Below are 288,358 nucleotides of genomic sequence, written 5' to 3' on the forward strand. Positions count from 1 at the left end.
GTGTGTAAAATACTCTTAATATCATGCCCTGATCTCATGTTAAGTGGTAAGAGGAGTTCAGTATAACAAGAGGTTTGAATGCAGAGGGAGGAAATAGGCCATGAAGAATTAGTAACTTAAAATGAGTTAATGTGAATTAACAGACAAATTTACTAAATAGAATAATAATCTCATATCCAAAGTCACATTCTAGCTTCACTGCTAATGAATGAATCATCTTAGCACAAATGCAGTACAGTTCATGGACAATTATCAGCATGTAGTTGTACTGATTACAAATCACAATCACAAAGGATGACATTAGGTACATCTGGGCAGACTATTAAAGAGATGTGCTTTTCTGAACAGTGTTTATGAAACCTATGGGTCTCTAAGATGGGCATCTTTTTAAATGTTTTTTCAAGGAAATAGAATAATCCTGAACTTAGGGAGACACCTACAGGTACAGCAGAAAAAAATAAAAGGAAGATCAGGGAAACAAAACAATAGTATTATGTTTATTCAGGAAAACCAAAATGATTTTTCTCTGAAAACTTTTTTGAATGCTGAGAACTTTTCATCATGTTAGTCACAAATTTTGTCTAATGACCTAAAGGATGGTTCATAATTCTTTGGAATTGGAGTCAGGATTTGCCTATGGGTAGAAATAACATTAGCTGTTACCATCATCAGCATCATTTTTACTATGTCTTCCAGAGAGTAATAAGCATATTTACATATTCATCACTTTGATTTTTTTTCCCCTCATTTAAAATAAAAATATCTGTAAAAAAACATCTTCTACATTAGCAGTGCCTTAACATAAATAGTTTTATTAGATCCTTTTTTTTTTTTTTTTTTTGTAAAGGAAAAGTTTTTGAATAGTATGATGTGGATAGGAATTTAAAGATGCTAGTGGAGGGTGGCGGGGACCCATGGCATAACCTTGTCTGTGGGTAGATAACCTAGAGCTATTTAACTACCTCCTCAGCTCTCGCCTCCATTGTATGAATCCTCACTCCCTGAATCCCTGAAGTGGAAATCAGAGGAAGAAATCATCCCTGTTTCTTTTGTTGCTTTAACTCTTGTTCAGAAAGAATGTCTCTTCAAAGCTCTCCTTAACTTCCTATACTATGTTCATATTAATATAACACTGACATTTTCATTAAGTTGCAGGGAAAGGATTTTGATGTCTTCATAGTACCCTACAGACATCATACTAGTGTGCTTCCAAAGCCAGAAAAACTAGTGCTGACAGAAGGATCACTGGAAAACAAATCCCATGATTTTTCTTTCCTCATTTTGAGATTATGCCGGTATAACCAGTCTCAAAATCATTGCACATCAAAAACAGCCCACAAAAGAATAACCAAAATAGGTGAAGAGATATAGCAGATTCTACACAGTGAATACCCAAGGATCAGGAGTGAGTTTTTTTTTTTTTTTTTTAAGATAAAAGACAGATTCTGACAATTCAATCTACCCAAAATAAGATCTTACCTCTCCATGTTTGTCATTTTTGAGCAGTACCTGAGCAGATAAGCTTAGATACTGAGAATATCTCTAATACATTATTCTAATGGTCTTCTCTCAGACTCTTGCCCCATTAAAAGGCATCTTCCACACAGCTGTTGTGCTAAACACAAATCTTTTCAGATTATTTCCATAGTGAAAACCCTTTATGATTCTGTCTTTATCTTTAGGATGAAGTCCAAATTCCTTAACTTGCCTCTAAACATAATCTGGCTCCTGCCTGCCTTCCCAGTTTCCTGCCTTAACACTCATTCTTTTTCAATAATAGTAATACAATAACAACATTATTAACATTTATAAAATAAATGCTACATGTCAAGACTGTCTACTGTGGTGAAAATCATGTAACATAAAATTTACCTTACTTACCATTTTTAAGTGTGCAGTTCTGCGGCTCAAAGTTCATTCATACTGCTGTACAACTATTACTACCATCCATCTCCAGAACTTTTCATCCTCCCCAACTGAAATTCTATAACCATTCAGTTCCTTAATTTCCCATTCCCTCTCCTCAGACCATGGCAACCACCATTCTACTTTTCTATCTCTATGAATTTGACTATGCTAGGAATCTCATATAAATGAAATATTTTGTGACTGGCTGATTTCACTTAGCATATTGTCTTCAAGTTTTACCTATGTTGTTGCATGTATCAGAATTTCCTTCTTTTTAAAGGCTGATTAATATTCTAAGTATATACCACATTTCACCTATCCATTCATCTATCAAAGGAAACTTGGGTTGCTTCTATATCTTGGGTATTGTGAATAAAGCTGCTATGAACATGGGTGCACAAATATCTATGTGAGATCCCACTTTCAGCTCTTTTGGATATATACCTAGGAGTGGAATTATTGGGCCATTTGGTAACTATTCAGTTTTTTTGAGGAATCGTATCATTTTCCCCAATGGTAGCAGCATTGTACATTCCTCCCAGCAACGTACAAGGGCTCTATGATAATTTTAAGTAATAGGTACCTATAATAGGTAGTCCACTTGACTGGCCATGGGATGTCTTGATTACATATTATTTTGGTGTGTGTATGTTCTGGTGTTTCTGGATGAGATTAGCATTTGAATCAGTGGATTTAGTAAATTGCCCGCTCCAGTGATGTGAGCATCACCCTATCTGTTGAGGGTCTCAGGGAAGTGAAAGGCAGAGGAGAGAGGAATCCACCCCTCCTATTTCCTGCCTCACTCATTGATCTGGGACATGTCATATCATCTTTTATAGGCCTTAGGGTATGATTTACACTACAGGCTCTCTTGATTCTCAGACCTTCAGAGTTGGATTGAGTTATACCACTAGCTTTTCCAGACATCATAGCCCTTCTACACTCCCAGCTTACACCATTATTCTGGAGAAAGCTATATTAATAACCTACACACTTTCATTTTAGGGACTATTCATAAACATTCAGTCTCCTGGGTCTTGGGATAAGCCCAGAAATAACAAAGTCATATGTTCATGCCCAGGAAGAAGGTAAAGTCAGATTTAAAGAAATATTCTACCATTTCATCCTTATCTGATTTAATATTCTTATTGAAGTGATTGTAGTAGAATTTGGTTGAAGATTACAACCATAATATATTTCTCTACGTAAATACTCTTCCTTATTTTTTCCAAGATAGGTGTAATTATTTTGTTCTTTTATGGATTTTGTTTTTGGTGTTCAAGTCAATATAATACTAACTTGAAGAATGGGACTAGTTAGATTTTTTTTAGGTAAGGTTTAATTTTTAAAATAGAAAGAAATAGTTTTATAAGAAATACTTCAAATAAATACCATGACTTTTTAAAATCATACCTTTGTCTAGAGTTTCTGATGAAGTATTAAACATGTAGAGCTTTTAAGGGTATATATATATATATTTTTTTTAATTTTTAAAGTGAAACTGTATATACACAATTAGAACATCACAAAATTTTTATAAATCAGGTATTTTAATGTAAAGCTTTCAAGACAGCACAAATCAAGTGTTGAATTAAACTGAAGACATGGTTTTACTCTCTGATCATCATTGAAAGACTGTTTTAGAAAAAAGCTAACACAAAAACAGGATATTACATAGATTGCTGCTTCTTTTCTAAACACTTCTCAATATCATTAAGCACTTGAACGGCAGCCTTTGGAATTCGAGTCCCAGGACCAAATACATTGGAAACTCCAACTTCAAACAGAAATTCATAATCCTGTTGAAAGAATTTGTTTAATTAATAGAAGAGACAATATTTTTAAATTCAAGGAAATGACACCAGGACAATGAAAGCTGTCCTTTCTTCTTTGTCGCCAATGCCCCCAGCTTTCTCAACTGGTATACCATTTGCATTTGGAGCTGAAAAATTCTTGCTTCCCCAGGACTGCTAATAATAACCCATCTATCACACATTTTCCAAATTACCCCAGTGTGTGACATGTAGTACGAAGCAGTATGACCCACTGACCAAGAACTTCTAAGACCAAAACCATGTAATTTTCTCTTGCCTAAATTTTCACTACTTGTGACTATTTGTGTTAAATTTAGTATCACATTATAGGCTTGAGTTTACTAGGCTATTTATGACCTCTAAGATGTTTTGTCTGCGGTTGGTGAATGGTGATACTTTGAGGGGAGGGGTGTTGTGTTAAATTTTTTTATTTGAATATAGTTGACACAAGGTTACATGGTTTCAGGTTACAACACAGTGATTCAAGTTTATATATTATGCTGTGTGTATGCATAAGTGTTGACTGCAATTATAAAGGATACTCATATTAACACACATGTGTGTCATTACAGAAAATAATCTTTAGTCTTTAAACTCATAGGGAAAAAGGTATGGAAGACATCAAGGATGTTTTGAGTAATTCAAATATCCAGAGGGTTAATACAACTTTTGTGAAATATATTTCTTAAAAATGTGAGCTTACTTAGATAACAGGCCTGTGTTTTTTCTCAACTCATATTTCAATTCTGATATTTTGTGAAGCCTAATTATTTTGGCTCTTAAATTTAACATCACATCTAAGAGCTTATATATTACAGACTCTAAAACTGCAATACAGATAAAAGTTTCCAAGACAGACAATAAAGAATAAACACCCTTTATATTCCCATATAGTAAACTATATTTGCAAAAATAATAGGCAAGTATGTTAACAAAAGCAGTTTTGTGTTGACTATAACACCTTAAGTACTGTGTTGTTAGAAAGAATAAATAATATATAGTTTGCTTGCTAGATCTGCATGATTATCAACCTCACAATTTCATATATATATATATACATATATATATATATATATATAGTCTAATCTCATAAGTGGTAAATAAGTCACTATTTTATATTCTGACCAGTATGCAGGAAAAAATTATAGATCTTGACATAAGATCACACTTCACTGATAGACTCCTGCTCTTGTGGAGGGGTCTTTGTAGCATCTATCAATTATTTACTTAGAACAATCTCATATACACTTCTATTTTTTCCCATTCTCAATAAAAAAAGAAAACTTGATATAATTAAAAACTGGATTGGAGAGGGTGGTTGGCTTATGGACATTAGGGAGGGTATGTGCTATGGTGAGTGCTGTTAAGTGTGTAAGCCTGACGATTCAAAGACCTGTACCCCTGGGGCAAATATACATTATATGTTAATTAAAAAAAAAACTGGATTGGAAGCAAACCAAATTTATATTTTAACTAATTATTTTAACTGACAGGTAAGATAATACGTGGAAGGTATCCTCCCACCCCATTAATAAATTAACTGACATCACTGATTGTTACCTAGCATTTATTTCTCCTTTTCTAAGATGATCCATATTTTTGTTCAAGAATCCAACTGTTCCCCAATCAGGGGAAATTCAAATTATTGAATTTCCAGAACAAGCTGATTCCATTTATTTCTGATTTAGGATATTTTTGGCTCTAAGAAAACTATGCCCCAATAAAATTAGCTTTAATGAAAAAGAGGTTTTACAAGACCATGTAACTGAAACAACTCTGAGTTAAGACAACATCCACAGATGGAAACAAGAACTGAACAAGGTAGTTACTCTGAAACAACAAAAACAAGTGATGCTGACTGGTTATCAAAGGACTCACTTCACTACCATGACAAATAGTGGACACTGTCTGTGTCTAGGGGTTGATAGATGCAACATGTTCACCATTCTTCTCTAGTCTAGCTGTGAGATTTTATTACTTTTATCCTGTTCCTTTTCCATCATTCTTTACTGACTATGAATAAAGTAGATCTCTATCTAGGTTATTAGTTTGCAAGGAGGTAATTCCCTCACAGAAGCTTTGTAAATTGTTAAATCACACAAAGTGAATTACAATATAGCTTGAATAGAAAACAACACTGCCCACTTTTTAAGTAAGATTTACTTAGTCAAATCACCAGGAAATAATTGAGATCAACATCTAAACCAAATTTTTTCTTTAGTAAATGTATACAGTAAGTGGGAACTACATATAAACTAACATTACTCAGGATTCCCATCATAGTACTAGAAAAATACAGGAAATGAACAATACCTGTGGTGGTATCACCCCTCCACACATGACAAGAATATCTGGCCGTCCCAGGGAGTTGAGCTCTTTGATGAGCTCAGGAACTAGGGTTTTATGACCAGCAGCAAGTGTGCTCACACCCACAGCGTGCACATCTGCATCCACAGCCTGCTGGGCCACTTCACGGGGAGTCTAAGCAATCAGAAAGTGAAGAAACAAATCATCATATATTCCAAAGAGTATTTTAAAACTGTTATCTACTTAACTGGCATTCCATGGTTTTTCTCATTAAAAATCTTGAAGTGAGTATAACTTCATTATTTCATCATTCTCAAATCATAAATCTCAACTCATCCTTGATAAAAAAGACACCATTACTGTCTTTGCTTCTAGCCCTAGAATTTATCGATTAGATTTAAGTTACACCAAATATAGCTCCCCCAAAAAACCTTTAGGATAAGGAATTATCCTTAGGCAAAATATATTATCTCTTCACATTACAGTTTTTGTAAAATACATCTGTTGTCTTATCAACATTTATTGAGTGGTTGAGCAGTACAAGACAACATATCATAGTATCTATGACGAATTAAAAGACTAAACATAAAATTCAATGTGAAAAGTGAATTTTAGGTTTTAAAATAAAATGGGTGGGAAAGAGCGACGTTAGTAAGACAGTACACTAGGAAGCTCAGGACCTCAGTCTCACATGCAGACATTGAATTGACAGCAACGTATGAATCAAAATAACATGAGACTCTAGAAACCAGTTAAGGGGCTAGCTACAAAACCCTGGCAAATACATAAACAAGAGAAGGGATGGTACCAAGAAGGCTGTTCTTCATTATTAACTGGATTTAACCAGTATGCTATACAGAATTATAAAGGATATTTTCAAGTATTCAATTATGAATTGAGTTACCCAAGATCATATTCATTTTCTGCAATGAGTGACATTTGCTTTGATAATTGTCATGTATTTAAATAACTTCATATAAAGGAGATCTACAAGCTTCTCATTGTAAATATAATGCAAATTGAGAAATTTGGGGAGGATAAAGTTATCTCAGAAACTGCTGAACAATAATAAGCTCAAAAAAACTATTATCTGAAAATTTCCTAGTTCGGCAATACTTTAGGGCTCATTTCCGTGTGAAAACAAAAGATCCTACGCATCTTGGGAATGAAGCCAAGTTCAAGAAGATCTCTAAGTAAATCACACAGCATACTGCTAAAAAAAATCAGTCTGTGAAAAATATAACTGATGAAATTAAAACATTTAAGAAAATGTGCATATTCTTGGTATTGATGCATTAACAGATTTAATTGACTTATGCCTGACTGGTCATTCATATCATCCTTGTTACCAAAATTCATTAGATTAAAATTCCATTTAAACAATTCAATTCCATGCTTTATGTTTACACACAAAAAATTGTATTTTATGTTATCAAATACTGAGCATTCTAAAACTTCAAATCTAATTTTTCCTAAATCAAGACACAGAACTGAAGGAAAGTACCTTCATCTACAGGTAAGTGTTTTTTTTTTTTTTAATGACAAAGTATTATGTTAACAAAGTTGGTGATATTAAAAGGTATACTATATTTTTATAGATGGCATGTAAAGGAGAAATGAACTTGCAGTTCATTGAAAAATTCTTTTAAGTGCCAAAGAATGACATCAATTGTTTTTAATTACTTTCATTTTATAAAAAAAATATTTCCTGAAAGCTAATTACTAAATATCAGGAATGTATTATATTTGGTCATTATTTAAAACAAACAAAGGGGCACCTGAGAGGCCCAGTCAGTTAAATGTTGGACTCTTGATTTCAGCTCAGATCATGATCTCAGGGTCCTGGGATCAAGGCCCGCATCAGGCTCCCCGCTTAGCAGGACACCTGCTTGGCTCTCTCTCCACCTGTCCCTCCCTCCTTTCTCTTTCTCCCCCTCTTGAAAACAAACAAACAAAAATCTAAAGTAAAAGCATAGTAGAATATAAGTAAAAAACTAGAATGGGAAAGTATTCAACTCAAAGGATGAAAGCAATCTAAATATATGTATTTATTTAATCTAAAATATATTTGAGGTTCTTAACAAAACCTAGCTTAAATGTATTTATGAATCTACCTACCAACACAGTTCAAAGATGTTATCTCCAGAAGTTCAGGCTAGTGCTTCATAGTGAAAACTTCTTCTAGACTTTCTATAGTAATATTTAAAAATTCATCATTGAACACTACATCAAAAACTAATGATTTTTTTTTTTATGTTTGCTAACATAAATAAATAAATAAATAAATTCAAAAAGGGAAAATCTTACAGATTCTACAGAGTATGGGCCTCTTCAGAAAGGCTTACGTCTTTGCTGGTAAAAACGCAATGAATACTCTTCAGGCTTCACCTTAGTCGACCCATCCGCAGTGTGGAGCAACAGTACTTCCTTTTCCCTGAAACTCTCCTTCTTCCTCAGTTTTTAGCTCACTCCACACCCCATTCCCTTTCCCTCCTCTGCTATGTCCTCCCCTTTTCCCTTTTGGTGTTCAAGTTCTCATCTTGTGATATACATTTCTGATGGGAAGTTACACCAGTTTTCATGGTTTTAAGTACCATTTACACATTGTAAGTCTCAAAATCTTATTTATAATGGAGACCTCTCTTCTATGCTCCAGACATGCATATCCAACCTATATGGTCATCTTTATCTGAATGTTCCATAAGCTGGTTCTCTCCTGCCTGCCTCCTTATCTGTAAATAGCCCCTTCTTTAAATTTTCTTCACAATCCTAGCTAACTTCCACTAAGACCCTGATACTGCCTTGGTTAAGGCCTGCCTTGCTTCTCACTCCGATTTACTGAATATCTTAACTGGACTCCTTGCATTTAGTCACGGCTCCTCTCAATCCACTTCAGAAAGTGATTTTCCTGGAAAGTGAGCTTTCTAAAGTATACATTTGATTGTCACTCTGCCTAAACACCTTTGGGATATGTTCTAACTTCTTAGAATGGCACATATAAGGCTATTCATCATAATCTACATACCATCCCATGCTCTGTATTCTAATTGCACTGAACTTCTTACAGTCACTTGAAGGCATCATGTCTTCATGACTCTGTACCACTGTACCTCTGTCCCTCTGCCCAAGCCAACCTTTCTTAGCATGCCCTTCCCTGCCTTGCTTTCCAGGCTTCCAGAAGGCACAGCTCAACCATAAGTTCCTAGAATATTTGGACAAGTTCCTTGTTCAAACCTTAATTACATTATTATTCTGCTGTGATTACTGGTAAGTAAATCTCTTTCTGTTAGGAGTCTGCAAGACTTCAGGGAGCTGAAGACAAAAATTATATCTTACTCAACTGAGAACATAGCATTTGGTAGATGATCAAGAAGTATATAGTAGATAAAGCTTTTAATATGAAACTTATTACAGTGTACTCAACCAAAGATATAAAGGGAATGATTATTATACTACTCTATAGAGAATTTCAGTTTCATTTACTTCCAACAAATTATTACTCTGCTGGACTAAATATTCTGTGATTAAGTAAAATACTACTAGAGAGTAATAAGAAGAGAAAATCTAATTATGAACTGACCCTCTCACTCTAATGCTTGATTTCTCTTTCAAAACACTTCCCACCAATCCATTGTGGGTTATGTTTCCCTCAAATTATTAGTCAAATCTCAAAAGAATAAGATTTTTCAAAGTAACCTTCAGTCTCAGACACCTAACAATTTTAGTTACTAATTTTTACAAAGTCAAGTCTGAGATACAAGTACATTAACATAAATTACATTACTTTCCTATTTCTGTCATAATTAACTGGATTATATGCATTCAAAAATAAATCTGGGAATCTGCTGAACTCATTTTCTTCTTTAACAACTTAAAAAACATCACCATGGTTTATCATCTTATCATTATTTTTTCTAAATATAAGTGATTTATGACATTCTTTTGAAATTCTCCCAGCAATTTTCAGTACCTGAAAAAGAGGACCTATGTCCACATCAAAACCAAGATCAGCAAATCCTGTAGCGATAACTTTTGCACCTCTGTCATGTCCATCTTGTCCCATTTTAGCCACAAGAAGACGAGGTCTGCGACCTTCACGATCCTTGAATTTATTTACCCTAAGAACATTTCAAAATACAGCGGTTATTAAAAGTAATAATAAAATAAATTTATATATTGTTAATTGTCCAAAGATAAGATATAAGAACTATAATTTATTCACAGCAAATCCTTCAAGTTTATTTAAAAATTTTTTTTGAATCTGTTTACTCATATTTTGTGAAGATCTCTATTTTAAATTGAGAATTCCATTAAAGCTTGGGTATGCTTAACACATTTCCCTTAGAGGAAAATCTGCAAGATGGCACAACCAATAAGCCCGTAACACCTGAGAACATCACAGTGAAGCAAGATGAGGAAACGACAACTTTTCACCTTCGTAAGCCAGTCTCCAGAGTATAATATGCATAAATATTTAAATATAACCTAAAAGGTAGCTTTCAGAGATTTTTATACAAATGTGACTCACTGGTTGCTTTGAACTGTCTGTATCTCACCTACTCATCACAAGTATGAACTTCTCCAAGCTGACTGCAATGTGGTACTTTCAAATGACATATAATCAAAATATCTGTCTGCTTAAATCAATAAATTCATACCCCATATGAAAAAGTACTATATTTGTTTTTATTAAAAGAAAAAAAGTTTCATTTTGATGACTTTCACCTTAGATGTTTTGATATTTATCTCATAACTAGTGATACAAAAAGAGGGAAACTACAAAGGTTGAGAAAAAAATCAGGAAGCTACATTTACACCTTGGAACTATGACCAATTTCTATTAATTTATATTTCCTAATCATGTTTGACAGTACTATTTACTGACAGTTCAGAGAGTTTGATTTTAATTTATGCATAGATGGCAACCAAATACTTATTTTCAAATAGGAAATTATTTTATAATTATTTAAACAATTAAACAGTTTGAATGAACTTAGGAAAATATGAAAGTATACTATAATAAGGAGACTGAAATATAACCACCAGGGGATATGAAGCAGTATCAATGCTAGTTAAAAAGGCCAACTGGAGTAGCTCATGCCGCTGAGATGTGTCCTGATAAGCTCATAATCACCGAGTGTTCTACTTTCTGCTCTCTCTCACATGACAATAAATGAAACTGTCAAACTCTTGATTAAAAAAAAAAAAAAAAAAAAAAAAAAAAAAAAACATTTGATTTAAATGAGAAACTCCTAATGGGAACTATGATGAAAATTTAAAATATTATATTAGTAAAACTACAGACTAATAGGAAAGTCAGTTCAAATATTTTCCAAATGGTATGTGACAAAAATAGGTCCAAATTTGATTTATAAGGATTATGTTAACAGAAAAGACATTCTGGTGAAAGAAATCTCACATATTACCTCTTGACAGCATATGATATCTCTTTACTTTCTCCAAATTCCTGGCGATAGGCTCCACTCACCATACGATCATTAGCTTTATGTTCACCAAACACCTTTTTCATAGCATCTGTGATTTCTCCAACTGTACATCTAAAATATTAAAATAATAAAATAGAGGTTTTATTAACATCATCATTTGAGATAAAAATATTTACTTAAGCCCCCATGTTGCATCACCACTTCCTCATATTAGGGAGATCATATGATAGTTGTCTTTCTCTGCTTGACTTATTTCACTAAGCATGATACGCTCTAGTTCCATCCATGTTGTCGCAAATGGGAAGATTTCATTTCTTTTGATGGCTGCATAGTATTCCATTGTGTATATATACCACATCTTCTTGATCCATTCATCTGTTGATGGACATCTAGGTTCTTTCCATAGTTTGGCTATTGGGGGGAGGGGGTTTGGGAGAAGGGGGTGGGATTATGGACATTGGGGAGGGTATGTGCTTTGGTGAGTGCTGTGAAGTGTGTAAACCTGGTGATTCACAGACCTGTACCCCTGGGGATAAAAATATATGTTTTTAAAAAAAAAACCCTGAAAAAAAATATTTACTTAAATATTCAATATAATTAGACATACATTATTACCTAAGTAAAATATATGCTACCAAAAATCTTACGGTATTCATCTTTCTCTGACCAACTTATTTTACTTGGAGTATTTTTTTACTGCATTGATGAAAGCATCTTTCCTCAGAATACCAATGAAAAATGATTCAGGATGCCTTTATACACAATACTCTTTTTAACATTTGTTAACTAAAAAATAACGGAATGACTTAAAAAACTATAAGTAGATAAGCATGAATAATTTATCACCTAACAATACAAATAGGCAGAGGGAGCAAGATTCCCACTGATACTTTTTTCTTTCTTTTTTCTTTGAGAGAGAGCGAGCGAGCAAGCAAGCAAGGCCTAGGGCAGGGGGAGAGAGAGAATCTTATTTTTTTTTTTTTTAAAGATTTATTTATTTATTTGACACACAGAAATCACAAGATCACAAGGAGGCAGAGAGGCAGGCAGAGAGAGGAGGAAGCAGGCTCCCCGCTGAATAGAGAGCCCGATGTGGGGCTCGATCCCAGGACCCTGGGATCATGACCTGAGCCAAAGGCAGAGGCTTTAACCCACTGAGCCACCCAGGCGCCCCGGGAGAGAGAGAATCTTAAGCAGGCTCCACATCCAGTGTGGAGCCCAATGCAGAGTCTAATCTCACAACCCTGACATCATGGCCTGAATTGAAATCAAGAGTCAGATGCTTAACTGCCCAGAGGCCCCCTCCTGCTGATACATTTTGATAGAAAGTAAGTCTTTTAGCATATTCCATCCATTGTTTACTAATTCATTCAACAATTACTGAGTGCCTAATATGGGAAAAACATGGTAAGTGCTAGACATATGATGATAAATAAGACTTGGAGGGGGAGATACTGCTCTTACAGAGCTTATCATCTAGTCAGGGGACACAAACAATACACATGCACACAAATGAATGAATAAGAATTTCATGTGATAATAAGCACTATGAACACACTGGAACAGGTGAAATGGGATCTCTGGGAAAGCTAAAGATACTGAAGACATGAATATTTAACTTTACAACTAAGACCTAAATGATGAGAAGGAGAAACTCAAGGGAGCATAAGGGGGAAAACCGTTTGAAAAAGAAAGTACTAAATGCAGATGTTCTGAGAGTTAGAAAAACATGCTCTTTGTTCTAAAACTAGAACAAGGACACTGGGGACACAGCCTAATGAAGGAAGTAGAATAAGGTGAGGCCAAGGAAATATGCCAGATTCGTATCTTACACAATCTTGGAGGCCATGGTAAGATTGGGTTTTAATTTAAAAGGCATGGGAGACCATTAGAGGACTGTAAGCAGGTAAGTTTTTTTTTTATTTCTTATAAGAAATAAAAACTGTAAAACAAATAAATCCAACCCACATACTATTTATTCTACCCCTTAAGCACTTAAAACAACATATTAAAAAGAAAAGGTTATTGTATTAAGCAATAAATAACAAAAGCAAAAATAATTCACTTAGTGACATTATGTATTGGGAGAAAATTTTCTGTGGCTTATTTGCTTTTCTGCATGTCCTATGAGACAAAGCACTGATTGCCCTTTATTTTTGACTGTCTTTTCAAAGTTAACTACACAGTGAATAGCTTTGGAAGACAGAGAAGCCTTGTCAACCTCTGAACAAAGAGTAGGTTTGTTTACTGTCAAAAATAAAAATGTTTCCCTATATTTGAAAGTACATTAAACTTCTCAATCTACAAATAAGTGACATGGGTTCATTACAATAGCTTAAAATGTCCCAAGCCATAGGGAAATTAAAGTATTAATATACTTTATTAATACACTAATATAATATATAATGTAATAATAATATAAATATTAATAAATAAATATAAAATATATAATATATAAGTACATAAATATATAAAAATAAACATATAAATACATACAATATATTTAAATATATACAATAAAAAATAATAAATATAAAATAATATAATATAATAATAATATGCTAATAAAGTTTTAACATACTCTCCACCCACCCTAGTGGGAGTGGTGAAGGAGGCTTAATGAGTTTTTCCTCTGAAGGGCTTCAGCAAGTTTTTCTGTAATTTCTTACTGCAAATCTTGAAAGGCTGGCTCATCTTTTCTCATCTATAATTCTTCTGACCCTTTCCCAAACCTTGTTAGAAAGATGTAATAACCAGTGTAAACAGAAATTTCAGCCAGCTGCATGGATGCATTAATGAACTCTAATATAGGACCTATTCAATGATTTTTTTTTTTTGTCTTTTAATTTTTTTATTTTTTATAAACATATATTTTTATCCCCAGGGGTACAGGTCTGTGAATCACCAGGTTTACACACTTCACAGCACTCACCAAATCTAGAGTTCAGAATGACAATTCTCAAGGTTCTAGCCGGGCTCGAAAAAGGCATGGAAGATATTAGAGAAACCCTCTTGAGAGATATAAAAGCCCTTTCTGGAGAAATAAAAGAACTAAAATCTAACCAAGTTGAAATCAAAAAATGCTATTCAATGATTTTTAATACATCTTTAAGAGCTCCACATGCCTACAGGACAGTGGCACTTAGAGTATCATGAATAGCACTCTATCTGCTCAAACCCTGGTGATATCCAAATACTGTACATGAATAAAATGTCTTCGGGAACCCCACTGTTTGGCTAGCCGCTGCCTGGCTGCACTATGTCCTGCACCACACTGTGGAGCATGGGTTCCTAGGGCTCTCAGCATGCCACCTTTCACCTAGAGAGGGAAAGGGGAGAGCTTAAGCATGTTTCCTGCTCAGAAAGGTTTCATGATGCCCTAGGTGAAGAACATATGTAGGTCATTTATAATTCATTACCATATAGCTGCTAAAATAACAGACCTCCAGCTTTTCTCTGAAGATGGGAAATGAGCACATGTACCTGAACAGTTCTCACTACCTTATTTTGCTAGTAACAGAATTTGACAAAAATCAATCACTTTTGCTGTTTTGTTCATATATTTGCAGAAATACTTAGATCTACATTAGGTAGTTACTAGTGACCTGAGGGTATTTTCCCTTGTAAGATGGACTTTCTCAAAACAAGATGACTTCATACTTGATATATTTTAAAAGTTAATGTTTCATTTTTAAATTTTAAGGAGAGTAAAGCCTCTTAATGTTTACATGCTTAAAAAAAGACATGAATATTGTAAGTACGCTGATATTTAAGAAAAATAAAAACTAACTTCATTTGAGTTTCCAATATACTTGTTTAGGCTCACATGGTTTATACGATCAACCTTTCATTTAAGCACACTTTGAGTAGCAGGTCAACTTCTGGTATTTGGCAATCTCCAAACTTAAACACCCTCACCTTGCACGAGTTGCTTCCACGGCAAGAGCCAGAATATTCCCATCTCCACTGGCAGCACATTCAGTCAGTGCAGCAAGACACCGTTCAGCCAAATCTTGATCCCTGCTGGATTTGACCTTAATAAAAAGGTCAAGAAAAGGGACAATGTTCATGAATAGAGAAAAAAAGAGAGATCAGGAAATCAGACACTGATACTACATCACACAGAAATTGTTCCATAATCCTAAACTCAAAAACAAAAGGAAAAAAAAGGAGAGAATAGTATGTATCCTAGGACTGATACTCATTCAATGTATTCATTCACTCATTCAATAAACATTTAAGGATTTCCTAAAATAAGACTGAATTCTGCATAATCCTGATAAATCAGAAACAAGTAGGGCAATAATAAATAATAGTGGTGACTCTACTTAGGCTCTACTTATGTAACAAGACATCAAAAACAAGTAGATGTTTTACATGCATAATTTCAAAGACACACTACAGAGTAAGAGTCACAAGGAAGAAAAAATGATAATAATAGATTACAACTTAAAGAATACTTCAGTTATATGTTGTTTTCCTTTGTTAATTAACAAATATATTGGTAATAATATGTATGTATATGGTTTTTCTTTACTTAAAAATAACCCAAAGAGGAGCGCCTAGGTGGCTCAGTCAGTTAAGCATTGGACTCTTGATCTCAGCTCAGATCTTAATCTCTGGGTTGTGAGTTTAAGTCCCAAGTTGGGCTTAAAAAATAAAAATTAAAATAATCCAAAAAGAGAGAAAAAAAAGACAAGAGACAGTGAGAAATACTGCAGGAGACAAAAAGACAATGAAAAGCATGGTAAAAAACTTTTCCTCTCAGGTCTTGCTCTACCTTGCTCTACCAACAACCTGCCTAAACAAAGTTATCTAAAATCCAATTTCTTACAAGATTACACCATCTATAAAAGAGTCTAAAATATGATACTGCTCAAGATGCTACTAAAATTATATAATATGTATAAGCAGAAGTGGACCAGAAATCTTATACTAAGGGCAAGGAAAAAACCCAACTCCATTATCACTATTGAATTTCTCTCTTGCCTGAAATAAAGTTTAACATCATTTATGGCAAAATGAACTCCTCAAGCAGTGAGGTGCAGAGTTAATAAAAGCCTAAAGTATAAGAGAGGACAAAAGGAGTTTTCCAAATATAATAAAGGTTGAGATTTTTGTGATGACTGAAAATAACATGCTACACCCTAAACAGGACATTGTAAAAAGCATGACAAAAATGAGAGAGGAGTCCTTATCTTCTCATTAAGGGTGAAATGGAAATAATTTCATTAAACATCTGCCATTAAAAAAAGAAAAGAAAGGTGATGGTTGTGCATTCAGTCTAACCAAACAAACTCTTAGACTCCTAAAGAACATCTAAACTGAGGGAAAAAAAAGTCAGATCTTAAACTACCACAGGGAAAGTAAACCAATGAAAACCATTAAAGATCGCTAAATAATGTCAAATTCCTTACCTTAGAAATAACAGTAATTATAAAAGCCAAAGATTAAGAGACCACAGTAGCTTCTCACAATAGAAATATATGTTACGACTATAAGAATATGTTTCATCTTAGCATTTCATATACTTTGATTCATCTTGGCAAGAAATCAGAAATAAAATTAATACTCTAGTGTCAATCAAAATAAATGTTTCATTTATAAACTGTATCCTACTAAAGCACTATTAAAATATATTTGAGTTAAAAAAAAAACAGAAAAAAAATGATACTTTCATAGTAGTATCAGAAACCATGGTCTGGTGGAAACAAATTACAGTGAAAAGTCCTGGGTTCAGATACTCGGAACTTAATTTTGTTTTTAACAGTGAGTGAGTATCATAATCATTTAAGCCTTTGTTTTAATCTGTAAATAATGGCAGGTATTATTATTAGAGTGATTTTTAATAACAATATGTAAGTTTCACAGATGCAGTTGTCATGATTTAAAACATGAATGTTTGGTGTCAACAGACAGATTTGAGTCTTGGCTGTTCAATTATTTACTCCTAGTAAGTTTCTTAATCTCCCTTATCTTTAATTTCCTTAACTTCAAAATGTTGGGATATAATACCCACCTCATGTGGTTGTTACAAGGATTAAGCAAGACAATGTAAGTGCTTACACAGTGCCCAGAAGACAGAAAGCACTCAAAAAATGATAGCTATTATTACCTTCTTGAGTTTTTCAATCTGTTTGTTACGCACTGAAGTATTATCAATCGCCAGAACTTCCACAGATTCTTCTTTTTCCAACTGGTACTTATTTACTCCAACAATTATTTCAGAACCTATTAATTTTCCAGAGGAAAATAACATATAGATTCTATTCATAAATAATTGCCTAATAGTAATGCTCTGATCATCACATACTTTTCTTATAAGCTTAATATTTTTAAGTAGTATTCTTAAATCTTTTTAAAATTTTATTCATTTATTTAAAAGAGAGAGTGAGTGAGAGAAGAGAATGAGCAGAGGGAAAGGGGAAAGCAGACTCTCCTGCTGAGCAGGGAGCCCTATGTGGGGCTCAATCCCAGGACCCTGGGATCATAACCTGAGCCAAAGGCAGTCACTTCACTGACTGAGCCACCCAGAAGAGTCAGTATTCTTAAATCTTAATGAAACTTCAATATACATCAGTAAAGCAAATCCCAATAAAACGGGGGTGAAAGGGGAAAGAACAGATAAGTAACAGAATCTCTGTAAGGAAGGACTTTTATTATGCTCCTACATTATATGCTTCCCCAGAGCTTCTGATAAACCCTCTTTTAACACTACAAAATTAAAATAATAATAGCAGCTACATCAAGATTTTTAAGGAAGAGGATTAACATTCAATAGCATTTCAAAGTTTTCTTGAATTCTTTTACAGCCAATCACTTTTAACAAAAAGTACTTTTAAAATTTGTAAGTAATAAACCAGAATTAAAAAGATATTTCCTTAACACAGTAAAAAATATATTTAGCCTCAAACTATCAGATTATTACTGTATCTAAAGACATCCTGCCACCCACCCAGTCCTCATATTTCCTTTATAGAACTCACCACAATTTATAATTATCTTGTTTATTTGTTTACTTGTTCTTTTTCTCTCTTACTAGAATGTAAGCTCTGAGGGTGGAGAGAGCATTTTTGACCTATTCACAGTTGTAAGCACAGTGCCTCAAATGCTAAATACTAAAAGTGTTGACTGACTGAATGAGTAAATAAATACTACAATGCAAAGCACAATGACCAATAATAATACCATCTTTAAAATGCTGGAGATACCCACCTACACACGTCTATATACACAGTGGGCATACCTCCACACATACTCTACATATGCTTACCTGTGTGCACCCACGCATGCAAAAATACAAACAGGGAGAGAGATGGATGGATGGATGGATGGATGGATAGAAAGACAGACTCAGATGAGTCTCAGATGAGAAACATTCTATCCAAGTTTCATTTTTCCATTATCTTTGTTTTATAACTCACATGTGTTTTCTTCAAATAGAAATTAATATTTCTTTTTAAACATTGGATTTCACACATAAACGTTTTCATTTTATCTTACCAGAATCTATTCTCGCTTGCCTTCGGGCAGCACATTCTTCAATTCGAAGTTTAGGTATTCCTTCTGCTACAGCTTTGGCCATTCCACCCATCTCTTCAATTTCATCAATGAGCTAATAAGAAAAATAGATTAATAAAACTGGAAAAGAATATAAAGATATTTTTATAAACTACACAAATTAGTTATGTCACATAAATACTAATATTAATAAAGTAATAAGCTATTTTAGTGGCAAGTTTAATGCTTTGTAAGAAAAGAATCAAGTAGACTTCAAGAGCATTAATTAGAAATCCTACAACAGTTAGGGGTGCCTGGCTGGCTCAGTCGAGGAGAGCAGGCACCTCTTGATCTCAGGTTTGTGAGTTTAAGCCCCATGTTGGGTGTAGAGTTTTCTTAAATGAATAAATAAAAACTAAAAAAAAAAAAAAAAAAAAGAAAGAAAGAAAGAAAAAGAAATTCTACAGAGTTAACAATACACTATTATGTATTTAAAAGTTGCTAAGAAAGATCTTTTTTTTTAAGACTTTATTTACTTATTTGACAGAGAGAGATCACAAGTAGGCAGAAAGGCAGGAAGAGAGAGAGGGGGAAGCAGGCTCCCTGCCAAGCAGACAGCCTGATGTGGGGCTCGATTCTAGGACCCCAGGATCATGACCTGAACTGAAAGCAGAGGCTTTAACCCATTGAGCCACCCAGGCGCCCCAAGAAAGCAGATCTTAAGAAGTCTTATCACAAGGAAAAAAAATTTGTAACAGGCATGGATACTAAATAAACTTATTCTGGTAATCATTTCACAATTCATACATATATCAAATCATCATGTTGTATATCTTAACCTAACACAATGTTATATGTCAGTTATATCTCAATTAAAAAAAGAAATTATGTACTTAAAGCTACTTGAAAAGAAAACAGAAAAACTAAGATGTAGATTCTGGAAAACAGAACCTCACTCAAGTCTTGGGAGAAAACTAAAAATAACAGCAATTCTCTCATCTTTATTTTTAGTCACATAAGTAAATAAATTCTTGGTCACATAAATAAGTATTCTTTAAAAAGTATATTTCAAAATGCAGTTTTATTTTTATTTGAGCAGCAGAATAATGATGTAACTCCATCTTATTGATACCAGGGAAGATCTAAACTTTTAATTACAGCCTCATATATACATATATATGTATTTATGAGATGGTGGGAAAATGAATGGTGGAAGGGTATGTGACTTTGCAGAAAGGAACAAAGTTAATTTTTTTTTTTTCTGAAGAAGTCAAGAAATAAGAATTCATGTTGGATATAAAAGAGGCCAAAGGTAAGATAGGAGGCTAAAAAGATGGGGGATTACTTTAGAATTTGCAACTACCTCTCTCCCATTCAGTCAAGAGACCCAAAGTTTAGTGCTTGAAGAATATGGACCAAAGTTTACTTCTGCAGAAACGCAATGGGCTATATCAAACACCAAGTACAGAAAGAGGCATGGGTAAGATGTCTTGTTGAAATAAAAACCTGCATTCTGAATAATAACACTAAAGACAAAGGCACACAGAGAAAATAGACAATATAGGATATAGAAGGAAACTTCAAAAAAGTAATTAATATCCTCAGAAATAATCAGATTCTGTATTAATGAAACAAGTAGTATAATATACAAGGAAGAAAACACAAAAACAAAAATGAGCTTTTGAAAATTACAAATATGATCTATGAATTTTAAAGTAAATAGAAATTTAAAGTTGATGACTCCTAGAAAACAAAACAGAATCTCATGGATAAGTTATAGAACAGAGAGGAACACTAGGGTACCTAAGGAAGTCCTTACCCAACAACTATGAGTTCTAGAAAGAGAAATCACAGAAAACTGGCAGGGGGGAAATTATCAAAAAAGTAATACAAGACAATTTCTTAGGGCTAAGATAACATGAAAAATGGGGGAGATAAAAAATGCCCACTGAAGATCTCGTGAAATGCAGGAAAAAATAAACACACCAAAGTCTAGCAACTCAAAAATAAAGAGATCCTGCAACTGTTAGAAAGTTCCTGAGAGTGAAAATAGCATCAGATTTCTAAACAGAAATAGTGGAAGCCAGAATAAAAAGCAAGGATAAAAAGCAGATCAATGTTTACACACTCACAAATGAAAATAATTTCAAAGTCAGACTATCCATCAAATACCAGAGTAGAATGAAGACATTTTCGAACACCCAAAGTTTCATATAAGTCATCTCCCATGTACCACTTTTAGAGGAGGTTCCTATGCGGTATGCTTCAAGACAACAAGGGATAAATCAATAGAGGTAGACAAAGGATTCGAGCTGCAGATTCAACATAGCAGACATAAAAAGAATTCCCAGGATAATGGCAAAGGAAAGTCAAAAGGCCACAACAGTCAGCACGTCTAAAGAGAAATCAGCTGAAATCAAATGAGAGCACTGGAGGACTTCAGAAAGATATCTACTATTGAGATATAATTTTATTGGTAGTAGTATCAGACAAGAGAAAGCAGAGGTAAGAATCAGCTAAAATACTAAACTACCATACTACAAAGCAATAGATAATGCCTAAAATTGATGGATAGACCTAGCATACATGTTTAATTCTAAAATATGGAGATAAAACAAACAAAAAAGATGTATTGATTCAAGGAAGTGGGAAAAAAGCAAGTAGAAGATAAAGGACTGCTTTTTTATATTAATAGCCTTTGAACACTCAGTCTTTTTAACTCTTTGAAAAAAATATTTAATACAAATACAAGTATATTTTTAAATTATGTTTCTATTTGTATACTATTAAAGTTGAATCTTAAATTTCTTCTCATTTTATAAATCTTGATATAAATCTATAAATGATTTGATTTATAAACCAAAATATCTATAAATCTTAATAAATCTGTGAATCTTAAAACCCAAGTTTTAAAGAAGAGAAACTGACCTTCAAGGCAGCCTCATAAACATCATTTGTGAGAGATTCCATCATATAGGAACCTCCCCAAGGATCAGCCACTTTGGGAATCCCAGATTCTTCTTGAATAATAATCTGTGTATTCCTGGCAATTCGAGCGCTTTTCACAGTTGGCAATCCCAAGGCTTCATCAAAAGAATTTGTGTGCAAAGACTGAGTACCTCCAAACACTGCTGCCATTGCTTCTACTGTAGTACGGATAATGTTATTGTAAGGATCCTAAAACATTCAGTGAAAAGCAAAAAGTCAAAACACGGCAACAGTTGATAAAAGATGCTACTATGGTTAAGCAGTGGCTCTTGCACACTTATTTTGCCATGTCTACATTAGGCTTCAGAATATCCAATAAATTTAGACAAATTAGTAAACAAGCCAGATTTAACAAGCACTCAACAAATGATTTATTAATAAGTGATCAGTGAAGAAGATGAACAATGTACTATGAGATAAAAAATCTGGAATTCATTCTCTTCCTGATTGTGATTTGGGCAAATCATTGGATCTTCTGAACTTTAGCTTCCTTAGCTATAAAAATGAGAAGGTTAAGCCAACAACTATTTCTGCCAACCTGAAACTGTATTTCTCCACTTATAAGTACCTAAAGTCATATTTAATGTGGATATATTAGTTTTTATTCACTTTTAAGTATATAAAAGCAATGTTAACTTTAAAGTTATGAATTATTTTTAATGTATCAAAATAATACGTAAAAAAAGACATGGAAAAAGATTATCACACAATCTTTTAATAGAATGATTTTAAATTACTCAAATGATTAGAGTCTTTAAATGGGTCTGTTTGCATGCACACATGTAACTAAAATAAATAATATATATATGCACAAAATTTTAATCAGGCAATTTTATATTAAGAATTTTAACTCTTAAAATCATTTAAGATAATATTAACTAAACTTGGGTTTTTACTTCCTCCTCATCATCACATTCTTTTTTTTTTTCTTTCACTTTTAAAAAGGTAAAACAGCACTATAGTAAGCCAATTTATATGATTCCCATAGTTAACCACTGGAGGGAGCCAGTTTTATTTATTATAATACGTGTTAAAACACATAAATGTGCATTATGCTTCAGAATAATTATTCAAACATGAATAGATGGGTTCTTAAATCTACTTCCTGACTGTGCTATGTTGCTTGTAAGACAATATATGAATTTGCTAAACCTCTACACTTTAAATTATATATATACCTGCTCAGTAAGTGACCATCCTGATGTCTGACAATGAGCTCTCAGAAGAAGGGATTTAGAATTTTTAGGCTGAAACATTTTCTCTATTAAGTGAGCCCAGAGTTTTCTCCCAGCTCTCATTTTTGCTATTTCCATATAAAAGTTCATCCCAATTCCCCAGAAGAAAGACAACCTAAAATAGTAATGTTAAGTCCATTACTTGATTATACTTGGCAATGTAAAATGGAAAATAAAACTAATTGTATCACACACTGGATTTTAATTTTAAACAATTTAATTTAAACTAAAATCAAAGCATATACACTTAAGTAACTTTAAACCTAACAGATAAAAGTACAGTTTAAGGCACACAGAAGAAAGAGCTCTGATTATTTGCTTCAGGTGGGAATTATTCACTTTACAATTGGTTTTTCATTTTTTTGTTTGTTTGTTTGTTTGTTTTGTTCTTAGGAAAGAAGTTCCTCTTGTGCCCTCAAATAAAGAATGAATCACTATCCCAAAATAAAATACTTCAAGAATACCCAGTACATAAGTCAGGGGTCACCTATGAAGGGAATAAAACCACCAACTAATAATTTTAGTTAATAAACCACTAACAAATAATTTTCTTTGGATAGCAAGAAAGTTTTCCTGTTTTGTTTTTTTTTTATATATAGGCATATATTTCTCCAACTGCCCTTAAACTAATTCTTTTTATTTTATATCCTGCAGCTGAGTTACACATTTAGTTTAGTTTACTTGCCTGTGCCTAGAGGCACAAAAGCTGTGTTTCTTTATATAAGAAGCGGTGAGCCTTAAAGTAAAGAAACGAAAGACTAATAAAAATTTGTGGTATGCCCTTGGACGCTCTTAACATTGTTGTTCTCAAATATTTGTCTCAGGATATTTTTTCATTCTTAAAAATTACTAAAGACCCCAAGTAATCTTTATTTGGATATTATCTATCAATATTTACATATTAATTCATTTAGAAACAACCAACATATAACATGTTAACATATGTAACATTTTTATGAAAAATAATTATACTTTGCTAAAATAAAATAATATTTAATAAAACAGTTACTATTTTACATTTTTGCAAAACTAATATGTGGCTTCAGGGAAGACAGGTGGAATCTATATCTGCTTCTATATTTAATCTGCTACAACATCACATATCATGTAGTATCTGGGAAACAGTACTATAGACTTTTGAAAGAATGGAGGTGCAAAAGGCAGATAAAGTCTTAATACAATCATGAGAACAATTTAACCTGAAAGACCCCAGGAAGGGTAGTGACCCTGAAGAGTCCTTGGACCACACTCTGAGAAATGCTGTCACATTATGTATATAGCAGCCTCTGGTATAAAGAAGTATTCACCAATCTATAAACAATCTGAGGACAGAAGTCATGTTTTTCATAAGTTTGGTTTTTTTTTTCCTCCAACATATAAACTGGTTCTCAGCCTAGAGTAAAACTTAGCAATTAATTGCTTAGCTGACCAATTTTTGATCACCAAATTTAAGTACTTCATAAACTTCAGTTAAGCTTTTCCATACTTCTTTTTTAAGACTTATTTATTTGAGAGAGGGAGAGAGCACGAGTAGAAGGGGTTGAGGGAAAGGGAGAATCTCAAGCTGATTCCACGCTGAGCACAGAGCCCCACATGGGGCTGGATCTTAGGACCCCGAGATTACAACCTGAGCTGAAACTAAGAGTTAGATGCTCAACTGACTATACCACCCAGGCACCCCAAGCTTTTCTGTATTCTTCATACAACTTCATTAACAAGCTATTTTGAAACAGAAATGTTTTAAATAGCACTGTGCATTCCAAAACATTTATATTATGTAAGTGCAACAGAAAAAAAATGAAATTAGTGACTTAATTTTTAAAATGGAAAATTAAAAGAATAAAAGCTAATATGCCTGAAATAAGATGTTTATAATTTTAATTGTCAAAATATGTCAGGTAATTGTGTTTTCTGAACAGCTGGAAACAAGATTCCTCTAACTTACCAAGAAGTAGTAAAATTTAATTCTGATTTTTAATCATCAACAGTAATGGCTTATTCTCTCATTATTACTCCAATAAAACATTAAGAGGATCAAGGTATGACATTTAGAAATACAGATTTATTTTATCATTAAATTTACTGTACACTCATAAATTGGTCCTAAAAATTGTCTTATTATTAAGATAATCTCTGAGACAATTTACTCACCTTGGTGCAAATTCATCAATTGTCAGACCAGCTTGGAGTCCAGTTCTACAATATTCCAACCCATCAGCTATAGTATAGGCCAGTTCCAGAATGGCATCAGCCCCTGCCTCCTGCATATGGTATCCACTAATTGAAATTGAATTAAATTTTGGCATGTGCTACATAAAATATTAAAAAAAAAACAGTGAATAAAAATTTTAAAAAGTTCTATTAAACCCATTTTCTAAAAGACCGTTATTTTAAAATGATGTTTAACTTAGATATACAAAGTAGTCTTTAATGTTAACTGAAAATATTTAATGCTTACTTTGTTACATTTAATTCACTCCTCAATTTAAGTAGTGATTCAATGAACCATCATAAAAATTGCACCTGTTTTAAAAGCGAAAATGAACTTTTGGGACATCATCAAGATCAAAAGCTTCTGCACAGCAAAGAAATATTAACAAAACAAAGAGGCAACCCACGGAATGGGAGAAGATATTTGCCAATGACAGTACAGACAAAACATTGATATCCAGGATCCATAAAGAACTTCTCAAATTCAAAACACACAAAACAGACAATCATATCAAAAAATGGGCAGAAGATATGAACAGACACTTCTCCAATGAAGACATACAAATGGCTATCAGATACATGAAAAAATGTTCATCATCACTAGCCAGCAGGGAGATTCAAATTAAAACCACATTGAGATACCACTTTACACCAGTTAGAATGGCCAAAATTAGCAAGACAGGAAACAACATGTGTTGGAGAGGATGTGGAGAAAGGGGAACCCTCTTACACTGTTGGTGAGAATACAAGTTGGTGCAGCCTCTTTGGAGAACAGTGTGGAGATTCCTCAAGAAATTAAAAATAGAGCTTCCCTATGACTCTGCAACTGCACTACTGGGTATTTACCCCAAAAATACAGATGTAGTGAAAAGAAGGGCCATCTGTACCCCAATGCTTATAGCAGCAATGGCCACGGTTACCAAACTGTGGAAAGAACCAAGATGCCCTTCAACGGACGAATGGATAAGGAAGATATGGTCCATATACACTATGGAGTATTATGCCTCCATCAGAAAGGACAAATACCCAACTTTTGTAGCAACATGGACGGGACTGGAAGAGATCATGCTGAGTGAAATAAGTCAAGCAGAGAGAGTCAATTATCATATGGTTTTACTTATTTGTGGAGCATAACAAATAACATGGAGGACATAGGGAGATGGATAGGAGAAGGGAGTTGAGGGAAATTGGAAGGGGAGGTGAACCATGAGAGACTATGGACTCTGAAAAACAATCTGAGGGTTTTGAAGCCAGGGGGTGGGAGGTTGGGGAAGCCAGGTGGAGGGTATTAAGGAGGGCACGTATCGCACGGAGCACTGGGTGTGGTACAAAAACAATAAATACTGTTATGCTGAAAAGAAATAAAAACAACAACAACAACAAAAACGTAAAATGTCACAGACTTCATAAAAATTTTGTATTTTCTAATAAACATAAATATCTGAACGCCAAAAAAAAAAAAAACACTTCACCTGTTTTATTTTTCTAGTGAAAAAGAATCTGCACTAACCATTCCTTAGAGTCAAAGTTTAAATTCTGAAATTAGTTAGCTGAGGTTAGGAATGCAACCTTTAGTCTGAGAACTGAGTAAAACATCTTTAATTCCAAACCAATGACTCCTCACAAGGTCCTAAGATCTCCTAACTTTGGGCTAATCTGATGAAGATATATAAATTTAAGTTTTATTTCCTTACTTGAATGAAGTCACTGAAGATGAATAAGTACACGGTGGGGGGGGTTGGGAAAAAGAAAATGATTCAATCCTTAGTACTATAGTTCTAAGGATTAGTACTAAGTACTATATATTGAAACAAAGCAGGATAAAATACATGGCTTAACAATTTGATTTACTGTGACATTTAAAAAAATTTATTTAAATTCAATTAACATATAATGTATTTGTTTCAGAGGTAGAGGTCAGTGATTCATCGGTCTTACATAATACCCAGTGCTCATTACATCACCGGCCTTCCTTAATGTCCATCCCCCAGTCACACCAGCCTCCTAACCCTCTCCTCTCCAGCAACCCTCAGTTTGTTTCCTATGCTTAAGAGTCTCTCACGGTTTGCCTCCCTCTCTGATTTCGTCATTTTATGTTTTCCTCTCTTCTCCTATGATACTCTGCTTTGTTTCTTAAATTCTACATACCAGTAAGATCATATAACTGTCTTGCTCTGACTGACTTATTTTGCTTAAAATAAAAAATAAATTTATGACTTTTAATGCTAAGCCTATCCTGGACAGTTTTTTTCTACCAAAATCACTAAGCGAATGGTATTTCAGGGGGCACCTGGCTGGCTCAGTAGATGGCACATAAGACTCTTGATCTTGGGGTTGTGAGTTTGAGCCCCACATTGGGTACAGGATTACTTAAAAAAACAAAATAAAAGATTGAAAAAAAGAAGATGGTATTTTCACCATTCTCCTAAAACTTTTTATTAGGTAGGGTACATATCACACATATTATTATTTTTTTTATTTTTATACATTATTAGCCTTCCCAAGAGCTGGCCAAACATCAAATAATAAAAACTAGTTCACCGAAATCAATATGGTATAAAAAACATGGGCTCTAGAGTCAGAATGATCAAAGTCTAGCTGTGTCACTTAGCTAACCACATTTAGGCAAGTTTCTCACCCTTGTTATTTCTTGGTTTCCTAAAGTATAAAATAGAAGTAATAATTATGCCTTCCTCATGGAGTTTTGTAGGATTTAATGAAACGATTCACCTAAACCACTTAGCATTATGCCAGCATGTAATAAGTGTTACTTGTTGCTAATATATGTTATAGATCTATAATTTATATTTTGAATATTTTATTTATAATTAACCAAAAGCACCTAAAAAATGTTCCACAGCAAAAACAATAAGGGGATTGAATTCCATGGAATTGAGAGACTACTTGAGTAGATGCAATTTATAAATAAGAAGCAATAAAACAAACAGGTGCTTCTCTATAGAGAAGAGTCCAGCAAAATGTCTTTAAAAATAATAGAAATACTGGAATATTGGAATATTATTCAGCCTTAAAAAGGAGGTTAATTCTGACACATACAATAACATGGATAAACCCTGAGGACACTATGCTAAATGAAATAAGCCAGTCACAAAAATACAAATATTGTATGATTCCACTTAATATTAGAGAGCTAGAGTAGTCAAATTCACAGAGCTAGGAAGTGGAAAAGATAGTTTCTAGGAGCTGAAGGGAGAGGAGGTGGGGGAGTTATTATTTAACAGGTACAGAGTTTCAGTTCTGCAAGATGCAAAGAATTCTGGAGATGGATGGTGGTGATGGCTGCACAACAGTATGACTGTATTTAATGCCACTGACCTGTACACTTCAAAACAGTGAAGATGGTAGATTTTATGTTATGTGTATTTTGATACAATTAAATTTAAAAAAATATATAAAGGTTGACAGTTCACAAAGTACGTCAGTATAACATTATTAGATCAGTATATGAAACCAGCACTTTTATCACTTATGTGAAGGATTATATAAGGCAATTTTGAGCTTAAAGATGACATTAGGAGCTTTCAAAAGGTGAAATGCCAAAGTACGTAACAGCACAAACTGTATAAATTGCTACTAGTTACTCAATTCTCCACTCTTCTCCCGTAACATCTGAACCATAAATGCAGAGTGCCACTGTACAAGGACTGTACTTACAATCTTCTCTCACTACTATGGGTGTCCACTGAAATACAACTGGGATTAGGGTTTCTTCCTTCTGGAAATTTACCTTAAATCAGAGGAGCTGGGTCCTTCTGCCACCCCAAACAAACACATCCAGCCCACCCACTTCCTCAACCCTAAGCTGGCATACTAACAACAAGGAGAGCTTGAGCCTTTGCCGTGAAATAATATAGTCTAACGTCAAGGTAAGTTAAGAAAAGGAGAGCATTGCCAGCAAGAAGCAAAATGTAAGTGATGGGGGAAAATACATGGTAATTACTCAGAGGGATTTCCCCATGGAGGGATTGCTATTAACATAGGAACACTTTAAGATCCTTCTTTTCCCACCTAATTCAGGGGTGAAATACCAGGGACCTCACTATAGATGGCAGATACAAGTGATATCTTACTAAGCTGATATTTTGATCCCCTACTGTCTGGCACCAATGCATACTTCATAACTGAGTATGAATTCTGGAAAGAAATAAAAAAGTGTAAATTATGAGTCCTCTTTTATTCTAACAATTATCAGAAGATAAAAATTTTAATAAAGAAAATACAGTAAATGTCTAATACCCAGATTCCTATAGATAACAACAAGAGTATAAAATGAGTACATTAAAAGGAAAAAAATACAAACTGACAACACACATACATATAAAACCTTCATACTAAAGTTTATACTAAAACTATGATTCAGACTCACTTATCAAATTCAAATTAGGTTATGATATTTTATAAAAAATTCCTACATCGAAAGAAGTAAAGCAAAACCCATAAGAAGCAGAAAATACCTGTGCTGTATATTGGAAGATGTCAGCAATAATTCTCATGGATGGTTCTGGAGGAAAAATGTAAGTATTTCTCACCATAAACTCCTTCAGTATATCATTCTGAATGGTACCAGTAAGTTTCTCTTTAGGTACACCTTGTTCTTCTCCAGTTACTATAAAAGTTGCAAGAACTGGAATAACTGCTCCATTCATGGTCATGGAAACTGACATTTTTTCTAAAGGAATTCCATCAAAAAGAACTTTGGTATCTTCCACGGTGTCAATAGCAACTCCAGCCATTCCAACATCACCACGAACTCGAGGGTTGTCTGAATCATATCCACGATGTGTTGCCAGATCAAAGGCAACTGATAACCCCTGCTGACCAGCTAAATACATAAAGAAAAACAATTAGGATTAAGGAGTGTGACATCAAAGCAAACTGATTTACATTAACACTACTAAAGTGTTGATTCATCTCATCATTGTATACTTTTTAAGAGACATTTTTATACTCATACACATCAAAACAAATTAATGAAAGGTACTTCATTTCCTAAGCTATTTCCCATGTGGTAAAATGCACAAATTTAGTTGCAGAACAGAAAATATAAACCATCTCACTTTTCTCAGGTCTGAGGACTTTTTTAACTTAGCATTTTTTTTGAATAACTGAAAGTTTGTACCTCTTAATTACCTTCACCTACTTTGCCCTTATCTTAACAAATTCAGTTAGAAATATTTTTTAAGATTCTTGAAAAGATTTGACTGTTTACAAATACTTAACATAATTTGGTATGCTTATTTATTTTCATTTTTGTATTTAATATGGTAATAACAAGATGTCTTGGCTCTTCAAATATTTTGGGAAACAGAATTAGGAACACCATGCCAAAAACTAAAATAGTCTAGACTAAATATAAGATCAATACTCCATGTGCAATATAAATTTGTAAATCCTCAAATTTAGCATTCAAACAACATGATTTTAATACAGACCAGATAGAAGAAATAGTAGTTAAATATAATTTTCTGAGACAAGTATGCCAGACTGCACTAAATATATTTGTACATTATCATTTATTACTTTATTTGGGCATCTTTTAAGCCATTTCCCCCTTCAATTCCTATATTAACAATGTTAATTAAAAGCTTCTCAAAGAAAAAACCAAGGTCTGTTTTTATCATACAATTTCACCTAATTCCTTTTACATAATATACATTTTTAAAAGATCTATTTATTATTTATTTATTTAGTTGAGTAGGGGAGATGCTGCTAGTTTATACACTGATCTGACATTAGAGGTATATATTCCTGATACCCTGCACAGTGACACTAAGTGAGGCGGAGTCTTTTTTAAGTAGACTCCGTACTGAGTGCAAAATCCACCTGACACAGGGTTTGCTCTCAAGACCCTGAGATCATGAACTGAGACAAAACCAAGACTCGGATGCTCAACTGACTGTGCCACCCAGATGTCCCCATAACCTGCATGTTAATTGTTGGCATTTAAGAATTTAACAACTTAATCTGGCTCACCCATCCTTTTGACCACAGAAGTTGAAAAAGATTCATCTTTTTCCAAAGTACAGTCTTCACTACAAAATTAATGAAGTGACTATCTTTAAACAGATTAAACAGTCTCCCTTAAAAAGAAGCCAAGAACAGGAAATGATTATAAAATACTATGTGTTGCATTAAAATCTCACCCTTAATATTGTCTTTATAGAACTTATTGCTTTCTTCCACAGTACTAAAACCAGCATACTGGCGGATGGTCCAGGGCCTAAAGGTGTACATGGTGGGATATGGTCCACGTGTGAATGGCTTCACGCCTGGAAGTTCTTCAGGAAAGTCTTTGGTATCCCTGCTAGAATATAAAGGCTTTATGGAGATCCCTTCTGGAGTGTGCCATGTTAAGTCTTCTGGGTTTTTGCCTTTCAACTGCTTTTTAGCCAGGGCAGCCCATTCTGGATGAAGGGGTTGTCGCTGATGCAGAAGTCGCCACCACATAACCCTGGATCCTGGTGACTCTTTGAGCTGCTTCAGGTGATGTGGTGAAAGTAAAAGAAGCCGAGTCTTAGCCCTCAACATGATGGAGCATGAAAAACACTCAAAAGGAACAAGAACTGGCCTAGAAAAAGAAGCAGAGTATACATATATTTACGAAAGGCAAAATGGAACTACTGCTGAGAAGGGAAGAAAGGCGGTATTTTAGTATTATTTCATCCCTTCTCCTTTTCTGGTTTCTATACCTGATGTTTTAGAACTTTGGCCCCTCTTCCCCACAACCATTATCATTGTTCTAGTCTTCTTCCTCAATACTTTCTTGGCTGGTTTTACTGGATAGTCTTAGGCCCTCTAATCCATTCCACACACTGACACCAATGCAAATATGACCATGCCACACTTCACACTTCACATTTTAAAGGTTCTGCAGTATGTACAGGATAAAATACAGCCTCCTAATTTTTTCATTGAAAATATTTGTACACCTGTTTTATGACAGGCATTGTGTTTGGTGCTGGAGAAAAAAGTGATGAACAAGACAAACAGGCATTCAAGGCCTCTATGACCTGATCTCTGTGTACCTTTCAGACTCATAACTGCTTTTGTCCTCTATACATTTTGTTCTAGAAATACTGTATAACCTACAGCTCCCTGCATATATCAAAGTTCTGTGACTTGCTCTTTCATCTACCTAGAATGTTTTTCTTTGGCTAATGTGGCTAAGGCATCATCTCCAATACACAGGGTTGTCCATGTGCCCGGCACTGCTGTATGAACTGTACACAGAATAGCAAAAATTAAAAAAAAAAAAATTAAGAATAGCAATTTTAATCCTCACACCACTACCAAGACCAGTACTAATATTATCCCATTTTACAGATGAGGAAACTAAGACGCAGAAGAGTCAGCATTCAAGAGTCCTTGAATTTAAATAATATACTCACAGCTTCTCCCTGAATTCACAAAGAGGGCTAAATGGGTTCTTCAGTAATCTATACCCCAGCACTGTTTCTCTGTTTACACATCTGTCATCTCCCACACTACAATACATTAGAACATTGTTCTTTTATGTTTATATGAAATATATTTAAGATGCATTTTATATTTATACAAATATATGTATAAAATTTTATATAAATATGTATTTTTTTCTGCTAGTTTATACACTGATCTGACATTAGAAGTGTATATTCCTGATCACTAGCACAGCGTTACACTAAGTGACTAGGTCTGATTTCATAATTTTACAGATATAGAAATTAAGATCCAGAGAAATAAAGGAATAAAGAAACTTAAACAAAATTCCATTCTTCATCTGAATTACTAAATACATGTCAGAGTCATACAGCCTCAACATATAGAGTCTAGGATTTTAAAAGATTTTGAGATGCAAATTCTATCAATATATTCATCATGCCATATAATATATAAAGTTATAAGTAAAGTGAGCTTAAAATTGTATCTTCCTTACCATATCCTACCTATCAATTTAATGAAACTTAAAGAAACTTAAGAATACCCAACATTTGTTAGGGGATTATGAAACAAAAGACATAAACCATTGATGGGAATATTAACTGCCATTACTACTTTGGAAAGCAAATTGGTAGTATGTACAAAAAGTGTCAGAATGGATTATGCCCTTCCACTGAGGAATAACACTCCTGAGAAAGTTACTGTGTAAAAATAAATGTTTCCTATAGTTTTACTTGTAATAAAGAAAATTTAGAAACATCTTCAATGTCTAACAATGTAGGAGTAAGTGAATAGTCTATACAAGTGATAGAATTTTCATATAGCTATTAAAATATATTTAGGAAATAGACAAAACTAATCTTTAATGGAAGAAGTCAGAAGAGTGGTTACTTATGGTGGCTAGTACAGAAAGGGAGTGAGAGGTGCTTTGGGGTGATAGTCTTCATCCAAATGGTAATTATAAAGATGTACTAAGTTTGTGGAAATTCATCAAAATGTACAATTGTGATATGTACACTTCTCTATAAATATATTATACCTAAGTCAAATTTAAAATATGTTCTGCATAGTTTAAAAAGGAGATAGGCTCAAAAAAGTATTCAGTAAAAGAATCAGGATAAAATACTGTAAATGCAGTATGTTCAACTGGGTAAAAAGTACACAGAACAAACTCTAAACAGAAATACAACAAGACAATTGCCATTACTCTTTTAAAGCTACTGTGATTTTTATTCTATCATAACCATGGGGTCCTTGTCATCCATCTTCTTGCAAGCATAAACTACATGTACTAGCTTAAAAAGTAGGTGAAAAAAATAATACATGATTGAACCATTACAGTGGTTTTGTTAGATTCGTAGACAGGACATACTATACTCATCTCCACAAAATACTGGTTCCCCAAATCTGGACAAATGATAGGAAAGCACCCTCTATTAGGTGACTTCCGGAAAATCACATGGCAAATTGGTAAAGGCCGAAAATAGCATTTTAGGTAAGAACACAACTACTGTTGGTAGCAACAGGACTTCTGAATTTTCTCGGAAGACCCATGAAAATGCTTCAACTATCCAAAGAAGCAAAATGTAAGAAAATACAGTTACCGACGATTAGAATGTGTTAAAGAATAATGATGAAGCTCACGCCCACAGTCCCCCCAAATATGGGTAAAATATCTACAGTTCTGAATCAAATAACTTTCCAAGTAATGTGGTTTCACATTAATACTGCAGGGAAGGTTAGCCACCTCCAATGTTCAGGCAGTGTGGGTTGGAGATGACATCATCTTGAGCTCTTTCAAGATCAAACAGAACAAGTTAGTAATTTAGTTTTATGTCAGTTTAGACCTGTCTTTCCTATTTTCACCTCTCACTCTTCACCTCTACCTGTATACTGAAAGTCACCTTCAGTCCTGCCACCTCTTACCAAAAAAACCCTCACAGTAACAAGAGCCGCAGCCTAGAGCGGAGGCGGCTGCGGAGCCAGAGCACCCCTGTGTAATCTTGCAAGCCAGCCCACTCTGCCTAGCGGAACCTCGGGGTGTTGGGGTGACCAGGGAGGATGGCGACATGGCCTTTAGGCGAATCTTCTTTCCAGCAGTACTTCCCAATTCCCATACACCTCGCTAAAAGTGAGGGGTCCGTGGAGAATCTAAACCCAAGGAGAAGGCAGAGGAGGGGTGGGTGCCGTCACGGTGGGAAGCTAAATAAGGAAGTTGGGAAGAGAAAGAGGACAGGGTAAGTGGGGAGAGAGGAGCCAGAAGAATGGAGCGAACTGAAGGACTGACGTATCCCGAGGTGCACAGTCTTACTCACTGGCCGACCTGTCTTGGCCGTCAGCTGTGGGAGAAAGCGGCTGGACTTCGAAGACCCTAACCCCGCGAGGCAGAGGTCCACACAGCCCAGCTCCCCACTGAGCTTGCGCAGAAGCCAGCGCAGGAGTCAAGGGGCGTAGGCCGACACCGCCCTCCCCGCAGCCAATCTCATCGCGCTCCCATGGGCGCGCTTCTGATGACGTTAGGGCTGTACCGAGATGCCCGCCTCTCCCCACAGCTGCTTCCGGTTTCTACCCGCCCACTTCTGGTCTCCTTCGCTTTCAAAGCATTGGGCGGGAATTGCTCTGACAGTAGCTCCCTGGAGGATGGAAGAGGCGTCTTCGGTGAGTAGTGAAAGCTTTTAAACTGCTGGTGGGTCCAGCTTGCGGCATGGGTTTTGTGGCCAACGCGGTTGTGGCCGACTCCCCGGCTTGTATCTCAGAAGGGTGAGATGATTTTCCAGATCTGCCCTTCGGGACCAAGGATTGAAGTATTTGATTTTCGCGAGGAGGCAGTGAAGTCCCGCACCTGGTTCCTGGGGTCTTCCCTCCTTTCCCCAGATCATCCTCATCCCGGTTCTTTTTTCCTTAATCTCCCCCGGCGGCCCGTAGGGAGGCCAAGTGCGGCCTTAGAGGTTAGTGTCACGGGCATTGACGTGATTGCGGTCGGCAGCGTCGCTAGCCCGAGGCAGGTAAACATCGCGTTATTTGTGTTTTGCCAAACTTGGTGCTCGCTCCCTGTGCTTACACTGAGGCCTCGGTTGAGCGACTTGGTTTCCCTTTATTTCAGTAAACCGATAAGAAAATTAAGAGAATTTAGGATGCCTCCCTTTTTCCTACAGACTCAGGAGTAAATTCTTTGCTGTAGTATATATAGTCTGGCCTCAAACTACCATTCCAGTCTTGTTTCTGTCGGTCACTCCCATACACGTTCCAGTCTCGTTGAATTTTCCCTGTGCCCGAACAGAACAGTTTCTTTCCAACTGTTCTGCCATCAGGCTTTTGCTACTTTCTCTTAAATACTTCATTCTTGGTCCTTCTGGCTAAATATTTAAAAATGTAATTCCGTGTTACTTTTTTTCTTTCCCCCTGAGTACCATATATCATTACCCCCCCACACACACACACACGTACAAATCAATTTGAGATAGTCATTCACTCATCTTTTATAACTTGTGTCACATGATATATAACTTTATATAGTAATTGTTTTCATATCTGTCTCTACCCACTGTCACCGGGTTGTGGTTTCCCGTGGATCTAAAGCAGGGCAAAATGTCTATCCCTTTTACATTTGCATTAAAATTTCTATTTTGGTTCCTTTACAACTGTCCAGGTAGTGATAGAAAATTTTGACTCCTATTTATTGAATTCTTACCTTGTTCTAAGTGTTGTTCTAGGCACTTTATGTATTCTGTACAAAATTTTAGCTTCACAAAAGCCTTTAATGTTGGTGCTTTTAACTTTAACCCCTTTTACCAGTGGGGAAATTGAACAGATTTACTTGCCTAAGGTAGTACATCAGAGCCAGAATTTGGAATCAAGCCATTTATCCTTGTCCCTGACTTGCTCTTGGCAGTGGTTCTCAATCTGAGGTGCTTTAAGACCAGGAGACATTTAATAATGTTTGGGTTGTCACATTGGGGAAGGGAGGGTACTGGCAACTAGAGAACAGAAGTGCTGTAGAACACCTTACAGTTGATGGGACAGCCTCCACAACAAAGAGTTATCCCATCCAAAATGTTGATAGTATCAAGCTTTAGAAAAGTTTTGTGCTATGGTTTATTGCCTCAAGTAGGTATGAATGAAAATGCTGCATTTTGTATTGCCGATAGTAAAGGACCAACCTTTATTTTTTTTTTTAATTTTTAATCAGCCACAACTGATTCTTTTGTACAATTCAACCAAAAATAATTGCTAATCAAACCCATAGAGTATATAACACCAAGAATGAAGCCTTATTTTAAGTTATAGACTTTGAGCGGTAGGCTATGTCAGTGGAACTTCATGAATTATGTACCACTGTGGTGTGGGAGGTTGGTAGTGGAGAAAGCTGGGATAATGAGGGGGTTCAGGGGATAGATGAGAACTCTATATTCTTGCAAGATTTTAGAATCTTCCATTATTATTATATTTGTTATAGTGATCTGTGATCAGTGACTGACTTTCTGAAAGCTCAGATGATAGTTAGCATTTTTCAGCTTTATGTATATTTTTTAGACATAATACTATTGCACACTTAGTAGACTACTGTATAATGTAAGCATAACTTTTACACGCAAATCAAACTAAAAATTTCATTTGACTCACTTTATTGCAATATTCGCTTTATTGTTGTCGTCTAGAACAGAACCTGCAATATCTCTGAAGTATGCCTGTACATATGCACACGTGTGCATGCACATACATGCACACACACACACACCCCTCCATGTATACTGTACCTAACTTCTAAGCTTTCTATTCCTTAAGGTCTAATGCAAGAATAAACTATTCTGTTCCTTTTAACAATAATGAATTTGGTGATAAAGGACTATTAGATATGGAAAAGGAGTCATTTTAAATGTTGTCATTGACAACATTCACACTTCTGTGCCTGTTTTGTAATTTGTGGAAGGACAGAATAATCAGTATAATTTTTCTGTGCTTTTTAAAAATGCAATGGCAGAGTTTTAGCTTAAATTCTTATGAGTGACTTTTCCACTTGAATATCCATAGCATAGATTCGTAGTGTGGATCCTTAAGATTATCTCCTTTCATCTTTGGCATAAGTCGAATGAGAAATCTATTAGGCTTAAAATAAAAAGACCTGAGTATTAATCTTCAAGTTAATATTATATGTGACCAGAGTAAAACAATTCAATATTTTATATTTCCATTTTTTTATCGAAACATGGAGATAATGTTATTGTATGGGGTAGTATAAAGTAAGAGATGCAAAAGAACTTACACATGATTTTTTTAAAGCCATTAAAAATAGAAGAAATTTCTAGGAATGAAACTGAATTAGATACACTTACTTTAATAATAAGCAATGATACTTGTTTTAAAATATGTTTAAATGTTCTAAAAACAATACTTCCCCAAAACTTTCATTATGATTTTTTTAAAGAATATTTGGAACATTTATAGGTAGTTCTTTTTTTTTCTTTTTTTTCATCAGAGAGAGAGGGAGCACAAGCAGAGGAAATGGCAGGCAGAGAGAGAAGCAGGCTCCCCACTGAGCAAGGAGGGCCTGAAGTGGCACTAGATACCAGGAACCAATGATCACGACCTGAGCTGAAGACAGCCACTTAACTGGCTGAGCCACCCAGGCGTCTCTATACATAGTTCTTTTTAACAAATATTCGGCAAGCTTAAACTTATTTTTGTGTCCTTTTTATCTTCACAGATTTTTTGAAGCACTATTATAATTGTTCTGTTTAGATCAAGATGTCTAGCAAAACAAGTTCTTCCAAGAAAAGGTCTCAACAGTTAAAAAGAAACCCAAAAAGAAAAATTAATGATGAGGAAGTGGAGTTACCAGGGAAAAAGGTAATGAAAATACCGAGTTTATCTTTCAGAACTTTTTGATTAAAAATGTCATTTGAGGAATATGTGAAGACTAAAAGGTCAGTTTGAGTACAAATTATAATAATTCATATCATTATGTGGGAGCTATTGCAACATAATTTTTAAAAATTCTTAGATGAAAATTGTTTATTTCAATTTCTAAAGATACTGATTATAGAATTCTTTGTTGAGGAGAGGGTCATGGGACATTGCTAAAGTGTTTGAATGTGAAGAATAGGAGTAAAGTGTGTATACTTTACTTGAAATCTGTCAATTGGTGGAAGAGGTTTTTATTAACAGAAAAATTACCTTGGGAGGAATGAGCTGCTTTCTGCCATAATTTTGCCTCTCTCACAAAAGAATATTTAAAATGTAAAAAATTTTGTTGTGATTTATCCTATATTAGGCACTGCCTGTGTTTTTTGCAGGTAAAGTATATAACACTATTTCATAGGCAAAATGACTGAAGATTTCTTTAACATATTCTTAGACACAGGGCACCTAGATGTCTCGTTCAATTAAGCATTCCACTCTTGATTTTGGCTCAGGTCATGGTTTCCTGGGTAGTGGAATCAAGACCTGAGTAGGGCTCTGCACTCAGCAGGGAGTCTGCTAGAACGATTCTCTATCTCTGCTCCTACCCCCAATTGTGAGCTCTCTTACTCTATCTAAAATAAATAAAAATAAATCTTAAAAAGAAAATTATTGGAATTTTCTTGTGTTTTATTACCATTGTCCAGAAATTGTTTTAGTATATCCCCTGCCTATGAAATCACACCCTTTCTTTGTAAAAGTGGCAATATACTTTTTCTGTCTAGCCAGAAGATATATGAATACTCTTCAACATACATGACAAATATATTGCAAAAGCAGTATCTTTTTATCTGATGTTTAATTATGTGTGCATGTTCTTTTCTCTAGGTTAGAAACACAGCAAAGAATAAAAATCCAAAGCATCTGCTTACTGAAGGTATTTATTTTCCATATCTTATTTAATTTGTCTGTCTCAAGCTGTCTATATTCATGAAAAAATTCTCAGCTTCTTGTTTATGAGTTGTACAAAAGCAAAAGATAGTAGGGGCTCCTGGGTGGCATAGTCAGTTGAGTGTCTGACTCTTCAGTTTGGCTCAGGCTGTGATCTCAGGGTCATGAGATCAGAGCCCCATGTGGACTCTGCTCTCAGTGAGGAGTGTGCGAATGTGCTTGGGACTTTCTCCCTCTCCCTCCCTACCCCGCCCCACCCCACCCCACATGTGTTCTCTTTGTCTCAAATAAATAAATAAATAAATATATATATATTTTTTTAAATCAAAAGATAGTAATAAAGCTATATTCTCATTTTTGCAAGAATAAGTAATACTGGTTAGACAGTAATTTTGGTCAGCTGCAATTTTACTTAACCGCCTCAAGCAAAATATTGAGTAAGGTTCTAAATTGATATGAACTAGAGAAAATCAAAGTGTCCCACAATCTGAATTATTACTGATCTGTGATATATAGACACACCTACTGATTTCTCTTTAAAACAGATATACTTCTGTCCTACCACTATTGCATAGATTAGTTTGGGGCTACTGTCTACTTTTGTTTGCAGTAAATTAATTTGGAGTGGTCATCTTTCCTTAGGCATCACTTTATTGAGGAATTCCCTCTCTCTCCTCAGCAACACCAAGCTAGGAAGCTATACTTCCATAGTTCACAGTGTACTTTTTCTTTTGTAATGCTTTGAATACCTGTAATGATAATTATTTAGTTTCCCTTCTCTCCAAAACTAATCGTAATATGAGCCAATAGTGTATCTCCTTTGTTTATCCCTTAAAAGTAGAACAATACCAATAACCAAGTAGACCCTGAATATTTTGTTCCAGTTGTCATTCAGCATTTGGTAGAAATAGCTTTCTAGTCTTCTTAGTGAAGCTCTTTAATTTAGGTCATTTCTGGGAATCAGACTTTTATATTGAATCCTAATAATTGTAGCCTGCTTCTTCATTTAGAATTGCCTTGAGTTTGTATATGCAGTATCAGTTAGTAGTATTTTAGTTAACATAATATTAGACAGCATAATCATGCTCAACACCTGGCATATTATGTCTATGCAATAAAAAGGAAATTCAGCAGTTTGTGCAGTTTCATAATATTTTGGTTCTCATACTTCTATTAGCTTTTTAAAATAAATTTATACTTGAATCACTTTTTAAGTAGAAACATAAAACTTCAAGATTGACCTAGTCTCTTCTTTTACCAGTAACAAGACAAACAGAGCATACTGATCTAAAACAGGTTCGGATAACATCCAACAAGAGAAAAACCTGGCAGCCTCTTTCAGAGAGTAGTAGAGAGCATTTGCAAACTATGATGGATTCAGTAATAATGTAAGTATGAAAGGTTTCCATTTCGCCCTTGATCTCTACTTATATGTTTCCCATAGAAACATATTTCCTTAGAAACATTTCTTTTTAAATGTCATTTATTTTACGGTGATAAGATGTTTTTCTGAAGAATATAATGTCTTGATGCTGTTAGCCTTACGCAGGAAGTCATTGTTAATTTCAGAAGCTTAGGATTCCATCAGTAAAAGAAAAGTGAAGTCTGTGTTGCATGACCTGCTACCTGTAAACTTTAAACTTGTTCTGTCACTAGGGCTACTTTAAGAAGTTGAGTTCCAGTTGACACTTAATATGTAAGCTATCATAGTGGGGATCAAAGAAAGTAAGACAGGATTCTGCCATCAAGAAGCTGAACTCATCTAAATTAATTATAATTATAGAATGTAATAAAAACTTTGATTGTACCTTTGCTTAAAATTGTATTTCAATAAATAAATGTGTGAAACAAAAATAAATAAAATAGTAGCAAGCTATTTTCATTACATAAAATTATAATCCTGATATCAAAACCTGAAAAAATAGAATATATGTACAAATACATACCCTGAAAACTGTTAAACTCCTTTCACTAATAATATAGATGTAGAATTACTAAACTAGAAATAGAATCCAAATGTATATCTAAAGAATAATTAACACTAAACAAATAAAATTTAGTTTAGGAACCCAAAGATTACTTTAGGAAAGCTATCAAAACAGCATAACAGATTAAACTAGGAAAACATAATGTGATATTTTAATATCTGTTCTAAACCATTTGCTGGATTCAATACTAATTCCTTATTTAAGAATAAAACAAAACAAAACAAAAAAACTCTTTAAAGAACAAGAATGTAAGGATGCTTCCTTAACATGACAAAGATTGTCTATCTGGAGCCTACAGCAAGTATTCTACATAATGACAAAATCCTAGAGGCTTTCTCAGTAAAATCAGGAATAAAACTTGGGGAGGAAAGTGTATTTGATATAAAATAAAAAGTGGTTAATTCTGCCTGGCTAGCAAGGAGGGGCACTTGAAAGAAATCAGGGGGAAAAGTAAACACATTATATTCACTGTGTTTCAAACTAGTATTCATTCATCTTTTTTTTTTCTTTTCTAGAGCAATTTTGAGTAATAATGTTAGAGAAAATGAACGAGTTCAGTATCATCTTAACTATCTGAAGAAAAGGTAATGTTATGCAATAGTTTTTTTATAAAATATAAAAATATACTTTTAAAATAAAATTAGTGAGAGTCTGATCTGTTCTATGTTACCAGAACAGACATTTGTGGGATATAAATTTTTTCTTTCATGTTGTTTTTTTGTTTTTGTTTTTGTTGTTGTTTTAAGAAGGTGAATGACTTGGAAATATATACTCTAAACTGCTGCTGCATGCAGTTATGAAATAAGTTAAGAGAATTTATTTAAAAAATGAGTCTGAAAATCACAAATACCTACTTCTACAGTTCATTTTTTTGTATTGGGATTTGAAAAGATATTATGTCAACTTTAACTCCGTCTTCATTTTTAGCAATTTGAAGTTAATGGTTTACCATTCTTATCTGAGATTTACTCCATTACTATTTTTTCACTTCAGATATTATATTAGATTATTTTCATAAGCAGCAAGTGTAATTTTCCAGGGTATTACTTATCTTCATCTTGTGGCAATTCACAAATGGAAGTTTCTTTTCAAGTGCTTTTAAAGTCACACTGCTGCCAAGGATATCAGTGACTACTATTTGCATAACTTTTCCCTCTTTTTTTTTTCCTTTCTTTTCTTTTCTTCTCTTCTCTTCTCTTTCCTTTTCTTCTCTTTTCTTTTTCTTCTTTTCTCTTTTATTTTTAAGATTTTTATTTATTTACTAGAGAGAGAGAGACAGAGAGAATGAGTGGGGAAAGAGGCAGTGGGAGAGGGATAAGCAAGCTCCCCACTGAGTGGATCCCAGGACCCTGAGATCATGACCCAAGCCAAAAGCAAAGCTGCTTAACTGACTGAGCCACCCAGGCACCCAACTTTTTCTTTTCATATCTTAGTTTCAGGTTTGCCTGAAAATAGTAGACTAGTTTCTAGTCTAGTCTAGTTTACTAGTTTCTAGTCTAGTCTAGACTAATTTCTAGTCTAGTAAACTAGAGCTAGTAGACTTCTTGGGAAGTCTGAGCAAAAATTCTCCTTACTTTAAGTATAATTTCAACAGTAACAAAACAGAAAGGGTGGATGGGAAGGGGAGTTTGTATAGAGATTGAAGAGATTGAAGAAGGACTGCTAGAAGTGGACCTGCAACCTGCTTATGGGAATGATAGTCTAATATTAAAAGGGAAGGAGTGTACTAAAAACCCAGTGTATAAGCTAATACATAATAAAAGTGTAGCTATTTATTGCCTTTTAATAGAGAACAAATGTCATATTTGGTGTGTAAATGAGAATATTTTAGTACAATTAGATTTGCAGGATTCTTAAAAAATCTTATTAAAATAGAAGTGTAACATGAATACACCCTACTATGTCAACAACACCTAATCATCTTTCATAACATTTTTCTATAGAGCAGACTTTCTTAAAATATGTTTCTCTAAAAACCGTAGTGTCTAACCCATTCAGTTTGACTAGCAGCCCTGTTTTGTTTGTCTGATCATGAGTCTGCCCAATAGAAAAATGTTATGAATGATGATTAGGTGTAGTTGATGTATTCATGTAACACTTTTATTTTAATAAGATTTTTTAAGATTTCTGCAAATATAACCTCTGTTTACAACATGTAGAATAGTGAGTGACCCTTTCACAGAATTAACTTGATAAACTTGTAGAAGAAATTGTTCATAAATGGATCATTATTTTAGTTTAGAAATCAAGAACTTATGCCTCTTAGGAATGGTTATAGACACACATTTTTATTATTATTATTATTATTATTACTTTGTAAAGATTTATTTTAGGGGGAGAGAGGTGAAGAATAAGTGAGGACATGGGCAGAGGGAGAGAAACCCAAGCAGACTCCATGCTGAGTGCAGAGTCATATGTAGGGGCTTGATCCCAGGACCCTGAGATTATGACCTAAACGGATATCCAGAGCTGGGCGCTTCAGAGACTGAGCCACCCAGGTGCCCTACAGGTTTTTATTCTTAAATGTGATGCCCTTCCTAATGTTTGGATAACTGAGGTTTGTCCCAACAGTTTGATGAAAATTCTTATTGGTGCAACTTTATATTACCTGCTTCTTTCTTTTTTCTTTACAAAAAATATTTTGAGTAAGATCCTAGAAAGATGAGTTTTGTTTTCCACTATTTATACCTGCAAATCTTAAATAGTAGGGTTTTTGAGAACTCCAAAATGTTGCTATTAAGAAGAAGCAACCAAATTTAGATTTTCCTCCTTAATCTCTTCCTCCTGGAATCTAAGAATTCAAGCTTTTAGGAAAGCTGTATTGCTTCCTGCTACCAGTGAGGGTAGTGATAGGTTAGTTTCCATTGGCAATCTAACCAACCCAGTTTGAAGGAAGATTTTATAACCTTGCTATATTTTGTTAACTTTTTTGTTTTTAATTTGGTTTTTAAAATTTTCTTTTTATTTTTTCTTCTATTCTTTCCTTTATTTACATATTTAGAGAGGATTCCTTAACTTTAATACTGCACAGTATTCATGTTGATTGTCCTTTTTTGTTTTAGTTTGACTAATATGCAGTTTTCTTTTTTTAAAAAATTACATATAATGTATTATTTGTTTCAGGAGTACAGGAATGTGATTCATCAGTCTTACACAATACACAGCCCTCACCAAAACACATACCCTCCCCATCACCCAGCCACCCTAACCCCCCCACCTCCCTCCCCTCCTAACCCTCTGTTTGTTTCCTAATATTAAGTCTCTTATGATTTGCCTCCCTCTCTGGTTTCATCTTGTTTCATTTTCTCCTCTCTATGCCAGCTATCCTCTGCCTTGTTTCCTAAATTCTGCATATCAGTGAGACCATATGATAGTCTTTTTCTGATTGACTTACTTTGCTTAGCATAATACCCTCTAGTTCCATCCATGTCTTTGCAAATGGCAAGATTTCAATTTTTTGATGACTGCATGATATTCCATTGTGTTATCCATTCATCTGTCAATGGACATCTGGACTTTTTCCCTAGTTTGGCTATTGTGGACATTGCTGCTATAAACATTGGTGTGCAGGTACCCCTTCGGATCACTATATTTGTATCTTTGGGGTAAATATCCAGTAGTGTAATTGCTGGGTCATAGACATGTTGATTATACTTTTAAACAAAGCACTTTAATCTTAATATTTTATTTGCCTTAAACTCTGTAGGACTCACTTATCTTTTAAAATCATTGTTAGAGTAACTAATACAGAGTTCTTTTCATTGGTCGTATTATCTAAGACAGTGTCATAATTATGACTTACAGTGATAGAATTATGTGCTATACTAGTCTAGGAAATATATTCAGAAGATACAAGGAATGTTTTATTTTAAAATATATTTAAATGAGGGTGCCTGGGTGGCTCAGTTGGTTAAGCAACTGCTTTTGGTTCAGGTCATGATCCTGGAGTCCCCGGATCAAGTCCCACCTTGGACTCCCTGCTTCTCCCGCTGACCTCTCTCATGTTTTCTCTCTCTCTCTCTCTCTCTCTCTCAAATAAATAAATAAATATATTTAAAATATGTTTAAATGAAATTATATAAAAATGAAATTATATAAATATATATAATAAAATTGATTAGTGTGTAAAACAGAAATTTCTCCTTTCATGAAACAACTTAAGTGCTACATGATTTGAAGTAAATCTTAATAACTCAAAAGGCTAAAAGATAATGTGTCACGGCTTTTTAATGGGTGAGTCACTGCTAATGTTAGCTACTGTTAATAAAAGAATATGATAGCCCTTGAGAATATGAGGACAGAAAAAAGATAGCAGCAATCACAATTCAAAACACAACAAAACAAAATAAAAATAGTACTTAAAAAAGTAAACGTAATTTTTTTTTATTATTCCTAAGATTGCTACAACTATGTGAAACCCTTAAAGTCCCTCCCAAAAAGCTGAAAGATTTAACTAACGTGTCAAATCTACTGAAAATGGAAAGAGCACAGCACAGAGCTAATGAAGAAGGTCTGGCATTATTGCAGGTATGAAATTTGAACAGGGAGTCCATAATTAGAGAGTTAGGAGAAAGAGGAAGAGAATAAGAAATTTTTTTAACTATCATGATATTCTCTGAATAATAAATACTAGATCTTAGAACAGGGTTTTCATTAAATTCTTCTTTTATACTAATTGTTATTATTGTATGGCTAACATGTAACTAGGGCTTTCTGTGTTCTAGGCACTGCTCTAGGCACTTGTAGTTATATCCCTTAATTCTCAAAACAACTTCAAGATGTGTGTGCTATATGATTTTATTATACAAATGTGAAAAAGAGACCTATTTTTAGCTGAACCTTAGACAAACTGCTTAAAGTTAATGATGCACATCTTAGTCCAACTGCCGATTCTGATTCTCAATCATTATCTTGCAGAAGATAATGGGAGATAACATTAGGTATTATGACGAACTTCAGGCTTTTAGTTAGTGGATACTTGAACAGTTAAGAGAAACAAACGTACAGGGCTTATTAAGTAGTTATTAAGACTAAAGTTGATTAGACCATATATCCCTTATATCCCATATATCCCATTTCAAAGTAGTTTGTAGATGATGGCCCTTGGGTCTTTGTTAGCAATTTAGAAAATGCAGGATTGATAGTTATGCAAGGAATGCATCCCCCAGGGATTTCTAATAATTCAAAAATCACAATTTATTCCAGTTTTTCCATATGATTGAGAATAACATTGGATGCATTAGACTCTGAGCAATGAATTTACATATATTATAAATTAATTATATATATTATAACTTATGTGTATTATAAATTAATAAATTGCATATTTAATAAATAGAAACTCACTTTCTTCTTAGTGTTAGGTTATATTGAATTTTTTTCCTGTTACTACTTTTCAAGAGGATATTTGCAGCACTGACACTAGTTCTACCATGTAATAAACAGTTGGATATCATTGACATAGTTTTTTTTTTATTTCAACTTTATTGGGCTAAAATTATAATTTGAAGTATACATTGTAGTGATTTGATATATGTACACATTGTGAAGGACTCCCTCATCTGGTAAATTAACACATCCTTCACCTCACATTATTTATTTTTTATTTTGTGTGTGTTAAGAACACTTAAGTTCTCTCTCATCAAATTTTTAAGTATACAGTACAGTATTATCAGTTATGATCACCTTGTTTTTCACATTAGATCATCACACCTCCTTCATCTTATAGCTGAAAATTTATACCTTTTACTAACCTCTCCTTATTTTCTCCACTCCCAGCCCCTGGTAATCATGTTCTTACTCTTTTTTTGTGAATTTGGTTTTTTAAAGGTGATTTTAAAGGTTTTAAAGTGTAATCATGGCAGTTATCTTAATATTTAATACTTGAGTAAGTCACTTGAAAGTGGTCAGAGATAGTAAATGATAGTGTGATCTTCTGTAATACGAGGGGCATTTGTTTTCTAGAAAAAAGCATAAATACAGTTAAATGAAAAAAACTTTATTCAATCCTCAACACTTCTGACACCAAATGTGTGAATTTTCCACATATAAATCAGGTGTTGCCATTACCCGTTCCTCATGTTCAATGATTTGCTAGCCTCCCAAGGTGTTCCACTAACCTGAAAGCTCTCTGAATCCAGTGCGTAGAATTTTCATGAAAGCTTCATCACGTAGGCGGAATTGATTATTAACTAAATCTCCCCTTCCCAAGAGACCAAGGAGTGGGGCTGAAAGTCCCAACCCTGTAATCACTTGGTTGCTTGCTCTGGCAACCAGCCTTCATCCTCTCTGAATCACTCATTAGCATAAACTCTCAGGTAAGGTTGAAAGAGGCTTATTATGACTAGCAAAGGATGCCACTGTGTCACCCCAATCACTCAACAGATTACAAGGATTTTAGAAGCTCTCTGTCAGAAACCAGGGATGAAAACCAAATACATATTTCTTATATCACAGCATTACAAGAGTCGGGTTTGCTTGCTTGATGGCCAGTTACTCAGTGGAAGCACTGTTTGCATTGTGGGCACAAGAGTCTTCACTGGCCTAACAGAACCGTTGAACTAAAAGTTTTTAGGTCTTGTCTGTATCCATCAGTTTTCTGTCATGTGCCTTACTTACAACCACTACCTTTTCCCACAGTAGCCTAGAGCTATTCTTTGGGGTGACTTCAAAAACCTGTATCAGCTAATAATGGAAGTTGTATTCATTGAGCTCTCTCATTCGCTGATGGTGCTACAGAAAAGACAGTGGTGAGCGCTGTCTCTGAGACTGAGAAGATGGTATGGGAACTGCAAGGGCTCAGGTTTTTGATCTATATGGACCTCCGCATACGAACAGAGCCATAGGGGCGCCTGGGTGGCTCAGCGGATTAAGCCGCTGCCTTCAGCTCAGGTCATGATCTCAGGGTCCTGGGATGGAGCCCCACATCAGTCTCCCTGCTCAGCGGGGAGCCTGCCTCCTCCCCTCTCTCTGCCTGTCTCTGCCTGCTTGTCATCTCTGTCTGTCAAATAAATAAAATCTTAAAAAAAAAAAAAAAAAAGAACAGAGCCATAGGATTTCACAACCAGAGTTAGCATAAGAACATATAAAAATAAGGACAAAAAATAGCAATCCACAGAAAACAAAAGCATGCTAAAAGCGTGTGTTCACAAAACAGATGAACACTAACCTAATTCTTAAGCAAACTGAAAGAAATTCAGAAAAACAATAGAGGGTATGGAAAAAATCATAAATCGGCATTAGACATACTAAAAACTGAAGCCACAGAATTTAGGGAAAAATTACAAGTAAAGAAAAAGCTTTTCAGATTCTACATTAGAAGAATTAAAGCAAATGTAACAAATAAATGCTAAAATAATAGTAAAGGAGAAAATTTTAAGAATCAAAAAGAAACATTTTGTTTTTGAAGTTGAGAAAAACTGACAAAGTAAAAGCTCAGCATAGAAGATATGGCATAGGAATAGTAGGGCTACCAAAAGAAGATAACTAAAGCAATGGACCAATATATATATTTTTTTAACCACAATGCAAATTTTTAGTCCTTACTATATTAACTTTTCTTTATTCGTTGTTGTTATTCATTCCCTTTATAGTGGGTTGAATGGTATCCCTAAAAATGATATGCCCAAGTCCTAGCCCTGGAACATATAATGTGTCCTTATTTGGAAAGAGAGTCTTCCCAGATATAATTAAAGATCTCAAGATGAGATCATCCTGGATTATCTTGGGTAGGTCCTAAATACAAAGACTAAAGTCCTTAAAGAGACAAAAGTGTCCTTAATAAGAGGAGACATGGAAGAAAAGGCTGTGTGAAAAATGCAGAAATTGGAGCAAGCAGCCACAAGGAAGTCTGGGAGAGGCTGGAAGAGGCAAGAGAGGATTCTCCCTCAGAGATTTCAGGGGGAGCACTATCCTGCCCATACCTTGCTTTGGACATCTGCTCTCCAGAGCTGTGAGAGAATAAATTTCTGATTTCAGACACCAAGTGCGTGGCAGTTTTTTGGGCAGGCACAGTAAACTAATACATGTGGTAACACACATTGGTACTGGACAGGACTCTCTAAAATCCAAAAACCAAGTCGCAGGAAATTCAGGACCGAGGAACAGGTTAAACCTGACCCACAAATTCTGCAAAGCAAACTATGTAGTTTCCTGTACAAATCAATAGGAAAGAACAACAACAAAAAAAAAATGGACTGGAAAACTATACATGAAAGGAGACTTTATATGCACTTCCTAGAATTAGAATGGCCAAAATCTAGAACGTGGACAACAACAAAGGCAGATGAGGATGTGGAGCAATAGGAATTCTCATAGCTGGTGGGAAATGCTAAATGACACAACCAGTTTAGAATACAGTTTGGCAGTCTCTTACAAAATGAAACCTCTTACACATGATACAGCCATCATATGCCTTGGTATATTGTCATGAATGTTGGTATATTATACATGGATGTTTGAATATTGCACATGGATATTTGTGGCGGCTGTATTCATAATTGCCAAAAGTTGGAATACCAAGATGTCCTTCATTAGGTGATTGGATAAATAAATGTGGGATATCAGACAATGGAATATTATTCACCACTAAAAAAGAAATAAGCTATTGGGTCCTAAAGAGACATGGAGGAACCTTAAGTGCATATTATAAATCACAAGTGAAAGAAGCAAAACTGAAAAGCCTCCATACTGTATGACTGCCACTATGTGATGAGTTAGAAAACGCAGAACCGGAGAATAAAAAGATGAGTGGTTGCCAGGGGTGTGTTGTGGCTTAGAGATGGATAGACACAGCACAGCAAATTTTTAGGCCATCAGTCCTTGGGCTCTGCTGTATTCACACAGGTCTACCAGGATCTCTGACTGTAGCAGTTTTGCTGAATTATGCAGGAAATATTCTTGTACATGGGTTGTATCTCCTTGTTCCATGGAAATTAAATCTCCATGTAATGAATTAGTATGTTGGTAAATTACTTTCTCGGAAGTTTGTTTTGCAAAAGGAAAATAATTTACCAGTTTTTTCTAAAAATTTTTCAGTATATCTGGTATTTAAGAAATATGTATATTAATACCTATTTGGGTTTTATTTAATACTGTATTTAATTTAAAACATTAACTTTCTGATCTCTTACTCAGGAAGAAATAGATAAAATAGTCGAAACCATAGAGTCAACAACTGGGAATATTCAGAGCCTAAAGAACAAAATTCAGGTTCTGACAAGTGAGGTGGAAGAAGAGGAGGAGAAAGTAAAACAGGTAATTGTTTAATGATGCATATCTTGAGTCTGGATAAGTTTTTTAATGCTTATCTCTCAGCAAGACAACTTTTGAATGTAAGAAGAGAGGAATCAGCCTTTTAAAATAATCTGTAGCTTTCTTTTTCTACTTCAGATGTTTCAAATAGATATTGGGATACTCTGTCTTCCAGAACTTTCTCAAAAGAGTCTCAAAGCACCCACACTTCAGGTAAATGCTAATTTGCCATATCAGCTGTATCATCAGTTGTGAATTGCATATATAAAACTATAATATCCTTTTCCTTTTTTTAAAGACAAATGATATCTATGATACGTTTGTAGGCACATTATTTTTCTGACTTGACAGAATAGTTTGAACATCTTATTTTGTGAGCATCTTTCATGTGGATCTCTCATTCTTGTCAATAACTGTATAACATTGCATTTTACCATACTATAATTTGTGAATTACTGGTGGAAATAAATGATTTTGCAGTTACAAATAATACTCAGTATTGCTTGTATATGTATCTTTAGATATTTGTGTAGTTGTAACTGCAAGGTAGATTTCTGGAAGTAAATTCCAATAGTTGAGTTTGTTTATGCTTCTAATAATGGCCTATAACTCTTCATGAAATAATGTTGTGTTATTTGTAGCAGACTATATACTGGGCTCTGTTTTCACAGGTTCCCAGTAGCTATTATGGTATAAATGTTTATGGTGGTAGAAATTCTACAAGTTTCTCAAAAATAACTTAAAATAGTCCTATCTGTAATCCATTTAGAGTGAAAGGAAAGGGAATAGACAGAGTTAAAACAGAATAATACAAATTTGAAAGAATAGGAATATGGTGTTATATGTCAATTATATCTCAGTTCTTTAAAAATTTTAAACTAATTGTGCTATTATACCCACAGAAAGAAATTTTGACATCAATTCCAAACCATGAAGCTCTTCTGAGAGACGTAGATATTCTCCATAACTCATCCCAGATGAAGAATATGTTAACTTTCATCGAAGAAGCCTATAAGAGACTGGATGCCCTTTAAGAGTTTTTTAGTCTGTTCTATATTAATTTAAAGTTTATGAGTTTGTAAAACTTAGCCTATGATGATACCTCTGAAGCTGAGTCTTCTTTGGGATTTATTTTCACCATACACTTAAAATTAGCCTCTGTAGATCTATTAGCATCTAATGTAGTTCTAAACACTGTTTTTAATTGGTGTCAAATCTAGCAACTCACATTTCTGTTGCTGTTTATCCAGTGGTTTTCCTGAGCTGCTCTCTAATGATTTACAAAGGCTGAATGGAGTTCTTTTATTGATTAGTGCCGAGGAACTGTGATACTATAATGCAATATATGGAAAGTGTGTAGAGTGCCTAGCACATAAAAACACAATTGTTTGCGATCATTATTATTTAGTTCATAACTTGTATTTTCTGTCTGGTCATCTGGAACTTGAGAAATCCCCAAATGCTTTTATTCTTTTACATGACCCTCTAGACCTTTTGTGACATAATTAAGATTTCCTAGGTGTCTTTACCTTTGGGAGTAGCATGAACATTTTATTTCTTTGGTTGGATTATTGACTAGATGATGAATATTTTCCACTGTCATCAAAGCATACTTTCATTTAAAAGGAAACTAAACACATTTATTCCCTTAAAAGAAAAACCAAAAACAAAAAAACCCCTTTCTGCAAACCTTTTCTCATTGTAATAATAACGTTAGGAATTAGTTGGACAGTTAGGTGGTCTGGACCAGGGTCCCCAACAAGAAAACATGGAAATAGGATAGCTAAGACAAAACAGTACAAACATCCTATTTTGTACTAGCATTTTGTTTTGCAGCCTTTGTAGAAATGACTTCTGCAAGATGTTTTAAAATGAAACAAAGCATCTGTCACTATCACGAACTGGGGCAGTTTAGACATAATTCCCCATATGTTACCCAGAAAGGCCATCATCACATAAACATTAACCTAATAGGTAGACAGATGCGTGATCAAAGCCCTGATCAGCATGCCTTAGAACACTTTGGTTGCTTAAAATAGTTCTCCAAAAGTGCTCATAAAAACCCCTAGACTTAGAAACTCCAATGCAACCCTCTTGGGTCCCCTCCCTCTTTGGGAGTTTTGTACTATCGCTCAATAAACTCTGCTTTGCTGGTTACCAGTCTTCGTCTGGTCTACCTCTTCATTCTTCATAGTGGCATGACCAAGAACCTTGGGCATTAAAGGAAAAGATATTCCGAAATATTTTCTTGGGAGTTCATCCAGGATCTCCACCAGCATAAAGGACATCTAACTGTGTATAGCAGAAAGCGTCTCTCTCTCCATTTTGTTAAAACAGTGGACACCCATCAGTCACTTAAGAGCGGATTAGCATGCCTGCCATTCTCAAATCTCTGGTGACAGGCTCTCTGGGCTCCTCTCTGATTGATCCCCCAACATAAGTTGGGAATATCAGTAAAGTGAGGACTCAGAACTCATTTCAGGCCAGATCACTGATTGTGGGGGACCTAGAGAAAACTGATAGACCGAGACTATCCTTGGTGGACACCCAAAGGCTCTCTGAGGGACCTGGCTCCTTACATGCCTATCCAGGTATTGAGAGAAAAAACCCTTTACTGCTCTTTTCTTGGACATCCAATGGTTCAGGTGGCCTTCAAGGGATCACACACACAGTTCCCTGTCATGATGAAGAACAGCCTTCCTCCTCTGCCATGTGCCCTGTGGTGGCATCTCTGACTCATACTCCTTACCCCGGCTCCCGGGTCAGGTGGAAGCATGCATTACTATACTTACCAGAGGGGCTGGCAACCAAGGCTTCCTCAGGGTCCAGGCCCATGCTGTGCATCAGGAAGCACCCCCCACCCGCACTGCTTTAATCCCTATATTAGATCACTGGCATCATCTGCTCTGTGCATAGATGGAGAAGAAATGTGGGTGCTCTTTCTGCACAAATGATGGATAGAATCCAACCCCCATAAGCCTAGGCCTGAAGGAGTACTCACACATGGTGGCAGGTGCCATTTTACTACACCTGACAAATTGTTAATTCCCCTATCTATACTTTAAGATAGACACACACCCCCCATATTGGCTTCATCACCTATAGGAAGGAATGGCAAAACAGGGCTGGTAAACTAATGTCTACCCAGGCAGCTTCCATCTCCCCAAGTTCCTTCATCATACCCCTCCAAAAGGTGGCCTTTACTAACCTCTTCTTGTGGCTATGCCAGACGGGACAATTCTGTTATGCCATCATGCCAACTTTCAACGAGTCAAAAGAAGTCTAGCATTTCCATCAACTACTCAGGGAGACTTAATAGGTCATGACTGGTACCCCTCAAGTCCCATGGATAGGAAACGGGACAAAAAAAGAAAAAAAAGATTAGGGCAAGGGTCACTCTCTACAGGTAGGGTCAAGCCTGGGTAAGCACAACTACTCCCAGCCCCTCGCAGAATTGATAGGGTCCTTGGTCGTCAGTCACATAAATGGGCCAGGCCATCAGGTCAGGAAAGGTCTTCCTGATCTATTATAAGGAACTGACTTAAGGGATGCCTTTTCCTCTCTTCCTGTAGATGGGCAACTGTAATTCCCTGCCCAACACCAGTACTCCTTTAAGATGCATCCTGAATATCTGGAAACATTTTGACCTGCAAACCTTGAAGAAAAGGCAGCTTACTTTCTTTTGTTCCAAGGCATGACCACAATACAAATTGGAGGAGGGGACATGGCCACTTGTGGGAGGTATCAATTATAATACAAGGCATCAATTTTACAATTAGACTTGTTTTGCAAACGTGAGGGAAAACGGACAGAACAACCCTATGTACAACGTTTCTGGCCCTTAAAGGAAAATAAGGGCCTGTGCCAGCAGTGTAGGATTGATTCCAGCTTCCTGGCTGCTCTCTCCTGCGGCCGGCCACTAGAGGGGGACAAAGGACTACCACACCCACACTGAAGGTACATAGGCAAATGGCCTCAAGGTGGTTATTGGGGTCTTAGGTCAGTTCCCTCTATCTGGAACCTGTACTGGTGCTTGGGGGCTCTATCCCTTCCAAGAACATGTACCTGGAGAAGGACCAAGGGAAGGAGATGCTGCTATGGCTAGGGTATAGGAGCTCTTTTCATTGCAAGACTTGAGACAAAGGGGAACCTTGGAAAATTTTCCAACAACCCAGACAAATATATTGAAGCCTTCCAAAATCTCACATGTTTGAATTAACATGGAAGGATGTAGAGCTCTCATTAAATCAAACCTTCTCCAAGGCAGAGAAATGTGGGTTTCTGGCCACCAGTGAAAAATAGGGAGACAAACAGCAACTTCATTACCAGGGCATTACCATTGGTGGCTTCCAGTTCCCAAATGGAGCCCACGCTGTCCCTCCCCAGTATCCCAATTGGAACCTAATGATCCCCTCAAAAACTGGTACCAAGCTCACTTCCAGGCTTGCATCCTTGAGGGATTAAGAAGATCAAAGGTTAATTAAGCCTCTGAATTATGCCAAGTTGCCTATCATCACCCAAATTCAAGAGGAAAACCCAACAGCCTTCTTAGGTTGAGAGAGGCTCTCATTAAATACGGCTATCTCCCCCCGTTCTCCCGAGGCAGAGATCATTCTCAAAGACAAATCTCTGAACCAGTCAGCCCCAGATACTCAATAAAAGTTGGTTGTTAGACAAGAGGGGACCCTAAAAGGGCACTTATGCGCTGCTAACCAGATCTTTTACAACCAGGCCCAAAAGGAGAGTAAGAAACAAGAAAAGTGACTAAGAAAGAAGTCCAAGACCCTAGTTCCAGCCTTATATACGTTTACCAACTTGGCCCCTCAAGGCTCTGCTACTAAATGCCACTGAAGTGGCTGCCCACGACACTGAAAGTGAGAATGCTCTCAAAAGCAAAAATCAAAGCCCTGCAACCCATGTCCTACATGTAGAGGAGGACACTGGGAATCTGAATGCCCTTGGGGATCTCAATCTGCAAGGGCTCAGACAACCAGCACTCCCAACAGGGACTGGTGGGGCCCAGGGTCCTTCACGGTGACTCCCCAACAATAGATTACCAATGGAAACCCAGAGCCTCAGGTAGTTCTGGAGATAGAAAGCCAGTCAATTTCCTTCTTGATACTACTTTCACTCCAGGCCAACTGTCTAACAACAGCATTGTTGTTAAGGGTGTCACTGGACAGCCCATAACCAGATTTTTTTTAGCCCGTTGGGATGCATTTGGGGAAATCCAATTTTCTCACTCACCTTCTTAATAATGCCTGAGCGCCCCACACATACATAATATCTCTACAGAGATATTATGTCCAGTCTGGAAACTCTCATACTGATACCCACTGGACAGGCTAGCAATTGCTTACCCTTAATAGAGGCTGATATATAGATATAGATATATAGATATAGGTACAGAAATATATAGATGCCATTTATTAATTTTTATTAACATGTAATGTATTATTAGCCCCAGGGGTACAGGTCTGTGAATCACCAGGTTTATACCTTTCACAGCTCACCATAGCACATACCCTCCCCAATGTCCATAACCCAACCATCCTCTCCCTACCCCCATCTCCCAGCAAATCTGTTTGATTTATGAGATTAAGAGTCTCTTATGGCTTGTCTCCCTCCTGATCCCCTCTTGTTTCATTTTTTCCTTCCCTACCGCCCAAGCCCCCCATATTGCCTATCAAATTCTTCTATCAGGAAGATCATATGATAATTGTCTTTCTCTGATTGACTTATTTCATTCAGCATAATACACTCTAGTTCCATCCATGTCACTGCAAATGGCAAGATTTCATTTCTTTTGGTGGCTGCATAGTATTACAATTACATAGTATTACCATTTATATATATATATATATATATATATATGTGTATATATATATATATGAAGAATATATATATTCTTTATCCATTTATCTGTTGATGGACATCTAGGTTCTTTCCATAGTTTGGCTGTTGTGGACATTGCTACTACAAACATTCGGGTGCAATAGTGTGATTGCTGGGTCATAGGGTAGCTCTATTTTCAACATTTTAAGGAGCCTTAATGCTGTTTTCCAGAATTGTTGCAGCAGCTTCCATTCCCACCAATAATGTAGGAGGGTTCCCCTTTCTCTGCATCCTCACCAGCATCTGACTTGTTAAATTTTAGCTATTCTGACTGATGTGAGGTGGTATCTCATTGTGGTTTTGATTTGTATTTCCCTGATGTCAATGGATGTTGAACAATTTTTCATGTGTCTGTAGCCATCTGGATGTCTTCTTTGCAGAAATGTCTGTTCATGTCTTCTGCCCATTTCTTTATTGGATTATTTGTTCTTTGGGTGTTGAGTTTGATAAGTTCTTCATAGATTTTGGAAACTGGCCCTTTATCGATATGTTGTTTGCAAATATCTTCTCCCATTCTGTCAGTTGTCTTTTGGTTTTGTTGGCTAATTCCTTTGCTGTGCAAAAGATTTTGATCTTGATGAAGTTCCAGTAGTTCATTTTTGCCCTTGCTTCCCTTGCCTTTGCTGATGTTTCCAGGAAGAAATTGCTGTGGCTGAGGTCGAAGAGTTTGCTGATTTTGTTCTCATCAAGGATTTTGATAAATTTCTTTCTCACATTGGTACTTCATCCATTTTAAGTGTATTTTTGTGTGTGGTGTAAGGAAATGGTCCAGTTTCATTTTTCTGCAGGTGGCTGTCCAATTTCACAATACCGTTTGTTGAAGAGACAAATGTAGGACATTCTTTCCTGCTTTGTCAAAGATCAGTTGACCATAGAGTTGACGGACTATTTCTGGGCTTTCTATTCTGTTCCATTGATCTATGTGTCTGTTTTTGTGCCAGTACCATACTGTCTTGAAGATGACAACTTTGTAATAGAGCTTGAAGTCTGGAATTGTGATGTCACCAACTTTGGCTTTCTTTTTCAACCTTTCTCTGGCTATCCGAGGTCTTTTCTGGTTCCATATAAATTTTAGGATTATTTGTTTCATTTGAAAAAAATGAATGGTATTTTGATAGGGATTGCATTAAAGGTGTAGATTGCTTTAGGTAGCATAGATATTTGTTCTTCCAATCCATGAGTATGTTCTTTGTATCTTCCTCAATTTCTTTCATGAGTTTTATGAGTATAGATTCTTTGCCTCTTTTGTTAGGTTTATTCCGAGGTACCTTATGGTTTTGGGTGCAATTGTATATGGGATTGACTCCTTAATCTCTCTTTCCTCTGTCTTGTTGTTGGTGTAGAGAAATGCAACTGATTTCTGTGCATTGATTTTATATCTTGACACTTTACTGAATTCCTGTACAAGTTCTAGCAAATTTGGAGTGGAGTCTTTTGGGTTTCCCCATATAAAGTATTATATCATCTGCAAAGAATGATATTTTGACTTCTTCTTTGCCAATTTGGATGCCTTTAATTTCTTTTCATTGTCTGATTGCTGAGGCTAGGACTTCTAGTACTATGTTGAAAAGCAGTGATGATAATGGACATCCCTACCATGTTCCTGACCTTAATGAAAAAGCTCTCAGTTTTTCTCCATTGAGAATGATATTCGCTGTGGGTTTTTCATAGATGACTTTGATGATATTGAGGTATGTACCCTCTATCCCTACACTTTGAAGAGTTTTGATCAAGAAAGGATGCTGTACTTTTATCAAATGCTTTTTCAGTGTCTATTGAGACTATCATATGGTTCTTGTTCTTTCTTTTATTAATGTATTATATCACATTGATTGATTTACAGATGTTGAACCAACCTTGCAACCCTGGAATAAATCCCACTTGGTCGTGGTGAATAATCCTTTTAATGCACCATTGGATCCTATTGGCAGGTACTTTGGTGAGAATTTTCACATCTGTTTTCATTAAGAATATTGGTCTGTTATTCCCTTTTTTGTTGGTGTCTTTATCTGGTTTTGGAATCAAGGTAATGCTGGCTTCATTAAATGAGTTTGGAAGATTTCCTTCCATTTCTATTTTTTAGAACAGTTTCAGGAGAATAGGAATTAATTCTTCTTTAAATGCTTGGTAGAATTCCCCTGGGAAGTCATCTCGCCCGGTGCTCTTATTTGTTGGGAGATTTTTGATGATTGCTTCAATCTCCTTACTGGTTATGGGTCTGTTCAGGTTTCTTCCTGGTTCAGTTGTGGTACTTTATATATCTCTAGGAATGTATCCATTTCTTCCAGATTGTCAAATTTGCTGGCGTATAGTTGCTCATAATATGTTCTTATACTTGTTTGTATTTCTTTGGTGTTGGTTGTGATCTCTCCTCTTTCATTCATGATTTTATTTATTTGGGTCCTTTCTCTTTTCTTTTTGATAAGTCTGGCCAGTGGTTTATCAATCTTGTTAATTCTTTCAAAGAACCACCTCCTAGTTTTGTTGATTTATTCTTTTATTTTTTAATTTTTATTTATTTATTTATTTTTTTGGTTTCTGTTTCATTGATTTCTGCTCTGATCTTTATGATTTCTCTTCTCCTGCTGGGTTTAGGCTTTCTTTGTTGTTCTTTCTCCCTCCTTTAGGTGTAGGGTTAGGTTGTGTATTTGAGACCTTCCTTGTTTTGTAAGAAAGGCTTGTATTGCTGTATATTTTCCTCTCAGGACTGTCTTTGTTGTGTCCCACAGATTTTGAACCATTATATTTTCATTATCACTTGTTTCCATGATTTTTTTCAATTCTTCTTTAATTTTCTGGCTGACCCATTCATTCTTTAGAAGGATGCTCCTTAGCCTCCATGTATTTGGGTTCTTTCCAAATTTCCTCTTGTGATTGAGTTCTAACTTCGAGCATTGTGATCTGAAAATATGCAGGAAATTATCCCAATCTTTTGGTACCAGTTGAAATCTGTTTTGTGACCCCGGATGTGATCTATCCCGGTGAATGTCCCATGTGCACTAGAGAAGAATATATATTCTTTTGCTTTGGGATGAAATGTTTGGAATATATCTGTGATGTTCATCTGGTCCAGTGCGTCACTTAAGGCCTTTATTTCCTTGTTGATCTTTTGCTTGGATAATCTGTCCATTTCAGTGGGGGAGGGGGTAAGTCCCCTACTATTATTGTATTATTGTCAATGTGTTTCTTTGATTTTGTTATTAATTGGTTTATATAGTTGGCTGCTCCCATGTTAGGGGCATAGATATTTAAAATTGTTAGATCTTCTTGTTGCACAGACCCTTTGAGTATGATAGAGTGTCCTCCCTCAACTTTTATTATAGTCTTTGGCTTAAAATCCAATTCATCTCATATAAAGATTGTCACCTCAGCTTTCTTTTGATGTCCATTAGCATGGTAAATTGTATTCCACTCCCTTACTTTAAATTTGGAGATGTCTTTGGGTCTAAAATGAGTTTCTTGTAGACAGCATATTGATGGGGTTTGGTTTTTTTTTTTTTTAATCCATTCTGATACCCTGTGTCTTTTGATTGGGGCATTTAGCCCATTTACATTCAGGGTAGCTATTGAGAGATATGAATTCAGTGCCATTATATTGCCTGTGAGGTGACTGTTAGTGTATATTGTCTCTGTTCCTTTCTGGTTTACTACTTTTAGGCTCTCTCTTTGCTTAGAGGACCCCTTTCAATATGTCCTGTAGGGCTGGTTTGGTGTTTATAGATTCTTTTAGTTTTTGTTTGTCCTGGAAGCTTTTAATCTCTCCTTCTATTTTCAGTGATAGCCTAACTGGATATAGTATTCTTGGCTGCATGTTTTTCTCATTTAGTGCTCTGAGTATATCAGGCCAGTTCTTTCTGGCCTGCCAGGTCTCTGTGGATAAGTCTGCTGCCAATCTAATATTTTTTACCATTGTATGTTACAGACTTCTTGTCCTGAGCTGCTTTCAGCTCTTTGTCACTAAGACTAAGATCTAATAGTTTTACTATTAGATCACAGGGTGTGGACCTATTCTTAGTGATTTTGATGGGGGTTCTCTGTGCCTCCTGGATTTTGATGCTTGTTCCCTTTGCCGTATTAGGGAAATTCTCTACAATAATTCTCTCCAATATACCTTCTTCTCCCTCTCTCTTTCTTCTTCTTCTGGAATACCAATTATTCTAATGTTGTGTCATCTTATGGTGTCACTTATCTCTTGAATTCTCCCCTTGTGGTCCAGTAGTTGTTTGTCTCTCTTTTGTTCAGCTTCTTTATTCTCCATCATTTGGTCTTCTATATCACTAATTCTTTCTTCTGCCTCATTTATCCTAGCAGTAAGAGCCTCCATTTTTAATTGCACCTCATAAATAGCTTTAATGATTTCAGCTTGGTTAGATTTTAGTTCTTTTCTTTCTCCAGAGAGAGCTTTTATTTCTCCAGACAGGGTTTCTCTAATATCTTCCATGCCTTTATCAAGCCCAGCTAGCACCTTGAGAATAGTCATTCTGAACTCTAGATCCGACACATATTGTCCATATTGATTAGGTCCCTAGCCTTTGGTACTGCTTCTTGTTTTTTTTTTTTTTTTTGTGGTGAGTTTCTAAGCCTTTTTTTTTTTTTTTCTTTAAATCTAGATAAGAGTATATGAACAAGAGAATAAAATACTAAAAGGGTGGCAAAGACCCTAGAAAAATGTGCATTAACCAAATCAGAAGAGATACCAAATTGTGGGAGAAGAAAGGGGGTAAAAAGAAGTTTAAAAAAATTTAATTGATATATATATATATAAATATATATAAACATATATTATATATATTATATTGTATTGTTATATATATATATATATATATATATATATATATATTTACACAGACATATATTAGACTGGTGAATAGAACAGAGCAACCCACTTGATTTGGGGTATATTTTGGTCTCTTAGAAGAAACTACCTCCAAAATTTTATAGAAAGAAAATATGTAGATAGATAGTTATAGGTAGATAGATAGATATACAAAAATAAGGGTAAACACAATGAAGGGATGGAATATGACTTTAAAGATAAAAATTGTAAAAAGAATTATAAAAAGGGAGTTGTTAAGATAAGTTGGTTGGGAAAAGAAAGAAAATGGAGAGAATTTGCTCGGGCTGAAGACTGGAACAAAGCCCTGTGATAGATTTGAGGTATGTTTTGGTCTATTAGAAGAAGTTGTATCCCAAAAATTTTTAGAAGAAAAAATCCTGTATGTATACAAAATATAGTTAGATATAATGAAGAATAAAATATCACTATAATAATGAAGATTTAAAAAGATTTTTTTAAAGAAATGTGTTGTAAGATAAACTAGTTAAAAGATGTTAAAACAGGAGTCAAAGTTTAAAAAATTAGTGTAAGAAAATAATTTTTTAATTTAATTAACTTTGCAAGACTAAAGAATCATAGGGAGAAAGCCATGAATTCCATGCTTTGCTTTCCCTCCCCTTTGGAATTCTGCTTTTCTTGATCAGTGAGCTTGGTCTTGGCTGGATGTTCTTGCTGATCTTCTGGGGGAGTGGCCTGTTGTAGTGATTTTCACGTGTCTTTGCCTGAGGCTAATTGCTCTGCCCTTGCCAGGGGCCAGGCTAAGTAATCAGCTCAGGTTTGTTCTCAGGAGCTTTTGTTCCCTGAAGGCTTTCCATAGAGCTCTGGAGGATGGGAATGAAAACAGCGGCCTCCCAATTTCCAGTCCAGAGAAGCAGAGAACTCGGAGCCGCACTCCTCGGTGCACCCTTGGAGAAAAGACCTCAATCACTCCTGTCTCCCTGGTCTCTGGCCATGTTCTGAGCTCACCCGACTTGCCACTGAGCATTTCTGTCTCTGGCACACAGTACCATTTGGAGTCTCCAAACCCAGCAGATTCCTGCTGCTCTGCTCTTCCAGGGGGATTTGCCCAGATCTGCCACTTGTGGAGTCTCTGCTCAAAGAGCAAGTGGACTGACGGTGCCATGGATCACAATATAAGGTAACTCCCGAGCTGAGAGCTCACTCCTTGGCTCTGTCTCTGTAGCCACCTTCCCCACTCTAATACCTGTGAGTTCTGCTACACTCAGACATCCCTGATCCTTCAGTGACCCCATGGGACCTGAGACCATGATGTCCCCACGAGGGCTCCACCCCTGCTTAGCCTCTAGAGTGATGTCCTAAGTGGAGCAGACATTTTAAAGTTCCAATTTTGTGCTTTGTCGCTTCCTGGGAGCCGCCCTCCCCTCACAGTCTACCTTCCCCTCACTTCTGCGCATGTCCTACCTTTCAGAAAGTGGTCAATTTTCTGTTTCTAGAATTGCTGCTCTTCTTCTCTTCGATCTCCTGTTGGATTTGTAGGTGTTCGGAATGGTTTGATAACTATCTAACTGATCTCTGATCTTCTGCTACCTGATGTCATCTCAGCCTGCTATTCCTCCACCATCTTGACTCCTCCTATAGAGGCTGATATTTATCCTCAGGTCTGGGCAACTCAGGGAGAAGTGGGCTTGGTCTAAATTGCAGTGTCTGGCCACATACTCCTTAAAGACCTCATAACTTTCCCTGTTGGAAACAATACCCTCTAAAACCAGAAGCAAGGGATGGCCTAATAAAAATCATAAATAATCTAAAGCAGCAGGGGCTCTTAAAACAATGCAACAGCCATGTAACACCCCAATTTGGGGGGTAAAGAAACCTAATGAGGGGCACTGGGTGGCTCAGTTGGTTGAGGGTCTGCTTTAGGTTTGGGTCATGATCCCAGATCCCTGGGATGTAGTCCTGCATCGGGGTCCCCCCTCAGTGGGAAGTCTGCTTCTCCCTCTGTCCCTGCCCAACTCATGCGCACATGCGCACTCTCTCTCTCTTAAGTAAATAAAATCTTTTAAAAAAAGAAAGAGAGAGAGAGAGAGAAAGATAGAAAGGAAGAGTGAGAGAGAAACCTAGTGAGGAATGGAGATGAATATAAGACATTGGCATTATTAATGAGGCTGTGGATACAATTCATACTGTGCTTATAAACCTTCATGCCCTACTGGCTCAAATCCCCTTAAACAGCTGTAGACTTAAAAGATGCCTTCTATTGCATTACACTTCATCCAAATTCTCATTTCCTGTTTGCATTCAAGGAGCCCGCTAATCCGGCCACCCAACTAACATAGACAGTTTTACCCCAAGGGTTCCAAGATAGTCCCCATTTATTTGGACAAGCTCTGTCCCAAGATCTCTCAGATTTTTCAGCTGAAAACTGCATCCTACTATATAGTATGTAGATAATCTCTCCTTATGTGTCTCCTTTGAGCAAAGCATTCAAACTGGCACCCAAAAACTTCTCACTTCCTGGATAGAAAAAGATATAAGGTTTATCAGTGCAAGGTCCAATTATATAAGACATTTGTCAAGTATGTGGGCATGGTCCTCACAGAGGAGACAAGGAGACTGGTAGAAGATAGGGTTTATTACCTATCTTCTATTACTTCCTACCATCCCCCTAATATTAAAACAAGTAAAGGGGTGTGGGGGTGTAACTGGATGCTGCCACTTGTGGATACCAGGGTATGGAAAAATAACACATGCTGTTTATCAGTTGTTGAAGGACACTCAGACAGCCAGTTCCCACCTATTAATGTGAACTCAAGTCATAAAAAGCTTTTAAAAGCCTCAGAGGGGCCTTGCTCAGTGCCACAGCTTTAAGTCTTCTTTCTGGGAGTGCTATCAACACATATGTGACAAAAAGAAAAGGAATGGCATTGGGTGTCCTAATCCAGGCAATGGTGGCAGCCACCAGATGCTACCAAATTAACTTTGGAACAGGATCTAACCATACACAACCCCCATAATATTCAAGGTCTCCTGTCAACCAATGACAGTCACTGGCTCAGACAGCTTCCTCCTGTGGTACCAGCCACTACTGGAGGGTCCAATCATGCAAATAAAAACCTACCACCTCCTATCAAGAACACTTAGACCTCTGGGAATGGAACCCTGACTGCTGTTTTTCAACAGCACCCTGGTCCAGCAAGAAACATTTAGATGGGTCATCGCTCCCTTTCCCTGACGGCAGTTAGGGTCACTTCTTCAGATTGGGGGCATGTTAGGAGTTAGTTGGACAGTTAGGTAGTCTGGGCCAGGGTCCCCAGCAACAAAACATGGAATCAGGGCAGCTAAAACAAAACAGTGCTAACATCCTATTTTGCACCTTTGACAAAACTACACTAGCATTTTATTTTGCAGCCTTTTCAAGAAATAACTTCTGTAAAATGTCCTAAAATGAAACAATTAACTACAAAACATTTGTCACTATCACAAACTAAGGCACTTAAGGCATAAATCCTCACATCAGCCCCAAAAGACCATCAGCACATAATGACCAAAGCCCTGATGTAGCACACCTGAGGACACCCTGGTTGCTTAACATATTTCTGGGAAAGAGCTCTTAAAACCCACTGGGCTTAGAAACTCCAAGGTGAGTCCCCTTGAAGGTCCCCTCCCTCTCTGGGAGTTTTGTACTATTGCTCAATAAACTCTGCTTTGCTGCCCACCATTCTTCGTCTGGTCTGCCTCTTCTTTCTTCAAAGCGGCATGCCCAAGAACCATGGGCATTAAAGGAGAAGAAATTCTGAAATGATAGTAAGTATATACATGTGAATAAATCACCACTTAAATATATGAAAAACCTTTTCTAGTCACTAGAGTATTTTTTCTGATTTGCTTTTATTCTTGTAAAATAAAATATCTGCAATTTCTAATTATTTTCTTTCTAGCCTAGAGTATCTTGTCAGTTAGGGTAGAAGGTACCACAATTCTGTTGATACCCTCCAGGCAGAAATGGCCAACACCTCAGCTTTAGCTAAACAAATTCAGTGTAATGCTCATCACAGTGAGGGAGACCACATTTTCATGTGGAACCCTGGGGAGCTTAGTAAAAGAGTCAAAAACAATATCCTCTTAGGAAATAATAGTTGGGGAGAACATTAGTGGGTTTTAGAGGTAAAGTCTTCAAGAAAGGAGACCTGTAGTGCAGCATTTGAAGAAAATATGTTTGTGTCCTTTGGACCCGCTATATGCCAGGCAAAGCCACTAAAAGAGAATACAAAATCTCCATAAAACCCCTCACTTGGAAACTTAGAACTTCTTGTTTTTAGAGTGATGAATAGAGCCCCAACTCACTGATTTTTTATCATTAATCATGATGTTTATTACGGCTTTCATTGGGGAGGGAGAAGTTAGATCAAAGTCTGTTGTTTCTCTCGGAACATCCTCTCAACAGTGACTACTTAGCTGGGATTCTAACTCACCACTTTTGCTGAGTGATATTTTTCACCATGCACAGACTGGTCAAATAACCCTCTTACAGCTTTTAAAGGTATGTGATCTGATTTTGATGGATCTACGGTATCTTCTGGTAGATAGCAGGCAATCCAAAACGTACATGATATTTTATTTAAAGGCTATATTTGGGTGTGCCCTTTGTGAAGAATTAAAGAGTTAATTACAGACACAAATACAGTTAAAATTCAACTGCACGCGATCCCAGTCATTCAGATGGCAGCCCTCCTTTGTAGTATCTTTACTTACCTAAGCTCTCACACGCACAAGTCATGACAACAGTACATCTCCTCTCCACAACACTTGTCACAGGCTTTCAAGTATAAAACACACATATTTTGGGATGGAAGACATACAATATAAATACACAGTGTCAGAGAAGGAAGGTAAATTGTGATTTGGGAGACAAATGGGTATCCTGTACAGATATGTAGCAGAGCTTCGTACACTGTCAGTTGTTTAAAATTCTCATTTTTTAGGAACCCTTCCATTTTCCCAAACTTTAAGTTGGGCATATGTTTAACAAACAGGTTTTTGCTTAAATATTAGATACCTGAACTGGAACCTGAAATTAAGGGATATATCTTCCTTTATTTGGTTGGATAGAATTTCCTGACATTCTCAACCCAAACTAAATGCAGGTGCGCCTGTCTAACTTAGTACGTAAGTCATTCAGGTTGGCTTCATTTCCAAACACAAGTCTTCTAAATCCTCTCATGTTTCATTCATTGTCAACAAATACTCAGCTTTGAGGAGAGGAGAAGAAAGAAGGAAAGCAAGAGTATAGAAAAGTTCAGATTTCCCATTTGGACTTTATCATGTATAAAGTAACCAAGCCATTTTTTTGTATTCCCACAAGCGTTTCTTAAGAGTTGCTACCACTGAATGTATTTCGCTACCATATAAAAGCAGAGATCTTATATTTTATTTATTTATAAGAACGGTCTTTCAGGCCAGAGTTACGCTTTCATTGATTAATGTTAATAACATATTTTAAGTGCTTGTTATGTGCTGATAAACTTTTCAGTGCCACAAAGAATCTTCAGCTCTTAAAACTAGAATGACTATAATTAATTGCATTCCTTGAAAAAGATTTCAGTTAGTGAGTCTATTGTTGGTAACAGTTCAGCCAGAGGAATTACAAATCTTTACCTTCCAATTCTAGAACACATGCGATTTCATGAAATGCAGACAGCGTCTGCCGTCTGCTTGGTGCCTAGCAGAGAGTCCGCTTCAAGATTCTTTCCTTATACTGCCCCTCCTCTCACTCGCCCTCTCTCTCTCTCTTAAATAAATAAATTTTTAAAAATTTATCAATATACACAGATAAAAAAAGACAGTCTGCCTTTCATATCCAGTAATTGTCATCTAATACAATTTCTCTAGTTACTTTAATCTCTAGTCACAGCTACCCATTGTGTTACTTAACAAGCATCTTCAAGTACAGAATGCCCCAGGGACATTTGGGTGACACATTTTTGAAGCATCTGACTCTCGATTTCAGCTCAGGTCATAATCTCAGGGTCATGAGTTCAAGCTCAGGTTGGGGATCTCCATTCAGCAGGGTGTCTGCTTGAGATTCTCTCCCACTCCCTCCCCCTCTGCCTTTCTCCTTCATTTTCTTTCTCTTTCCCTCCCTCTATCCCTCTCTCTCTCAAAATAAATGAATAAATCTTTAAAAAGAAAAGAAAAAAAGATACCTGAGTGCCTCAGTTGGTTAAGTGCCTGCTTTTGGCTAAGGTCATGATCCCAGCGGCTTGGGATAGAGTCCCTCATCGGGCTTCCTGCTCAGTGGAAAACCTGTTTCTCCCTCTGCTTGCCCCTCCCCCTGCTTGTTCTCTCTCTCTCTCTCTCTCTTTCTCTCTGTCTCTCTGACAAATAAATACAATAAATTAAAAAAAAAAAAAGAATTCCCTGACTTTCCCCATCATTTGATATTGACTTAACAAAACATAAAGATGATAAATAGTAGTATCCTCATATCCTCCCATGTGACCACATTCAAATTGAAGGACTATACTAATGCCATTGAAATATTCATACTGTTAATTATCTCAAAGCTCAGGTATTGCATTGTGGGCCAAGATGCCCATACAACTGTTCACATGTCACTTGAAATTGCAGCCATTTGAGGAAAGCAAGTAAACTCTTTTCATTTAAAAGTATAGGGCAAGAGAATTAAAATTATCAAAAACACTCTCAATTCCACAAGTATATGCTTTAGAGATTATCCCTTGGTCAGCATTGGAAGTTTAGAGTAGCAAAATCATTTCTTCCAAATAGATGAAAATATAGGGGCACCTAGGTGACTCAGTCTGTTATGCGTCTGCCATTGGTTGAGTTGATGATCTCAGGGTCCTGGGATCAAGTCCCAAATCCAACTCCCTGCTCAGTGGGAAGTCTGCTTCTCCCTTTGCCTCTGCCTCTGCCTCTGCCCCCTGCTCATGCACTTTCCCTGTGTCTTGCTCTCTCTTTCAAGTAAATACATAAAATCTTTAAAAAAAATAGGTGAAAATATATAAGAGGGCAATCCCTCTTTGTCAATTTCTATGGTACTCCCTTCACCTGGGTCTTATTCCTTTTTATTTTTTCATGAGATCTTAGCAGACAGTTGGTTTGGGATCTAGAAAATGTCCATCTTTAAATCAAGATTAGTATTCACTGTATTTTACACTGTAAGTCTAAATCTGAGAGAAAGGAAGGGGTGGGGTGAAAATACTCATGCTGTATGCATGAGGCTTTTCACCTGACACCATTATCTCCTCCCTATTAACAGGTGTGGGCACTTTTTTGTTTTTCTCTCCCTTCTCTTTCCACTAAGGACTAATTAGGGAAGTAGGCTTGAAGAATAAACTCACCATTTATGAAGAAGGAACCACTGACCTGATAGAAACTGAACTCTCAATACCAGGTAAGCATTCCTTCCTTAAAATAATAAATTTCAAATCATTAATTAAACTTGCAAGATGAAATGGGAGAAATAGGGAGGAGAGATGAATTTCAGCATTATACAGGAAGGGTAAATCATAATTAGGTTTATGGGGAAAGATGTTTGCTTTTTGTTTTTGTTTTTCTATTTCAAATTTTGATTTGGGGAAAATAAGCATTACAAAATATAAAATCATTTGCACTGATGGGGCACAACTAGAGAAACAGGTAAGAGAGGCATCTCTGAAAGGAAAGCCTATCATCTAAAAAATAATTACAAGCACCAGATCACAAGAGCTTTAAAAAAATTCCGTGTCTCACTAAAAGATGTCCTCTTCCCCACAGATGTCATGTAAGTGCTATGTTACCTTATAAAAGCAGAGACCTTATATTTTATTTATTTATAAGAAAGGTCTTTCAGGCCAGTGTTATGCTTTCATGGATTAATGTTGATAACATATTTTAAGTGCTTGTTGTGTGCTGATAAACTCTTCAGTGCCCCCCAAGGAATCTTGGGCTCTTAAAACTTGAATGACTATAATTAATTACATTCCTTGACAAAGATTTCAGTTAGTGAGTCTGTTGTTGGTAACAGTTCAGCCAGAGAAATTACAAATCTTTACCTTCCAATTCTAGAACACATGTGAATTAAGGGGAATTTATAATTTATTGGTGAGATTATGATACTCTGATCTTGTAGTTCTCAGAATTAATGGTTGTCATTATGACTTTCTAATATAAATCAAAAATCTGTAAAATATATTTTCTGCATCCATGAGAATTTCTTCATTCTGCTGTGCCCTTAAAACTATCTTTGTATTTCATAAGAGAAAGGTCCTCAGGAAATTCATCACTGTTTACTGAAAGAACATTGTCCACTGGTGTACATTAATTATAGTGTCTTCCCTCTGTGAACCCATGGGAGAAATGTCTCTCTGATTTTTATGTCACCAATATTTGTCACCCAGCACAGTTTGTGAATAGAAAAGTATACTGAAGCCAGACCAAGGAGGCTTTTGATTATTTAGAAGTTAGAGAATTTCATTTAGAGATAATACAAGTGAAAAGTCAAGCAAATGCTATGATAAAGAGCATAGGAATAATTTTTTTAAAAGATTTATTTATTTTAGAGACAGAAAATGAGAGTGAGCAAGAGAGTATGAACAGGGGCAGAGGCAGAGAGAGAGGGAGAGAAGTCCTCAAACAGATTCCCCACGGAGCACAGAGCCTGACGTGGTGCTGGATCCCAGGACCCTGAGATCATGACCTGAGCCAAAATCAAGAGCTGATGCCCAACCCTCCGAGCCACCTGGGTCCCCCAAGAGTGTGAGAATAATTTTATGGACAAACTGAATCGCGTAACTAATTATGTTTGTTTCTCTTACGTTGGCTGCCAGGAAGCTTACAGTACAAAATGTGCTCTCACCTGCTGCAAATCCCCTGCTTCTCATTGTTGGTGGTGGTTTTGTTCAGCGAGGTCACAGGGATTACCATCTGTAGGGAAAACGTAAGATTAGGTTTCTGCAAGCCTCTGGTCACAATGTTTTTATCAGAAGACCAACACAAAACCTTTCTTTTTTAAAAATTTACTTTTAAATATTTTATTAATTTTGTTGAGAGAGAGAGCACACACAGAAGCAGGGGAGGGATGGATGCAGAGGGAGAAGCAGATTCCCTGCTGAGCAAGGAACTCGATGTGGGTCTTGATCCCAGGCCCTGAGATCATGAGCTGAGCCAAAGGCAGCTACTTACCCTGCAGAGCCACCCATGCATCCCAATATATAACCCTGTTTTATGTGTACTTCTGTTTAAAGACACATTATTTAACACTTGTTGATTTTTTATTATCATTGAACTCTCAGTCAAGAGCATTATAACCCATAATTGAAGGAAGTTTGTGTAACACATGTATGTATCTTCTCAGTAAGACCCATCACAGTCTTTTTGCCATAGGAACACTAGACAGCACTTAAGTACTATGCTTGTGACACTTTTTTTTTTTTTTTTTAAAGATTTTCTTTGCTTGTTTGACACAGAGAGAGAGAGAGACACAATGAGAGAGGGAAGACAAGCAGGGGGAGCGGGAGAGGGAAAAGCAGGCTTCCCGCAGAACAGGGAGCCTGATGCAGGGCTCCATCTCAGGACTCTGGGATCATGACCCGAGCCGAAGGCATATGCTTAATGACTGAGCCACCCAGGTGCCCCTTGGGACCATTTTAAACAGTGAAATTACCAGCAGAAAGTGAACACCACAAAAGAATGTGGCACAAATACATCGTTATAAAGGGCTTGTTTAGAGTATAAGAGCTGGAGAGGTCAGCTTCTGCAGCATCCGCTGACAATATTGGCTTTGGAGACTCAAATATGTCCACAGATGACTGCAAAAACACCATCACTATGGATTTGAAGGGTTCCAGGTGAATCTTAGCAAGTAGGTGAATTCACAAATGTGGAATCCGTAAATAAAAAGGATCAACTCTGTATGTAGAACTATAGTCCATGTGCTTTGGCTGCTGGCCTCACTCTTGACCCCATATTATGTTTACACCTCTGTTTTCCCCTTGCCTGAATTTTAATTCAAACTTAATTTTTCATCATATATTTTACCTACACTTATAAGTGGTTTCAGGAACTTTGAGGAACAAACGAGGCAATAAAGCAAATCTCCATCAAGTTCTTAGAATTCCTACCATTTGTGCTAGCTACTTTGCTATGTATCAAGACATAAAAACATCTCTAGGCATCAAATGTAATAAGAGATACATAACCAGTTTCTCTATGAAATAATTCTAATTTTCTCAAATATTGAATTAGAATAAATGAATGTATTTAACATGAGGATCTGCTAAGAAGTTAATATTTTATTTGAAGATAGCATGAGGGAGTGAAATGTCAAGCAGATACAAGTGTGAAAAGATGATGCCTACATGTCTCCTTCCTTTGCTCAACCTGAACCCTGGAAACTCGATCTTTGCAAAGCTTCTCCTATCAGCCCAGACTATGAGTACTAGCGTTCCAGGAAGCTGATTTTCTGGTGCTGCCCCTAGTATCTTTTCAGAGTCCTGGAGAGAATTACAAACACCTCAGGTGTCCCACTCAGCAGCCTGCAGGCACAGGACTTGGTCACAGGAAATATGCTTCGTAGAAGTTCAGACTCATGTAAACCATATGATGGAGTTGCAAGGTGGATTTTAAATCATAATCTAGGGTGCCTGGGTGGCTCAGTGGGTTAAGCCGCTGCCTTCGGCTCAGGTCATGATCTCAGGGTCCTGGGATCGAGTCCCGCATCGGGCTCTCTGCTCAGCAGGGAGCCTGCTTCCTTCTCTCTCTCTCTGCCTGCCTCTCAGTGTACTTGTAATTTCTCTCTGTCAAATAAATAAATGAAATCTTTAAAAAAAAAAAATAAAAAAAAATAAATCATAATCAAACACTTGAGTATCTTATAGTCACACAGAGCTGCCACATATTGAAATCAAGTAGTAACATCCTCTATCTGGGGAATGTGCTGAACAGGAAAGAATTCACTGCAGTCTCAGAAACACCAGGTTCTCATGTCTAGTTGAGGCATTTTCGCCATCCTAGTGCCTGTTTGTTGAGAGTAAGTGGATAAACTCTAGTGCATCGAATATAGAGAAAAAAGTTTGTTTAATTCAGTCGAGACCTGATTGGAATGTTGAGGGGGGTGGGTGAAAGTTTTCTTAAGGACAAAAAGCAGGGGATAGGAAGTCCCCAAATCTAGAAAAAAATAACTGCCTCTGAATGGCTGAATTGCATGCATTATATTAAGTCCCTTTTTCGTTCCTTAATTTTGTCTAACTAAACAGAGTCTCAGCCTTTGCTCACATCTGATTCTTTATCTTCAACCTAGGTGTTTCTCTGCAAGTGGCTTCCCATAAGCACCTGATGCCTGACCCACTCACATCTTCCACCTTTGCCCCACACTGTAAAAAGAAGTTTCCCTGCTTACCCTAAGACTCTTACTCTGAGCTTCCTCTTAACCATTCAGCAAGCACATAGAATGCCCTTTTCCTCTGTGCCAGTCCTGTAGGTGATGGACTACAATAGAGCACAAAGCAGACACGGGCCCTTTCCTTCTTGTACCTCCCAGTCGACTTGAGACAGACTCAATGAAAACACAAACAGATGTGAAATTACAACTTTCTGTGTCTCACAGGAAGAGTTGAGCGTACAGTGAGTGTGTATCATAGGAAGACTTAACCCACATGGATAATCACCTCTTTCCTGGATTAGGTCATTACCATTCCCTACTTCCACGTGTTCTCTGGTGTCCCCACCCCAGTGCCTCTCATCTTCCCTCTTCTTCCCCCATCAGAGGGAGCAATGGCATTCCGAATTCCACCCAGTGAAAACAGGACTTCAAGGATGTTCCTCAGGAGATTTAAACGTTAACAAGGAAAAGCTGAACTCATCCCTTCAACTTTCTCGTTAGGTGTGGAATTGCTAGAGTTCTGGAGAAAATGCTGGTGCTCAACTGTTCTACCAAATTACTGATCCTGGAAAAAATGTTGAAGAGTTACTTCCCTGAATCACTTAAGGTATTCTACACTTAAGCGCTCTCTTTTATTTCTTTATTTTATTTATTGTGAATAAGGTCAGACTTGTGGCTGTTTTCCCAGTTTTTCTGATGTCAGGGCTTTCCTATTAAACCTATTAAACAGATGGTTTCCCACTCGTCTCCTGCTAGAGACTGATCCCAAGCAGCATAGATATGGCTGTGACAATTATTTTTTTGACAGTCACTCTCGATGACCTCTAGGAAAATTTAGGTAGTGCTGGATTAGATTATTTCTAGGTAAACTCGAGTTTTAAACTTTTCTTAATGGCAGAAGAGTATAGATTAAGTAGCATTGCTCATAAGAACATAACCTAGGTTCACAATAGAGCTGAGGTCCAGGAATCATAAAATTCTTCTGGCTATTTCAACATCTTTATTTATTTTTTTCAATGGCTTTGTTGGTCATAAAGCCTCTATTGAAGTCTTCTCAAAGCCTGTGAGGGCCCGCTGATAACTCAGAGCTACTGTGGAAAAAGACAATCATCACAGATTACAAATAAATATGAGATTTAAAATATTTTAAGCACTTGGAGAAAAACATGCGAAGTGCAAAGAAATTGTCTTTGACGGCTGCAATTCTCAACCAAGGAGATAGCCCTACAATATGGATTTTCAAATGTAAGTGGCAGGGGGTATAACTCAGTGGTAAGGGCATTTGACTGCAAATGTGATGGCTGCTAATAACCCAGAAGAGATATAATGAATCACAGTTTCTAAAGACAGAGACCAGAGAACTGTGTATTGGGCTCACACCCTCGATAGTCCTTATTTACACTAAACTTTAACAGAAGTTATCTAGAGCACTGTACTGGGGTGATTAAACCTAGTCATCTTGCCTTATGGATCATGCTTAAACTATGTGTGGTAGGGAAAATCTGAGTGATAATTTGGGAGCATATGGTTAAAAGAGTACCAAATGGACAGTCCAACTCAAAATGTCCCATTTTTGAATGTGGACACTCTGGAGAATAAATGTTTGACCCACTCTTTTGCCAAAGAGAAATTAAAAGGTTTTGGTGACCTTCACAGGGTCATCTAAGATCACATAATCATCAAGACGAATGATGGGCTCTTACATTATGAATAGTATGTGGGTAGTGCTTTGGCATACAAATAATTTCAATTTATTTTATCCTTCCAACAACTTTGTAAGATGACTATTAACCCATTTTAGAAATGAACAAGTTAGCGTCCAAAAAAGGCTAAAGCAAGTAAAAAATCAGTTGAATCCTGGTTCCTTTGATTTCATAGCTACTGCTTCTCTTCTAGCAACTTAACTACCAGACACCCAGGTGAGGAATCATAAAATTTTTCTGGCTATTTCAATTTTTTCTTTTTCTGTTTTTTTTTTTTTTTTTTTTTTTGGTTTTGTTACTTTTTTTGATACCTCCCATAGTGCTTGGCATGGGGCTTTGCCCATATAAGCACTCAATAAAATGTTGTTGGTTGGTCACTATCAGTTTATGAAATAGTTACTTATTAACCCTCACCTGTTCAAATCTTATTTTCAAGGACCTCTGAATTCAGATTAGTTGAGTTGCTCAGAATAGTAGGTATCCTTCTTTAACATACCTTTTATGCTGTCTCATTTGAACTTTATAAAACCTATTAATTCCTCTGTAATATTAAAAACTGAATAAGCAGGTAATTGCATTATACTTTTACAGATGATATTACAAAATCCCCTCCCTTTATCTAAGTGCTAGAGTTCAGATTTAAATCCAAGCTATCAGATTCCAAACTGCATGGTTGTGATTTTCTGTTGTTTTTCATTGTTGGTTTTTGGTTTTATTATTATTATTTTTTTAATCCTTCTCATAACGCCACTTGAAGTAAGAGTTAAAGAAATCAAACACGTAGGCACAAATCATTCCCTTCCTCATATCATCTTCTCTTTAAAAGCTGCTTAGCTTGGCACTCCCAATTTCTCATTTTCTGTACACAGAGTCTCTTCACCTTTGAATCTTATTCTTTTTTTTTTTTTTCAGTTATTGGATTGTTATATAACGTCTGGCTTGGGTTCTCTGACCATAGTTTCAAAATACCTCTTCAGTTACACTATGTCCTTTAGAGAATCAAAATGATAAAGAAATAATTGTCTTGTTCTTTCACACTTCCTCCATTTTTTTGGAGGCTATGGCTATATATTTTATAATCTGATTTTTTTAAGTTTTTATTTAAATTGCAGTTAGTTAACATATAGTATAATATTAGTTTCAGGTGTACAATTTAGTGATTCGATGCTTCCATACGTGACCCAGTGCTCATTACAACAAGTGAACTCCTTCTTAACCCCCATCACCTATTTCACCCATCCCCCCTCCTACCTCATCTTAGTATTTCTGTGATTAAATATCCCTCTACATTTCCTTCACAAATTCCAGCTGCTCATTCTCCCGGCATCCTTACTTCCCCTAGCTACTTCCCCTCTCCTCTCAACATGCACCCTGTGAATAAATAGGTGTTAAAGAATTTGTTTCATTGTCTTCAACCAATGCCAACTCTTTCAGTTGGTTGCAAAACTCTTATAAACAAGCCATTTTTTTCCTTTCACAATCTGAATATCAGAAAGAATTTTTTTCCTTTTAACTTTCTCAACATTCCAATCATATTTAAGCTCCATTTTTAAATAAAGATGTATGGTTTCTTTGTGGGAAAAAACACTTTAATAAATTTATGACTATGTATATATAACATCAGCATCCCCAAAATTTAATAATTAAACAAAGCAAGCATGACCCTTCCAGGTTAATTTAGTTCTCGGATTTTCACATGTGATCCATGTCACATGTTAGTATTAGCCAGACCAAATTAGGAAAGATACATTCTATAAGAAGATTTGAGTGAGGTCCCAGATTGGGAAAGAGAGAAGAGAGTTGAATAATGTTCTAAGTATTGAGGTGTGTGATTTGAATCATGATGTGATAAAAGAGGTAAAAATGTGGGTTCTAATGCCCCTATAATTTAAATTGGTCTTCACTGAAGAATAACACATACTAGAAGGTGCGCATAACATAATTATGCCACTCAATGAATTTTCATAGAGCAAATACTTATATAAGTTGCATTCCAATCAAGAAAGAACTTTACTTCAGACACAATTTCTCCCCCCAGTGCTCTTTTCCAAACATTCTCTTTCCTAGCTCTCCATAAGTAACCAGAATCCTGACTTCTAAAGCCATAATGTGGTTTTGTCATTTCTGAATATAATGTAAATTGAATCACATAGTATGTCTTTTTGTATCTACCTTCTTTCGTTCACCATTGAGTTTCTGTTTTGTAATTTATAGTATGAATATGCCACAATTTATTCATTTTTTCCCACTGCTGTTGGACACTTTGATTGTTTTCAGTTTCTATCTATGATGAAAGTGCTGCTAAGAACACTAGCCTGTAACTCACTCTCCTTGTTACCACCACAACTTCTTCTCTATAAGCACCCCTGGCATATGAAGGTTGTTTTATAGGGACGGCATCTTTGATTCTAAGTGGAGAAAAGAAATATGCGAGGGCACAGGTCAGAATTCTAATACTCAGTATTGTTTAGTCAACAACCAGTTGATCCACTATGTCAGACTCCATGTACATAGCAATGAATAAGACATAGTTATGACCCTCAGGGAATGCTTAGAGAGCCTTCCTCTATCAAATCTGAAAGGAAGGGGGCTTTTTGGGGGGAGGGGAGTTACCCTCAATGATGCTTAATTGTAACTCAGGGTTGAAGGAGTAGTTGCATTAAGCAGGTTATTTTTGGAGAGTATAATAAGCTTCAAAAGCAGCTGAACATCAAAATTATCTGTGGAATTGTAAAAGATATTACGAGCCCTAAATCCATACATCAGATTCTGATTCCTTCTGTAAGTATTTATTATTGACCCATGTGCCATCTAGTCAGCCTGTTGTTTTGGTATCTCTCATAGTTGTACAGAAAAACCTAAGTTTAGGGAGAGATTTCATAGGTTTTCCTAGTTTTTTTGTTTTTGTTTTTGTTTTTGTATTTTTTACCAGTTTTCATGTACAATAATGAAATAACAAGAGAAAAGTTTGTACATGTGCATGTTGTATATATGTGCATATAAAAAAATTTCCCTTCTCATGGCCACAACTATATAATACAAGAAGTGAAAACAGTAATATGCAACTGAAAGAGTTAGTAATGTGACTGGCTTGTCTCTCTGGGTTCTCTGGCTCAGGTTTATGGAGCAGTGATGAACATGAATCGTGGGAATCCCTTTCAGAAGGAGGTGGTGGTGGATTCGTGGCCAGACTTCAAAGCTGTTATCACCCGGCGACAGAAAGAGGTACAGATTGGAAAGGACAGAGAAACAAAACAAAACTAAACAAAATACCCCCTGAAAACCCAAGAGTTGGCATCAACTGCAAAGAAAAGATTGGGTAAAGGGGATATTATAACCATTACAGTCTTTATATATTAGCTTAATAAGGTACATATTTCACCATTAATTTTTTTTAATGATTTTATTTATTTGAGAGAGAGCACAAGGAGGGAGGGCCAGGGGGAGAAGCAGACTCCGCGCTGAGCAGGGAGCCCAACATAGATCAGGATCCCAGGACCCTGATATCATGAGCTGAACCTAAGGCAGAGGTTTAACCGCTGAGCCACCCAGGTGCCCCTCACTATTAGCCTCTGATTTGACTGGCTTTGGAGTTGCAGACATGGAAAACGGCTAGCTTAAATGTGTTCTAAAAAGTGTTCCTTTAGTGTTTCACAATCTCTAGAACCATGAAGCATACGTACTTGTGCATATTTGTTTTTCCTCTGGTTTGATGTTTTCCTGTGACCAACAACTTTGGTAATGTGGTAAATGCATAGGGAGACTGAAAAAGATGACATCTGCCCCATTTTGCAAGGACAAAGAGCTCACGTGATCAAATATGTTGCCCTGACCACATTAGGAAAATTCTGATAGTTCTATTTAATTCTTGTTGGTAGCTCCATTAAGTTATATCCTTTCCATTTTTTTTTTAAGATTTTATTTACATATTTGACAGAGAGAGACACAGCGAGAGAGGGAAACAAGCAGGCCGGGGGCAGGGTGTGGAAGAGGGAGAAAGCAGGCTTCCCGATGACAAGGAAGCCCAATGTGGGCTTGATCCCAGGACTCTGGGATCATGACCTGAGCCAAAGGCAGATGCTTAATGACTGGGCCACCCAGGTGCCCCCTTTCCATTTTTATAAATAAATAAAATCCTAGAAAAAGATGGAATAAGGATCTTAAAACTTTCCAAATACCGGAAGAATAATCAAGCAAAACTTCCAAAATATCTGTTCCTTCCCTCACCAGAGTGTATTAGCCACATTCCTATCTAGCCGTGGTTTACAGGTGACTGATTTTGGCAGTGGGAATGATCTAAGCATAAGCTGTCAATGTACTTAATTTATCTAGGATTTGAGTTACCTAGAGGACATATTTATATTTTTACAATTATTCTTCTGTCCCAGGCTGAGACAGATAACCTGGACCATTATTCTAATGCCTATGCTGTGTTCTACAAGGATGTCAGGGCTTACCAACACCTGTTGGAAGAACACGATGTTATCAACTGGGATCAAGTTTTTCAAATACAAGGTGAGATCAAGCACAGACACTAAGCAGTCTTCTTTTTCACATTTTTGTCATATACATCAAATAGATTATGATATCTGTTTCACATATATGATAATATATATACTTAAGTGCACAAATTCATAGATATACATTTTATATAGTTACAATTTTTATACTACAGTTTCCTAAGAACACTTGTTTTACTCCTAAAGAGGCGTGGCCATTGGGGTAAGTAGGCACCATTTAAATTGGGCTGCTTTCAAGTGACATTTTCCCCCCACTGTTACTGTAATTTCACAGCATATTTTTCTTTATTCCTTTAATCATTTCCTGTTCCAATCTTTTAAAGTGACTCTAACTTCAATATAAGCCAATAGGTAAGTCTTTCCTTCTTTCTGAAGCTGCTGATTCTGGAAAGAGATAATTAACTGATCTACGTCGGATATCCTGGCATGATTTAGTAAGATAAGTGTATATCTGAGATCCAAGGAGATAATTGCATGGTTATCAATGCTAATGGAAGAGCTTTGGCCAAGACCAATAACCTACATTAACAGTTTCTAATACTGTGCATGGACAATTTCAGCTTCAGTGGCTTACTTTTCCAACTTCTCGTGATGACTGGGGAGATGATACAGTCAATGAAGTTCTTGTTTTTAACTGTTGCATTGAAAGTGAGTTCCTTCATCATTGCCAGGAAGGCAGGGTCCCCCAGGTCAGAAATACAAAGTCTGGTCATTTTTTCCAGCAGCAAACAGCTGAAGCCCTCTCACAAGGAAAAAGCTCCTGTCTACTTTCAAATGATGACTAAGGCATATTCATGACCTAAAGACTTGGGGTGTTTTATAACATCTCTTTGGAAATGCTCACAAAGGTGTTATAGTGGAAGTTCTGGACTGTCTCTGAATTTTACAGATTTACCCCAGTTACGCTGGTGAGACGTGAGACAGGGTTCTACCACTCACTTAGCCAAGCTAGCAAAATTTTCTTGCCGTTATTACTCGAGTGTGGAAATAAGTAGATCTCTTCCTTGGTATGGAAAATCACAGCAATGATTGGACAGTCTGTGGTACCAGAGGACCCACTCTCCTCAAAGCACCTGATGCCACCATTAGGATGAGAACATCCTTGTAATTGCCAGTGCTTTTTTTTCCCCTAGCAGGTGGAGCTGTTAGTCATGAGTCGGTCTTAGTCATTTACATCGACACTTCATCCTCCCTGAAGTTAGGTGGGGAAAGATGCGAGTTAATAGCACCTAAAATAGTGGTAAAGCCCCTCATTTAGCATGTAATCAGCGTAGGCATTATCTTTGGCTTCTGATGTGGCCTCTCACCTATAGGCTTTGCTGGTAAGAACTATAATTTCCTTGGAATACAGAATAGCTTTTAAGAAGTCATCGGTATCTTTATTCATTTTAACCAAAGCACCTGAGGGCTCTTCCCATAACATCCCCAAATCATGAATGACTCGAAAAGCCAACTACTACCATAGAAAGGGCTGGTCTTTCATCTTGTGCCACAGAATTACTGGTGGGGCTGCCTGGAAAGCCTACAAAAATTAGGCATCAGAGGGATGCCTGGGTGGCTCAGTCAGTTAAGCCGCTGCCTTCGACTCAGGTCATGATCAAGTCCCACATGAGGTTCCCTGCTCAATGGGAAGTCTGCTTCTCCCTCTCCCTCTGTTACTTCCCCTGCTTATGTTCTCTCTCTGTTAAATAAATAAAATCTTTTGAAAATTTAGACAATGGAGCTACTTCAAAGCTGGGTGTTCAGAGCAATGGTACGTTCTACATGGTAATGTCTTTGTCATTTTTAATCTAAGAGCTGACCATAAACAAGGTTAAATCGAGATTCACCTACAGGAAGAGCTAAACTCTTTGTGTTGGCCATGAGAGGACAGGGAATGAAAAAGTATACAGCCATCCAGATGGGCCAGGCTCTTTTGTTCACTACTGGTCGCATGGATGTGAGAGAGCATTTTGACGTGAGCACTAACCTAAAAGTTCCAGAATCTGGCTTGCTGGTACTGTGGTCCCATGAACTGTGGTCCAATAAATGGTCTGAGTTCTGTCTTATCCAATTAGCAACGCCTCCCTTTCTAAGGAGGTGAGGTGAACAAAGGTAGGACAATTTTAGTGAAGATTCGTGATGTGAGCAAGGAGAAAATCATTCGTTAAAATGATAATCGGTGTCAGGAACAGAAGGACGTGGTTTAAAATCCACGGAGAGATCATCCACAAAATCCAAACTACAGAGATTCTACCCAGCAAACTGGATTCTTTAACAGATAAATGGAAAGAATATTTAAAGGATATGAAGGAGGGATAGGCATGTAAAGAAAAGCTGCAGATTAAAAGATCCACCAGACAAAAAGTGAACAAAATCTAACTATGGTGTTTAAGGCTCACCCTTGCATCATAAAACTTAAAACAGGGATGTGATTGTCATTAAAAATGATAATAGTGGCTATTTTTAGTGGAGAGTGAGAGAATTGTGTTTAGGAGAATGGTAAATAGAAGATGGTTAGTGAATTTCTATTTTATGGCTTTAGTAGTAGATAAAATATGTAATAATGAAGTTACACATTTGTGTTTTTTTAAAGATTGTATTTATTTATTTGACACACAGAGAGAGCGCACAAGTAGGCAGAGCAGCAGAGGGAGAGGGAGAAGCAGGCTCCCCTAGGAGCCTTTCCTCCCAATAGGCGGAAAGCCCGATGCAGGGCTTGATCCCAAGACCCTGACATCTTGACTTGAGCTGAAGGTAGATGCGTAACTGAATGAGCCACCCAGTTGCCCCAGTGATGCATTTGTTTTATGCAGATTTTTCTATTACATCTTATGATCTTAAAAGTTTTTCAAGGGGCACCTGGGTGGCTTATTAGTTAAGCGTTTGCCTTCAGCTCAGGTCATGATCTCTAAGTCCTGGGATTAAACCCCACATCAGACTCCCTGCTCAGCGGGGAGTCTGCTTCTCCCTCTCCATCTGCCCCTCTGCATGCTCGTGCTCTCCCTCTCTGTCTCTTTCTCTCTCTCTCAAATAAATAAAATCTTTTTAAAAAGTTTTTTAAAAGAAATATTAGTCTGACTTTTAGAAAGAAGTACTTCAATCTAAGAAAAATAAATTTTGTTTCAACTACCATCCATACCTTTCATTAGCTTGAACTATTTTTTTTTTTTCAGAGTCTCTTGAATTACTTCAATATAATTCAGGTTTATAATGTGGGATTCTAGCCACAACTTCTGTAATTTCTAATAGTGTTAACTTGAAGAAACTACTTGGTTTTTCTTAGACTTAACTCCCTAAGAAAGTAGCCAATGTTCAGATTTCAGACTCTATTCAACATGATCTCCTATTCGTGTATTCATGTATTCTTCCATAGGAAATGACTTACTGGAGGGAGGAAACAAGCTTTTAGACATGGATGGAAGTGGGAAAGTCAATTTCCAGAGGATTCAATTAATCAGGAAACCCTAGAAAGTATAGAGCTGATAGGATTTTGGAGAAGCAGGGCAAGTCAGTTCTAAGTAAACAGAAGCTAACATGCCATGTGACGAGCTCTATCAGAGACTGTACCATTCTTGGGTCTCATGCTGGTGCAGTGCCCCACACAGTGTTTTACATACGAGTACTGAATGAAGATTTATAGATAACATCATATAGCTGTGATAAATGAGTAGGATCCAAGTGAGTCAAGTTTAGGATAAATCTCCCAACACTAAATTTATACCTTGATATTTCTGCAATGGGCATGTAGGCAAGAGGCTAGAAGACTCTTTAAGTCAGAATGCCATGCCAACTAAATGTGAGTTCTCTTATGCTTCTAGCTGAATGGTAGATTGTAGACTTTGAGAGCTGTACAATTTCTCTTACCTTAAGGAGTTTAGGATTTGTCTAAGAAGTCAGAAGTCAGGCAAGTCCCCCCAAGCAATTCCATATTCTTAACGGATATTCCCATCAGAAGTGTTCATGGAAGATCATGATTGTGAGAAACAACACGATGGGGATCTGGAAATCCCATACAGTGTTTGAGAATCAGGCCAGGAGTAGCTGCAATAATTCATAAAGCTCTTCAGGGGTTAGGTTGATACAAGGTGGCAAACTGGCCACGTAGTACAAAATACTGCAACAAATTTCCTTCCTGTGTTTTCAGATAAAATACCGTTTTTCATTATGTCTTTCCATATACAGGGCTGCAGAGTGAGTTACATGATGTTTCCAAAGCTGTTGCCAACTCAAAGCAGTTAGGTGTAAAGTTAACTTCCTTCAAGGCTGCTCAATTTTTCCCTCATCCACTTCTGCCGGACACCAGTTCTCTGTACGTAGACCAAGTTTCTGCATGTGGGGCGGGACTTCCTGCACAGAAGTACAAAGAGGAGTACCTGAAACACTGACTGTTATTAAGGGATATTTGGGTCCCTTGGAGTAAGGCCACAGAATCTAGATATGTCTGTGTGTCATGAGTCCGTGGGTCTGTGTGTGTGTATTTATTTTTCTGCTGTGCTTGACTGCTCCTAATTTCTTGCAAAATCAAATCTGTGTCTTTGTGCATAGTGATGAATGAACTCGAAAATCCTATATTTTCACAGGAAAATCATTCCTTGGTATGCTCCTTCTCCAAATAATTCAAAATAACCTCTCTTTGAGCCAAAAAGTGTTTTTTGCATGTTTTAGGGAAGTGGGTAAATGACTGATTTTATAGAGAGCTCTTATTTGCGGGGCACTGAATATTTTAAATACATTACCTCTTGAATCATTTCCACAACCCTACAAAGTACTGTATAATTACCTTTTTGAACAAAGTTGAAGTAACACATAGGATAAAATTGTAGAGCTAAGAAATAATTCCTAATTCTGACTCAAGAATCCAATCTTCAGAAGACTTGCTAGTGTAACCTGCATTCTTCTTAACGGGAGAGCCCCTGCTCTGACATTTGCTGGTTACCTCCCTTTCTGCCTAATCTTTCTGAGCCTTGATCAATTTCTTTTTTTTGGAGGGGGGGAGTAACTTATAATATCTTCCTTACACATATTTTGTAAACAAATGAAACATGATATTTGAAAAGTACCTACCTCAATGAATGTTAATTTTATTCTAGGGAATATGTTGAAGGACTTTTTGAGCAAAACAAAACTAAAGCTAAAGAAGAATAGGTACTATAAGTCACATAAAGCAATTGGACTTTATTTTTATTTTATTTTATTTTTTTCATTTATTACAATTTTCAAGGACATACAAAGGCCGAGTGAAAGACTAGAATAAGGAAAATCTCATCCATATATGGCTAATCTTGTTTCATCCATACCCCATCTACTAACTACTTTGAAGGAAATATCCCAGACATTATGCTATTATTCTTAAATATCTTAACATATATTTCTAAAAGATAAAGATTCTTAAAAAAAAAAAAACCCACTATACTAATATCACTCCTGTACAGAGGTTTCCAGGACCACCCACAAGCTCATTGATTGGCTAGAAGATCCCACAGAACTCAGCAGAGACAGGCTACAAAGCAAAATCAGCAGAGGAAAAAGGTGCATTGGCAAAATCCAGAGAAAACCAGGCACAAACTTCCCAGAACCTTCCCCAATGGAGTCACATAGGACACGCTTAATTTCCCTAGCAGTAACTTGTGACAACACATATAGGATTTTTTTTATTGGAGGCATACTTTGCCTAGCACATAACAATTTTCTAGACACCCAGAGGGAGAGCAGGTGTTCTGCATAAATCACACTGATTGCACAAACAGGTAGGCACAGTAAGTGCCAACTCCTGTCAGTTCTGGGAACAGCAGGACCCCTGCAGAAATCCAAACTGCCAGCTGCCATCCAAGGGCCAAGCTTGCAAGCAGGCTTCCCTAAAGGTAGAGGCCTCAAACCTGCTGCATCAACTCTGTGCTGTTTTAAAATTTGGTTAATAATATTTCCTTGAACCAGTTAGTAATTACATTTCCCAAATTAATATAATATTTTAGCAGTTTATTTTGAATAAGCACCTAAATAAAGTTCATACATTGCAATTGGTTAATATGTCTCTTACATACAGGTTCCCCTTTCATATTTTTTATTTCTTCCATTACTTTTTGTTGAAGAAACCAGGCTATGTGTTTCCCCATCTTTTACTGTCACATCCCTGAGATGCTATTTAAAATTCTTCTCTATCCCGTCAGGTCTTATAAAATCAGATCTTGCTTTAAATTGCTCCCTTCTGCATAGGAAGATACTGTCTTTTACACCCAAAATATAGGATTACACCAAATTTAAGTCCATACCCAAATTTGTATACCCGTTATTTTGAATAACCTGCCCTTTAGATATAAGTTCATAGTCACTAACTACTCCTGAAACATTTGCCTTAGCAATGATTTTATTTACAGTGACATTTCTTTCTTTCTTTCTCTTTCTTTCTTTCTTTCTTTCTTTCTTTCTTTCTTTCTTTCTTTCTCTTTCTTTCTTTTTTTCTTTCTTTCTTTCTTTAAGATTTTATTTATTTACTTGACAAAGAGAGAGATCACAGGTAGGCAGAGAGGGGAAAGCAGGCTCCCCACTGAGCAGAGAATCTGATGCCAGGCTGGATCCCAGGACCATGAGATCATGACCTGAGCTGAAGGCAGAAGCTTAACACACTGAGCCATCCAGTTGCCCCTACAGTGACATTTCTGCGTGAGGCTTCTTTGCCTCAGGATTTTCAGCCTTTGTTCATTTTCAAAAATAAGAAATTCTATCAAGACCATGATTGCTTGTATTTTTTTTTTAACCCTCCTTAGTGGTTAGATTATTGTCCCAGTGCCAGAGCCCACAGTATGCCTAGAATGTCAGCTAATTGTGGAACCACTAATAAAGAGAAAACACAAAATATACTTTATAAAGATCGTAGCAAGAATGACATTAGCTGTTATGGGGGATGGTCTTATGATACTGATAATTTCAAGAATGAAAGCAAATTCTGAAGCAAAACCAGCACCATAGGCTTGCAACTAAGTAAACTATCTCAGTTCTTAGAAATTTGAACAATTCCTATCCTTGCCTTTATCTCAATACCATGAGCTTTTAGACCTTTTTTCAGACCTTTTAAGGGAAGATCTAGAAGGACTGGCATTTCTTTTATTTAAAAAAGTTTTTAAAATATTTTATTTATTTATTTGATAGAGAAAGATCACAAGTAGGCAAAGAGGCAGGCAGAGAGAGAGGAAGAAGCAGGCTCCCTTCTGAGCAGAGAGCCCGATGCAGGACTCGATCCCAGGACTTTGAGATCATGACCTGAGCCGAAGGCAGAGGCTTTAACTCACTGAGCCAACCAAGCACCCAGTACTGGCATTTTTTGAGCATCTATACATGCTTAGAATGTTAAGCAATCTATACTTTTTTTCCAGGCCATGGATGCATAAAGATATAGTTCTAGCCTAATACTTTTTTTTTTTAACCAAGGAAAATATTAGGGGCCCAAGAATGTGGACTTGTTCATGGCTTCAGAGAGGGTGTCAACAAGTTTGAGAACTGTTTTACAGAAAAATGAAATACTTGCCCTAATCTATATGAAGGTGAAAAGAAATGGGCATAAAATGAGAAGGAAAGACTTTAATTTCTTATAATGAGGATTTTCTTCCATCAGAAATGTAACCCTGAAAGATGTTCATAAGTGGGAAGAGATGGATAGATTCCAATTCATTGAAAATATTTTGGTATTGGCTAAATACACCTCTGGAATTGTTTCTTAGTTTGAATCAGTACAAGAAGAAAAGTAGCTGGTTGTAGTCCTAGGACCCCGCGTTCACATTTCTTCTCGTGTTGTTTCCTTCTAGAAAGGGCTCTGCCACACGACTAACTTACCTGAATGTTGCTGATGCTGATCTACTCAACCGGACTTGGTCTAGGGGCGGCAATGAACAGTGTCTCCGGTATATCACGAAACTCATCTCTTGCTTCCCCAGTGTATGTGTCCGGGATGACAAGGGAAACCCGGTATCTTGGTCTCTTACAGACCAGTTTTCCACCGTGTGCCATGGCTATACCCTGCCAGAGCATCGCAGGAAAGGTTACAGCCAGCTGGTGTTCCTCACACTGGCCAGGAAGTTGCAAAGCCGGGGATTTCCCTGTCAGGGCAACGTCCTAGATGACAACACAGCATCCATAAGCCTCCTGAAGAATCTCTGCGTTGAGTTCTTGCCCTGTAACTATCATAGGCTTATTCTCACCCCTGCAGCTTTCTCTGGCTAAGTTTAGCTCTAGCCCATTGGAACGCCAGGAATTTTCTTCTTTTCCCTAAACATACATACATTCTGTATCTGGCAATGAAGGGAATGTTCCAACTGGAACCAGAAGAATTAAAAAGGGCCCAGAGAAGACACGCAGCATTAGCCTGAGAAGCCTGCCTTCTCACTGCATCAGGGTTCTACAGGAAATAACCAGGGGTCAGAGACAGCAACGGCTGAGAGGGGGATGATTATCTTCCTTTGGGATACACCGCAGGAAAAAGGTTCTAAAGCCAGCAGTTCTCAGCCCAGTTATAGAAATGACTGCATGAGAACAGTGACTTAACACAGGAGCATGTGCCTACGGCTTCCTTATTGCTGCCTAGGTTTCTGTTCTGGGTGGTCACAGCCACACCAGCTCCCCACTACCGTAAATAACACACCCCCAGCCTGCTGCGATGTCTCTCTAAACTCTTCCTACCACTTCTGATCCAGCTTCTCTGTATATTACCCTGCTATTTCCCCTTTAATGACTGGTTTTCCACTTCTGCTTACAACTTGAGTCTATTGCCTTCCCTGGGAAATGTTCCAATGCAGTGGTTCTCACATTTTCATGCACTTCTAAATCACCTGGAGGGCAGATTGCAACACAGACTGTGGAGCCTCTTTCCCCACAATCCTGATTCAGTAAGTCTGAGGTAGGGCCTGAGAATTGGCATTTCTAAAAAGTACCTACTGCTCAGTGGTCATGGATGGAAGAAAGAAGATACAGGCATTTTAAATGCTAGAAACAGGTGGTGTCAGCATAGGACTGGACCTTACCTATCACCTATTTCCAGCTTCCTTGTCTATAATCTGCTTTCTCATAAGAATTTAAGGTACATCTATAGGTGTGAATGTGGGTATACAGATGCACACATAAACGTACTCTCATAGATTCATTAATACATATATACATTTTTTCATATTTTATATATGCATATGTATAAACTCCGAATTCTGATAAGATAATAAACTTTAATTTATTGCATATGAAAAATTGAAGGCTCAGGGAAAATAAATGACTTTTTAAAGATAATACAACTGCTGTTAGACATTGAACCAGTATGCTGTCATTTTGATTTCAATCTATTTTTTTGGTTACTAAATCATGTATCTTTTCTGTAAAGGAAATTAAATGCCTAAATAATTAAATAAATATCATCAGCCTTTTATTCTGAAGGTTTTTTTTTTTTTTTTAAATTTGGGTTTCAAATTCTTTTGTGTATATCTATCTTTCAAGGATTGCAGAGGAAGAAATATGCATCACCAGCTAACTGTGTCCTTCCATTAACAACAAAAGCAGGCACAGACTGAATGGTCAGATTGTTCTAGTTTGTATAAAGTGGACTTAGACATAGAGAAAATATTGTTTTCTTATCCCAACAGAGGCCATAAAATCCCAACTACAAAGATAAAGGAAGATCCAACTTTAGGTGTTTATTCTGAGAGAAGTAAACACACTGACCGAGAGAATCATTTTAATAAAAAAACAAGACTCCTTGGGAGTGAATATATGCTTAGGTCATCCTGACTACTGGTTACCTGGACCTTATGCTTGGTTTCAGAGGGAAGAACACCAAGTAATCAGAGTCTATAAAGCTCTTGGGGAAATATGGTCTAATTTCTGCCCCAGGGATGCTCATTATCTTTAGTGTTGATTCAATATGATTATTGCTGCCTGGTATATGGCAATAATATTATAGCCTTACTTTATTCTTAATAATAACATGCCTCTAATTTATCTAACGTTCAACTATGTGCTGATCATCGTGCTGAAGAGTAGATATATATAACTTAATCCTTGTGAAAAATAGGAATTATCTTATCATGGGAATTCTGGCTGGGAGATGTCATGACTCATCAAAACTCATGCAGGCTCCAAGTGGCCACGTGACGGTCAGAACTAGGTTTTGTCAGATTCTGAAGCCAGGACTGTTGCTCATTATGCTAACTGGCCTCTGAAGGTTCTGGAAACTCTTTGGGGCTGATTATCCCTTTAATTCATTGCTTTCAGGATTTGTCACCTCCTCCACCCCGACTCCACAGTGGGCTGCATATTTTGGAAGTGATTTTTTTTTCCCTATCAAATTTAACTAGAACTTTATTTTTTACTTTTACCTTCCAGATAACCATGTTGGATATAATTGTTCAACTTTCAGCCTTAGTCAAGAGGCAATTGCAATAGTCCATGCAAGAGATGATCCAAGTTTAGCCTGGATTTGAATGCTAGTAATGAAGTAAGCATGACCAGAGGTAATAAGGAGGAAAAGTTGTCAGGATTTCATGCCTGCTGAGGATACGAGAAAGAGATGTCGACAATAACTCCCAGGGGTCTATGTTGTAAAACCTGTGGCTGGTGATATTTTTCCACTGAGATAAGAGATACTAAAACAGCACCAGGTGTGGAGCAATTGGGAGAAGAAGGAATTGTTGGTTCAGTTTGGGAATGTTGAGTTTTGAGACTTATTAAGTGATGGGCTCACGTCGAAATTCTGAGTCTCAGGGAAACTGTCTTGGAAGAGGTTTACATTCAGAAGTCATGGGGATATAAATAGTAACAGAAGCCATGTATTTGGCTGGAACTTCCTTGAGGACATCAACGATTTAAGGTTGAGTGAAGGGGAAGGCACTGGAATGGGAGGAGTAGTATAGGAAGGACTATAGGAAGACAGGAGGTAAGAGGAATGCCAGGAGATGATGTCATGAAACAGAAAGGAGAAAAATATCAAAACAGGGATGGTCAGTGGTGTCAAATTACACTGGGAGGCCAAGAATATATAAGGAATGAAAACCTTACATTGCACTATCAAATAGTTTATATACATGTACCAAAAAGAAGCCAGAAACAAGAATATATGCTGTACAGTTCTGTTTATATGAAGTTCAAAACGAGGGAAAACTCATCTATAGCCTTAGAAATCAGAAAGCACTTACACTTTGGGATAGTAATTAGAAAAGGATGGAAGTGGCTTCTAGTTTCTCGTAATATTCTGATTCTTGGCCTGGGTAGGTTATATAAGTATGTTTACTTTGAGAAAGCTCAGCAAGCTATAGGATTATAATTTATGCACTCTTCTGTATGGATATTACATGGCAATATGAAATATCCATGAACAGAATACAAGCCTGGGATCTGGGTGGGGGAGGGGGAAGCATAGTCCCTTGACCCAAGTTCTCCACTTTTTAAAAATATATATACATATATTACTTGTTTATTTGTCAGACAGAGATCCAAGTAGGCAGAGAGGCAGGCAGAGAGAGAAGGGGAAGCAGGCTCCCCACTAAGCAGAGAGCCTGATGTGGGGCTCGAACCCAGGACCCTGAGATCACGACTTAAGCCAAAGGCAGAGGCTTAACCCACTGAGCCACTCAGAAGCCCCCCAAACTCCACTTTTATAAAAATACATCTGCCTGGTACACTAGCAAATATACAGAGATTTCTATAAAAGGATTTCATTACACATTGTTCATAGATATTAAAAAATAAACTAAGTATTTAAGTAATTTGCTGATTTAATACAGGGCAACCATTCAGTGAAACTCTACAGAACATCAGGAACGTGCTTGCTGATATGGAAAAGATACACGTGATCATACCGAATGCAACACAATGCAAAGCAACTGCAGGGAAGTCTGTAGCATCTATTTCAAATTCAGCTGTGAAGAGAGTAAACATATAGGTAAACAGTTTTGAAGGCGGCTTTCACTGGGAAGAGAGGAGTCTTTGCTGCCATTAATGGCAGCAAAGATTTCATGGTGTGCCCATGACTACGCAGGATGATGAAAGAAGTCAGCATGGGTAATATGCTCAGCTCCCCTTGTCTTGTTTTGCAAGTGTCTGTGAATTTCTGCAAGAATGAATATTCACTCTGCGTAAGTGTGGGAAATGTAGGACAACTGAGAATTCAGCCTGCTCAGATTTGGGGAGCACGATAAGACAGTGCAATTTGGAGAGGATATTTACACATCTCTAAAACAGAATTTTATTTAATATTACAAGTTTTGATACTATTCATTTTGCATTTTTAATCACTGATTTTTGTTGGGTGATTTGAGTTTTGAGCAAGAACATGAAGTAACTAGGAATTGAATTTCCTTAAGTTGTCTGTGACAAAACTTAAAGTGCTGTATCCATTGCCTCTATCCTCAGTAAACAGGGAAAAGAAATAAAACTGAATGTAAGATGGACCAGCATAGCACCAACTACAAAGATGATTCCTTTCTTCCAGGCTGGCATGTTTGCATGAAAATTATGTCAGTGGGGACAATGAAAATAGTAGAAATGTTAAATACAGAAGAAAGGGTTTGCTATTTCAGTCTGCTAGAATTAACAGCATTGTTCCCTTGTCCCAAGTTTATAATAGCCCACGTTTCTCTATCTCTCATAGAAACCTTAGCTCCAACTATAAAACCCAGTTGCTGATACTCCCTTGCTTTATTATCTCACCGTGACCCTACTATACCCGAAGAAGGAGAGAAAAGATGGAAAGTGATAGCTCTCAGACCCTCCTCTTTTTATCACCTCCTCCTCCCTCAGGGGGGCTGGAATCATATATGTCATCAGACTTGTTGCAATTTCATTTACTTCTCAAATAAACTTTTTCTTTTTCTCTTAAATGGATTTTTTTTTTCACTTCTTATTCCGCCCTTGTGTGTGGGGGGAAAATCACAAAAAGAGAATAGCTAACATCTGGGTACTCCTTTTACTGACTCATGTTCAGCTTTCTCTTTTGCTAACAGACTGACATTTTTCCAAGGCAAAATAAACTCTAGGTTTTAAACACTGTTAAGAAGCCATGATCCTACTAGAAGTTGGGTTAGCACCATGCAGTGATTTTTGCAAACACTAGATGTCAGAGTTTAGTCCTCAATGATTTCCCAAATAGCAAGCCTTTGAATTCTTGCCAGTTGTTTTCATTGGAATTTTTGCTGCAGGGGCACCTGGGTGGCTCACTTTAATGACCATCTGCCTTCATGACCCCAGTATCATGACCCCATGTATCCTGGGATCATGATCTCAGGGTCCTGGAATTGAGCCCCACTTTGGGCTCCTGTTCAGTGAGGAGACTGCTTATCCTTCTCCCTCTGCCTGCTGCTCCCCTTGCTTGTGCTCTCTTTATGTCAAATAAATATAATCTTAAATTTTTTGTTTGTTTGTTTTGTTTGTTTTTTTGCATTTTGCTCTGTCCTCTCACCAGGTTCCCTGGGACAGACAAGTTTATTATAGGGCTTATGTGGAAAATAAATACATAAGAATAGCAGTACAAATCCTGAAAAAAAAAAAAAGACTAAAAGGGGAGATTAACCCCATCAATATTAAAACATACAAAATGATTATATAATTTATAAAATAGTAATAGTATATAATTATGTAGAACAACAGGACAGAAAACATTTAAAGGTCCAGAAATAAGCACAAGTATTTAGGAAAGTTTAAAACTAGATCAAAAATGGCATTTCAAATCACTAAGATAAAGACGGAATTTTAAATAAATGGCCATTTGTTTAAAGGGACAACTGGATAACAATTTGAAAAGATGTAAAATAAAATTGGATTCATACTTCACACCTTAGACCAGAATAAATTTCAAACTGATCTGAAATAAATACATTAATAAATAAGTAGACTTTTTAAAAGAAAAGTGATACAAATACTAGAAGAAAATATGGTTTAGTTTCCTTATGACCTGGAGGGGAGGAAAATCTTCTGAAATTCAGAAACTCCAGATTCAGAAGTAATAATCAATAATAACAATAATTATTATTGTATTAACATAATAATAATAATAATATAATTGATAAATAATCAAACACAAATGGGAGAAACTATTCACAATTCATACCACACAAGGAGGAAAGAATGAGAGTAGTATATATCAACAAAGACCCCTGCTTGTTTTGCAAACAGAAACACAGGAAAATGAAACCAGCAACTAATTTTTTTTTTTAAGTAACCTCTAAGTAATGGAGATAGAAGTGAGGATAACACTTCTCTGAATATATCCCACTTACATACTTTTGCTTTTTAAATAATGTATGAATTTGGGATGTAAAAAATATCTAGCTCAGAGAAAGAGAGATTAAATACGATAAAATATTAGTGAATCAAGATGAGGGTACAGCAGCTGTTTATTATATTCTTTTAGTTTTTTTATGGTAGAATCAAAAGTACTGGTAAAATGTGGGAGATTTGCAGGCTGTTCAAACCGTACGAGTGACAAACAAAAGTCACCACAAATTTAAATACAATATTTTACCTTTTTAAAAGATTTTATTGATTATATATAATATTTTAATGTAAAATATTACATTAAGGTGTTATGTTATTCTCATTTTTTCTTGACTAAGGACTTCTTGTTTACCTTCTCGTTGGCAAATCCAAGACGAGTAATTATTAAGAAATATTGAATTTGCAATGTTTTACTCTACTCAAAAGCATTAAACCCAGACATAGGTGATGTTTTAGGTGAGCAGTCCATGATGGGAAGCTGAAAGGCAAAGAATGTGGAAGTAGAAACAGAGTCCTCAAGGAGGAAAGGAAGAGGAAGCAGAGCTTCAAAGGCTTCAAAGGTAAATAAATAAATAAATAAATATGATAGAAATAGAAAACTAGTTAATTCATCAGTGGTGTCAGGCACCATCCTGGTATTGGGGATAGGGCAGTAATAGTTACATTGCAATGAACAAAATAAAGGAAAATCCCTACTGGCATTAATTCTAGGGGAAATGGAATTTACTGTGTGGTAAGCACTGTTCCAGGGACTTTACATATGTTAATTCAATCAAAACAACAATCACAGGGGCTTGGTGCTATTCTTACCCCACTTTTCAGGGGAGTAAAGGAAGGCAAAGGAAGGGTATGTTGCCGAAGTCCCACAACTAATACATGGCAGGGTCCAAGGAGGTAACTCCACCACTCACACTCCTCTGCAACACATTAGAAAGTAAGGAAGGTGCCCCATAAAAGCAAAAACAAACAAACAAACAAACAAAAAACAAAAAAAAAAGGGGGGGGAGAAAGTGCAGAGAACAGGTAGAAGAGACACAAAGCATGGTCAGAGGAAAGGATAGCTATCAGGAGTATTAAACTGAAAGAGGGTCCTGCAATCCAGCCCTGCATCAGACTCCATGTTCATTGTGGAATCTGCTTGCAGCTCTCTCTCCCTCTCCTGCTGTGTCCTTCCATCCTTCACACTCACTAAAAGAAACAAATCCTTAAAATAAACAAATAAGTAAACTTAAACTTTAAAAAACTGAAGGAGGGCTAAATTCCATGCCCTTAATGAATATTCATTATTGAAACTAAGAATGTAAAACTGTTCTTAGTATAAGAGCTGAGGAAAAGGGCAGAGTAGAACTAGGTGGTGGGTGTATTAATGACCAACTCAACCTACTTTACCACTTTACCAAAGCCTTGCCCTTGAGAAGTGAATTATAAAGTATGTGTAACAGAAAAAGAGAGATTATTACTAACAGTTACTTTGAGTTCGTTGAACATTGCAGACTTGCTAAGCAAGATCTGGTATTTTCTACCCACTCATTGCTTTGTTGATATAATGTAGCACATTATAACAGCTAGATATTTGGGAAATGAATTCTTTCTGGATGCAAAATATTGAGGATTTCACCATAGCTGTCATACCCTTACCAAGGGTATGGCAAGATCACATGTACATTAATTAATTAATATGATGAAAAGAAAAATTGCCCTGCCCCCCTGAAAAGTTTTTATTATAGCTTAATCAAGACCTTTAATTTACTAGCCCAAGTGATTATTTTATTTGAAATAATTCATAAATATTAATTCACCCACCTTGATTCCAAGATTAAATTATCTCTAGAAAACACTACAGGTTGGTGTTGAACAGGTCAACTTTTGTTTATGCTCAAGATGGTTACACAGCAAAGAACATGGGTTCTTCATTATCATCATTAAATGCTGACCCAATCACAAATGATTCAATTTCCTGTTTAATAAGTTACTTAGTCATACTCAATGAGAGGGCTCAGTGTTCTATCTTGATCTTTGACAGGAGAGAATGACGATGAATATACTTGAAAACTGTGGGTGATGCAGGCAGCTGACATGGAATTGAAATTTCAAAATCTCTTGTAAGCAGCCAGAGCTCAGAGCTACATGAATCAGCGCTTGCAGTTAACTAACAAGCCTGGTATGCTTCATCTTTTAACTCCAAATTTCAAAGTACCTGGCCAACATCATTTAGGGGTCACCACCACTCTCTGGAGTAAAAAGAATATATTAAATATGCATATATATTAAATATATATACATATATATTTAAAAGTTAGTCTCTGGGTTCCATATTAAGTAAACATAAGGCTCTTTTTCTTCTTCCAGGAAACCAAATATTGAACACTCAAAACGTAAAGATCTCATTTTTAAACATTTGCCTCAGTTTACATTTTATCTCAGACCTCTGGACTAAGCTGCCTGATACTCACAGAATTGCCACACTCTCACTCTTCCTCTTCCCCACTCCGCCCACCTCTCATTCATAACTACCAACATTTGTTCCTCTAGTCCAGGATGATGAGTCTGGTTCTCATTCCCTAGCTCTAGACTTTGACTTTTCCATCTTTCCCTGAGAACCTCATTAAAACTTTGCTTTAGACTCCTAGTTCTAAGAAACAAAAATGAACTTTAAAAATACTTTCCAGACTGAAATCTGGTAACTGAAACCATACAAATCCTAGAAGAGAGCACAGGCAGTAATTTTTCTGACATTGGCCATATTAACATTTTTCTAAATATGTATCCCAAGGTAAGGGAGACAAAAGTAAAAATAAACTATTGGTATTACATCAGAATAAAAAGCTTTTGCACAGTGAAGGCAACAATCAACAAAACTCAAGGACAACGTATTGAGTGGTTGAAGATATTTGCAAATGACTTAATTGATAAAAGGGTTAGTATGCAAAACATATAAAGAAATTATACAACTTAATGTCAAAAAAAAAAAACAAATAATAATCAAAAATGGGCAGAAGACATGAGCAGCCATTTCTCCAAAGAAGACATCCTGGTGTCCAACAGACACAGGAAAAGATTTTCAAGGTCACTAATCATCAGGGAAATGCAACTCAAAGCCACAATGATATACCACCTCATGCCTGTCAGAATAGCTCCTGGGTGGCCCAGTGGGTTAAGCCGCTGCCTTCGGCTCAGGTCATGATCTCAGGGTCCTGGGATCGAGTTCCGCATCGGGCTCTCTGCTCGGCAGGGAGCCTGCTTCCCTCTCTCTCTCTCTCTGCCTGCCTCTCCATCTACTTGTGATTTCTCTCTGTCAAATAAATAAATAAATAAAATCTTAAAAAAAAAATAAGAAAAAGGAACACTTGTGCACCACTGGTTGGAATTAAAATTGGTCCAGCCACAGTGAAAGACAGTTTGGAGGTTCCTCAAAAAATGAAAAATAAAAATACCATATGATTCAATAATTCTATTACTGGGTATTTACCCAAAGAATATAAAAACACTAATTGGAAAAGATATATGTACCCCCTATGTTTATCACAGCATTATTTACAATAGCCAAATGATGGAAGCGGCCCAAGTGTCCATGCACAGATGAATGGATGAAGATGTGGTATGTAGAGATGATGGAATACTACTCAGCCACAAAAAAGAATGGGATCTTGCCATTTGCAACAACATGGATAGAGCTAGAGAGTATAATGCTAAGTGAAATAAATCAGAGAAAAACAAATACTGCATGATTTCACTCATGTAGAATTTAAGAAACCAAACAAAAGAACAAAGAAAAAAGACATAAACTAAGAAACAGACTCTTAATTATAGAGAACAAAATGATGGTTTCCAGAAGGGAGGTGGGTCAGGAATGGGTGAAATGTTGAGGGGGATTAAAGAGTATATTTATCTTGATGGACACGATGAATGTATAGAATTGTCAAGTCACTATATTGTATACTGGGAAGTAATACACTCTATATTAACTCTATTGGAATTAAAATTTTTAAAATGTATTTTTCAGGCTTCATAGTTTTCAAAATGTTACCAGAAAAATCCTTTCATTTGATCTCCACAGCAGCCTTGGGAAGCAAGTGGGACAGACATTACTTATACCTTCAGATGAGAACATAGGGTTGGAAACACTGGGAGACTCACCCAAATGAACATGACCTGCCAAAGTCTGCTGACTCAGTCCAGTATGGTCTTTGTACAGTCTACGTTCTCTAGATCATGAAATACTCTAGCTTCATATGATTGAAGTCTCTTTGAAAAGGCTGATAGTTTTCAAGATCCAAGCTGGAATTTATTATATAGAATGACCTCACATTATTTTCAAACCTATGCCTTGTGTTCATTTGAGCAGTATGATTGTTCCTTCTTTATTTTTTCACTCAGCTATATACAGTGATAGGCTAGGTAGATGATGAAGATTATTTATGCCATTCCTAAGAGTCTATTTTTGTAGGAATTGGAGAGGAAAAGACAGAAAGAAAAAAAAAGTGGCACCTTCAACATTTGGTTAAATATTATATATGAGGAGTTGGGGTACCTTCTGAAGGAAAATGTAGGTAATAGAATCACTAGTCTTACTAATCTTTGAAATAAAGAACAGAGAGCAAGAGGGCAGATTTAAGAGACTAAGTGAGGAATTCAATTTTAGGTAATTGGGAACCATGGAACATTCAGAAGGTGTGTCGAATAGAAAACTGAAGAGAAACATACTTCACTAGATTAGACTGTGGTAAGAAACAGGCCCCAACTCTGTTCTTTTTTTAAATAACAAAAGTCTGTGTCTTTCTTGAATATGTATCAACTGCAGCTGTTTCATTTCTTATCTTCATTCTCTAATCACAGCTGAGATAGCAGCATTACCCAGAGTCAACCTTGCAAGGATTCTTCAAGTTTTTATCAGATGATAAAACTGATGACATCTGATGTCATCATCTGATGACACACCAGTTTATATCCTATAAGCTGAAGCAACTCACACGGCCAACATCAGCATCAGTGGAGTAGAGAAGTATACTCCCATAGAGGGAGCATTGTGAGTCTTATAGAAAACAAGCCAGGAAATATGGTCCTTTTTCAGGAAAATGAATTAAATAATTTAAGACAATAATACAATTTACCACAAGTGCAGAAGTGCCATGGTCTGTAAAAGAGATAAATTTGTGAATCATTAGTGCACAGGTTTGTAGTTGAAGCCAAGGGAATAAATCTGTTTTAGACTTGTGAGAAGAGAAATATCAAGGATAAAACTATTATCTACATACACCTCCATATATATCATTGTGCCATTGATCATAATGTTGCCTCATCCAGAATGCCCCATTTTCATTCTCATGTCCAAATTCTGCTTATAATAGTGTGGGAGACATTTATATGATTTTTTTAACCTCCTCTTAACAATACCCTGACTTGTTTATTAGAGTGTTAGCTCTACCTACTGTTCAGATTTGTTAGGTAGTCAGACCAGTTGTTTGCTTTTTCCACTGTAGAAGCTGAGGTGGCCCCCAAAGAGTCCTTTGACTCTATCTTTCCTTTTACTGTCCTATATTGTCAAGGGGTAAGTAAGTTGCATAAACTCAGCCAGTTGGGTACTTCTGAATGAGAATTTGACTCCTGAGTAAATGCCCCAAGGACATGTGAGAGAGGTGTTCATTCAATCCAGCAATGGATAGGTCCTTACAACGCCAACTTCCTACCCTTCTGCAACAGCTTGGATAGCTACTCATTTTAAAGTCGGTCCTTCTTCTTTTCCAGCAGATCTATGAGCGCTGCTTCTTCTTCTCTTCTTCTTCTTCTTCTTCTTCTTCTTCTTCTTCTTCTTCTTCTTCTTTTTTCAGTATGTTTTTTAAATAAAAAAAAAAATTTATAAGCATATAATGTATTTTTATCCCCAGGGGTATAGGTCTGTGAATTGCCAGGTTTATACACCATAGCACATTCCCTTCCCAATGTCCATAACTCCACCACCCTCTCCCGATTCCCCTCCCCCCAGCAACCCTCAGTTTATTTTGTGAGATTAAGAATCATTTGTGTTTTGTCTCCCCATCCCATCTTGTTTCATTTATTCTTTTCCTACCTCTCAAACCCCACATGTTGCCTCTCAACTTCCTCATAGCAGGGAGATCATATGATATTTGTCTTTCTCCGGTTGACTTATTTCACTAAGAATAATACCCTCTACCCTCCATCCACGTCATCGCAAATGGCAAGATTTCATTTCTTTTGATGGCTGCAATATATATATATATATGTGTGTGTGTGTGTGTGTGTGTGTGTATACCACTTCTGCTTTATCCATTCATCTGGTGATGGACATCTAGGTTTTTTCCATAGTTTGGCTATTGTGAACATTTCTGGTATAAACATTCGGGTGTACGCTTCAGATGACTACGTTTGTATCTTTAGGGTAAATACCCAGTAGTGCAATTGCTGGGTGATAGAGTAGCTCTATTTTCAACTTTTTGAGGAACCTCCATGCTGTTTTCTAGCGTGGTTGCAGGAGCTTGCATTCCCACCAACAGTGTAGGAGGGTTCTCCTTTCTCCACATCCTTGCCAGCACCTGTCATTTCCTGACTTGTTAATTTTAGCCATTCTGACTGGTATGAGGTGGTTTCTCATTGTGGTATTGATTTGTATTTCCTTGATGCCGAGTGATATGGAGCATTTTTTCATGTATCTGTTGGCCATCTGGATGTCTTCTTTGCAGAAATGTCTGTTCATGTCCTCTGCCCCTTTCTTGATTGGTTTATTTGTTTTTGGGGTGTTGAGTTTGCTAAGCTCTTTATAGATTTTGGACACTTGCCCTTTATCTGATATGTCGTTTGCAAAAATCTTCCCCATTCTGCCAGTTGTCTTTTGATTTTGTTAACTGTTTCCTTTGCTGTGCAGAAGCTTTTGATCTTGATGAAATCCCAATAGTTCATTTTTGCCCTTGCTTCCCTTGCCTTTGGCGATGTTCCTAGGAAGATGTTGCTGCGGCTGAGGTTGAAGAGGTTGCTGCTTGGGTTCTCCTCAAGGATTTTGATGGATTCCTTTCTCACATTGAGGTCCTTCATCCATTTTGATTCTATTTTTGTGTGTGGTGTAAGGAAATGGTCCAGTTTCATTTTTCTGCATGTGGCTGTCCAATTTTCCCAAAACCATTAATTGAAGAGGCTGTCTTTTTTCCATTGGGTATTCTTTCCTGCTTTGTCACAGATTAGTTTAGTTGACCATAGAGTTGAGGGTCTACTTGTGGGCTCTCTATTCTATTCCATTGATCCAATTGTCCGTTTTTGTGCCAGTACCAAACTGTCTTGATGATGACAGCTTTGAAATAGAGCTTGAAGTTCGGAATTGTGATGCCACCAACTTTGGCTTTCTTTTTCAGTATTCTTTTGGCTATTGGAGGTCTTTTCTGGTTCCATATAAATTTTAGAATTATTTGTTCCATTTCCTTGCATAAAATCGATGGTATTTTGATAAGGATTGTGTATTTGAGACCTTTCTTGTTTCTTAAGAAAGGTTTGTATCACTATATATTTTCCTCTCAGGACTGTCTTTGCTGTGTCCCACAGATTTTGAAACGTTGTGGTTTCATTATCATTTGTTTCTATGAATTTTTTCAATTCTTTAATTTCCTGGTTGATGCATTCATTATTTAGAAGGATGCTGTTTAGTCTCTATGTATTTGGGTTCTTTCCAAATTTCCTCTTGTGATTGAGTTCTAGCTTCAGAGCATTGTGCTCTGAAAATGTGCAGGAAAAGATACCAATCTTTTGATACCAGTTGAGATCTGATTTATCACCCAGGGTGTGAACTATTCTGGAGAATGTTCCATGTGCATTAGAGAAGAATGTGTACTCTGTTGCTTTGAGATAGAATGTTCTGAATATATCTGTGATGTCAATCTAGTCCAGTGCATCATTTAAGGCCTTTAGTTCCTTGTTGATCTTTTGCTTGGATGATCTGTGTGTTTCAGTGAGGGATGGTGTTAAAGTCCCCTTCTATTATTGTATTATTGTCGATGTGTTTCTTTGATTTTGTTATTAATTGGTTTATATAGTTGGCTGCTTCCATGTTAGGGGCATAGATATTTAAATTTGTTAGATCTTCTTGTTTGTCAGACCCTTGAGTATGATAGAGTGTCCTTCCTCATCTCTTATTATAGTCTTTGGCTTAAAATCTAATTGATCTGATATAAGGATTGTCACCTCAGCTTTCTTTTGATATTCATTAGCATGGTGAATTGTTTTCCACTCCCTTACTTTAAATCTGGAGGTGTCTTTGGGTCCAAAATGACTTTCTTGTAGATAGCATATTGATTGGTTTTTTTTTTTTTTTTTAATCCATTCTGATACCCTGTGTCTTTTGATTGGGGCATTTAGCCCATTTACATTCAGGGTAACTATTGAGACATATGAATTTAGTGCCATTGTATTGCCTGTAAGGTGACTGTTACTGTATATTGTCTCTGTTCCTTTCTGATCTACTACTTTTAGGCTCTCTCTCTGCTTAGCGGATACTTTTCAATATTTCCTGTAGAGCTGGTTTGGTGCTTGCAAATTCTTTCAGTTTTTGTTTGTCCTGAAAGCTTTTTATCTCTCTTTATATTTTCAATGATAGCCTAGCTGGATGTAGTATTCTTGGCTCCATGTTTTTCTCATTTAGTGCTCTGAATATATCATGCCAGTTCTTTCTGGCCTGCCAGGTCTCTGTGGATAAACCTGCTGCCAATCTAATATTTTTACCATTGTATGTTACACACTTCTGTTCCCTGGCTGCTTTCAGCATTTTCTTTTTGTCGCTAAGACTTGTAAATTTTACTATTAGGTGACAGGGTGTGAACCTATTCTTGTTGATTTTGAGGGGGTGTTCTTTGCACCTCCTAGATTTTGATTTTTGTTCCCTTTGCCATATTAGGGAAATTCTCTACAATAATTCTCTCCAATATACCTTCTGCTCCCCTCTCTCTTTCTTCTTTCTCTGGAATCCCAATTATTCTAATGTTGTTTCAGCTTATGGTGTCACTTATCTCTCGAATTCTCCCCTGGTGGTCCACTAGCTGTTTGTCTCTCTTTTGCTCAGCTTCTTTCTTCTCTGTCATTTGGTCTTCTATATCACTAATTCTTTCTTCTGCCTCGTTAATCCTAGCAGTAAGAGCCTCCATTTTTTATTGCTCCTCATTAATAGCTTTTTTAAAATTTCAACTTGGTTAGATTTTAGTTCTTTTGTTTCTCCATAGAGGGCTTTTATATATCCAGAGAGGTTTCTCTAATATCTTCCATGCCTTTTTTGAGCCCGGCTAGAATCTTGAGAATCTTCATTCTGAACTCTAGATCTAACATATTATCAATGTCTGTATTGATTAGGTCCCTAGCCTTTGGTACTTCCTCTTGATCTCTTTTTTGTGGTGAGTTTTTCCACCTTGTCATTTTGTCCAGATAAGAATACATGAAGGAGCAAATAAAATACTATAAGGGTGGCAAAGAGCCCAGGAAAATGCACTTTAACCAAATCAGAAGAGACCCCCAAATGGTAGGGGGGAGAAAGGGGATACAAAGAAGTTCAGAAAAAAAAAATTAAAAAAGAAAACAAATAAAGAAAAAAATATAAAAAAAAATATATATATCTATATCTATCTATCTATCTATATATATATATTTGACTGGTGAGGAGAACAGGGTCACCCCTCAATTTTGGGAGTATTTTGGTCTCTTAGAAAGAACTACCTCACAAAATTTTAAAGAATGACAAACATATATAAGGGTAAACACAATGAAGGGATGGAATATGCCTATAAAGATGAAAAAAAATTTTTTTTGATTTCTAAAAAAGAAGTTGATAAAGTAAGTTGGTTTGGGAGAATAAAGAAATAGAAAGTGGAGAGATTTTGCTCAGGCTGGAGACTAGAACAAGCCCAGAGCTAGATTTAAGGTATATTTTAATCTATACCTTAGGGTATATATTTTGATCTATACCTTGGGGTAGAAGAAGTTGTACCCCAAATTTTTTAGAAGAAAAAACCCTCTGTGTATACAAAAAATAAAGTTAGATACAATGAGGGATAAAATATGACTATAATGATGAAGTTTCAAAATAGATTATTATTATTTTTTTGTGAAAGGTATTGATAAGATAAACTAGTTAAAGAATGTTTAAAAAGGAAAGGGTAAAAAAAAATTTAGCAGAAAAAAAAATAAAATAAAAAATTATTAAATTAACTGCAAGACGAAAGAATCATGGGGAGAAAGCCATGAGTTCAATGCTTTGCTTTCTCCTCTTCTGGAACTCCACTCTTCTCCTTGGTAAGTGAACTTGGTCTCGGCTAGATTTCTTGTTGATCTTCTGGGGGAGGGGCCTGTTGTAGTGATTCTCAAGTGTCTTTGCCCGAGGGGGAATTTTACGGCCCTTCCCAGGGGCCAGGCTAAGTAATGTGCTCAGGTTTGCTTTCGGGAGATTTTGTTCCCTAAAAGTTCTCTGTAGAGTTCCAGAGGACAGGAATGAAAATGGCGGCCTCCCAATCTCCAGCCTGGAGGAGGTGAGAGCTCAGGGCCCCACTCCTCAGTGAGTCCTCAGAGAAAAGTGCTCAATCACTCCCGTCTCCCTGGCCTCTGGCCACACTCTGAGCTCACCCAGCCTATGCCCAGTTCAATGTAACCTGGAGCTGGGAACTCACTCCTCAGCTGTCTCTGCAGCCTGCTTCCCCGCTGTAATACCTACGAGCTCTGCGACATTCAGACATCCCCGATGCTTCTGTGACCCATTGGGAGCTTAGGCCACCCTATCCCTGCCTGCACTTCACCCCGGTTTAGTCTCTGGAGCGATGTCCCTCAGTGGAGCAGACTTTTAAAAATCCTGATTTAGTGTTCCGTTATTCTGCCGCTTGCCAGGAGCTGGCCTCTCCCCCCATGGCCTACCTTCCTGTCGCTTTTCTATGAGCTCTTCTTCTTAACAATATCCTTATGATAAAACCTATTTTCCTTAAATCATTTCAAGTTGGTACACTAGTCAGTTTAGGTTTCTATAACCAAATGCCATGGACTGAGTGGCTCAATGACAGATATTTATTTTCCCACAGTTCTGGAGGTCAAAAGTCCAATATTGGGGTGCCAGCATGGTCAGGTTCTGGCCAGAGTTCCCTTTGTGACTTGCAGATGGCCACTGTCTTGCTGTGTCCTCACAGGGGATGTGGGGAGGAGGAATAGTACTCTGTTCTTAGGAGGCTGGAGTCCTATCAGACCACACCCTTATGACTTCATTTAACCCTCATTACTTCCAAAAGACCCTATGACACAGACACATTAGGGGTTAGGCCTGCCAGTGGAGGGTATACCTTCTAAAGGCCAAGATACTAGAATAATGAAGAGTGATACATATTATTAGGATTAAAAATTACTTATGAATCTAATAAACAACATGAGAGGTGCTGGTCCCTGGGAGATTGGGCTATTAATAACAAGCTTCTTTTGATCTTACTAGGGTATAGTCATTCATCACTTTTTAGATCCCAGGTATAGAAATTGTTTACTACCTGCCAGTGGCTGGAATTTGCGAGTGTTGGAGGCAATTTAGAGAGAAAGTAGGCACTTTAAGATATTAAAGCAGAGAAGACACCACCATCCTAGAGGCACACTGCCTGTTTTTCTGTTTTATTTCCTTTTTAGACTTTATCTCTTTGAGGATTAACTTATTCTGCATTTCCTGTGAAAATTCTTTTATGCATCATTAAAAAATTCTCGACAGCTAGAAATTCAGGTGCTACATGATAGGTAAATGTTTCATTTCTCAGCAAATAGATTTTCCCCATTTCACATCCCTACTCTAATCCCTCACCCAATCTCCAAAGGCCAAAAAAAAAAAAAAAAAAAAAAAGTAATAAATTTTGTGGTTTACATTACATTTCCCTCAAAATAAATATACCTCCATTGAAATTCTATCAATATTTCTGCAAGGAAGGAAAATGCAGTGTTATTGCCACTTGAAAGCAGCAAAAAAAAAAAAAATGCTTAGACTTTATCTATGTAGATTTTTGGTGATGTTTCTCCAAATGCTGTTCATGGAGAACTAGCCTCAGAATAACTGGGAGGCTTGCTCAAAATCCATACTGACTGCTACCCCCGCTCTACAAGAACAGGCTCTTTCAGAGCAGAGTAAGGCATTCATCCTCAGCGGATATTTGTGTACACTAAAGTTAAGGTATTATATCCTACTTTTGGACAAGAGTTTGAAGAATGAAAACTTCAAGAGTTTTTGTCCCATATTTGTCCCATAATCCCAGAAGTCTCCAACATCTAGAATATTTGTTGACATTTATCACACATTCAGTAATTACTGGTTGAGTAAAGGAACAGAAAAAAACATGAAGTCATAGGGTTAAAGTGGGACCGACTGGAAACAGGAGGAAGCATTTAAGCATGCTAGAATCCTGACTCCATTGTTTATTGGTGCTTGACCTTGGACAAATACTTAGCCTCCCTGTTCCTCAAAATCTCAAGGAGATTATAGTAATAGTACGACTTGCTTAGTTTGTTGTGAACAATAAATGAATTTAAATATATAGAATGCTTAGAACAATGCTAATCTAAAACACTTAAAAATTTTGTCATTTAGCAATAAGCAGCCCAAGGTCAGCCAGATCTGACCTAGATTCTGTCACCCCTTCAATACTTTTTTATGTATGTACGTATGTATGTATGTATGTAGGTACCTACATACATATGACTTGGCAACCATAAAAAGGTCCTCTCTTTCCCAAATATCTCCCCCCACTACTTGGTCTTTCATATAGGGGTCGAAATTTCCACCATAGCAGTCACTTTTCTAAAGTAGATATGAAAACAATGAGCGTTTTCTAGTAAAACAAACACCTGTTACTAAGGATGGAACCCGCAATCCCAAAAAAGCTTAACTCTATATGAATATTAGAGGATTAAAAAAAAGGAATAAATTAGACTAATCTAAACTAAAATTAAAAAAGAGGAATTCAAAAAATAAAAATGCAAAAGAAAAACATAGGTGTATGTATCCAAAAGTTCAGGTTAGAAGGGTATTATAGAATTTGATGTACTGTACAGCTCGCTGTGATGGTAAATAGGTTAAAAAAATTACCTATGTGTAAAAGAAAATGAACCAGAATAGTAGGAATGAGTGAAAAATAAAAATTTTCCTATGAGGTAGTGGTTGTTCTCTTGTAGTCCTTTTTTTTTTTTTTCTTTCTTGGTTTGTTTTCTGGGGGAGCGGCCTGCCACATGGGTTGTCAGTCAATGATGTTTCCTGAGTTAAGTCCTCCCGCCCCCCTTAAGGGGGTGGGCTCTGAGGAAACTGGTTTTTTTTTTCAGGCTTTTGTTCTCTGGCGGTTTTATGTTTCTTCACTTTTTTTTCTCTCACCTTGACTGTTTTTGATGGTTTTTGTAGTTTTAGAGGAAAACAAACTGCACCCTGATCTCCCTCTCAGAGAAAAGCCTCAGTCTGGGTGCAGAGCCTAAATAAGTTCCCCCTTGGCCGCTGGCAAGGCAGGTTCCAAGTTGCAGACCCTGGGGACGCAGGATCTTCTGCTGTACCCAAAGCCAAGGCAGTGGCGGCTGTCAGGGAGCTCCCGACTATGAGAGAGTTTCCAAGCAGTGATCGCACACTGAGATTTTCCCTCTGGCCCAGGCTGGGAGTGCCTGGTCTTGCTGGGTCTAAGAGTGCCCAGCTTGTGGGCACCTCTTTCAGGGGTGGGTATGGGTCGCATGCGTCTCAGGCACTGAGAACGGGGCGCAGGTCCGAAAGCACTGGGCTGGGCTTTTCCGCACCTCTGCCAGGGGAGAGTTTGGGCTCTGAAACAATGGCGCGGGTCAAAGAGCACCTGCCGGGCCTTTGTAACTCTCTCAGGGGAGCATGAGGGACGTGCGCACGTATCTCAGGCTTTGTAGCAGGGCTCGTGCGTTCTGCCCACTGGCTGGCTCCCATCCCCTCACAGGAGCCAGAATCCACGCATTCTCTGGTGCGCTGGTGGCATAGGGACCAAGAGCTGGTTTCTCTCTGCCTCAGCACCAGGGCCCCTGTCCCTAGCCACTGGATTCCCACAATTTCCCCCCGTGATCCTTTGCTCTTTTGGAGTGCTTTCAACCAGTCTCCAAGTTAATGCTGGTCCCCAGACTCAGGGCACTTTCACTCGTATTGGGGTATTACTTTCCAACCGTTTGCCTCTGGTGGCTCCCTCCCCCTTCTGTTTATCTTCTGATATCAGTTGCCATTCCCACTCCGCTTTACCTGCCCACTGGCATCTTCTGCCACTGAAGAGATCCAGACGTGTATAATTCTGATCTCAGGCTGATTTCATGGGTGAATGGAGTTCTTTGGTAGGTAATCAGCTCACTTTGGGGTACAGGCTGAAAAGGCACCTCCTCCTACTTCCCCGCCATCTTGTCCCCCCCTGCAATCCCAAAAAAGGCTCCATTATTTTCCATTAGCTAGTTTGCCCCATTAACCCCAAAGGTTAGTGTGTCAGTGTGCTTGCCAATGAACAGATTCCAAAAGTCTGCCCAGAGATGCATACTTTTTATTTTTTTCCAGAATTTGAGAGACATAGTTTTTTAACTGCTTGGGTTAAAGAGAAAGGGAGTGGAGGAGTGAAGGGATACTTAAAAAAAAAAAAAAAAAAAAAAAAAAAGATGTAGGGGCACCTAGGTGGTGCAGTGGGTTAAGCATCTGCCTCTGGCTTCAGTGGGTTAAGTATCTGCCTCTGGCCCAGGTCATGATCTCAGGGTCCTGGGATCCAGTCATGCATCAGACTCTTGGCTCAGCGGGAAGCCTGCTCCTGCACTGCCCACCCCTCCATCCTGGCCTGCTGCTCTGCCTACTTGTGATCTCTCTATCAAATAAAGTCTTAAAAATAATAATAATAATAAACGACAAAATTTTAAATCCTGGAGACGTTCATTTAGCGATTTGGTTTTTTGTTTCTGTTTATCCAAAGCATAAATCCCTTCCTGGAGTAAACATTGATTATAACCCATATGAAGACAGGAGCAACCACTGTCCCACAGGTCCTGGCATCCCGAAGGAAGAACAAACAAACCAAAAGCCATTTTCTCAAAGTCGGCTCCCTAGATCTACACTCGCTAATCTTGGCTGCATGGTGGGGATGGCTTTGGACCGGACATGAAATCTTTTTTACAAGAATTTGATTAAACCAGATAATAAAACAAAACCAGAACACTTCCTTGTTCCTCGACCTGGGAGGCGCGTCCTGGGAAAGGAAGAGCGCACGGAGTCCCGGGCATTTCAGGGGGCGCTGTGCGAGGGTGTCTTCTGCGCCTCTGACCCAAGAACAGACGGTGGAAACGAAACCAGAGCTAAGGTGCAAGAGGGCACAGAAGAGCCACATACCACAGCAGCAGAGCTGCGGGCGAGGGTGGGAAGGAAAAGGAGGAGCGACTGAGGGGAGGTCAGGCTCTTTTGTCTTTAAAAGGCGAGCAAGGCCTGGGCGGACTGTACTGGGCGGTGCAGGAGGCGGGGTCTGCACGGCGCGGGCGGGGCGGGCCTTAAAAAAAAAAAGAAAAAAAGAAAAAAAGCCCTACCTGTCCCTGACCTGCTGGGCTAAGCGGGAGTTTGCTGCGTGACCCGCCTAAAGGATCTACGAATGAATGAGCCTCCTGTCCCGATGGGGACCTCGAGGCCCCGCGGGGCTGCGAATTTCGCGGACGCTCCGGACATCCTGGGGCGTGCCGGGTCCTCTTCGCGCAAGCTGGGGCGCGGGGCGGCCCTGGCTCCCGGTGGCCGGAATCCCGCGGTGTCGGGGGCGGCAGCGGAGGCGAGGGCGAGTGGAAGCCCAGGCGGGGCTCTGGAGAACCGCCCGGCGGCTGAGAACCTGGACTGTGAGCCCTGGGTCAGAGAGAAAGTGCTCTTCCTTCTGCACCCAGAGAGGTGGCTGGGGACTCAACGGGACCCTGCGCGGGAAGAAGTGGCCGGTGGGGACGATCTTTTCCCGGCGGCCGGAGACGACTGGGAACCCGACGGCCCGTCTCTCTTTCCGCGAGAAAAGCGAGTTTTAGGCAGCCGTGTAGACGCTCCCTTCAGAGCTCTGCCGCGGGACCCTGCAGCCCCACCCAGGTCGGTGCTCGTGCGGATTGTGGACTATCAGGCGACAGAAGAAGTCTTGTGGACTGCATGGAGGAAGGGGCAGATGACCGCACGGACCGAGGAGCACTCCATGAGCGCGATCACTTTTCGCACCAACAGGGAGTGAAGCGCCCGGCTGTGGGCGCCAGGACTGCGAACCCCGGGCTCTCCCTCATGGGGAGAGACGCCCCGAGTCCACCTGCGGGGAGATCACCTCGCGGTCCCCAGGGACTGGATTGCCAGAGGATATAAAACAGGAAAGAGGAGCCTGAGGAATGCTGCGGGATGGTGGATGAGCGCGAATCCTTAAGCAGATGCTCTTCCGGGAGCGCCAGCCTGTAATTAGCCGACAGCAAGGATGTTTTAAGAGGCTGGTCAGCGCCGCTGGGAGGCAGGTGACACCCCAGACGGAATGAAGAACTGTGAGCAACATAGTACCTCCTTTGTGTCTTAAAACTGTGACGGTCTGGGGACCTAAGTCATTGGAAGAGGGGAAGGAAAGGTATTTTCGAATTGGTAAAATGTGGGCCTGTTGAAATACGAAAATCTATTTATGGTTAATTCTCACTTTGCAATACAGATTCATTGATCTCTTTCCCTGCCTCCCCGCTCTTTCGGACCTAAATTAGAAGTGAGGGTTGAGGTCCGCTCTCTGCAGAGAGAGGCTTGTTTTAAAGCTAAAAAAAGAAAGTAAAAAGGCATGGGAAAATCAAAATAAAGCAGCAAGTAAACAAAATCTTTCCTTTTTTAAACTTTTTTCTGATGTGCACATTTTTTTCTTTTTTTCATTAAAAGTTAGGGGAAAGAAAACTAGGAAAAGAAGAGGAAGAGAACAGAAGACCCAACTTTGAACGTTAAGTGCCATTTAAAGGGGCTTTACTACCCCCAAAGTATCCAGTCGAGTAAAAATGATTTTTATCTGGTTTTTATTTACTTTTGCTATTTTAAATTTGGCAGATAAGTCTTATCTAAAGGTAGATGATGTATAGTTTGCCCTAAAATAATTGTATATCTTATTCCTGCCCATTGTTTCTTATTAATAACATTTGTATTTAAAACTGGATTGAAAATACATCCCTCTTGATGCTGTTGGGGAAAAAAGTCTCTTCTGGTGCTACTGAAATGTCTTTTTATTTGTTCCTCTTTTTTATTAAACACCCATTTTTATTACCTCTGTAGTGCTGTGGTCTGGTTTGGAGGTCTGTGAGGAGCAAGCATTCCCTCTAGAGATGAACTCCTGACTTGAGCAGGCTGAAGGAGTATTTGGTTACTGCAAGAACTAACAAAATAAGTGGGACGCTGGCTTTTGAAGAGTCAACTGTTGAACTGTACCCCCTACCTCACTCCTCACTCTGTGCTCTTTACTTTCAGTTTTGAAAGGCCCTCAAATATATATCCCTGTTTTACAGTGAGCCAACCTCGGTGTTGAGGTCATGTGGCTTAGTTAAGTCACAACGTAGTAATTGCATAGGCTTACTAAGTAGGTAAGAATATGATCTTCTCCCTTCTAAAGGTTTGAGAATGGCCTTCAGGGGAACTTACCTGTAAGGAGTCAAAAGAAGATAGGGCATCCTGGGTTTTCTGACTCATGTTGATGGGAAGTGCTAGAAATGCCTTAATGCTCAGGAGTCCCACCAGAACTTTTGACTGGAGGATCACCACAGCAGTTCTTAGGACTATGAGACCCACACTTGAGGGAGGAATGCAGCACCTGACCTCATTTGTGTTCAAATGAGGTGCTTTTCTACTTGGTTGTAGAAAAGATAATATAGGCCCCATAAAGTGAATTATCTTTTCCTCCAACAACTTTTGCCTGGCCCTTGTGTGAGGTTAAACTTCTTGGCAGACTGTTTTCAGGCCTGACTTGGTAAATTTGGTTGTGAGTCATTATATGTCCCCAGGTGACTGAGCATTGAATATGCAGTCAGTAAGAAAAGCCTCCTTAACATGGACCCATACATCATTGGTTGCCTTCTCTCTGGAGGCCAACGGGGAAATTTAGCTTCTTGTGTTCAAAACTGTCCTACTTCTTACTGTGACTCTGGGCAAAGTGCTTAATCTCTGTGTGCCTCTGTGTCCTTATTCATTAAGTAGAGGTAATATATAGTATTAACCTCATAAGGTTTTTTCCCTAGGATTATGGTAAATGAAAAATAGTTAAAATAATACTTTGCATATAATGAATGCTCAAAGTTAGCTGTTACTAGTTCTGTGTTGTAATTGTTTAATTCACTTTCATCCCAAGTAGGCTTTAGTCTTTTATTTAATTAAAAAAAAAAACAGCCAAAGGCATACAACACAAGAAATTCTGTACAACCCAAACTGGTGATTTTTATTGACTCTTTTCTGGATTCCTAAAAGAAAAAGCTTCTCTCTAGCTTTTCCCAACATTTAATGGATCAGTAAATACATCCTTAAATCTCTTAGCAATGACCTCCACGTCTTGTGATATTTATCCTGTGATTCAAAGGCCTAAGGTATACATTGATTGACAGGGTATTTGAGGAGGTTTCAAGTCTGCTTAGCTCCCTGTGGGGAGTAGAGGTTTAAATACTTTCCTTAGGTATCAGGTTTGTTCTCCTTCTGGGATTTTAAATCTGATGCCCTGTTGTCTCAGAAAAACAGAATACACAGAGTTTTCATTTTTTCTCCTTTCTGCCAAAAATGTTCAAGTCAGCTTAACTCATTTTTTTTTCCAGCTTAACTTTTTTTTTTCAAGATTTTATTTATTTATCAGAGAGAGAGAGGGGGAGAGAGCGAGCACAGGCAGACAGAATGGCAGGCAGAGGGAGAAGCAGGCTCCCTGCCGAACAAGGAGCCAGATGTGGGACTGGATCCGGGACGCTGGGATCATGACCTGAGCCGAAGGCAGCTGCTTAACCAACTGAGCCACCCAGGCGTCCCCCAGCCTAACTCTTTTAGTCCAAATATATTTAGGTTAATTTTATCTCAAGTAAAAATCATTTTTATTATTATCTGTTAAAGATTTTACTTATTTATTTGTCAGAGAGAGTGTACACAAGCTGGGGGAGCAGCAGGCAGAGGGAGAAGCAGCTTCCCCACTGAGCAAGGAGCAGGATGTGGGGATGTGGGACTCAGGCTCTGGACCTTGGGATCATGGCCTGAGCTGGAGGCAGACGCTTAAAGGACTAGGCCAACCAGGTGTCCCTGAAAGTTATTTTTAAAACACTCCCCAACCTCCTTGTTAACTGCCTGTAATGCACTTAATAGATTTTCTTCAAACTGGTATATCCCTGGTAGGAAGTAATAAGTTGAAGCCCTGTTGAATTTACTTCACAGGTTTTCCTGATCCAAGGAGAACCTGGTTGTGAGAGGAGCTGAGCATTCTTTCCCCTTCACAGTGTCCTAAGAGTGAATCCAAAGTGATATCTGAGTGTTCCCAATATGAATAAACCTCTGAGAATGTCTGGGTCTTTGCTCTTTGGTCTTACCTCCGCTTTGTGGAAAAATGTGACCATCTAAAACTGCCTTAGGTGGACGAATCATAGCAAGGATTTCCAGAAGCCATGTGGCCACTCAAGGGACCATAAGGTAAATATCACACAACTGCCATTAGGCAAGTGTTGACCTCTCTGAAGACCTTTGTGCACAACCTCCAAGGCCTTTGAGATTCATACATTTGATTTGATGTTCTTATTCTTGTTAATACCCAATGTGCTTTTTTGCCTATGAAAAAGGAGAGGGACTAATCTTCCTGTTGAAAGAAAAAGTTGTATTCACTGCAGAAAAGTTTGAGGAAATATTTTGCTAGGAAGAAAGACAATTGGGAGTAAAAGAAAATTCACCCTTCCCCCAAATCTCTTAATATTTGGTATGCTTTCAGTCTTGTTTTACGTATTTTACTCTATTTTAATGTGTATTTTATTCTATTTTTTTATGTGTATGTGTATATATATATATATATATACACACATTTTCTTGGCATAAGCTATATATAAAATCTGAGTATTATAAACTGAGGTATACGGATACTATTCAGGGGGAACCAGGAGCATGAACATCTCTAAGAATGTTTTTTAATCTCAGACCTCAGTCCATATCTACTGAATCAGAATTTGCATTCTGACAAGAACTCTGGGTGTTCTCATTAAAGTTTGAGAAACATTGATGTATACGTGCTGTATTTAGTCCTCCTTTGTCACTTACAAAAACTAGAAAGTTTTCATTTCCTCCCTGTCCCCATTCATTAATGATCTTTAACAAGGCCATGGAAATTACACTTTGTAGAATTCGGAAAGTATTTAGAGATTACAGAAGAGTGAAATCGATACTGATTTGTGAATTGGCAAGGAGATCTCTAAAACTACAATTTTTTTGAGAGAGTCTTACTATTCTAAAGTTTCCTAATGAAACACTGATCATTGGAATTCAAATTGTTTCTGAAATGTGGTTCTTTTACTGTCTCAGAATGGGAGACAATACTTGTTTAAAAACGCCTTGAGGGAAGAAGGGCAGGAAGTCAGGAAAGAAAGCACAGTTGCCACACTTCTGCAGGCTGAGTCAGGACAGCCAGCTGTGTGCACTCTCTGTTAATGTGTGGGGACAGGGTGGGGAGAAAGGCGGAGCTTGAATGTGAATAAACTGCTTCAGGGGAGAAAACAAAGGCTGTGACTCTTGGACACCCTGACAGGCTTACAGCTCCAAATAGTACTTTGCTCTTAGGGAGGGTAAATCTTTAAAAACTTGCTAGATGAAGATAAGGGAAGACAACAGTGCAGTTTACTTTGCAAAGAGGAAGAAATCACAATCAGTTCTTATTCAGTGTGCTGCCAATATTAGCCACAAAATGGTAGACTTGGTCACCTTCAAGGCGTGGAATTAACTTCAATTTCAAATTCAGATTCTAAGTGTAAGATAGGATGAATACTTTTGGGGGGAGCTGCAACCTTCACAAACTTGGACGGACAGAGGTTCTGGTTTGGTATTGGAAGGGAGTCAGGCAACATCACTTGGCACTTGGCAGGGAAGCAAGGCAGGCAGGGTGGTGAGAAAGCTTGACAGAAAGCAAGATGACCTTAAGGCTATCCTCAGCTTGACTAAACTGGACAAGTCTCTTTCTGACTGCTTCTCCAGCTCCCTTCTCCTAGAGTGGTTTTTTTAAAAACATGCAGTTGCAAATTCATTCTTTGCCTTATTGGCATGTAAATCTTTCAACTTCTTGTCTGTTCCTCATCAAAGGAATGTCTTTCTCCAGGGTCTGGGAGCCATCTCTTGGAAATGTAATCAAGAAAGACAGGGTCCCTAACTTCCAGTCTCTGGGAGATGGAAGAGCCCACCTCAATAAGTATCAATTAACCAACAAGATGGATTAATTCAGTCTCTGTCTCCTATTGCAATAATTGCTTCAATTTATTTATAAAAAGTCTTGAATAAATTCTTCCTTGCCTGCTCAATTCTGTCTGGTACAATTTTTCTTTTACAGTAGTGAAAAAAGGAAGGGTTCATATCTGCTCTGATGGGAAGCTCAGGCTGTTAGCTTGAGAAGCTGTTAGCATGGAGAAGCTGGTGGTGGGCTAGCAAGAAAAGCTTTTTATGTGATCTACCGAGGCATGGGTGGTCACTGAGGCTGTTGGGTGTGTAAGTCTAATCTTAAGGCTGGTCTGTTGGACAATGTGCCTCAGACCCCAAACCCTGAGTTTTAAAGCTGATTCTATACCCACTGGATTATCCTTAGTCATATGTCCATCTTCCAAAAAAATTCTTATGACTTTGAGGTTATTTTGGAGTTTGTATTGTTTTTAAAGATTTTTATTTTATTTATTATTTTAGAAAGAGAGGGAGAAATGAGCAGGGAGAGGGGCAGAGGGAGAGAATCTCCAGCAGATTCCCTGCAGAGTGCAGAGCTCAAGACTCTTAGATCACGACCTGAGCTGAAAGCAAGAGACTGTTGCTCAGCCGACTGAGCCATGCAGGACCCCAACTTTGAGGTAATTTTGAAAGCTGACTAGGTCAGTGGATATATGGGTATAATTAAATTTCCAAATTCACCTTACATGGGAGAAGGGTTGGAGGGTACAATGGGCACGAAATAATTTTTCCTAAACCAAGAGAATTTTCAGGGAGGACTCCTTTACATAGTCAACTTTGGTAAAGATTGATTGTTTCAGACAGCTGGTCTCCATGTCTCAGAGAAAAGCCTCAGCAAATGCCTGTGGATTTCCCATGCCAGCCTCAATATTAATCCAGTTTCCTGGGTTTATGAGGTTCAGGCTACTCGTCCTTCTTTTTTCTTTTCTTTTCTTTCTTTCCTTTTTTTTTTTTTTTTAAATTAAAGAATTAGCTTACAATATGACATCAGGTTATACAGTCTTTCTATCCCCATATAAATGAGTGGGAAAATGTGTAAATGTTTAAGTAAAATAAGTCTATGATCAAAATGTTGGAGTGGAAGAAAGGAGATTCTGTGACCTGTATCGAATGGCATGTCAAGGACTAGGTAATGCTCAGGATTTCTCCCAGGAGCAAAATACAAGCCATATGTCATCTTCGGAGATCGTAAAACAGTGATAAAGCTGGACTAAAAGTCTGCTTTTATCAATACCAAGTGCTTAGTGATACAGTACTCCTTTCTGAAAAAAATCTCTTGTTGATATAATTTGGTTTTTTTTTTTTTTTGGTTGATCTAAAGTCTTAAAACTTCCTGATTACTGTTTGAATTTTAATAATAGAGATGTAAGCTTGAAAGTAACACGTTAAAATTTTTCTTTTCCTTTTTTTTTTTTTAATGAGGAAGATAATTTATTTTTATTTTTTGAATTTTGGGTTTGGGGGTGGTAGAGGCAGAGGGACAGTGAGAAAGAGAAACCCAAGCCGGCTTCAAACCCAGCGTGGAGTCCGAAAGGGGACTTGACAGATCTCACAACACTGAGATCATGACCTGAGCCTGAACAAAGCGTTGGATGCTCAACCAGCTGAGCCACCCAGGCGCCCCTAAGGGGAAGATAATTTAAAAATCTCTTCCCTGTTTTCCCTCTAATATCTCTTTCACACACATGTGGAATCAACTACATCTGTTCATTTTGAGAGTAAATTCCTAAGGGTTCAGAATCTCCTGAACGCACTCGAGTGCACTTTGTGTTTCCAACCTGTGTATATTCTTGCATTTCAAGATTCAGTATAAACATTAATACAGCCATTATATAGGATTACATACAGCAATTGATTAGGAAAATGACATTCAGTTTCTTCAATTCTGACATTGTATGTGACATTATATATAAAATTTAAAATAAGGAAACATTAAATTGAAAGTTAATTGAATGTAAATTAAATTTTCAAAAAAACTTAAAATAAGGAAACTATTTTCTGTTGGACAAGTGCAGATTTAGTTCAGACATAAACTGGATTCAGATTACATAGTTAACATTAAATTCACTTTTTATTCGTTATTTTAAAACTAAAGAGTGAATCAAGAAAATAAAACACTACCTGGGTGGCATAATTTAGTAGTTGTTTCTGTTGCAGACACTTCAATTTTATTAAAATTTACTTATTAGTTACTTGACAGTTTTTTACATAAATGATTATTATATCAGACTAACCAAAGGATTAGTTAATTGTTTTACTTTATGATTATTGCCGAACATTCTTGTCTCATACTGGTTTTAAAGATTATCTTCCTTTTAGGGCCAGATTCACCATGTATGCCACTGCTGACATGTGGTCATGAAGTCTCAAACATGGGGGACTAAACAGGTTGGAATTAAAATTCAAGATTTCCTGCCCTCTAATCAGAACTGTTTCTGTTTCCCTCATGAGAGAAAGCAGTCCACCAATTCATGTGAATTCACTGATATGTTACTGAACACCAGTTAGGTACTGAGGGCAACTCAGAAGGTGTAGCTACCTGCATTTGAATGTAATCAAACAATAAATTAAAATTAGCAGGTCCCATTTCTCTGTCACTGATGGTTTTGCCTATTAGGTCAACAAAGTCAGGGAAGCTGAGTATCTCCCATCTGACTCATTGTAAAAAAGTTCTGTAGAAAATGCTGCTTTGGGAATGACCAGGAAGGACTTTACATTCCTCTCAGGTTGCCTAAATTTTAGGGAGCTTTTTCCTGGCTCCAGGCTGTGACTACATTTTCTTAGGCCATTTAGTTGAGAAAACTTCACTTGTAAATTATTTCTCTGCCCCTCTGACTTGTAAATCTTAAACAAACAAACATACAAAGACTAAAAACAAACTCTGAACCATTTTATAGCCCAAAAAGTACTTTCTCAAGGACACCTGGACCCATCCCTTTGCAATGGGGTCATCAAGGAAGTCAGCTACCCTATCTCCTTGTCTCTGTTGGAAGGGGAGGAGCCCAGCTTCAGTGGAGGCCAAGTAGCAAACATCAATGGCCTAATCCTAAAGAAAAATATGTGCCAATTAAGGAGTAACTCAGTGTAGGGGTCACAGGCCTTAGAGCAACCTCCCCACTAACATGTTTTCTAAGTCATCACAACATTTAAAAACTCTTCCCATCACTCCGTGTTCCAGTGGATTTGAGTTCAGATGAAGTTCTGGTGTCTTTTCTCTATGACAATAGCCTCAAAGTCTTGCTGGGTGGATTAACTTTATCTAGTGCTAGTTTTGCTTTGACAGGGATCAGATAAGAGCAGAAGAGAAACACTTATGTTGATGATGGGGAGATAATTCATAAAGGCTGAAAATGCTTTGTGTCTCAGGGGAACTGACAATGATTTTGTTACTCTGCGTCCATGCCTTGCATATGCCCTCGCTGGGACTTCAGGGCACTGGGCGCTGGCAAGTGAGGTCTGCAAATCCCAGTTAAGGGAGGAACAGGAGCACTCACTTGCCGACCTCAGCAAACTGGCAGGACTCATAAGCAATTCTCCGTTGTTAACCACCCTTTTTTGGTGAGTCACAGAATGAAACCAATGTCTTCTATATCTTATGTTTAGTGGGATCCTCACTTAAAAGCTTAATTTTCTTCATTGCAGTTTTGAAGATGTTCATGGGCATATTGGGACAAAGCATTTTCTAGTCATCCTGCCTGAACCAACTAAAACTACCGACTGGTGATACTTAGATGTCTCATATGGCTTGGAGGAAAAGGACGGTTTTGGTTGGAAAGAAAGACCTTAGAGAAGGAAGTGAAGGTTCTAGTTGTCACACATTCTGTCTTAGAGAATGACTGCAAGGAGGCTCTACTGCGTTGATTAGTCCAGGAACCCAGTCTGACCTAACATGAGAACGCTTGGCAATGATGTGGCTGACTGTTTAAATAAAGCTGAAGTGCTTGGCAGAATATCACGTCTGGCGAAATGTAGGAAAGGGGAGTTGGTGTGACGGACCCCATTAAGAACAGGGGCTGCTGCTTGCAATGCAGAGCCTAAGCCTTGGGCAGGGCACGTAGCTTGTGAGGCATTGGTCGAGTGGTGAAGCCAATGTCTGGGGTTAGGTCCAGGTCCAAATGGGAGACCCCGGGGGGTGGTGGCAGGAAGGTGAACTTCTGCATGAGGCTGGTGAAGAACAGGAAAAGCTCCATCTTGGCTAGTGACTCACCAGCACACATCCTGCGCCCTGGAGAGAGACGCAGTGTAGGGTTTGAGACATAGGAGCACAAAAAGCAAACACAATCTGGTGAGAGACAAAAGCTGTCCACATTGATTTCTCCTACTTTAGAATGTGTGGATTAGTGCTGTAGCCTCTTCTGGGCCTCATGGGCTCTGCCAAAGCCCTGGAGAAACAAAATCAAGTACATATGTACCCAAGTACATATGTCCCCCATAACTGCCCCCCATGAGGGAAATAAGCAGCTAAACAAACATTAACAGTTCAGTGTGAAAAATGTAAGGGTAAAGCCTAGTGTGTCATGAGAATAGATAGTGAAGGTACCCAATATAATTTGAAGGGTCAGGGAGGTCTCCTGCTTTGTATGAGAGCTTTGTATCTCAGCTCTTGTGGCCAGGGTGAGAAGAAGTCAGCCAGCAAAGATGTGGTGGGATGTGGAAGGGTCATGATGTATATCAGGGCTAAAATTATTTGGCTCTGACCTGAGCCTAGAACATGAGATATGGAGCCTAAGACCTGAGGCCAGAGGCTACGTAGACCCAAGTCTATTTACCCAAGACTTGGGTCTACGTAGCCTCTGAAAACACATGAAGCATTTTAAGACAAGACACTTGGTTCGTATTACTTTTTTTTTTTCCTTTAAAGATTTTACTTATTTATTTGACTGACAGAGATCACAGGCAGGGAGAGAGAGAGGAGGAAGCAGGCTCCCTGCGGAGCAGAGAGCCCTATGCGGGGCTCAACCCCAGGACCCTGAGATCATGACCTGAGCCAAAGGCGGACGTTTTAACCCACTGAGCCACTTAGGTGTCCCGGTTTGTATTACTCTTGAAACATGACTTATTGGGGAAAATGTCAAGATATCTGAAAAGTGGAGTCTATAAAATTGAGGAAGGAAGTGTTCTAGGTAAGTTTTTATTGAAACAAGAGAGTTCAGTTAGATTTCCTTTGTTGTTGGTTTATGTAATTTGGAAGATAGCTCTCAAGGGTACTGAGTCACAAAAGACTTCAACATTCTGAAAAATATCGGAATCTAGATATTTTACATCTCAAGGAAAGTAACACTTGGGTTTAAATGGGACTTCCAGGAAATAGATGAACACCACAAAGGATAGTGGGGGGCAGTTTTTCACGATGTCTACTACCAAGGCAGGATTTTTAGGGGTGAAAGGGAATGTATAGTACGTCTCTTTGTTGGAAAATGTTTACTAAATAAAAGCTAACAATTCAGTCCATCGATGTATGTGCAATGTCAAGGAGATACAGATATTTAATTTAGCTTGTCTCTGAGACTATTGCTCAGGGAGGGTTCACTACCCAGTAGGTGAGCCCAACAAAGAACTAGGTGAGTATTATACAGTGTCACAAGTTATGATAGGGTGTTGAGGGAGCCCATGAAGGAACACTAATCTAGCTTTTGGGATCAGATCTTCCCACTTGCCAAGAGCAACATGTACGATTGAGTGGTGTCATCTAATGGATGATAAATAATGCAACTTAGGATGTGAATTATCTACCCTATATTTAGGTTTATTCAGTTAAGGTAAACAAAACAAAGCATGTCTTGTTTTAGTTTACTTTTAAGGATATATAGGTGAAAACATAGGAAATGATCTTGTTGATCTTAAAAAGAAATTCTGTGTGCAATATTAGTTGAGTGATTGTGATCAAAGATCAAATAAGCCCACCAGAGAGCAAGATGTCTATCTTAATGCAGTAAGTAAGGATGAATGTGAGGACTTTGCACTCAACATTGCCTTTATGATATTTTTTCTTATTGTGATGGTTTTGTGGTTGTTATATTTTAAATATGTTCCCATTTGTTTGTCTATGATTAAACAGTATCACTACTCCCAGATTTCCTAAAGCAGCAAACACATACACAAACAGTATATCTGGAGATGTTTGGAATTCCTGAGATATACTTTGCCAAACTTGTTTGAAGATGGGCCGCTCTGCAAAAATCTGGACTATTTGCTGCTTGTCTCAGAGTCCAAAGAAGCCTCTAAGCCCAGGTGTGTGAGAAACCAGGAAGGACCTGGAGGCACAGTTGGTCAGAAAAAAACAGTAATTGTTGTGCATGGAGACAAGGGGGTGTCAAGGGGAACATTGTTTCTGCTCTCTAAACATCAGTAAATCCAAGATTTGATAGATGAGTCTAGGGAAAATATAATTTATGTATGATAAAGTAATTGCTCTATCTTTTCACTTGTAAAGTGAAGGTTTGGAATTAGATGTAGCTGAAGTGCCCTCCAGAGATCATTGTTTATGTTTCCATGGCTTTTTTTTTTCTTCAAAATCTAATGCAAGGAAACATAATAAAAATCGAATTCATAGCACTGTGAAGTAAATGTGGATTATTTTTCATTTCCTTTAATTCCAGTTCCAGATGTGATATTATGTTTTTATTTAAAGTAGAAGTCATAAATACATGTGCTGTTTCCTCGTATATAATCCTCCGTGTATTTGTGTGTAAAAATTAGAAGAATGTATTGTACTTTGTATCTCTCTGTATCCCTTAGTTATCAGTAGGTAAGAAAAGTCTATCCTTTGGGTGACTGTTGTTTACCTATTCCTGAATGGGTATATGGAGTGAATGCTAACCTATTGTTTTTGTAAGTGGAAAGGCACAAGGTGACAAACTGCTTATGGTGTAGTTTTGCTAGGAGTCTTTTCTAGGAATGGAGAGTTCATTTCAGGTTCTTATGAAGCCAGAAAATTATAGGATAAATTCATTTAGTTCCCTGGATTCCAAAATGTACTCTAGTGGAAAGCTCTTCTCTCTTCCCTAATCTTAAACCACCTCCCTCCCTCCCCTACCCAAGAAATTCTAAGAGTAACACTGGCATTTATACATATTAAAGCAAAGCTTTTCAGGGGTGCCTGGTTGGCTCAGTCAGGCCACCAATGCTTGGTCCTCAGGGTCCTGAGTTCAAGCCCTGCAGTGGGCTTCACACTGGGCATGGAGTCAAATCAATCAATCAATTAATAAATCAAGCAAGCAAAGCTTTTCTGGTTGGAGTGAAGTGGGCTATCCACTGTCCCCATGCTTAACTTTCTCCTCAAATTCTCAAAGCTCTACCCTAGCCTCAGCTACAAGGAATCTTCAGGGACTCCCTAAGAAAATGCCATTCTAATGCCTAATGTCTTACAGCCAATTTAAAGCCTGGGGAGGAAAGGCCCTTTCTACTCTCCCATATTTCTGACGTTTAGTGCCACATGGAAAAAAAAAAAATACAAAACCTAAGTACAGTCATCAGACAAGGCCAAATCTCTCCAGATTTCTCAAGCCACCTGTCTCAAAGGCGGAGACCTTACCCGCTGAAAAAGGCATGAAAGCGTCTTTCTTGACAAACTTTCCAGTGGAAGTCAGGAAATGCTCCGGATTAAATGTGTCTGGCTTTTCCCACTGTGTTTGGCCCCGAAGTACAGAGGTCAGCAAAGTGATGACCTCGGTGCTCTAGAAACAGAAGTGCTATTAATGACAGAGATTATATTCCTTCTTTAACAAGCAACTCTTGAAAAATGTGTGAAGGTCCTGTTGGTAATTTTTCAGAAGCGGTGTGTTCTGGAAGAATCTGGAAGAAGAGGGAAGAGGAGGGGCTTGGGATTGGTGTAGAACATTCACTTACTCAACCACTTTTTTATTCGATACGTCCTAAAAAACACAAGCTTTGGACTCAGAACCAGAAAAATTCTTTACTTAGTTCTGTGTTTGCTATGAGATAATGGCACATGATTTAACTCTTGATATAATCCCAGTTTCTACATTTATATGAAGGGAATTAAATAACCCTCATGGGGTGACTTGTGAGCCTTAGATGCAGCAGTATGTAGGACAGACCCTGGTGCAGGCTCAGTGAGGTTTTTCTCTTATACCTCTAGGGACTGTGACAGGGGACAAACCAGACTGAACAAGCCCACCAAAGCAAATTCCCAAATATCAGTTGCCCCGGCCCTTCCACAGCTCACCATGTACTCTGAGACAACCAAGACAATCAAGGAAAGGAATTGTAACTTGATACAGGTAGAGCACTCTGAAAACTCAAACTATAATAGTGGGAAGAAAAGCCTGCCCCTCCATTAAGAACAGTGTTCACAATTCACTGTAGTTAATCACAGCTTCCTCTAGAAAGCTTCGCAGTACTGTCATTGGGTTTAGCTGTTTCAGTGCATGAATCTGTATAGCTGTTGAGTCACCAAAACCAAACAACGGCTTTAAAGTGTTTTATTTATAACTTACTTTGTTACTCTCTCTCTCTTTTTAATATTTTATTTATTTATTTGATAGAGACAGCAAGAGAGAGAACACAAGCAGGGGAAGAGGGAGAAGGAAAGCAGGCTTCCCTCTGAGCAGGGATCCCGATTCAGGGCTCTATCCTAGGACCCTGGGATAACGACCTGAGGGGAAGGCAGACACCTAAGGACTGAAACCCTGACCCAGACACCCTGTTTCTTTCTTTTTTATTTATATTTACCTAGGCAGTGTGGATATTTCCTCCTCAGAACAACTGTGCTACATTATTTCCACTGGAGCTCAGTGAAAGCGAGGGACCTAGCTGCCAGCAGCATGGTGGGCATGTGAGACCACCTGTACCTGCAAAGCTCTGGTAACAGTGCTCTCCCTAGCTTGCAGCCAGATAGAGAACTAGAACCCAAATCATGCCATTATTATAGCTTCCTTGGGTGGGTGGGGGGGGAGGTCTCTTTTTCTTCTTTTTGGTATTGGTTTTATTTGTTTTCATCAGCTACTAATCTGATTAATTCAATCCAACAATGTGTTTAATGCATGCTAGGAAGAGAAACTCCAAAGATGAATGTTGCCCCCTGTTTGTAGGGTACGCACAGGGTAGCAAGTGATGGTATGGGGAGTGCGGTCACGTAACCAGTGGTCCCTGTGGATTCACACAGAGATGGGCCCAGAAGCAGTGACCCGGCGAAGCTTTAAGGAAAAGAATCAGCGCTATGGACATGCTCTGATCCTAAGCCAATTTCTGCCTTCGGTGTACTTTTAGCAAAGATCTACCATACTTCAGTTTGCCAGGGGAAGCACAGGAATGCCTTTAGGGGACTCAAGATTGAGAAGCAGAGGGCCCGAGCGTATTTCTGTGTGAGGAGGGACACGGGGCTGAGGGTGATGCTGTCGGGGGCCCTGCGTGGGGAAAACCAGCTTGAAGAGGCAGCGAGTCTTTCCCGGGATCTGGGCCCCTTACCCACCCACCTCGCTTGAACTCTCTGAACCTCAGTTTCCTCAGATATCGCATGGAAATAATAATCTTTTATAATACCTTGTGCAGAGTAATTACCACCTATTCTGTGCACATACACTCTGACACACTCAGTTACCTTTTATTGCACGGTAGGGAGGGAGAAAAGGAGGAAAAAGGGAAGGGGGGAGAGAGAAGCAGGCGAGGATGGGAAGAAAGGCAGGCTGAGATTGCCTGCAGCGGCCTATTTCAGTGCTTCTGTGATTTTGAGCAGCTGACATCCTTTCCCTCTCCCCTCATTTCCCCTTTTAAACCCTTACCTTAGGAATATAGTAATTTTTAAACATCACATCTGTGGTTGTTGCATGAGGTAAGCTTGTGGGCAGGATATTAGCAAATCTCTGTACTTCGTGAATGACGGCATCTGTGTATGGCATTTGAGTTCGATGTGCAATTCGAGGCTGGGCTGACCCCACAACTTTGGTGATCTCATCACAGACGTTTTCTGGACAAAATGCACTGATTAGAGGTGGGGGGAGAAATATTGGAACAATCTTCTTAGTTTTCCTTCCATGTGAAAATCAAAATGCTCTCTGAGTTTCTGACCCATTTTTTTCTGCACTGTTTGTACACCTAGATCTTATTCCTGAGGCCCCTTTGGGGTCCTGCATGGAGTGACACCTGCAAAGAGTTGACACCTGTTGACCGTCTCAGGAAGCTTGGAGAGCAAAATCTACTTTCTTATGTCCAAAGGAAACTAAAGGACACACTGTCTCAGGAGTATAAATTAAAGGTATCCAGGGTGGCTGCAGAATTCTGCTTTTTCCATCCTAAGAGATTTTCGAGTCCTTCCTTCAGGCAATGGCCTGAATCTTAAGAGACTTACTCTGGACTTCAGGATATCGCAACATGAGCAGTAGTGCCCAGCGTAGCGTGGAGGCTGTGGTCTCTGTACCAGCCACAAACAGGTTACTAACAAGTGCCACCAAATTTTCATCACTGAAATAAGCAGTAGATGTACCTTTCTCCTGAAAGGGGAAAAGGAATCATGAGTGATGAAAAAATTTTATACTTGACAATCATAGCAGATAATGTAACATGAATTTATAAAGCAAAAAGCTTGGCATTCTTTTCTCAATAGAGTGAATTTTTCTTTTAATATTTATTTATTTATTTATTTATTTTTATTAGGAGGATGCTGTCCAGAATTTTAAAATAAAGCACATCCTGGATGCTAATGGTAATAAATAATTCTAACAATGGGAAAAGCTGTTTGCCCTTTTGGAAATTAGTTTTTGACTGAGTGATTACAATGTGCCCAACGTTGTTTCTTTAAAAAAAAATGGCATTAAATAATCTTTCTTGGGGTCATCAATTGAAACACATTTTCAAGATTACAATAAAAGAAATGCTGTACTAATTCTAAAAGCTAGCATTCAAAGTCTTCTATATATCTTTTTTTTTTTTTTTTTTAAGAGAGTGATGTGAAAAGCAGTGGAAAATATTCAAGAATGGAAAATGTAGTAAATAGCATTCTTGGTAGGGTACAAATCTACCATTACTAACTTAATTGAATCCAATCATTTTTCTTCTTTGCAAGAAATATTTTTCCTCCAGATGCTATTAATTAAACTAAATAATAAACAATACGATACGGTAACACCATTACCTCCTGCTGTCTGACCAAAAAGGCATCAGTGAAACTTCTTGGATCATTTTGTCAATGTCATGCTGATGATCTAGGAAGGTCATCCTTATAAAAGCAAATAATTCATCTCTATTCCTGAGTACTGTCTTATGACTTTTTAGGAGGAACCCCTAAACAAGAAACATACTGAAAAGCTGAAAGAATAAAAAAATAACAAAGTAAGTTAAATACACACATGTCATGCATGCAGTAGTGGGAATGACACCGTTATTTCTGGAAGGATTATAGAATAGCACCCCACTTAGACTTCAATTTTTTCTCAACTAGCTGGCTGACTGGCCTGGACAACATGGTTTCCTCACTTAGTGGAGTTCGGTAACTTACAATGGATATTGGTATGGTTTATAGTAAGTTCTATGTACCCAGAGTATTTTGTATATTATGCCAGTAGTAACACATCTACTCAGAGGTTAGGGGAGCCGTGAAAACAATATTGGCTTTTTGGTTAAGGCTATAAATGTAAGTGTTTTTCCTGAAAACTCCTAGGTGATTCCAGATCAAACCATTTTAGTGCTATGTAGCACTGTCACCTTACCACTGATGTTTCTTTGTAGGATTGGAATAATTATTCTTGTTATTTAGATCTAGCTTACTGTGTCTAGGGTCCCTAGAGAAGCACCATATAATCTAATATTCCCTAACCCTTAGAAAGTTCAGGAAGAACTTCACTGTTGGCTAAATTTGGTGTGTTTCTTGGTATATTCATGTATGTGAGAGATAAGCTCTTAATATATTTAATCAGATTCTCAAAGTGGTCCCTAACCACCCAAGTGACCTAATAAATACCGAAGATAAAAGGCCACACCTAAAGTTAGACATAGTTGGGTGTCTGGGTGGCTCAGTTGGTTAAGTGTCAGACTCTTGGTTTTAGCTCAGGTTATGATCTTTGGGTCCTGGGTTCAAGCCCGTGTCAAGTTCCCTGCTCAGCAAGGAGTCGGCTTGAGATTCTCTCCCCCTCCCCCCACGGACCCCACTTGCATACTTGCTCGCACTCTCTATATTTCAAATGAGTAAATAAACAAAATTGTTTTAAAAACTATGTTTAAGGATTGAGCTATTTATGTACTTATTTTTTTAAAATTCAATGAATTAACATATAATGTATTAGAGGTTTTAAAGGTGGAGGTCAGTGATCCATCATCAGTCTTACATAACACCCAGTGCTCATTACATCACATACCCTCCTTAATGCCCATCACCCGGTTACCCTAACCCCTAACCCCTGTCTCCTCAAGCAACCCTCTGTTTCCAAGATTAAGAATCTCTTATGGTTTGATTCCCTCTCTGGTTTTGTCTTATTTTTCGCTCCCTTCCCCTATGTTCCTCTGTTTTGTTTCTTAAATTCCACATGAGTGAAATCATATGATAATTATCTTTCTCTAATTAACTTAAAAAAAATAGACATAGTTCCCTGTGCCAGGGTTCCCCCACACCTATACTTAGAGTAAACCTGTACTTGTAGTAACAGAACCTAAATTATTCCAAAGTGAAATAATATTGTCTGTTGTCAGTTGTGCTACTGAAAATGGGAACTGAGGCCCCTGGGTGGCTTAGTTTGTTAAGTGTCTGCCTTCAGCTCAGGATGATCCCAGGATCCTGGGATTGAACCCTGCACTGGGCAGGGAGCTTGTTTTTCCCTCTCCTTCTGTTGCTACCCCTGGTTGTGCTCTCTCACTTTCTCCATCAAATAAGTAAATAAAATCTTAAAAAAAGAAGAAAGAAAGAAAGAAAGAAAGAAAGAAAGAAAGTAAGAAAGAAAGAAAGAAAATAGGAACCATTTGACAAGGCCCTTAGTCCCTACATTCTAGAAGACAGCCACTTTATTGCTCACAAATATAAAAAATTGGATGTAGCGCTGTTTTGAACTTACATGATGCAGAATAAATATTAACATTTTCTTTAGAACTGTTTTTAGTACTTGATAGTTTTCCTTTGTTTAAATTCCCTCTTATGGGCGCCTGGGTGGCTCAGTGGGTTAAGCCGCTGCCTTCGACTCAGGTCATGATCTCAGGGTCCTGGGATCGAGGCCCACATCGGGCTCTCTGCTCAGCAGGGAGCCTGCTTCCTCCTCTCTCTCTCTCTGCCTGCCTCTCTGCCTCCTTGTGATCTCTCTCTGTCAAATAAATTAATAAATAATCTTAAAAAAAAACCCATAAATTCCCTTTTATAAGTGAATTCTACTGAGTGTTCCTTATTCATTCATGGCTTATCCCACAGGTGATGTATAACCAGTGGTATGGGTAAAAGATGAATGGCCAAAATTGTGAAAATTTACTGAAGTCACAAACTGAACTATTTTTTGGTGTGATTCACAACCAATACATCATGAAATATTTGATGCAGTAATTTTTTTTTAAAAGATTTTTGTTTATTTACTTTAGAGAGAGAGAGATATCGGTGGGGGTGGGATGTAGAGAGAGAAGCAGACTCCCCACTGAGCAAGGATTCCATCCCAGGACTCTGGGATCATGACCTGAGCCAAAGGCAGATGCATAATTGACTGAGCCCCCCAGGCACCCTGATGCAATAATATGTGATGGGAGAATTATCAGATGTCTTAATCAAACAGGCTTGTCACATCTCTGTACTCAGGATGTTCCAGAAAGTGTACATTTTTGAAATGGTAAGTCTCTGACAAACACTTTTTCATGGTCTCTTGAACAACCTAATGTGCTTTAGAAGAAGTAAGATGATTGAATGGGAAGATATAGTTACCACAATCCTGGGACCTCCAATGAGCTTCACATTTTTACCAATCAAGGTTAAGAGTCTCAGGAATTGGGTGTCTTGGTAATCAAACCGTTTTCTAAACAGCACCGACACAATAACATTAGCAACAGAAGCATTCATTACTGTATTGACCTCAAAGGGCTTTCCTACAAGAGAATTCATTAATCAGATTAGAAATACTCACATAAACAGTATTAAACCAGTTCTGGAACGATGGGGACAGACTGTCCACTAAAGATTTCATAGAGGAGCAAGATTATTGGTGACCATGCCTTTTAAGGAAAGGTGAGACTAGATGAACCTTGAAAAATATCCAGAATTTGGTTAAAAGATTGCCGGAAGGCAAACTAAAAGTATAGGTGTCAAAGAAAATCTATATTTGGCTCAGTTAAAGAAATTAAAATGTGACAGGTGAGGGCCATTTCAGTATGCGTATGCGTGTGTGTAGCAAGTGTTAATGCATAGCATCTGAGAAAATATCAACCTAGAAGGTTACCATTAAGTTCATAAATTTAAAAGAGGATATCTAGATGATTAAAATGATTCTACTTAAAAGAACCTCATCTAGAGCCTCTTGTTTTAGCCTCTTCTGTTACTGGGACCTGTTTTCTTCAGCATCATTAGAAACTATTTAGATTATTAAATATACATTAGTGGATGTACATTTATTTTTGGCAACCAGAATGCTAAGATTTACTTTTAACATCAGCACCTACCTTAATGTGGAGGCTAAAGGCTTGGGGGAATTTCTGTAGGGAATATGTTTCCTTTTTAGCATATAAATGTAAGGGTGTTTTTAGATACTGTGTACACAAAGACTTGAGAAATTAATGTTTGTTAGGAGCTTAACACTGCAGAGGGAAAAGATATTTTCCTGTAAGTACTTTCTCCAAACTGCTGATGGGCTCTCTCTCTGTGTACAGAGACTGCTAACTTAGCACATGGGTCCCCGAGCTTTCTGTTTTTTGTCTGTATTCATCTCAGGTTTGCCTGCCTTTGACCATTTCTCTTCATTTTGCTACCTGCATCCATGAAGAAAATATTCAAATGGACATTTTTTTTTTATTAAGGAATGAGCTCAATTTACTAAGGAAAAGAGAAATTAAAATATTAAATAGATAAAATATTTAAATAATATGGAATTAACTGTATATCATTTAAAGAGATCAGAAATACACCTGTTACTGAGGAACTGTTACAGATTGAAGGAAGCAAAAGAGACATGACTAGTGAACATGATGCATGGGTCAGGATTTTCTTTTGCTACTCAGGACATTAATGGGGCAATGGCAAAATCCGGCCAAATAAGTTTAGGGGATTACTGAGTCAATACTAATTTCCTGAGTTTTGAAAATTGTACTTTGGGAATGTGAGAGAATATGTTTGTTTATTTCAAGGGAACGCATTGAAGTGTTTAGGAATAAAGAGAGAGCATGTCTCCAAAGCACTTTCAAACAGCTTAGAAAAAGACAGCGGGAGAGAAGGCTAACATAAATGCTGACATTTCGGGAATCTTACGGAAGAGCACAATTTGGGGAATTATTTGTAAATTCTTAGAATTTTCCTACAAGACTGAAATCACGTCTACATAATAAAATATAGCATTCAGCTTCTTCCTCAGGAAAAATAAGATGTGGTTTAGTTCATTCTATGCACCTCTGTGAGACTCGAAGCTGCGTATGAGATGCTGGCATTCCTCTAAGATCCTGTCTTCTATGAGCCGCTTGCCCATTCCAAAGTTCCGTAAGGTGGTCAGGCTGAACCTTCTCATAGTTTTCCAAGTTTCACCATGAGAGAAGACAATTCCTTATAGTGAGTAAAGTGTATGAAAACTGTGTCCACAAGGTTTTTAATATTTAATTTGCGAGGACAAGTAAAAATTTAAGAGAGGCTTTCTTCTCCCTGTTGGAAATAAGAGGCTTCTCTTTCACTCAGAGCATTTACTTTAGAAGACTTGTATTTTTCCCTTTTTAAAAATCGTAAATAGATACTCATATCATACACATATGATGTAGATTACATATAAGTCCATCTGAAGTTATGAATAGGTCTTTTGTCAATGTTGTGACCTAGCAATGGCTTTCTCAGGGACCTGGGGGCCATCTGTTCAGAATATAAACATCAAGAAAGAGAGTTCCCCTTTCTCCCAGTAGGAGCCTTACTTTGGTGGGTGCCTTGCCCCACATTGCAAAACTGCCTCCTATCATAAAAGGATGAGGACTTTATTATTCTTTTGCATACAGACAATTAACACAGATGGTCACCCCAATTACTGGGTGTATCTAGGATAAACTATATGTGACAAATGGTGCTGTCAAGCCCTCTTGTTATTGAGGACTAGTTATTGTTTTCCTTGAGAACATTTTTGTAATGGGTTGAGTCTGCTTGATTGTATAACAGAGTGAGATTTGTTTCTGTCTTTGCCAATTCTTAGTAGATTGTCTGTGATACACATCCCATCTTGGTTTGATGCTTATTCAACAATAAAATTGTTTTCTTTTTCTATTACGTTTGGGGAGAGGAGGATTTCTGGGTTGGGAGAAGATTTCGGTTTTAGTTCTATTTCTTTGACAAATTCGTTAAACAAATTCTGAGTCTCTACAACAAGCTCGGTGTGGTTAAGGGACTGATGAACATTAGAAAAAAAAAGGGTTTTTTTGCTAGGGAAAGATTTGGACTACAGACACAAGACTCACCTGAGAAAAAAGTTAGGAGTAAATTATTACCAATTTACCAAGTAAATTATTACCAAGTCAATTATTGCCAAGCTTCCACACTGGTGCTCTACATACTAATTTCTAGGCTCACGTGTTGCTATAGCACAGAGTAGGTGTTTAATAAATATTTATTAACTACAACAGTTATGTGAATTTGTGCATGACTAAAGGAAATAATAAACAAATTCTTAGAAGAGTTGGGGTATACGCTAGCTTACAGAAAAATAGAGAGAGGATTGCCAAAGTGGCCCATATTTTTCCACGGTCAGTTTGTGGTGACGGTGGCATTACTCCTTGTGTTCAGTCCCTAACCCTGGCCCTTCCTCCACTGGCATTTTTCTCATTTTTCTGTGGAGGTTCCAGAGACAGGCTAGGTCTTTCTGAGTTGGAAATGGGAACAGTTTCCTGAAATAAGAAATCAGAATAAACTAAGGCAACCTAGGTGTTAGAAATGGGACAGCCCCATCCCTGCCAGTGTCAGCATGAAATCCAAAACACCGAGAGAGTTCTCTGCTGTGCAGCTGTTGACACTTCATGGGAGGTTAAGCCTTCCTTCGAAAGGACCCTGGCAAAGGTTAGATTCTGCTCATGTTCAGTTCTTAGATTAATAGAATGTCATTCTGTCTGTGGATCCTGTGGTGCATAAAACTCTTTTATAACAAATATGTGAATCTTCAAACTATCTAATGTTAATATTTAATGATTTACACTTGAGAACACAGTAGTAGAACATGAAAGGCCCTCAGATGTCCCTGTATCTTTCAGGGCATAGTGATAGCTCAGCCATGTCATTGTGGAGAACATCAATTTAGCATTATAAGGAATGGAAGTTTATTCATTTATTTATTTATTTACTTACTAATTTTATTTGCTATTTTTTAAAAAAATATTTTATTTATTTATTTGACAGAGATGAGAGAGCAGAAGCAGGGGAAGCAGCAGAGGGAGAAGCAGGCTCCCCACTGACAGGGAGGCTGATGCAGGAATCAATCCCTGGACCCTGGGATCAGGACCTAAGCCAAAGGCAGATGCATAACCAACTGAGCCACCTAGGTGTTCCTAGAACTTCTAAAAACTGGCACCCAGGGCATGTGGGTGGTTCAGTTGGTTAAGTGTCTCTGCCTTTGTCTCAGGTCATGATCTCAGGGTCCTGGGATTGGGCTCTGCATTGGGTTCTCTGCTCGCTCAGCAAGAAATCTGTTTCTCCTTATCTGTCTGCCACTAGTCCCTTTCCCTACTTGTGCTTGCTCTCCCTTTCTCTCAAATAAGTAAAATCTTAAAAACAAACAAACAAACAAACAAAAACACAACCTGGCACCAAAGTTTAAAATATCTGTAAGTTACATGGCAAAATATTAAGATGAAGTAATACTCCAAAATGGTCTAATGCTAAAGAAAATATTAAATTTTTTCTCTATTTATGCAAAATTGGGTTAAAGAATGCTTTTACCCATTTGGGTAGATTACTACACAGGGTATGGGGTGGAGAACGAATCATTTTCTCTTTGAACAAAAAGTAATTTCCCTATGACCAGTTAAGTCACTTAAAAAGAAAGACTACTTGATTCTTAAAATGATTTGCTGAGGAAAAAACTGTTAGATTTGATATTGATATAAATTAAAATGATTTTGTGTATAATCATAGCATCAGTGAGTAATATGTTAAGTCTTATGAAAAAAAGCAGAGATGCCAGAGGGAAGAGACAAAACGTGTCCCCAGTTTCCAGAAGGAATAGAAGAAGATCGATCCCAGGTGCTAAAGACCAGGGACTGAATGATCTGTGTTCTTCAATGTTGATTTTATGAGATGTTAGTAAGAATTCTAAGAAAAAAAAATGTAGGGGCACCTGGGTGGCTCAGTGGGTTAAAGCCTCTGCCTTTGGCTCAGGTCATCATCCCGGGGTCTTGGAATTGAGCCCCATATCAGGCTCTCTGCTCAGCAGGGAGCCTGCTTCCTCCTCTCTCTCTCTCTGCCTGCTTCTCTGCCAAATGTCTCAAGGACTGTTGTGGTAAATGTGTGTGTGTGTGTGTGTGTGTGTGTGTGTAGTTCAATAGAATATTACTCAGGCATATCAAAGAATGATATCTTGCCCTTTGAACAATATGGATGGAACTAGAGGGTATTATGCTAAGTGAAATTAGTCAGAGAAAGACAACTACCATAGGATTTCACTCATAAGTGGAATTTAAGAAACAAAACAGAAGAACATATGGGGGAGGGAAGAGAGAGGGAAACAAGTCATAAGAGACTCTTAACAGTAGAGGACAAACTGAGGGTTGATGAAACGAGGTTGGGGGGGAACCTAACTGGGAGATGGATACCAAGGAGATGCTTGTAATCAGCACTCATGTCGTAAGTAAGTGAGGAATCCCTGATTTCTACTCTTGAAACCAATAGTACACTGGATGCTAACTAATTAGATTTCATGTAAAAAGAAAAAAAAAAGAAATGTTGCAAGGATTTATAAGTGTGAAGACTGAATTAAATAAAAGTATGTAGACTTTTGGTGTTTTTCTCAGAGGTTTTAACATCCCATAAGGCACTCTGGAGTTCAGAGAGAGGCCTTTATTATGTAGCTTTCTCAAATTCACTTCACTGACACTGGTTTTTGCATAGAACATCTACTAGTATCTCAAAGAACAAGATGTTGGAGAAGGATAGTGTGAGAAATGCTTTTTCAAAAAGTTGTTGAAGCATTAAAATGGCTTAGTAGTATTTACTAGATACCAATATCAATTTACTAAAAATAATGTCAAGATGAAACCATTCCCATTTTTAGAGTTATTAAATGAGGGTTATTGTAATAACTTAAAGAGTTATTATATTAGTGGACTGACAGAACAGTATAAGATCCGGATTTCCTCAAGGCATTTATCTAAGACACACAAAAGCAAGATACAACAACTTTATCCAGCTGAAAATATGGTTCTATATTATTTATAACACTACTGCTATTGTATTTTTTGATGGATCAGTGGCAATCATTAGACTGTGACCTCTTAAGCTGATGTCCTCTGTTCTCTTTGTATTTCCCTAGTGCTGACTATACTTTCCTCATACTTTTTGGTTAATAATTATTTGTTTAATAGAATTATCATGTTCAATGAGAATAAAACCATAAACATAAATTTTCCCCTCAGTAAATTCTATTTGTGTGATGTACATTGATGAAAGGAAAATTAAATCATGAAAGGAATTATTAAAGATAATATGGTGCAATTGATTTAATAATTTTAACTATAAGGATATATCTTAAGCTTAGAGTTTATTACCTTTTCCTTCAAAAAGTCTTTCAAATATAGGCACTTGAGATTGTTCCCCAAATGGTTCACCATAATTGACCAGAGCATCTTTCACTGTCTCATATCCAGAGAGAACCGCCACCTTCTTTGGACCCATTTGGATGCTGTAAATGGAGCCATATTTCTGGGAGAGTTTAAGTGTATAAAAAAAGAGAAGCAACTAAAACATGGTATCGTAATAAAAAATGAACTAGGTCTTGATCTTTGAAAATTTAATTCTGACCAATTAATCAGTTTTATATTCTTGTGAAATGACAATACTTGACTAGTTCACCAAAGATACTCCTTGGTTGCTATACCTGTTTAAGCCATAATTATTATGATCATCCACTGATTGCCCTTAAGCTCCATTTTGTTTTGGGATTTCCAGTAGCAGGGCACTGACATCATGGAATTGACTCCTAGTTTCTCTCTATTATATTTTTGTCTGGTCTCAGAAAATGCCCACCCCGGGCTCTAGGAAGACAAAGCACTTCCTAACCAACACACTTGACTATCTGACCACCATATTCATGCCCTACTCTTTGTGGGATGCTGTAACCATAGTAGGTCCAAGTTAGTTCTGCACTACTATGTGACATTTCGTACTATAAAGAAAACATTTAATTTTCTTTGATAATTAAAAATAACAAGAGTGATCATTTATTGCTTCCTAACTATATTGACAGTATCTTTTTTAATGCACATTGTAAACCAAAAAAGTAGATGTTATCATCATTTCCATCATATAGGCAAGGTACAGTGGCCTCAAGAAATAGTAGATAATAATGCTCAAAAAGCATATACATGGAGACTTTTCATCTGCAGAGCTTATGGTTTTTACCCAACTAAGGTTTAGGTAAAAATGAAAAATGGACTTTTAACATTTCTTTCTTTAGGAAACTTGACTTTGGAAAATAACATTATAATTGCAACACTCGTGCACTGTTGGTGGGAATGTAAATTGGTGCAGTAACTATGGAAAACAGTATGGAAGTTATGTAAACAATTAAAAATAGAAATACCATATGGTTCAGTAATTTCACTGCTGGGTATTTGCCCCAAGGCAATGAAACATAGTTTGAAGGTATATGCACCCCTCTGTTTATTGCAACATTATGCAACAGCCAAGATATAGAAGCAACCCAAGCATCCATCAATGGACAAATGACAATGGATAAATGAATGGGGAAGATATGATACACACACACACACACACACACACACACACACAGGCACGCACATGCACACAGAGGACTATTACTCAGCCATCAAAAAGAATGAATTCTTGCTATTTGCAATTACATGGATGGACCTAGAAGATATTATGTTAGGTGAAACAAATTAGACAGAGAAAGACAAATACCATACGATTTTACTTATAAGTGGCATTTAGAAAAACAAAACAAATGAGCAAAAGGGGAAAAAAAGAGAGAGAGACAAACCAAAAAACAGATTCTTAATTATGGAGAACAAACTGATGGTTAATAGAAGGAAAGTAGCTGAGGGATGCGTGGACAGAAAAAGGGGATTAAGAGGTATAAACTTCCAGTTATAAACAATCAAAGAGATGAAAAGTATAGCATAGGGAATATAGTCTATGATATTTTAATAATGTTATTTGGTGACAGGTGATGACTACAAAAACCTTGAATTTAAAGAATCACATTAAGATTATAAAAGGGTTCAATAACTTAGGAAGATAATAGAATTTAAATTTTAATGTTACAGTTAAGTAAAAATTAAAATAGGAATTTGAGTCTGTGGGGACAGTTTCTTAGGTGTGAACCACAACATATACATTGGATAAAATGTCAGGATTCAGAAAAGGAACAAAAATAACCAAGGTATATTTTGAGAAAAAAAATGTAGACATAGGCTCAGAAGAAGTGATGAAAAGACATTTCATAGGTGAAATTAACACAGAACAGTAGGACAGAAGTAGAAATGATAAAAATTGAAAATCTAAATAGTAAAAGATTAGGCTGGTTAATATGTAAGCAAAAAACCAGGAATGTTAGGAAACAAATAGGGTTGGGCACATGGAATTAGATGAAAGACTTTGTTGAGAGATCTTGTACTCTTGAGGAATCGACCCGTCATGTGAACTTTGAGTATAGGAGAAAGCCGTCAAGTAGCATTAAAAGATCAGAAAATGAAAGTTACTAGTAAAATTTAATTGCTCTGAGTCACATATCTGTGGAATGGAGATAAAAATATCATCCCTATTTTCCTTTGAGGGTGGTTGTAAGGAATAAGTGAAATCCTTGCAGTCCTTTGTAAACTAAGAAGTACAATATGAATATTAGATGACGGTGATGATGATTGTGTTCTCCACAGAGGCAAAATAATGGTTTTCTCTTCAGTAGATCTCCTGTTATGGTTTTCAAGCTTAGAATTTATAGAATATAGCAGAACTCAATATCAATTATCTGCTCTTTGCTCTTAAAAATAGGAATTTATGGCCAAATGCAAGTTTTAAATATTATATTTTTGCTCTTCCCTCCCTTCCTCCCTCCCTCCTTCCTTCCTTTCTCTTTCTTTCTTTCTTTCCTTGTTTCTTTCCCATCTTTCTTCCTTTCCTTTCTCTTCCTTCTTTTCTTTCTTTTCTTACTCCCTTTCCTCTCCTCTCCTCCCCTCTCCTTCCCTTTCCCCTCCCTTCCCCTCCCCTCCCTTCCCTTCCTTTTCTTTCCTTTCTTCCTTCCATCCCTCTATCTTATTCCACAATCAAGAACTGTAAAATCTTTGAAGTGGAAATTAGAGAAATTTGTCCAATATTTGGTCTAGTCCTGTAACTGTACAGACAAAGAAATAGAGATTAAATTCTTATATAAATTTACACAGCTAATTAATGACAGTCAATTTTGAGTCTCAGTTGCTGGGACCATACGGTCGATTGTGCCTTCCACAGACACTCTTTTTAATAACAATTAAAATTTTCTAGAATAAGACTATAATCATAATCAGTTCCTTTATAGAGAAATATGTAGGACATAGAATATGGATATAGAATATGGAATATGTAGATCAAAGTGGCTGAAATAAAGGATACAGATCATAAATATTTCAGGGTAAAATTCCACTTTAAATAGTAGAAATATATTTATTAATATTTTTATATATCCAAATTTAAAAGAAACTAAACATTAAATAAAACAGCTCAATTAACTTTGAATCCTATTTAATTACTTCATTATACATATACAAACTAGTCATAAGTGTGTGCTCATGCTAATACACTCGTGAGGGTAAGAATGAGGGTAGAAAATTATAAATAAGTATGAAATGAACAATCATTTTTTACCTCCAGCATAGTTTGATACGGCCTCTTCAGATTGAGAATATGCAGATTTCCAATAATTGGCAAAGGTCTGGGTCCTGGAGGAAAATGTTGCTTGGAAGCTTTAGTCATGAAGATTTTAATATTGAAAAGAAAAATGAGAAGCAGGCTCAGAATTGGAACTAAGACAGAAGAGTCAAACCCACTCATTATCTTTAAGTAGAAGTAATTGTCAAGATAATAGAAATGTTTGCAATTGCAACCAGGCAGAATCAGCGGCTTCCAGTGCAAATCAAAAGCATGAAGGCATTGCTCGTCATATTTGCCCTATCTTCTAGTCAACCATCTATTTTATAATTAAAATGAATTCAGCCCTACAGGGTATGCTTGCCTTATTTCAGCTCCTCCCCCCTTCTCTCTTTTCACTTCTCAGTGCAACCTGCTTTCTCCAGTTGAGCCTGGAGGAGGGATTTTCTCTTCATGTAAAACAAGGATTTGTCTTGATATTTCAGAGAAATACAAGATATTCAACAAGACATTCTACACTTTCACAATAAAAAGAATTGTATTGTTTGCTAGGATACCCCGTGATCTGTGTGTGGTTGATTGGTCAAGTATCAGTGTCACACCAAGAATGTCAAGGCTCTTATACAATAAGTTCTCACCCTTCCACTCTCCTAAGAGTTTCATAGGAGTCTCAATGCCTGGAAAAGAGCATCAGTTTTTAAGTTGAGGGCTGTGTGCAGATCCTAGCAGGTGACACATTCTCTGTGAGCCTTAGTTTCATTTTAAACTGAGAGAAATAAATTATTCAATTGTTGCAATGAGTTAGAAATGACAGATAAAAAGCTCCTACATAGACTTAAAATTCACTGCCAGGCATTCCTCATTTTTTGCCCTTTTCTCTCCTGGTAAGCTTTCTCATTTGTTTATGTCTGTATTTCTTTATGTCTGTATTCTTTTATGTAATTTTAAAAAAATCTTGATATCATTAAATTTTCCACCTTTTTGTACTACTGACTCTCTCTCTCTCTCTTTTTTTAAAGATTTTATTTATGTATTTGTTAGAAAGCACAAGCAGAGGGAGAAGCAGGGAGAGAAGCAGGTTCCCCACTGAGCAAGGAACCCCCCATTGACCCTCTGTGATCCAATCCCAGGATCCTGGGATCCTGACCTGAGCTGAAGGGTAGACAGTTAATCGAGGTGTCCCTGTGCTACTGACTTTAACTATGCAACTGGACTATAGCCTATTCTAGTTGATTTGCTCAAGAAATAATCTCTCCTTTTTGTGTTAGAATGAGTGTGAATAACAGCACTCATTTAATAGATTCAATTGAAATTTTTTTATATATCACCTTCTTGATAATAATATTTCCTCAAGTTTTCTAGAAGTTGCCATCATGTTCTATATTTACTTTTTAGTTTATCATTTGTTGTCTTCAAGGAATTTAAAATTCTTGAAAACAAAGACTCTATTTTCACCCTGTCCCCCCAGGTGTGGGATCTCCAATGTTTAGAAAGAACAGTGCCTGGCACTAAACAAGCTTAAATTATTGAATAAATGAAGGTGCAAATAAGTGATTGAAGTTTTCTGAATATATTATTTCTGGAGAGTCATTTCTAGTAACTTAGAATTTGGGGAACTCAATGACTGTATCTAACAAAATTCTGTGATTCCGTGATTTTGTAGGTAAGTAAACGGACCAAGAGAGTTCAGGTTTGTATTTAATTCTGATTCAGTAGAGCTTCAATTAGGACTTAAGTCTGGTCCTTCACAACGCTCATTATACCACATGGCTTAATGCCATGATACTAAATGTTCTTTACATAGCTGCTTGACTTCTCTGCCTGGCATGGCTGTGGGGTGCAGGAACACAATCCTAATTAGCCCTGTCTGGAAGGCAATAATGAAAACTTTCTTGAACCAAGTCTTGAACTTGGGAATAATATAAAAGAGGCAGCCATAGGCACAAAAGAATGAGCGGCATTTCTTTGCGTGGAAAGTAACTGTTAGTTTCAGAGCCATCTTTTCAATGGCATCCACATTTAACTGTGCTACTGTCAAATAGGGTCCTTTCCTAAAACAAAGAGCAGAGGGAGAGACAAAGAGTCCAATCAGACCCAACAGGGTGTGTCAGGAATTAAAATCACTTGTAGAGGATCATTTCAAATTGCTGTATAATAACAGGCAATACAGTATATAATCATAGATCCTAGTGATGTTATTATTATCCCCATATTTCAAATGAGGAAATTGAAGCTTTAAATATTATCCCCATATTTCAAATGGGGACCAGGGTGGCTCAGTTGGTTGAGCGTCCAACTCTTGGTTTCAGCTCAGGTCCAGCTATCAGGGTTGTGAGATCCAGCCCTGCCTCAGGCTCCGTGTCAGAGGAGAGTCTGCTCGAAATTCTCTGTCTCTCCCTTTCCCTCTGCTCCTCCTCCTGTTCGTGCTCTCTCTCTCTCTCAAATAAATACGTACATCTTAAAAAAAAAAAAAAAAGTGACACAATCCGTCCATGGTCCTACAGTTGATAAGTGAGAGAATTCAGGTTTTCCTGATTCCAAAGCTCTTATTTCAGGAGAAAGTGTACAGGTTATTAACACGCTTTTATATTGATGGGGAATGGAGAGTCATCCCTCAAGGAAGATAATTTTGATAACCCACAATATGATTGTTTATTATTATTATTATTGAGAGTTCACTATGTACTCCAATATAATCTATGGTATTTAACTTCTGGGCCTAAAGACGGTCTGAAGCATGTTATACAGCTCTTGATGTGTAATGTATGGCATAATGAAAAAAAAAAAAAAAACGGGACCTTTGGCACCTACCAGATATAAATTTGAATTCAGATTCTGCTTTTTATTTTGTTGCTTGTGGAAAGCTACTTAAAGTCCGTGATTCAAAAGGAAGGGTTAATCATCTAGAGGACTTATCGACGTTAAAATTAATATATGAAAACAATCTGATTTATTGGCCATTTATCTGCCTTTGTTGATGATTGGGCATATTTTCTATATTTACAGGGCACTGGATTACAGGACACCCAAATTCCTACTTAAAAGATGAGGGCAATATCACCCCCAAAATTTGTTCCATTCTGGTGGGTTGTTAATGAAAATTATGTAAATAGCTGATTCTTTATAAAATGTACTGTTATTAATCTGCACACTTACCTCTCTCACTGCACCCAAGTTGATAGCCATGATCCTCTTACTATTTCACTTAAGAAGTCAATTCTGCGAACCATCTATAGGACAGAATGTCAAACTTTTCCAAGATTATTTCTTAGGAATCAAATAAAATGAGAGTATTGGCTATCCAGTAATCTGTAAGTACAGAAAAATGTAATAGTTTATTCATGAAGATGGCCACTGGTCAATGAATTAGGACCCTTGAATATATTTCTTTAGTTCTGATAAAATCCCTAGATGAACAAAGTATAGCCTCATAACCTCTCCTGCCTGAGGGGAGGCATCTCAAAATGTATAGTCAACAGCCTAAAGATTGTTGACGGAAACAAATACTAGTAAAGCCTGAAACTGGTAAATTTTCACCAAACTATCTGTAATTACAGTCAGGAATTATCATCTAATCTCTCAGCTTAAAATGTGAACCCAAGATGCAAAAACTTCCAGAAAAAGGCCGTCAGAGTAGAACTTAAGGTTTTTAATCAAATCAATCAATCTAAATAGTATGATTTTGCACTATAGTGCAAAATGATTTTGTACTAATGATTTGCAAAATGATTTAAGTGATTTTGGAATGGACAAGGCATAAAGATACCAAAAACATTGTTTCAGTGCCTCAGAGTTGGGCTAGGCAGAAGGGCTCTTCCTCAGGAAGAGAGTCTCCCTGAGACTCCCAGAGTGTGAAGGGGTGAAATGGGTCAGGGAGGGGCAACATTTTGCTGACAACTGCATAATGACTTGAAAGAAATGCCTCCTAAGGCAATGAAAAAGAAAAAGAAAGAAAAAAATAAGGAAGAAAATGAGAAAGAACTAAAGGAAAGAAAGAAAAAATACTTTAAGGGCAATGAGAGCAGGGCATGATGGGATAGTAGCTCAGAATATTCTACCTGAAGTGAGTCCATTCTCAGGAGGGGTTGTGTGATAGCTCAAGCTGGAGGCAGACCAATGTTCAGGGGCCTAGAGGTAGGAGAGAAGCTTAACGATGTCTGGCTAACAAACATTTTGTTTTGATTGATCAGTGGGATGAGTAGTTCAGGTTATAATTTAATGAGGCAAAAAGGGGAATTTGGAAGATCTGTGTCTGGTTTTGTCATAGGTAAACAAGGGGATTTTTGTGAATCTTTTCAAGTCTAATGGGGAAGGTTTTTGTTTGTTTGTTTGTTTGTTTGTTTGTTTTTTCAGTAAGCTCTTTTGCTTTCTGGAGCATAATGGGTAAGAGTTTATCATTGGCTATTTCCAGAGCACAGGGCTTGAATAAAATTCTGCATTGTCAGTTCCTTGTTATCTAATGTTTGGCATGTTATTGAAAAATTAAAAACCAGATAAAAGAATTAGTCAGTGAAGATTCACATGTATGCATCTATTTCCCAAACTTTTGTTACAAGGCCAAGATTTTTTTGAGGGTGCGGGGAGCAGTTTCTGCAGATCGAAATTTCCTATTTCCTGGCATAAACTACACAAAAAGTTCATTGTCTAAGATGTTCAACTTCAGGTTCTTTAAATAAGATAAAAAATCTTGATAAGCAATCTAAATAAGAGTCTTTCTAGATTTTAGATTTTTGTGTTGTCTACTTTGTAGTCCTATTGTCTTATTTTTACTTAATGCAAAGACAGTATGTTTTTGTTGTCATTGTTTTAGCAACTTGTCTTTATAGTCTTTCTGATATGTCCAACACAAAAATGAAGACTTTCACTAATTGCACTTATAAAAACGTCAATGAGCATTGAATTTTAGAAAGGTTCTATATAGACAAGTTACTAAAATTGCATCATTCAAAGAAGTATTAGGTAAACTGATAACCTACAATTGAAATCTGGACTTTGCTCTCAGCTTCTGGGAAGTAATCTTTAAGCCCTTGGAATTTCCTGCCTGATAGAAGTGTATTTGTTTACTTTGGGGTGTTGGGTCACCTAGATAGTCTATGTTAATAATGACTTACTGTGTGGTCTTGGGCCATGTGGTAACAACTCAACCTCTGGAAGGGTAGAGGCTAAGATAAACCATGTGGGTGGTCAGTCATGTCTAGGTGACCAAGCTCAAATAAAAACTCTGGAAACCAAGGCTTGGTGATCTTCCTGGTTGGCATTATTTCATATTGCCACCCAATATTGCTAACCGTCCAGTTCACTTGACTCCACTGGGAAAAGTCAGCTAGAAGCTTATGACTGGAATTTCCTGGACTTTTCCTATGGGATTCTTTTCTACCCTTTGAATCTTTCTGCTTTGAATCTCTATTCTTTTGCTATATTAAACAGCAATCATAAAGATAAGTGCTTTTTCTGGAATTCTAATTCTTTTTAACAAATTATTCAACCTGAGGGTATTCTTGAGGACACCCAGACTTTGTATTTTTTAATAATTCAATGTAGAAATTATCACTCCCATTTAGTCCATGTAAACATGAATGAATCTCTAACTGGGTGTTTTAGAAAGGCTTCATGTTGGCAAGTTGCTAAAATCAGATCATTCAAACAATTATGAAGTAAGCTGGTAACATATAATTGTTTGGAAAATATAATTACAGTAATAGACTAGACAGCTTGTTTAATTTCATGAGTTGAGTAAAATAGATGTCAGTAAAAGAGAACTTCTACTATATATTAAGAAAATGATGAGAAAGCTATTGTACCTGATTTCACTCACTTCAGAGATATGAATTTTTAGCCAATCATTATGTGTGATATAATGATATCTTAAAGGGATCTTTTACTGGGGAAATTTTGAAGATATTAAAAGGATTTGCTGAGAATGATGGAATCTACAAACCATAATGTGAAATATTTACAATTTACCCAACATACTTTTGGCCAATAAACTCAATATGCTGTATTGTGAGATATGATGTAAATTCTCATTTCTAGCCCAATAAAGGATTGGTGCTAATTATTAGAAAGTGTTTCTAAGAGAATAGTATTGAACTGAACTAGGTTCTTCTTCGATGAGATCCTAGAGATACTCTGTAGCTCCTAATTGTCTCATCTTACCCAATTCATGTTTTGCTTTAAGGTACCTGATCTTGTGATTTTTTTATTTTCCCTCATGAATTTATTCAAAGAATAAGTGGAGAGGTGTTCATCAATTGGCTTATATATATTTTTGCCTGCCTCTCTAATGAACTGAGTGCTGGCTAACTGATTTGTTGGTGAAGATTGGGAGTGAAAACATCATAATGCAGCTCAGTGCTTATGTGGTCTGGACTCTGTTCCCCTGCACTCCTTCAACAGCATTTTCTCAGTAAGAGGAGTGTGTTTCATGTCATCAATGTGGGCTAGTAAAGTCCATTTTGGACTACAAAGTTACTTTAAGTTTGAAATTAAGGATAAAATAAAGTGTCCTTAATGTATCACAGGCTAAACATCTACCACACATTGAAATAGCAACTTATAAAGTGATATTTTTAATCACTTCATGCTCTATTTTGCTTCATTTTAGAAATTTTGGAGAAGAATGACTGGCAATTTCACCTAGCTCAATATAGATGTAATCCCTGGCTCCTTCTATAAGATTAAAAGACTTTTCTGAAATGGAATTGAGTTGGGGTGCTTGGGTGGCTCAGTCTCTTAAGCATTTGCCTTTGGCTCAGGTCATGATCCCAGGGTCCTGGGATCAAACACCAGATTGGGTTCCCTGCTCAGCAGGGCAACTGCTTCTCCCTCTCTTCTACTCTTCCCCCTCTTCTTGTGCACTCTTACTGTCTCTCAAATGAGTAAATAAAATCTTTTTTTAAAATGGGATAAAGCTGAATGATGGCGGAGAAGTAGCAGGCTGAGACTACTTCAGCTAGCCGGAGATCAGCTAGATAGCTTATCTAAAGATTGCAAACACCTGAAAATCCATCGGCAGATCGAAGAGAAGAAGAACAGCAATTCTGGAAACAGAAAAACAACCACTTTCTGAAGGGTAGGACCGGCGGAGAAGTGAATCCAAAGCAACGGAAAGATAGACCCCGGGGGGAGGGGCCGGCTCCCGGCAAGTGGTGGAGTAACGGTGCACAAAATCAGGACTTTTAAAAGTCTGTTCCGCTGAGGGACATCGCTCCAGAGGCTAAACCGGAGTGAAGCCCATGCGGGGTCAGCGTGGCCTCAGGTCCCGCAGGGTCACAGAAGGATTGGGGGTGTCTGAGTGTCGCAGAGCTTGTGGGTATTGGAACGGAAAAGCCGGCTACAGAGACAGAGCCGACAGTAAGCTCGCAGCTTGGGGTGACCTTGAACCAGTCGCAGTCTCAGTGAGCTTGGAGAGCGGCTGGAGGTCAGGCAGATGGGAGTAACTGGGCGCTGTTCTCTGAGGGCGCACTGAAGAGTGGGGCCCTGGGCTCTCGGCTCCTCCGGGCCAGAGACCAGGAGGCTGTCATTTGTATTCCCGTCCTCCGGAACTCTATGGAAAGCTGTCAGGGAACAAAAGCTCCTGAAAGCAAACCCGAGCAGATTACATACCCCGGCCCCAGGTAAGGGCTGTGTAATCCCGCCTGGGGCAAAGACACTTGAGAATCACTACAACAGGCCCCTCCCCCAGAAGATCAACAAGAAATCCAGCCTAGACCAAGTTCACCTACCAAGGAGTGCAGTTTCAATACCAAGGAGAGCAGCAGAATTCCAGAGGAGGAAAAGCCAAGCACGGAACTCATGGCTTTTTCCCTGTGATTTTTTTTTAGTCTTGCAGTTAATTTAATTTTTCTCTTTTTCATTTTTTGTTTTTTTTTTTCTCGCCTTGGGGTAAAATTTTTTTTTAACTGTTACCTTTTTCTTTTTTTAACGATTTTTTACTAGTTTATCTAATATATATATTTTTCTTTTTTACATTTTTCTTAGGTGTTTTCTTTTATTAATTCTTTTCTTTTCTTTTTTTTTTCTTTCTTCCTTTTTGAAACTCTTTTTATCCCCTTTCTCCCCCCTCACGATTTTGGATCTCTTCTAATTTGGTTAAAGCACATTTTCCTGGGGATGTTGCCAACCTTTTAGTATTTTACTTGCCCCTTCATATACTCTTATCTGGACAAAATGACAAGAGTTTAAAAATCAACACAAAAAAAAGAACAAGAGGCAGTACCGAAGGCTAGGGACCTAATCAATACAGACATTGGTAATATGTCAGATCTAGAGTTCAGAATGACAATTCTCAAGGTTCTAGCCGGGCTCGAAAAAGGCATGGAAGATATTAGAGAAACCCTCTCGAGAGATATAAAAGCCCTTTCTGGAGAAATAAAAGAACTAACATCTAACCAAGTTGAAATCCAAAAGGCTATTAATGAGGTGCAATCAAAAATGGAGGCTCTCACTGCTAGGATAAATGAGGCAGAATAAAGAATTAGAGATATAGAAGACCAAATGACAGAGAATAAAGAAGCTGAGCAAAAGAGGGACAAACAGCTACTGGACCACGAGGGGAGAATTCGAGAGATAAGTGACACCATAAGTTGAAACAACATTAGAATAATTGGGATTCCAGAAGAAGAAGAAAGGGAGAGGGGAGCAGAAGGTATACTGGAGAGAATTATTGGGGAGAATTTCCCCAATATGGCAATGGGAACGAGCATCAAAATTCAGGAGGTTCAGAGAATTCCCCTCAAAATCAATAAGAATAGGCCCACACCCCATCCCCTAATAGTAAAATTTACAAGTCTCAGTGACAAAGAGAAAATCTTGAAAGCAGCCCGGGAAAAGAAGTCTGTAACATACAATGGTAAAAATATTAGATTGGCAGCTGACTTTTCCACAGAGACCTGGCAGGCCAGAAAGAGCTGGCATGATATTTTCAGAGCACTAAACGAGAAAAACATGCAGCTAAGAATATTATATCCAGCTAGGCTATCATTGAAAATAGAAGGAGAGATTAAAAGCTTCCAGGACAAACAAAAACTGAAAGAATTTGCAAATACCAAACGAGCTCTACAGGAAATATTGAAAGGGGTCCTCTAAGCAAAGAGAGAGCCTACAAGTGGTAGATCAGAAAGGAACAGAGACCATATACAGTAACAGTCACCTTACAGGCAATAAAATGGCACTAAATTCATATCTCTCAATAGTTACCCTGAATGTTAATGGGCTAAATGCCCCAATCAAAAGACACAGGGTATCAGAATGGATAAAAATATAAAACCCATCTATATGTTGCCTCCAAGAAACTCATTTTAAGCCCAAAGACACCTCCAGATTTAAAGTGAGGGGGTGGAAAAGAATTTACCATGCTAATGGACATCAGAAGAAAGCAGGAGTGGCAATCCTTATATCAGATCAATTAGATTTTAAGCCAACGACTATAATAAGAGATGAGGAAGGACACTATGTCATACTCAAAGGGTCTATCCAACAAGAAGATTTAACAATTTTAAATATCTATGCCCCCAACGGGGGAGCAGCCAACTATATAAACCAATTAATAACAAAATCAAAGAAACACATCAACAATAATACAATAATAGTAGGGGATTTTAACACTCCCCTCACTAAAATGAACAGATCATCCAAGCAAAAGATCAGCAAGGAAATAAAGGCCTTAAACGAAACACTGGACCAGATGGACATTACAGATATATTCAGAATATTTCATCCCAAAGCAACAGAATACAAATTCTTCTCTAGTGCACATAGAACATTCTCCAGAATAGACCATATCCTCGGTCCTAAATCAGGACTCAACCGGTATCAAAAGATTGGGATCATTCCCTGCATATTTTCAGACCACAATGCTCTAAAGCTAGAACTCAACCACAAAAGGAAGTTTGGAAAGAACCCAAATACATGGAGACTAAACAGCATCCTTCTAAAGAATGAATGGGTCAACCAGGAAATTAAAGAAGAATTGAAAAGAGTCATGGAAACAAATGATAATGAAAATACAACGGTTCAAAATCTGTGGGACACAGCAAAGGCAGTCCTGAGAGGAAAATATATAGCGGTACAAGCCTTTCTCAAGAAACAAGAACGGTCTCAGGTACACAACCTAACCTTACACCTAAAGGAGCTGGAGAAAGAACAAGAAAGAAACCCTAAGCCCAGCAGGAGAAGAGAAATCATAAAGATCAGAGCAGAAATCAATGAAATAGAAACCAAAAAAACAATAAAACAAATCAACGAAACTAGGAGCTGGTTCTTTGAAAGAATTAATAAAATTGATAAACCCCTGGCCCGACTTATCAAAAAGAAAAGAAAATGACCCAAATAAATAAAATCATGAATGTAAGAGGAGAGATCACAACTAACACCGAAGAAATACAAACTATTATAAGAACATACTATGAGCAACTCTACGCCAATAAATTTGACAATCTGGAAGAAATGGATGCATTCCTAGAAACATATAAACTACCACAACTGAACCAGGAAGAAATAGAAAGCCTGAACAGACCCATAACCAGTAAGGAGATTGAAACAGTCATTAAAAATCTCCAAACAAACAAAAGCCCAGGGCCAGACGGCTTCCCGGGGGAATTCTACCAAACATTTAAAGAAGAACTAATTCCTATTCTCCTGAAACTGTTCCAAAAAATAGAAATGGAAGGAAAACTTCCAAACTCACTTTATGAAGCCAGCATCACCTTGATCCCAAAACCAGACAAGGATCCCACCACAAAAGAGAGCTATAGACCAATATCCTTGATGAACACAGATGCGAAAATACTCAACAAAATACTGGCCAATAGGATTCAATAGTACATTAAAAAGATTATTCACCACGACCAAGTGGGATTTATTCCAGGGCTGCAAGGTTGGTTCAACATCCGCAAATCAGTCAATGTGATACAACACATCAATAAAAGAAAGAACAAGAACCATATGATACTCTCAATAGATGCTGAAAAAGCATTTGACAAAGTACAGCATCCCTTTCTGATCAAAACTCTTCAAAGTATAGGGATAAAGGGCACATACCTCAATATCATCAAAGCCATCTATGAAAAATCCACCGCAAATATCATTCTCAATGGAGAAAAACTGAAAGCTTTTCCGCTAAGGTCAGGAACACGGCAGGGATGTCCATTATGACCACTGCTATTCAACATAGTACTAGAGGTCCTAGCCTCAGCAATCAGACAACAAAAGGAAATTAAAGGCATCCAAATCGGCAAAGAAGAAGTCAAATTATCACTCTTCTCAGATGATATGATACTATATGTGGAAAACCCAAAAGACTCCACTCCAAAACTGCTAGAACTTGTACAGGAATTCAGTACAGTGTCAGGATATAAAATCAATGCACAGAAATCAGTTGCATTTCTCTACACCAACAGCAAGACAGAAGAAAGAGAAAATAAGGAATCAATCCCATTTACAATTGCATCCAAAACCATAAGATACCTAGGAATAAACCTAACCAAAGAGACACAGAATCTATAATCAGAAAACTATAAAGTACTCATGAAAGAAATTGAGGAAGACACAAAGAAATGGAAAAATGTTCCATGCTCCTGGATTGGAAGAATAAATATTGTGAAAATGTCTATGCTACCTAAAGCAATCTACACATTTAATGCAATTCCTATCAAAGTACCATCCATCTTTTTCAAAGAAATGGAACAAATAATTCTAAAATTTATATGGAACCAGAAAAGACCTCAAATAGCCAAAGGGATATTGAGAAAGAAAGCCAACGTTGGTGGCATCACAATTCCGGACTTCAAGCTCTATTACAAAGCTGTCATCATCAAGACAGCATGGTACTGGCACAAAAACAGATCCATAGATCAATGGAACAGAATAGAGAGCCCAGAAATAGACCCTCAACTCTACAGTCAACTAATCTTCGACAAAGCAGGAAAGAATGTCCAATGGAAAAAAGACAGCCTCTTCAATAAATGGTGCTGGGAAAATTGGAAAGCCACATGCAGAAAAATGAAATTGGACCATTTCCTTACACCACACACAAAAATAGACTCAAAATGGATGAAGGACCTCAATGTGAGAAAGGAATCCATCAAAATCCTTGAGGAGAACACAGGCAGCAACCTCTTCGACCTCTGCCGCAGCAACATCTTCCTACGAACAACGCCAAAGGCAAGGGAAGCAAGGGCAAAAATGAACTATTGGGATTTCATCAAGATCAAAAGCTTTTGCACAGCAAAGGAAACAGTTAACAAAATCAAAAGACAACTGACAGAATGGGAATAGATATTTGCAAACGACATATCAGATAAAGGACTAGTGTCCAGAATCTATAAAGAACTCAACACCCAAAGAACAAATAATCCAATCAAGAAATGGGCAGAGGACATGAACAGACATTTCTGTAAAGAAGACATCCAGATGGCCAAAAGATACATGAAAAAGTGCTCCATATCACTTGGCATCAGGGAAATACAAATCAAAACCACAATGAGATATCACCTCACACCAGTCAGAATGGCTAAAATCAACAAGTCAGGAAATGACAGATGCTGGAGAGGATGCAGAGAAAGGGGAACCCTCCTACACTGTTGGTGGGAATGCAAGCTGGTGCAGCCACTCTGGAAAACAGCATGGAGGTTCCTCAAAATGTTGAAAATAGAACTGCCCTATGACCCAGCAATTGCACTATTGGGTATTTACCCTAAAGATACAAACGTAGTGATCCAAAGGGGCACGTGCACCCGAATGTTTATAGCACAAATGTCCAAAATAGCCAAACCATGGAAATAACCTAGATGTCCATCAACAGATGAATGGATCAAGAAGATGTGGTATATATTCACAATGGAATACTATGCAGCCATCAAAAGAAATGAAATCTTGCCATTTGTGACAACATGGATGGAACTAGAGCATATCATGCTTAGCGAAATAAGTCAAGCAGAGAAAGACAACTATCCTATGATCTCCCTGATATGAGGAAGTGGTGATGCAACATGGGGGCTTAAGTGGGTAGGAGAAGAATAAATGAAACAAGATGGGATTGGGAGTGAGACAAACCATAAGTGACTCTTAATCTCACAAAACAAACTGAGGGTTGCTGGGGGGAGGGGGTTTGGGAGGAGGGGGTGGGATTGACATTGGGGAGGGTATGTGCTTTGGTGAGTGCTGTGAAGTGTGTAAACCTGGTGATTCACAGACCTGTACCCCTGGGGATAAAAATATATGTTTATAAAAAATAAAAAATTAATAAAAAAAATGGGATAAAGCTAATCCCGTAATGCAAGTTCAGAAGACTTGTAGGGTGATAGATCACTGTTTTCTATTCCTCTGAACAAAAAGAAAACAAAAAAATTAACTCTTCTTCTTCCTCTTCCCCTTTCCATTTCTTCCTCTAATGAAAAACTCAGTTGTACCTCTAAAGGTAGGACTGAAAACAAGGTAGTCCTTCCCACGTGGTGGTGAGGGTGACTCTGTGGCTTAGACCAGGACATGCTGTTGGAGCCAGAACAATGTAAATGGATTGCTCATGGTGGAGAATCAGAGCCAGGAAGAGTGAAGACAGTGACCACATGGAAAAAGGTTGTCATAAGGGAAGGAGGGGCAAGCTAGTGTCTATGGTGATAAGTGTGGTGGTGAGGAGATCACCTGTCTCAAGGATGAGTCAGTGGTAGTGATGAAAGATGGGTTATATACTGGGACTTGATGAATTAAGTGCCCATATCAAGGATAAGAAGAGATAGGTTTATCCCTGGGGGTCCCAAAATAGAAGATAAGAAAATTAGAATGAATCCTCGTGTGTTGGAGTGGAATTAGAGATGTTTGTGTGAATTTACAGTTTTGAATAGAGTCAGTGCTGCAAGAATATGACATCATATTCCTAAAAACTATTATGTCATACAAAAACAGATAATAAAATGGACAGTGCTTATGAAAGAAATGAGGTTGGGGCAAATACTTCATCAGTGACACATTAAAAAGAAAGTTTGGAACATAGTAAAAATGATAGCACAGTTAACATGTTAAATGGGTAAGAAATTCATAAATACTATGGTACTTTACATTGAAAAGGACCAGAAATTTGCTTGTAGAAGTAGGCGTCAAAAAGACCGCAGCTTCGATGTCATTGTGAAGCAGTGGAAAGGAGAGTTACTTGAAATCAGAAACTAAGTTGTACCACCAGATGAGATGGTTATGGAGAATGGCACATAAAGTGAGTTGAAGTAGATGGTAGATGTTGGATGAGTGTGTGTGTGTGTGTGTGTGTGTGTCTTCCATAAAACAAGGATTGGAACAACTGGATGTAGTTTTCTGTGTTTATCTGTTTCTCTCAGAGGAAATCATGCCTAAGCAAACATGAAATTGCACTATGCTCAAATTCTGTCTTCATATTTCAGTTGTATTGGAACAAAATCATATTATCAAACAAATGGTAAAGTAGAACTCATTGTATATACATATACATACATAGGTATTGAAATATTTATAAATGCAAATGCACACATTGATTACACACACTTCTAACTTATATGATATCCTCGATCTCCAACCGCTGAGAGAGCCTTGGAAAGGCAACTTCCCAACAGCAATGAGCACACTTAGATCTCAGAATCTAAATACACATCTTCCTCGACTTACACTGGGATTGCATCCCATAAGCCTATTGTAAATTGAAAATGATATAAGTAAAAAAATGCACGCAATACACCCAACCTACTTAGTCTAGCCTACCTTACATGTGCTCAAAACACATTCGTCTACAGTAGGGGACAACCATCTAACACAAAACCTATTTATAATAAAGGGTTGAATATCTCATGTAATTTGTTGAATTCTGCATTGAAAGTGAAAAGCAGAATGTCTGTGTGGGGACAGAATTGTTGTAGGTGTCCTGGCGGTTCCCCCTTGTGATCACATGCCTGACCAGGAGCTGTGCTGCCACTACCCAGTATCAGGAGAGTTGATTGTTCTGCCCATCACTAGCCCCTGAAAGATCATAGTTCCAAATTCAAAATATGGTTTCTACTGAATGTGTAGGATTTTTGTGCCATTGTAAAACTGAAGAATTGTTAGTCGAGCTAGCATACTTAAGGGACTGTCTGTACCACTCAAAGGTACCAGGACTTGAAGAAAAGAGTGATTCCAAAGCTGGAACAAGGCAAGTACAAGATGCATATGTCAGAAAAGACATAGAAACCAGTCTGAATAGTGTCCCACTGGCCAAATCTGGGACAATTTTATCGTTACAATAAATACTGACTATGATGTAAAGAGTTGAATAAAATTAGAATTCATGAGTTTCTACTGATGTAAATTAGTAAATAAAAAATTAGAAGATGGAGGAAGAGTGAAACATTTATATAGGGACATGGGACATTTCACATTGCTTTCCCATAAAACAATATTAATTACAAAATTAAGAACAAGGAACTTTATTTTTTTAGAGATTTTGTTTATTTACTTGTCAGAAAGAGAAAGAGAGAGCTCAAGCACACAAACAGGGGGAGCAGCTGGAAGAGGGAGGAGCAGGCTCCCTGCTGAGCAAGGAGCCCAATGTGAGACTGGATCCCAGGATCCTGGATCCTGGAATCATGGCTTGAGCCAAAGGCAGACGCTTAACCAATTGAGCTACCCTGGTGTCCCAGAACAAAGAACTTTAAAGTGGAGAAACAGGCACCTCCTTCATCAATGATCAAAATGATCATTAGTAATGGAGAAAGTTCAAAAATAAATTCTACTTGGTAGGATCCAAGGAGAAGCATGTAGGTTCACTTTTGTGATATTGCTTTGAGTTTTAGAACTTGAATCTAAGCATTAGGTCATAAGGGCAGGGTCCTAATCTGATAGGATTGGTGGCTTTAAAGAACAGAAATTTACCTCCTTCTCCTTCTCCCTCTCCCTGTACTTCTCTCCTCTCTCTCTCTACTCACACCCAGGAAAGACCCAGTGAGGACACAGAGAGAAGGCAGCCATCTACAAGCCAGGAAGAGTGTGCTCCCCAGGAACCAAACAGAATGACATTTTGATCTTGGACTTTCCTGCCTCCAGAACTGTGAGAAAAATGAACTTCTGCTGTTTTAGCTGCCCAATGTGTTTTGGTATAGCATGGTATAGCAGCTTAAGCTGACCACTGGTTTTGATGGTTATGTTTTGGTTGAGAGTATTTTTTTATTGGAACTAAATACTGAAATATTCAGGGTAAATGAAGCCAGAAAATTACATGGATCCAGAAAAGACAGTTTTGTGGGCTGTACTGCTTTTTCTGAAAGCTTGAGATTGTTTCAAAATAAAATTATTTCAAAGAGGTGTTGAGCAAAATATTCAGTATTTTGTGAGGACTTCTGGCCCTACTTTAATAGGATAGCATAAAATATTCAGGAAGCTGACAGTTGGATTTATGTTGATGAAAAATGGACAAAAATATCAGCCAAACTTTTTAGAATAAATCTTGCCTTTTTTTTTTTTTTTAATGTATTGACCTGCTTATCCAACAAACTTTGGAGTAGATCAGAACTTTATTTACTGACAGAAAAAGGGCAGGACCTGAGACTTTTCCCTCCAGAATTAACTGTGTGAGTGCTGGGTATTGTGCCAGCTGTTCCCATACATTAAGCAAGGTGCTGCTGTTTGCTTAGTTCATTGCTTTGGAGCAGGAATGTGGAAACTTGACCATGGGAACAAATCAGGCACTTGTTTGGGTTTTGTTTGTTTTTACAGAGCAATACTGTTCTGTTCATTATGTGTAGAGAAAGGAACTTCGCAAGAATGGATGTTTTCAAGGTAAGTGCCTGATATTCCTTGCAACCAGAAAAGTTACTTCCACTTCATTCATCATTTTATCTCATTCATCTATGGAAATCTGGAAATGGAAAAAATTTGAAGGTTTAAAAATTCTGGTATTTTTAATTGATAGTTTTTTGTTTTGTTTTATTTTGTTTTTTAAAGAAAGCTCCATGCCCAGTGTGGAGCCCAATGTGGAGCTTGAGTTCACAACCCTGAGATCAAGACCTAAACTGAGGTCAGGAGGCAAATGCTTAACCTACTGATCAACCCAGGTCCCCCTGGTAGAAATGGGTTCTTAGGAGAAATATATATGAATTCCAAATGCTGGGGGTTAAAATATCCCCACAGGAATCATGATTCAGGCAGCAGTGGCAGAATGCTCACATCTAAGACCCTCTTCCCTAGGTCTGATGGAATCAAGCTGCTGGTTATGTGGTACCAAGATCTCTCTGCCTCACTCTTTTCACTAATACTTGAAATTTCACCGAGAGACATCCATTTCTCTGTGCTTTTATAACTTAATCTTTAGAAGAAACATTTGGAGTTGGTTGTAAAAAAATCAATATTTGAAGTTACAAGATCTAAACTTGAACCCCAGCTCCTTTAGTCAGAATCTCAGCTTCTTCAGTGATAATATCTAAGTCAGAGGGCCACTGCAAGGGTGAATTTGGACAATTTATGGAAAGCTCCTAGTTGATATAAATCCTTCAAAAATTAAAGAATATTAGATGATTTAACTTTCTTCTAATTTTTCTTAAGGGTCAAAATGTTATCCTTCATCCTCAAAAATAACTTCACAAAGTAGGTATTATCGCTTTTTATAGGTGAATAAAGAGAGTCAGAGAGATAAAGTACTTTTTCTAAAAACACATAAATAGTAAAAGACTAAGCAGGAATTAAATTCAAGGCCTGGCATATTAATGGGTGATCCCCCCGCAAAAAGAATGACCTTAAAAGTGGATCTGGCATATCTATACTTATTATCAGATGAGGTCTAGGAAGTGTCTATATCTGATTGACAAGGACAAGATGTGCTTGTTGGAGCTGCTGTCATTTAGGTTGGATAAAATCGGGGTAGACATTTTTTGGAGAGATTTTTGATGAATACCAACTGAAATAAGGCCAGGATAAAAGCTAAGGTCATTAGTTAGAAAAGACTGGATTTTGTTCTCCCATAAATGGACAGAACATAGGTCTAGAGCTAGACAGGACAGAAGTTCAAATTAGAGAGATCTGACGTTCATGAATTTTGTTAACTCCTCTCACTTGCTACTCTCCTTAAGTGACCTATCCAACCAATCCACATACACATACACATGCATGCACAGCAACAATGTCTATCTTCAAAAAGAAGGGAAAGTGGATGGAGAAGTCATCTAATCTTTCTTTTCATGAGCAATTGGTTTCTAGGTGAAAGTATGTTAGCTTTATTACCAATAGGGTGGTTTTATTTTTATTATTATTTAAAGATTTATTGATTTATTTGAGAGAGAGAGCTGGGGGAGGGGCAGAGGGAGAGAAACTCAAGTAGATTTCATGCTGAGTGTGGAGCCCAACTTGAGGCTCCATTGCATGACCCTGAGATCATGAACTGAGCTGAAACCAAGAGCCAGATGCTTAACCAACTTGAGCCACCCAGGCACCCCTATAGTTGAGTTTTAAATCACTCTTTGCCTAACTGTATATATATATTTTTTTCTGGCAAGTTTTCCTTTAATTTTATTTAGTTTCTCCTCTCTTCTTATCTATGACACTCTGTGTATGCTACCATTCTAGCACCCTCCCCCTTTTTTTAAAGTAAGCTTCACATCTAATGTGGATCTTGAACTCATGACCTTGAGGTAAGGTGTCACATGTTATACTCACTGAGCCAGACAAGCACCATTCATCCTATATTTCAAATCAAACTACAAGGTCTGTTCTGAGCTGAGCAGTAACTGGGCCTGCTGTTTAACTGGAGGATGGAAGATTGAAAGAAGGAAAGAAAAGCTGATAGAGAATTTCCCTCCTCTGTGTTTGATGAGAATTTGGAGGCTGGTGGCAGATACCCAACGAGGAGAGGTTTGAGAACTATTGCTTTGCAGAGGTTTGTGAATCCCCAGGGAATGGTAATTTATCTTCTCAGCTGAGCATTCCTGAGGTGACATGGGTCTCCCTTGTCCCCCATGAGCTGTAGGCATATTAGCAGACGCATTGAGTTCGTTCTGTTCCTGGCTCTAGAAGAACACCAAGCACGGCCTGCTGAAAAGACTGAGGAACAGAGAGGCTTTGTTCGAGCTCTCATTAGGGGAATTATATTTTCACACTCTGGCAAATCTCTGACATACTTTGCCAGATTGCTGTGCCTGCCTTCATTATCCAGATTACTGCCACCCAAGGTACCTCAGCAACTGGAATATAACCCCTAGGGAAAAGACATACTAAGTCAACAACCATCCGAAAGGGTGCCAGAAACCGGAAGGAAGAGACTCAAAAACACCCAAAATAAGTGGCTTCTAACAACATAAAGCTATTGCAGAAGCCCTGCCCTAGATCAGCAGAGATCTCCTACCTTATACAATGTGTCACGGCTTTTTATGGCTGAGTCACTGCTAATATTAGCTAATGTTAATAAAGGAATATGATAGCCCTTGAGAATATGAGGACAGAAAAAAGATGGCAGCAAACACAGTTCAAAACACAACACAAGAAAATAAAAATGGATCTAAAAAAGTAAATATAATTTTTATTGTTATAACATTTTCATTATAATATTATAATTATAAATATTATATTAGTTATTAATAATTATGAATTATTACATTATATTGATATTATAATTATAATAATATTTTTTATTATTCCTACGATTGCTATGCTACAACTATGTAAAACCCTTAAAGTCCCTCGCAAAAAGCTGAAAGATTTAACTAATGTCTCAAATCTACAGAAAATGGAAAGAGCACAACACAGAGCTAATGAAGAAGGTCTGGTATTATTGCAGGTATGAAATTTGAACAGAGAGTCCATGATTAGAGAGTTAGGAGAAAGAGGAAGAGAATAAGAAATTTTTTAACTATCATGATATTCTCTGAATAATAAATACTAGATATTAGAACAGGGTTTTCATTAAATTCTTCTTTTATACTAATTGTTATTATGTATGGCTAACATGTAATGAGGGCTTTTTGTGTTCTAGATACTGCTCTAGGCACTTGTAGTTATATCCCTTAATTCTCAAAACAACTTCAAGATGTGTGTGCTATAGGATCTCATTATACAAATGTGAAAAAGAGACCTATTTTTAGCTGAACCTTAGACAAACTGCTTAAAGTTATGATGAACACCTTAGTCCAACTGCCGATTCTGATTTTCAATCATTATCTTGCAGAAGAGAATGGGCGATAACATTAGGTATTATGACTAACTTCAGGCTTTTAGTTAGTGGATACTTGAACAGTTAAGAGAACTGTAGGACTTATTAAGTAGTTATTAAGACTAAACTTGATTAGACCATATATCCCTTAGCCATTTCAAAGTAGTGTGTAGATGATGGCCCTTGGGTCTTTGTTAGCAATTTAGAAAATCCAGGATTGGTAGTAGTTTATGCAAGGAATGCATCCCCAAGGATTTCTAATAATTCAAAAATCACAATTTATTCCAGTTTTTCCATATGATTGAGAATAACATTCGGTGCATTAGACTCTGAACAACAAATTTACATATATTATAAATTAATTACATATATTATAACATGTATATTATGGATTACTAAATTGCATATTTTATAAATAGAAACTCACTTTCTTCCTAGTGTGAGGTTATATTGAATTTTTATTCCTGTTACTACTTTTCAAGAGGATATTTGCAGCACTGACACTAGTTCCACCATGTAATGAACAGTTGGATATCACTGACATAGGTTTTTTTAAAATCTCAGCTCTATTGTCTATAATTATAAGATATTCGAAGTGTACATTGTAGTGATTTGATATATGTACACATTGTGAAGGACTCCCTCATCTGGTAAATTAACACATCCTTCACCTCACATTATTTATTTTTTATTTTGTGTGTGTTAAGAACACTTAAGTTCTCTCTCATCAAATTTTTAAGTATACAGTACAGTATTACCAGTTATAATCACCTTGTTTTTCATATTAGATTAGCACACCTCCTTCATCTTATAGCTGAACATTTATAACTTTGGCTAACCTCTCCCAATTTTCTCCCCTCCCAGCCCCTGGTAACCATGTTCTTACTCTTTTTTTGTGAATTTGACTTTTTTTTAAAGGTGATTTTAAAGGTTTTAAAGTGTGATCATGGCAGTTATCTTAATATTTAATACTTGAGTAAGTCACTTGAAAGTGGTCAGAGATAGTAAATGATAGTGTGATCTTCTGTAATACTGAGGGGCATTTGTTTTCTAGCAAAAAGCATAAATACAGTTAAATGAAAAAAAGCTTTTTCAATCCTCAACACTTCTGACACCAAATGTGTGGATTTTCCACATATAAATCAGGTGTTGCCATTACCCGTTCCTCATGTTCAATGATTTGCTAGCCTCCCAAGTTGTTCCACTAACCTGAAAGCTCTCTGAATCCAGTGCATAGAATTTTCATGAAAGCTTCATCACATAGGCAGAACTGATTATTAACTAAATCTCCCCTTCCCAAGAGACCAAGGAGTAAGGCTGAAAGTCCCAACCCTGTAATCACTTGGTTGCTTGCTCTGGCAACCAGCCTTCATCCTCTCTGAATCACTCATTAGCATAAACTCTCAGGTAAGGTTGAAAGAAGCTTATTATGACTAGCAAAGGATGCCACTGTGTCACCTCAGTCACTCAACAGATTACAAGGATTTTACAGGTTTTCTGTCAGAAACTAGGGATGAAAACCAAATACATATTTCTTATATCACAGCATTACAAGAGTCGGGTTTGCTTGCTTGATGGCCAGTTACTCAGTGGAAGCACTGTTTGCATTGTGGGCACAAGAGTTCTTCGCTGGTCTAACAGAATCGTTGAACTAGGAGTTTTTAGGTCTTGTCTGTATCCATCAGTTTTCTGTCATGTGCCTTACTTACAACCACTACCTTTTCCCACAGTAGCCTAGAGCTATTCTTTGGGGTGACTTCAAAAACCTCTATCAGCTAATAATGGAAGTTGTATTCATTGAGCTCTCTCATTCGCTGATGGTGCTACAGAAAAGACAGTGGTGAGCGCTGTCTCTGAGACTGAGAAGATGGTATGGGAACTGCAAGGGCTCAGGTTTTTGATCTATATGGACCTCCGCATAGGAATGGAGCCATAGGATTTCACAACCAGATTTAGCATAAGAATATATGAAATAAGGACAAAAAAATAGCAATCCACAGATAACAAAAGCATGCTAAAAGCGTGTGTTCACAAAACAGATGAACACTAACCTAATTCTTAAGCAAACTGAAAGAAATTCAGAAAAACAGTAGAGGGTATGGAAAAATCCTAAATTGGTATTAGAGATACTAAAAACTGAAACCACAGAATTGAGGAAAAAATTATAAGTAAAAGAAAAGGTTGTCAGATATGCAGACTACATTAAAAGAATTAAAGCAAATGGAACAAATAAATGCTTAAAATAAATAGTAAAGGAGAAAATTTTAAGAATCAAAAAGAAACATTTTTTTTTGAAGTTGAGAAAAACTGACAAAGTAAAAGCTCAGCATAGAAGATATGGCATAGGTATAGTAGGACTACCCAAAGAAGATAACCAAAGCAGTGGACCAAAATATTTTTTTAACTACAATGGAAATTTTTAGTCCTTATTATATTAACTTTTCTTTATTCATTATTGTTATTCATTCCCTCTATAGTGGGTTGAATGGTGTCCCCAAAAATGATATGCCCAAGTCCTAGCCCTGGAACATATAATGTGTCCTTATTTGGAAAGAGAGTCTTCCCAGATATAATTAAAGATCTCAAGATGAGATCATCCTGGATTATCTTGGGTAGGTCCTAAATACAAAGACTAAAGTCCTTAAAGAGACAAAAGTGTCCTTAATAAGAGGAGACATGGAAGAAAAGGCTGTGTGAAAAATGCAGAAATTGGAGCAAGCAGCCACAAGGAAGTCTGGGAGAGGCTGGAAGAGGCAAGAGAGGATTCTCCCTCAGAGATTTCAGGGGGAGCACTATCCTGCCCACACCTTGCTTTGGACATCTGCTCTCCAGAGCTGTGAGAGAATAAATTTCTGATTTCAGACACCAAGTGCGTGGCAGTTTTTTGGGCAGACACAGTAAACTAATACATGTGGTAACACACATTGGTACTGGACAAGACTCTCTAAAATCCAAAAACCAAGTCACAGGAAGTTCAGGACCGAGGAACAGGTTAGACCTGACCCACAAATTCTGCAAAGCAAACTATCTAGTTTCCTGTATGAATCAATTGGAAAGATCCAAAAAACTTGGACTGGAAAACTATGGATGAAAGGAGACTTAATATGGACTTCCTAGAATTAGAATGGCCAAAATCTAGAACGTGGACAACAACAAAGGCAGATGAGGATGTGGAGCAATAAGAGTTCTTACAGGGTGCCTGGGTGGCTCAGTTGGTTGAGTGACTGCCTTTGGCTCAGGTCAGGATCCTGGAGTCCTGGTTTCGAGTCCCACTTCAGGCTCCCAGCTCCATGGGGAGTCTGCTTCTCCCTCTGACCTCCCCTCTCATGCTCTCTCACTGTGTCTCTCTCTCTCTCAAATAAATAAATAAAATCTTTAAAAGAAAAAAAAAAGTATTCTTACAGCTGGTGGGAAATGCTAAATGATACAACCAGTTTAGAATACAGTTTGGCAGTGTCTTACAAAATGAAACCTCTTCTTACTACATGATACAGCCATCATGCGCCTTCGTATATTGTACATGGATGTTTGAATATTGCACATGGATGTTTGTGGCGGCTGTATTCATAATTGCCAAAAGTTGGAATACCAAGATGTCCTTCATTAGGTGAATGAATAAATAAATGTGGGATATCAGACAATGGACTATTATTCACCACTAAAAAGAAATAAGCTATTGGGTCCTAAAGAGACATGGAGGAACCTTAAGCACATATTATAAATCACAAGTGAAAGAAGCAAAACTGAAAAGGCTCCATACTGTATGACTGCCACTATGTGATGAGTTAGAAAAGGCAGAACCAGAGAATAAAAAGATGAGTGGTTGCCAGGGGTGCGTAGTGGCTTAGAGATGGATAGGCTCAGCACAGCAGATTTTTAGGCCATCAGTCGTTGGGCTCTGCTATATTCACACAGGTCTTCCAGGATCTCTGACTGTAGCAGTTTTTCTGAATTATGGAGGAAATATTCTTGTACATGGGTTGTATCTCCTTGTTCCATGGAAATTAAATCTCCATGTAATGAATTAGTATGTTGGTAAATTAGGTTCTCGGAAGTTAGTTTTGGAAAAGGAAAAAAAAATTACCAGTTTCTTCTAAAAATTTTTCAATATATTTGGTATTTATGAAATATGTATATTAATACCTATTTGGGTTTTATTTAATACTGTATTTAATTTAAAACATTAACTTTCTGATCTCTTACTCAGAAAGAAGTAGATAAAATAGTAGAAACCATAGAGTCAATGACTGGGAATATTCAGAGCCTAAAGAACAAAATTCAAGTTCTCAAAGTGAGGTGGAAGAAGAGGAGGGGAATGTAAAACAGGTAATTGTTTAATGATGAATATCTTGAGTCTGGATAAGTTTTTTAATGCTTATCTCTCAGTAAGACAACTTCTGAATGTAAGATGAAAGGAATCAGCCTTTTGAAATAATCTGTAGCTTTCTTTTTCTACTTTAGATGTTTCAGATAGATAGTGGGATACTCTGTCTTCTGGAACTTTCTCAGAAGATTCTCAAAGCAGCCACACTTCAGGTAAATGCTAATTTGCCATATCAGCTGTATCATCAGTTGTGACTTGCATATATAAAACCATAATATCCTTTTTCTTTTTCTAAAGACAAATGAAATCTATGATATGTTTGTAGGCAACATTATTTTTCTGACTTGACAGAATAGTTTGAACATCTTATTTTGTGAGCATCTTTCATGTGGATCTCTCATTCTTATCAATAATTATATAACATTGCATTGTACCATACTATAATTTGTGAATTACTGGTGGAAATAAGTGATTTTTGCAGTTACAAATGATGCTCAGTATTGCTTGTATATGTATCTTTAGGTATTTGTGTGGTTGTAACTGTAAGGTAGATTTCTGGAAGTAAATTCCAATAGTTGAGTTTGTTTATGCTTCTAACAATGTCCTATAACTCTTCATGAAATAATGTTGTGTTATTTGTAGCAGACTATATACTGGTCTCTGTTTTCACACGTTCCCAGTAGCTGTTATCGTTGGGGCCCGTTATCAAAGAAGCGAGACTGATACAATTGAAAGTAAGGCAAGGCTTTATTTCTATGCGAGGCATCAGAAGTCAGACTGACCGGTCAGGGCCGCCTCTGAAGAGGGTGACCCCGTCCCAACCTCACAGGCTGGTTTTATAGGGCATAACAGCAGACCCAAATTATGTGGCTTTTATTGTTAAGTCGTCTACTCCCAGAATCGCCACCTGGAACCGATACCAGGAACTACTGGGGCATTTATTCCCGGAATGAAGTCTTCAGATGTAAACAACAATATGGCTACCCAGGTAATATGGAGTCGCTCTGGGTAAGCAGGCCCTAATAGTTAAACAGGTTTTAACATTAAATCGGCCCTAACATTCCCCCCCTGCCTTTTTTTTGAAGGTTAGTCAATTCCTTGACTTTTCAGTCAATCCCATGATCTCTTGTTGTATATTGAGTTTGTAGGACTAACATTTTTACCGCACCAATTCTCTTCTGTACAAATGACACTAGGGCATTTATAATGCAGGAGCCAAAAAGCAACATTAGTAATAGTAAAGCCTGGGGGCCTGCAACTGCTGATAATAGGGAAGTCATCCATGGGGACCAGCTGAACAAACTTTGAAACCATCCCTGGGAGTTCTTGCGTTGCTGCTCGCGTTCATCTAATCTCCTTTTAATGACTGCTAGACTGTTTTTGATGACTCCAGTATGGTTTGCCCAGAAGCAGCATTCTTCTCCCAAGGCTATGCAGAGCCCCCCCCCTTTTCTAGGAATAGTATGTCAAGCCCTCTTCTATTTTGCAGTACTACTTCAGCTAATGAACTCAAAGAATCAGTTAGTTTGTCTATATTTTCATGAATATAATGTAGATCAGTATCTACTTGGGACCCAATAGCCTCAAAATCTATTTCTTCCTTTATTAAAGCTGCGGTCCCTACTGCTGTGGACTCTGCTATCCCTGCCACAACTAGTGCTGGGATTAGGATGGGAACCCCACGCTTTGTTCATTCTATCCCTGCAGTAAGATGTTGGAATCCCTCAGGTCCTCCATAATAATCTACCTGGGAAAGAATGTGGACAGTTATACAGAGTTCGTTCCAGGAAGAGTTTTGGAACAAAGTGAGATTAAGTCATAGCATGAGTCCTGAACTACAAGCAAACCAGGCTCCAGTGGGGGCCTTAAGGAAGTTAGTGAAAATAGTAGGGACTATTATGGCCTTACATAGATCTCTATATGGGGAAGTTTGTTTTCCTTTTTGTGTTGCAAGGCAAAGTCCCTTTCCTTTTATATCCCCTAAGGTTAGTCTAGGTACCCTTCCCCACTCACAAGAGTTATAAGAATTTTCATTTTTAATCTGTCCCTTCTGAGTTCCTACAATAAGATTGGCCCCTATTCCAATATAATATGGGGACTGAGGGTTTAAGCATAGCCAGCAGTCTCGAGTAATATTGGGGTCTGACACGTTTAAAAAGCTAAACATTGAGGGACGCCTGGGTGGCTCAGTTGGTTAAGTAGCTGCCTTCGGCTCAGGTCATGATCCCAGCGTCCTGGGATCGAGTCCCACATTGGGCTCCTTGCTCAGCAGGGAGCCTGCTTCTCCCTCTGCCTCTGCCTGCCATTCTCTCTGCCTGTGCTCGCTCTCTCCCCCTCTCTCTCTCTGATAAATAAAAAAGAAAAAAAAAAAAAAAGCTAAACATTGAATCTACCAGTGGGAGTAAAACTTTGGCGGTGTTGTTGTCATTGTCAACACTCTCTTTTTTATTTTCCATGGCAGTCTCTTTTGGGGTTGCGGTGGTGAAGTGGTTTGGTTGGTTTTAGTGGCTTGGGAGGATTTAAAACTGGGTTTTGCCCTATTGGCCGGGGTGGCTCCCTAGTTTTTGTTTTTTTGGATGGTGAAGTCTGTACCTGGATCTTTTCCCCATACATACAGTCTTAGACCCCAAGTTTTTCCTGATTCCCAATTAACACTTCCTGATGACCCCGACTGCCATGACTTTACTGTAATCTGTATGGAGTTGCATTTTCTGACCGGGCAATTTTCCTGGTTGACTGGTGGTCTAACTCAGACGAGGTCAATATGCTTGTCATGGTGTGTCCAGAGGGCTATTGTTTCATATCCCCAGGCTGTACAGTGGAATTCCCCTGCCCCTTGGCAATTAGGTTCCCCATTAGCAGGACAGGCATAGAATTGGTAACTTTGCAAGTGAAACTTGTATGACTGGTACCCACATCCCTGAACTGGGTACCGGCCATCCATCCCAAAGAGGGCGCTACCCTCGAGCAATTTTACATTTATTTCTGACATCAAATCACAGAGATCGAGGGTGAAAACAGGCTGACCTGAGGTGTCATTGACCTTGAGTGTTGTTCCATCCTCTGTCTTTCTGATTTTCCATTGGGCTGTTTTAGACCGATGAGGTGTCCCCTGGCTGCTGCTGAGTAGGAACAGGGTTAAAAGTGACCAAGTCATGAAACCCTTTTGAGTCTTAGTTTTAGTCCACGGTTGGTGGTATCCACTGGCAGTGGCTCCCATTTCTGGGGGGTGTCCTTGCTTTCGGCTCATTTGACGTGACACACATGAATTCAGGCCCTGATGCCTTCTACTTTTACTGCCATGGGGGTGGTCAGGATGACCCTGAATGGTCCCTTCCAGCGGGCTCCAAGTTTTCCACTCGGTGACTGAGTATCCAAACCAAGTCTCCGGGTTGGTAAGGGCGCGGCTTCACTTCCATCTCCGTCTCAGTGTAGGCAGCTCGGATCCCTGCGTGGGCTCTTTTTAAGACTGTAGTGACTGGAGTATAGACTGATCATTCATTTCTGCTAGGGCAACCTTTTGTAGCCAAGGGCGGAGCTGGGGGGAGGGGTGGATCTCCCGAACATTATTTCAAATGGGGTCACCTTGTTTAAGTAGGGTGTACATCGCACCCTAAGGAGGGCAAAGGGAAGAAGATCCACCCATCCACCTCCAGTCTCCAGAATTAACTTTGTTAAGGTCTCTTTAAGAGTCGGGTTCATTCTCTCTACTTGTCCAGAGCTCTGGTGCCGGTAGGCACAGAGTAGTCTCCAATTAGTGCCCACGGCCTTGGCCAATGCCTGTGAGACTGAACTCACAAATGCAGGGCCTTTGTCTGATGCAATCACGAGAGGCAACCCAAACCTAGGAATTCTTTCCTCTAGTAACTTTTTGGCTACCATTCCTACCGTTTCATGTTTGGCAGAAAAAGCCTTTACCCAGCCTGAAAAGGTATTCACAAAAACTAACATATACTTGTGTCCATACTTTCCTTGTTTCATCTCTGTAAAATCTACTTCCCAATAAATTCCTGGTTCCCTTCCTCTTTCTCTTTTTCCTCTTCCCATCCTAGTTCTTCCTGCATTTACCGCCTGACATTGAGCACATCTGTCAACCACATCCTGTGCCATACGCCCTAATTTAAAAACCTGGGACTGTTTACCCACGAGCTCCTTAAGCTTGTGTGTCCCTAAATGAGTGCCCTGATGTATTTGGCTTACTAATTTTTTTCCTAGTCTTCGAGGAAGAATTAACTTTCCTGCCCTAGTCTTAGCCCAATCCCCTTCATAGTCTAATTTAGTCCATTTTTGTAAATATTTTTAATCTTTCTCTGAATAATCTGGTTTTTCTGGTAGGGCTGGAGCTGGGATTGTAACCTGTGCTTGAGCAGTTTCCCTGGCTGCTTGCTTTGCTGTTTGATCTGCTAATTGGTTTCCTTTTAAACCAGATCAGTCCCCTTTCTGTTTTTAATTTCTTTTCCTTCTGCTGTCAATAGGCCACTTTCCTTATAAATAGCCCCTTGTATATGGAGAGTAGCAAAGGCCTACCTGCTGTCTGTATAGTTGTTGGTGGTCTTACCCTTGGCCCTCTGCAGTGTCTTGGTGAGTGCAATCAGCTCCTCTTTTTGTGCTGAGGTTCTGTGTGCCAGGGCCGTCTTCTAGAGCTCCTGTTCAGGAGAAACCACGGCAGCCCTTGCATACCTCTTTCCATCGATTATGTAGCTACTCCCATCTGCAAACAGAGTCATCTTCGCATCCGGGAGGGGAGTGTCTCTGAGATCAGGCTTTATTCATGTGATTTGGGTTAGGACCTCCCTGTGAGTGGTGAGGGTGGTCAGCTAGCTTTTCTGGAAGCAACATGGCTGGATTTAGCACCACCAGGGGCCTGAAAATCACTTTCGGTTCGTTAAGGAGGAGGGCTTGATACCGTGTCACTAGGGCATTTGTCATCCACCAGTCTGGTGGGGTCTGGAGGAGGCCTTCGATAGCATGAGTAGTGGTCAAGATGAGATTTTGACCCAAAGTTAATTAACTTGCATCCTTGACCAGGAGGGCCATGGCAGCAATTATGCGGAGGCAAGGGGGGAACCCAGCCTCTACTGGATCTAGTTTTTTGCTAAGTCACTGGCCTTTGCCAAGGCCCCAGAGTCTGAGGCAAAATCCCTTTGGCCACCCCTGCCTTTTCATCTACATACAAGTGGAAGGGCTTGATAACATCTGGGATAGCCAGTGCTGGGGCACTCAGTAAGGCTGTGTGTAATTTTCAAAATGCACCTTCTGCCTCAGCTGTCCATTCTACCATAGTGAGTCCTCCCTTAATCAGTTCATAGAGGGGTCGGGCAATCTCTGCAAACCGTGGTATCCACAGTCTGCAGTAGCCACCATCCCAAGAAACTCCCTCACTTGTTGGGGCATGGTGGGGCAGGGGTATCTGGTTGATCACATGTTTCCTGGACTCAGACAGCGAACACACTCCCTCGTGGAGATCAAAGCCTAAATAAGTGGTGTGGCTCTGACAATGTTGTGCTTTCTTTGCTGACTCCTGATACCCTTTTTACTGCAGAGTCTGTAAGAGAGTTTTTGTTCCCACAAGCATGACTCATAGTTCTCAGCGGTTATTAGCAAGTCATCAACATACTTTAGCAGAGTGACTCCTGGGTTGGTGATTTTGTACTCATGCAAATCCTCATGTAGGGTCTCATCGAAAATGGTGGGTGGATTTTTGAATCCTTGGGGAAGTCTTGTCCAGGTGAGCTGGTCCTGGAACCCTTCCTGTGGGTCAGACCACTCAAAAGCAAAGAGAGGTTGAGACTCCCTTACCAAAGGTATGCAGAAAAATGCATCCTTGAGATCTAAGACAGTGTACACAGTTCTTTTGGGGCCTAGGAGGGAGAGTAGGGTATAGGGGTTGGGCACTGTTGGGTGGATATCTTCAACCCATTTGTTAACTTCCTGCAGGTCCTGAATGGGCCGATACTCCCCAGTTTCAGCCTTTTTGACAGGCAGTAAAGGTGTGTTCCATGGTGATTTGCAAGGAACTAGAATCCCATCTCCTCGGAGGTGGTTAATGTGTTTTCTGATCCCTTCCTTTGCTTCCCAGGGGAGGGAGTACTGCCGGACTTGAATGGCTGTAGCTGTTGCTTTTAACGTACCACTACTGGAGGCTGTCTCTTGGCCAGGCCAGGAAGCCTCCCTTCTGCCCAGACTTCGGGAAATTCGACATGTAGGGTTTGGAGAAGGCTTCCCTCCCTTATCTCCTCTGGTTTTGAGACTGGCTCGTAAAGGAGATGTTCATCTACTGTTGCCACAAGCATCTGCACAGTGGGTTGTCCCAAAGTCACAGTCATGTCTCCTTCTGAGAACTGAATGCCAGCCTGTAGTTTGTGGAGGAGATCTCTTCCTATCAGGTTATATGGGGCATTAGGTAGGACCAAGAACCGATGTTTGACTACTCCCAAGGCCAAATGTAAAGTCCTTTCTGTTGTCCATTTCTGTCTTTCTGTGCCATTTGCCCCTTGTACCCAGACTTCCTCTCCAGATAGTTTTCCCATAGGCTTTAGTAATGATGAAAATTGGGCTCCCTTGTCCACCAAAAAATCAATTGATTTCCCCTCCACCTCAATTTTAACCCAAGGTTCAGGGAGGGGATCTGAACCATGGCCCCTTCAGTCTTTGGTGGCCAGCATTGCCATTTTCTTCTTAGGGCACTCTCTGGCCCGGTGTCCTTTTCCCTTGCAGTACGCACACTGATCTGAATCTAAGACTTCCCATCTGCTTTCTTTGCGTTTAGGCTTTTCTTTCCATTGACCATCTCCTACCTGCCTTTTTCTTTTCCACCAACCTTTTTTCCCCTGTCTCCTTCCCACCTCATGTAATGCCAAAACTTTAGCTATTTTTTTAGTCTGTTTTTCATCTTCTTATGTATCCCTGTTGTTAAGCCCTTTTCTGCTATTCCCACTAACTCAGTCAGATTCTTCCCTTCAAATCCTTAAATTTTCTGAAGTTTCTTCCTTATATCTGGGGCTGACTGACTGGCAGAGGCAAGATTTACTGCCCTCTGATTTTTGGGTGCCTCAGGGTCGATCGGGCTGTACATTTTATAGGCTTCAATAAGCCTTTCTAGAAAAGCCCCTGGAGATTCATTCATACCTTGAGTCACCACACTAATTTTGTATAAATTTATGGTTCTCCTTGCAGCCACACGGAGGCCTCCCAGCAGAGCCTGGTGGTAGAAATGTAGGCTCTCCCTACCTTTATCAGATTTGGGCTCCAGTTGGGGGGTTCCTTTGGGCAGTAGTCCTCCATTTGCTGGGGATTGAGGTTGCTGCCAAGTCTCTCACTTATCACTTTATGGGTCTCTTGCATAATGCAATCCTTCTCTTCTGTATTAAAGAGGGCCATAAGGAGCTGCTGAATATCCACCCAGGTAGGCTGGTGGGTAAGAAACAGTTTCCAAGAGACTAATTAAATCCTGAGGGTGGACAGAGAAGGATTTATGTTGGGCCTTCCAGTTATAGATGTCAGAAGAGGAGAAAGGAATATAGGTTAGGTGGGGGTGCCCTCTCTCATCTGGTGGAGTGACCTCACAGAGAGGCAGCATCGGCACTGATGGAGCCAGTGGGGTGGGGGCAGCAGAGTGGGGTAGAGGGAAGGGGTAGGACCAGGGCGGTCCTTCTGCTCAGTGGTCCCATAGGTGGATCCTGACCGTATATGAGGTGGACTAGTAAGGGTGTCTTGGGACTGGGAGTCAGGTTTAGGGGACGGATAAGGAGGGGGAGAATCTATGTCCTCCATGTCCTACGGAGGCAGGATGGTATTCCTTGGTTCCCACTCATCTTTCTGTTCTGGTTATGGTGATCTGACCTGCCATAGAGGGGAGAAATGGTTTTATTAGTAGGGGGAAGGTGGTACTTGAGCTATGAAGGTGGCTCTTCTAGCAGGTATCACCAGGCCACGGTGTAAGGTATTTGGTCTCGATGGAAATCAAAGACCTTACTCTGGGTAGAGTAGATTTGGGCCAAGGTAAACATTCCTTCTGGTGGACACCCTGTGGAGAAAGTGCGCCACTCCAGCTGACAAAGTGTTTTTAGTTTTCCTGGGTAAACCTTTACCTTGAAAATCCTTGAAATGCTGGAGAATAAGACTCATGGGCGTCACAGATCCCTTACTCCCTGTTTGCCCCATTGATTCACAACAAACAACACAGCAAACAACAAAAAGACAAGGCACAGACAACCGCAGACCCAGTGGCCCTTCCTCAACCAGATATCAAGTCTAAGATTATATGCAAGATATAATCCCAACTCAAAAACACAACCTGCCACTGGTGGGGATTTTCTCCCTGACTACCTAGGGGGACTCAAACATCTGGCAGGTCAAGTTCCCTGCCTACCTAGGGAGACTTGAACCCACTGGCAATCTCCCAGTGGAGGGATGGGTCGTCCCCGCATCCACTCCAGCCCTGGGGAGCAATGCTGCATCCAGCTTCTCCACTATGGGCTATACCCTGGATCTCCACAACCAGACAGACAGACCAGATCCCACAGAATAAAATATTGAGGTCTTACCTCCGGAGGCTTTTGCCAGAAATTCTGATGCTGACTCAGTTCCTGTCATTTGATAGCGGACGGGCCCCCATAATGTTGGGGTCCGTTTTCAAGGAGCGAGACTGATAGAAATTTGAAAGTAAGGCAAGGCTTTTTTTCTATGCCAGGCATCAGAAGTCAGACTGACCGGTCAGGGCCGCCTCTGAAGAGGGCGACCCCGTCCCAATCTCACAGGCTGGTTTTATAGGGCATAACAGCAGACCCAAGTTATGCAGCTTTTATTGTTAAGGCGTCTACTCCTGGAATCAACACCCAGTACCAATACCAGGAACTACTGGGGCATTTATTCCCGGAATGAAGTCTTTATATGTAAACAACAATATGGCTACCCAGGTAATATAGAGTCGCTCTGGGTAAGCAGACCCTAATAGTTAAACATGTTTTAACATTAAATTGGCCATAACAATGGTGTAAATGTTTAGAGTGGTAGAAAGTCTTCAAGTTTCTCAAAAATAACTTAAAATAGTCCTATCTGTAATCCATTTAGAGTGAAAGGAAAGGGAATAGACAGAGGTAAAACCGAATAATACAAATTTGAAAGAATAGGGATGAGTTGATGATTACTGAGGTTGGCTGATGAGTATATAAGGTTTAGTGTACCATTCTCCCTAAACATACATTTGACATTTCTCATAATAAAAGGTTAGAAACTATTTATGTGGGTCAATGTGGTCAAAAGGTACAAACTTGAAGTTATAAAATCAGTCATGGGGATGTAATATAGAATACAGTGACTGTAGTCAATAACATTGTCTTGTATATTTCAAAGTTGTTAAGAGAGTAAATATTAACAGTTCACATCACAAGAAAATTTGTAACTATGTATGATGCCAGATGTTAACTAGACTTACCTTGGTGGTCATTTTGCAGTATACACAAACATCATATCATTGTGTGGTATACCTGAAGCTAATATGGTGTTATATGTCAATTATATCTCAGCTTTTAAAAATTTTAAACTAACTGTACTATTATACCCACAGAAAGAAATTTTGACATCAATTTCAAACCATAAAGCTCTTCTGAGAGACTTAGATGTTCTCCATAACTCATCCCAGATGAAGAATATGTTAACTTTCATTGAAGAAGCCTATAAGAGGCTGGATGCCCTTTAAGAGTTTTTTAGTCTGCTCTGTATTAATTTAAAGTTTATGAGATTATAAAACTTAGCGTATGATGATACCGCTGAAGCTGAGGCTTCTCTGGGATTTATTTTCAACATACACTTAACATTAGCCTGTGTAGATCTATTAGCATCTAATGTAGTTCTAAAAACTGTTTTTAATTGTTGTCAAATCTAGCAACTCACATTTCTGATGCTGTTTATCCGGTGGTTTTCCTGAGCTACACTTTAATGATTTACAATGGATGAATGGAGTTCTTTTACTGATTAGTGCAGAGGAACTGTGATACTGTAATGCAATATATGTAAAGTACATAGAGTGCCTAGCACATAAAAACACAATTGTTTGCAATCATTATTATTTAGTTCATAACTTGTATTTTCTGTCTGTTCATATGAAACTTGAGAAATCCCCAAATGCTTTTATTCTTTTACATAACCCTTTAGACCTTTTCTGACATAATTAAGATTTGCAAGGTATCTTTACCTTTGGGAGTAGCATGAACATTTTATTTCTTTGGTTGGATTATTGACATGATGATGAATATTTTCCACTGTCATCAAAGCATAATTTCATTTAAGAGGAACCTAAACACATTTATTCCCTTAAAAAAAATCAAACAAAAAACCTCTTTCTGTAAACCTTTTCTCATTGTAACAATGTTAGGAAATAGTTAGACAGTTAGGTAGTCTGGACCAGGGTCCCCAACAAGAAAACATGGAAACAGGACAGCTAAGACAAAACGGTACAAACATCCTATTTTGCACTAGCATTTTGTTTTGCAGCCTTTGTAGAAATGACTTCTGCAAGATGTTCTAAAATGAAACAAAGCATCTGTCACTATCACGAACCAGGACAGTTAAGACATAAGTCCCCATATGTTAGCCCAAAAAGGCCATCAGCACATAAACCTTAACCTAATAGGTAGACATATGTGTGATCAAAGCCCTGATCAGCATGCCTTAGAACACTATGGTTGCTTAAGATAGTTCTGCAAAAGTGCTCATAAAAACCCCTAGACTTAGAAACTCCAATGCAACCCTCTCGGGTCCCCTTCCTCTTTGGGAGTTTTGTACTATTGCTCAATAAACTCTGCTTGCTGGTTACCAGTCTTCATCTGGTCTACCTCCTCATTTTCGTAGTGGCATGACCAAGAACCTTGGGCATTAAAGGAAGAGAAATCCTGAAGTATTTTCTTGGGCACTCATTCAGGATCTCACCATCATAAAGGACATCTAACTGTGTGTAGCAGGAAGCGTCTCTCTCTCTCCATTTTGTTAAAATAGTGGACACCCATCAGTCACGTAAAAGCGGATTAGCATGACTGCCATTTTCAAATCTCGGGTGACAGGCTCTCTGGGCTCCTTTCTGATTAATCCCCCAACATAAGTTGGCACTATCAGTTCAAAGAGGACTCAGAACTCATTTCAGGACAGATCACTGGATGTGAGGGACCTAGAGAAAACTGAGCAACAATGGCGTGTCCTGAATAAGACTATCCTTTGGAGGACACCCAAAGGCTCTCTGAGGGACCTGGCTCCTTACATGCCTATACAGGTATTGAGAGAAAAACCCCTCTATTGCTCTTTTCTCGGACATCCTCTTGCACCCTCCAAGGTATCACTGACATGATGAGGAACGGCCTTCCTCCTCTGCCATGTGCCCTGTGGTGGCATCTCTGACTCATACTCCTTACCCCGGCTACCGGGTCAGGTGGAAGCATGCATTACTATACTTACCAGAGGGGCTGGCAACCAAGGCTTCCTCAGGGTCCAGGCCCATGCTGTGCATCAGGAAGCACCCCCCACCCGCACTGCTTTAATCCCTATATTAGATCACTGGCATCATCTCCTCTGTGCATAGACGGAGAAGAAATGTGGGTGCTCTTTCTGCATAAATGATGGATAGATAGAATCGAACCCCCACAAGCCTAGGTCTGTATTACCTGCCTGAAGGAGTACTCACACATGGTGGCAGGTGCCATTTTACTACACCTGAAAAATTGTTATTCCCTTATCTATACTTTAAGGTAGACCCCCCACCCCCAAATTGGCTTTACCACCTATAGGAAGGAATGGCAAAACAGGGCTGGTAAACTAATGTCTACCCAGGCGGCTTCTGTCCCCCCAGGTTCCCCATCATATCCCTCCAAAAGGTGGATTTTACTAACCTCTTTTTGTGGCTATGCCAGATGGGACAATTCTGCTATGTCATCATGCCAACTTTCAACAAGCCAAAAGAAGTCTAGCATTTCTATCAACTATTCAGAGTGATTTAAGAGGTCATAATTGGTACCCCTCAAGTCCCATGGATAGGAAATGAGGGGACAAAAAAGAAAAAAATATTAGGGCAAGGATCACTCTCCAGAGGTAGGGCCAAGCCTGGGTAAGCACAAGTACTCCCAGCACCTCACAAAATTGATAGGGTCCTTGGTCGTCAGATCAGTTCAGGCCATCAGATCAGGAAAGGTCTTCCTGATCTATTATAAGGAACTGACTTAAGGGATGCCCTTTCCTCTCTTCCTATAAAGGGGTAACTGTAATTACCTGACCAACACCAGTACTCCTTTAAGATGCATCCTGAATATCTGGAAGTATTTTGACCCACAAACATTGAAGAAATGGCAACTTACTTTCTTTTGTTCCAAGACATGGCCACAATATAAATTGGCAGAGGAGACATGGCCACTTGAGAGAAGTATCAATTACAATACTATTTTACTATTAGACTTGTTTTGCAAACATGAGGGAAAATGGAAAGAAGTATCCTATGTACAATGTTTCTCAGCCTTAAAGGAAAATAAGGGCCTGTGCCAGCAGTGTAGGATTGATTCCAGCTTCCTGGCTGCTCTCTCCTGTGGCCAGCCACTTGGGGGTGGGGTGGGGAGGGGGACAAAGGACTACCACACCCACACTGAAGGTGTATAGGCAAATGGCACTCTTGCAGAGAATCATCCACCCCTAGTCTCTCCTTCCCTTTGGCCTCAAGGTGTTTATTGGGGTCTTAGGTCAGTTCCCTCTGCATGGAACCTGTACTGGTGCTCGGAGGCTCTATCCCTTTCGAGAACATGTACCTGGAGAAGGACCAAGGGAAGGGGATGCTGCTATGGCTAGGGTATAGGAGCCCTTTTCATTGCAAGACTTGAGACAAAGGGGGACCTTGGAAAATTTTCCAACAACCCAGACAAATATATTGAAGCCTTCCAAAATCTCACATGTTTGAATTAACATGGAAGGATGTGATTGGAAGAATAAATATTGTGAAAATGTCTATGCTTCCTAAAGCAATCTACACATTTAATGCAATCCCTATCAAAATACCATCCATTTTTTTTCAAAGAAATGGAATAAATAATCCTAATATTTATATGGAACCAGAAAAGACCTCGAATAGCCAAAGGAATATTGAAAAATAAGCAAAGTTGGTGTCATCACAATTGCAGACTTCAAGCTCTATTACAAAGCTGTCATCATCAAGACAGTTTGGTACTGGCACAAAAACAGACACATAGATCAATAGAACAGAATAGAGAGTCCAGAAATAGACCTCAACTCTATGGTCAAGTAACCCTCAACAAAGCAGGAAAGAATGTCCAATGGAAAAAAGACAGCCTCTTCAATAAATGGTGTTGGGAAAATTGCACAGCCACATGCAGAAAAATGAAATTGGACCATTTCCTTACACCACACACAAAAATAGACTCAAAATGGATGAAGGACCTCAATGTGAGAAAGGAATCCATCAAAATCCTTGAGGAGAACACAGGCAGCAACCTCTTCGACCTCAGCCACAGCAACTTCTCCCTAGAAACATTGACAAAGGCAAGGGAAGCAAGGGCAAAAAAGGACTATTGGGATTTCATCAAGATCAAAAGCTTTTGCACAGCAAAGGAAACAGTTAAGAAAACCAAAAGACAACTGAAAGAATGGGAGAAGATATTTTCAAATGATATATCAGATAAAGGGCTAGTGTCCAAAATCTATAAAGAACTTTTCAAACTCAACACCCAAAGAACCAGTAATCCAATCAAGAAATGGGCAGAAGACATGAACAGACATTTCTGCAATGAAGACATCCAGATGGCCAACAGACACATGAAAAAGTGGTCCACATCGCTCGGCATCAGGGAAATACAAATCAAAACCACAATGAGATACCACCTCACACCAGCCAGAATGGCTAAAATTAACAAGTCAGGAAATGACAGATGCTGGTGAGGATGCGGAGAAAGGGGAACCCTCCTACACTGTTGGTGGACATTCAAACTGGTGCAACCATTCTGGAAAACAAAATGAAGGTTCCTCAAAATGTTGAAAATAGAACTACCCTATGACCCAGCAATTGCACTACTGGGTATTTACCCTAATGATACAAACGTAGTGATCTGAAGGAGCACGTGCACCCTAATGTTTACAGCAGCAATGTCTACAATAGCCAAACTTTGGCAAGAACCTAGATGTCCATCAACAGATGAATGGGTAAAGAAGATGTGGTATATATACACAATGGAATATTATGCAGGCATCAAAAGCAATGAAATCTTGCCATTTGCAACAATGTGGATGGAACTAGAGAGTATCATGCTAAGCGAAATAAGTCAATCAGAGAATTACAACTATCATATGATCTCCCTGATAAGGAAGTGGAGATGCAACATGGGGAGGTTAAGGGGGTAGGAGAAGAATAATGAAACAAGATGGGATTCAGAGGGAGACAAACCATAAGTGATTCTTAATCTCACAAAACAAACTGAGGGTTGCTGGAGGTAGGGTGGTTGGGAGAGGGGGAAAGGGGGTTGGGGTTATGGACATTGGGGAGGGTATGTGCTATGGTGAGTGCTGTGAAGTGTGTAAACCTGGTGATTCACAAACCTGTACCCCTGGGGATAAAAATACATTATATGTTTATTAAAATTTAAAAAAAAAAATAGGAGGTAGTGCTCTCGTTAAATCAAACCCTCTCCAAGGCAGAAAAATGTGGGATCCTGGCCACCACTGAAAAATATGGGGACACACAGCAACTTCATTACCAGGGTATGGGTGAGCCCTTTGGTGGCTTCCAGTTCCCACACTGTCCTTGCCCAATATCCCAACTGGAACCTCATGATCCCCTCAAAAACTGGTACCAAGCTCAAAATGGATGAGGCTTGCATCCTTGAGGGATTAAGAAGGTCAAAGATTAATTAAGCCTCTGAATTATGCCAAGTTGCCTACCATCACCCAAATTCAAGAGGAAAATCCAACAGCCTTCTTAGGTTGAGAGAGGCTCTCATTAAATACGGCTATCTCCCCCAGTTCTCCTGAGGCAGATATCATTCTCAGAGACAAATATCTGAACCAGTCAGCCCCAGATACTTGATAAAAGTTGGTTGTTGGACCAGAGGGGACCCTAGAAGGGCACTCATGAGCTTCTAACCAGATCTTTTACAATCAGGTTCAAAAGGAGAGTAAGGAACAAGAAAAGGGACTAAGAAAGAATTCCAAGACCCTAGTTCCAACTTATATATGCTTACAAACTTGGGCCCCCAAGGCTCTGCTACTAAATGCCACTGAAGTGGCCACCCACAGCACTGGAAGTGAGAATGTCCTCAAAGGCAAAAATCAAAGCCCTGCAACCCCGTCGTACACGTGGAGGGGGAAACTGGGAATTTGAATGCCCTTGGGAATCTCAATCTGCAAGGGCTCAGACAACCAGCACCCCCAACAGGGACTGGTGGGGCCCGGGGTTCTTCACAGTGACTCCCCAAGAACAGCTTACCAATGGAAACTGGAAACTGAGAACCTCAGGTAATCCTGGAGATAGAAAGCCAGTCAATTTCCTTCTTGATACTACTTTCCACCTTAGGCCAACTGTCTAACCACAGCATTTTTGTTAAGGGTGTCACTGGACAGCCCATAACCAGATTTTTTTTCACACCCATTGGGATGTACCTGGGGAGATCCAATTTTCTCTTTTACCTTCTTAATAATGCCTGAGAGCCCCACACATATCTCTGTAGAGATATTATGTCTAGTTTGGGAACTCTCATACTGATACCCACTGGATTGTGTCTGTATATATATATGTATAGATGCCAGATTTATTAATTTTTATTAACATATATGGTATTATTAGCCTCAGGGGTACAGCTCTGTGAATTGCCAAGTTTACACACTTCACAGCACTCACCATAGCACATACCCTCCCCAATGTCCATAACCCAACCACCCTCTCCCTACCCCCCAGCAAATCTGTTTTGTGAGATTAAGAGTCTCTTACGGCTTGTCTCCCTCCTTATCCCCTCTTGTTTCATTTTTTCCTTCCCTACCACCCAAGCACCCACATAACCTCTCAAATTCTTCCATCAGGAAGATCATATGATAATTGTCTTTCTCTGGTTGACTTATTTCACTCAGCATAATACCCTCTAGTTCTATCCATGCCATTGCAAATGGCAAGATTTCATTTCTTTTGATGGTTGCATAGTATTCCATTGTATATATATACAACTTCTGCTTTATCCATTCATCTGTTGATGGACATCTAGGTTCTTTCCATAGTTCGGCTATTGTGGACATTGCTGCTATAAACATTTGGGTGCACATGCCCCTTCAGATTACTGCATGTGTATATTTAAGGTAAATAACCAGTAGTGAGATTGCTGGCTTGTAGGGTAGCTCTATTTTCAACTTTTGGAGGAACTTCCATGCTGTTTTCCAGAGTGGTTGCACCAGGATGCATTCCCACCAATAGTGTAGGAGGGTTCCCCTTTCTCTGAATCCTCGCCAGCATCTGTCACTTCCTGACTTGTTAATTTTAGCCATTCTGGCTGGTGTTAGGTGGTATCTCATTGTGGTTTTGATTTGTATTTCCCTGATGCCAAGGGATGTTGAACACTTTTTCATGTGTCTATTAGCCATCTGGATGTCTTCTTTGTAGAAATGTCTGTTATGTCCTCTGCCCATTTCTTGATTGGATTATTTGTTCTTTCGGGTTGAGTTTGATAAGTTCTTTATAGGTTTTGGATAGTAGCCCTTTATCTGATATGTCATTTGCAAATATCTTCTCTCATTCTGTCAGTTGTCTTTTGGTTTTGTTGGCTATTTCCTTTGCTGTGCAAAAACTTTGATCTTGATGGAGTCCCAATAGTCCTTTTTTGCCCTTGCTTCCCTTGTCTTTGCAGATGTTTCTAGGAAGAAGTTGCTGCGGCTGAGATGAAAAACGTTGCTGCCTGTGTTCTCCTCAAGGATTTTGATAGATTCCTTTCTCAGATTGATGTCTTTCATCCATTTTGAGTGTATTTTCATGTGTGGTGTAAGGAAATGGTCCAATTTCATTTTTCTGCATGTGGCTGTCCAATTTTCCCAACACCATTTATTGAAGAGACTGTTTTTTTTTTTCCCCATTGGACATTCTTTCCTGCTTTATTGAGGATTAGTTGACCATAGAGTTGAGGGTCTATTTATGGGCTTCTGTTCCATTGTTCTATGTGTCTGTTTTTGTGCCAGACCATACTGTCTTGATGATGACAGCTTTGTAATAGAGCTCAAAGTCTGGATTTGTGATGTCACCTACTTTGGCTTTCTTTTTCAATATTTCTCTGGCTATTCGAGGTCTTTTCTGGTTCTATATAAATTTTAGGATTATTTGTTTCATTTCTTTGAAATAATGGATGGGATTTTGATAGGGATTGCATTAAACCTGTAGATTGCTTTGGGTAGCATAGACATTTTCACAACATTTGTTCTTCCAAACCATAAGCATGGAATGTTTTTCCATTTCTTCGTGTCTTCCTCAATTTCTTTCATGAGTACTTTATAGTTATCTGAGTACAGATTCTTTGCCTCTTTTTTTAGGTTTATTTCGAGGTACCTTATGGTTTTGGGTGCAATTGTATATGGGATTAACTTCTAAATTTCTCTTTCTTCTGTCTTGTTGTTGGTGTAGAGAAATGCAACTGATTCCTGTGCATTGATTTTATATCCTGACACTTTACTGAATTCCTGTACAAGTTCTAGCAGATCTGGAGTGGAATCTTTTGGGTTTCCCACATAAAGTATCATATCATCTGCAAGAGTTATAGTTTGACTTCTTCTTTGCTGATTTGGATGCCTTTAATTTCTTTTCATTGTCTGATTGCTGAGATTAGGATTTCTAGTACTATGTTGAAAAGCAGTGGTGATAATGAACATCCTTGCCATGTTCCTGACCTCAGCGGAAAAGGTCTTAGTTTTTCTTTATTGAGAGTGATATTTGCTGTGGGTTTTTCTTAGATGGCTTTGATGATATTGAGGTACATACCCTCTATCCCTACACTTTGAAGAGTTTTGATCAAGAAAGGATGCTGTACTTTGTCAAATGATTTTTCAGTGTCTATTGAGACTATCATATGGTTCTTGTTCTTTCTTTTATTAATGTATTATATCACATTGATTGATTTACAGATGTTGAAGCAATCTAGAAGCCCTGGAATAAATCCCACTTGGTCATAGTGAATAATCCTTCTAATGTACTGTTCTATCCTATTGGCAGGTACTTTGGTGAGAATTTTCCATCTGTGTTCATTAAGGATATTGGTCTGTTACTCTCTTTTTTAATGGGGTCTTTGTCTGGTTTTGGGATCAAGGTAATGTTGGCCTCCTTAAATGAGTTTGGAAATTTTCCATTTCTATTTTTTTGAACAATTTCAGGAGAATAGGATAATTCTTCTTTAAATGTTGGTAGAATTCCCCTGGGAAGCTGCCTGGTCCTGGGCTCTTGTTTGTTGGGAGATTTTTGATGACTGTTTCAATCACCTTACTGGTTATGGGTCTTTTCAGGTTTTCTATTTCTCCCTGGTTCAGTTGTAGTAGTTTATATGTCTCTAAGAATGCATCCATTTCTTCCAGGTTGTCAAATTTGCTGGAGTATAGTTGCTCGTATTATGTTCTTATAATTGTATTTCTTTGGTATTGGTTGTGACCTCTCCTCTTTCATTCATGATTTTATTTATTTGGGTCCTTTCTCTTTTCTTTTTGATAAGTCTGACCAGGAGTTTATCAATCTTATTAATTCTTTCAAGAATGGGTCCTAATTTTGTTGATGTGTTCTATTGTTTTTTTTTTCTTGTTTGTTGCATCTATTTCATTGATTTCTGCTCTGATCTTTATGATTTCTTTGTTGCTCTTTCTCCAGCTCTTTAGGTGTGGGGTTAGGTTTGCATTTGAGACCTTTCTTGATTCGTAAAAAAGGTTTGTATCACTATACATTGTCCTCTCAGGACTGTCTTTGCTGTGTTCCACAGATTTTTAATAGCTGTATTTTCATTACCATTTGTTTCCATGAATTTTTTCAATTCTTCTTTAATTTCCCGATTGACCCATTCATTCTTTAGAAGGATGATATTTAGCTTCCATGTATTTGGGTTCTTTCCAAATTTCCTCTTGTGATTGAATTCTAGCTTCAGAGCACTGTGTTCTGAAAACATGCAGGGAATGATCCCAATCTTTTGATACTAGTTAAGACCTGATTTATGACCCAGGATGTGATCTATTCTGGAGAATGTTCCATGTGCATTAGAGAAGAATGTGTACTCTGTTGCTTTGGGATGGAATGTTCTGAATATATCTGTGATGTCCATCTAGTCCAGTGCGTCATTTAAGGCCTTTATTTCCTTGTTGATCTTTTGCTTGGATGATCTGTCCATTTCAGTGAGGGGGGGTGTTAAAGTCGCCTGCTATTATTGTATTATTGTCAACATGTTTCATTGATTTTGTTATTAATTGGATTATATAGTTGGTTGCTCCCGTGTTAGGGGCATAGATATTTAAAATTGTTAGATCTTATTGTTTGTCAGACCCTTTGAGTTTGATAGAGTGTACTTCCTCATCTCTTATTAGAGTCTTTGGCTTAAAATCTAATTGATCTGATATAAGGATTGTCACCTCAGCATTCTTTTGATATCCATTAGCATGGTAAATTGTTTTCCACTCCCTTACTTTAAATCTGGACGTGTCTTTGGGTCTTCTTGTAGACAGCATATTGATTTTTTTTTTTTCATCTATTCTGATACCTTGTGTCTTTTGATTGGGGCATTTAGCCCATTTACATTCAGGGTAACTATTGAGAGATCTGAATTTAGTGCTATTATATTGTCTGTAAGGTGACTCTTACTGTATATAGTCTCTCTTCCTTTCTGGCCTACTACTTTTAGGGTCTCTCTTCGCTTAGAGGACCCCTTTCAATATTTCATGTAGGGCTGATTTGGTGTTTACAAATTCTTTCAGTTTTTGTTTGTTCTGGAAGCTTTTTATCTCCTATTTTTAATGATAGCCTAGCTGGATATAGTATTCTTGGCTGCATATTTTTCTCATTCCATGCTCTGAATATATCCTGCCAGTTCTTTCTGGCCTGCCAGGTCTCTGTGGATAAGTCTGCTGCCAATCTAATATTTTTTTACCATTATATGTTACAGATTTCTTGTCCTGGGCTCCTTTCGGGATTTTCTCTTTGTCACTAAGACTTTTAAGTTTTTCTATTAGATCATGATGTGTGGACCTATTATCATTGATTTTGAGGGGGGTTCTCTGTGCCTCATGGATTTTGATGTTTGTTCCCTTTGCCATATTAGGGAAATTCTGTACAATAATTCATTCCAATATACCCTCTGCCTCCCTCTGTCTTTCTTCTTCTTCTGGAATCCCAATTATTCTAATGTGTTTCATCTTATGGTATCACTTATCTCTTGAATTTCCCTGTAATGGTCCAGTATTTGTTTTTCTCTCTTTTGCTCAGCTTCTTTATTCTCCATCATTTGGTCTTCTATATCACTAATTCTCTATTCTGCCTCATTTATCCTAGCAGTAAGAGCCTCCATTTTTGATTGCACCTCATTAGTAGCTTTTTCAATTTCAGCTTGGTTAGATTTTAATTCTTTAATTTCTCCAGAGAGGGCTTTTTTTTTTTTTCTCCAAGCAGCATTTCCCTAATATCTTCCATGTCTTTTTCAAGCCCAGCAGTCACTTTGAGAATCGCCATTCTGAACTCTAGATCTGACACATTACCAATGCCCATACTGATTAGGTCCCTAGCCTTCGGTACTGCTTCTTGTTCTTTTTTTTGGGGGGGGTGAGTTTTTCTGCCTTGCTATTATATCTAGATAAGAGTATATGAATAAGAGAACAAAATACTAATAGAGTAGCAAAGGCCCCAGAAAAATGTGCATTAACCAAATCAGAAGAGACGCCTAAATCGTGGGAGAAGAAGGGGCTAAAAAGAAGTTCAAAATAAATTTTTTTAAATATATACAGATATTGGACTGGTGAATAGAACAGAGCCACCCACTTGATTTAGGGTGTATTTTGGTCTCTTAGAAGAAACTACCTCCAAAATTTTATAGATAGAAATATATATATAAATATATATATATTTATATATATATAAATATATATATAAATATATATATGGTTAAATGCGATGAAGGGATGGAATATGACTACAAAGATGAAAATTGTAAAAAAATTATAAAAAGGGAGTTATATGATAATTTGGTTGGGAAAAGAAAGAAAAAGAAAATGGAGAGAATTTGTTCAGGCTGGAGACTAGAACAAAGCCCTGTGCTAGATTTAGGGTATATTTTGATTTATTAGAAGAAGTTATATCCCAAAAATTTTTAGAAGAAAAAACCCTATATGTATACAAAATACACTACCAGAGGCTACCAAATTAACTTTGGAACAGGATCTTACCATACACAACCTCCATAATATTCAAGGTCTCCTGTCAACTGATGGCAGTCACTGGCTCAGACAGCTTCCTCCTGTGGTACCAGCCACTACTGGTGGGTCCAGTCATGCAAATAAAAACCAACCAATTTCTACCAGTAACCCTAAGACAGATCTCTGGGGATGGAACCCTGACTGCTGTTTTTCAACAGCACCCCAGACCGGCAAGAAACAGTTAGATGGGTCATCACTCCCTTTCCTTGATGCCAGTTAGGGCCACTTCTTCAGATGGGGGAATGTTAGGAGTTAGTTGGACAGATAGGCAGTCTGGGCCAGGGTCCCCAGCAAGAAAACATGGAAACAGGGCAGCTAAGACAAAACAGTCCTAATACCTTGTTTTGTACCTTAGACAAGACTACACTAGCATTTTATTTTGCAGACTTTTCAGAAATAACTTCCTAAAATGAAATTTTAGGAAAATTAACCACAAAGCACTTGTTGCTATCAAAAGCTGGGGCATTTAAGGCATAAATCCTCACATCCACCCCAAAAGACCATCAGCACATAATGACAAAAGCCCTGATATAGAAGGCCTGAAGACACCCTGGTTGCTTAAGATATTTCTGGGAAAGAGCTCTTAAAAACCCCTGGACTTAGAAACTCCAAGGTGAGTCCCCTTGGAGGTCCCCTCCCTCTCTGGGAGTTTTGTACTATCACTTAATAAACTCTGCTTTGCTGCCCACCATTCTTCATCTGGTCTGCCTATTCTTTCTTCAAAGTGGCATGACCAAGAACTGTAGGCATTAAAGAAGAAATTCTGAAATGATAGTAAGTATATACATGTAAATAAATTACCACTTAAATATATTAAAAATCATTTCTAGTCACTATAGTATTTTTTCTGATTTGCTTTTATTTACTTGTAAAATAAAATATCTGCAATTTCTAATCATTTTCTTTCTAGTCTAGAGTATCTTGTCAGTTATGGTAGAAGGTACCACAATTCTGTGGATACCCTCCAGGCAGAAACTGCCAAAACCTCAGCGTTAGTTAAACAAATTCAGTGTAATATTCATCACAGTGAGGGACACCACATTTAGTTAGGGTAGAAGATACCACAATTCTGTTGATACCCTCCAGCCAGAAACCACCAAAACCTCAGCTTTAGTTAAACAAAGTCAGTGTAATGCTCATCCCAGTGAGGGAGACCACATTTTCATGTGGAGCCCTGGGGAGCTTAGTAAAAGAGTCAAAAGCAATATCCTCTTAGGAAATAATAGTTGGGGAGAACATTAGTGGGTTTTAGAGGTAAAGTCTTCAAGAAAGGAGACCTGTAGTGCAGCATTTGAAGAAAATATGTTTGTGTCCTTTGGACCCACTATATACCAGGCAAAGCCACTAAAAGAGAATACAAAATCTCCATAAAACCCCTCACTTGGAAACTTAGAACTTCTTGTTTTTAGAGTGATGAATAGAGCCCCATAAATTACTGATTTTTATCATTAATCATGATGTTTATTACAGCTTTTATTGGGGAGGTAGAAGTTAGATCAATGTCTGCTGTTTCTCTCAGAACATCCACTCAACAGTGCCTGTTCAGCTGGGATTCTAACTCACCACTTTTGCTGAGTGATATTGTTCACCATGCACAGACTGGTCAAATAACCTTCTCACAGCTTTTAAAGGTATGTGATCTGATTTTGAATGATCTACCGTATCTTCTGGCAGATAGCAGTCAATCCAAAACGTACACGATATTTTATTTAAAGGCTATATTTGGGTGCGCCCTTTGTGAAGAATTTAAGAGTTAATTACAGACCCAGGTACAATTAAAATTCAATTGCATGCAATCCAAGTAATTCAAATGGCGGTCCTCTTTTGTAGTATTTTCACTTACCTAAGCTCTCACACGCACAAGTCATGACAACAGTACATCTCCTCCCCACAACACTTGTCACAGGCTTTCAAGTGTAAAACACACATATTTTGGGATGGAAGACATACAATATAAATACGTAGTGTCAGAGAAGGAAGGTAAATTGTGGTTTTGGAGACAAATGGGTATCCTGTACAGATATGTAGCAGAGCTTCGTACACTGTCAGTTGTTCAAAATTCTCATTTTTTAGGAACCCTTCCATTTTCCCCAACTTTAAGTTGGGCATATGTTTAACAAACATGTTTTTCTTTAATATTGGACACCTGAACTGGAACCTAAAATTAAGGGATATACCTTCCTTTATTTGGTTGGATAGAATTTCCTGACATTCTCAACCAAAACTAAATGTAGGTGCGCCTGTTAAACTTAGTATGTAAGGCATTCAGGTTGGCTTCATTTCCAAACACAAGTCTTCTAAATCCTCTCATGTTTCATTCATTGTCAACAAACACTCAGCTTTGAGGAGGGGAGAGGAAAGAAGGAAAGGAAGAGCATAGAGAAGTTCAGATTTCCCATTTGTATTTTTATCATATATCAAGTAACTAAGCCACATTTTGGTATTCTAACTAGTGTTTCTTAAGAGTTGCTGGCACTAAATATATTTCTTTGCTACTAAAGTCCACCTAGGGCTCCACACCCAAGAGAGAGTTTGCTTCAAGATTCTCTCTTTCTACTGCCCCTCCTCTCTCTCTCTCTCTCTCTCTCAAATAAATAAATATTTTTTAAAAGTAATCAATATACCCAGATCAAAAAAGGCAGTCTGCCTTTTCCATCCAGTAATTGTCATCTAATACAATTTCTCTAGTCACGTTAAGCTACCAGCTATCTATCCATTGTGTTACTTTATAAGCATCTTCAAGAACAGAATTCCCCAGGGACACTTGGGTGACTCAGGTGGTGAAGCATCCAACTGTTGATTTCAACTCAGGTCACAATCTCAGGGTCATGAGTTCAATCCCAGCTTGGGGCTCCCCATTCAGCAGGGTGTCTGCTTGAGATTCTCTCCAACTCCATCTCCCTCTGCCCTCCCCCCACCCATTCTCTCTCTATCAAAACAAATGAAAAAGTTTTAAGAAAAAAAAAGAAAGTAAAAGAAAAAAGAAAAGGACACCTCGGTGCCTCAGTTGGTTCAGTGCCTGCTTTTGGCTCAGGTCATGATCCCAGGGATGTGGGATCTCCTCAGGCTCCCTGCTCAGTGAGAAACATGTTTCTCCTTCTGCCTGCTACTCCCTTGCTTGTTCTCTCTCTCTCTCTGTCTCCCTGACAAATAAATACAATCAATATTTTTTAAAAAAGCATGACCGGACTTTCCCCATCATTTGATATTTACTTTATGAGACATAAAGTTGATAAACAGGAGTATCCTCCTATGTAACCACATTCAAATTGAAGCACTCTACACATGCCATTGAAATATTCATACTGTTTATTATTCCAAAACTCAGGTATTGTTTTGTGGGCTCAGGTATTGCATGTGTGCCCATGCAAGTGTTTACATGTCACTTGAAATTGCAGCCATTTGAGGAAACAAGTAAACTCTTTTCATTTAAAAGATTAGGGAAATAGAATTAAAATTATCAGAAATGCTGTCAATTCCACAAGTATATGATTTAGAGATTATCCCTTAGGGTAGAAAAATCATTTCTTCAAAATAGACGAAAATATAGGGGCACCTAGGTGACTCAGTCTGTTAAGCATCTGCCTTTGGCTCAGGTGATGATCTCAGGGTCCTGGGATCAAGTCCCAGGTCCAGCTCCCTGTTCAGTGGGAAGTCTGCTTCTCCCTTTGCCTCTGCCTCTGCCCTATGCTCATGCACTTTCCCTGTGTCTTGCCCTCTCTTTCAAGTAAATAAATAAAATCTTTAAAAAAATAGGTGAAAATATATAAGAGGGCAATACCTCTTTGTCATTTTCTATGGTACCCTATTCATTTGGGTCTCTTCACTTTTTATTTTTTCATGAGATCTTAGCAGATGGTGGGTTTGGGATCTAGAAAATGTCCATCTTTAAATCAAGATTAGTATTCACTGTTTTTTACACCATAAGCTAAATCTGAGAGAAAGGAAGGGGTGGGGTGAAAATACTCATGCTGTATGCATGAGGCTTTTCACCTGACACCATAAACTCCTCCCTATTAACAGGTGTGTGCACTTTTTTGTTTTTCTCTCCCTTCTCTTTCCACTAAGGACTAATTAGGGAAGTAGGCTTGACGAATAAACTCACCATTTATGAAGAAGGAACCACTGACCTGATAGAAACTGAACTCTCAATAGCAGGTAAGCATTCCTTCCTTAAAATAATAAATTTCAAATTATTAATTAAACTTGCAAGAAGAAATGGGAGAAATAGGGAGGAGAGATGAATTTCAGCATTATACAGGAAGGGTAAATCATAATTAGGTTTATGGGGAAAGATATTTGCTTTTTGTTTTTGTTTTTCTGTTTCAAATTTTGATTTGAGGAAAATAAGCATTATGAAATATAAAATCATTTGCACTGATGGGGCACAATTAGAGAAACAGATAAGAGAGGCATCTCTGAACAGAAAGTCTATCATCTGAAAAATAATTACAAGCATCAGATCACAAGAACTTTAAAAAAATTCTCTCTCTCATTAGCAGATGTCCCCCATTGTACTGTAAGTGCTATGTTACCTTAAAAAGCAAGAGACCTTATATTTTATTTATTTATAATAATGGTCTTTCAAGCCAGTGTTATGCTTTCAATGATTAATGTTAATAATATATTTTAAGTGCTTGTTCTGTGCTGATGGACACTTCAGTACCCCAATGACTATAATTAATTACATTCCTTGACAATGATTTCAGTTACTGAGTCTGTTGTTGGTAACAGTTCAGCCAGAGGAATTAAAAATCTTTACCTTCCAATTCTAGAACACATGTGAATCATAGGGCATTTATAATTTATTGATGAGATTATGATTCTCTGATCTTGTAGCTCTCAGAATTAATGGTTGTCATTACGACTTTCTAATGTAAATCAAAAATCTGTAAAATATATTTTCTGCCTCCATGAGAATTTCTTCATTCTGCTCTGTGTCCTTAAAACTATCTTTGTATTTCAAAAGAGAAAGGTCCTCAGGAAATTCATCACTGTTTACTGAAAGAACATTGTCCACTGGTGTTCATTAACTATAGTGTCTTCCCTCTGTGAACCCATGGGAGAAATGTCTCTCTGATTTTAATGTTACCAATATTTGTCACTTAGCAAATTTGTGAATAGAAAGGTATATTGAAGCCAGATCAAGGAGGCTTTTGATTATTTAGAAGTTAGAGAATTTCATTTAGAGATAATACAAGTGAAAAGTCAAGCAAATGCTATGATAAAGAGCATAAGAATAATTTTTTTTAAGATTTATTTATTTTAGAGAGAGAGAATGAGAGTGAGCAAGAGAGCATGAGCAGGGGTAGAGGCAGAGAGAGAGGGAGAGAAGACCTCAAGCAGATTCCCCACGGAGCACAGAGCCTGACTGACATGGGCTGGATCCCAGGACCCTGAGATCATGATCTGAGCCAAAATCAAGAGCTGATGCCCAACCCTCCGAGCCACCTGGGTGCCCCAAGAGTGTGAGAATAATTTTATGGACAAACTGAATCGCGTAACTAATCATTTTTGTTTCTCTTATGTTGGCTGCCAGGAAGCTTACAGTACAAAATGTGCTCTCACCTGCTGCAAATCCGTTGCTTCTGATTGTTGGTGGTGGTTTTGTTCAGCAAGATTACAGGGATCACCATCAGTAGGGAAAACGTAAGATTAGGTTCCTGCAAGCCTCTGGTCACAATGTTTTTATCAGAAGACCAACACAAAACTTTCTTTTTTTAAAATTTACTTTTAAAGATTTTATTAATTTTGTTGAGAGAGAGAGCACACACAGAAGCAGGGGAGGGATGGGTGCAGAGGGAGAAGCAGATTCCCCGCTGAGCAAGGAACTCGATGTGGGTCTTGATCCCAGGCCCTGAGGTCATGAGCTGAGCCAAAGGCAGCTACTTACCCTGCATATACCAAACATATAACCCTGTTTTATGTGTACTTCTGTTTAAAGACACATTATTTAACACTTGTTGATTTTTTATTATCATTGAACTCCCAGTCAAGAGCATTATAACCCATAATTGAAAAAAGTTTGTGTAACACATGTATATATCTTCTCAGTAAGACCCATCACAGTCTTTTTGCCATAGGAAAACTAGACAGCACTTAAGTACTATGCTTGGGACAACTTTTTTTTTTTTTTTTTTAAAGATTTTCTTTGCTTGTGTGACACACAGAGAGAGAGAGAGAGAGAGACAATGAGAGAGGGAATACAAGCAGGGGGAGCGGGAGAGGGAAAAGCAGGCTTCCCGCAGAACAGGGAGCCTGATGCAGGGCTCCATCTCAGGACTCTGGGATCATGACCCGAGCCGAAGGCATATGCTTAATGACTGAGCCACCCAGGTGCCCCTTGGGACCATTTTTATTTTTTTAAAGATTTTTATTTATTTATTTAACAGACGGAGATCACAAGTAGGCAGAGAAGTAGGCAGAGAAGCAGGCAGAGAGAGAGGAGGAAGCAGGCTCCCAGCTGAGCAGAGAGCCCGATGCGGGCCTCGATCCCAGGACCCTGGGATCATGACCTGAGCCGAAGGCAGAGGCTTTAACCCACTGAGCCACCCAGGTGCCCCTTGGGACCATTTTAAACAGTGAAATTACCAGCAGAAAGTGAACACCACAAAAGAATGTGACACAAATATATCATTATAAAGGGCTTGTTTAGAGTATAAGAGCTGGAAAGAGAGGTCAGCTTCTGCAGCATCCACTGACAATATTGGCTTTGGAGACTCAAATATGTCCACAAATGACTGCCAAAACACTGTCACTGTGGGTTTGGAGGGTTCTAGGTGAATCTTAGCAAGTAGGTGAATTCACAAATATGCATTCCACAAATAAAAAGGATCAATTCGTAGAACTATAGTCCATATGCTTTGTCTGCTGGCCTCACTCTTGACTCCATATTATGTTTACACTTCTGTTTTCCCTTTGCCTGAATTTTAATTAAAACTTAATTTTTCATCATATATTTTACCTACACTTATAAGTGGTTTCAGGAACTTTGAGGAAAAAACCAGGCAATAAAACAAATCGCCAACAAATTCTTAGAATTCCTACCATTCGTGCTAGCTACTTTGCTATGTATCAAGACATAAAAACATCTCTAGGCATCAAGTGCATTAAGAGATACATGATTAGTTTCTCTATGAAATAATTCTATCTTATTTTCTCAAATACTGAATTAGAATAAATGAATGTATTTAACATGAGGATCTGCTAACACGTTAATATTTTATTTAGAGATAGCATGAGGGAGTGAAATGTCAAGCAGATACAAGTGTGAAAAGATGATGCCTACATCTCTCCTTCCTTTGCTCAACCTGAACCCTGGAAACTCGATCTTTGCAAAGCTTCTCCTATCAGCCCAGACTATGAGTACTAGGGTCCAGGAAGCTGATTTTCTGGTGCTGCCCCTAGTATCTTTTCGGAGTCCTGGAGAGAATTACAAACACCTCAGGTGTCCCACTCAGCAGACTGTGGGCACAGGACTTGGTCACAGGAAATATGCTTCGTAGAAGTTCAGACTCATATAAACCATACGATGGAGTTGTATGGTGGATTTTAAATCATAATCAAACACTTGAGTATCTTCTAGTCACACAGAGCTGCCACATATTGAAATCAAGTAGTAGCGTCCTCTATCTGGGGAATGTGCTATACAGGAAAAAATTCACTGCAGTCTCAGAAACACCAGGTTCTCATGTCTAGCTGCTAGACACTGCTATCCTAATGTCTGTTTGTTGAGAGTAAATGGATAAACTCTAGTGCATCGTATATATAGAAAAAAAAATTGTTTAATTCAGTCAAGACCTGATTGGAATGTGTGGGGGGGGGGGTTTCTTAGGGACAAAAAGCAGGGGATAGGAAGTCCCCAAATCTAGAAAAAAATAACTGCCTCTGAATGGCTGAAGAGCATGCATTATATTAAGTCCCTTTTTCATTCCTTAATTTGTCTAACTAAACTGAGTCTCAGCCTTTGCTCCCATCTGATTCTTTATCTTCAACCGATGTGTTTCTCTGCAAGTTTTTACCTGTAAGCACCTGATGCCTGACCCACTCACATCTTCCACCTTTGCCCCACACTGTAAAAAGAAGTTTCCCTGCTTACCCTAAGATTCTTACTCTGAGCTTCCTCTTAACCATTCAGCAAGCACTTAGAATGCCCTTTTCCTCTGTGCCAGGCTCTGTAGGTGCTGGAATACAATAGAGCACAAAGCAGATACAGGACCTTTCCTTCTTGTACCTCCCAGAAGACTTGATACAGACTCAATGAAAGCAAACACAAACAGATGTGAAATTACAACTGTTTCTGTGTCTCAAAGAAAGAGTTGAATGTACAGTGAGTGTGTATCATAGGAAGACTTAACCCAGAATGGATACTCACCTCTTTCCTGGATTAGATCATTAGCATTCCCTACTTCCACGTGCTCTCTGGTGTCCCCACCCCAGTTCCTCTCATCTTCCCTCTTCTTCCCTCATCAGAGGGAGCAATGGCATTCTGAATTGCACCCAAGGAAAACAGGACTTCAAGGATGTTCCTCGGGAGATTCAAATGTTAACAAGGAAAAACTAAACACATCCCTCTGCGTTCTCATTAGGTGTGGAATTGCTAGAGTTCTGGAGAAGATGCTGGTGCTCAACTGTTCTACCAAATTACTGATCCTTGAAAAAATGTTGAAGAGTTACTTCCCTGAATCACTCAAGGTATTCTACACTTAAGAGCTCTCTTTTATTTCTTTATTTTATTTATTGTGAAATAAGGTCAGGCTGGTGGCTGTTTCCCCAGTTTTTCTGATGTCAGGACTTTCCTATTAAACCTATTGAACATTGGAGTACAGATGGCCCTTCTTTTCACTATATCTGTATCTTTGGGATAAATACCCAGTAGTGCAATTGCAGGGTCATAGGGAAGCTCTATTTTTAATTTATTGAGGAATCTCCACAAGTAGCTGCACCAACTTGCATTCCCACCAACAGTGTAAGAGGGTTCCCCTTTCTCCACATCCTCTCCAACACATGTTGTTCCTGTCTTGCTAATTTTGGCCATTCTATGTGGTCTAAGTTGGTATCTCAATGTGGTTTTAATTTGAATCTCCCTGATGGCTAGTGATGATGAACATTTTTTCATGTGTTTAATAGCCATTTGTATGTCTTCATTGGAGAAGTGTCTGTTCATATCTTCTGCCCATTTTTTTATATTATTGTCTGTCTTGTGTGTGTTGAGTTTGAGGTGTTCTTTATAGATCCTGGATATCAACCTTTTGTCTGTACTGTCATTTGCAAATATATTCTCCCATTCTGTGGGTTACCTCTTTGTTTTTTTGATTGTTTCCTTTGCTGTGCAGATGCTTTTGATCTTGACGAAGTTCCAAAAGTTCATCTTTGCTTTTGTTTCCTTTGCCTTTGGAGACATATCTTGAAAGAAGTTGCTGTGGCTGGTATGGAAGAAGTTACTGCCTATGTTCTCCTCTAGGCTTCTGAAGGATTCCTGTCTCATATTGAGATCTTTTATCCATTTTGAGTTTATCTTTGTGTATGGTGTAAGAGAATGATTGGGTTTCATTCTTTTGCATATAGCTGTCCAGTTTTCCCAGCACCATTTATTGAAGAGACTGTGTTTTTTCCACTGTATATTTTTTCCTGTTTTGTTGAATATTAATTGACCATAGAGTTGAGGTCACTAAACTGTGGAAAGAACCAAGATGCCCTTCAACGGATGAATGGATAAGGAAGATGTGGTCCATATACACTATGGAATATTATGCTTCCATCAGAAAGGATGAATACCCAACTTTTGTAGCAACATGGACGGGCCTGGAAGAGATTATGCTGAATGAAATAAGTCAAGCAGAGAGAATCAATTATCACATGGTTTCACTTATTTGTGGAGCATAACAAATAGCATGGAGGACAAGGATAGATGGAAAGGAGAAGGGAGTTGAGGGAAATTGGAAGGGGAGGTAAACCATGAGAGACTATAGACTCTGAAAAACAATCTGAGAGTTTTGAAGGGGTAGGGGGTGGGAGTTTGTGGGCACCAGGTGGTGGGGGTATTGTAGAGGGCACGGATTGCGTGGAGCACTGGGTGTGGTACAAAAATAATGAATACTGTTATGCTGAAAAAAAAAAAAGAAACTATTGAACAGACGGTTTCCCACTTGTCTTCTGCTGGAGACTGATTCCATGCAGCATAGATATGGCTGTGATAATTATTTTTTTGACAGTCACTCTAGATGACCTCTAGGAAAATTTAGGTGGTGCTGGACTAGATTATTTCTAGGTAAACTCAAGTTTTAAACTTTTCTTAACGGCAGAACAGTGTGGATTAAGTAGCATTGTTCATAAGAACATAACCTAGGTTCACAACGGAGCTGAGGTCCAGAAGTCATAAAATTTTTCTGGCTATTTCAACATCTCTATTTATTTATGTTTTTTAATGGCTTTGTCATCATAAAGCCTCTGTTGAAGTCTTCCCAAAGTCTATGAGGGCCTTCTGATAACTCAGAGCTACTGTGGAAAAAGACATTAATCACAGATTAAAAATAAATATGAGATTTAAAATATTTTAAGAACTTAGAGAAAAAAATTCAAAGTACAAAGATATTGTCTTGAAGGGCTGCAATTCTTGACCAAGGAGATAGCTCTACGATATGGATTTTGAAATGTAAGTGGCAGTGGTAAGAGCATTTGACTGCAAATGTGATGGCTGCTAATAACCCAGAAGAGATGTGATGAATCATAATTTCTAAAGACAGAGACCAGAGACCGGTGTATTTGGCACACACCCTCGATAATCCTTATTTACACTAATCTTTAACAAAAGTTATCTAGAGCACTGTACTGGGGTGATTAAATTTAGTCATCTTGCCTTATGAATCATACTTAAACTATGTATGGTAGTGAAAATTTGAGTGATTATTTGGGAGCATATGGCTAAAAGAGTACTAAATGGACAGTCTGACTCAAAATGTCCCTTATTCAGGCACCTGGGTGGCTCAGTGGGTTAAGCCTCTGCCTTCGGCTCAGGTCGTGATCTCAGGGTCCTGGGATCGAGCCCCGCATCATGCTCTCTGCTCGGTGGGGAGCCTGCTCCTCCCTCTCTCTCTCTCTGCCTGCCTCTCTGCCTACTTGTGACCTCTCTCTGTCAAATAGATAGATAAAATCTTTAAAAAAATGTCCCTTATTGAATGAATAAGGGACATCAAACAAAATGTCCCTTATTGTTTGACCCACTCTTGCCAAAGAGAAATAAAAAGGTTTTGGTGACCTTCACAGGGCCATCTAATATCATATAATCATGAAGACAAATGATGGGCTCTTACATTATAAATAGTATGTGGGTAGTACTTTGGCATACAAATAATTTCAATTTATTTTATCCTTCCAACAACTTTGTAAGATGCTTACTAACCCACTTTAGAAGTGAATAATTTAGAGTCTAAAAAGGCTAAAGCAAGTAAAAAATCAGTTGAATACTGGTTCTTTTGATTTCATAGCTACTGCTTCTCTTATAGCAACTTAACTACCAGATACCCAGGTGAGGATGTTGATTTTTCCTCTTTCTGTTTTTTTTTTTTTTTGATACCTCAAATACTGCTTGGCATGTGGCTTTGCCCATATAATTACTCAATAAACTGTTGTTGGTTTGTCGCTAGCAGTGTTATGAAATAATTACTTATTAACCCTCACCTGTTCAAATCGTATTTTCAAGGACCTCTGAATTCAGATTAGTTGAGTTGATCAGAATAGTAGAGATCATTTTTTTTATCATACCTTTAATGCTGTCTTCTTTGAACTTTATAAAACCTATTAATTCCTCTGTAATATTAATAACTCTGAATAAGCAGGTAATTACATTGTACTTTTACAGATGATATTACTAAATCCCTTTCCCTTATCTAAAGGCTAGAGTTCAGATTTAAATCCAAGCTTTCAGATTCTAAACTGCATGGTTGTGGTTTTCTGTTGTTGGCTTTTGGTTTTATTTATTTATTTATTTCAATGCTTCTCATAACACCACTTAAAGTAAGAGTTAAAGAAATGAAACACGTAAGCATAAATCAATGCCTTCCTCATATAATCTTCTCGTTAATAGCTGCTTAGCTTAGCACTCCCGATTTCTCATTTTCTGTACACAGAGTCTCTTTACCTTTGAATCTTTTTATCTTTCTTCAGTTATTGCATTGTTATATAGTGTCTGTCTTAGGTTCTCTGACCATAATTTCAAAATACCTTTTCACTTACGCTATGCCCTTTCGAGAATCAAAATGATAAAGAAAAATTTGTTTTGTTGTTCCATGCTTCCTCCATTTTTTTGGAGGCTATGGCTATGTATTTTATAATCTGATTTTTTAAAGTTTTTATTTAAATTGCAGTTAGTTAACATATAGTATAATATTAGTTTCAGGTGTACAATTTAGTGATTCGATGCTTCCATACGTGACCCAGTGCTCATCACAACAAGTGAACTCCTTCTTAACCCCCATCACCTATTTCACCCATCCCCCCTCCTACCTCATCTTAGTATTTCAGTGATTAAATATCCCTCTACATTTCCTTCACAAATTCCAGCTGCTCATTCTTCCGGCATCCTTACTTCCCCTAGCTACTTCCCCTCTCCTCTCAACACGCACCCTTTGAATAAATAGGTGTTAAAGAATTTGTTTCATTGTCTTCAACCAATGCCAACTCTTTTAGTTGGTTGCAAAACTCTTACTAACAAGTTATTTCTTTTCCTTTCACAAGCTGAATATCAGAAAAAAATTTTTTCCTTTTAAACTTCTCAACATTGCAATCATATTTAAGTCCATTTTTTAATAATGATGTATGGTTTCTTCATGGGAAAAAACACTTTAATAAATTTATGACTATGTATATATAAGATCAGCATCCCCAAAATTTAATAATTAAATAGGGCAACCATGACTCTTCCAGATTAATTTAGTTCTTGGATTTTCACTAAGTGTGATCCATGCCACACGTTAGTATAGGCCAGACCAAATTAAGGAAATATACATTCTATTAGAAGATTTGAGTGAGGTCCCAGATTGGGAAAGAGAAACGAGAGTTGAATAATGTTCTAGGTATTGAGGAGCATGATTTGAATCATGATGTGATATAAGAAGTAAAATGTAGTTTCTTTTTTTTTTTTTAAAGATTTTATTTATTTAAGAGAGAGAGAAGGGGAGAGAGCAAGCACAGGCAGACAGAGTGGCAGGCAGAGGCAGAGGGAGAAGCAGGCTCCCCGCTGAGCAAGGAGCCCGCCGTGGGACTGGATCCCAGGACGCTGGGATCATGACCTGAGCCGAAGGCAGCTGCTTAACCAACTGAGCCACCCAGGTGTCCCATAAAATGTAGTTTCTAATGCTCCTATAATTTAAATTGGTTTTCACTGAAGTATAACACATACTGGAAGGTGCACATAACATGATTATGCCACTCAATGAATTTTCATAGAGCAAATACTTGTATAACTTATGCTCTAATCAAGAAAGAACATTAATTCAGACACAGTTTCTCCCCAGCCCCCCAGTGCTATTTTCCAAACATTCTCTTTCCCAGCTCTCCATAAGTAACCAGCATCCTGACTTCTAAAACTATAATGTGGTTTTGTCTTTTCTGAATATAATGTAAATTGAATCACATAGTATGTCTTTTTGTATCTACCTTCTTTCATTCACCATTAAGTTTCTGTTTTGTAATTTATAGTATGAATATGCCACAATTTAGTCATTTTTTTCCCACTGCTGATGGACACTTTGATTGTTTTCAGTTTCGATCTATGATGAAAGTGCTGCTAAGAACACTAGCCTGTAACTCACTCTCCTTGTTACCACCACAACTTCTTCTCTATAAGCACCCCTGGCATATGAAGGTTGTTTTATAGGTCAGGCATCTTTGATTCTAAGTGGAGAAAAGAAATATGCAAGGGCACAGGTCAGAATTCTAATACTCAGTATTGTTTAGTCAACAACCAGTTGATCCACTATGTCAGACTCCATGTACATAGCAATGAATAAGACATAGTTATGACCCTCAGGGAATGCTTAGAGAGCTTTCCTCTATCAAATCTGAAAGGCAGGGGGCTTTTTTGGGGAGGGGAGTTACCCTCAATGATGTTTAATTGTAACTCAGGGTTGAAGGAGTAGTTGCATTAAGCAGGATATTTTTGGGAGAGTATAATAAGCTTCAAAAGCAGCTGAGCATCAAAATTATCTGTGGAATTGTAAAAGATATTATGAACCCTAAGTCAATACATCAGATTCTGATTCCTTCTGTAAGTATTTATTATTGACCCATGTGCCATCTAGTCAGCCTGTTGTTTTGATATCTCTCATTGTTGTACAGTAAAATCCTAAGTTTAGGGAGAAATTTCATAGGTTTTCCTAGTTTTTGTTTTTCTTTTTTTTTTTTTTACCAGTCTTCATGTACAATAATGAAATAACAAGAGAAAAGTTTGTACATGTGCATGTTGTATATATGTGCATATAAAAAAATTTCCCTTCTCATGGCCACAACTATATAATACAAGAAGTGAAAACAGTAATATGCAACTGAAAGAGTTAGTAATGTGACTGGCTTGTCTTTCTGGGTTCTCTGGCTCAGGTTTATGGAGCAGTAATGAACATGAATCGTGGGAATCCCTTTCAGAAGGAGGTGGTGGTGGATTCGTGGCCAGATTTCAAAGCTGTTATCACCCGGCGACATAAAGAGGTACAGATTGGAAAGGACAGAGAAACAAAACTAAACTAAACATAATATCTCCTGAAAACTCAAGAGTTGACATCAACTGGAAAGAAAAGTTTGGGTAAAGGGGATATTATAACCATTACAGTCATATATATTAGCTTAATAAGGCACATACTTCACCATTAGTTTTTTTAAAAGATTTAATTTTTTGCATGAGAGAGAGCACAAGGGCCAGAGGGAGAAGCAGACACCGCGCTGAGCAGGGAGCCTATCATAGATCAGGATCCCAGGACCCCGTTATCATGACCTGAGCCTAAGGCAGAGGTTTAACCGCTGAGCCACCCAGGTGCCCCTCACCATTAGCTTCTAATTTGACTGGCTTTGGAGTTGCAGACATGGAAAACTGCTAGATTAAATGTATTCAATAAAGTGTTTCTTTAGTGTTTCACAATCTCTAGAACCATGAAGCATACATACTTATGCATACTTGTTTTTACTCTGGTTTGATGTTTTCCTGTGACCAACAACTTTGGTAATGTGGGTGAATACATAGGGAGATTGAAAAAGATGACATCTGCCCCATTTTGCAAGGACAAAGAGCTCACGTCATCAAATGTGTTGCCCTTACCACATTAGGAAAGTTCTGAGAGTTCTAGTTAAATCTTGTTGGTGGTTCCATTAAGCTATACCATTTCCATTTTTTTAAAAAATATTTTATTTACTAAGATGCCTGGGTGGCTCAGTTGGTTAGGTGGCTGCCTTTAGCTCAGGTCATAATCCCAGCGTCCTGGGATGGAATCCTGCATCGGGCTCCTTGCTCAGCAGGGAGCCCTCTTCTCCCTCTGCCTCTGCTGCCATTCTGCCTGCCTGTGCTTGCTCTCTCTCTCTGACAAATAAATAAATAAATAAATAAATAAATAAATAAATAGATTAAAGTTTCCAAATACCAGAAGAATAATCAAGCAAAAGTATATCAAGCAAAATATCTGTTGCTTCCCTCACCAGAGTGTATTAGCCACATTCCTATCTAGCCATTGTTTATAGGTGGCTGATTGTGGCAGTAGGAATGATCTAAGCAAAGCTGTCAATGTACTTAATTTATCTAGTATTTGAGTTACCTAGAGGACATATTTATGTTTTTACAATTATGTCTTCTGTCCCAGGCTGAGACAGATAACCTGGACCATTATTCTAATGCCTATGCTGTGTTCTACAAGGATGTCAGGGCTTACCAACGCCTGTTGGAAGAACACGATGTTATCAACTGGGATCAAGTTCTTCAAATACAAGGTGAGATCAAGCACAGACACTAGGCAGTCTTCTTTTTCTCATTTTTGTCATATACATCAGATAGATATGATATCCGTTTCACATATATGATAATATATATACTTAAGTGCACAAATTCATAGATATACATTTTATATAGTTACAATTTTTATACTACAGTTTCCTAAAAACACTTGTTTTACTCCTAAAGAGGCGTGGCCATTGGGGTAAGTAGGCACCATTTAAATTGGGCTGCTTTCAAGTGACATTTTCCCCCCACTGTTACTGTAATTTCACAGCATATTTTTCTTTATTCCTTTAATCATTTCCTGTTCCAGTCTTTTAAAGTAACTCTAACTTAAGTGTAAGCCAATAAGTATAGGCTGCTTCTTTCTGAAGCAGCTGATTCTGGAAAGAGATAATTACCTGATTTGCATCGGATATCCTGGCATGATTTAGTAAGATAAGTGTATATCTGAGATCCAAGGAGATAATTGCATGGTTATAAATGCTAATGGAAGAACTTTTGGCCAGGACTGACCTATATTAAGAGTTTTTAATACTGTGTATAGACAATTTCAGCTTCAGTGGGTTACTTTTCCAACTTCTCATGATGACTGGTGAGATGATACAGTCAATGAAGTTCTTGTTTTTAACTGTTGCATTGAAAGTGAGTTCCTTGATCATTGTACAGGAAATCAGGGTCCCCCAGGTCAGAAATACAAAGTCTGGTAATTTTTTCCAGCAGCAAACAGCTGAAGCCCTCTCACAAGGAAGAAGCTCCTATCTACTTGCAAAGGATGACTAAGGCATATCATTACCTAAAGACTTGGGGTGTTTTATAACATCCCTTTGGAAATGCTCTCAAAGGCGTTATAGTGAAAGTTCTGAACAGTCTCTGACTTTTACAATTTTACCCCAGTTATGCTGATGAGACGTGAGACAGATTCTACCACTCACTTACCCAAACTAGCAAAATTTTCTCACCATTATTACTCGAGTGTGGATATAAGTAGATCTCTTCCTTGGTATGAAAAATCACAGCAATGATTGGACAGTCTGTGGTACCAGAGGACCCACTCTCCTCAAAGCACCTGCACCTACCATTAGGTTGAGAACATCCTTGCAATTGCCAGTATTTTTTTCCCCTAGCAGGCTGAGTTGTTAGTCATGAGTCAGTCTTAGTCATCTACATTGACACATCATCCTCCCTGAAGTTAGGTGGGGACAGATGCGAGTTAATAGTGCCTAAAATAGTGGTAAAGGCCCCTCTTTTAGCATCTAAGCAGTGTAGGCATTATCTCTGGCTTCTGATGTGGCCTCTCACCTATAGGCTTTGCTGGTAAGAACTATAATTTCCTTGGAATACAGAATAGCTTTTAAGAAGTCATCGGTATCTTTATTCATTTTAACCAAAGCACCTGAGGGCTCTTCCCATAACATCCCCAAATCATGAATGACTCCAAAAGCCAACTACTACCGTAGAAAAGGCCAGTCTTTCATCCTGCACCCCGAGTTACTGGTGGGGCTGCCTAGAAAGCCTACAAAAATTAGGCAATGGAGCGATGCCTGGGTCGCTCAGTCAGCTAAGCCGCTGCCTTCGCCTCAGGTCATGATCCTGGGGTCGTGGGATCAAGCCCCACATGAGGTTCCCTGCTCAGTGGGAAGTCTGCTTCTACCTCTCCCTCTGTTACTCCCCCTGCTTATGCTCTCTGTCTGTCAAATAAATAAATAAAATCTTTAAAAAATATTAGGCAATGGAGCTACTTCAATGCTGGGTGTTCAGAACAACGGTGCATTGTACACGGGGAAGCCTTTGTCATTTTTAACCTAAGAGCTGTCCATAAACAAGGTTAAATCAGGGTTCATCCACAGTAAGAGCCAAACTCTTTGTGTTGGCCATGAGAGGACAGGGAATGAAAAAAGCATACAGCCATCCAGATGGGCCAAACTCTTTTGTTCACTATTGGTTGCATGGATATGTGAAAGCTTGTTGACATGAAAACTAACCTAAAAGTTCCAGAATCTGGCTTGCTAGTACTGTGGTCCCATGAACTATGGTCCAATAAATGGTCTGAGTTCTGTCTTATCCAATTAGCAATGCCTCCCTTTCTAAGGAGGTGAGGTGAACAAAGGTAGGACAATAATAGTGAAGGTTTCTGATGTGAGCAAGGAGAAAATCATTTGTTAAAATGGTAATTGGTGTCAGGGACAGAGGGACATGGTCTAAAAACCATGGAGAGATCATCCACAAAATCCAAACTACAGAGATTCTACCCAGCAAACTGGATTCTTTAACAAATAAATGGAAAGAAGTTTTAAAGGATATGAAGGAGGGATAGGCATGTAAAGAAAAGCTGTGGATTAAAAGATCCACCAGACAGAAAGTGAACAAAATCTAACTATGGTGTTTAAGGCTCACCCTTGCATCATAAAACTTAAAACAGGGTTGTGATTGTCATTGGAAGGGGAGGTGAATCATGAGAGACTATGGACTCTGAAAAGCAATCTGAGGGTTTTGAAGTGGCGGGGGGGGTGGGAGGTCTGGGTACCAGGTGGTGGGTATTATAGAGGGCACAGATTGCATAGAGCACTGGGTGTGGTGAAAAAATAATGATATTGTCATGCTGAAAACAAATAAATTTAATAAAAAAAAGATAATAGTGGCTATTTTTAGTGGAGAGTGAGAGAATTGTGTTTAGGAGAATGGTAAATAGAAGGTGGTTAGTGAATTTCTTTTTTATGGCTTTAGTAGTAGATAAAATATGTAATAACGAAGGTACACATTTGGTTTTTTTAAGATTTTATTTATTTATTGGACACACAGAGAGAGCGCACACATAGGCAGAACAGCAGACAGAGGGAGAGGGAGAAGCAGGCTCCCCATTAGGCTGAAAGCCTGATGCAGGGCTTGATCCCAGGACCCTGACATCATGACTTGAGCTGAAGGTAGATACTTAACTGACTGAGCCACCCAGTTGCCTCAGTTATATATTTGTTTTATGTAGTTTACTCTATTATATCTTATGATTTTAAAAGTTTTTCAAGGGGTACCTGGGTGGCTTATTAGCTAAACGTCTGCCTTCAGCTCAGGTCATGATCTCTAAGTCCTGGGATCAAGGCCCACATCAGGCTCCCTGCTCAGCGGGGAGTCTGCTTTTCCCTCTCTATCTGCCCCTCTGCATACTTGTGCTCTCTTGAACGATGTTTTTCTCAGAGTCTCTTGAATTACTTCGATGTAATTCGGGTTTATAATGTGGGATTCTAGCCACAACTTCTGTAATTTCTAATAGTGTTAACTTGAAGAAACTACTTGGTTTTTCTAGACTTAACTCCCTGAGAAAGTAGCCAGTGCTCGGATTTCAGACTCTATTCAACATGATCTCCTATTCGTGTATTCATGTATTCTTCAACAGGAAGTGACTTACTGGAAGGAGGAAACAAGCTTTTAGACATGGATGGAAGTGGGAAACTCAATTTCCAGAGGATTCAATTAATCAGGACCCCTAGAAAGGATAGAGCTGATAGGATTTTGGAGAAATAGAGCAAGTCAGTTCTAAGTAAACAGAAGCTAACGTGCCATGTGATGAGCTCTATCAGAGACTGTACCATTCTTGGGTCTCATGCTGGTGCAGTGCCCAGCACAAGGTTTTACATACAAGTACTGAATGAAGATTTATAGATAACATCGTATAGCTGTGATAAATGAGTAGGATCCAAGTGAGTCATGTTTAGGATAAATCTCACCAATGCTAAATTTATACCTTGATATTTCTGCAATGGGCATCTAGGCAAGAGGCTAGAAGACTCTTTAAGTCAGAATGCCATGCCAACTAAATGTGAGTTCTCTTATGCTTCTAGCTGAATGGTAGATTGTAGACTTTGAGAGCTATACAATTTCTCTTACCTTAAGGAGTTTAGGAGTCGTCTAAGAAGTCAGAAGTCAAAAAAGTCCCCCCAGACAATTCCACATTCCTAACGGATATTCCCATCAGAAATGTTCATGGAAGATCATGATAGTGAGAAACAACACGATGGGGATCTGGAAATCCCATACAATGTTTGAGAATCAGGCCAGGAATCGCTGCAATAATTCATATATAGCTCTACAGGGGTTAGGATGATACGAGGTAGCAAACTGAGTGCGTAGTACAAAATACTGCGAAAAGTTTCCTTCCTGTGTTTTCAGATAAAATACCGTTTTTCATTATGTCTCTCCATATACAGGGCTGCAGAGTGAGTTACATGATGTTTCCAAAGCTGTTGCCAACTCAAAGCAGTTAGGTGTAAAGTTAACTTCCTTCAAGGCTCTTCAATTTTTCCCTCATCCGCTTCTGCCGGACACCAGTTTTCTGTACGTAGACTGAGTTCCTGCATGTGGGGCGGGACTTCCTGCACAGAAGTACAGAGAGGAGTACCTGAAACACTGACTGTTATTAAGGGATATTTGGGTCCCTTTGAGTAAGGCCACAGAATCCAGATACGTCTGTGTGTCATGAGTCCATGGGTCTGTGTGTGTGTATTTATTTTTCTGCTGTGCTTGACTGCTCCTAATTTCTTGCAAAATCAAATCCGTGTCTTTGTGCATAGTGATAAGTGAACTCAGGAGTCCTGTATTTTCACAGGAAAATCATTCCTTGGTATACTCCTCCTCCAAATAATTCAAAATAACCTTTCTTTGAGCCAAAAAGTGTTTTTTGCATGTTTCAGGGAAGTGGGTAAATGACTGATTTTATAGAGAGCTCTTATTTGTGGGGCACTGAATATTTTAAATACATTACCTCTTGAATCATTTCCACAACCCTACAAAGTACTGTATAATTACCTTTTTGAACAAAGTTGAAGTAACACATAGGAGAAAATTGTAGAGCTAAGAAATAATTCCTAATTCTGACTCAAGAATCCAATCTTCAGAAGACTTACTAGTGTAACCTGCATTCTTCTTAACGGGAGAGCCCCTGCTCTGACATTTGCTAGTTACCTTCCTTTCTGCTTAATCTTTCTGAGCCTTGATCAATTTCTTTTTTGGGGGGAAATTAACCTATAATATCTTCCTTACACATGTTTTGTAAACAAATGAAACATGGTATTTGAAAAGTACCTACCTCAATGAATGTTAATTTTTCTTCTAGGGAATATGTTGTAGGAATTTTTGAGCAAAAGAAGACTAAAGCTAAAGAAGAATGGGCACTATAAGTCACATAAAGCAATTGGACTTTATTTTTATTTCATTTCATTTTTTTCAGTTATTACAATTTTCAAGGACATACAAAGGCCGAGTGAGAGACTACAATAAGGAAAATCCCATCAATATATGGCTAATCTTGTTTCATCCATACCCCATTACTAACTAGTTTGAAGGAAATATCCCAGATATTATCCCATTATACTTAAGTATCTTACATATATTAATAAAAGATAAAGATTCTTAAAATAACAAACAAACAAACAAACAACAACACACTATACTAATATCACTCCTGTACAGAGGTTTCCAGGACCACCCATAAGCTTATTGATTGGCTAGAAGATCCCACAGAACTCAGCAGAGACAGGCTACAAAGCAAAATCAGCAGAGGAAAAAGGTGCATTGGCAAAATCCAGAGAAAACCAGGCACAAGCTTGCCAGAGCCCTCCCCAATGGAGTCACACAGGGCATACTTAAAGCAATAAGTTGTGACTACACATATAGGATTTTCTTTTATTGGAGGCATACTTTGCCTAGCACATAACAATTTTCTAGACTCCCAGAGGGAGAGCAGGTGTTCCGCATAAACCACACTGATTGCACAAACAGGTAGGCACGGTAAGTGCCAACTCCTATCAGTTCTGGGAACAGCAGGACTCCTGCAGAAATCCAAACTGCCAGCTCCCATCCAAGGGCCAAGCTGGCAAGCAGGCTTCTGTAAAGAAAGAGGCCTCAAGCTTGCTAGATCAACTCTGTGCTGTTTTAAAATTTGGTTAATAGTTAGTAATTACATTTCCCAAATTGATATAGTATTTTAACAGTTTATTTTGAATAAGCACCTAAATAAAGTTCATACATTGCAATTGGTTAATATCTCTCTTACATACAAGCTCCCCTTTCATATTTTTTATTTCTTCCATTACTTTTTGTTGAAGAAATCAGGCTATGTGTTTCGCCATCTTACTGTCACATCCCTGAGATGCTATTTAAAATTCTTTTCTAGCCCTAGTCAGGTCTTTTAAAATCAGATCTTGCTTTGAATTGCCCCCTTCTGCATAGGAAGATACTGTCTTTAACACCTAAGCAGTACCCGAATTTGTATATGCATTATTTTGGATATCCTGCCCTTCAGATATAAGGTCACAGTCACTAACTACTTCTGAAACAGTGCCTTAGCAATGTTTTTATTTGCAGTGTCTGTTTTCTTTCTTTCTTTCTTCTTCCTTCTTTTTGTTTTTTGTAGATTTTTATTTATTTATTTGACAGAGAGAGAGATCACAAGTAGGCAGAGAGGGGAAAGCAGGCTTCCCACTGAACAGAGAACCTGATGCCACCCAGTTAACCCTGCAGTGACATTTCTTTTTTTTTTTTTTTAATTTTTTAATTTTTTAATTTTTTATAAACATATTTTTATCCCCAGGGGTACAGGTCTGTGAATCACCAGGTTTACACACTTCACAGCACTCACCAAAGCACATACCCTCCCCAATGTCCATAATCCCACCCCCTTCTCCCAAAACCCTCCCCCCAGCAACCCTCAGTTTGTTTTGTGAGATTAAGAGTCACTTATGGTTTGTCTCCCTCCCTATCCCATCTTGTTTCATTGATTCTTCTCGTACCCACTTAAGCCCCCATGTTGCATCACCACTTCCTCATATCAGGGAGATCATATGATAGTTGTCTTTCTCTGCTTGACTTATTTCACTAAGCATGATACGCTCTAGTTCCATCCATGTTGTTGCAAATGGCAAGATTTCATTTCTTTTGATGGCTGCATAGTATTCCATTGTGTATATAAACCACATCTTCTTGATCCATTCATCTGTTGATGGACATCTAGGTTCTTTCCATAGTTTAGCTATTGTGGACATTGCTGCTATAAACATTCGGGTGCACGTGCCCCTTTGGATCACTACGTTTGTATCTTTAGGGTAAATACCCAATAGTGCGATTGCTGGGTCATAGGGCAGTTCTATTTTCAACATTTTGAGGAACCTCCATGCTGTTTTCCAGAGTGGCTGCACCAGCTTGCATTCCCACCAACAGTGGAGGAGGGTTCCCCTTTCTCCGCATCCTCACCAGCATCTGTCATTTCCTGACTTGTTTATTTTAGCCATTCTGACTGGTGTGAGGTGATATCGCATTGTGGTTTTGATTTGTATTTCCCTGATGCCGAGTGATATGGAGCACTTTTTCTTGTGTCTGTTGGCCATCTGGATGTCTTCTTTGCAGAAATGTATGTTCATGTCCTCTGCCCATTTCTTGATTGGATTATTTGTTCTTTGGGTGTTGAGTTTGCTAAGTTCTTTAAAGATTTTGGACACTAGTCCTTTATCTGATATGTCGTTTGCAAATATCTTCTCCCATTCTGTCAGTTGTCTTTTGATTTTGTTAACTGTTTCCTTTGCTGTGCAAAAGCTTTTGATCTTGATGAAATCCCAATAGTTCATTTTTTCCCTTGCTTCCCTTGCCTTTGGCGTTGTTCCTAGGAAGATTTTGAAGCGGCTGAGGTCGAAGAGATTGCTGCCTGTGTTCTCCTCAAGGATTTTGATGGATTCCTTTCGCACATTGAGGTCCTTCATCTATTTTGAGTCTATTTTTGTGTGTGGTGTAAGGAAATGGTCCAATTTCATTTTTCTGCATGTGGCTGTCCAATTTTCCCAGCACCATTTATTGAAGAGGCTGTCTTTTTTCCATTGGACATTCTTTCCTGCTTTGTCGAAGATTAGTTGACCATAGAGTTGAGGGTCTATTTCTGGGCTCTCTATTCTGTTCCATTGATCTATGGGTCTGTTTTTGTGCCAGTACCATGCTGTCTTGATGATGACACCTTTGTAATAGAGCTTGAAGTCTGGAATTGTGATGCCACCAACGTTGGCTTTCTTTTTCAATATCCCTTTGGCTATTCGAGGTCTTTTCTGGTTCCATATAAATTTTTGAATTATTTGTTCCATTTCTTTGAAAAAGATGGATGGTACTAAGATAGGAATTGCATTAAATGTGTAGATTGCTTTAGGTAGCATAGACATTTTCACAATATTTATTCTTCCAATCCAGGAGCATGGAACATTTTTCCATTTCTTTGTGTCTTCCTCAATTTCTTTCATGAGTACTTTATAGTTTTCTGATTATAGATTCTGTGTCTCTTCGGTTAGGTTTATTCCTAGGTATCTTATGGTTTTGGGTGCAATTGTAAATGGGATTAACTCCTTAATTTCTCTTTCTTCTGTCTTGCTGTTGGTGTAGTGAAATGCAACTGATTTCTGTGCATTGATTTTATATCCTGACACTTTACTGAATTCCTGTATAAGTTCTAGCAGTTTTGGTGTGGAGTCTTTTGGGTTTTCCACATATAGTATCATATCATCTGCAAAGAGTGATAATTTGACTTCTTCTTTGCCGATTTGGATGCCTTTAATTTCCTTTTGTTGTCTGATTGCTGAGGCTAGGACCTCTAGTACTATGTTGAATAGCAGTGGTGATAATGGACATCCCTGCCGTGTTCCTGACCTTAGCGGAAAAGCTTTCAGTTTTTCTCCATTGAGAATGATATTTGCGGTGGGATTTTCATAGATGGCTTTGATGATATTGAGGTATGTGCCCTCTATCCCTACACTTTGAAGAGTTTTGATCAGGAAGGGATGCTGTACTTTGTCAAATGCTTTTTTAGCATCTATTGAGAGTATCATATGGTTCTTGTTCTTTCTTTTATTGATGTGCTGTATCACATTGACTGATTTGTGGATGTTGAACCAACCTTGCAGCCCTGGAATAAATCCCACTTGGTCATGGTGAATAATCTTTTTAATGTACTGTTGAATCCTATTGGCTAGTATTTTGTTGAGTATTTTCGCATCTGTGTTCATCAAGGATATTGGTCTATAGCTCTCTTTTTTGGTGGGATCCTTGTCTGGTTTTAGGATCAAGGTAATGCTGGCCTCATAAAATGAGTTTGGAAGTTTTCCTTCCATTTCTATTTTTTGGAACAGTTTCAGGAGTATAGGAATTAGTTCTTCTTTAAATGTTTGGTAGAATTCCCCCGGGAAGCCGTCTGGCCCTGGGCTTTTGTTTGTTTGGAGATTTTTAATGACTGTTTCAATCTCCTTACTGGTTATGGATCTGTTCAGGCTTTCTATTTCTTCCTGGTTCAGTTGTGGTAGTTTATATGTTTCTAGGAATACATCCATTTCTTCCAGATTGTCAAATTTATTGGCATAGAGTTGCTCATAGTATCTTCTTATAATAGTTTGTATTTCTTTGGTGTTAGTTGTGATATCTCCTCTTTCATTCATGATTTTATTTATTTGGGTCCTTTCTCTTTTCTTTTTGATAAGTCGGGCCAGGGGTTTATCAATTTTATTAATTCTTTCAAAGAACCAGCTCCTACTTTCGTTGATTTGTTCTATTGTTTTTTTTGGTTTCTATTTCATTGATTTCTGCTCTGATCTTTATGATTTCTCTTCTCCTGCTGGGCTTAGGGTTTTTTTCTAGTTCTTTCTCCAGATCCTTTAGGTGTAGGGTTAGGTGTGTACCTGAGACCTTTCTTGTTTCTTGAGAAAGGCTTGTACCACTATATATTTTCCTCTCAGGACTGCCTTTGTTGTGTCCCACAGATTTTGAACCGTTGTATTTTCATTATCATTTGTTTCCATGATTTTTTTCAATTCTTCTTTAATTTCCCGGTTGACCCAATCATTCTTTAGAAGGATGCTGTTTAGTCTCCATGTATTTGGGTTCTTTCCAAACTTCCTTTTGTGGTTGAGTTCTAGCTTTAGAGCATTGTGGTATGAAAATATGCAGGGAATGATCCCAATCTTTTGATACCGGTTGAGTCCTGATTTAGGACCGAGGATGTGATCTATTCTGGAGAATGTTCCATGTGCACTAGAGAAGAATGTGTATTCTGTTGCTTTGGGCTGAAATGTTCTGAATATATCTGTGATGTCCATCTGGTCCAGTGTGTTGTTTAAGGCCTTTATTTCCTTGCTGATCTTTTGCTTGGATGATCTGTCCATTTCAGTGAGGGGAGTGTTAAAGTCCCCTACTATTATTGTATTATTGTTGATGTGTTTCTTTGATTTTGTTATTAATTGATTTATATAGTTGGCTGCTCCCACGTTGGGGGCATAGATATTTAAAATTGTTAGCTCTTCTTGTTGGACAGACCCTTTGAGTATGATATAGTGTCCTTCCTCATCTCTTATTATAGTTTTTGGCTTAAAATCTAATTGATCTGATATAAGGATTGCCACTCCTGCTTTCTTCTGATGTCCATTAGCATGGTAAATTCTTTTCCACTCCCTCACTTTAAATCTGCAGGTGTCTTCGGGCTTAAAATGAGTTTCTTGGAGGCAACATATAGATGGGTTTTGTTTTTTTATCCATTCTGATAGCCTGTGTCTTTTGACAGGGGCATTTAGCCCATTAACATTCAGGGTAACTATTGAGAGATATGAATTTAGGGCCATTGTATTGCCTGTAAGGTGACTGTTACTGTATATGGTCTCTGTTCCTTTCTGATCTACCACTTGTAGGCTCTCTCTTTGCTTAGAGGACCCCTTTCAATATTTCCTGTAGAGCTGGTTTGGTGTTTGCAAATTCTTTCAGTTTTTGTTTGTCCTGGAAGCTTTTAATCTCTCCTTCTATTTTCAATGATAGCCTAGCTGGATATAGTATTCTTGGCTGCATGTTTTTCTCGTTTAGTGCTCTGAAAATATCATGCCAGCTCTTTCTGGCCTGCCAGGTCTCTGTGGATAAGTCAGCTGCCAATCTAATATTTTTACCATTGTATGTTACAGACTTCTTTTCCCGGGCTGCTTTCAGGATTTTCTCTTTGTCACTGAGACTTGTAAATTTTACTATTAGTTGACGGGGTGTGGGCCTATTCTTATTGATTTTGAGGGGCGTTCTCTGAACCTCCTGTATTTTGATGCTCTTTCCCATTGCCATCTTGGGGAAATTCTCCCCAATAATTCTCTCCAAAATACCTTCTGCTCCCCTCTCTCTTTCTTCTTCTTCTGGAATCCCAATTATTCTAATGTTGTTTCATCTTATGTTGTCACTTATCTCTTGAATTCTCCCCTCGTGGTCCAGTAGCTGTTTGTCCCTCTTTTGCTCAGCTTCTTTATTCTCTGTCATTTGGTCTTCTATATCTCTAATTCTTTATTCTGCCTCATTTATCCTAGCAGTGAGAGCCTCCATTTTTTATTGTACCTCATTAATAGCTTTTTTTATTTCAACTTGGTTAGATTTTAGTTCTTTTATTTCTCCAGAAAGGGCTTTTATATCTCTCAAGGCGGTTCTCTCATATCTTCCATGCCTTTTTCGAGCCCGGCTAGAACCTTGAGAATTGTCATTCTGAACTCTAGATCTGACATATTACCGATGTCTGTATTGATTAGGTCCCTAGCCTTCGGTACTGCCTCTTGTTCTTTTTTTTGTGTTGAATTTTTCCGTCTTGTCATTTTGTCCAGATAAGAGTATATGAAGGGGCAAGTAAAATACTAAAAGGGTGGCAACAACCCCAGGAAAATATGCTTTAACCAAATTAGAAGAGATCCAAAATCGTGAGGGGGGAGAAAGGGGATAAAAAAAGGTTCAAAAAGGAAGAAATAAAGAAAAAAAAAGAAAAAAAATTAAAAAAAAAGAAAACACCTAAGAAAAATATAAAAAAGAAAATATATATATATTGATAAACTAGTAAATAATCGTTAAAAAAGAAAAAGGTAACAGTTAAAAAAAAATTTTACTCAAAGGCGAGAAAAAAAAGAAAAAAATTAAATTAACTGCAAGACTAAAAAAAATCACAGGGAAAAAGCCATGAGTTCCATGCTTGGCTTTCTCCTCCTCTGGAATTCTGCTGCTCTCCTTGGTATTGAAACCGCACTCCTTGGTAAGTGAACTTGGTCTCGCCTGGATTTCTTGTTCATCTTCTGGGGGAGGGGCCTGTTGTAGTGATTCTCAAGTGTCCGCCCCAGGCGGAATTACACCGCCCTTACCCAGGGCCGGGGAGAGTAATCTACTGGGGTTTGCTTTCAGAAGCTTTTGTTTCCTGAGTGCTTTCCGTAGAGTTCCGGAGGACGGGAATACAAATGGCGGCCTCCTGGTCTCTGGCCCGGAGGAGCCAAGAGCCCAGGGCAGCACTCCTCAGTGTGCCCTCAGAGAACAGCGCCCAGGTACTCCCGTCTGCCTGACCTCCGGCCGCGCTCTGAGCTCACTGAGCCTGCGACCGGTTCAAGGTAACACCGAGCTGTGAGCTTACTGTCGGCTCTGTCTCTGTAGCCGGCTTTCCTGTTCCAATACCCGCAAGCTCTGCGACACTCAGACACCCCCGATCCTTCTGTGACCCTGCGGGACCTGAGGCCACACTGACCCCGTGTGGGCTTTGCCCCGGGTAGCCTCTGGAGCGATGTCCCTCAGCGGAACAGACTTTTAAAAGTCCTGATTTTGTGCGCAGTTGCTCCGCCACTTGCTGGGAGCCGGACCCTCCCCCCGGGGTCTCTCTTCCCGTCGCTTTGGATTCACTTCTCCGCCGGTCCTACCTTTCAGAAAGTGGTTGTTTTTCTGTTTCCAGAATTGCTGTTCTTCTTCTCTTCGATCTGCCGATGGATTTTCAGGTATTTGCAAACTTTAGATAAGCTATCTAGCTGATCTCCGGCTAGCTGAAGTAGTCTCAGCCTGCTACTTCTCTGCCATCTTGACTCCTCCTCCTGCAGTGACATTTCTGCATGAGGCTTCTTTGCCTCAGGATTTTCAGTCTTTGTTCATTGTCAAAAATAAGAAATTCTATCAAGACCATGATTGCTTGCATTTTTTTTAAACCCTCCTTAGTGGTTAGATTATTGTCCCAGTGCCAGAGCCTGCAGTATGCCTAGAATGTCAGCTAATTGTATAACCATTAATAAAAAGAAAACACAAAGTGTACCTTATAATGATCGTAACATGAATGACATTAGCTGCTATGGGGGATGGTCTTATGATACTGATCATTTCAAGAATGAAAGCAAATTCTAGGGGCACCTGGGTGGCTCAGTGGGTTAATCCTCTGCCTTCGGCTCAGGTCATGACCTCAGGGTCCAAGAATTGAGCCCCCCATTGGGCTCTCTGCTCAGCAGGGAGCCTCCTTCCCCTTCTCTCTCTGCCTCCCTATCTGCCTACTTTGATCTCTCTACCAAATAAATAAAAAAATAACTCTTAAAAAAAATAAATGAAAGCAAATTCAGAAGCAAAACCAGCACCATAGGCTTTCAACTAAGTAATCCATCACAGTTCTTAGAAATTGCAACAATTCCTGGGGGGGAGGAGTCAAGATGGCGGAGAAGTAGCAAGCTGAGACTGCTTCAGCTAGCCGGAGATCAGCTAGATAGCTTATCTAAAGATTGCAAACACCTGAAAATCCATCGGCAGATCGAAGAGAAGAAGAACAGCAATTCTGGAAACAGAAAATCAACCACTTTCTGAAAGGTAGGACCGGCGGAGAAGTGAATCCAAAGCGACGGGAAGATAGACCCCGGGGGGAGGGGCCGGCTCCCGGCAAGCGGCGGAGCAACCGCGCACAAAATCAGGACTTTTAAAAGTCTGTTCCGCTGAGGGACATCGCTCCAGAGGCTAAACCGGGGCGAAGCCCACGCGGGGTCAGCGTGGCCTCAGGTCCCGCAGGGTCACAGAAGGATCGGGGGTGTCTGAGTGTCGCAGAGCTTGCGGGTATTGGAACGGGAAAGCCGGCTACAGAGACAGAGCTGACAGTAAGCTCGCAGCTCCGTGTTACCTTGAAACCGGTCGCAGGCTCGGTGAGCTCGGAGCGCGGCCGGAGGTCAGGCAGACGGGAGTGACTGGGCGCTGTTCTCTGAGGGCGCACTGAGGAGTGGGGCCCTGGGCTCTCGGCTCCTCCGGGCCGGAGACCAGGAGGCCGCCATTTGTATTCCCGTCCTCCGGAACTCTACGGAAAGCGCTCAGGGAACAAAAGCTCCTGAAAGCAAACCCGAGCGGATTACTCACCCCGGCCCGGGTAAGGGCGGTGTAATTCCGCCTGGGGCAAAGACACTTGAGAATCACTACAACAGGCCCCTCCCCCAGAAGATCAACAAGAAATCCAGCCGAGACCAAGTTCACCTACCAAGGAGTGCGGTTTCAATACCAAGGAGAGCAGCAGAATTCCAGAGGAGGAGAAAGCCAAGCACGGAACTCATGGCTTTTTTCCTGTGATTTTTTTTAGTCTTGCAGTTAATTTAATTTTTTCGTTTTCATTTTTTTTTTCTTTTTTTTTTTTTCTCGCCTTCGGGTAAAATTTTTTTTTTTTTAACTGTTACCTTTTTCTTTTTTAACGATTTTTTACTAGTTTATCTAATATATATATATATATATATATTTTTTTTTTTTTTACATTTTTCTTAGGTGTTTTCTTTTTTTAAAATTCTTTTCTTTTCTTTTCTTTTTTTTTTTTTTTTTTCTTTTTTCTCTCTTCCTTTTTGAACCTCTTTTTATCCCCTTTCTCCCCACTCACGATTTTGGATCTCTTCTAATTTGGTTAAAGCATATTTTCCTGGGGTTGTTGCCACCCTTTTAGTATTTTACTTGCCCCTTCATTTACTCTTATCTGGACAAAATGACAAGACGTAAAAATTCAACACAAAAAAAAGAACAAGAGGCAGTACCGAAGGCTAGGGACCTAATCAATACAGACATCGGTAATATGTCAGATCTAGAGTTCAGAATGACAATTCTCAAGGTTCTAGCCGGGCTCGAAAAAGGCATGGAAGATATTAGAGAAACCCTCTCGAGAGATCTAAAAGCCCTTTCTGGAGAAATAAAAGAACTAAAATCTAACCAAGTTGAAATCAAAAAAGCTATTAATGAGGTGCAATCAAAAATGGAGGCTCTCACTGCTAGGATAAATGAGGCAGAAGAAAGAATTAGTGATATAGAAGACCAAATGACAGAGAATAAAGAAGCTGATCAAAAGAGGGACAAACAGCTACTGGACCACGAGGGGAGAATTCGAGAGATAAGTGACACCATAAGACGAAACAACATTAGAATAATTGGGATTCCAGAAGAAGAAGAAAGTGAGAGGGGAGCAGAAGGTATACTGGAGAGAATTATTGGGGAGAATTTCCCCAAGATGGCAATGGGAAAGAGCATCAAAATACAGGAGGTTCAGAGAACGCCCCTCAAAATCAATAAGAATAGGCCCACACCCCGTCAACTAATAGTAAAATTTACAAGTCTCAGTGACAAAGAGAAAATCCTGAAAGCAGCCCGGGAAAAGAAGTCTGTAACATACAATGGTAAAAATATTAGATTGGCAGCTGACTTATCCACAGAGACCTGGCAGGCCAGAAAGAGCTGGCATGATATTTTCAGAGCACTAAACGAGAAAAACATGCAGCCAAGAATACTATATCCAGCTAGGCTATCATTGAAAATAGAAGGAGAGATTAAAAGCTTCCAGGACAAACAACAACTGAAAGAATTTGCAAATACCAAACCAGCTCTACAGGAAATCTTGAAAGGGGTCCTCTAAGCAAAGAGAGAGCCTACAAGTGGTAGATCAGAAAGGAACAGAGACCATATACAGTAACAGTCACCTTACAGGCAATACAATGGCACTAAATTCATATCTCTCAATAGTTACCCTGAATGTGAATGGGCTAAATGCCCCTGTCAAAAGACACAGGGTATCAGAATGGATAAAAAAACAAAACCCATCTATATGTTGCCTCCAAGAAACACATTTTAAGCCCGAAGACACCTCCAGATTTAAAGTGAGGGGGTGGAAAAGAATTTACCATGCTAATGGACATCAGAAGAAAGCAGGAGTGGCAATCCTTATATCAGATCAATTAGATTTTAAGCCAAAGACTATAATAAGAGATGAGGAAGGACACTATATCATACTCAAAGGGTCTGTCCAACAAGAAGATTTAACAATTTTAAATATCTATGCCCCCAATGTGGGAGCAGCCAACTATATAAACCAATTAATAACAAAATCAAAGAAACACATCAACAATAATACAATGATAGTAGGGGACTTTAACACTCCCCTCACTGAAATGGACAGGTCATCCAAGCAAAAGATCAGCAAGGATATAAAGGCCTTAAATGACACACTGGACCAGATGGACATCACAGATATATTCAGAATATTTCATCCCAAAGCAACAGAATACACATTCTTCTCTAGTGCACATGGAACATTCTCCAGAATAGATCACATCCTCGGTCCTAAATCAGGACTCAACCGGTATCAAAAGATTGGGATCATTCCCTGCATATTTTCAGACCACAATGCTCTAAAGCTAGAACTCAACCACAAAAGGAAGTTTGGAAAGAACCCAAATACATGGAGACTAAACAGTATCCTTCTAAAGAATGAATGGGTCAACCGGGAAATTAAAGAAGAATTGAAAAAAATCATGGAAACAAATGATAATGAAAACACAACGGTTCAAAATCTGTGGGACACAACAAAGGCAGTCCTGAGAGGAAAATATATAGCGGTACAAGCCTTTCTCAAGAAACAAGAAAGGTCTCAGGTACACAACCTAACCCTACACCTAAAGGAGCTGGAGAAAGAACAAGAAAGAAACCCTAAGCCCAGCAGGAGAAGAGAAATCATAAAGATCAGAGCAGAAATCAATGAAATAGAAACCAAAAAAACAATAGAACAAATCAACGAAACTAGGAGCTGGTTCTTTGAAAGAATTAATAAAATTGATAAACCCCTGGCCCGACTTATCAAAAAGAAAAGAGAAAGGACCCAAATAAATAAAATCATGAATGAAAGAGGAGAGATCACAACTAACACCAAAGAAATACAAACTATTATAAGAACATACTATGAGCAACTCTACGGCAATAAATTTGACAATCTGGAAGAAATGGATGCATTCCTAGAAACATATAAACTACCACAACTGAACCAGGAAGAAATAGAAAGCCTGAACAGACCCATAACCAGTAAGGAGATTGAAACAGTCATTAAAAATCTCCAAACACACAAAAGCCCAGGGCCAGACGGCTTCCCGGGGGAATTCTACCAAACATTTAAAGAAGAACTAATTCCTATTCTCCTGAAACTGTTCCAAAAAATAGAAATGGAAGGAAAACTTCCAAACTCATTTTATGAGGCCAGCATCACCTTGATCCCAAAACCAGACAAGGATCCCACCAAAAAAGAGAGCTATAGACCGATATCCTTGATGAACACAGATGCGAAAATACTCAACAAAATACTAGCCAATAGGATTCAACAGTACATTAAAAAGATTATTCACCACGACCAAGTGGGATTTATTCCAGGGCTGCAAGGTTGGTTCAACATCCGCAAATCAGTCAATGTGATACAACACATCAATAAAAGTAAGAACAAGAACCATATGATACTCTCAATAGATGCTGAAAAAGCATTTGACAAAGTACAACATCCCTTCCTGATCAAAACTCTTCAAAGTGTAGGGATAGAGGGCACATACCTCAATATCATCAAAGCCATCTATGAAAAACCCACCGCAAATATCATTCTCAATGGAGAAAAAACTGAAAGCTTTTCCGCTAAGGTCAGGAACACGGCAGGGATGTCCATTATCACCACTGCTATTCAACATCGTACTAGAGGTCCTAGCCTCAGCAATCAGACAACAAAAGGAAATTAAAGGCATCCAAATCGGCAAAGAAGAAGTCAAATTATCACTCTTCGCAGATGATATGATACTATATGTGGAAAACCCAAAAGACTGCACTCCAAAACTGCTAGAACTTATACAGGAATTCAGTAAAGTGTCAGGATATAAAATCAATGCACAGAAATCAGTTGCATTTCTCTACACCAACAGCAAGACAGAAGAAAGAGATATTAAGGAGTCAATCCCATTTACAATTGCATCCAAAACCATAAGATACCTAGGAATAAACCTAACCAAAGTGACACAGAATCTATACTCAGAAAACTATAAAGTACTCATGAAAGAAATTGAGGATGACACAAAGAAATGGAAAAATGTTCCATGCTCCTGGATTGGAAGAATAAATATTGTGAAAATGTCTATGCTACCTAAAGCAATCTACACATTTAATGCAATTCCTATCAAAGTACCATCCATCTTTTTCAAAGAAATGGAACAAATAATTCTAAAATTTATATGGAACCAGAAAAGACCTCGAATAGCCAAAGGGATATTGAAAAAGAAAGCCAACGTTGGTGGCATCACAATTCCGGACTTCAGGCTCTATTACAAAGCTGTCATCATCAAGACAGCATGGTACTGGCACAAAAACAGACACATAGATCAATGGAACAGAATAGAGAGCCCAGAAATAGACCCTCAAATCTATGGTCAACTAATCTTCGACAAAGCAGGAAAGAATGTCCAATGGAAAAAAGACAGCCTTTTCAATAAATGGTGCTGGGAAAATTGGACAGCCACATGCAGAAAAATGAAATTGGACCATTTCCTTACACCACACACAAAAATAGACTCAAAATGGATGAAGGACCTCAATGTACGAAAGGAATCCATCAAAATCCTTGAGGAGAACACGGGCAGCAACCTCTTCGACCTCTGCCGCAGCAACATCTTCCTAGGAACAACGCAAAAGGCAAGGGAAGCAAGGGCAAAAATGAACTATTGGGATTTCATCAAGATCAAAAGCTTTTGCACAGCAAAGGAAACAGTTAACAAAATCAAAAGACAACTGACAGAATGGGAGAAGATATTTGCAAACGACATATCAGATAAAGGACTAGTGTCCAGAATCTATAAAGAACTTAGCAAACTCAACACCCAAAGAACAAATAATCCAATCAAGAAATGGGCAGAAGACATGAACAGACATTTCTGCAAAGAAGACATCCAGATGGCCAACAGACACATGAAAAAGTGCTCCATATCACTCGGCATCAGGGAAATACAAATCAAAACCACAATGAGATATCACCTCACACCAGTCAGAATGGCTAAAATCAACAAGTCAGGAAATGACAGATGCTGGCGAGGATGCGGAGAAAGGGGAACCCTCCTACACTGTTGGTGGGAATGCAAGCTGGTGCAGCCACTCTGGAAAACAGCATGGAGGTTCCTCAAAATGTTGAAAATAGAACTGCCCTATGACCCAGCAATTGCACTATTGGGTATTTACCCTAAAGATACAAATGTAGTGATCCAAAGGGACACATGCACCCGAATGTTTATAGCAGCAATGTCCACAATAGCCAAACTATGGAAAGAACCTAGATGTCCATCAACAGATGAATGGATCAAGAAGATGTGGTATATATACACAATGGAATACTATGCAGCCATCAAAAGAAATGAAATCTTGCCATTTGCAACAACATGGATGGAACTAGAGCGTATCATGCTTAGCGAAATAAGTCAAGCAGAGAAAGACAACTATCATATGATCTCCCTGATATGAGGAAGTGGTGATGCAACATGGAGGCTTAAGTGGGTAGAAGAATAAATGAAACAAGATGGGATTGGGAGGGAGACAAACCATAAGTGACTCTTAATCTCACAACAAACTGAGGGTTGCCGGGGGGAGGGGGTTTGGGAGAAGGGGGTGGGATTATGGACATTGGGGAGGGTATGTGATTTGGTGAGTGCTGTGAAGTGTGTAAACCTGGTGATTCACAGACCTGTACCCCTGGGGATAAAAATATATGTTTATAAAAAATAAAAAATTAAAAAAAAAAAAAAAAAAAAAAAAAAAAGAAATTGCAACAATTCCTATCCTTCTTTATCTCAATACCATGAGCTTTTAGACCTTTTCCCAGACCTTTTAGGGGAAGGTCTAGAAGGACTGGCATTTCTTTTATTTAAAATTTTTTTTAAGTTTTTATTAATTTATTTAACAGAGAAAGATCACAAGTAGGCAGAGAGGCAGGCAGAGAGAGAGGAGGAAGCAGACTCCCTGCTGAGCAGAGAGCCTGATGTGGGGCTTGATCCCAGGACCCTGAGATCATGACCACAGCCAAAGGTAGAGCCTTTAACCCACTGAGCCACCCAGGTGCCCAGGACTGGCATTTCTTGAGCATCTATACATGCTTAGAATGTTAAGCAATCTATGCTTTTTCCCAGGCCATGGATGCATAAAGATACAGTTCTAGTCTAATACTTTTTTTTTTAAACCAAGGAAAATATTAGGGGCCCAAGAATGTGGACTTGTTCAAGGCTTCAGAGAGGGTGTCAACTAGTTTGAGAACTGTTTTACAGAAAAATGAAATACTTGCCCTAATCTATATGAAGGTGAAAAGAAATGGGCATAAAATGAGTAGGAAAGACTTTAATTTCTTATAATTAGGATTTTCTCCCATCAGAAATGTAACCCTGAAAGATGTTCATAAGTGGGAAGAGATGGATAGATTCCAATTCATTGAAAATATTTTGGTATTGGCTAAATACACCTCTGGAATTGTTTCTTAGTTTGAATCAGTGCAAGAAGAAAAGTAGCTGGTTGTAGTCCTAGGACCCCGCGTTCACATTTCTTCTCGTGTTGTTTCCTTCTAGAAAGGGCTCTGCCCCACGACTAACTTACCTGAATGTTGCTGATGCTGATCTACTTAACCGGACTTGGTCTAGGGGCGGCAATGAACAGTGTCTCCGGTATATCACGAAACTCATCTCTTGCTTCCCCAGTGTATGTGTCCGGGATGACAAGGGAAACCCGGTCTCTTGGTCTCTTACAGACCAGTTTGCCACCATGTGCCATGGCTATACTCTGCCAGAGCATCGCAGGAAAGGTTACAGCCAGCTGGTGTTCCTCACACTGGCCAGGAAGTTGCAAAGCCGGGGATTCCCCTGTCAGGGCAACGTCCTAGATGACAACACAGCATTTATAGGCCTCCTGAAGAATCTCCACGTTGAGTTCTTGCCCTGTAACTATCATAGGCTTATTCTTACCCCTGCAGCTTTCTCTGGCTAAGTTTACCTCTAGCCCATTGGAACGCCAGGAATTTCTTCCTTTCCTTGAACATAAGTACACTCCTTAGCTGGCAATGAAGGGAATGTTCCAACTGGAATCAGAAGAATTGAAAAGCGCCTGGAGATGAAATGCATCATCAGCCTGAGAAGCCTGCCTTCTACCTGCATCAGGGTTCTACAGGAAATAACCAGGGGCCAGAGACAGCAATGGCTGAGAGGAGGATAATTATCTTCCTTTGGGATGTACCGCAGGAAAAAGGTTCTAAAGCCAGCAGTTCTCAGCCCAGTTATAGAAATGACTGCATGAGAACAGTGACTTAACACAGGAGCATGTGGCTCCTGCTTCCTTATTGCTGCCTAGGTTTCTGCTCTGGGTGGTCACAGCCACATCAGCTCCCCGCTACCGTAAATAACACACCCCCAGCCTGCTGCGATGTCTCTCTAAACTCTTCCTACCACTTCTGATCCAGCTTCTCTGTAGAATACCCTGCTATTTCCCCTTTAATGACTGGTTTTCCACTTCTGCTCACAACTCAAGCCTATCGCCTTCCCTGGGGAATGTTCCAATGCAGTGGTTCTCACATTTTCATGCACTTCTAAATTACCTTGGAGGGCAGATTGCAACACAGACCGTGGAGCCTCTTTCCCCACAACCCCTGATTCAGTAAGTCTGAGGTAGGGCCTGAGAATTGGCATTTCTAAAAAGTACCTACTGCTCAGTGGTCATGGATGGAAGAAAGAAGATACAGGCATTTTAAATGCTAGAAACAGATGGTGTCAGCATAGGACTGAACCTTACCTATCACCTATTTCCAGCTTCCTTGTCTATAATCTGCTTTCTCATAAGAATTTAAGGTACATCTATAGGTGTGAATGTGGGTATACAGATGCACACATAAACGTACTCTCATAGATTCATTAATACATATATACATTTTTTCATATTTTATATATGCATATGTATAAACTCCGAATTCTGATAAGATAATAAACTTTAATTTATTGCATATGAAAAATTGAAGGCTCAGGGAAAATAAATGACTTTTTAAAGATAATACAACTGCTGTTAGACATTGAACCAGTATGCTGTCATTTTGATTTCAATCTATTTTTTTGGTTACTAAATCATGTATCTTTTCTGTAAAGGAAATTAAATGTCTAAATAATTAAATAAATATCATCAGCCTTTTATCCTGAAGTTCGTTTTTTTTTTTTTAATTTGGGTTTCAGTTTCTTTTGTGTATATCTATCTTTCAAGGATTGCAAAGGAAGAAATATGCATCACCAGCTAACTGTGTCCTTCCATTTACAACAAAAGCAGGCACAGACTGAATGGTCAGATTGGTCTAGTTTGTATAAAGTGGACTTAAACATAGAGAAAATATTGTTTTCTTATCCCAACAGAGGCCATAAAACCCCAACTACAAAGATAAAGGAAGATCCAACTTTAGGTGTTTATTCTGAGAGAAGTAAACACACTGACCGAGAGAATTATTTTAATAAAAAAAACAAGACTCCTTGGGAGTGAGTATATGCTTAGGTCATCCTCACTACTGGTTACCTGGACCTTATGCTTGGCTTCAGAGGGAAGAAAACCAAGTAATCAGAGTCTATAAAGCTCTTGGGAAAATATGGTCTAATTTCTGCTCCAGGGATGCTCATTATCTTTAATGTTGATTCAACATGATTATTGCTGCCTGGTATATGGCAATAAAATTATAGCCTTACTTTATTCTTAATAATAACATGCCTCTAATTTATCTAACATTCAACTATGTGCTGATCATTGTGCTGAAGAGTAGATATGTATAACTTAATCCTTGCGAAAAATAGGAATTATCTTATCATGGGAATTCTGGCTGGGAGATGTCATGACTCATCAAAACTCATGCAGGCTCCAAGTGGCCACGTGACAGTCAGAACCAGGTTTTGTCAAATTCTGAAGCCAGTACTGTTATTCATTATGCTAACTGGCCTCTGAAGCAACTGGAAACACTTTGGGGCTGATTATCCCTTTAATTCATTGCTTTCTGGATTTTTCACCACCTCCACCCCCACTCCACAGTGGGCTGCATATTTTGGAAGTGATTTTTTTTTTCCCTATCAAATTTCACTGCAACTTTATTTTTTACTTTTATCTTTCAGATAACCATGTTGGAAATAATTGTTCAACTTTCAAACTTCATTCTGACTCTTTTAAGGATGACATGGAGCAATTTCTGGAGAAAGGCAAGGAGAAAAGAGCGACTCAAGAACTAGCAAGGGACTGGGTCCTTATGCTGATTTAAGGAACTTCGGTATAAAATACAAACTATTGAAGTTTTGGAAGCAGAGTATTCACTTGCTTGGAAATTAGTCAAGAGGCAATTGCAATAGTCCATGCAAGAGATGATCTACGTTTAGCCTGGGTTTGAATGCTGGTAATGAAGTAAGCATAACCAGAGGTAATAAGGAGGAAAAGTTGTCAGGATTTCATGCCTCCTGAGGATACGAGAGAGAGATGTTGACAATAACTCCCAGGGGTCTATGTTGTAAAACCTGTGGCTGGTGGTATTTTTCCACTGAGATAAGAGATACTAAAACAGCACCAGGTGTGGAGCAATTGGGAGAAGAAGGAATTGTTGGTTCAGTTTGGGAATGTTGAGTTTTGAGACCTATTAAGTGATGGGCTCACGTCGAATATCTGAGTCTCAGGGAAACTGTCTGTGGAAGAGGTTTACATTCAGAAGTCATGGGGATATAAATGGTAACAGAAGCCATGTATTTGGCTTGAACTTCCTTGAGGCCATCAACGATTTAAGGTTGAGTGAAGGGGAAGGCACTGGAATGGGAGGAGTAGTATAGGAAGGACTATAGGAAGACAGGAGGTAGGAGGAAAGCCAGGAGATGAAGTCATGAAACAGAAAGGAGAAAAATATCAAAACAGGGATGGTCAGTGGTGTCAAATTACACTGGGAGGCCAAGAATATGTAAGGCATGAAAACCTTACATTGCACTATCAAATATTTTAAATGTATGTACTGCAAAGAAGCCAGAAACAAGAATATATGCTGTACAGTTCTGTTTATATGAAGTTCAAAATGAGGCAAAACTCATCTATAGCCTTAGAAATCAGAAAGCACTTAGACTTTGGGATAGTAAATTGAAAAGGATGGAAGTAGCTTCTAGTTTCTGGTTATATTCGGATTCTTGTACAGCAAGATTCAAGTACAGCAAGCTATAGGATTATAATTTATGCACTCCTCTGTATGGATATTACATGGCAATATGAAATATCCAATAACAGAATACAAGCCTGGGATCTAGGCAGGGGAGGGGGAAGCATATTCCCTTGACCCAAGTTCTCCACTTTTTAAAAAATATATATATATTATTTATTTATTTTTCAGACAGAGATCCCAGTAGGCAGAGAGGCAGGCAGAGAGAGAAGGGGAAGCAGGCTCCCCACTGAGCAGAGAGCCTGATGTGGGGCTCGATCCCAGGACCCTGAGATCACGACCTGTGTCAAAGGCAGAGGCTTAACCCACTGAGCCACCCAGAAGCCCCCCAAACTCCACTTTTATAAAAATACATCTGCCTGGTACACTAGCAAATATACAGAGATTTCTATAAAAGGATTTCATTACACATTGTTCATAGATATTAAAAAATAAACTAAGTATTTAAGTAATTCACTGATTTAATACAGGCAACCATTCAGTGAAACTCTACAGAACATCAGGAACCTGTTCGCTGATATGGAAAAGATACACGTGATCATACCGAATGCAACACAATGCAAAGCAACTGCAGGGAAGTCTGTAGCATCTATTTCAAATTCAGCTGTGAAGAGAGTAAACATATAGGTAAACAGTTTTGAAGGCGGCTTTCACTGGGAAGAGAGGAGTCTTTGCTGCCATTAATGGCAGCAAAGATTTCATGGTGTGCCCATGACTACGCAGGATGATGAAAGAAGTCAGCATGGGTAATATGCTCAGCTCCCCTTGTCTTGTTTTGCAAGTGTCTGTGAATTTCTGCAAGAATGAATATTCACTCTGCGTAAGTGTGGGAAATGTAGAAGGACAACTGAGAATTCAGCCTGCTCAGATTTGGGGAGCACGATAAGACAGTGCAATTTGGAGAGGATATTTACACATCTCTAAAACAGAATTTTATTTAATATTACAAGTTTTGATACTATTCATTTTGCATTTTTAATCACTGATTTTTGTTGGGTGATTTGAGTTTTGAGCAAGAACATGAAGTAACTAGGAATTGAATTTCCTTAAGTTGTCTGTGACAAAACTTAAAGTGCTGTATCCATTGCCTCTATCCTCAGTAAACAGGGAAAAGAAATAAAACTGAATGTAAGATGGACCAGCATAGCACCAACTACAAAGATGATTCCTTTCTTCCAGGCTGGCATGTTTGCATGAAAATTATGTCAGTGGGGACAATGAAAATAGTAGAAATGTTAAATACAGAAGAAAGGGTTTGCTATTTCAGTCTGCTAGAATTAACAGCATTGTTCCCTTGTCCCAAGTTTATAATAGCCCACGTTTCTCTATCTCTCATAGAAACCTTAGCTCCAACTATAAAACCCAGTTGCTGATACTCCCTTGCTTTATTATCTCACAGTGACCCTTATTGTACCTGAAGAAGGAGAGAAAAGATGGAAAGTGATAGCTCTCAGACCCTCCTCTTTTTATCACCTCCTCCTCCCTCGGGGGGCTGGAATCATGTATGTCACTAGACTTGTTACAATTTCGTTTACTTCTCAAGTGAACTTTTTCTTTTTCAATTAAATGGATTTTTTTTTCTTTTTTTCACTTATTCCCACCCTTACGTGGGTGAAAAAATAATCACAGAAAAAGAAGAGCTAACATCTGGTTATTCCTTTTACTGACTCATGTCCAGCTTTCTCTTTTGCTAACAGACTGACATTTTTCCAAGGCAAAATATGCTCTAGATTTAAAACACTGTTAAGAAGCCTTGCTTGTACTAGAATAGGAATATTAGATGTTGGGTTAGCACCATGCAGTGATTTCAGTGAATACTAGATGTCAGAGTTTAGTCCTCAATGATTTCCCAAGAGCAAGCTTTTGAATTCTTCTTTCCAGTTGTTTCATTGGAATTTTTGCTGGAGGGGCACCTGGGTGGCTCAGTTGATTGACCATCTGCCTTCATGACCCCAGTATCATGACCCCATGTATCCTGGGATCATGAAAAGAAGTAAAATAAAACTGGATTCATACTTCACACTGTAGACCAGAATACATTTAAACTTATATGAAATAAAAACATAAATAAATAAGTACACTTTTTAAAAGAAAAGTGATACAAATACTAGAACACATGGTTTAATTTCCTTTTGACCTGGATGTGAGAAAAATCTTCGGAAATTCAGAAACTCCAGATTCAGAAGTAATACAAGAAAAATTGATAAGTTTGATAAATAATCAAGCACAAATGAGGAGAAACTATTCACAATTTATACCACACAAGGGGAGGAAAGAATGAGAAAAGTAGTATATATCAACATAGACCTCTGCTGATTTTGCAAACAGAAACACAGGAAAATGAAACCAGCAACTAATTTTTTTAAGTAACCTCTAAGTAATAGAGATAGAAGTGAGGAAAAGACTTCTCTGAATATATCCCACTTACAAACTTTTGCTTTTTAATAATGTATGAATTTGGGATGTAAAAAATATTTAGCTCAGAAAAGGAGAGATCAAATATGATAAAATATTAGTGAATCTGTAAGGGCCTATTTAGCCAGAGCGGCCCCACCTAGGGTGAGCAGCCATTTTGTTGTTTATGCAGTAAAATTTAAATTGACCCCCTGCCCGAGGATCTTACTTAAAAGCAAGTCTGGGAAACCAGTCCCTGGTAACAAAGCCCAAATACAAGGGGGGGGCAGGTGAGGTGGAGATAACAGTCTGAATGCAGGGATGAGTCGGGTCAGGTGGAGACATCCAATCAGTAGAGTGTGCATACTGTCTCCCCAGCTACCAAGGGGTGTGGGCCCTGCCTTTTGGCACCTTTTGGGCACCAGTTCTGACCAAGGTGATAGGCTAGTTCAAATAGCTACTATGGGGTGAATTGTAATTCAATTGGCCACCAGTGTGAGACCTAGCATAACTGTGCAACTTTCTCTGTGTGTTACAATCTCATTGGCCACCTGTGTGTGGCCAGGCCCAACCACATGGCCTTTGCTCTATAAAAGTTAGTCTGTAAGACATGGAGAGGTTGCCTCTTTGTAAGAGATGGCCCTGTCTAGTCAGTTTGATTATTGATGCTTAGTGTGAAATATAGCTTTGCTTGACCTTAGCTTTGTATCAGTCTTGCTCCTTTGATTATGGACCCAACAAATCAAGATGAGGGGACAGCAGCTGTTTATTATATTCTTTCAACTTATTGTGGTAGAATGAAAGCTACTGGTAAGAAGTGGGAGATTTGCAGGCTGCTCAAATGGTACAAGTGACAAACAAAAGTCACTACAAATTTAAATAAAATATTTTACCTTTTTAAAAGATTTTATTGATTATATATAATATTTTAATGTAAAATATTACATTAAAGATGTTATGTTATCCTCATTTTTTCTTGACTAAGGGCTTCTTCTTTGCCTTCTCACTGGTAAATCCATGACTAGTAATTATTAAGAAATATTAAATTTTCAATGTTTTACTCTACTCAAAAGCTTTAAATCCAGACATAGGAGATGATTTAGGTCAACAGTCGATGATGGGAAGCTGAAAGGCAAAGAGTGTGGAGGTAGAAACAAAAAGTCCTCAAGGAGGAAAGGAAGAGGAAGTAGGGCTTCAAAGGCTTCAAAGGCAAAAATAAATAAATAAGATAGAAATAGAAAACTAGCTAATTCAAAAATGGTGTCAGGCACCATCCTGGTATTGGGGGTAGGGCAGTAATAGTTACATTGCAATGAACAAAATAAAGGCACTAATTTTAGGGAAAATGGAATTTACTGTGTGGTAGGCACTGTTCCAGGGACTTTACGTATGTTAATTAAATCCCAACAACAATCCCAGGCACTTGGTGCTATTCTTACCCCACTTTTCAGGGGAATAAAGGAAGGCAAGGAAGATATGTTGCTGAAGTCCCACAACTAATACTTGGCAGGGTCCAAGGAGGTAACTCCACCATTCACACTCCTCTGCAACACATTAGAAAGTAAGAAAGAAGCTGCATAAAAGCAAAAACAAACAAATAAAAAACAAAAAACAAAAAGGGGGTGAAAGTGCAGAGAACAGGTAGAAGAGACACAAAGTCAGAGGAAAGGATAGCTATCAGGAGTATTAAACGGAAAGAGAGCTGGGCCCTGGGTTGTACAGTCAGTTGAAGTTGGTTTCAGCTCAGGTCATGATTGCAGGGTCCTCAGATCCAACCCTGCATCAGACTCCATGCTCATTATGGAATCTGCTTGCAGCTCTCTCTCCCTCTCCTGCTGTGTCCTCTCATCCTGCACACTCACTAAAATAAACAAATCCTTAAAAATAAACAAATAATTCCTCTCTCACGTTGAGGTCTTTTATCCATTTTGAGTTTACCTTTGTGTATGGTGTAAGAGAATGGTCGAGTTTCATTCTTCTACATATAGCTGTCCCGTTTTCATTTTATTGAAGAGACTGTCTTTTTTCCACTGTATATTTTTTTCCTGTTTTGTCAACGATTAATTGACCATAGCGTTGAGGGTCTATATCTGGGCTGTCTACTCTGTTCCACTGGTCTATGTGTTTGTGTTTATGCCAGTACCATGCTGTCTTCGTGATCACAGCTTTGTAATAAAACTTGAAATCAGTTAATGTGATGCCCCCAGTTGTATTTTTGTTTTTCAACATTCCCTTAGCGATTCAGGGTCTCTTCTGACTCCATACAAATTTCTGGATTATTTGCTCCAGCTCTTTGAAGTATACTGGTGGAATTTTGATTGGAATGGCATTAAAAGTATAGGTTGCTCTAAGCAGTATAGACATTTTAACAATGTTTATTCTTCCGATCCAAGAGCATGGAATGGTCTTCCATCTTTTTGTGTCTTCTTCGATTTCCTTCATGAGTGTTCTGTAGTTCCTCAAGTACAGATCCTTTACCTCTTTGGTTAGGTTTATTCCGAGGTATCTTATGATTCTTGGTGCTATAGTAAATGGAATCGATTCTCTAATTTCCCTTTCTGTATTTTCATTGTTAGTGTATAAGAAAGCCACTAATTTCTGCACATTGACCTTGTATCCTGCCACGTTGCTGAATTGCTGTATGAGTTCTAGTAGTTTGGGGATGGAATCCATCAGAATCCTAGAGGAGAACATAGGCAGTAATCTCACAGCAACTTCTTTCAAGATATGTCTCCAAAGGCAAAGGAAACAAAAGCGAAAATAAACTTTGGGGACTTCATCAAAATCAAAAGCTTCTACACAGCAAAGGAAACAGTCAAGAAAACAAAAAGACAACTCATGGAATGGGAGAAGATATTTGCAAATGACAGTACAGACAAAAGGTTGATATCCAGGATCTATAATGCACACTTCACACTCAACACACACAAGACAGACAATCATATAAAAAAATGGGCAGGTATATGAACAGAGACTTTTCCAATGAAGACATACAAATGGCTATCAGACACATGAAAAAATGTTCATCATCACAAGCCATCAGGGAGAGTCAAATTAAAACCACATTGAGATATCACCTTACACCAGTTAGAATGGCCAAAATTAACAAGACAGGAAACAACATGTGTTGGAGGGGATGTCGAGAAAGGGGAACCCTCTTACACTGTTGGTGGGAATGCAGGTTGGTGCAGCCTCTTTGGAAAACAGTGTGGAGATTCCTCAAGAAATTAAAAAATAGAAATTCCCTATGGCCCTGCAATTGCACTCCTGGGTATTTACCCCAAAGATACAGAAGTAGTGAAAAGAAGGGCCATCGGTACCCCAATGTTTATAGCAGAAATGGCCACAGTCGCCAAACTATGGAAAGAACCAAGATGCCCTTCAATGGGTGAATGGATAAGGAAAATGTGGTCCATATACACTTTCTGATGATGCCTCCATCAGAAAGGATGAATACCCAACTTTTCTAGCAACATGGACGGGCCTGGAAGAGATTATGCTGAGTGAAATAAGTCAAGCAGAGAGTCAATTATCATATGGTTTCACTTATTTGTGGAGCATAACAAATAGCATGGAGAACATGGGGAGATAGAGAGGAGAAGGGAGTTGGGGGAAATTGGAAGGGGAGGTGAATCATGAGAGACTATGGACTCTGAAAAACAATCTAAGGGGTTTGAAGTGGCAGGGGTGTGGGAGGTTGGGGTACCAGGTGGTGGGTATTATAGAGGGAACGGATTGCATGGAGCACTGGGTGTGGTGAAAAAATAATACTGTTATTCTGAAAATAAATAAATTTAATTAAAAATATAAGCAAATAAGTAAACTTAAATTTAAAAAAAAAAAAACTGATGGAGGGCTAAATTCCATGCCCTTAATGAATATTTGGTATTGAAACTAAGAATTTAAGACTGTCCTTAATGTAAGAGCTGAGGAAAAGGGCAGAGTAGAACTAGGTGGTGGGTGTTTTAATGACCAACTCAACCCACTTCACCACTTTACCCAAGCCTTGCCCTTGAGAAGTGAATTATGAAGTATGTGTAACAGAAAAAGAGAGGTTATTACTAACAGTTACTTTGAGTTTGTTTAACATTCCAGATTAACTGGTTTGTAGACTTGCTAAGCAAGATTTGGTATTTTCTACCCACTCATTGCTTTGTTGATATAATGTAGCACATTATAACAGCTAGATATTTGGGAAATGAATTCTTTCTGGATGCAAAGTATTGAGGATTTCACCATAGCTGTCATACCCTTACCAAGGGTATGGCAAGATCACATGTACATTAATTAATTAATATAATGAAAAGAAAAATTGCCTTGCCCCCCTGAAAAGTTTTTATTATAACTTAATCAAGATTGAGTGTTAAGATCATGATCTTTAATTTACTAACCCAAGTGATTATTTTATTTGAAGTAATTCATAAATATTAATTCACCCATGATGAGTCCAAGATTAAATTATCTCTGGAAAACATACAGGTTGCTGTTGAACAGGTCAACTTTTGTTTATGCGCAAGATGGTTATACAGCAAAGAACATGGGTTCTTCATTATCATCATTAAATGCTGACTCAATCACAAATGATTCAATTTCCTGTATAATAAGTTACTTAGTCATACTCAATGAGTGGGCTCAGTGTTTTATCTTGATCTTGACAGGAGAGAATGATGATGAATATACTTGAAAACTGTGGGTGATGCAGGCAGCTGACATGGAATTGCAATATCAAAATCTCTTGTAAGCAGCCAGAGCTCAGAGCTACATGAATCAGCCCTTGCAGTTAACTGACAAGCCTGGTATGCTTCATCTTTTACTCCAAACTTCAAAGTACCTGGCCAACATCATTTAGGGGTCACCGCCACTCTCTGGAGTAAAAAGAATATATTAAATATGCATATATATTAAATATATATACATATCTAGTGAAAAGTTAGTCTCTGGGTTCCATATTAAGTAAACATAAGGCTCTTTTTCTTCTTCCAGGAAACCAAATATTGATCACTCAAAACTTAAAGATCATTTTTAAACCTTTGCCACAGTTTACATTTTATCTCAGACCTCTGGACTAAGCTGCCTGATACTCACATAATTGCCACACTCTCACTCTTCCTCTTCCTCACTCTGCCCACCTCTCATTCATGACCACCAAAATTTGCTCCTCTAGTCCAGGATGATGAGTCTGGTTCTCATTCCCTAGCTCTAGCCTTTGGCTTTTCCATCTTTAGCTGAGGACCTCATTAGAACTTTGCTTTAAATTCCCAGTTCTAAAAAACAAAAATGAACTTTAAAAATATTAAGTTAAAAATACTTTCCAGACTTAAATTGTTATCTGAAACCATACAAATCCTAGAAGAGAGCACAAGCAGTAATTTTTCTGACACTGGCCATAGTAACTTTTTTCTAGATATGTATCCCAAGGCAAGGGGGACAAAAGAAAGAACAAACTATTGGGATTACATCAAAATAAAGAGCTTTTGCACAGTGAAGGCAGCAATCAACAGCAATCAACAAAACTCAAGGATAGCCTATTGAATGGGAGAAGATATGTGCAAATGACTAATTTGATAAAAGGGTTAGTGTCCAAAATATATAAAGAAATTATACAACTCAATGTCAAAAAAACAATAATTAAAAATGGACAGAAGACATGAGCAGCCATTTCTCCAAAGAAGACATCCAGATGGCCAACAGACACAGGAAAAGATGTTTAAGATCACTAAACATCAGGGAAGTGCAACTCAAAGCCACAATGAATACCACCTCATGCCTGTCAGAATAGCTAAAATCAACAACATAAGAAACAGTGTTGAAAAAGGAATACTTGTGCACCACTGGTTGGAATGAAAATTGGTCCAGCCACAGTGAAAGACAGTTTGGAGGTTCCTCAAAAAATGAAAAATAAAAATACCATATAATTCAGTAATTCTATTACTGTGTATTTACCCAAAGATATAAAAACACTAATTGGAAAAGAAATATTTACAATATCCAAATGATGGAAGCAGCCCAAGTGTCCATCCATAAATGAGTGGATGAAGATGTGGTATATATAGATGATGGAATACTAATCAGTCACAAAAAAGAATGAGATCTTGCCATTTGCAACAGCATGGATGGAGCTAAAGAGTATAATGCTAAGTGAAATAAGTTAGAGAAAAACAAATACTGCATGATTTCACTCATATGTGGAATTTAAGAAACAAAACAATAGAACAAAGAAAAAAGAGATAAACTAAGAAATAGACTCTTAATTATAGAGAACAAACTGATGGTTACCAGAAGGGAGGTGGGTCAAGGATGGGTGAAATAGATGAGAGGGATTAAAGAGTATATTTATCTTGATGGACACGATGAATGTATAGAATTGTTGAGTCACTATACTGTATACTGGGAAATAATACACTCTATGTTAACTATACTGGAATTAAAATTTATAAATTTGTTTTTCAGGCTTCATAGCTTTCAAAATGTTACCAGAAAAATCCTTTCATTTGATCTCCACAGCAGCCTTGGGAAGCAAGTGGGACAGACATTACTTATACCTTCAGATGAGAACTTAGGGTTGGAAACATTGGGAGACTCACCCAAATGAACATGACCTGCCAAAGTCTGCTGACTCAGTCCAGTATGGTCTTTGTACAGTCTAAGTTCTCCAGATCATGAAAACTCTAGCTTCATATGATTGACGTCTCTTTGAAAAGACTTATAGTTTTCAAAATCCAAGCTGGAATTTATTTATATAGAATGACCTCACATTATTCTCAAGCCTATGCTTTGTGTTCATTTGAGCAGTATGATTGTTCCTTCTTTATTTTTTCACTCAGCTATATACAGTGATAGGCTAGGTAGATGATGAAGATCATTTATGCCATTCCTAAGACTCTATTTTTGTAGGGATTGGAGAGGAAGAGACAGAAAGAAAAAAAAAGTGGCACCTGCAACATTTGGTTAAATATTATATATGCGGAGTTGGGGTTCCTTATGAAAGAAAATGTAGGTAATAGAATCACTAGTCTTACTAATCTTTGAAATAAAGAACAGAGAGCAAGAGGGCAGATTTAAGAGACTAAGTGAGGAATTCAATTTTAGGTAATTGGGAACCATGGACATTCAGAAGGTGTGTCGAATAGAAAACTGAAGAGAAACATACTTCACTAGATTAGACTGTGGAAAGAAACAGACCCCAACTCTGTTCTTTTTTTAAATAACAAAAGTCTGTGTCTTTCTTAGAATATGTATCAACTGCAGCTGTTTCATTTCTTATCTTCATTCTCTGATCACAGCTGAGATAGCAGCATTACCCAGAGTCAACCTTGCAAGGATTCTTCAAGTTTTTATCAGATGCATCTGATGACACACAAGTTTATATCCTATAAGCTGAAGCAACTCACACGGCCAACGTCATCATCAGTGGGGTAGAGAAGTATACTCCCATAGAGGGAGCATTGTGAGTCTTATAGAAAACAAGCCAGGAAATATGGTCCTCTTTCAGGAAAATGAATTAAATAATTTAAGACAATAACACAATTTACCACAAGTACAGAAGTGTCATGGTCTGTAAAAGGGATAAATTTGTGAATCATTAGTGCACAGGTTTGCAGTTGACACCATGGGAATAAATCGGTGTTTTAGATTTGTGAGAAGAGAAATGTCAAGAATAAAACTGTTATCTATATACTCCTCCATATATATCATTGCGCCATTGTTCATAATGTTGCCTCATCCAGAATGCCCCATTTGTCACTCTCATATCCAATCCTGGTTATAATAGTGTGGTAGACATTTGTATGATTTTTTTTTAACCTCCTCTTAGCAATACCCTGACTTGTTTATTGGAGTGTTAGCTCTACCTACTGTACAGATTTGTTAGGTGGTCAGACCAGCTGTTTTCTTTTTTCCACTGTAGAAGCTGAGGTGGCCCCCAAAGAGTCCTTTGACTCTATCTTTCCTTTTTACTGTCCTATATTGTCAAGGGGAAAGTAAGTTGCATAAACTCATTCAGTACTTCTGAATGAGAATTTGACTCCTGAGTAAATGCCCCAAGGAGAAGTGAGAGAGGTTTTCATTCAATCCAGCAATGGATAGGTCCTTACAGTGCCAACTTCCTAACCTTCTGCAACAGTTTGGATTGCTTCTCATTTTAAAGTTGGTACTTCTACTTTTCCAGCGGATCTATGAGCTCTTCTTCTTTTTTCTTTTTTTTTCCAGTTTTTTAAATTAAAAAAAAAATTATAAGCATATAATGCATTTTTATCCCCAGGGGTACAGGTCTGTGAATCGCCAGATTTACGTACCTCACAGCACTCACCATAGCACATTCACTTCCCAATGTCCATAACCCCACCACCCTCTCTCGACACCCTCCCCCTAGCAACCCTCAGTTTGTTTTGTGAGATTAAGAATCCTTTTTGGTTTGTCTCCCTCCCCATCCCATCTTGTTTCATTTATTCTTTTCCTACCCCTCAAACCCCCCATGTTGCCTCTCAACTTCCTCATAGCAGGGAGATCATATGATAGTTGTCTTTCTCTGATTGACTTATTTTGCTAAGCATAATACCCTCTAGTTCCATCCACATCATCACAAATGGCAATATTTCATTTCTTCTGATGGCTGCATAGTATTATATTGTATATATATACCACTTCTGCTTTATCCATTCATCTGTTGATGGACATCTAGGTTCTTTCCATAGTTTGGCTATTGTGAACATCGCTGCTAGAAACATCCGGGTGCATGTGCCCCTTCTGATCACTACGTTTGTATCTTTTAGGGTAAATTCCCAGTAGTACAATTGCTGGGTCATAGGGTAGTTCTATTTTCAACTTTTTGAGGAACCTCCATGCTGTTTTCCAGAGTGGTTGCACCAGCTTGCATTCCCACCAACAGTGTAGGAGGGTTCCCCTTTCTCCGCATCCTCGCCAGCATGTCATTTCCTGACTTGTTAATTTTAGCCATTCTGACTGGTGTGAGGTGGTATCTCATTGTGGTTTTGATTTGTATTTCCCTGATGCTGAGTGATGTGGAGTATTTTTTCATGTGTCTATTGGCCATCTGGATGTCTTCTTTGCAGAAATGTCTAGCCATGTCCTCTGTCCATTTCGTGATTGGATTATTTGTTTTTTGGGTGTTGAGTTTGCTAAGCTCTTTATAGATTTTAGACACTAGCCCTTTATCTGATATGTCATTTGCAAATATCTTCTCCCATTCTGTCAGTTGCCTTTGGTTTTATTAACTGTTTCCTTTGCTGTGCAAAAGCTTGATCTTGATGAAATCCCAATAGTTCATTTATGCCTTTGCTTCCCTTGCCTTTGCCAATGTTCCTAGAAGAAGTTGCTATGGCTGAGATCAAAGAGGTTGCTGCCCGTGTTCTCCTCAAGGATTTTGATGGATGCCTTTCTCACATTGAGATCCTTCATCCATTTTGAGTCTATTTTTGTGTGTGGTGTAAGGAAATGGTCCAGTTTTATTTTTCTGCATGTGGCTGTACAATTTTCCCAACATCATTTATTGAAGAGGCTGTCTTTTTTCCGTTGGGCATTCTTTCCTGCTTTGTCGAAGATTAGTTGACCATAGAGTTGAGGGTCTATTTCTGGGCTTCTGTTCCATTGATATATGTGTCTGTTTTTGTGCCAGACCATATTGTCTTGATGATGACAGCTTTGTAATAGAGCCCGAAGTCTAGAATTGTGATGTCATCAACTTTGGCTTTCTTTTTCAATATTTCTCTGGCTATTCGAGGTCTTTTCTGGTTCCATATAAATTTTAGGATTATTTGTTCCATTTATTTGAAATAAAATAATGGCATTTTGATAGGGATTGCATTAAACATGTAGATTGCTTTAGTTAGCATAGACATTTTCACAATATTTATTCTTCCAATCCATGAGCAAGGAACATTTTTCCATTTCTTTGTGTCTTCCTCAAATTTCCCTCATGAGTACTTTATAGTTTTCTGAGTATAGATTCTTTGCCTCTTTGATTAGGTTTATCCCTAGTATCTTATGGTTGTGGGTGCAATTGTAAATGGGATTGACTTCTTAATTTCTCTTTCTTCTGTCTTGTTGTTATTGTATGCAACTGATTTCTGTGCATTTATTTTATATCCTAACACTTTACCGAATTCCTGTATAAGTTCTAGCAGTTTTGGAGTGGAGTCTTTTGGGTTTTCCCACAGATAGTATCATATCATCTGCAAAGAGTGATAGTTTGACTTCTTTGCCAATTTGGATGCCTTTAATTTCCTTTTGTTGTCTGATTGCTGAGGCTAGGACCTCTAGTACTATGTTGAATAGCAGTGGTGATAATGGACATCCTTGCCGTGTTCCTGACCTTAGCGGAAAAGCTTTCAGTTTTTCTCCATTGAGAATGATATTTGTGGTGGGTTTTTCATAAATGGCTTTGATACTATTGAGGTATGTGCCCTCTATCCCTACACTTTGAAGAGTTTTGATCAGGAAGCAATGCTGTACTTTACAAATGCCTTTTCAGCAGCTATTGAGAGTATCATATGGTTCTTGTTCTTTCTTTTATTAATGTATTGTATTACATTGATTGATTTGCAGATGTTGAACCAACCTTGCAGCCCAGGAATAAATCTCACTTTGTCGTGGTGAATAATCCTTTGAATGTACTGTTGGATCCTATTGGCTTAGATTTTGGTGAGAATTTTGGCATCTGTGTTCATCAAGGATATTGGTCTATAGCTCTCTTTTTTGATGGGATCCTTGTCTGGTTTTGGGATCAAGGTGATGCTGGCCTCATAAAATAAGTTTGGAAGTTCTTCTTCCATTTCTATTTTTTGGAACAGCTTCAGGAGAATAGGAATAAATTCTTCTTTAAATGTTTGGTAGAATTCCCCTGGGAAACCGTCTGGCATTGGACTTTTGTTTGTTTGGGATTTTTGATGACTCTTTCATTCTCTTTACTGGTTATGGGTCTGTTTAGGTTTTCTATTTCTTCATGCTTCAGTTGTGGTAGTTTATATGTCCCTAGGTGCCACTTCCGGCCAGCGATGGGAGAAGAATTAGGCACAAACAAATCAGCTGCAAGAGATTGGGAGCTGGAGACAACAGTTGAAAAGGACTGCTGCCACAAGCAACTCCACAGTCTCACTTTTATTGGATAGAAACAATAGCCAACAGAAGGACTGATGAAGGTCAAATGTTAATCCTGTTTTGCAGACAAGCGAGGAGGATAGAGTTTATAGTTAAACAAGCACATTCAAAGGACTCATCTAACAACGGGCACTTCTGGGAAGAGAAAGAACAGATAATGGAAAAGGGAAGCAGGTGGTTTTCGTTCCACCCTGAGCTGACTGGGTGTTTCCAGGTGCTGGGCTTCCCTGAAGCAGGCGGCTTTCCAACCTGGGAGGGAAAGGTGTTCCCAGCTGCCCAGCTTCTGTGAAGGGGTGGCCTTCCACCCTGAGTGAGCCAGGCATCCCCAGCTACCCAGCTTCACGGTCGTATATCGTCCTTCTTCCCAAAGACCTGTTGCCAGTATATGTATTTCTTAAGGCCATATCTAAATGTGCTTGGCAACTAGCAAAATCCCCCAGGGGTTACAGTTTAAGTAACAAATTGTTCTGAGGGGCAGCAGCACCTAGGAAAGCATCCATTTCTTCCAGATCGTCAGATTTGTTGGCATAGAGTTGCTCATAGTATGTTCTTATAATTGTTTGTATTCCGTTGGTGTTGGTTGTGATCTCTCCTCTTTCATTCATGATTTTATTTATTTGGGTCTTTTTTCTGGTGTTTTTTATAAGTTTGGCCAAGGGTTTATCAATCTTGTTAATTCTTTCAAAGAACCAGCTCCTAGTTTTGTTGATTTGTTCTATTGTTTTTTTGGTTTCTATTTCAATGATTTCTGCTCTGATCTTTATGATTTCTCCTCTCCTGCTGGGTTTAGGCTTTCTTTCTTGTTCTTTCTCTAGCTCCTTTAGGTGTAGGGTTAGGTTGTGTATTTGAGACCTTTCTTGTTTCTTGAGAAAACCTTGTACTACTATATATTATCCTCTCAGGACTGTCTTTGCTGTGTCCCACAGATTTCGAACCATTGTGTTTTCATTATCATTTCTTTCCATGAATTTTTTTCAATTCTTCTTTAATTTCCCAGTTGACCCATTCATTCTTTAGAAGGAAACTGTTTAGTCTCCATTTATTTGGGTTCTTTCCAAATTTCCTCTTGTGATTGAGTAATAGCTTCAGAGCATTGTGGTCTGAAAATATGCAGGGAATGATCCCAATCTTTTGATGCCAGTTGAGACCTGATTTATGATCCAGGATGTGATCTATTTTGGAGAATGTTCCATGTGCACTAGAGAAAAATGTGTATTCTGTTGCTTTGGGATGGAATGTTCTGAATATAACTGTAATGTCCATCTAGTCCAGTGCATCATTTAAGGCCTTTATTTCCTTATTGATCTTTTGATTGGATGATCTGTCTATTTCAGTGAGGGGGGTGTTAAAGTCCCCTACTATTATCTCCTTTCTGCCAAAAATGTATTTTTTCAAGTCAGCTTAACTCTTTTTTTTTTTTTTTCAGCTTAACTCTTTTAGTCCAAATATATTTAGGTTAATTTTATCTCAAGTAAAAATCATTTCTATTATTATCTATATAAGGTTTTACTTATTTATTTGTCAGAGAGAGTATACACAAGCGGGGGAGCGGCAGGCAGAGGGAGAAGCAGCTTCCCCACTGAGCAAGGAGCAGGATGTGGGGATGTGGAACTCAGGCTCTGGACCTTGGGATCATGGTCTGAGCCAGAGATAGACGCTTAAAGGACCAGGCCAACCAGGTGTCCCTAAAAGTTATTTTTAAAAAACCGCAACCTCCTCGTTAACTGCCTGTAACACACTTAACAGATTTCCTTCAAATTGATGTCTCCCTGGTGGGAAGTAATAAGTTGAAGCCCTGTTGAATTTGCTTCACAGGTTTTCCTGATCCAAGGAGAACCTAGTTGTGTGAGGAGGCTGAGGATTCTTTCCCCCCTCACAGTGTCCTGAGAGTGAATCCAAAGTGATATCCAAGTGTTCACAATATGAATAAATCTCTGAGAATGTCTGGGTCTTTGCTCTTTGGTCTTACCTCTGCTTTGTGGAAAAATGTGACCATCTAAAACTACCTTACATGGATGAATTATAGCAAGGACTTCCAGAAGCCATGTGGCCACTCAAGGGACCATAAGGTAAATATCACACAACTTGTAAGTGTTGACCTCTCTGAAGACCTTTCTCCACAACTTTCAAGGTCTTTGAGATTCATTACATTTGACTTGCTGTTCTTATTCTTGTTAATACCTAATGTGCTTTTTTGCCTATGAAAAAGGAGAAGGACGAGTGTTCCTGTTGAAAAAAAGGTGGATTCACTGCAGAAAAGTTTAAGGAAATATTTTGCTAGTAAGAAAGACAATTGGGAGTAAAAGAAAAATTCACCCTTGTCCCCAAATATCTTAATATTTGGTATTTTCCAGTCTTGTTTCACATCTTTTACTCTATTTTAATGTGTATTTTATTCTATTTTTTTTTTTTTTTTTTTAGAAATGCAGAATCTCAGACCCCAGTCCAGATCTACTGAATCAGAATTTGCATTCTGACAAGATCTCTGGGTGTTCTCATTAAAGTTTGAGAATCATTGATATATACATGCTATATTTAGTTCTCTATCCTACTATGTCACTTACAAAAACTAGAAAGTTTTCATTTCCTCTCTGTTCCCCATTCATTAGCAATCTTTAACAAGGCCATGGAAATTATACTTTGTAGAATTCAGAAAGCATTTAGAGATTACAGAAGAGTGAAATCGATACTGATTTTTGAATCGGCCAGGAGATCTCTAAAAATATAATTTTTTTGAGAGAGTCTTACTATTCTAAAGTTTCCTAATGAAACACTGATTATTGGAATTCAAATTGTTTCTGAAATGTGGTTTTTACTGTCTCAGAATGGGAGACAATGCTTATTTAAAAATGCCTTGAGGGAAGAAGGGCAGGAAGTCAGGAAAGAAAGCACAGTTGCCACACTTCTGCAGGCTGAGTCAGGACAGCCAGCCTTAAGCACTCTCTGCTAATGAGTAGAGAGAGGGTGGGGAGAAAGGCGGAGCTTGAATGTGAATAAACTGCTTCAGGGGAGAAAACAAAGGCTGTGACTCTTGGACACCCTGACAGGCTTACAGCTCTAGATAGTACTTAGCTCTTTAATTAGGGAGGGTAAATCTTTATAAACATGCTAGATGAAGATAAGAGGAGACAACAGTACAGTCTACTATGCAAAGAGGAATGAAATCACAATCAGTTCTTATTCATTGTGCTGCCAATATTAGCCACAAAATGGTAGACTTGGTCAGCTTCAAGGCATGGAATTAACTTTAAATTCAAATTCAGATTCTAAGTGTAAGATAGGATGAATACCTTTTGGGGGAAGTGTAACCTTCATAAACTTGGATGGACAGAGGTTCTGGTTTGGTATTGGAAGGGAGTCAGGCAACATCACTTGGCACTTGGTAGGGAAGCAAGGCACACAGGGTGGTGAGAAAGCTTGACAGAGACCAAGATGACCTTAAGGCTATCCTCAGCTTGACTAAACTGGGCAAGTCTCTTTCTGACTGCTTCTCCCCCTCCCTTTTCTTGAAGGGGTTTCTTTAAAAACATGCAATTGCAAATTCATTCTTTGCCTTATTGACATGTAAATCTTTCAACTTCTTGTCTGTTCCTCATCAAAGGAATGTCTTTCTCCAGGATCTGGGAGCTATCTCTTGGAAATGTAATCAAGAAAGACAGGATCCCTAACTTCCAGTCTCTGGGAGATGGTAAGAGCCTATCTTAGTAAGTATCAATTAATCAACACGATGGATTAATTAAATTGACCAGCCTCCTCCACAATGTCCTCTAGTACTTTTCCACTATCCTGCCCTAGTGCTTTAAAAAACCCACATTTTATTTCAAGGGCACTAAGTTCAGTCTCCTATTCAAGTATCCTATTCAGTCTCCTATTGCAATAATTGCTTAAATTTACTTATAAAAGTCTTGAATAAATTCTTCCTTGTCTGTTCAATTCTGTCAGGTATAATTTTTCTTTTACAGTAGTGAAAAAAGGAAGGGTTCATGTCTGTTCTGATGTGAAGCTGATAGCATGGGAAGCTGGTGGTGTGGGCTAGCAAGAAAAGCTTTTTATGTGATCTACCGAGGCATGGGTATTACCCAATGGTCACTGAGGGTGTTGGGTGCATAAGCCTAATCTTAAGGCTGGTATGTTGGACATTGTGCCCCCGACCCCAAACCCTGAGTGTTAAAGCTGATTCTATACCCACTGGATTATCCTTAGTCATATGTCCATCTTCTAAATTAATTCTTGTGACTTTGAGGTTATTTTGGAGTTTTTTTTTGGTTTTGTTTTTCAGATTTTTATTTTATTTATTATTTTAGAGAGAGAGGGAGAAATGAGCAGGAAGAGGGGCAGAGAATCTCCAGCAGATTCCCTGCAGAGTGCAGAGCTCAAGACCCTGAGATCATGACCTGAGCTGAAAGCAAGAGTCTGTTGCTCAGCCGACTAAGCCACTCAAGAACCCCAATTTGAGGTAATTTTGAAAGCTGACTAGGTCAGTGGATATATGGTATAATTAAATTCCCAAATTCAACTTACATGGGAGAAGGTTTGGAGGGTACAATGGGCACAAAATAATTTTTCCTAAACGAAGAGAATTTGCAGGGAGTACTACAGAGTCAACTTTGGTAAAGATTGATTGTCTCAGACAGCTGGTCTCCATGTCTCAGAGAAAAGCCTCAGCAATGCCTGTGAACTTCCCATGCCAGCTTCAATATTAATCCTGTTCCCTAGGTTTATTAGGTTCAGGCTACTCAGTCCTTCTTTTTTCTTTTCTTTCTTCTTCTTTTTTTTTTTTTTAATTAAAGTATAATTAGCTTAAAATATGACATCAGGTTATATAGTCTTTCTATCCCCATATAACTGAGTGGGAAAATGTAAAAATGTTTAAGTGAAATAAGTCTATGATGAAAATGTTGGGGTGGAAGAAAGGAGATTCTGTGACTTGTATTAAATGGCATATCAAGGACTAGGTAATGGTCAGGGTTTGTCCCAGGAGCAAAACATAAGCCATGTGTCATCTTTGGAGATCATAAAACAGTGATAAAGCTAGCCTAAAAGTCTGCTTTTATCAACACCAAGTGCTTACTGATAAATTACTCCTTTCTGAAAAAAATCTCTTGATGACCTAAATTTTTTTTTTTTTTGGTTGATTTAAATTCTTAAAACTTCCTGATTACCATTCGAATTTTAGTAATAGAGATGTAAGCTTGAAAGTAACACGTTAAAATTTTTATTTTCCTTTTTTTTTTTAAATGAGGAAGATAATTTAGTTTTATTTTTTGAATTTTGGGTTTGGGGGTGGTAGAGGCAGAGGGACAGTGAGAAAGAGAAACCCAAGCCGGCTTCAAACCCAGCGTGGAGTCCAAAAGGGGACTTGACAGATCTCACAACACTGAGATCATGACCTGAGCCCGAGCAAAGAGTTGGATGCTCAACCAGCTGAGCCAGCCAGGTGCCCCTCTGGGGAAGATCATTTAAAAATTTCTTCCCTGTTTTCCCTCTAATCTCTCTCTCACACACATGCGGTATCAACTGCATCTGTTCATTTTGAGAGTAAATTCCTAAGGGTTCAGAATCTCCTGAACTCACTCAGAGTGCACTCTGTGTTTCCAACCTGTGTATATTCTTGCATTTCAAGATTCAGTATAAACATTAATACAGCCATTATATAGGATTACATACAGCAATTGATTAGGAAAATGACATTCAGTTTCTTCAATTCTGACATTGTATGTGACATTATATGTAAAATTTAAAATAAGGAAACATTACATTGAATGTTAATTGAATGTAAATTAAATTTAAATAAAACTTAAAATAAGGAAACTATTTTCTGTTTGAGAAGTGCAGATTTAGTTCAGACATAAACTGGATTCAGATAACATAGTCAACATTAAATTAACTTTTTATTCATATTTTAAAACTAAAGAGTGAATCAAGAAAATAAAACTACATGGGTGGTATAATTTAGTAGTTGTTTCTGTTGCAGACACTTCAATTTTATTAAAATTTACTTCTTAGTTACTTGACAGTTTTTTACATAAATGATTATTATATCAGACTAACCAAAGGATTAGTTATTTGTTTTACTTTATGATTATTGCCGAACATTCTTGTCTCATACTGGTTTTAAAGATTATCTTCCTTTTAGGGCCAGGTTCACCATGTATGCCCCTGCCAACATGTGGTCATTAAGTCTCAAACATGGGGGACTAAACGGGTGGGAATTAAAATTCAAGATTTCCTGCTCTCTAATCACAACTGTTTCTGTTTCCCTCATGAGAGAAAGCAGTCAACCAATTCATTTTGACTTTGGATAGCAAATTCACTGATAAGTTACTAAACACCAGTTAGGTACTGAGGGCAACTCAGAAGGTGCAGCTACCTGCATTTGAATGTAATCATACAATAAATTAAAATTAGCAGGTCCCATTTCTCTGTCACTGACGGTTTTGCCTATTAGATCAACAAAGTCAGGGAAGCTGAGTATCTCCCATCTGACTCATTGTAAAAAGGTTATGTGGAAAATACTGCTTTGGGAATGACCAGGAAGGACTTTATATTCCTCTCAGGGTGACTAAATTTTACAGGAGCTTCTTCCTGTCTCCAGGCCCCAACTTCATTTTCTTAGGGCATTTAGTTGAGAAAACTTCACTTGTAAATTATTTCTCTGCCCTTCTGACTTGTAAATCTTAACCAACCAACCAAACAAGCAAAAACAAAACAAACAACAAACTATTACCAGTTTTATAACCCAAGAAGTTCTTTCTAAAGGACACCTGGACCCATCGCTTTGCAATGGGGTCATCAAAGAAGTCAGCTACCTTATCACCTTGTCTCTGTTGGAAGGGGAGGAGCCCAGCTTAGATGGAGGCTAAGTAGCAAACATCAATGGACTAATCCTAGAGAAAAAAAATGTGCCAATTAAGGAGTAACTCAGTGTAGGGGTCACAGGCCTTTGAGTAGCCTCCCCACTAACATGTTTTCTAACTCACCACAACATTTAAAAACTCTTCCCATCACCCTGTGTTCCAGTGGATTTGAGTTCAGACAAAGTTCTGGTGTCTTTCCTCTATGACAATAACCTCAAAGTCTTGCTTGGTGGATTAACTTTATCTAGTGCCAGTTTTGCTTTGACAGGGATCAGATAAGAGCAGAAGAGAAATACTTATGTTGATGATGGGGAGATACTTCATAAAGGCTGAAGATGCTTTGTGTCTCAGGGGAACTGACAATGATTTTGTTACTCTGCAGCCCATGTGCCTTGCATATGCCCTCGCTAGGACTTCAGGGCAGTGGGCACTGGCAAGTGGGGTCTGCAAATCCCAGTTAAGTCAGGGACAGGAGCACTCACTTGCCGACCTCAGCAAACTGGCAGGACTCATAAGCAATTCTCGTTGTTAACCACCCTTTTTTGGTGAGTCATGGAATGAAACCAATGTCTTCTATATCTTATAAACGTTTAGTGTGATCCTCACTTAAAAGCTGAATTGTCTTTGCAGTTTTGAAGATGTTCATGGGCATATTGGGACAAAGCATTCTCTAGTCATCCTGCCTGAACCAACTAAAACTACCGACTAGTGATATTTAAATGTCTCATATGCCTTGGAGGAAAAGGACGGTTTTGGTTGGAAAGAAAGACCTTAGAGAAGGAAGTGAAGGTTCTAGTTGTCACACATTCTGTCTTAGAGAATGACTGCAAGGAGGCTCTACTGCGTTGATTAGTCCAGGAACCCAGTCTGACCTAACACGAGAACTCCTGGCAATGATGTGGCTGACTGTTTAAATAAAGCTGAAGTGCTTGGCAGAATATCATGTTTGGTGAAATGTAGCAAAGGGGAGTTGGTGCGACGGACCCCATTAAGAACAGGGGCTGCTGGGGCGCCTGGGTGGCTCAGTGGGTTAAGCCTCTGCCTTCGGCTCAGGTCATGATCCCAGGGGCCTGGGATCGAGTCCCGCATCGGGCTCTCTGCTCAGCAGGGAGCCTGCTTCTCCTCATCTCTCTGTCTGTCTCTCTGCCTATTTGTGATCTCTCTCTCTGTCAAATAAATAAATAAAATCTTTAAAAAAAAAAAAAAAAAAAAAGAACAGGGGCTGCTGCTTGCAATGCAGAGCCTAGGCCCGGCGCAGGGCACTTAGCTTGTGAGGCATTGGTTGAGTGGTGAAGCCAATGCCTGGGGTTAGGTCCAGGTCCAGGTGGGAGACCCGGGGTGTGGCTGGAAGGTGAACTGCTGCATGAGGTTGGTGAAGAACAGGAAAATCTCCATCTTGGCCAGTGACTCGCCGGCACACATCCTGCACCCTGGAGAGAGACGCAGTGCAGGGTTATGAGACATAGGAACACAAAAAGCAAACACAATCTGGTCAGAGATAAAACTGTCCTGGTGTGATTTCTCCTACTTTAAAATATGTGGATTAGTGCTGTAGCCTCTTCTGGGCCTCATGGGCTCTGTCAAAGCCCTGGAAAAACAAAATCAAGTACATATGTACCCAAGTACATATGTCCCCCGTAACTGCCCCCCCATGAGGGAAAGAAGCAGCTAAACAAACATTAACATTTCAGCATGAAAAATGTAAGGGTAAAGCCTAGTGTGTCATGAGAACAGATAGTGAAGGTACCCAGTGTAATTTGAAGGGTCAGGGAGGCCTCCTGTTTGTATGAGAGCTTTATATCTTGGCTCTTATGCCCAGGGTGAGAAGAAGTCAGCCAGCAAAGATGTGGTGGGATACGGAAGGGTCATGATGTGTATCAGGGCTAAAATTATTTGGCTCTGACATGAGCCTAGAACATGAGTTATGGAGCCTAAGACCTGAGGCCAGAGTCTATGTAGACCCATGTAGACTTGGGTCTACGTAGCTTCTGAAGACACATGAAGCATTTTAAGACAAGAGACTTGGTTTGTATTACTTTCTTTTTTCTTTAAAGATCTTATTGATTTATTTGACTGACAGAGATCACAGGTAGGCACAGAGAGAGGGGAAAGCAGGCTCCCTGCGGAGCAGAGAGCCCAATGTGGGGCTCAATCCCAGGACCCTGAGATCATGACTTGAGCCTAAGTCAGAGGCTTTAACCCACTGAGACACCCAGGTGCCCCAGTTCATATAACTTTTGAAACATGACTTATTGGGGAAAATATCAAGATATCTGAAAAGTGGAGTCAATAAAATTAAGGAAGAAAGTTTCCTAGGTAAATTTTTATTGAAACAAGAGTGTCCAGTTAGATTTCCTTTGTTGTTGATTTATGTAATTTGGAAGATAACTCTTAAGGGTACTGAGTCTCAAAAGACTTCAACATTCTGAAAAATATCAGAATGTAGATTTTTTACATCTCAAGGAAAGTAGCACTTTGGTTTAAATGGGACTTCCAGGAAATAGATGAACATGATAAAGGATAGTGGGGGGAAGTTTTTCACAATGTCTACTACCAAGGCAGGATTTTTAGAGGTGAAAGGCAATGTATACTACGTCTCTCTGTTGGAAAATGTTTATTAAATAAAAGCTAACAATTCAGTCCATCGATGTATGTGCAATGTCAATGAGATACAGGTATTTAATTTAGTTTGGCTCTGAGACTATTGCTCAGAGAGGGTTCACTGCCCAGTTGGTGAGCCCAACAAAGAACTAGGTGAATATTATACAGTGTCACAGGTTATGATAGGGTGTTGATGGAGCCCATGGAAAGAACACTAATCTAGCTTTTGGGATCAGATCTTCCCACTTGCCAAGAACAACATGTATGATTGAGTTGTGTCACCTAATGGATGATAAATAATGTAACTTAGGATGTGAATTATCTACCCTATATTTAGGTTTATTCAGTTAAGGTAAGAGTCTAGCGGCTCAACAAAACAAAGCATGCCTTGTTTTAGTTAACTTTTTTTTTTAAAGATTTCTTTCTTTATTTTATTTTACTTATTTTTATTTTTTTAACTTTTTTTTTTCATTTATTTATTTTCAGCATAACAGTATCATTATTTTTTCACCACACCCAGTGCTCCATGCAATCTGTGCCCTCTATAATACCCACCACCTGGTACCCCAACCTCCCACCCCCCCGCTACTTCAAACCCCTCAGATTGCTTTTCAGAGTCCATAGTCTCTTATGATTCACCTCCCCTTCCAAATTACCCCAATCCCCTTCTCTCTAACTTCTCATGTCCTCCATGCTTTTTTTTATGCTCCACAAATAAGTGAAACCATATGATAATTGACTCTCTCTGCTTGACTGATTTCACTCAGCATAATCTCTTCCAGTCCCATCCATGTTGCTACAAAAATTGGGTATTCGTCCTTTCTGATGGAAGCATAATACTCCACAGTTTTTATGGACCACATCTTCCTTATCCATTCATCCATTGAAGGGCATCTTGGTTCTTTCCACAGTTTGGTGACTGTGGCCATTGCTACTATAAACATTGGGGTTCAGATGGCCATTCTTTTCACGACATCTGTATCTTTGGGGTAAATACCCAGGAGTGCAATTGCAGGGCCATAGGGAATTTCTATTTTTAATTTCTTGAGGAATCTCCACACTGTTCTCTAAAGAGGCTGCACCAACTTGCATTCCCACCAACAGTGTAAGAGGGTTCCCCTTTCTCGACATCCCCTCCAACACATGTTGTTTCCTGTCTTGTTAATTTTGGCCATTCTAACTGGTGTAAGGTGATATCTCAATGTGGTTTTAATTTGATGGCTTGTGATGATGAACATTTTTTCATGTGTCTGATAGCCATTTGTATGTCTTCATTGGAAAAGTCTCTGTTCATATCCTCTGCCCATTTTTTGATATGATTGTCTGTTTTGTGAGTGTTGAGTTTGAGGAGTTCATTATAGATCCTGGATATCAACCTTTTACACTAACAATGAAAATACAGAAAGGGAAATTAGAGATTTGATTCCATTTACTATAGCACCAAGAACCATAAGATACCTGGGAATAAACCTAACCAAAGAAGTAAAGGATCTGTACTCAAGGAACTACAGAACACACATGAAAGAAATTGAAGAAGACACAAAAAGATGGAAGACCATTCCATGCTCTTGGATTGGAAGAATAAACATTGTTAAAATGTCTATACTGCCTAGAGCAATCTATACTTTTAATGCTATTTCTATCAAAATTCCACCGGTATTCTTCAAAGAGCTGGAGCAAATAGTCAAAAAATTTGTATGGAATCAGAAGAGACCCCGAATCGCTAAGGAAATGTTGAAAAACAAATATAAAATGGGGGCATCACATTACCTGATTTCCAGCTTTACTACAAAGCTGTGATCATCAAGACAGCATGGTACTGGCGTAAAAACAGACACATAGACCAGTGGAACAGAGTAGAGAGCCCAGATATGGACCCTCAACTCTATGGTCAAATAATCTTCGACAAAACAGGAAAAAATATACAGTGGAAAAAAAGATAGTCTCTTCAATAAATGGTGCTGGGAAAACTGGGCAGCTATATGTAGAAGAATGAAACTCGACCATTCTCTTACACTGTACACAAAGATAAACTCAAAATGGATAAAAGACCTCAATGTGAAACAGGAATCCATCAGAATCCTAGAGGAGAACATAGACAGTAATCTCTTCGATATCAACCACTGCAACGTCTTTCAAGATATGTCTCCAAAGGCAAAGGAAACAAAAGCGAAGATGAACTTTTGGGACTTCATCAAAGTCAAAAGCTTCTGCACAGCAAAGGAAACAGTCAAGAAAATAAAGAGGCAACCCACAGAATGGGAGAAGATTTTGCAAATGAAAGTACAGACAAAAGGTAGATATCCAGGATCTATAATGAACGCCTCAAAAACATCTATTTTATAATTAAAATGAATTCAGCCCTACAGGGTATGCTTGCCTTATTTCAGCTCCTCCCCCCTTCTCTCTTTTCACTTCTCAGTGCAACCTGCTTTCTCCAGTTGAGCCTGGAGAAGGGATTTTCTCTTCATGTAAAACAAGGATTTGTCTTGAAATTTCAGAGAAATACAAGATGTTCAACCTTCAATATGAAATCTACACTTTCACAATAAAAAGAATTGTATTGTTTGCTAGGATACCCCGTGATCCATGTGTGGTTGGTCAAGTATCAGTGTCACACCATGAATGTTAAGGCTCTTATACAATAAGTTCTCCCCTTTCCACTCTCCTAAGAGTTTCATAGGAGTCTCAGTGCCAGGGAAAGAGCATCGGTTTTTAAGTTGAGGGCCTTTGCAGATCCTAGCAGGTGACACATCCTCTTTGAGCCTTAGTTTCATTTTAAGCTGAGAGAAATAAATTGTTAAATTGTTGCAATGAGTCCGAAATGACCAGATAAAAAGCTCGTAACATAGACTTAAAATTCACTGCCTGGCATTCCTCATTTTTTCCCTTTTTCTCTCCTGGTAAGCTTTCTCATTTGTTTATGTCTGTATTTGTTTACATCTGTATTCTTTTCTATAATTTTGTTTTTTAAATCTTGCTGTCATCAAATTATCCACCTATTTGTACTAATGACTCCCTCTTTTAAAAAAAAAAAAAGATTTTATTTATTTATTTGTTAGAGAGCACAAGCAGGGGGAGTAGCAAGCAGAGAAGCAGGTTCCCATCTGAGCAAAAAATCCGCCATGTAGGCCTTGATCCCAGTACCCTGGGATCCTGACCTGAGCTGAAGGTAGACACTTAATCGAGGTGTCCCTGTGCTACTGATTTTAATCATGGGACTATAACCCATTCTACTTGATTTGCTCAAGAAAGAAATATTTATTTCTCCTTTTTGTGTTAGAATGGCTCTGAATAACAGCACTCATTTAATAGATTAAATTGAATTTTTTTTATATATCACCTCGTTGATAACAATATTTCCTCAAGTTTTCTAGAAGTTGCCATCATGTTCTATATTTATTTTTTAGTTTATCATTTGTTGTCTTCAAGGAATTTAAAATTCTTAAAAATAAAGACTCCATTTTCATCCTCTCTCCCCAGTTATGGGATCTCCAATGTTTAGAAAGAACAGTGCCTGGCACTAAAAAAGCTTAAATTAGTGAATAGATGAAGGTGCAAATAAGTGATTGAAGTCTTCTGAATATTTTATTTCTCGAGAGTCATTCCTAGTAACTTAGAATTTGGGGAACTCAATGACTGTATCTAACAAAATTCTGTGATTCCGTGATTTTGTAGGTAAGTAAACTGGGACCAAGAGAGTTCAGGTTTGTATTTAATTCCGATTCAGTAGAGCTGCAATTAGGACTTAAGTCTGGTCCTTCACAATGCTCATTATACCACATGGCTTAATGCCATGAGACTAAATGTTCTGTACACAGCTGCTTGACTTCTCTGCCTGGCATGGCTGTGGGGTGCAGGAACACAATCCTAATTAGCCCTGTCTGGCAGGCAACAATGAAAACCTTCTTGAACCAAGTCTTGAACTTGGGAATAATATAGAAGAGGCAGCCATAGGCACGAAAGAATGAGCGGTATTTCTTTGCGTGGAAAGTAACTGTTAGTTTCAGAGCCATCTTTTCAATGGCATCCACATTTAACTGTGCTACTGTCAAATAGGGTCCTTTCCTAAAACAAAGAGCAGATTGAGAGACAAAGAGTCCAATCAGACCCAACAGGGTGTGTCAGGAATTAAAATCACTTGTAGAGGATCATTTCAAATTGCTGTATAATAACAGGCAATACAGTATATAATCATAGATCCTAGTGATGTTATTATTATCCCCATATTTCAAATGAGGAATTGAAGCTTTACGAAATGACCAGGGGGACCAGGGTGACTCAGTTGGTTGAGTGTCCAACTCATGGTTTCAGCTCAGGTCCGGCTATCAGGGTTGTGAGATCCAGCCCTGCCTCAGGCTCCGTGTCAGAGGAGAGTCTGCTTGAAATTCTCTCTCTCCCTCTCCTCTGCTCCTCCTCCTGTTCGTGCTCTCTCTCTTTCTCTCAAATAAATACGTACATCTTTAAAAAAAAATGTGACACAATCCACCCATGGTCCTATAGTTGATAAGTGAGAGAATTCAAGTTTTCCTGATTCCAAAGCTCTTATTTCAGGAGAAAGTGTACAGGTTATTAACATGCTTTTATATTGATGGGGAATGGAGAGTCATCCCTCAAGGAAGATAATTTTGATAACCCGCAATATGATTGTTTATTATTATTATTACTGAGAGTTCACTATGTATTCCAATATAATCTATGGTATTTAACTTCTGGGCCTAAGGAGTGTCTGAAGCATGTTATACAGCTCTTGATGTGTAATGTATGGCATAATGAAAAAAAAAGTGACCTTTGACACCCACCAGATATAAATTTGAATTCAGATTCTGCTTTTTATTTTGTTGCTTGTGGAAAGCTACTTAAAGTCCGTGATTCAAAAGGAACGGTTATTCATCTAGAGGACTTATTGAAGTTAAAATAAATATATGAAAGCAATCTGATTTATTGACCATTTATCTGCCTTTGTTGATGATTGGGCATATTTTCTATATCTACAGGGCACTGGATTACAGGGTACTCAAATTCCTACTTAAAAGATGAGGGCAATCTCACCCCCCAAATTTGTTCCATTCTGGTGGGTTGTTAATGAAAATTATGTAAATAGTTGATTCTTTATAAAATGTACTATTATTATTAATCTGCACACTTACCTCTCTCACTGCAACCAAGATGATAGCCATGATCCTCTTACTATTTCACTTAGGAAGTCAATTCTGCAAACCATCTATAGGACAGAATGTCAAACTTTTCCAAGATTATTTCTTGGGAATCAAATAAAATGAGAGTATGGGCTATCCAGTAATATGTAAGTATAGAAAAATGTAATAGTTTATTCATGAAGATGGCCACCTGGTCAATGAATTAGGACCCTTGAATATATTTTTTTAGTTCTGATAAAATCCCTAGATGAACAATGTATAGTCTCATATCCTCTCCTGCCTGAGGGGAGGCATCTCAAAATGTATAGTCAACAGCCTAAAGATTGTTGATGGAAACAAATACTGGTAAAGCCTGAAAACTGGTAAATTTTCAACAAACTATCTGTAATTACAGTCAGTAATCATCAACTAATCTCTCAGCTTAAAATGTGAACCCAAGATGTAAAAACTTCCAGAGTAGAACTTAAGGTTTTTAATCAAATTGATCAGTCTAAATAGTATTATTTTGCACTTTAAGTTATTTTGGAATGGACAAGGCATAAAGATACCAAAAATATTGTTTTAGTGCCTCAGAATTGAACTAGGCGGAAGGGCTTTCCTCAGGAAGAGAGTCTCCCTGAGACCCCAGAGTGTGAAGGGGTGAAATGAGTCAGGGAGGGGCAACATTTTGCTGACAACTGCATAATGACTTGAAAGAAATGCCTCCTAAGGCAATGAAAGAGAAAAATAAAGAAAAAAATAAGGAAGAAAATGAGAAAGAACTAAAGGAAAGAAATAAAAAAATTTTAAGTGCGATGAGAGCAGGGCATGATGGGATAGTAGCTCAGAGAATATTCTGCCTGAGGTGAGTCCATTCTCTGGAGGACTTGTGTGCTGGCTCAAGCTGGAGGCAAACCAATGTTCAGGGGCCTAGAGGTAGGAGAGAAGCTTAACAAAGTTTGGCTAACAAACATTTTGTTCTGATTGATCAGTGGGATGAGTAGGTCAGTCTATAATTTAATGAGGCAAAAAGGGGAATTTGGAAGGTCTGTGTCTGGTTTTGTCGTAGGTAAACAAGGGGATTTTTGTGAGTCTTTTCTAGTCTAATAGGGAAGGATTTTTTTCCCCCAATAAGCTCTTTTGCTTTCTGGATCATAATGGTGAGGATCTTTAACATTGGCTATTTCCAGAGTACAGGGCTTGAATAAAATTCCACATTATCAGTTCCTTGTTATCTAATGTTTGGCATGTTATTGAAAAACTTAAAAACCAGAAAAAAGACTTAGTCAGTGAAGATCCACATGTATGCATCTATTTCCCAAACTTTTGTTGTAAGGCCAAGATCTTTTTGGGGGGGTGGGGAGCAGTATCTGCAGATCGAAATTTCTTATCTATTTCCTGGCATAAACGACACAAAAAGTTCATTGTCTAAGATATTCAACTTCAGGTTCATTAAATAAGATGAAGAATCTTGATAAGCAATCTAAGAGTCTTTCTAGATTTAGTCCTATTGTCTTATTTATACTTAATGCAAAGTCAGTCTGTTTTTGTTGTCATTGTTTTAGCAACTTGTCTTCATAGTCTTTCTGATATGTCCAACACAAAAATGAAGACTTTCGCTAATTGCGCTTATAAAAACATCAATGAGCATTGAATTTTAGAAAGATTCCATATAGACAAGTTACTAAAATTGCATCATTTAAAGAAGTGTTAGGTAAACTGAAAACCTACAATTGTTTGAGGTCTGGAGTTTGGTCTCAGCTTCTGGGAAGTAATCTCTAAGCCCTTGGAATTTCCTGCCTGATAGAAGTGTATTTGTTTACTTGGGGGTGTTGGGTCACCTAGATAGTCTATGCTAATAATGACTTAGAGTGTTGTCTTGGGCCATGTGGTAAAGCTCAACCTCTGGAAGGGTAGAAACTAAGATAAACCATGTGGGTGGTCAAAAAATATGTTTATGTGACCAAGCTCAAATAAAAACTCTGGAAACCAAGGCTTGGTGATCTTCCTGGTTGGCATTACTTCATATTGCCACCCAATAGTCCAGTTCACTTGACTCCCCTGGGAGAGGTCAGCTAGAAGCTTATGTCTGGAATTTCCTGGATGTCCTATAGGATTTTTTTTTTAAACAAAGTGGTTTTTTTTTGTTTGTTTGTTTGTTTTGTATTTTAGAGATTTTATTTATTTATTTGACAGAGAAAGATCACAAGCAGGCAGAGAGGCAGGCAGAGAGAGAGAGAGAGAGAGAGAGAGAAGCAGACTCCCTGCTGAGTAAAGAGCCCGATGCAGGGCTGGATCCCAGGACCTGAGATTGTGACCCAAGCCAAAGGCAGCTGCTTAACTCACTGAGACACCCAGGTGCCCTGTCCTATGGGATTTTTTTTTTCCTAGCATTTGAATCTGAATCTCTATTCTTTTGCTATAGTAAGCAGCTTTTTCTGGAATTCTAATTCTTTTTAACAAATTATTGAACCTGAGGGTATTCTTGAGGACTCCCAGACTTTGTATTTTTTAATAAATTCAATGTAGAATTATCACTCCCATTTAGTCAACGTAAACATGAATGAATCTCTAACTGGTTGTTTTAGAAAGGCTTCATGTTGGCAAATTGCTAAAATTGGATCATTCAAACAATTATGAAGTAGGCTGGTAACATATAATTGTTTGGAAAATATGATTACAGTAATAGACTAGACAGCTTGTTTAATTCCATGAGTTGAGTAAAATAGATGCCAGTAAAAGAGAACTTCTACTATATATTAAGAAAATGATGAGAAAGCTATTGTACCTGATTTCACTCACTTCAGAAACATGAATTTTTAGCCAGTTATTTTGTGTGATATAATGATATCTGAAAGGGATCTTTTACTGGGAAAATTTTGAAGATATCAAAAGGATTTGCTGAGAATGATGGACTCTACAAACCATAATGTGAAATATTTACAATTTACCCAACATACTTATGGCCAATAAACTCAAAATGGTGTATTGTGAGATATGATGTAAATTCTCATTTCTAGCTCATTAAAGAATTGGTGCTAATTATTAGAAAGTGCTTCTAAGAGAATAGTATTGAACTGAACTAGCTTCTACTTTGATGAGATCCGAGAGATACTTCTGTAGCTCCTAATTGTCTCATCTTACCCAATTCATGTTTTGTTTTAAGTACCTGACCTTGAGATTTTTAATTCTCCCCCATGAATTTATTCAAAGAATAAGTGGAGAAGTGTGCATCAATAGGCATATATATTTTTTTGCCTGCCTTTGTAATGAACTGAGTGCTGGCTACCTGTTTTGTTGGTGAAGATTGGGAGTGAAGGGCGCCAGGGTGGCTCAGTGGGTTAAGCCACTGCCTTCGGCTCAGGTCATGATCTCAGGGTCCTGGGATCGAGTCCCGCATCAGGCTCTCTGCTCAGCAGGGAGCCTGCTTCTCTCTCTCTCTCTGCCTGCCTCTCCGACTACTTGTGATTTCTCTCTGTCAAATAAGTAAATAAAATCTTAAAAAAAAAAAATGATTGGGAGTGAAAACATCATAGTGCAGCTCACAACTGCACTATGGTCTGGACTTTGTTCCCCTATATTCCCTCCCCAAATAGCATTTGCTCTGTACGAGGAGTGTGTTCCATGTCATCAATGTGGGCTAGTAAAATCCATTTTGGACTAAAAAGTCACTTTATGTTTGAAATCAAAGATAAAACTGTGGAGAGCCATCCAGCAGATGCAAGGAGTCACATAGATGGATGTGCCCATGGATTGAGGAAATGAGGATGATTGGTTGAGGAGAATGTGGGCGCGCTCGTGATCGGCGCGTGAACAGCACTAGAAGCCAAGAGATATATGCATGATCACTGCTAGAGAACAAAAGAATCCTGCACGGTTACATAAGAGCGCACGAGGACACTGCATGCACGGCATTCTGATTGGGCAAAAAGGGGGGCGTACGCGCGTGCATATATACTGCTGTAAGTGCTTGGTGCGGCACAGCCGCCATTAGCATTAGTACATTAGCTTTAGTAATAAAAGAAGTTTGCCACTCACCTCGTCTGCGGGTCGTTCTTGCGGGCCGAGAGTGACATAAAACAAAATGTCCTTAATGTATCACAGGATAAATATCTACCACACATTGAAACAGCAACTTATAAAGTGATATTTTTCAATCACTTCATGCTCTATTTTGCTTCATTTTAGAAATTTTGGAGAAGAATAACTGGCAATTTCACCTAGCTCAATATAGATGTAATCCCTGGCTCCTTCTATAAGATTAAAAGGCTTTTCTGAAATGGAATTGAGTTGGGGTGCTTGGGTGGCTCAGTCTCTTAAGTGTTTGCCTTTGGCTCAGGTCATGATCCCAGGGTCCTGGGATCAAACACCGGATTGGGTACCCTGCTCAGCAGGGCGCCTGCTTCTCCCTCTCTTCTACTCTTCCCCCTCTGCTCGTGCACTCTTACTATCTCTCAAATGAATAAATAAAATCTTTTTTTAAAATGGGATAAAGCTAATCCCGTAATGCAAGTTCAGAAGACAGTTATTGTAGGGTGATAGATCACTGTTTTTTATTCCTCGGACCAAAAAAAAAAAAAAAATTGACTCTTATTCTTCCTCTTCCCCTTTCCATTTCTTCTTCTAATGAAAAACTCAGTTCTGCCACTAAAGGTAGGACTGAAAACAAGGTAGTCCTTCCCACGTGTGCTGGTGGCTTAGACCAGCACACGTTGTTGGAGCTGGAACAATGTAAGTGGATTGTTCATGGTGGAGAATCAGAGCCAGGAAGAGTGAAGACAGTGACCACATGAAAAAAGGTTGTCATAAGGGAAGGAGGGGTAAGCTAGTGTCTATGTGATAAAGTATAGTGGTGAAGAGATCACCTGTCTCAAAAATGAGGCACTGGTAGTGATGAAAGATGGGTTATATACTGGGACTTGATGAATTAAGTGCCCATATCAAGGATAAGAAGAGATAGGTTTATCCCTGGGGCTCCCAAAATAGAAGATAAGAAAATTAGAATAAATCCTGGAGTGTTGGACTGGAATTAGAGATGTTTGTGTGAATTTACAGTTTTAAATAGAGTCAGTGCTGCTAGAATATGACATCATGTTCCTTAAAACTATTATGTCATACAAAATCAGACAATAAAAAGGACAGGGCTTATGAAAGAAATGAGGTTGGGGCAAATACTTCATCAGTGACACATTAAAAACAAAGTTTGGAACACAGTAAAAATGATAGCACAGTTAACATGTTAAATGGGTAATAAATACATAAATACTATGGTACTTTAAATTGAAAAGGACCAGAAATTTGCTTGTAGAAGTAGGCATCAAAAAGACTGCAGCTTCGGAGTCATTGTGAAGCAGTAGAAAGGAGAGTTACTTAAATCAGAAAGTAAGTTGTACCACCAGATGAGATGGTTATGGAGTGTGGCACATAAAATGAGTTGAAGTAGATGGTAGATGTTGGATGTGTGTGTGTGTGTGTGTGTGTGTGTGTGCGCGTGTGTGTGTCTTCCATAAGGCAAGGCTTGGAACAACTGAATGTAGTTTTCTGTGTTCATCTGTTTCTCTCAGAGGAAATCATGCCTAAGCAAACACGAAATTGCACTATGCTCAAATTCTGTCTTCATTATTCAGTTGTATTGGAAAAAATCATATTATCAAACAAATGGTAAAGTAGAACTCATTGTATATACATATACATAGATAGGTATTGAAATATTTATAAATGCAAATGCACACATTGATTACACACACTTCTAACTTATATGATATCCTCGATCTCCAACCGCTGAGAGAGCCTTGGAAAGGCAACATCCCAACAGCAATGAGCACACTTAGATCTCAGAATCTAAATACACATCTTCCTTGACTTACACTGGGATTGCATCCCATAAATCTATTGTAAATTGAAAATGTTATAAGTAAAAAAATGCACGCAATACACCCAACCTACTTAGTCTAGCCTACCTTACATGTGCTCAAAACACATTCATCTACAGTAGGGGACAACCATCTAACACAAAACCTATTTATAATAAAGGGTTGAATATCTCATATAATTTGTTGAATTCTGTATTGAAAGTGAAAAACAGAATGTCTGTGTGGGGACAGAATGGTTGTAGGTGTCCTGGCTGTTCCCTCTCGTGATCACATGCCTGACCAGGAGCTGTGCTGCCACTACCCAGCATCAGGAGAGTTGATCGTACTGTCCATCACTAGCCCCTGAAAGATCATAGTTCTGAATTCAAAGTATGGTTTCTACTGAATGTGTAGGACTTTTGTGCCATTGTAAAACTGAAGAATTGTCAGTCAAGCTATCATACTTTGGGGACTGTTTGTACCAATCAAAGGAACCAGGACTTGGAGAAAAGAGTGATTCCAAAGCTGGAACAAAGCAAGTACAAGATAAGCATATGTCAGAAAAGACATCAGAACCAGTCTATAGTGTCCAACTGGCTAAATCTGGGACAATTTTATCGTTACAATGAATAATGACTATTATGTAAGGAGTTGAATAAAATTAGAATTCATGAGTTTCTACTGATGTAAATTAGTAAATAAAAAATTAGAAGATGGAGGAAGAGTGAAACATTTATATAGGGACATGGGACATTTCACATTGCTTTCCCATAAAACAATATTAATTACAAAAGTAAGAAGAAGGAATTTTATTTTTTTAGAGATTTTATTTATTTACTTGTCAGAAAGAAAGAAAGAGCTCAAGCACACAAACAGGGGGAGCAGCTGGAAGAAGGAGGAGCAGGCTCCCTGCTGAGCAAGGAGCCCAATGTGGGACTGGATCCCAGGATCCTGGATCCTGGAATCATGACCTGAGCCAAAGGCAGACACTTAACCAACTGAGCTACCCAGGTGTCCCAGAACAAGGAAATTTAAAGTGGAGAAACAGGCACCTCCTTCATCAATGATCAAAATGATCATTAGTAATGGAGAAAGTTCAAAAATAAATTCTACTTGGTAGGATCCAAGGAGAAACACGTAGTTTCACTTTTGTGATAATGCTTTGAGTTTTAGAACTTGAATCTAAGCATTAGGAAACATTGGGCAGACCCAAATGGGGGACGTTCTAAAAAAAAAAAAAAAAAAAAAAAAACTTGGCCTATAATTTTCAAAAATGTCAAAGACATAAAAGTCAATGAGGCTGAGGCACTGTTACAGATGAAGGGCTAGAGAGAATAACAAGTAAATTCAAAATGTGATTCTGAACTGGATTTTTTATAGCAAAGCTCATCATTAGGACATTTGGTGAAATTTGAATGAGGGTCTCAGGATTTGATAGTTGCTATGGACTGCATTATGCCTCCCCAACAAACCAAATTTAAATGTTGGAAGCCCTAACCCCCAATGTGATTGCATCTGGAGATAGAGCGTTGAGCAGGTGAATCAAGTTTCATGAGGTCGTAAGGACAGGATCCTAATCTGATTGGACTATTGGCTTTAAGGACAGAAAGAGATCTCCTTCTCCCTCTCCCTGTACTTCTCTCCTCTCTCTCTACTCACACCCAGGAAAGACCCAGTGAGGACACAGAGAGAAGGTAGCCATCTACAAGCCAGGAAGAGCTTGCTCCCCAGGAACCAAACAGAATGACATTTTGATCTTGGAATTTCCTGCCTCTGGAACTGTGAGAAAAATGAACTTCTGCTGTTTTAGCTACCCAGCGTGTTTTGGTATAGCATGGTATAGCAGCTTCAGCTGACCACTGGTTTTGATGGCTATGTTTTGGTTGAGAGAGTATTTGTTTATTGGAACTATATACTGAAATATTCAGGGATAATGAAGCCAGAAAATTATATGGCTCCAGAAAAGACAGTTTTGTGGGCTGTACTGCTTTTTCTGAAAGCTTGAGATTGTTTCAAAATAAAATTATTTCAAAGAGGTGTTGAGCAAAATATTCAGTATTTTGTGAGGACTTCTGGCCCCACTTTAATAGGAAAATAGCATAAAATATTCAGGAAGCTGACAGTTGGATTTATGTTGATGAAAATATGGACAAAAATATCAGCCAAACTTTTTAGAATAAATCTTGTCTTTTTTTTTTTTTTTTATGTATTGACCTTCATATCCAACAAACTTTGGAGTAGATCAGAACTTTAATTAGTGACTGAAATAGGACAGGACAGGACCTGAGACTTTTCCCTCCAGAATTAACTCTGTGAGTGCTGGGTATTGTGCCAGCCAGTCATTCCCATACATTAAGCAAGATGCAGCTGTTTGCCTAATTCATTGCTTTGGAGCAGGAATGTGGAAACTTGACCATGGGAACAAATCAGGCACTTGTTTGGTTTTGTTTGTTTTTATAGAGCAATATTGTTCTATTCATCATGTGTAGAAAAGGGAACTTTGCAAGAATGGATGTTTTCAATGTAAGTACCTGATATTCCTTGCAACCAGAAAAGTTACTTACACTTCATTCATCATTTTATCTAATTCATCTATAAAAATCTGGAAGTGGAAAAAAATTGAAGGATTATAAATTCTGATATTTTTAATTGATAGTTTTTTGTTTTGTTTTGTTTTTTAAAGAAAGCTCCATGCCCAGTGTGGAGCCCAATGTGGGACTTGAGTTCACAACCCTGAGATCAAGACCTGAAATGAGGTCAGGAGGCAGATGCTTAACCTAATGAACAACCCGGGCGCCTCTGGTAGAAATGGGTTCTTAGGAGAAATATATATGAATTCCAAATGCTGGGGGTTAAAATATCCCCACAGGAATCATGATTCAGGCAGCAGTGGCAGAATGCTCACATCTAAGACCCTCTTCCCTAGGTCTGATGGGATCAAGCTGCTGGTTATGTGGTGCCAAGATCTCTCTTCCTCACTCTTTCACTAATACTTGAAATTCCACCAAGAGACATCCATTTCTCTGTGCTTGTACAACTTAATCTTTAGAAGTAGCATTTGGAGTTGGTTGTAAAAAAAATCAATATTTGAAGTTACAAGATCTAAGCTTGAACCCCAGCTCCTTTAGTCAGAATCTCAGCATCTTCAGTGATAATATCTAAGTCAGAGGGCCACTGCAAGGGTGAATTTGGACAATATATGGAAAACTCCTAGTTGATATAAATACTTAAAAAAATTAAAGAATATTAAGATGATTTAATTTTCTTCTAATTTTCTTAAGGGTTAAAATGTTATCCTTCGTCCTCAAAAATAACTTCACAAAGTAGGTATTATCGCTTTTTACAGGTGAATAAAGAGATTAAGAGAGATAAAGTACTTTTTCTATAAACACATAAATAGTAAAAGACTAAGCAGGAATTAAATTCAAGGCCTGGCATATTAATGGGTGAGGTCTAGGACGTGACTATGTCTGATTGACAAGGACAAGATGTGCTTGTTGGAGCTGCTGTCATTTAGGTTGGATAAAATTGGGGTAGATATTTTTTGGAGAGATTATTGATGAATACCAACTGAAATAAGACCAGGATAAAAGCTAAGGTTATTAGTTAGAAAAGACCAGATTTTGTTCCCCTCAAATGGACAGAACATAGATCTAGAGCTAGACAGGACAGAAGTGGGTGATTTAGGAACTAAAGTACAGATTAGAGAGATCTGACATTCATGAATTTTGTTGACTCCTCTCACTTGCTACTCACCTTAGCTGACCTATCCAACCAATCCACATCCACATAAATATACACGCACAGCAACAACATGCATCTTCAAAAAGAAGAAGGGAAAGTTGATGGAGGAGTCATCTAATCTTTCATTTCATGAGCAAGTGGTTTCTAGTTGAAAGAGTGTTAGCTTATTTTCAATAGAGTTGTCTTGTTTTTGCTATTATTTTTTAAAGATTTGTTGATTTTTTGAGAGAGAGAGCTGGGTGAGGGGCAGAGGGAGAGAAACTCAAGTAGACTTCATGCTGAGCATGGAGCCCAACTTGAGGCTCCATCACATGACCCTGAGATCATGACCTGAGCTGAAACCAAGAGCCAGATTCTTAACCAACTGAGCCACGCAGGCATCCCTATAGTTGAATTTTAAATCACTCTTTACATATATATATATATATATATATATATATATATATATAATTTTGGCAAGTTTTCCTTTAATTTTATTTAGGTTCTCCTCTCTTCTTATCTGTGACACTGTGTATGCTACCATTCTGGCACCCTCCCCCCTTTTTTTTAAAGTAAGCTTAACATCTAATGTGGATCTTGAACTCATGACCTTGGGGTAAAGTGTCACATGTTATACTCACTGAGCTAGACAGGAACCATTCATCCTATATTTCTTTTTTTTAAAATTTATTATTATTATTATTATTATTTTTTAATATAATTTTTTTTATAAACATATATTTTTATCCCCAGGGGTACAGGTGTGTGAATCACCAGGTTTACACACTTCATAGCACTCACCAAAGTACATACCCTCCCCAATGTCCATAATACCACCCCCTTCTCCCAAAACCCTCCCCCCAGCAACCCTCAGTTTGTTTTGTGAGATTAAGAGTCACTTATGGTTTGTCTCCCTCCCAATCCCATCTTCTTTCATTTATTCTTCTCGTACCCACTTAAGCCCCCATGTTGCATCACCATTCCTCATATCAGGGAGATCATATGATAGTTGTCTTTCTCTGCTTGACTTATTTCGCTAAGCATGATATGCTCTAGTTCCATTCATGTTGTCACAAATGGCAAGATTTCATTTCTTTTGATGGCTGCATAGTATTCCATTGTGTATATATTCCACATCTTCGTGATCCATTCATCTGTTGATGGACATCTAGGTTCTTTCCATAGTTTGGCTATTGTGGACATTGCTGCTATAAACATTCGGGTGCACGTGCCCCTTTGGATCACTACGTTTGTATCTTTAGGGTAAATACCCAATAGTGCAATTGCTGGGTCATAGGGCAGTTCTATTTTCAACATTTTGAGGAACCTCCATGCTGTTTTCCAGAGAGGTTGCACCAGCTTGCATTCCCACCAACAGTGTAGGAGGGTTCCCCTTTCTCTGCATCCTCGCCAGCATCTGTCATTTCCTGACTTGTTGATTTTAGCCATTCTGACTGGTGTGAGGTGATATCTCATTGTGGTTTTGATTTGTATTTCCCTGATGCCGAGTGATATGGAGCACTTTTTCATGTGTCTGTTGGCCATCTGGATGTCTTCATTGCAGAAATGTCTGTTCATGTCCTCTGCCCATTTCTTGATTGGATTATTTGTTCTTTGGGTGTTGAGTTTGCTAAGTTCTTTATAGATTCTGGACACTAGTCCTTTATCTGATATGTCCTTTGCAAATATATTCTCCCATTCTGTCAGTTGTCTTTTGATTTTGTTAACTGTTTCCTTTGCTGTGCAAAAGCTTTTGATCTTGATGAAATCCCAATAGTTCATTTTTGCCCTTGCTTCCCTTGCCTTTGGCGTTGTTCCTAGGAAGATGTTGCTGCGGCTGAGGTCGAAGAGGTTGCTGCCTGTGTTCTCCAAAAGGATTTTGATGGATTCCTTTCTCACATTGAGGTCCTTCATCCATTTTGAGTCTATTTTCGTGTGTGGTGTAAGGAAATGGTCCAATTTCATTTTTCTGCATGTGGCTGTCCAATTTTCCCAGCACCATTTATTGAAGAGGCTGTCTTTTTTCCATTGGATATTCTTTCCTGCTTTGTCGAAGATTAGTTGACCATAGAGTTGAGAGTCTATTTCTGGGCTCTCTATTCTGTTCCATTGATCTATGGGTCTGTTTTTGTGCCAGTACCATGCTGTCTTGATGATGACACCTTTGTAATAGAGCTTGAAGTCCGGAATTGTGATGCCACCAACGTTGGCTTTCTTTCTCAATATCCCTTTGGCTATTCGAGGTCTTTTCTGGTTCCATATAAATTTTAGAATTATTTGTTCCATTTCTTTGAAAAATATGGATGGTACGTTATAGGAATTGCATTAAATGTGTAGATTGCTTTAGGTAGCATAGACATTTTCACAATATTTATTCTTCCAATCCAGGAGCATGGAACATTTTTCCATTTCTTTGTGTCTTCCTCAATTTCTTTCATGAGTACTTTATAGTTTTCTGAGTATAGATTCTGTGTCTCTTTGGTTAGGTTTATTCCTAGGTATCTCATGGTTTTGGGTGCAATTGTAAATGGGATTGACCTCTTAATTTCCCTTTCTTCTGTCTTGCTGTTGGTGTAGAGAAATGCAACTGAATTCTGTGCATTGATTTTATATCCTGACACTTTACTGAATTCCTGTATAAGTTCTAGCAGTTTTGGAGTGGAGTCTTTTGGGTTTTCCACATATAGTATCATATCATCTGCGAAGAGTGATAATTTGACTTCTTCTTTGCCGATTTGGATGCCTTTAATTTCCTTTTGTTGTCTGAATGCTGAGGCTAGGACCTCTAGTACTATGTTGAATAGCAGTGGTGATAATGGACATCCTTGCCGTGTTCCTGACCTTAGCGGAAAAGCTTTCAGTTTTTCTCCATTGAGAATGATATTTGCGGTGGGTTTTTCATAGATGGCTTTGATGATATTGAGGTATGTGCCCTCTATCCCTACACTTTGAAGAGTTTTGATCAGGAAGGGATGCTGTACTTTGTCAAATGCTTTTTCAGCATCTATTGAGAGTATCATATGGTTCTTGTTCTTTCTTTTATTGATGTGTTGTATCACATTGACTGATTTGCGGATGTTGAACCAACCTTGCAGCCCTGGAATAAATCCCACTTGGTCGTGGTGAATAATCTTTTTAATGTACTGTTGAATCCTATTGGCTATTATTTTGTTGAGTATTTTCGCATCTGTGTTCATCAAGGATATTGGTCTATAGCTCTCTTTTTTGGTGGGATCCTTGTCTGGTTTTGGGATCAAGGTGATGCTGGCCTCATAAAATGAGTTTGGAAGTTTTCTTTCCATTTCTATTTTTTGGAACAGTTTTAGGAGAATAGGAATTAGTTCTTTAAATGTTTGGTAGAATTCCCCCGGGAAGCCGTCTGGCCCTGGGCTTTTTTTTTGTTTGGAGATTTTTAATGACTGTTTCAATCTCCTTACTGGTTATGGGTCTGTTCAGGCTTTCTATTTCTTCCTGGTCCAGTTGTGGTAGTTTATATGTTTCTAGGAATGCATCCATTTCTTCCAGATTCTCAAATTTATTGCCGTAGAGTTGCTCATAGTATGTTCTTATAATATTTTGTATTTCCTTGGTGTTAGTTGTGATCTCTCCTCTTTCATTCATGATTTTATTTATTTAGGTCCTTTCTCTTTTCTTTTTGATAAGTCGGGCCAGGGGTTTATCAATTTTATTAATTCTTTCAAAGAACCAGCTCCTACTTTCGTTGATTTGTTCTATTGTTTTTTTTGGTTTCTATTTCATTGATTTCTGCTCTGATCTTTATGATTTCTCTTCTCCTGCTAGGCTTAGGGTTTCTTTCTTGTTCTTTCTCCAGCTCCTTTAGGTGTAGGGTTAGGTTGTGTACCTAAGACCTTTCTTGTTTCTTGAGAAAGGCTTGTACCGCTATATATTTTCCTCTCAGGACTGCCTTTGTTGTGTCCCACAGATTTTGAACCATTGTATTTTCATTATCATTTCTTTCCATGATTTTTTTCAATTCTTCTTTAATTTCCCGGTTGACCCATTCATTTATTAGAAGGATGCTGTTTAGTCTCCATGTATTTGGGTTCTTTTCAAACTTCCTGTTGTGGTTGAGTTCTAGCTTTAGAGCATTGTGGTATGAAAATATGCAGGGAATGATCCCAATCTTTTGATACCGGTTGAGTCCTGATTTAGGACCGAGGATGTGATCTATTCTGGAGAATGTTCCATGTGCACTAGAGAAGAATGTGTATTCTGTTGCTTTGGGATGAAATGTTCTGAATATATCTGTGATGTCCATCTGGTGCAGTGTGTCATGTAAGGCCTTTATTTCCTTGCTGATCTTTTGCTTGGATGATCTGTCCATTTCAGTGAGGGGAGTGTTAAAGTCCCCTACTATTATTGTATTATTGTTGATGTGTTTCTTTGATTTTGTTATTAATTGGTTTATATAGTTGGCTCTCCCACATTGGGGGAATAGATATTTAAAATTGTTAGCTCTTCTTGTTGGACAGACCCTTTGAGTATGATATAGTGTCCTTCCTCATCTCTTATTATAGTCTTTGGCTTAAAATCTAATTGATCTGATATAAGGATTGCCACTCCTGCTTTCTTCTGATGTCCATTAGCATGGTAAATTCTTTTCCACGCCCTCACTTTAAATCTGGAGGTGTCTTCGGGCTTAAAATGAGTTTCTTGGAGGCAACATATAGATGGGTTTTGTTTTTTTATCCATTCTGATACCCTGTGTCTTTTGACAGGGGCATTTAGCCCATTAACATTCAGGGTAACTATTGAGAGATATGAATTTAGTGCCATTCATCCTATATTTCTAATCAAACTACAAGGCATGTCCTGAGCTGAGCAGTAACTGAGCCTGCTGTTTAACTGGAGTATGGAAGACCATGGATTCAAAGAAGGAAAGAAAAGCTGATAGAGAAGTTCCCTCCTCTACGTTTGATGAGAATTTGGAACCAGGTGGCAGAGACCCAACAAGGAGAGGTTTGAGAACTATTGCTTTGCAGAGGTTTGTGAATCCCCAGGGAATGGTAATTTATCTTCTCAGCTGAGCATTCCTGAGGTGACATGGGTCTCCCTTGTCCCCCATGAGCTGCAGGCATATTATCAGACACATTGAGTTCTTTCTGGTCCTGGCTCTAGAAGAACACCAAGAACAGCTTGCTGAAAAGACTGAGGAACAGAGAGGCTTTGTTCGAGCTCTCATTAGGGGAATTATATTTTCACACTCTGGCAAATCTCTGACATACTTTGCCAGATTGCTGTGCCTGCCTTCGTTATCCAGATTACTGGCACTCAAGGTACCTCAGCAACTGGAATATAACACCCAGGGAAAAGATATAAGTCAACAACCAACCAAAAGGGTGCCATAAACCGGAAGGAAGAGACTCAAAACACCCAAAATAAGTGGCTTCTAACAACATAAAGCTATTGCAGAAGCCCTGCCCTAGATCAGCAGAGATCTCCTACCTTATACAATGTGTCATGGCTTTTTATGGCTAAGTCACTGCTAATGTTAGCTACTGTTAATAAAAGAATATAATAGCCCTTGAGAATATGAGGACAGAAAAAAGATGGCAGCAAACACAGTTCAAAACACAACAAAACAAACAAAATAAAAATGGTTATAAAAAATTAAACATAATTTTTAATTATTATAATATTTTCATTATATTATGATTATATATTATATTAATTACTATTAATTATTACATTATATTGTTATTATAATTATATTTTTTATTATTCCTAAGATTGCTATAACTATGTAAAATGCTTAAAGTCCCTTCCAAAAAGCTGAAAGATTTAACTAACATGTCAAATGTACTGAAAATGGAAAGAGCACAGCACAGAGCTAATGAAGAACATCCGGCATTATTGCAGGTATGAAATTTGAACAGGGAGTCCATAATTAGAGAGTTAGGAGAAAGAGGAAGAGAATAAGAACTTTTTTTAACTATCATGATATTCTCTGAATAATAAATACGAGATCTTAGAACAGGGTTTTCATTAAATTCTTCTTTTATACTAATTGTTATTATGTATGGCTAATGTGTAACGAGGGCTTTCTGTGTTCTAGGCACTGCTCTAGGCACTTGTAGTTATATCCCTTAATTCTCAAAACAACTTCGAGATGTGTGTCTGCTATAGGATCTCATTATACAAATGTGAAAAAGAGACCTATTTTTAGCTCAACCTTGGACAAACTGCTTAAAGTTATGATGCACACCTTAGTCCAAATGCCGATTCTGATTCTCAATCATTATCTTGCAGAAGAGAATGGGAGATAACATTAGGTATTATGACTAACTTCAGGCTTTTAGTTAGTGGATACTTGAACAGTTAAGAGAACTGTAGGACTTATTAAGTAGTTATTAAGACTAAACTTGATTAGACCATATATCCCTTAGCCATTTCAAAGTAGTGTGTAGATAATGGTCCTTGGGTCTTTGTTAGCAATTTAGAAAATCCAGGATTGGTAGTAGTTTATGCAAGGAATGCATCCACAAGGATTTCTAATAATTCAAAAATCACAATTTACTCCAGTTTTTCCATATGATTGAGAATAACATTGGGTGCATTAGACTCTGAGCAACAAATTTACATGTATTATAAATTACTTACATATATTATAACTTTTGTATATTATGAAATAATAAATTGCATATTTTATAAATAGAAACTTACTTTCTTCCTAGTGTGAGATTATATTGAATTTTTATTCCTGTTACTACTTTTCAAGAATATATTTTCAGCGCTGACACTAGTTCCACCATGTAATGAACAGTTGGATATCACTGACATAGGTATTTTTAAAATTTCAGCTTTATTGGCTATAATTATAAGATATTCAAAGTGTACATTTTAGTGATTTGATATATGTACACATTGTGAAGGACTCCCTCATCTGGTAAATTAACACATTCTTCACCTCACATTATTTATTTTTTATTTGGTGTGTGTTAAGAACACTTAACTTCTCTCTCATCAAATTTTTAAGTATACAGTACATTATTACCCATTATAATCACCTTGTTTTTCACATTAGATCATCACACCTCCTTCATCTTATAGCTGAACATTTATACCTTTTACTAACCTCTCCCTATTTTCTCCCCTCCCAGTCCCTGGTAACCATGTTCTTACTCTTTTTTTGTGAATTTTCTTTTTTTTAAAGGTGATTTTAAAGGTTTTAAAATGTGATCATGGCAGTTATCTTAATATTTAATACTTGAGTAAGTCACTTGAAAGTGGTCAGAGATAGCAAATGATAGTGTGATCTTCTGTAATACTGAGGGGCATTTGTTTTCTAGCAAAAAGCATAAATATAGTTAAATGAAAAGAAAACCAAATACATATTTCTTATATCACAGCATTACAAGAGTCTATTGTTTGCTTGCTTGATGGCCAGTTACTCAGTGTAAGCACTGTTTGCATTTTGGGCACAAGAGTTCTTCACTGGTCTAACAGAACCGTTGAACTAGGAGTTTTTAGGTCTTGTCTGTATCTATCAGTTTTCTGTTATGTTCCTTACTTACAACCAATACCAGTAGCCTGGAGCTGTTTTGGGGGTGACTTCAAAAACCTGTATCAGCTAATAACGGAAGTTGTATTCATTGAGCTCTCTCATTCGCTGATGTTGCTACAGAAAAGGCAGTGGTGAGCGCTGTCTCTGAGACTGAGAAGATGGTATGGGAACTGCAAGGGCTCAGGTTTTTGATCTATATGGACCTCCGCATACGAACAGAGCCATAGGATTTCACAACCAGAGTTAGCATAAGAATATATAAAAATAAGGACAAAACAATAGCAATCCACAGATAACAAAAGCATGCTACAAGTGTGTGTTCACAAAACAGATGAACACTAACCTAATTCTTAAGCAAACTGAAAGAAATTCAGATAAACAGTAGAGGGTATGGAAAAAATCATAAATCAGCATTAGACATACTAAAAACTGAAGCCACAGAATTTAGGAAAAAATTATAAAAGAAAAAGCTTTTCAGATATGTAGACTACATTAGAAGAATTAAAGCAAATGTAACAAATAAATGCTTAAAATAAATAGTAAAGGAGAAAATTTTAAGGATCAAAAAGAAACATTTTTTTTTTGAAGTTGAGAAAAACTGACACAGTAAAAGCTCAGCATAGAAGATATGGCATAGGTATAGTAGGACTACCCAAAGAAGATAATCAAAGCAGTGGACCAAAATATTTTTTTTAACTACAATGGAAATTTTTAGTCCTTATTATATTAACTTTTCTTTATTCATTGTTGTTATTCATTCCCTCTATAGTGGATTGATTGGTGTCCCCAAAAATGATATGCCCAAATCCTAGCTCTGGAACCTGCAAATGTGCCCTTATTGGAAAAGAGAGTCTTCCCAGATATAATTAAAGATCTCAAGATGAGATCATCCTGGATTATCCTGGCTGGGTCCTAAATACAAAGACTCATGTCCTTAAAAAGACAAAAATGTCCTTAATAAGAGAAGGAGACATGGAAGAAAAGGCTGTGTGAAAAATGCAGAGATTGGAGCAAGCAGCCACAAGGAAGTCTGGGAGAGGCTGGAAGAGGCAACAGAGGATTCTCCCTCAGAGATTTCAGGGGGAGCACTATCCTGCCCACACCTTGCTTTGGACAACTGCTCTCCAGAGCTGTGAGAGAATAAATTTCTGATTTCAGACACCAAGGGCGTGGCAGTTTTTTGGGCAGGCACAGTAAACTAATACATGTGGTAACACCCATTGGTACTGAACAGGACTCTCTAAAATAAAAAAACCAAGTTACAGGAAATTCAGGACCAAGGAACAAGTTAAACCTGACCCACAAATTCTGTAAAGCAAACTATCTAGTTTTCTGTGCAAATCAATTGGAAAGATCCAAAAAAATTGGACTGGAAAACTGTAGATGAAAGGAGACTTAATATGCACTTCCTAGAATTAGAATGGCCAAAATCTAGAACGTGGACAACAACAAAGGCAGATGAGGATGTGGAGCAACAGGATTTCTCATAGCTAGTGGGAAATGCTAAATGATACAACCAGTTTAGAATACAGTTTGGCAGTCTCTTACAAAATGAAACCTCTTCTTACCACATGATACAGCCATCATGCGCCTTCGTATGTTGTACATGGATGTTTGAATATTGCACATGGATGTTTGTGGCGGCTGTATTTATAATTGCCAAAAGTTGGAATACCAAGATATCCTTCATTAGGTGAATGGATAAATAAATGTGGGATATCAGACAATGGACTATTATTCACCACTAAAAAGAGATAAGCTATTGGGCCCTAAAGAGACATGGAGGAACCTTAAGTGCATATTATAAATCACAAGTGAAAGAAGCAAAACTAAAAAGGCTCCATACTGTATGACTGCCACTATGTGATGAGTTAGAAAAGGCAGAACCGGAGAATAAAAAGATGAGTGGTTGCCAGTGGTGCATAGTGGCTTAGAGATGGATAGACACAGCACAGCAGATTTTTAGGCCATCAGTCCTTGGGCTCTGCTGTATTCAAAACTGCTGCAGCAGTTTTGCTGAGTTATGGAGGAAATATTCTTGTACATGGGTTGTATTTCCTTCTTCCATGGAAACTAAATCTCCATGTAATGAATTAGTAAGTTGGTAAATTAGTTTCTTGGAAGTTTGTTTTGCAAAAAGAAAAAAGAATTACCAGTTTCTTCTAAAAATTTTTCAATATATGTGGTATTTATGAAATATGTCTATTAACATATTTGGGCTTTATTCAATACTGTATTTAATTTAAAACATTAACTTTCTGATCTCTTACACAGGAAGAAATAGATAAAATAGCAGAAACCATAGAGTCAATGCCTGGGAATATTCAGAGCCTAAAGAACAAAATTCAGGTTCTGACAAGTGAGGTGGAAGAAGGGGAGGAGAAAGTAAAACAGGTAATTGTTTAATGATGCATATCTTGAGTCTGGATAAGTTTTTTAATGCTTATCTCTCAGCAAGATAACTTTTGAATGTAAGAAGAGAGAAATCAGCCTTTTGAAATAATCTGTAGCTTTCTATTTTTACTTTAGATGTTTCAAATAGATAGTGGGATACTCTATCTTCCAGATCTTTCTCAGAAGAGTCTCAAAGCACCCACACTTCAAGTAAATGCTCATTTACCATATCAGCTGTATCATCAGTTATGACTTGCATATATAAAACCATAATATCCTTTTCCTTTTTCTAAAGACAAATGAAATCTATGATATGTTTGTAGGCAACATTATTTTTCTGACTTGACAGAATAGTTTGAACATCTTATTTTGTGAGCATCTTTCATGTGGATCTCTCATTCTTGTCAATAACTGTATAACATTGCATTCTACCATGCTATAATTTGTGAATTACTGGTGGAAATAAATGATTTTGCAGTTACAAATAATGCTCAGTATTGCTTGTATATGTATCTTTAGATATTTGTGTGGTTGTAACTGCAAGGTAGATTTCTGGAAGTAAATTCCAATAGTTGAGTTTGTTTATGCTTCTAATAATGGCCTATAACTCATCATGAAATAATGTTGTGTTATTTGTAGCAGACTATATACTGGGCTCTGTTTTCACAGGTTCCCAGTAGCTATTATGGTATAAATGTTTATAGTGGTAGAAACTCTTTAAGTTTCTCAAAAATAACTTAAAATAGTCCAACCTGTAATCCATTTAGAGTGAAAGAAAAGGGAATAGCCAGAGGAAAAACAGAATAATACAAATTTGAAAGAATAGGAATGAGTTGATGATTACTGAGTTTAGCTGATGAGTATATAAAGTTTAGTGTACCATTCTCTCTAAACATACATTTGACAGTTCTCATAATAAAAGTTTAAAAACTATTTATATGGGTCAACATGGTCAAAAGGTACAAACTTGCAGTTATAAAATCAGTCATGGGGATGTAATGTAGATAACAGTGACTGTAGTCAATAACATTGTCCTGTATATTTCAAAGTTGTTAAGAGAGTAAATCTTAACAGTTCATATCACAAGAAGAATTTGTAACTATGTATGGTGCTAGATGTTAACTAGACTTACCGTGGTGGTCATTTTGCAGTATACACAAATATTACATCATTGTGTGGTATACCTGAAGCTAATATGGTGTTATATGTCAATTATATCTCAGTTTTTAAAAATTTTAAACTAATTGTGCTATTATACCCACAGAAAGAAATGTTGACATCAATTCCAAACCATAAAGCTCTTCTGAGAGACAGATATTCTCCATAACTCATCCCAGATAAAGAATATGTTAACTTTTGGGACGCCTGGGTGGCTCGGTTGGTTGGACAGCTGCCTTCAGCTCAGGTCATGATCCCAGCGTCCTGGGATCGAGTCCCACATCGGGCTCCTTGCTCGGCAGGGAGCCTGCTTCTCCCTCTGCCTCTGCCTGCCATTCTGTCTGCCTGTGCTCTCTTTCTCCCTCTCTCTCTCTGATAAATAAATAAAATCTTTAAAAAAAAAAGAATATGTTAACTTTCATCGAAGAAGCCTATAAGAGACTGGATGCCCTTTAAGAGTTTTTTAGTCTGTTCTGTATTAAAGTTTATGAGTTTGTAAAATTTAGCCTATGATAATACCACTGAAGCTGAGGCTTCTTTGGGATTTATTTTCACCATACACTTAAAATTAGCCTCTGTAGATCTAGTAGCATCTAATGTAGTTCTAAAAACTATTTTTAATTGTTGTCATATCTAGCAACTCACATTTCTGTTGCTGTTTATCCAGTGGTTTTCCTGAGCTGCTCTCTAATGATTTACAATGGCTGAATGGAGTTCTTTTATTGATTAGTGCCGAGGAACTGTGATACTGTAATGCAATATATGGAAAGTGCGTAGAGTGCCTAGCACATAAAAACACAATTGTTTGCAGTCATTATTATTTAGTTCATGACTTGCATTTTCTGTCTGGTCATCTGGAACTTGAGAAATCCCCAAATGCTTTTATTCTTTTACATAACCCTTTAGACCTTTTGTGACATAATTAAGATTTGCTAGGTGTCTTTACCTGTGGGAGTAGCATGAACATTTTATTTCTTTGGTTGGATTATTGACTAGATGATGAATATTTTCCACTGTTATCAAAGCATAATTTCATTTAAAAGGAACCTAAGCACATTTATTCCCTTAAAAGAAAAATCAAACAAAAAAACCCTTTCTGTAAACCTTTTCTCATTGTAACAATGTTAGGAATTAGTTAGACAGTTAGGTGGTCTGGACCAGGGTCCCCAACAAGAAAACATGGAAACAGGACAGCTAAGACAAAACAGTACAAACATCCTATTTTGCACTAGCATTTTGTTTTGCAGCCTTTGTAGAAATGACTTTTGCAAGATGTTTAAAATGAAACAAAGCATCTGTCACTATCATGAACCGGGGCAGTTAAGACATAAGTCCCCATATGTTAGCCCAAAAAGGCCATCAGCACATAAACATTAACCTAATAGGTATACATATGTGTGATCAAAGCCCTGATCAGCATGCCTTAGAACACTATGGTTGCTTAAAATAGTTCTCCAAAAGTGCTCATAAAACCCCCTAGACTTAGAAACTCCAATGCGACCTTCTCAGGTTCCCTCCCTCTTTGGGAGTTTTCTACTATCGCTCAATAAACTGCTTGCTGGTCACCACTTTTCGTCTGGTCTACCTCTTCATTCTTCATAGTGGCATGACCAAGAACCTTGGGCATTAAAGAAACGAAATCCCGAAATACTTTCTTGGGATTTCATCCAGGATCTCCACCAACATAAAGGACATCTAACTCTGAGTAGCAGGAAGCATCTCTCTCCATTTTGTCAAAACAGTGGACACCATCAGTCACGTAAGAGCGGATTAGCATGCCTGCCATTCGCATATCTCTGGTGACAGGCTCTCTGGGCTTCTTTCTGATTGATCCCCCAACATAAGTTGGGAATATCAGTTCAATGAGGACTCAGAACTCGTTTCAGGCTGGACCACTGGATGTGAGGGACCTAGAGAAAACTGAGCAGCAACTGAGGGTCCTGACCAAGACCAAGTCCTGACTCCAACCTTTGGAGGACACTTGAAGGCTCTCTGAGGGACTTAGCTCCTTACATGCCCATCCAGGCATCGAGCGAAAAACCCTCTCCTGCTCTTTTCTCAGACATCCTCTTGCAGATGGTTCAGGCGGCCTCCAAGGGATCATACACACAGTTCCCTGTCATGATGAGGAACAGCCTTCCTCCTCTGCCATGTGCCCTGTGGTGGCATCTCTGACTCATACTCCTTACCACAGCTACTGGGTCAGATGGAAGAGTGTATTACTATACTGACCAGAAGGGCTGGCAACCAAGGCTTCCTTGGGGGCCCGGCCCATGCTGTGCATCAGGAAGCATCCCCCACCGGCACCACTTTAATCCCTATATTAGATCACTGGAATCATCTCTTTTGTGCATAGACAGAGAAGAAATGTGGGTTCTCTTTCTGCATAAATGATGGATAGGATCCAAACCCCACAAGCCTAGGTCTGTATTACCTGCCTGAAGGAGTACTCACACATGGTGGCAGGTACCACTTCACTACACCTGACAAATTGTTATTCCCATATCTATACTTTAAGGTAGACCCTTCCCCCACTGCCCGAAATTGGCTTCACCACCTATAGGTAGGAATGGCAAAACAGAGCTGGTAAACTAATGTCTACCCAGGCACCTTCCGTCTTCCCAAGTTCCCCATCATATCCCTCCAAAAGGTGGCCTTTACTAACCTCTTTTTGTGGCTATGCCTGACAGGACAATTCTGTTATGCCATCATGCCAACTTTCAACAAGCCAAAAGAAGTCTAGCATTTCCATTAACTACTCAGGGAGATTTAATAGGTCATAATTAGTACCCTCAAGTACCATGGGTAGGAAACAAGGGGACAAAAAAGAAAAATATTAGGGAGCCAAGGGTCACTCTCTAGAGTTAGGGCCAAGCCTGGGTAAGCACAACTACTCCCGGCACCTCACAGAATTGACACGGGCCTTGGTGGTCAGTCACATCAACAGCCCAGGCCATCAGATCAGGAAAGGTCTTCCTGATCTATTATAAGGAACTGACTTAAGGGATGCCTTTTCCTCTCTTCCTATAGATGGGCAACTGCAATTCCCTGACCAACACCAGTACTCCTTTAAGATGCATCCTGAATATCTAGAAACATTTTGACCCACAAACCTTGAAGAAAAGGCAACTTACTTTCTTTTGTAACAAGACATGGCCACAATATAAATTGGAGGAGGAGACATGGTCACCCGAGGGAAGTATCAATTATAATACTATTTTACAATTAGACTTGTTTTGCAAACATGAGGGAAAATGGAGAGAAGTACCCTATGTACAATGTTTCTGGGCCTTAAAGGAAAATAAGGGTCTGTGCCAGCAGTGTATGATTGATTCCAGCCTCCTGGCTGCTCTCTCCTATGGCCGGCCACTTGGGAAAGGGCAGGGAAGGGGACAAAGGACTACCACACCCACACTGAAGGTATATAGGCAAATGGCACTCTCGCAGAGAATCATCCACCCCTAGTCTCTCCTTCCCTATGGCCTCAAGGTGTTTGTTGGGGTCTTAGGTCAGTTCCCTCTACATGGAACATGGACTGGTACTTGAAGGCTCTGTCCCTTCCAAGAACATGTACCTGGAGAAGGACCAAGGGAAAGGACTGCTGCTGTGGCTAGGGTATAGGAGCCCTTTTCATTGAAAGACTTGAGACAAAGGGGAATCTTGGAAAATTTTACAACAACCCAGACAAATATATTGAAGCCTTCCAAAATCTCACGTGTTTGAATTAACATGGAATGATGAATTGCTCTCGTTAAATCAAACCCTCTCCAAGGCAGAGAAATGTGGGATCCTGGCCACCACTGAAAAATATGGGGACAAACAGCAACTTCATTACCAGGGCATGGGTTAGCCCTTTGGTGACTTCCAGTTCCCAAATGGAGCCACATTTTCCTCGTCCAGTATCCCAATTGGAACCTAATGATCCCCTCAAAAATTGGTACTGAGCTCACTTCCAGGCTTGCATCCTTGAGGGATTAAGAAGGTCAAAGACTAATTAAGCCTCTGAATTGTGCCAAGTTGCCTACCATCACCCAAATTCAAGAGGAAAACCCAATAGCCTTCTTAGGTTGAGAGAGGCTCTCATTAAATACGGCTATCTCCCCCAGTTCTCCCAAGGCAGAGATTATTCTCAAAGACAAATCTCTGAACTAGTTAGCCCCAGATACTCGATAAAAGTTGGTTGTTGGACCAGAGGGTCCCTAGAACGGCACTCATGAGCTGCTAACCAGACCTTTTACAATCAGGCCCAATAGGGAGTAAGGAACAAGAAAAGGGACTAAGATAGAAGTCCAAGACCCTAGTTCCAACTTATATATGCTTACCAACTTGGCCCCTTAAGGCTCTGCTACTAAATACCACTAAAGTGGGCCACCCACAGAACTGGAAGTGAGAATGTCCTCAAAAGCAAAAATCAAAGCCCTGCAACCCTGTACTACACGTGGAGGGGGAAACTGGGAATCTGAATGCCCTTGGGAATCTCAGTCTGCAAGGGCTCAGAGAACCAGCACCCCCAACAGGGACTGGTGGGGCCCAGGGTTCTTCAGTTACTCCCCAAGAACAGCTTACCAATGGAAACCCAGAGCCTCAGGTAATCCTGGAGATAGAAAGCCAGGCAATTTCCTTCTTGAAACTACATTCCACTCCAGGCCAACTGTCTAACCACAGCATTGTTGTTAAGGGTGTCACTGATCCAGTTTCATTTTTCTGCATGTGGCTGTACAATTTTCCCAATACCATTTGTTGAAGAGGCTGTCTTTTTTCCATTGGACATTCTTTCCTGCTTTGTCAAAGATTATTTGACCATAAAGTGGAGGGTCTATTTCTGGGCTTCTGTTCCATTGATCTATGTGTCTCTTTTTGTGCCAGACCATACTGTCTTGATGATGACAGCTTTGTAATAGAGCTTGAAGTCTGGAATTGTGATGTCACCAACTTTGGCTTTCTTTTTCAATATTTCTCTGGCTATTCAAGGTCTTTTCTGGTTCCATATAAATTTTAGGATTATTTATTCCATTTCTTTGAAATAATGGATGGGATTTTGATAGGGATTGCATTAAACCTGTAGATTGCTCTAGGTAGCAGAGACATTTTCACAACATTTGTTCTTCCAAACCGTAAGCATGGAACATTTTTCCATTTCTTTGTGTCTTCCTCAATTTCTTTCATGAGTACTTTATAGTTACCCAAGTACAGATTCTTTGCCCCTTTGGTTAGGTTTATTCCGAGGTACCTTATGGTTTTGAGTGCAATTGTATATGGGATTGACTTCTAAATTTCTCTTTCTTCTGTCTTGTTGTTGGTGTATAGAAATGCAAATGATTTCTGTGCATTGATTTTATATCCTGACACTTTACTGAATTCCTGTACAAGTTCTAGCAGATCTGGAGTGGCATCTTTTGGGTTTCCCACATAAAGCATCATATCATCTGCAAAGAGTGATAGTTTGACTTCTTTGCCAATTTGGATGCCTTTAATTTCTTTTCATTGTCTGATTGCTGAGACTAGGACTTCTAGTACTCTGTTAAAAAGGAGTGGTGATAATGGACATCCCTGCCATGTTCCTGACCTCAGCAGAAAAGCTTTCAGTTTTTCTTTATTAAGAATGATATTTACTGTGGGTTTTTTTATAGATGGCTTTGATGATATTGAGGTATGTGCCCTCTATCCCTCACTTTGAAGAGTTTTGATCAAGAAAGGATGCTGTACTTTGTCAAATGCTTTTTCAAGAACTGAGAGTATCATATGGTTCTTATTCTTTCTTTTATTAATGTATAACACTGATTAATTTGCAGATGTTGAACCAATCTTGCAGCCCTGGAATAAATACCTCTTGGTTGTAGTGAATAATCCTTCTAATGTACCATTGTATCCACTGGGAGGTACTTTGGTGAGAATTTTCATCTGTGTTCCTCAATAATATTGGTCTATTACTTTCTTTTTTGATGGGGTCTTTGTCTGGTTTTGGGATCAAGGTAATGCTGGCCTCATTAAATGAGTTTGGAAGTTTTCCTTCCATTATTATTTTTTGGAATAACTTCAGGAGAATAGGAATTAATTCTTTTTTAAATGCTTGGTAGAATTCCCCTGGGAAACTGTCTGGCCCTGGAATCTTTAGCCTCCATGTATTTGGGTTCTTTCCACATCTCCTCTTGTGATTGAATTCTAGCTTCGAGCATTGTGGTCTGAAAATATGCAGGAAATGATCCCAATCTTTTGGTACCAGTAGAGACCTGCTTTGTGACTCTGGATGAGATCTATCCCAGAGAATGTTCCATGTGCACTAGAGAAGAATGTATATTCTGTTGTTTTGGGATGGAATGTTCTGAATATATCTGTGATGTCCATCTGGTCCAGTGCATCATTTAAGGCCTTTATTTCCTTTTTGATCTTTTGCTTGGATGATCTGTCTGTTTCAGTGGGGGGGGGGTGTTAAGTCCCCTACTATTATTGTATTATTGTCAATGTGTTTCTTTGATTTTGTTATTAATTGGATTATATAGTTGGCTGCTCCCATGTTAGGGGCATAGATATTTAAAATTGTTAGATCTTCTTGTTGGAAAGACCCTTTGAGTATGATAGACTGTTCTTCCTCAACTTTTATTATACTCTTTGGCTTAAAATCTAATTGATCTGATCTAAGGATTGTCACTTCAGCTTTCTTTTGATGTCCATTAGCATGGTAAATTGTTTTCCACTCCCTTACTTTAAATCTGTAGGTGTTTTTGGGTCTAAAATGAGTTTCTTATAGACAGCATATTGATGGATTTTGTTTTTTTTAATCCATTGTGATACCCTGTGTCTTTTGATTGGGGCATTTAGCCCATTTACATTCAGGGTAATTATTGAGACATGAATTTATTGCCATCATTTTGCCTGTAAGGTGATTGTTAGTGTATATTGTCTCTGTTCCTTTCTGGTCTACTACTTTTAGGCTCACTCTTTGCTCAGAGGACCCTTTCAATATTTTCTATAGGGCTGGTTTGGTGTTTGCAAATTCTTATCATTTTTGTTTGTCTTGGAAGCATTTTATCTCTTACTTTCAATGATAGCCTAGCTAGATATAATATTCTTGGCTGCATGTTTTTCTCGTTTAGTGCTCTGAATATATCCTGCCAGTTCTTTCTAGCCTGCCAGGTCCTTGTGGATAAGTCTGCTGCCAATCTAATATTTTTACCATTATTTTTTTTTTTTTTTACCATTTTTACCATTCTAACATTGTATATTACAGACTTCTTGTCCTGGGCTACTTTCAGGATTTTCTCTTTGTCACTAGGACTTTTAAGTTTTTCTATTAGATGACAATGTGTGGACCTATTATTATTGATTTTGAGGGGGGTTTTCTGTGCCTCATGGATTTTGATGCTTGTTATTTTTGCCATATTAGGGAAATTCTCTACAATAATTCGCTCCAATATAACCTCTGCCTCCCTCTCTCTTTCTTCTTCTTCTGGAATCCCAATTATTCTACTGTGTTTTATTTTATGGTATCACTTATCTCTTGAAGTCCTGTTAGTGGTCCAGTAATTGTTTGTCTCTCTTTTGCTCAGCTGCTTTATTCTCCATCATTTGGTCTTCTATATCACTAATGCTCTCTTCTACCTCATTTATCCTATCAGTAAGAGCCTCCATTTTTTATTGCACCTCATTAATAGCTTTTTTTATTTCAGCTTGGATAGATTTTAGTTCTTTTATTTCTCCAGAGAGGGCTTTTTTTTTCTCCAAGCAGTATTTCTCTAATATCTTCCATGCCTTTTTAAAGCCCAGCTAGAACCTTGAGAATCATCATTCTTTTTTTTTATTAATTTTTTAATTTTAATTTTTTTATAAACATATAATATATTTTTATCCTCAGGGGTACAGGTCTGTGAATCACCCAGTTTACACACTTCAAAGCACTCACCAAAGCACATACCCTCCCCAATGTGCATAACCCCACCCCCCTTCTCCAAACCCCCCTCTCCCCAGCAACCCTCAGTTTGTTTTGTGAGATTAAGAGTCACTTATGGTTTGTCTCCCTCCTAATCAATCTTGTTTCATTTATTCTTCTCCTACCCCCTTAAGCCCCCATGTTGCATCACCACTTCCTCATATCGGGGAGATCATATATATGATAGTTGTCTTTCTCCACTTGACTTATTTCACTAAGCATGATACACTCTAGTTCCATCCATGTTGTCACAAATGGCAAGATTTCATTTCTTTTGATGGCTGCATAGTATTCCATTGTGTATATATACCACATCTTCGTGATCCATTCATCTGTTGATGGACATCTAGGTTATTTCCATGGTTTGGCTATTGTGGACATTGCTGCTATAAACATTCGGGTGCACATGCCCCTTCAGATTACTATGCTTGTATGTTTAGGGTAAATACCCAATAGTGCTAATGCTGGGTCATAGGATAGTTCTATTTTCAAAATTTTGAGGAACCTCCATGCTGTTTTCCAGAGAAGTTGCACCAGCTTGCATTCCCACCAACATTGTAGGAGGGTTCCCCTTTCTCAACATACTTGGCAGCATCTTTCATGTCCTGACTTGTTAATTTTAACTATTCTGACTGGTGTGAGGTGATATCTCATTGTGGTTTTGATTTGTATTCCCTGATGCCGAGTGATACAGAGCACTTTTTCATGTGTCTGTTGGCTATCTGGATGTCTTCTTTGCAGAAATGTCTGTTCATATCCTCTGCCCATTTCTTGATTGGATTATTTGTTCTTTGGGTGTCAAGTTTGCTAAGTTCTTTATAGATTTTGGACACTAGCCCTTTATCTGATATGTCGTTTGCAAATATCTTCTCCCATTCTGTCAGTTGTCTTTTGGTTTTGTTAACTGTTTCCTTTGCTGTGCAAAAGCTTTTGATCTTGATAAAATTCCAATAGTTCATTTTTACCCTTGCTTCCCTTGCCATTGGCGATGTTCCTAGGATGATGTTGCTGCGGTTGAGGTTGAAGAGGTTGCTGCCTGTGTTCTCCTCAAGGATTTTGATGGATTTCTTTCTCACATTGAGGTCCTTCATCCATTTTGATTCTATTTTCATGTGTGGTGTAAGGAAATGGTCGAATTTCATTTTTCTGCATGAGGTTGTCCAATTTTCCCAGCACCATTTATTGAAGAGGCTGTCTTCTTTCCATTGGACATTCTTTCATGCTTTGTCGAAGATTAGTTGACCATAGAGTTGAGGGTCTATTAATCGGTTTTCTATATGTTCCATTTTGCTATCTGTTCCATTTTGCTATCTGTTCCATTGATCTATGTGTCTGTTTTTGTGGCAGTACCATGCTGTCTTGATGATGACAGCTTTGTAGTAGATCTTGAAGTCCGGAATTGTGATGCCACCAACGTTGGCTTTCTTTTTCAATATTCTTTTGGCTATTCGAGGTCTTCCCTGGTTCAATATAAATTTTAGGAATATATGCTCCAATTCTTTGAAAAAGATGGATGGTACCTTGATAGGAATTGCATTAAATGTGTAGATTGCTTTAGGTAGCATAGACATTTTCACAATATTTATTCTTCCAATCCAGGAGCATGGAACATTTTTCCATTTCTTTGTGTCATCCTCAATTTCTTTCATGAGTATTTTTTAGTTTTCTGAGTATAGATTCTGTGCCTCTTTGGTTAGGTTTATTCCTAGATATCTTATTGTTTTGGGTGCAATTGTAAATGGGATTGACCTCTTAATTTCTCTTTCTTCTGTCTTGTTGTTGGTGTAGAGAAATGCAACTGATTTCTGTGCATTGATTTTATATCCTGACACTGTACTGAATTTCTGTACAAGTTCTAGCAGTTTTGGAGTGCAATCTTTTGGGTTTTCCAAATAAAGCATCATATCATCTGCAAAGAGTGATAGTTTGACTTCTTCTTTGCTGATTTGGATGCCTTAAATTTCCTTTTGTTGTCTGATTGCTGAGGCTAGGACCTCTAGTACTATGTTGAATAGCAGTGGTGATAATGGACATCCCTGCCATGTTCCTGACCTTAGCGGAAAAGCTTTCAGTTTTTCTCCATTGAGAATGATATTTGCGGTGGCTTTTTCATAGATGGCTTTGATGTTATAGAGGTATGTGCCCTCTATCCCTACATTGAAGAGTTTTGATGCTGTACTTTGTCAAATGCTTTTTCAGCATCTATTGAGAGTATCATATGGTTCTAGTTCTTTCTTTTATTGATGTGTTGTATCACAGTGACTGATTTGCACATGTTGAACCAAACTTGCAGCCCTGGAATAAATTCCACTTGGTCGTGGTGAATAATCCTTTTAATGTACTGTTGAATCCTATTGGCTAGTATTTTGTTGAGTATTTTCGCATCTGTGTTCATCAAGGATATTGGTCTATAGCTCTGTTTTGATGGGATCCTTGTCTGGTTTTGGGATCAAAGTGATGCTGGCCTCATAAAAAGAGTTTGGAAGTTTTCCATCCATTTCTATTTTTTGGAACAGTTTCAAAGTTCAGAAGAATAGGAATTAGTTCTTCTTTAAATGTTTGGTAAATTCCCGGGGAAGCCGTCTGGCCCTGGGCTTTTGTTTGTTTGGAGATTTTTAATGACTGTTTCAATCTCCTTAATGGTTATGGGTCTGTTCATGCTTTCTATTTCTTCCTGGTTCAGTTGTTGTAGTTTATATGTTTCAAGGAATGCGTCCATTTCTTCCAGATTGTCAAATTTATTGGTTTAGAGTTGCTCATAGTATGTTCTTATAATAGTTTGTATTTCTTTGGTGTTAGTTGTGTTCTCTCCTCTTTCATTCATGATTTTATTTATTTGGGTCCTTTCTCTTTTCTTTTTGATAAGTCGGGCCAGGGGTTTATCAATTTTATTAATTCTTTCAAAGAACCAGCTCCTAGTTTCATTGATTTGTTCTATTGTTTTTTTTGGTTTCTATTTCATTGATTTCTGCTCTGATCTTTATGATTTCTCTTCTCCTGCTGGGTTTAGGGTTTCTTTCTTGTTCTTTCCCCAGCTTCTTTTGGTGTAGGGTTAGGTTGTGTACCTGAGACCTTTCTTGTTTCTTGAGAAAGGCTTGTACCGCTATATATTTTCCTCTCAGGACTGCCTTTGTTGTGTCCCACTGATTTTGAACCGTTGTATTTTCTTTATCATTTGTTTCCATGATTTTTTTCCATTCTTCTTTAATTTCCTGGTTGACCCATTCATTCTTTAGAAGGATGCTGTTTAGTCTCCATGTATTTGGGTTCTTTCCAAACTTCCTTTTGTGGTTGAGTTCTAGCTTTAGAGCATTGTGGTCTGAAAATATGCAGGGAATGATCCCAATTTTTGATACCGGTTGCGTCCTGATTTAGGACCGAGGATGTGATCTATTCTGGAGAATGTTCCATGTGCACTAGAGAAGAATGTGTATTCTGTTGCTTTGGGATGAAGTGTTCTAAATATATCTGTGATGTCCATCTGGTTCAGTGTGTTGTTTAAGGCCTTTATTTCCTTGCTGATCTTTTGCTTGGATGATCTGTCCATTTCAGTAAGGGGAGTGTTAAAGTCCCCTACTATTATTGTATTATTGTTGATGTGTTTCTTTGATTTTGTTATTAATTGATTTATATAGTTGGCTGCTCCCACGTTGGGGGCATAGATATTTAAAATTGTTAGCTCTTCTTGTTGGACAGACCCTTTGAGTATGATATAGTGTCCTTCCTCATCTCTTATTATAGTCTTTGGCTTAAAATCTAATTGATCTGATATAAGGATTGCCACTCCTACTATCTTCTGATGTCCATTAGCATGGTAAATTCTTTTCTACCCCCTCACTTTAAATCTGGAGGTGTCTTCGGGCTTAAAATGAGTTTCTTGGAGGCAACATATAGATGGGTTTTGTTTTTTTACCCATTCTGATACCCTGTGTCTTTTGATTGGGGCATGTAGCACATTAACATTCAGGCTAACTATTGAGAGTTATGAATTTAGTGCCATTGTATTGCCTGTAAGGTGACTGTTACTGTACATGGTCTCTGTTCCTTTCTGATCTACCACTTGTAAGCTCTCTCTTTGCTTATAGAACCCCTTTCAAGATTTCCTGTAGATCTGGTTTGGTGTTTGCAAATTCTTTCAGTTTTTGTTTGTCCTGGAAGCTTTTAATCTCTCCTTCTATTTTCAATGATAGCCTAGCTGGATATAGTATTCTTGGCTGCATGTTTTCTCGTTTAGTGCTCTGAAAATATCATGCCAGCTCTTTCTGGCCTGCCAGGTCTCTGTGGATAAGTCTGCTGCCAATCTAATATTTTTACCATTTTATGTTACAGACTTCTTTTCCCGGGCTGCTTTCAGGGTTTTCTCTTTGTCACTGAGACTTGTAAATTTTACTATTAGGTGACGGGGTGTGGGCCTATTCTTATTGATTTTGAGGGGTGTTCTCTGATCCTCCTGAATTTTGATGCTTGTTCCCTTTGCCATATTGGGGAAATTCTCCCCAATAATTCTCTCCAGTATACCTTCTGCTCCCCTCTCTCTTTCTTCTTCTTCTGGAATCCCAATGATACTAATGTTGTTTTGTCTTATGGTGTCACTTATCTCTCAAGTTCTCCCCTCGTGATCCAGTAGCTGTTTGTCCCTCTTTTGCTCAGCTTCTTTATTCTCTGTCATTTGGTCTTCTATATCACTAATTCTTTCTTCTGCCCCATTTATCCTAGCAGTGAGAGCCTCCATTTTTGATTGCACCTCATTAATAGCTTTTTTGATTTCAACTTTGTTAGATTTTAGTTCTTCTATTTCTCCAGAAAGGGCTTTTATATCTCTCGAGAGGGTTTCTCTACTATCTTCCATGCCTTTTTCGAGCCTGGCTAGAAACTTGAGAATTATCATTCTGAACTCTACATCTGACATATTACCAATGTCTGTATTGAATAGGTCCCTAGCCTTCGGTACTGCCTCTTGTTCTTTTTTTGTGTGTGTGTTGAATTTTTCCATCTTGTCATTTTTTCCAGATAAGAGTATATGAAGGAGCAAGTAAAATACTAAAAGGGTGGCAACAACCCCAGGAAAATATGCTTTAACCAAATTAGAAGAGATCCCAATTTGTGAGCGGGAGAAAGGGGATAAAAAGAGGTTCAAAAAGGAAGAAAGAAAAAAAAAAGAAAAAAGAAAAGAATTTTAAATAAAGAAAACAAATAAGAAAAATATAAAAAAGAAAATATATATATATTAGATAAACTAGTTAAGAAACGTTAAAAAATAAAAAGGTAAAAGTTAAAAAAAAATTTAACCAGAAGGCGTGAAAAAAAAACAATAAATGAAAAAGAAAAAAATTAAATTAACTGCAAGACTAATAAAAATCACAGGGAAAAAGCCATGAGTTCCGTGCTTTGCTTTCTCCTCCTCTGGAATTCTGCTGCTCTCCTTGGTATTGAAACCGCACTCCTTGGTAGGTGAACTTGGTCTCGGCTGGATTTCTTGTTGATCTTCTGGGGGAGGGGCCTGGTGTAGTGATTCCCAAGTGTCTTTGCCCCAGGTGGAATTGCACTGCCCTTATCAGGGGCCGGGGTGAGTAATCCTCTTGGGTTTGCTTTCAGGAGCTTTTGTTCCCTGAGCGCTTTCCGTAGAGTTCTGGAGCATGGGGAATACAAATGGCGGCCTCCTGGTCTCCCGCCCGGAGGACCCGAGAGCCCAGGGCCCCACTTCTCAGTGCGCCCTCAGAGAACAGCGCCCAGTTACTCCCGTCTGCCTGACCTCTGGCCGCGCTCCGAGCTCACCGAGCCTGCGACCGGTTCAAGGTAACACCGAGCTGTGAGCTTACTGTGGGCTCTGTCTCTGTAGCCGGCTTTCCCGTTCCAATACCCGCAAGCTCTGCGACACTCATACACCCCCGATCCTTCTGTGACCCTGTGGGACCTGAGGCCACGCTGACCCCTCGTGTGCTTCGCCCCGGTTTAGCCTCTGGAGCGATGTCCCTCAGCGGAACAGACTTTTAAAAGTCCTGATTTTGTGCGTCGTTGCTCCACCGCTTGCCGGGAGCCGGCCCCTCCCCCCGGGGTCTATCTCCCCGTCACTTTGGATTCACTTCTCCACCGGTCCTACCTTTCAGAAAGTGGTTGTTTTTCTGTTTCCAGAATTGCTGTTCTTCTTCTCTTCGATCTGCAGATGGATTTTCAGGTGTTTGCAATCTTTAGATAAGCTACCTAGCTGATCTCCTGGTAGCTGAAGTAGTCTCAGCCTGCTACTTCTCCGCCATCTTGACTCCTCCCCTTTAAAAAGATTTTTTAAAGAAAGATATTGTTAAGATAAACTGGTTAAAAGATGTTAAAAGAGGAAAGAGGAAAAGTTAACAAAATTAGAATAAGAAAAAGAAATTTAATAAAATTAATTAACTTTGTAAGACTAAGGAATCATGGGGGAAAGCCATGAATTCCAGGCTTTGCTTTCCCCCCCTTTGCAATTCTGCTATTTTTGATCAGTGAGCTAGGTCTTTGCTGGGTGTTCTTGCTGATTTTCTAGGGGAGGGGCCTGTTGTACTGATTCTCAAATATCTTTGCCCAAGGCAGAATTGCTCTGCCCTTGCCAGGGATCAGGCTAAGTAATCTTAGCTCTCAGGCGCTTTTGTTCCCTGAAGACTTTCTTTGGAGCTCTGGAGAATGGGAATGAAAACAGCCTCTCAATTTCTGGCCCAGAGAAGCAGAGAGCTTGGAGCCACACTCCTCAGTGTGTCCTTGGAGAAATACCCTCAATCACTCCTGTCTCATTGGTCTTTGGCTCCACACCCGGACTGTGACTGAGCATTTCTGTCTCTGGCACACAGTCCCATTTGGAGTCTTCAAACCCAACAGATTCCTTCTGGTCTGCTCTTCCAGGGGCATTTCCCCAGATCTGACACTTGTGGGGTCTCTGCTCAAAGAGCAAGTAGTCTAACAGTGCCACAGATCACAATATAAGGTAACCCCCACGCTGAGAGCTCACTCCTCAGCTTTGTCTCTGTAGCCACCTTCCCCGCTTTAATACATATAGCTCTGCTACACTCAGACTCCCCCCCCCCCATCCTTCTGTGACCCCATGGGACCTGAGACCATGCTGTCCCCATAAGGGCTCTACCCCCGCTTACCTCCTGAAGTGATGTCCTCTGTAGAGCAGACTTCTGAAAGTTCCAATTTTGTGCTCTGCTGCTCAGTCGCTTGATAGGAGCCAGCCCCTCCCCCAGCAGTCTATCTTCCCCTCACGTCGGATTCACTTCTGTGCACGTCCTATCTTTCAGAAAGTGGTTGATTTTCTGTTTCTAGAATTGCTGCTCTTCTTCTCTTCAATCTCCTGTTTGATTTGTAGGTGTTTGAAATGGTTTGATAACTATCTAACTGATCTCCTGCTACCTGATGTCATCTCAGCCTGCTATTCCTCTGCCATCTTGACTCCTCCCATAGAAGCTGATATTTATCCTCAGGTCTGGGCAACTCAGG

General features: G+C 38.3%; 7 protein-coding genes and 1 pseudogene across 11 annotated transcripts; 6 read left to right on the forward strand and 2 right to left on the reverse strand.

Annotated features, from left to right (window-relative positions):
* Positions 1-3,439: 3,439 nt before the first annotated feature.
* On the reverse strand, positions 3,440-35,316 carry MMUT (methylmalonyl-CoA mutase). 3 transcript variants are annotated; one of them, XM_004780415.3, is made up of 13 exons: positions 35,166-35,316; positions 31,575-31,999; positions 29,886-30,253; positions 25,351-25,508; positions 23,143-23,314; positions 21,905-22,153; positions 18,980-19,091; positions 17,592-17,707; positions 15,395-15,510; positions 11,456-11,587; positions 10,000-10,147; positions 6,036-6,203; positions 3,440-3,707 (listed from the first exon to the last, which is right to left on the reverse strand). In XM_004780415.3, exons 2-13 carry the CDS (start codon positions 31,957-31,959, stop codon positions 3,579-3,581), a joined length of 2,253 nt encoding a protein of 750 aa, XP_004780472.1. In that variant the 5' UTR covers positions 31,960-31,999; positions 35,166-35,316; the 3' UTR covers positions 3,440-3,578. The 3 variants fall into 3 exon arrangements, with proteins under 3 accessions (XP_004780472.1, XP_004780473.1, XP_044926993.1); XM_004780416.3 differs by having other exon boundaries at positions 35,174-35,307; XM_045071058.1 differs by lacking the exon at positions 35,166-35,316 and adding an exon at positions 32,820-32,898.
* Positions 35,317-35,378: 62 nt separating this feature from the next.
* CENPQ (centromere protein Q) lies at positions 35,379-53,102 on the forward strand. Of its 2 annotated transcripts, none has more exons than XM_004780419.2 (9): positions 35,379-35,508; positions 38,555-38,697; positions 39,637-39,685; positions 40,961-41,087; positions 42,203-42,271; positions 46,085-46,214; positions 50,823-50,942; positions 51,059-51,152; positions 51,842-52,023. In XM_004780419.2, the coding sequence occupies exons 2-9, from the start codon at positions 38,596-38,598 to the stop codon at positions 51,871-51,873; spliced, it is 723 nt and encodes a 240-aa protein (XP_004780476.1). In that variant the 5' UTR covers positions 35,379-35,508; positions 38,555-38,595; the 3' UTR covers positions 51,874-52,023. The 2 variants fall into 2 exon arrangements, with proteins under 2 accessions (XP_004780476.1, XP_004780475.1); XM_004780418.3 differs by having other exon boundaries at positions 35,380-35,508; positions 51,078-51,152; positions 51,842-53,102.
* Positions 53,103-68,905: 15,803 nt separating this feature from the next.
* Positions 68,906-88,605, forward strand: LOC101679377 (glycine N-acyltransferase-like protein 3). 2 transcript variants are annotated; one of them, XM_045071059.1, is made up of 6 exons: positions 68,906-69,046; positions 73,397-73,619; positions 77,833-77,940; positions 79,104-79,230; positions 83,400-83,526; positions 87,017-88,605. In XM_045071059.1, the coding sequence occupies exons 2-6, from the start codon at positions 73,542-73,544 to the stop codon at positions 87,429-87,431; spliced, it is 855 nt and encodes a 284-aa protein (XP_044926994.1). In that variant the 5' UTR covers positions 68,906-69,046; positions 73,397-73,541; the 3' UTR covers positions 87,432-88,605. The 2 variants fall into 2 exon arrangements, with proteins under 2 accessions (XP_044926994.1, XP_004780477.1); XM_004780420.3 differs by having other exon boundaries at positions 73,514-73,619.
* Positions 88,606-108,715: 20,110 nt separating this feature from the next.
* CUNH6orf141 (chromosome unknown C6orf141 homolog) lies at positions 108,716-110,706 on the forward strand. Its single transcript, XM_045071060.1, has one exon. It carries the CDS (start codon positions 109,058-109,060, stop codon positions 109,661-109,663), a length of 606 nt encoding a protein of 201 aa, XP_044926995.1. The 5' UTR covers positions 108,716-109,057; the 3' UTR covers positions 109,664-110,706.
* An 8,192-nt stretch (positions 110,707-118,898) lies between these two features.
* Positions 118,899-141,217, reverse strand: LOC123389504 (cytochrome P450 2K6-like). Its single transcript, XM_045071019.1, has 7 exons — positions 141,188-141,217; positions 134,716-134,869; positions 128,711-128,871; positions 125,174-125,315; positions 124,608-124,792; positions 122,399-122,540; positions 118,899-119,089 (listed from the first exon to the last, which is right to left on the reverse strand). The coding sequence occupies exons 1-7, from the start codon at positions 141,215-141,217 to the stop codon at positions 118,899-118,901; spliced, it is 1,005 nt and encodes a 334-aa protein (XP_044926954.1).
* A 16,444-nt stretch (positions 141,218-157,661) lies between these two features.
* On the forward strand, positions 157,662-173,391 carry LOC101680282 (centromere protein Q-like). Its single transcript, XM_013049949.2, is given in 5 exon segments — positions 157,662-157,790; positions 162,370-162,448; positions 162,451-162,488; positions 162,624-162,698; positions 172,055-173,391. Coding segments are annotated over 5 exon segments (453 nt in total). The 3' UTR covers positions 172,187-173,391.
* Positions 173,392-187,995: 14,604 nt separating this feature from the next.
* Positions 187,996-222,140, forward strand: LOC101679674 (glycine N-acyltransferase-like protein 3). Its single transcript, XM_045071061.1, has 6 exons — positions 187,996-188,088; positions 192,519-192,624; positions 198,526-198,633; positions 199,773-199,899; positions 204,106-204,232; positions 220,576-222,140. Exons 2-6 carry the CDS (start codon positions 192,547-192,549, stop codon positions 220,988-220,990), a joined length of 855 nt encoding a protein of 284 aa, XP_044926996.1. The 5' UTR covers positions 187,996-188,088; positions 192,519-192,546; the 3' UTR covers positions 220,991-222,140.
* A 44,630-nt stretch (positions 222,141-266,770) lies between these two features.
* Positions 266,771-273,420, forward strand: LOC101680588 (annotated as a pseudogene).
* The last annotated feature ends 14,938 nt before the right edge of the window (positions 273,421-288,358 follow it).

Source organism: Mustela putorius, unplaced genomic scaffold, assembly GCF_011764305.1.
Source record: "Mustela putorius furo isolate JIRA1106 unplaced genomic scaffold, ASM1176430v1.1 tig00003983_pilon_pilon_pilon, whole genome shotgun sequence".
Taxonomy (NCBI): domain Eukaryota; kingdom Metazoa; phylum Chordata; class Mammalia; order Carnivora; family Mustelidae; genus Mustela; species Mustela putorius.

Bases quoted from the DNA above. Each gene is read 5' to 3' on its own strand.
- MMUT (XM_004780415.3), bottom strand. From the start codon at position 31,959: ATGTTGAGGGCTAAGACTCGGCTTCTTTTACTTTCACCACATCACCTG. The intron at 25,509-29,885 runs GTATTTTCTGCT...TATTTTATGTAG, and splicing joins TCTTCCAATATACAGCACAG to CACATGCCAAAATTTAATTC. The intron at 10,148-11,455 runs GTAATATGTGAG...AAATGTTCTTAG, and splicing joins ATATCATATGCTGTCAAGAG to GGTAAATAAATTCAAGGATC.
- CENPQ (XM_004780418.3), top strand. From the start codon at position 38,596: ATGTCTAGCAAAACAAGTTCTTCCAAGAAAAGGTCTCAACAGTTAAAA. The intron at 38,698-39,636 runs GTAATGAAAATA...TCTTTTCTCTAG, and splicing joins TGGAGTTACCAGGGAAAAAG to GTTAGAAACACAGCAAAGAA. The intron at 46,215-50,822 runs GTATGAAATTTG...TCTCTTACTCAG, and splicing joins AAGGTCTGGCATTATTGCAG to GAAGAAATAGATAAAATAGT.
- LOC101679377 (XM_045071059.1), top strand. From the start codon at position 73,542: ATGCTGGTGCTCAACTGTTCTACCAAATTACTGATCCTGGAAAAAATG. The intron at 77,941-79,103 runs GTACAGATTGGA...CTTCTGTCCCAG, and splicing joins TCACCCGGCGACAGAAAGAG to GCTGAGACAGATAACCTGGA. The intron at 83,527-87,016 runs GTACGTAGACCA...GTTTCCTTCTAG, and splicing joins CTGCCGGACACCAGTTCTCT to AAAGGGCTCTGCCACACGAC.
- CUNH6orf141 (XM_045071060.1), top strand. From the start codon at position 109,058: ATGAATGAGCCTCCTGTCCCGATGGGGACCTCGAGGCCCCGCGGGGCT.
- LOC123389504 (XM_045071019.1), bottom strand. From the start codon at position 141,217: ATGGCTATCAACTTGGGTGCAGTGAGAGAG. The intron at 134,870-141,187 runs GTAAGTGTGCAG...AAACTCTCCCAG, and splicing joins ACTTGGGTGCAGTGAGAGAG to AAATATGGCTCCATTTACAG. The intron at 122,541-124,607 runs GTAAGGGTTTAA...TTCTGTTTCTAG, and splicing joins AAAATTACTATATTCCTAAG to AGCACCGAGGTCATCACTTT.
- LOC101679674 (XM_045071061.1), top strand. From the start codon at position 192,547: ATGCTGGTGCTCAACTGTTCTACCAAATTACTGATCCTTGAAAAAATG. The intron at 192,625-198,525 runs GTATTCTACACT...TCTCTGGCTCAG, and splicing joins ACTTCCCTGAATCACTCAAG to GTTTATGGAGCAGTAATGAA. The intron at 198,634-199,772 runs GTACAGATTGGA...CTTCTGTCCCAG, and splicing joins TCACCCGGCGACATAAAGAG to GCTGAGACAGATAACCTGGA.